This window comes from Chrysemys picta, chromosome 10 (assembly GCF_011386835.1).
Source record: "Chrysemys picta bellii isolate R12L10 chromosome 10, ASM1138683v2, whole genome shotgun sequence".
In the NCBI taxonomy this organism is placed as follows: Eukaryota; Metazoa; Chordata; order Testudines; family Emydidae; genus Chrysemys; species Chrysemys picta.
In genome coordinates this window covers 6,333,713-6,545,403 of record NC_088800.1, presented here as the reverse complement: position 1 = coordinate 6,545,403, position 211,691 = coordinate 6,333,713, and the positions used below count along the sequence as shown (strand labels likewise).

At 46.8% G+C, this 211,691-nt stretch overlaps 1 protein-coding gene across 3 annotated transcripts; it reads right to left on the bottom strand.

Moving 5' to 3' along the window:
- Positions 1-1,760: 1,760 nt before the first annotated feature.
- IGDCC4 (immunoglobulin superfamily DCC subclass member 4) lies at positions 1,761-169,511 on the bottom strand. 3 transcript variants are annotated; one of them, XM_065559187.1, is made up of 20 exons: positions 169,250-169,511; positions 117,764-118,093; positions 99,246-99,387; positions 91,147-91,280; positions 55,273-55,410; positions 50,598-50,753; positions 49,690-50,100; positions 47,424-47,588; positions 45,279-45,416; positions 43,159-43,329; positions 42,040-42,273; positions 34,364-34,471; positions 32,645-32,828; positions 31,739-31,866; positions 30,377-30,547; positions 26,697-26,834; positions 25,968-26,073; positions 24,566-24,800; positions 8,194-8,358; positions 1,761-3,285 (listed from the first exon to the last, which is right to left on the bottom strand). In XM_065559187.1, exons 1-20 carry the CDS (start codon positions 169,314-169,316, stop codon positions 2,761-2,763), a joined length of 3,846 nt encoding a protein of 1,281 aa, XP_065415259.1. In that variant the 5' UTR covers positions 169,317-169,511; the 3' UTR covers positions 1,761-2,760. The 3 variants fall into 3 exon arrangements, with proteins under 3 accessions (XP_065415259.1, XP_065415258.1, XP_065415260.1); XM_065559186.1 differs by having other exon boundaries at positions 43,159-43,332; positions 169,250-169,468; XM_065559188.1 differs by lacking the exon at positions 117,764-118,093 and having other exon boundaries at positions 43,159-43,332; positions 169,250-169,468.
- Between the last annotated feature and the right edge of the window lie 42,180 nt (positions 169,512-211,691).

Below are 211,691 nucleotides of genomic sequence, written 5' to 3'. Positions count from 1 at the left end.
GCCCACGAAAGTCACTGCCAATGGGACCTTTTGCAAGTAAATAATGACAAATTAAAGGGACGCAGTCAGGTCAATTCAGCTCCAGTTATAGGGCCAGACTGCAACACTTTTGCATGAAGTGGTATCTTCAGGGGCGGCTCTTGCTTTTTTGCCGCCCCAAGCACGGCAGGCAGGCTGCCTTAGGCGGCATGCCTGCAGGAGGTCCGCCGGTCCCGCGGATTCAGCGTACCCGCCACCGAATTGCCGCCGAATCCACGGGACCGGTGGACCTCCCGCAGGCACGCCTGACTGCCGCCCTCGCAAGGACCAGCAGGGCGCCCCCCGCAGCTTGCCGCCCCAGGCACGCGCTTGGAGCGCTGGTGCCTGGAGCCACCCCTGGGTATCTTGAGTCGCTAACGGGGCTGCCTGTGGAGTACAAGGTTACCCTTTGCTCGCAAAGGTGATCCTGTATCACAATCTGGACTGAGATGTAAACACTTTTTACAAAGCCTCAGATCTACACAAAGGTCTCCAGGATATTCTTCTGGCTAATTCCAACGGAAGCAGGTTTGGGGGCTTTTTTTGGCTAAATCCGAAGAAATGCTGAGCATCTCCTCAGCACCCGCAATCTCCAATGAATTCAATGGGAAGTGCAGATCCTCCGCACCTCTCAGGATGTGGCCCAGTCCGCAGTGCTCGCTATTCAAAGCTGCATTTTGAGAATCTGAAAGCGACCCGAGACAGGGTGGGAATTAAGGGAAATTCTCTTCAATGGGTCAAGCGGAGAGAAATGCCCTCAGTCAACAGCCTAGATAATGAAGAGTAAATGAGATTATTTAAAGTCTGTCTGTGATCATTCAAGGGGCTATTTGAACAAGAAAGAACGGTTTTTGTTAACGTGGCACTGTCCTTTTAAGGGGATGTCCTCGCGCCGAGTGCGAATCCCAGCGTGAGGAGACGGCCCATCAACCTAGCATGCTAAAAATGGAGCGGAGTGCGGTGCAACAGGCTAGCTACGTGAGTACGCGCCATTGGTCGGTACTCGGGAAGGCTGGCCCCTCCCACAGCTCGCCCGCCCGTGGCTACACTCCATTTTTAGGGCGCTAGCTTCATGGCAGCTAGTGTAAGCAGAGGTGATGCGTGGCAGAAGGCTCATATGCCCCCTTTCCCCTGCCCAGATTTGCGGCGTGGCTTGTATTCAGCATGCTCACACGAACGGAGCATGCTCAGTAACATTGTTGAAGCCGGCTGTCCTCACTCTGCCCCCCACTATCGCAGGCACGGGTTGTCTCTGAGTAAGTCAGTCTCCTCGAGCAGGGAAGCGGACGCCCCCGCTCGAAGGCTAGACTCAGCCTCAAAATCCATTTTGGCCAAGATTGTCAGAAGCGACTTGTGATTTTGGCTGCCGAATTTGAGCCACTTTAAAGGGACCCCATTTTCAGAAACTGTTGAGTACCCACCCTCAGGCAGCCTGGCCTCTTTAAAGCGTCTCTTTAGTTGGTGTTGGTCCTGCTTTGAGCAGAGGACTGGACTCACTGAGGTCTCTTCCAACCCTGATATTCTATGATTCTATGTCTAAAGTTGGGTCCTAACAAACTGACGCTCCCCAAATCCTGTTTGAAAACGTCCCTTAAAAACAAAACGCTGCTAACCAACGCCCCATCTGAGATGGCCTTTTTGTGAAGCACATGGTTATACGGCCAAACACACCCGACGTGCCAGTCTTAGGGCAGGGGGTCCTGCCGTAACGGATTCCAAAGAAACAAAAGAAAGAGCAAGACTTCAGACCTGCAGCACTATTCATTAAAAAATAGTCAACAACCAGTGCAAACATATTCTTTAGAAAAAGGCAGTATAAGAATAAGTTAAAAACTAAAATGGACTATAACAAAAGAGTCAATCTACTGCTTTTTTTTTTCTCCAACAGACATGAGGTAGTTGTGTTGTTAAGGAGGAAAAAAATAAAGAGAGAAGTAGTAAAAATGCTACTCTATACCACACTCTACTCCACTTTATAAAATTAAATAATATAAAGATGCTCCGAGGAAATAAAAATACACTGTCGTACATTAAAAGGATAGAGACGTACCTAAAACGATAGGTACAAGAACCTACATAACACAAAGTCCAGCTTGGTGAAGTGACCGAGATGCTGGAGAAGGTTCTATATAGTACAAGTTGTTAGAGGCACTCGCAGAGTGTGTAATAAAAGGCCACTACATCAGCCTGCTAGTAATATTTACTGGGGTAGTGTACAAAGGGATTATTAAAATAATTTTAACCATGGGCGAGCGGAGAAGGCCACTGGTTACTGCTAATTACCTTTCAGCTGGCGTTTGTTTCAACCCCTTTGGGTGCTTGCTTCACAAAATGCATCGCAAAGCTGAAGAGGGCTAGGCAAGGCTGGGGCCCTCCCTGGTGAAGAGCAATATTGGGGAAGATGCGCTTAATGTATTCTCCCTCTTTCCACCGTGAAAAATGTCCCGGCACGCCCCATCATGGAATAAAAGGAAACAATGGCACAGGCTGAAGGTTCTGTTTTAGGCGCTTCAGTGGGAGTTGGATTGGGCCCACGGCCATCTACATATTGATTTATTTCATGTATATTTAGGGCTGTTCACCTGTCCAAGAACCTGAGCCTCTGAGGTACTGAGCACCCTCTTTCCCCCATCAAATTCACTGCAAGATGAGGGCACACAGTATCTCTCCGGATCTGGCCCCCACTAACTCACACCTACTTCTTCTAGCTCTCCCATGGTCAAAATCAGATTAATTTCCTCTTTAATGGTTATGGACACGCGTTACGTTCTCAGATGCTGAGGATGAATTGATTAGCGCAGAGATACTACACAGAGGGGGGTCCTGCTGGCCTGTGGGAAAAGCTTGGCACTTGACTGGCTGTACGTTCCCTCTGCCTTCTTGAAGACAGTCCGAATCCCCGCTTTCCATAGAGTCCAGACTTTCTCCGTGCCTGTGGAAGCCATTGGTGAGCCCATGAGGGCCGACAGCTTCCGTTTTGTTAGTCTTTCTGTCAGTACTTAACAGGGCATCCTGGGTCTGAAGCTCAGGTTTGCCTTGGCAGTCCGCTAATGCTTTGCTGACATTCTGCTTGGCGTTTGCGGAGGTGTGAAGGGGCTGCTCATCAGAGGGGACGTTTTCTGGGCTGTGATCCTCAGGACCCATTTCTTCAGTGTCCAGCGTGTGAAGCTGAGAGTCTCTGTCAGAGGCTGAGAAATCGGAATGGACGATGATCTCGGCTTCCACTTGATGGAGGCTGATGGGTGGTTGATTTTTCATCACTTCATTCTGTTAGCAAGCAGAAAGCAAAGGGAGAAAGTGACTAAATTCAGATCATTCGGCCCCTGGATCCTGACAAACGGAGAAGCCCGTATTTAACCGGGAGCACGTGAGTAATCCCATTGAGTTCAATGGGCCTACGCACATGCTTAAAATTCAGCGTGTCTTTATATGCCTCACTGGATTGGAGTCTAAACACGGCTCATGCTGTACCATGAGCAATAGCCAAAGTCAGAATGGCTTTATGGCAGAACAGCTCAGAAACAAGAGCATATGCTCTTTTTCAATGCAGGCAACTTTTCCAAGCTTCTCTTTTCAGGTCTAAAGTCAAGCGATGCTATTTTAACCCAACCAGATTTTCCAAAATGCCAGCGGAGTTTAATTGCATTTTCCATCAGCTTTTGGTAATTAATGTTGGAAATAAAGCATGCAGCTCAGAGACAGAGCTCACTGTATACCCAAAACCAAAGACGTCATTTAAAAAAATAAACATCAGGCCGTGTCATTTTAAAAGACAAACAATCTAACAAAAGCCTATTCAGATCAATAGCCCAAAGCGTTTCCGGGCGTTTGTCCACATGGTTTTAGACGGTTGTGATTCCATCAATGATTTCAGGAAAAAAAATTATATTCTGGGTTTTGAGCTTGGCAAGTGAGCAAGGTTGGAATGGCTTTCCCAAGACTGTGTTATAAAATGTATTTGCAAATCTGAAGTCAACACACGCAGGGCATGGCATTCACCTCCCCGGTGTGGATTGCCGATCGCCAGTCCAGACGCTAGGCGCAGAGCGCTCATTTATAACAGCGAAAGCGTTCTCTCGGGAATGAGCACAGTGGGCATAACAGAATTCACACTGTAAACTGGGCAGGAGGACTACATCCAGATACATGTACTCTGCACTTATACATCATTGGAGGGAGGGATAGCTCAGTGGTTTGAGCATTGGCCTGCTAAACCCAGGGTTGTGAGTTCAATCCTTGAGGGGGCCACTCAGGGATCTGGGGCAAAAATCTGTCTGGGGATTGGTCCTGCTTTGAGCAGGGGGTTGGACTAGATGACCTCCTGAGGTCCCTTCCAACCCTGATATTCTATGATCGCCTTCCATCACAGGACCTCAAGCTGCTTTGGAAGCCTCACAACACATATAGCTACAGATGGGGAAACTGAGGCAAAGACTTCCACAGGTTACCCAGTGAGTCAACAGCAGAAAGGGGACTAGACTCCAGGATCCTAGCAAACTATACCAGGGGTTGGCTTAGAGGTATGGCTAATAGTGTACAGTGACATTAAGTGGCTGGATAGCAGTACGGCCAACCCCAAGCATTCAAAAATAATGAATCAGGTTCCAAAAACTAATGAAAGTTTAAAAAAATGAAAAGTGTGGGTTTCTTTTTATTTGCCTTTGGGTTCTGGGCCTTGGGAATTCATTTTTTTAGCACGAGGGGCTCGAAATGTACCTTTTATTTTTTAAATGTAAGCTGAGATTCTCATATAATCACATGACTCCAGGAACTGGGACATTAAGAAAAAAAACCCCAGCAAATATAGCAACCGTGAAATTGTGAGAGTTGGCAATGTTATAATAACAACAGTAGTAATAACTTGCTCCGACATAGCACTTTTCATCAGTAGATCTCAAAAGGAGATTTTTACAAAGGAGGTGAGCATCATTACCTCCATTGTAGAGCTGGGGAAACTGAGGCACAAAGCATTGTAGTAACTGGCTCACAGTCACCTGGCTTGCCAGTAGCCAAGCCAGGAATAGAACCCAGATGTCTTGAGTTCTAGTCCAGTACTCTGTCCACAGGGCGACACCGCCTAGAATAACATGGATGCCTTCAGATTCTTAAGGATATTTCCCAAGTCCTTAGCTATCAAATACTGGAATTGGAACACGTACATTACAACGATTCCACAAGGCCCTCTCCTTCTAGAGACAAAGGCTGAGATTTTCAAAAGTCCTCGTGATTTTAGGTGCTTAAAGGGACAGATTTTCAGAAGGTGCATGCTCGGCACTTTCTAAGTATCAGGCCCCTTTGTGGCATTTGAAGATGGGCACCCAAAACATGAGGCACCCAAGCTGACTATTGGCTTTTGAAAACGTTGGCTGCAGTGTACAAGCAGAGCAATATTTGCTAGTTACCTTAATCCTATTTTGTAATCTGCAAAAGCTGTTATAAAACAAAGCCCTTAGAATCGGAAAGAACAGAACGATTTCACTCATGCAACATTTAAACAGTGTCCTGTGTTCTTGGGGCCTTTGCATTTATTTTTAAGCGGGGAGTTACTATATTAGACTCAAATTTGTTAACTAAGCAGATTTCTCTATTTTGGAAGCCCATAGAGAGCTCTTAGACAATTAGCTTTAAAATCTTTTCAAAGTTTATTGCCTTTGCTGGTTAACAACTTCACTTACTGAAAGGAAACAATCCAAAACAAGGAAGTGAACTATCCTATGTGTAACTCTCCGGCTTCCTAGTTAAGCCAATTTTGTGTAACATTTACATATTTTAACACTTCTCTCCTTTTGTTGACAAACTCTGATGGGTAGCTAAACTGTGATGTAAATGACACTCTGTAATTGGGTTGTAAAACATTGTCTCAACTCTCTACACAGCATTAATTACATCCTGTGTATAACTGATTTTCACACTGCTATCTAGGAAGGAAGCATAGGATGGGTGGAGGTACTTATTAGAGGAGAGAAGACAAAATCTTAAAGCAACACTAGGCAAATCTCTTGCTTTACAGAGTCAGCTGAGTTTATATCAAATTGCTTCAATGGAGCCTTGACACAGATTATGATATTAGCAACTGCTTAATTGAAATACATCTGTATTCCTAAATTTGAGAACACAACATCAGAAATGTTAATGCTGATTTTCAATAAGTCTTGGAACACTGGGGAAGTTCTAGACGACTGGAACAAAGCAAATGTGCCAATATTTTAGAAAAGATAAAAGGGATGACGCAGGTAATTATAAGGCTTGTCAGCCTAACATCGATCCTGGGCAAGAGAACGGAGCAGCTGATATGGGACTCGATTAATAAAGAATTAAAGGAGGGTAATGTAATTAACACAAATCAACAGCATTTGTGGAAAATAGATCCTGTCAAACAAATTTGATATCATTTTTTTTGATGAGATTACAAGTTTGGTTCTTAGGGTAAAAGCACTGATGTAATACATTTAGATTTCAGCAAGGCGTTTGACAGTACCGCACACCATTTTGATTTAAAAACTAGAACTATATAAAATGAATATGGCACATATTAAATGGATCCAAAACTGGCTAACCGATAGGTCTCAAAATGTAATTGAAAATGGGGAATCATCGAGCTGGTGTGCTTACAGTGGGGTCCCTCAGGAATTGGTTCTTGGTCCTACGTTATTTAACATTTTTATCAATGGCCTGGAAGAAAATGTAAAATCCTCACTGATAAAATATGCAGATGACACAAAGACCAGGAGAGGGGTCAGTAATGAAGAGGACAGGTCTCTGATTTAGAGCGATCTGCATCACTTGGTAAATTGGGTGCATGCAAACAGAATGTGTTTTAACACAGCTAAATGTATATGTACACATCTGGGAATAAAGACCGTAAGCCCTACTTACAGGACGGGGGACTCTATCCTAGGAAGTAGTGACTCTCAAAAAGATTTGGGTGCGGTGGATAATCAACTGAACATGAGCCCCCCAAAATGAATCTGTGGCCAAAAGAGCTAATGTGATCCTTGGATGCATAAAGAGGGGAATCTTGAGTTGGAGCAGAGAGGTTATTTTCCCCCTATATTTGGCACTGGTGCAACTCCTGCTAGAATACTGTGACCAGTTCTGGTGCCCACAAAGGATGCTGATAAACTGGAGAGGGTTCAGAGAAGAGCCACAAGAGTGACTGAAGGATTAGAAAATTTGCCTTACAGCAACAGACTCACATGCACCATCTATTTATCTTAAAAAAAGACGGTTAAGGGGTGAGTTGATTACAGTCCATAAGTATCTACATGAGAAACAAATATTTAATAATGGGCTCTTCGATATTGCAGAGAAAGATATAACACAATCCAATGTCTGGACATTGAAGCTAGACAAATTCAGGCATCAATTTATAATGTTGCAAGTAATTAACCATTGGAATAATTTTCCAAGGATTTTTAAAACAAGATTGGATGTTTTTCTAAAAGATCTGCTCTTGGAATTTGTTTTGGGAAGCCCTATGGCCTATGTTATGCAGAAGATCAGACTAGATTATCACAGTGGTCCTTTCTGGGCTTGGAATCTATGAAACCTGAATTTTTTCCTGATCTGTAGACGAAGGATAATGGAAATGGCTTTACGCTACCTTTCAAAGGAATTTAAAACAACCCTTGATTTTTGACTCTTTCTATAAGCAAAAATGCAATTCCTTCTCCAGGTTAGAATAAAATAGATCTTAATAACTCTCTATGCTGGTTACTGTCAATCCTAACTCATTTTACGTGTAACTTTACTCCACTGCTACATAAAAAAACCAAATCTGTTCTCTGGAGCCTGATTTCTGCTCCCCAGATGAGAGCACGGCAGCCTCTCCACCTCATTAACAAGGAATCTGCTCCACTCCACCCTTGGCCATCGATTCAAGACCACAAGGACTGAGGAAAGTAAGGCAGTGAGAACAGGGGCATTGCTGGACCTCTGAGAGAGACACAGAGGACTCCCTGAAAATAAAACAACTTTTCCCCACGTATGCAAATCACACATGACATGCAGTGATATACTTGGGCAACGGAACAAAAACCATAATCAGCAAACTGAGATGAACTCTACGGGGTAAATATTTTCTCTCCCTCTACAATCAGGGAAAAGACGAAGGGACACATAACAAATGTACCATACTGCACAAGCCGCTGACACTAAAACACTGAAAACACCCACCGTAACAGCATTGTACACCAGCGCTTGTAGCAAAAGCTTTTGTCCTGCATTAGAAGGCGGCTTCAGTGTCCCATTCACAGCAGCAGTCGGTTCTTTTGTAATGGCATCTCCACATCTGGCTATGCTACTTGTCCAGTTCTGATTAACTGATTTATTCCATGTAGACTGCAGAATAAAAAGGAAAGCAATGATCAGATTATTTCCAAGACACAGATTTGTATCCTTCCAAACCTGAAAGAACAGGCAGTTCAACACAAAGAAGAAGATGGAGAAATGCCATATGGTTTAAAGATGTCGGTTAAATGCAGCCAACACACTTCCAATGATGTCACAATAACACTAGCCCTGACAAGCTGACATTACCACCACAGAACATGGGGTTTACTGCACTGATTTGTTATGGTCCGATGTGGAGCAAGTGGATAATTGGGATTTTCTTAGCTCTGACCCAATATTTCTAATACTGTTCTTCCTGTGACACATTACGAGAAGAGTTCATACTCCAAATCTAATATGGGAGTCTCTGCTGATTTCATAGATTTCAAGACCAATAGGATGCAATGTATCAGGTAGCACCACACTGCATGCATCTTCCTTTTGAAGACCTAATTCAAAGCCCATGGAAGTCAGGGGGAAAATGCTCTTTTTATCTCAATTGGTTTGGCATCAGACCCTACTGCATGTACATGCCAAGACACTAGTGGGTTGGAGGCAATGGGAATAATACTCTACACTTCAGTAGCTACCTTCCTATAACGCTCTCAAAGCACTTTATACAGGTGGATAAAGATCTCCATGTTACATGTGGAGAAACTCAGGCACAGAGAGACTAATTGACTTGCCTAACATCTAATAGTGGCTCAGTAGAAAAGTTAGGAATAGAACGTAGGTCTCCAATACACCACTCTGCCTCTCTTTCTTAAAGTTTCTCCATGAGTTAGAATCTTTTAGCTTTTCCATTTTGCATGTTTTATATAAGGAAGGATCCCATTTTGGGCCAGATCTTCAGCTGATCTTCTGTCTGGCTCCCTCTTGCGTGTGCATATGCAAAAACTGCACACTCACATCTATTCACCCACACTTTGCAGGTACAAAAACCTGCACAGACGTCTTGAAATGTTTAACACCTATAGAATGTGCACCTGCAAACTCCATTAAGGTGAATGGGTTTTTCAGGGGTACATTTTAACCCTTGTGCATGCAGAGGTGTTCAAAGATGTAGGTAAGCGTTTGCATCTGAAACATGCCACTCCCGTGTGTTTGTGTGCGCGCGCAATTTTGTTTGTATGCACATAGAGACTGAGGGCTGAAAAATCAGGTGCTTTATATCAATGAATTCTGCTACAAATCTCATCCTAGGAAACATGGCAGTAGCAAAAGCAGACAAAGCAGTTGGGTTACTTTTGAAATGCACTTTAATAGAAATTGTTACACATTGGCCAATTTATATTCAGACACTTGGTTAGCAAAATGGTTAACCACATTCAGCAGCAGCTACAGTTGATACATACACACAGTGGGCCCAATCAGAGGGCAGGGACGCTGCATTGCTACTGACTCACTGATGGATATCATAGTTTTTGGTACTCGCATACTATGCAAATCCTTACACTCTCATTGGCTATTGCCCTTAGAACTCACCATCCACATGCCCACAACAAACATGGCTGCCCCAACTTCTCATTTCACCCAGCTAACAGAAGAAGAAAAACCCAATTACGTCGCAAAAACATCTCATTGTTAGACATTTCAGTATAATAACTGCAACGCAAGGTGCTTCCTCTTGACCCAATAACAACTGTCTTCTGGGCTAATGCTTTGATTCTAAGTTTAAAAAAAAAAAATCTCGGTGGGCAACTTATTTAATAATTAAAAAAAAAAAAAAGTGTGTGTGTGGGGGGGAAGAGGGATAGCTTAGTGGTTTGAGCATTGGCCTGCTAAACCCAGGGTTGTGAGTTTAATCCTTGAGTGGGCAAAAATCTGTCTGGGGATTAGTCCTGCTTTGAGCAGGGGGTTGGACTAGATGACCTCCTGAGGTCCCTTCCAACCCTGATATTCTATGATTCTAACAAGCCATCTTTGACCTTGGAGTTCCTCAGCTCACAATACAGTTATCACCTCATAAATAGGAAGTATCTTCATATTATTGTCTATTCACATTATTTCACAGTAACAACACAGTAACTCTTCTGGAAGAAACAGTAACAATGATTGGCTATCTATGAGACTAAGCAATGTAACATTTTCATTTAGGACTATGAATGTTATTTTGAGAAGTAACTTTACCATAGCGATTATGGACATTTACCCGTAACACATCAGCTAATTCTCTCCAGCCCTGCCTGGTATTATACTAGCTACCACGAGTCCCTCTCGACGTTTTAACTACAGTACTTTTTGTGATGGAAGGATCTAAGCCAAACCTCGAGTTCTAACGGGGCATCATTAGGATTATTTATCTACCGCTGTAAATGCACAGGGCTGCGCAGTAAGAGAAAGGTGACAAATAATGAATTGGTGCCCTACTTTGAAAGGCTGCCTGGAACATCTGGTTAGGAATTTATTTTCCTCTTTCATTAAAAATTTCAATGAAAATTATTATTTTTTATTTTCATTGACATTTTTCTTTGAAAGCTTCCATGGGATTTTGTAAGATGCTTTTTTCAGCAACCAAAAATGGAAATTTTTTTTTTTACAATTTTGTTTCATTTTGTCAAAAAGCCAAGTTTTTACCCTAAATACAAGTTAAAATGAATTTCTTTGCAGTAACTATTTTGTCTAAGAACAACATAGGACAGCAGGTGGGTCGCTGTGACAGCGATGGCAATTTCCTGCAGTATCTTTGAGAGCTCTCACTCTATTCAGTTTATTTATCCCAGTGGTCCGGGGATTGTCTGTAACTCCATAGGGGATGGGAACCACAGACCCCCGGGGAACTAAGAACACTGTGGGGTGATTAGGCATATTCACTCAGGGTGTAACACCTCCACAGAGGTACCACCGCCTGGAGAGGCTCATATATATTGGTTCAACAAAGAAAGGACTTTGGATAAACAGCCTGAGTTTAAACAGGCTTTCTGATCCACCAAACAGACAAGACCTTCTGTCTAAGGAGGGCCCCGGTCTTTCCTGGGAGAGGCTGGAAGATTTTGGCCTACTGAGGCCCCATAAGACTGATGGGTGACCTCTGGTAAGCTTTTAGCAGGCGTATAGGAACGCTTATTATTGCTGTTATGTTTTCTCTGTAACGCTTTCATCTTGAAAAGAAATGTGCTTGCTTAGACCAGGTCTAGGCTGCAAACTTATATCAGTATAACTACGTTGCTCAGGGGAGTGAAAAATCCACATGCCTGAGTGACACAGTTATACCGATCTAATCCCCGGTGTAGACAGAGCTACGTCGACAGGAGAGCTAGCTACCGCCTATCAGGGAGGTGGATTAACTATGCCGATGGGAGAAGTTCTCCCGCCGGCGTAGTAATGTCTTCACTAAGGTGCTATAGCAGCGCAGGAATGAGTGATGGGAACAAGCTAGCAGTGACATTTGGGTTGAGCAAAGAGGGTGGGAGGCCATGCAAGAGAAAATTAGAGCCTAGATACAGAGAGAAGCTGATTTATGGGGAACCTTCATGGTGGGAGAAGGGAAAAACGTGGCTTTTATTGTGGGAGAATGCATCAACTCCCCACCAGGAGAAATATCGAGCCAGAAAGAAACCAGGAACAGTTCTAGCCTATTGAAAATTAATTCAGTGATAGAAACAAATGGTCTTTTTTGGAAATAAATGGATCTTTCAGCGCTGTCTGATGGCATCATTCACTTTGGTGATTGGAACAATCAGTATTCTGCTCTACGGAGAAAGACTCACCACACAAATACACTATCCAGGCACATTCAAGCTGAGGTATGTATGAATGGATTGCCTGCTTAAAGTTAGAGCTCAGGGGGAAAATGTGGTAACTTCACCAATACAGGGGCACAAAACTTAGGGGGAGGGTGTCTTTTTTTTTTTTTTTTTTTAAGCAGACCACCAAGCTATTCTTAGTCGAGCTTCAAATCCCCCAGGCAACCAGTGTTACCTTTTTGTAGATCTAATTAAATTATATGGGCTGAATGCAATTTGTTCTGGGTTCTCTTGGCTTCCCCTTGCAATAAACTGCTGAATGCACACCTCTGTGCATGGGAAATGTGTGCCTTTAAGAGCTCAAATTATTTCACAGCTCAGACTCTTAGTTCATGGACAGAGGTAATTTCTTTGCGGGGCTTGATTTTACTGGGCAACCTTGTGTTTACGCAACTCACCTTGTTACCAAAAGCTTAGTGTGGGTAGAGCAACTCCACTTTCTGGCTTGGCGGTTAAGCAGAAATGTAGCCCCATTTTTCTTTGGTGGTCTATTTGTCCCACAAAGAATAAATTCTCTGAGAACTGGAGAAGAGCATGGGGGGAGGGAGGGGAAGCTGTACGGTTTAAATGGAGGAAAATCGCTCTTCTTTCCCCTCTCTCTCTCTCGATCTAATGCCCAGTGAGTATATCACAGAGCCTGTGTCTAGCTGCAGGAGCAAAGAGGCTTCTGACACCAGTGTGGCCTTGTATGAGTCATTTGACCTCCTTGTGCCTCAGTCCATCTGGCTGGAAATGAGGCAGCAATGCAGGACCAGATGTTGCACGTAAGCCGAGCATTCCAAAGTCAGTCACTTACAAAAAGTCACACATTAGACCAGGTTGTCGGGGCTGGCATCGGGCAAATAAAAACAAAATACTCATGTACATGCTTAGGAGGTGCTGAGTGCCCTCGGCCCACTTTGACTTCAAACAGCAGCTAAAGGCACTTAGCACCTCGCAGGATAAGACCTCTCTAGATAATAATTGCTTTGCACAAAAATCTCTAGGGCCAAACCTTGCTCCCACCGAAGTCCCATCACTACAGGATCAGGCCTGTAGAGACCAGATATCAAAGATGTTGTTTATGCAGCAGTGAGCTTCAGAAAGAAAGATCATCAAAGCAAAGCTGTAGATTTCAGGTGCTCGTTTTCAAAACTGGAAATATGCTGATCACGGTGACAGCATCTCTGCTAACGGTCACTTCCCGTCCATTAACAATACAGTCTATTCTGGACCAATGCCCCCTGCCCCTCTCCCTTTCGTTTGGGTCAGCGATAATTAAACTAACGGTAAGTAATGAGAAAACAGACAAGTGATCACATATAGCTGGCTGGGATGAAACACAATAAGGAATATTAATAAATGAAACAGCATTTAATTACACTAATTTGCTCCTGCTGCCATCTGAATGGCTTTCTGCAGATAGGTCAATGACTGGTGGATTATGAGCTTTTTCCAGAGAACATATCATTACTGAGCAAATAAAGTCTGGATGTTTCAGACTAGAAGGTATACGCACACACGCACATGGCCATATGTGCTATTATACATATCTGCATGCACGCACACGCTATCAGAGATACCTGCACACACATAACACCCTTTGCATACTCGCACGCTCTTTTTGTAGGCTTCCTGTGCAAACCAAAAATGTGGAAAGAAACAGCAACCCCGGTGCAATCCCCAAAGGAGCAACTGCTAGCGGAAATGTCAATCTGCCATGTTTACATAGGTTTTGATGACTGTGGGAACAGATTGTTCAGCTCCGGCTGAAATTAGCTGTGATGAAGAGCAAAGTTTTTTTTGTACCAGTTTGCTATTTGCAACAGCCAAACAAAAAACCCCATCCGCTTCACCAGGCAACTGTCTACCACGTTACTCAGACAGGTTCCATTTACAAAAAACATTCCCTCCTAGGGAGCGAATATCTCCTAGGCCAAGCACTTGCAATTAGCTGCAGGTCTGTTTGTTAAAGCTTAGTTTGAGAAGTCTGGGGGAGAAGTTGTAGGAAGGCAGGAAAATGGTCTCTGGACTTTTACAGTGTATTAGCTAAGGAAGGGAGTGTCAGTTTCAGATTTAATTTAGAGGGGCAAAAAAATCACTCTCTGAATAATAAACTGTTCACTTCAAACGAGAGAATGAATTCGTAACCATCTTCCAATAAAGGGCCGATAGCAAAGACATTTCCGTTTCAGCTAAACTCATCAAAGCAAATAGACTTTTTCACTGTAACCTCTTTGTAGTATCAGCAACTGCTGGTAAAAATGATATGGGTTCATGTTTCCTTCACCAGCAACAGCTTGTGATTTCCTGCAACTCTGTTAGCTGGGGATCCACACTTAGAATATGTACATAGCCATTTATACCCCGACCGATTGTCAAAGGAGTCTAAAGAACACTGCCTCTCACAACATCAGCACACTCTGAAACCGCATTTGCTTTGGGATCACATCTGTTTAGACTCAATTTAAATCCCGTCATGCAAACATACAGACATCATGGTAAGCAGCGGGGATAGAACCCAGGAACATTGAATCCCAATACAAAAAAAAACCCTCAGGCCTCTACCACTTGAGATAAAGGAGACTTTTTGTTAGCTGTCAGCAGGAGTAGGGGTCTTATTTAGAACTGGTCGGAAAATGTCCCCCTCAGCAAATTTCAACTAAAGTGAAAAAAAGTGACCAAACTACATCTCCCATGATGCACCAATCTCTACCCTCTTCCTGAGCCTCCCTAGTGCATCATGGAAACTGAAGTCCACTGCGGAGCATGTCCTATTAAGAAAAATGGAGGCATGAGGCAGCCAAACTACAACTCCCATGAGAGACTCCAGTATTGTCTCCAAATCAAAAAAAAATTGGTGTTGGTGTTGAAAATTTTTGATTTTTGAGTATTAAGTGTTTGGACGAAGCGTTTCCATGGAAAGCATACACATTTTACGAAAAATTTCATTTAGTCAAAAACAATATAGACAGAAAATGTTCAATCCGCCCCACCCACTAGAGGGACACAGAGCTGTACCACCCTTAGCCACTACATTACAAGCATCATTTATCACCTGTCCTGCTGGATATCAAAGGTAGTGGTGTTTAGGAGGTGCATTTGAGAGGGAAAGGGAGCTGTGTCATTCCCCCGATGACAATTGGAAACCAGCATTTGAAGAAGACACACTGCAGGACAGACAAAAAACGATCACAAAACGGGCATGACCCTCCTCTGGCTGAAGCAGCTGCCAGCACGACGCAGGAGCGCCACCAACTGGCCTCTGCTGACAGCTCACCTGCAGTGGCAACCAGCTCTCATTACAGCTGCGCGGTTCAAATGTTTATTTATAAGCAAGGAGAAAGGATGGCCTGGTGGTTAAGGTACTGGGCTGGAGAGGCATGTTCAATTCTTGGCTCTGCTCGAGGCTTCCTGTACATAGTGTTTCTGTGCCTCCGCTTCCTCATCTGCAGCATGGGTATGATACAAGTATTATATTAATACTTTCTGTCTCCCTATATAGATAGATAGATAGATATAGATAATCTATATACACATATATATATATATACATACACACATACCCCTATATAATAATACTTTCTTTCTCCCTATCTTAAACCGTAAGCTCTTTGGAGCAGGGACTCTCTCTAACTGGGTGTTGATATGGAACCTAGAGCAGCAGAAGCTCCAGTCTCAGTTGGGGCATCTCAGGGCTATGGTAATATCATCATAAAGAAAAATCAAAAGGGAAAGCCCTACATATGACTGAATGCTAAACCAACGTGAATTAATGGAGAAAGAACCTACAAGCACTGAGAGCAGCTTGCTGAACACAGCTGTAACTTCAAGCGCAAGGCGTTCACAACACAACCGATTTCTGGTTGAACGATTAAAGTCCAAGAGCCGATTTGCTAGTTTTAAAAGGTCACGTAGCCTTGTTACTGCCAATTTCTTGGCATCCGGACTACATCAGACTGTGTAAAAGTCATTGCAGTGGCAACATTTGTTAAGCCTTGAGCTGTCAAAAGATCCTGATCAAGAATAATCCCAGATTGCACATGTAGAGCATGTTTCAGCTGGGGATCTCACAGCATTCTAAATCAAGAAAGCTCCGTGATCACCTGTGAGGCTGGTAAATGTTATTAATTGTATTCATTTTACAGATGGGGGATTGAGGTACAGAGAAGTGAAGTCACGTGTTTGCATCAGTGGCACGGCTGGAATCAGTACTCCAGAGTCTGTGTGGCCAAGTGGGTAGAGCACTGGATTGACACTAAGACGACCTGGGTTTTATTCCTGGTTCTGCCACTGCTCTGTTGGGTGATCTTGGCCAAGTCACCTCACAGCTCTGGGCCTCAGTTTCCCCATCTGTAAAATGGCACTAATGATGTTGAGCTCCTTGAAATCTAATGAGGAAAAGCCCCATAGAAGAACTAGATCTTATTACTGGCACGCCTCTGCCCCAACCATTAGGCCGCACTCCCTTCCTGTTAATGTCAAAACCAGGACGGGCTGGATAGCTCAGGGGGTGAATGATGTAGCCTTTCTTCTCTAGTTCAATGCTCTGAATGCAAACCCAGGACAGCTCAGTGAAATGAGCTATCTCATTTCAGCTCCTAGGACAGGAATTCACATCCCTGCTAGTTATCTGGTGGCATTCACAGCGTCGAGGGTAAGGAGTGACTGGATCGTGGAGACTGCCCTAGTCTCCTGTCCCTACATCCAGCTTCCTGCAACCGGGTCTTGCTTGAAAGCACATAGGCATGGCAGGAAAGTCTGGCCTGCTGATGCCATGTTGCTCCCATTCCCTGGAGAGCCAGGAGATTTCTGTCCCCAAGTGATGCCCATCTGGCAATTGCTGTAATTTAATATCTTGCAGCCCATCTGTTGCACAATGATCCAGAGCTGCCAGGATGGATGGATGACGCAGTAGGCGAGAATGTGCCCTGCCATGCACAGACCCGGGTTGTCACTCCTTGGTCAGACCTGCGCTGGAGGCAGGAGAAAGAGAGGGGAAGGGCAGAGTGCAGCATGCGTTGGGCTCTTACATCCCCTAGTGGCTGGTTACAGGCTTGGAGAAGGAGGAGGAGGAGGAAGAGGCTTGCCCTTCCAGCTAAAGTTTAATTGCACTGCTCTGAGATATTGCTAAGAGGGAGGAAGTATCCCTGCACAGAGCCCCAAGTGAATACAAAAGCCTTCTGCTCCGCAGGCAGGAAGGCTTCAATTTCAAGTTACTGCCTGAGAAACAGACAGCACCCTCGGGGTGGGCGTTACCAGCATCCAGCTGGACCCAGAACAGGGCCTTTGTGGTGCAGGAAGACACTGGTAAGTCGGGCTGAATAGCACGTTGGAGGGATAATGGGGCACAGAGCCTTTTGCCTCTGGGTCAGTAGCCTGAATCCAGAGCAGCTACGAGTCACGTTGCTACCACCTGAGGGCTGTTTGGTGCAATGGGCTCGGTGGGTCTCAGCCCAGTTCCCGGGGGACGGGCACCCACATCACAAAAGCCACCAGCCCATCTGGCAGCCTTGTTGGCACTCTTAGCAGAGAGGCCAGAGCAGGGGGTGGAGATGGAACGACCTCCTCCCTGTCAATGGTCAGGCTGGAGGTGCAGTGGTGGGGAAAGGCAGGGAAGCCGAGGGTGGGGAGGTGTCATGAGCGTTAGTCCTGGTCTGTGGGATACCACGTCCGTCTCTGGGGCGGCACTCGGCACCTCCCACCAGTGCCGTGGCCTCGCAATGTCTACTAGAAAAAGCAATATTTAAAGAGAGCGAGAATTGCCTACAGTGTCCCTGTCATCTGGAAAGAGATCAGGTCACCCCACAGAGCCAGCGGTACCTCCTGGACTTCAGACGCAGGCTTGGAGAAGATGAGCAAACTCTAAACTGCGGGCGATGGTGCAATTTCCTATACAAACCAGACTGGATCTCTCCTCTGCTGAGTGGGGCTTCCCTGGGGTCATTCGTCTAAGTCCTCCACTTTCCTATTGTTCGGCTGCTTTCCACGCCAGGGGTTTTCATAGCCTCACTCACAGCTCGGAGCAAAAATCCCCTCAGCACAGCAGAGCTCGGTCTGTGGCACAGCAGAGCAAAACTCACCGCGAGACTCTTCCCTCCACTCCGATCTCCGGGGCTCCTAGCCAACGTATTCACGCTACCTGCGACGGGAGAATCTCATGCAAAGAGCTGCACAGAGGATGCCATCTGCAGCACACAACAGCCAATATATTCTGGGATGTGTTCTTGAGCCTCATCTCCTGGCCCCTTATTGATCCATTACCTATTTACATTATGTACAGACACAGAGCACTCTTGCAACAATTAGGATGCTATCTCCATCTCTGCAGTTACAAGGCTCCTGCCAGCCATGCCCATTCATTCAGCTGTTCACCTGAGTACCAATGGATTTACAGCTTAGCGTCCGTGCCACGCTAATGCCTGAAGAATTTTTATGTCATGGTCTGTTTCACTCTACAAACTTCAGAGAAAGAGAGAAATGAGGAAAAGCCAGAAAGAAGAATGCTTCTCAGTTTGACAGCACCGTCTAACGGAGGCTTGCAAATCACTGTGCAAGCCTTAATGAATTAAGCTACACAGTCCCTTTTGGTATTTACAGGACTCGGTTTCCTTAGGGTGGAAAATGCCATGGTAAATTTAACAGTTGCAAAGGAGAGATGTCCCGGTTTTAATGACCATTACTGTAAGAAAGTAGCATTGTCACCATTTTATGGATGAGGAAACCAAGGTAGGATAAGTTAAGTGACTTGACCAAGGTCATTTAAAGAATCTGTCAGAACTTGCAAGAGTCCTCATCTCCCGACGCACCGCCCTGAGCTGTAACTATAAGGCCATGACTCTTTCCAGTGACCAAAGAATAGAAAACGACATCTGCTGGAATTCTGGTCCCCATTGTCTAAGTTACAGTGTCCCGATGTGCCTGCTCCTGACTGCACGCACACAGCACCTGGGGCGTGCTCACAAATTGAGTGTAAGCGCACAGGTTAGGTTTGGAAGCGTTTGTACAAGACACTAGCTCACTCCATGTCGTGATGTCTCCCTCTACTGCCCATGTCCGGCAACTACCACAGCCTGCTACTTGCTGCCTGCTAAAGGAATGGGTAGGGTTTTGTGCATTCAGCACTGAAGATCCTAGTGCAATTGACGCTGATGACCATACTCTAGATGTAGGCAGCCAGGCTAAATCACATGTGCCCTTTGGAAGACAGGGATCCTTACATTTGTATCCATTTCTTTGTAACAAAATAATGCCCTGATTCTTCCAGTGAAAACCTTCCAACACACAAGCAGGGATTCAAAAAATTCCATTTCTTTAGGATTTGATGGTGCCCCTTACCAGATCTTCAAGTCATTCCAATGGGGACCGGGGGGTGGTAGCTACTTAGCGGTGTTGCCGCCACATGATACTAAGGGGCAGAGTTAGAATTCAGCTAGGGAAGAGGCTAGCGTCGTTTATGAAAAAAAAACCCTAAACCTGGAACAGGTTAATGATCATTGTAATGGTGACGCCTCTTCTCTGTCCCCACCACCACAGCATCTGGGCCCCTCACAGTCTTTACTCACCCCTGTGCGGCAAGGCAATGCTCATATTCCCATTCTGCAGATGAGGAAACTGAGGCACAGTGAGACTCAAGTGACTTGCCCACGGTCACTCTGTAGCAGACCACGGAACTCCCATGTCCCAGGCTAGTGCCCTAACCAGTGGGCAATCCTTCCTCTGTTAGAGCTTGTTTGTGTCTCCTCCGCCCCAGCTGGGCATTGGAGATGTGGGGACACGCCTCACGCCAGCAGGGGCTCTGTGCTTGGCCAGGCTTAATGCCTGCTGCGACACCTGGGAGCATGGCTACTGGATCAGCCTTTTCCCTGCCCTGTGTGAGGTCGGTGCTGTGGGCGTGTACAGCTGGGGAGCAGCACTACCACCTCACCGCCTGGCGGAGGGAAAGTAGAGCCCCGATTCAGCAAAGCACGTAAAGCACCTGCTTGACTTTCCGCACACGCCTCGTTGCTGAATCAGGGGCCAGCCCTGCAGAGTTGACAGGACGCTGATTGCATCCAGCCCCTGGCCTGGGGTGGGGTGCGCGGGAGAATCCTTGCACTCTCCCCTCTTGCACACCCATGCTGGATCAAGCTGAGATAAGCCCCGAGAGGAGCTCTGCAGAGAATGCAGATGCTTAATCGATCCGATCGGCTGGCAGATTTCGTTCCAAGCACGGGCACTTTTCCTTGGCATCCTTCAGGATAATGCACCTGGTTTGCTGTCCAGTGGTGACACAGATGCCCCAGAAATCTATTACTGACTTTCTCAGAGTACAAGAACCAGGAAGTTACTGGCGGTCTGAGCTTTGTGGTCACTCTTCTGGCCTATCGAGACTTAACACTGCTGCATTTCTCCTGCTCTCCCAGCCCAGGTGGAGCGCCAATATAATTTCATGGAGGAGTCGGGATTTCTGAAGATTAGGAGCAAATCCAAGGTACTGCAGAAGACAGCACAGCACTTGAATAGACACATGTACATCTCCCTGGCATAGACAGTCCAACAATGCAGGCAGCAAAGTCCTGCGGAGCTGCCAGAAGCTATGGCAGACTGGGACTGAAAGTGAAACCCTGGCTGTAGGAGCATTAACCAGCCTCCCACTCAGCAGATTAAATTACGGCCAGACTGTACACCATGCAAACCTTTGATCTTTGATAATCCATCTGCCGAACGCCAAGACAGGACTCAGATACTGAGATTCTGAGGCCTTCAAGTCTCTGAAGACAAACCCTGAACAGACCGTGATTGGCATTCGGGCTCCTTTGGGGAGCAGATCTTGCGTTTCTAGGGATTAAATTCCCACTTGGGCAGTATCCACAGAGAGATCTGAATTTATTATCCCCAAAAGGCAGGAGAAAAATGAGTCGATTGGGCAGAGAGTTTTACCTCCAGGACCCCAAATCAGAGATCAGGAGCTAAGTAACTCTTTAAAGAAAAACATGTGTTCCTCATTTAATGGAAAGGGCTGTTAAAAAAAAAAGGGGGGGGGGAAGCAACCCAACCCTTAGATACTAACACTGCAAGGAGCTGTGATTGCTACACAGGAAACCTCACGTGCTCTCCTATCTTTTCCTGTTAGGCTTGATCGGATGGAACATCTGGGAAACCACGGTGAACCACTCTGACCCTTGTGACAGTTAAGGCAGACAAAGAGTATCAAAAAGAATAAGTCTCCGCGTTCTCTAACGAAGAGGCAAACTCTCCAAGGCGGGCTGCAGTGCCAGCCTCTCGCACGTCTCCCTTATTTTGCACTTGGATTTGATTAAAGTTTGCTATCATGAATACACCTTAACACCAGTGACATACAAGCATATGATTGATGCAAACATGAAATCCCGTGTGCTCACAATGCGCCTGTTTCACTCAACCTCCTAATTACCTTACACACTCTCCCCGGGTTACAAAGAAAGACATAAACAGATTAACTAAATTAGGCCAATTAAAGGTTCCCTAATGGAATGAAATGCTTCAGACAAGCTTGAGAGAGAAAAGCGGGCAGGGAGAAGAGAAAGACGAGGCAATGTCAGGCAAATTACACAGAGCTCAGAGAACACCTCCGAACATATAGATCCACAAATAAAAACACAAGCTCCCTTCAACTGCGTTCGCCTTCCTGATGTTTGCTCTTTGCGAACATGCTAGTGAACTTGATGTTTATAAAAATGGCACATTTTAAAGTTAATACTGCGGAGCGTATTTGTAGAAAGCAGACGTCGAATTTCTGAACGCAAATATTTGCATTAGAAACCCGATCGTTAATCTGTGGGATTCGTGGCCACAAGATCTCACAGAGTTTAGCAAGAGTCACAAAGGGATTGGAACCTGAGAGCATCCACAATATCGGACAGGACCAACCATTTTTCTCTATAAAAAGCCTCAGATATTTCTCAGTATAAGTCCTCCAATCCAGCATTCTGGTTTTGCTTTCAATGCTCTCTTTTGTGACAGGCTGTTTTCAAATAAATGGAGAATCTCATTGCTTCAGTCCAAAGATAAACTGTCGTCCTCTTTCGCACTTCACCGACAACCACTTCAACCTTCTCTCATAGATCAATGGATTCAAAGCCCAGAATGGATCATTATAATCATCCAGTCCCAACTCCTGCATAATATAGTCCCTAGAATTCCACCTCATCATTTATGCGTCATGTCCATCACACTGGCTTGAGCTAAAGCGTCTCTCTTTTGACTTACTGATTGCCACAAGATCCTTGTACAGTTACTTGTCTTAATTGGAAAGTCCAGTTTCTTGGTCATGGTCATTAAATTGCACCAGGCTTGCAACTGAACCAGAGTTATGACCGGACAGACAACAAGGTAGAGTCCACCATCATCTTTCTTACCGAAAGGCTGGAGGAAGTTCTCCTTCGGAGAATCGCAACATGCTATTGTGAGGCCTTTTGACGGACACACATGCTCTATCGCAGGGCTCAAGGAGCTAACACAGGACCTGATTCAAATTCTGATGAAGCCAATGGGAGTCTTTCTACTGACTATCAATACAAGGACTGGTCCAAACCCAAGCCCTGGTCCAAAATACCATCACACTTTGAGGAAGCCTGGAGCCAAAGCATAGGGGATTTAGCAAACATCAGCATCTGTAATGATATTGCCACAGGCCCATAGACATGCCAGGCAGCTAAAACCCCCAGCACAAGTCTGCATGTCTACCCGCCTTTGAAGAAGGGGAATCACTCTGCAGAATTTGCATGGCTGACCGTCAACAACAGTAAGGTCTGGCTTTCAGCAGAATCCTTATGGGAAAGTCCAAAATTAGATAAGGAAGACCTTTCTATAAGGCATTTTTTTAACCATCGTATAGAATGTAATGGAGAATTATATCCCTCCTATAGAATTCCACAGGACGAGGAAAGCTAAAGAAAGGAAATTAAGTCTCTTTTAAATGCTATAGGTTTAATTTCTAAAAATCCCTATTCGTTTTCTACAGAACTCCGTTTCGTCTCACCCCTATTAAATTCTATAGGATGATCGTGGTTTGGTCCTAATGGATTCATATTGGTGCTAAGTAGAGGGTGAGACCTTTTCCCTTGTCTCTCCAGCAGTGAAGGCCACTAGGACATTTGTATTGAATACAGAGGCCATAGTAACAAACCCTGCCCTGCCTCTCTTTTGGGCACGAAGGACCTGGATGGAGCAGAACCAATGCAGTTCTGCTGGGAGCAGAACCTCTCTACTCTACAGCACAGAGCTGTGCTCCCTGGAGATGAGGTGGAGCTGGACTGAGGCAGAAGTAACAGGTCACGAATCCGTAACTATGGAGAACCATCCACTATTCCATCCTTCCCCAAAATGGGATCATTGCAGTCCAGGAATCTACTCCTGCCTTGAAGCTACGGCAGCATCCCTGGGTCAACGTCACGGGAGTTCAGCAGACTCAGCTCTGAGACTCTCAGCCTTTAGAAGGTGTAATATATCAATGGAAAACTAACACCACGTTGGCCGCTCCAATCATTATGAAATGTACGTAACAACGCTGTATGTCACATTATGAATACTCTCTCTTTTGGAATCTGTAAACAAACCAAGGAAGCAAAAAAGGTGGTTTTTTCCCCAGACAAAGGAGAATGGCCAGCACCTCTTGGACTCAACAATCAAGCCAGGTGTGCCAAGAACAATGGGCCATTCATTTGCATTGCAAAATCCCAGGAGACTGCAAAAATTAGCATGGTGTCAGCTCCCTGGAGGACACAGAGAGCTGAGCCCCCTGGCTTTGAAACCAAAGATTAACTTTGAGGATATCAGGACCTGCTCAAAGACTTGGGGGTAACCATCACAGAGGGACGATGGGGTACAGCATCCTTCAAGCCTTTGAGAGCTGGGTCCTATTAGCCTGGAAGGCAAGAGTTGCTGCAGGGGAGACGGTTTGGGGGGACTCAGGACTGAAAGGGCTGTTGGTGTCACCCTGGAAGGAGGAACCAGGCTGGTGGAGGCCAGGGTGAGGCCATGGTGCCGTGAGCAGGATGCTGGTGGCAGGGCTCGGAGCCAAAGCTGAACAGCACAAAAGCACCCAGGGCTACAGGGCAGGTGGTGACACCCCCCCTTACTGGTCTGGGTGAACCCCCAAAGCATCATCAGGGTATATCCTCCTCTGGCACTGGTGATGACATGGACTCGCTGCAGGAACTGGGGAATTCTTACCATGGCTGGACATGAAAACCAGCGTGTTGGGGGGAAATAGCTCAGGATAACCATATCAGAGGAAAATACACTTGATAATACTCTGTAGTGAGGGATACTCAGCATCAGCTGATACAGGAACCCCCCTTGCTAGCATGGTGCCGACCATGGAATGATCCATTCAGGCCAGCACTTTCCAGAGCCAGAGGGGAAAATCAGACCCAGGCTCTGCACACAATAGCTTGGTTCCTTGGTGCCGCTCCAGGTTAAGAGGGTTATCTGAGCAAGGGGGTGGTGAGCATTCACACCGGCAATACCTTTCTTATCCCGTGGATGCCGTCATCCGGAAGGCTGGTGTGGATGAGGCTGTGCACTTCCGTCAGCTCCGTGATGTCCATCAGGGGCAAGGGAACCTCTTCAGAGAGCGGGGACATGAGGGACTCCAGCTCATGAGAATCAGACTTGGCGCTGGGCCCGGGCGGTCCCTGCCTGCCCCGGTGACAGGAGCTGTGATTCCCGGCTGCTTGAGAATCCAGGCCTGGCAGAGCCTCCCTGCAGGGGATGGGAAAACAAACAAAAGTTTCCACCTCGGAGGGCAAACAGCCCTGCGCTCCCCTGTCCAGCCAATCAGAGCTCAAGGGGTGTCAGCTCCCAACTCATGAACAGCGGCAGATGCTGGACCAAACTGCCCCTCTCTGCTTGGGCTGTTATCAACAGGACTGGAACTGCTCTGCTGGGCGTAGGGATCGGTGTTAAGGCCCCTGTGCTCACCACATATGGCCAATACACCCCGAGCCCGTGCTCTGTAACAAGCACAGTGTGCAGATTCTACAACCCGCCCCCTGCCCAGCAGATCACAGCGGCTGGTGCTTAGTGCCCCATAACGGGAGCGAGAGACAAGGGCACGGATTTACTCTCACTCATGCTTATCACACCCCACGTGACGCGGATGCGTTTAATCATCCCCGTTTTACAGGTGACAGAGGGAGGTTACGTGATGGGGGTGGGTTAGTGGCAGAGACTTCGGGAGCTCCTAGGTCCCAGCCCTGTGCTCAATCCACCCGCTCACAACGCCTCTCTCTAAAACTACGGCTTACGTCAAAAGTCGAGCTTCAAATGATTTCCTTTATAAGCACTTACAGGGCAGGTTCTGACACCCAGGTCAGATCAACAGGACTCGGCCAATATGCCCCGAATGAGGAGCTGGCCCCGATCACGCCAACCCACTCCATTACATCAGGAAGAAAGGGAATCCTCTAACAGTCTCCCCTGCTGGAAGCTCACAAAGCTGTTCAGAGCATGCTCAGAACGATCAGCCCGGCACCCAAACGCAACGGAGCCGTGTTGTGCATACACCGAGATGAAGAAAAGATAATGTTCTTTGACAGGGCAATTAGCGTTCTATTTTGGTGCAAAAACAATTACTCTAACAATGCAGATTAAAGAAAAGCTACCCCAGCAGCATACAAACCAGCCAACCAGCCTGCATTCATCAAAGAGCGCTCCTGGGCGGGCACACCCCTCAAAACAAGGTGACAGAGAAGGAATTCTATATGGCAAGCCATGGGTTATTCTTAGGGCCTGCACCTTTAACTGCCTTAAATTCCATTGTTCTGCAACACAGCCCAGCTCAGTGTGGGAAAGACTCTGACAGGGTTTTCTGTGCTGCTCCCCATCAGAGCTTTGTTCTCCTGGCTGTCCGGATAATGCAAGGCATACCTCTGCTTGCTGCTGCGGAAACTGGCACACATACAGAAGAGTATGCAGAGGAGACCTAAGCAGACTCCCACGATGATCCCGGTGACCGAGTGGACATCCAGAACATCTAGTAGGCGAAGGACAGAGTCGAGTCAGCGTCTCAAGCCCTACCGGGAAGAGGACGCAGAGCGTCCGGGGCATTCAGAAAAGCACCAACTTCGGGTGCGTAGATATAAAATGGCCCCGATTACTGGTCCAGAGCTAGTGTTCCCTAAAGCCCAGGGGAAGTGGGAGAAGTGGCCCCACGTTGGGCCCGTATCTAACACACGCACCCGCAGAGATACGCAGACAACACACTATTATAAAAAGTACTTGGCAGTGACCGTTGAAGCAGATAAAAGCAACCTGGCGCCTGTCTACAATTCAGCTGCCTTAATACTACATGAACTAATACGACCGCTGCAAGGTGGGGAATGAGAGCCAAATTCTTGCCCCGAGATACAGATCGGCAACTGCCACAGACGTCAGCAAGAGCTGCGCACACACTGAATTTGGCTCGATCCCCTGCATTGGTTTAAACACATTCACGTTCTGTGCATCCCGTGGCGGGATCAGGCAGTTTCACGCATTCGCTTAAACACAAAACTAAACGACACTACTAACTAAGGGCAGTTATGGAGCGTGACTCAATGCTCGGAGTGACTCCTCGAGACCAGGGCATGCTTCCTGGGGGAGTAAAAACCGGGCTACCTGACAGCTTCTCGCGAAGCGTGTGCACGTCCTTTACGTTCGAGTACGGCCCGGATCCTACAATGGTCTTTGCTCCCATCTTGAAGTAGTACCTGGTGTTGCTCTCCAAGCCACGCACCTCGGTGCTGAAAATATTTCCTGTTCAAAAGCAGGTGAGAAGGTGTAATGTTTAGTTTAGATGCTATCTGGAGGGTTGCAGAACTTTGTTTCATTCTCTTAGCTAGCAGAGTCTGAGAGCCATGTAACATAAAGAGATCTCAGGACAGTTATGGATTAGCTAACATAATATGCTCGCTAGCAGCCTGACCCTGGCATGTGTGAAACTTTACTCATGTGAGTAATCTCACTGAAGCCTCTCCTGCAGCTGCACTGCCTCGTGCTCCTAAGTTCTGGGCTGGACGCAGTATGGAATTCTCTGGCCTGTAATATGCAGGAGGTCGATCCGCTGGTCCCTTCAGGCCTGAAAATCTTGACATTTATGTCATTCCTTGGCCATACCCCTAGACCTCCCCCTCTGTGCTACCATGGATGGAGCCCAAGGAGCAATCCCATTGGAGCCAGTGGGAGGACCCTCATGAGTCGAGTTCTCTACATGCTGAACTGTTAGCAGGATCCGGTCCCAATCCGCTACGTGCTAACGTTAATTCCTAATTAACATCCATTTCGAAATCGTCAACCACCAGCCTCCACAATTCAGCTCCATCCATCCCAGAGATTTCTGACCCTTTCCGTTTTCATAGATTCCAAGGCCAAAAGACCATTGTGTTCATCTAGTCCAGAGGAAGGCAAATTACGGCCCGCGGGCCAGATCCGGCCCATCACGGCTTTCAATCCAGCCTGCAGGATTGCCAGCCCTGTGGCACAGTGGGGCTAAGGCAGGCTCCCTGCCTGCCCTGGCCCCGCGCCACTCCCAGAAGCGGCCGGCACCATGTCCCTGCGGCCTCTGGGGGAGGAAGGGACAGAGGGCTCCATGCGCTGCCCTCACCTGCAGGCGCCGCTCCCCGCAGCTCCCATTGGCCGAGAATAGGGAACCGCGGCCAATGGAAGCTTTGGGGGTGGTACCCACAGGTGAGGGCAGCACACGGCAGAGCCGCCTGCCCCACCCCACCCCCAGGAGCCACTGCCGGACATGCCGGCCACTTTCAGGAGTGGTGCAGGGCCAGGACAAGCAGGGCCATCCTGGAGCAGCCGGGCCAGAGCCCGCACCCTGAACTCCTCCTGCAAGCAGCACCCCAACCTCCTGCCCTGAGCCCCCTAACCTCCTGCACCCCTCCTGCACTCCAACCCCCTGCCGAGCCCCTTCCCGCACTCCGCACCCCCCTTGCACCCCAACCCCCTGCCTTGAGCCCCCCTTGCACCCCAACCCCCTGCCTTGAGCCCCCTGCTGCACCCCTCCTGCACTCCAACCCCCTGCCTAGCCCCCTCCTGCACTCCGCACCCCCTCGTGCACCACAACCCCCTGCCCCAGTCCTACATTCCCGATCTAGTTTTACAAGTGGCCAGCGATTGAGAATGCACCACATCCCTCGGTAAGTTAATTACCATCACGATGAAAAATGTGCACCTTCTTTCCCGTCTGAATTTGTTTTGCTTCAACTTCCAGCCATTGGATATTGTTCTTTCATCACATTTCTGTTCCCCAGGTAGGTACTCACCAGCCGGGGTCAAGTCACCCCTCAACCTTCTCTTTGTCAAGCTAAATAGATTGAGCTCCACATGTCAATCGCTTATAAGGCAGGTTTTCTAATCCTTTAATCAGTCTCGTGGCTCTTCCCTGACCCTCTCCCATTTGTCAGAATGCAGAACTGGCCGCAGTATTTCCAAAATGGTTGCGCCAGTGCCACTACTGAGGTCATATCACCTCCCTATTCCTGCTGAGATTTCCCTCTTTGTGCATCAAGGATCGCATTAGCCCTTTTGGCCACTGTGTTCCGCTGATTACCCAAGTCCTTTCCAGAGTCACTGCTTCCCAGGCTTGAGTCCCCCCATCCTGGAAGCAGGCTACATTCTATGGGCCTAGGTATCTAATTCTGTGTTTGGCCGTACTGAAAGGCATATCGTTTGCTTGCGCCCAGCTCACCGAGCAATCCAGATCACTCTTCCTTATTTACCCCTCCCCCAAGCTGTTTGTCATCTCTACACCTTGTCAGTAGTGAGTTTATCTTTTCTTCCAGGTCATTGATAAAAATGTTAAGTAGCATAGGGCCAAGAACTGATCGCTGTGGAAGTCCACTAGAAATACACCCGCTGGAAGCTGATTCCCCATTTGCAGTTACATTTTGAGACCTAGCGGTCAGGCAGGTTTTAACCCATTTAATGTGTGCCCTGTTGACAGGGCCGGCTCTAGCTTTTTTGCCGCCCCAGGCAAAAAAGCCTCCAGTCGCCCCACCCCACCCACCCGGAGCGCGGCAGGGGAGGGCGCCGAGCCCAGCCGCGGGCCACTCTCCTTGACCGGCCGGAGCGCCGGGGGGAGGGTGGCGAGCCCGCTGCAGCTCCGCTGGTGGCCGGAGCCCAGGGAGGAGGGCGGAGAGCCCGGCCAGGGCTCCACTCTCCCCAGCGGCCAGAGCGCCGGGAGGAGGGCGGAGAGCCCAGCCGGGGCTCCACTCTCCCGGCGGCGAGCCCGCTGCAGCTCCGCTCTCCCCGGCGGCCGGAGCGCCGTGGGGAGGGTGGCGAGCCCAGTCGTGGCCCCGCTCTCCCTGGCGGCCAGAGCGCCGGGGGAGGGCGGCGAGCCCGCTGCGGCTCCGCTCTCCCCAGCGGCCGGAGCTGGAGCACCGCGCCGCGCTGCCCTCCTCCAGGTGCCACCCAAGCACAAGCTTGGTGGGCTGGTGCCTGGAGCCGGCCCTGCCTGTTGATTTTGTATCTTTCCGTCTTCTCATTCAAAAGCTCAGTTCTCCTTCAGGACAATGGGTGAATAAACTGCAAGAAACGACCAGCTGAGCTCTTAACGTCTCGCTGCACCTTACACGCAGCATTTCCGCTCGCTGGCATGGGCTTCACCTCCCCAGCCAGCAGCTTCACCCGGACACCGTTCTCTATCAGATGAAAACCGCCACACACAGGAGCGACCTGGTTTTGCAGAGGGCCTCCGGGATGATCTCAGGTGGCCGATGTGCTCACAGCCTCTAGCTCACAGGGCTAGATTCTGAGCAGCTACAAACATGGAGCATTTTCTTTCAACCCCCGACCCACCCGCTTTCCTCCTTTCTTATCTCTGAGCCACAGCCTTGATGCTCCGTCAACACAAAGTTCTTTCACTGCCTAGCGAGAGCGTCTTGTCTCTCTGCAGCCAGGACACGAAGGGCACCCAAGAGCCTTGCTAAAGAGGCAAGAGAACCCACCTGCTTCCAAACACACCACCTCTCCCACATGTCTCTTCTCAGTGCGCATGCTCTGCTCTCAGCTGTGGGTCTCCTCTGCTGCCGCTATTTCTAATTGTATTGCAGGCTAGCGCAGCCTTTCCTCAACGTTCTCTGTCCCCCAGCTCATTAGACTTCTCTGTTATCCGTGTTTAGAGGCTGGACAGCAGAGACGCAGGACTCCCGTCAGAAAGCAGAGAGGGCAAGGCAAATGGGGGGATTCTGAACTGACATTTATTAGTGCCCAACTAGGATTGAAGTCAACGCACCTCCACTCTGGACCTGGCCCAATGGACACACTCCTGAGCTACTCCTGGTGCTCACCTTCTTTCCTCAGCAGAGTCCACATGTCGTCTGGCTGCGTGTTGTTTGCATTATACAGGATGACATACTCCACGATGATGCCGTTGGGTTCGACTGGAGGACACCAATGCACCTGCACGGCGTATGGGTTGATTGGATGCAGCCTGAGGTCGGATGGTGGCGTCGACGGCCCTGAAGAGACAAAGGATATGACGACTGCCCCAAACGCGCAACAGGAACCAAAGGGGAAATGGCGAAAGCTCAGCTCTTTGGGCCACGCCTCCAATTTGGTGCCCCCCAAAGCGGGCACGTGCCAAAGCTGCATTTGCAGATGGGAGTTGGGTGGCTGGATGCGCACCGGAGTGATCTGCACGCACCAGGCAGACACGAGCCTACTTTGGTGGATGCAAATGGTGCACAAACAGGGCTGCTCATTGTTGACTTTGGAGCTGAATGGAAGGGTGTGCTCTCTGCAGCACAAACAATGGGGAGTTTGTCTGTCTTGGCCAGCGAGCTAAGGAGTAGCAGGAAAACACGGGTGTAGCTGCCCAGCTCAGTCAGAAATACAGCATTAAAATACACCAAAGCTTTTCTTATCCTTGGGCAAGGGATCCTCTGAGCTCCCTGCCCCCTTCTGGTTTTTAATTCCCCCGCCCGCAAAGCTCTCTTATCACCACAGCTAGATGGGACCCACCCTCCAAAGTCGGTTAACTCCACTCCCAAAACAGCCACTGGAGGTTACTATTGGACAAGAGAGGTTATCCCCTGACTTACCGGAGCTAGCAGTGCTCTCAGCCTCTGCCAACTCTTGCCACTGTCTCTACACCACCATGCTGGGCTCAGCGACCCATTTTGACCACATCTGTCAGCATTAGCCAGGACCCATCGCTCAAAGCAACCCCCAGGGCAGCTCAATTCCTCACTAGACAGCAGGATTTCTCAGAGAAAATCCACCTCCCTCCCCCAAACAAAAGAAAACTCAAATCTGCAATAAACATATTTGCCCTGATTCGTATCAATTGCTCTTCTCGAGTTCTGCTTCCATTCCTCTGTGCTTACAAAGCCAACTCCAGTGGCAGCATCTCGTCAGCGGGCTTTGGGATGGCTCTGCGGCTTTCAAATGGCTCTCAGCCTCCACTGATGCAGAAGAGAACTGAGGGCCGACAAGTGACAGCGAGCCGGATGCCCAAGCATTTCATCGTACAAATACGTTACATCTGCTGAGTGAGTGCGCAGAGGGAACGACAGAACTGGCAGCCGAAAATGGTCTTCAGAGATTTACATCCACTAGTGGGCAAGGCACAGGAGGTGAGACTGGCCTTCCTCCAATCAGGGAGAGCACCGTGAGTTTGGGATTTATTTTCACCGCGTTGCGGTACTTACGGTCAGGAAGGGTGAACCTCTCCACCACGCTGCCGAACGGTCCGTCAATCCCAACTCCATTAGACTGGACTGCAAACTCATATTTGGTGTAAGGTTTCAATCCGCTGATGAGAATACCTTCATCAGAACTGCCAAGGAACGCAGACACACAGGGCAGATTAACGCAGGCCGGGGTCCCATCGCCTTACCAGGAGTCCGTGGGCCAGAAAAGATGTGGGTGCAATGGAGTGGATCAAAGCGGCAGTGCTCCCACCTCTCACGAGTCTATCACAAGTCTCACTATCTTTCATGTTTCTTAAAGTCCAAGTTCCAGGAGTCATGGGATTACGTGAGAATCACGTATGTCTCTAGCCTTCATGGCTGTTCATTTATTTATGATTTTCTTGCAGAGAAAAGCTTGAAAACGTGATGCTGCTAAAGCCGCATAACCCAGAAAACAAATATATGAGCCACCCCAAAGTTATTATATATATATTTTTAAATGTCATGATTTTTAAACCAAAACCCAATTTTGGGGAGCCTGATGAGTCATGATCTTTGAATATTTGGGGCTGACAATACTGCAACTGGCTTTATCCTTAATATAAAGACATGGGAACTACAGATCCCAGCATGCAGTGCAGCCTGACCCCTACAAATCAAGATGGAAAAATGCCTGCTTTCTCCTAAGCCCCATCTCTGTGTTTCAGATACGGCCCGTTCTCCAGGAGCCACTTTTTGCCCGGCCCTGATTTAGAATTGAGCAAATGGATACAAGTCAGAGTCACATGTGCCCTGGCCATAGAAAGGCGCAGGGTCTACTAAACCACCCAGCCGCAAGGTTTCCCACGTATTTCTCCTGCATGCTTGTTTTCTTTCCACCAAGGAAGCCGTTGGGTCGCTCGGCCTGTTGCGCGACACTCTTACCTGGTGTAGTAAGTGACAAGAGAGGCGTTTTTCAGTCCCCAAGGGCTGAACCGCACGGTGTAATTGACGATCTTGACCGTCGTGAAGTCTGGTTTCTTCCACCTCAGCCAAATCGAGGTCGAACTGTTGGACTCTGCATAGACCTGGGCTGGGGGCAGTGGGGGGCCCTTCTGAACTGGAGGGTCTATGGTACATGAAGGAAGAAGAAAGAAATACACACATGTAAGTGGCATGGGAGAGAGAAGAGCAGTCACTGCTGGTGAATCGAGAGGAGGATGGGCCCAGTGGTTAGAGCACTAGCCTGGGCTCAATTCTCTATTCTGACACAGGCTTCCTATTTGACCTTGGGCAAGTCACTTGGTTACTCTCTGCCTCAGTTCCCCATCTGTGCAATGGGGATAACTGCCCTGCCTCCCAGGGTGTGCGAGGATAAATCAATTAAAGATTGCCAGGTGCTCAGATACAATGGTACTGGGCAACATAAGTACCACGATTTAGTCATGGAGGTCACAGAAGTCACAGAATCCGTGACTTCCAGCGACCTCCGTGATTTCAGCCTGCGGCAGTGGGGAGCTGCAGTGTACCCCTGCCGCCTCTGGCGGCCCCCGGAGCTCCCGGCCCTCGGGGGCAGCAGGGGAACCCCTGAACTCCCAGCCATTGTGGGTGTGGGCGGTAGGGGAACCCCCAAGCTCTCGGCCACTGCAGCTGGTGTGGGACCCCTGGAGCTGCGGACGGCAGGGGTATCCCGCAGCCCCCAGCTGCTGCAGGTGATGGGGGCCCTGGCATCTCCCAGCCATGACTTTGAGCTCTGACACCCAACCTGCAGTGGGGGCCCCTGGAACTCCTAGCCCCTGGACAGCTGCCCCGCTGTGGGCACCCACAGATCCCCATTTTGTCACAGGGATTTTTAGTAAAAGTCAAGGTTAGGTCATGGCTTCCATGAATTTTTCTTTATTACCCATGACCTGCCCGTGACTTTTACTAAAAATATCTGTGACAAAATCTTCGCCTTAATCACGAACAGATAGAATACGCTTTGAGAATCACAATCATAGCCTAATTTCACCACGAAGGGAAACGAATAATGAAACTGATACATATGTCTGTATTATTTATCTGTATTACCCTAGTGCCCCGGGTCGCGTTATATCAGAGTAGAGGTGTATCTTGCATCTCCAATACAGCTCCCCCAATGTTTCTCAGAAATAGGGTGACCAGATGTCCCGATTTTTGGGTCTTTTTCTTATATAGGGTCCTATTGCCCTCCACCCCGTTCTGATTTTTCACACTTGCTGTCTTGGTCACCCTACTCAGAAAGGGGGTGGAGGGTGGTGGGGAGGGTGGGGTAAAGGCCATCTGAGTTCAGTGGCACCCAATCGTAGTAATAGAGAGTGAGGACATTTCCACCCCCTTCAAGATGCTTTACTATGAACAATTAAGGTTGATCCCGTAATGCGTTGAGCACTCCAGCCAGCTCCCAAGGAACACTTTTTGGTGGCTCTAAAAATTCGGATGGCCCTGCTCATTCTCAACTGGGAATGATTATGTTGGACACCAGTGCTAGATCACAACTCCTGTCTTTGGTTCCTAAACGTCTACCTCCATATCTTTATCCCGTTCACTCTCTTAGAACCATGGGCAGAGCAGAAGAGAGAAGAACATGCAGGCAGAAGGTCGCGGGTGAAATAGCTAGGAACTGCCCTATGAAGTATTTCTTACCTACTGCGGTCACGGGTGCCTTTTCCGTTTTGCCCTTCCATACAGCCGCGTAGCCATCCTCGTGCTTATTGAATGCCACCAGCTTCACCTCATAGAGTCTCCCCGGGGCTGGAAAAATGAATGTTTTTGGTTGCAAAAATCATTCAGCAGAAGTTCATCTTCGCCCAATCTCAACAGAGCAGCACTGGCTTACAACCATTCGGATTCCATGTTCAGATATTAGCTAATTCATCAAGCCACCACCACCCTACAAAGTGTTATCATCCCCATTTTATCACTGGGGAAACCAAGGCCAAGGGAAGCAAGGTGACTTGCTCAGGGTCACAGATTGAGTCAGTGACAGAGCCGATATAATAAGAACTCACGATTTCCTGATCCCCAATCCTGTGTGCTCGCCTCTACCATGGAAGATAGCATCATGCTGCATTAAAGCTTCATCACGACATGGTCCCACAGCGCAAGATGACTGTGTTTAAAAGGTCCCGGAAGTTGTTTGAGGAGCTATGAATGTCCTGCAAGCATTGGAGTAGGATTATCTGGGAAAACTCTGATGGGGTGGTAACCCAATGGCCTCTCCAAAGCGAGGTGACACATTACTACTCTTTGCTCCAGTTGCTTTACCCAGTAATTTAGGGCCTGATCCTATTAATTGCTTAGATACTGCACTAACAAGTGCTCTACGAAATATCTCAGAGCTTACACCCTTTTGCTCCCATTAAAGACCAACCTACCACAGAAGACAAGTGTGTTTATTTCTCTCTCTCTCACACACACACACACACACACACACACACACACGTATGTGTACTAAAGTTGACCCTCCAAAGTAAACAAAAGCTTCACATTGAATTTATCCTTGTAACTCAGCAACACCCTTGCAAATCTACAAAACGCTGCGAGCTTCATTTTCCAATCACCCTCTAATTATGCAGGGGGCCCTTCAGCGGCCCCTGAGCCTGGTGGGAGAACGTCTCTCAAAGCGATTCCTGGTGGGACTGTGCCAGTAACCTCTGCTCAGGGAAAGCCCGGTTCATGTATTCAGAAGGATACGTTGTACAGCCACCGGGGGGGATTTTTAAAGACACGGCGCTGGATCCTGCAATTCCTTGCACCCTGAAAATGTCTATTAAAGTCGACAAGAGTTTTTGGTGCACACAGAAGCATAGGATCCGCCCCAATCTGTCTCATCTACCAAGAGAGATTCTTACAGTCAGAAAAACTCTGGTGCGCCCCACAACAAACGGAGCCTACCGCCTTTCTCAGACACAGCTGCTTTAATAATAAAGTCAGGCGCCTTCAGAAAGGAAACAGAGATCCCCGTTTCAAGGGCAATTCTTCCACTGACCCCAAACGGGGTTGCGGGAAAAGGCCCAGAATATCTCCCAGCAGCATTAGCTGCGCTTTCGTTGGTTCCTACAACGGACACCAAACTTAGCTCACACCGTCCAAAAGGTCGTTGCAAAGCTTGCCTGCCTCTTTCTTCTCGTCTTTCACAAACTAGAAGCCTCTCCTGCCATGTTGGGGGACATTTTAGCAGGGATGTTTATTCAAGGAAACTACGTAAAAGATTCAAAGTTTTTAAATAGAGGGAAACTGGCAATTCTCTCTGGACATCTAGTCCCTTGTTCAGAAAGGCGCTGAAAGCAGCCCACAGTCTCTTTGGTTCCCTTGGCTGCATTTAGCTGATGAAGTTTGTTAATTAGGGACGTGCCTATTCATCCCCTGCCCCGATGGCTCACCGGCTCCCTTGCCGTGCCAATGTAAGCAGCACAAAGCCCGTCTCACTGATGCCAATTTTATTATTACTGCTCCAATTATGCTCCCAGGGCCTATTGGTGCCAATTACCCAAAGGGTGCGCGGAAGGCTGCCCCTGCTTCACAATAGGTGTTCACGTTCGGAATCTAAAAACAGTTCGGCCACATTTTCCTCGCTGAAAAGCTCCCCAAAGCAAACACGGTTTTGTCTCCCTCAAAAGCCGCCTGGGTGTTGCGCGATGATGAAAACAGACCGGCTGACCTGCATTCATGCCTCCTCTGAAATTCACTGAGGCGGGGGCTATCATTGTTGGACTACAGAGTCGCTGAGTTCTCAGGCTCAGGGGCACGGAACTGATCAGTGGCCCTGCTCCCCGTACGCCTGCTCAGAGTTTCGCTCTGTGTGTTACTTTCTCAGCTTCACAAAAGCTTCCGAGAGGAACCTTGGGAAATGAGTCTGGTTTGGGGAGAGGAGAGTCAGGGCAATAAGGAAGATGTTGCAAAATGCGTGGTAGTGGACAACCTGCCTTGGAAGAAACAGCACGAAGACAGGAAGGAAAGGCCAAGTCTCACTGTGCCCGCAAACACTGTTAACACAGTAACAACTTTTTCCTTTTAAACATCGTGGCCAAAATTTTCCAACAATGGGAGCCTAAAGTCAGGCTCCTAAATCCCCATTTAGGCACTTAACTGAGTGGCCAGATTTCCAGGAGTGCCAGTATCCAGCAGATCCCATTGACACCAGAAGTTGCAGCCGGGTGCTCAGTACTTATATAGGAATTGCCAGACTGGATCAGACCTGAGGTCCATCTAGCCCAGTCTGTGACCGTGGCCAGCGCCAGATGCTTCAGAGGAAGGTACAGGAAACCATACAGCAAGCGGACGTGATACTCTGCTTCTCATTCTGATCTCTAATAGAGATTGTGAAACACGAGGTTTGATACTGCAAACTTTCCGCAAGGGGCAACAGTTATAACTCTGGAGATTCTTAGCATCCATTTTTGCCACTTATGCAAACTAGAAGCTGGGATGTGTATCTGCAACCCCCGGCACACGAATCCGGATCATTTCCACGGCACCACCTGAAAATCAGGCCACGTTGGATTTCGAAGGCTCCTGTTTCTTATAATTGAGCCCCAGAAGTTCAGTATCTGAAAGCTTACAGGATACTTATCAAGCTTTGCTATTGAAGCTAGCAGGCAGGGTGAAATCAGATAGATTTCGTCGCATCCCCTCATCTATGTGAATGCCTATATTAAATTGATCCAGAAGAATCTACTCTGCATCGCTTCAAATATGGCATCTGGATGCTGTCATATTTCCAATAGACTAATATATATTTTTGCATTCATTTTTTTAAAGGCTCGTTAAGCGTTGACTCTCCCACCTTTCTCAGGCTAAGAAGTACCTGGTACCGCTCCCAAAGTAAGGTACTACTTACTAGCCATTAACATGGATGGCGGAATTAGAACCTCAGTGTTTCTTTTTCTTCTAGATCCCCGCCCGGGTTGTTGCATTCTGTTACTAGTGATTAATTGCTAGAGTCAGACCTAGAATGTCCACTGAAATCAATGAGAGTTCTTGGAGCTCGGCACGTATCAGGGTTAAGCCCGGAATGACAGACTTGTGTTGATTACAATGTCCCATTTCTCCTATTTCCTGCACCATGATTTTCCTGACTCTGTTCCCTTTTTAATACTTTGCAGTTCCTTATCCAACCCCTCGTCTCAACTGAATTGCAATAGTCTCGCCAAGTGCCAGATTGTGCAATCCTGACTCGCACACGTAACCTCAACGAAATCAACACCTGCTCGTGTGCGCGGGCACTCACCAGTGCAAGGGTTGCACAGTCTAGCCTTAAATTAGCACGCTCATACTTCGACTCTTGATGGGGGTTCACATTCCCCTGCCTTCCCCGCCACCTTTGCATTCTCAGCGAATCCTAGGCGCTTCTACCCCTTCCCTTTTCCAAGCCCCCAGGAGCACGTCATTCCACAGAAAAGCCAAAGAGGACGCCCCCAACTGGAAGACATTTCAGCCTCTTCATGAAGTTACGATAGTTAATCCACACCAGCCCCAGCATAAGGAAACCATCAAGAGATGAGTGATGCCCAGATTTAAGGAAGTAATTACGGATGAACAAGTGATGTTCTGAGCACTGATGTGCCAGAGCATTTGGAACCAATTCAGATCATTCCTGAGCCACTCTCCTCGCTGGTTTGTCAGTGGTAAGGACAGGACATGATGTACAGATGTGGTTTCCTCAGTGCAGTAATTACAGATCTAAATTCTTCAGGTGACTTGTAACTGTTAACACCCTCTCCAGGCTATGAGTAGACATAGCTGTAACGCAATTCTAGAGGGGGAAGTTTATTTAGTGGTGACACAAGTTAGCCTCCCAGGTCCTATATACTGACTGTTAAACCATCCATAATATATGTTAGGTGTGTAAATCAAGCTGGCACGCACACTCAGACTGCTGTTTCAACAGCTGGCCTTTGTCAACAAAGCAAAATGCTGCATTATATGGGGCCCGATCCTCAGCTGGGGAAAATCAGCACAACTGCATTGACTTCCAGGGAGTTATGCTGATTTTACACTAGCTGAAGATCAGTCCCATAGAGCCCCACATATTGTAGCTCTGAGTCTAGTAATTAACCAACTAGTTACAGGATGCGACAATTACAAGGGTGAGCCATGGGGCAGAGGAGGGAAACAGTCTAAGTAGGAGAGTCCTATTTCAAGAGTACATGTGGCATGTCTGATTTCTTATCAGTTGGTTAATTAACTAATTACTCTATACTATACAGACAGTCTATTGTTGTAAATGGTTACAAGCATCTTGCTGGCTAAGGTTATCTTTCAGATCTGATTGCTGGGATTCAGACTTATTCTCTGACCACCAGCTCTGAACCTTTTGGCCTCAATTTTCCTCCTCTGTAAAATGGGGGAAATAATACCGACCTCAGAGAGGTGTGGTGAGGATTAACTCATGGTTGTATTTTAATCTGGAGCAGACATCTCAGGTGCTTTTTAACCTTAAGTAACAAACACGCTTGGCTGCATTAGAGATGCATCTTACATACACTGTAGAGAGCAGTATGATTGCTCAGAGCTCCAGTATGAAACTGGAGAAAAGCCTGTTGAGAGTCTTTGGGTTAAGTTTAGAGGCAAGAGCAACAAGGGTGCTGTTGTAGTGGGCATCTGCTATAGACCACCAGACCAGGAGGAGGAGGTAGACGAGGCTTTCTTCGGACAACTAACAGAAGCTTCCAGATCACAGGCCCTGGTTCTCATGGGGGAATTCAATCCCCTGACATTTGCTGGGAGAGCAATACAGCAGTGCACAGACAATCTAGGAAGTTTTTGGAGAGTGTTGGGGACAATTTCGTGGTGCAAGTGCTGGAGGAACCAACTAGGGGCCGTGCTCCTCTTGACCTGCTGCTCACAAACAGGGAAGAATTGGTAGGGGAAGTAGAAGTAGGTGGCAACCTGGGCAGCAGTGACCATGAGATGGTTGAGTTCAGGATCCTGACAAAAGGAAGAAAGGAGAGCAGCAGAATATGGTCCCTGGACTTCAGAAAAGCAGACTTTGACTCCCTCAGGGAACTGATGGGCAGGATCCCCTGGGAGGCTAATTGACGGGGAAAGGAGTCCAGGACAGCTGGCTGTATTTTAAAGAAGGCTTATTGAGGGCGCAGGAACAAACCATCCCAATGTGCAGAAAGAATAGCAAATATGGCAGGCGACCAGCTTGGCTTAACAGAGAAATCTTCGGTGAGATTAAACACAAAAAGGAAGCTTACAAGAAGTGGAAACTTGGACAGATGACTAGGGAGGAATATAAAAATATTGCTCGAGCATGCAGGGGTGTAATTGGGAAGGCCAAAGCACAATTGGAGGGAGCTGGCTGATGTGATTGCAGAGCCATTGGCCATTATCTTTGAAAACTCGTGGCGATCAGGGAGGTCCCAGACGATTGGAAAAAAGGCAAATATAGTGCCCATCTTTAAAAAAGGGAAGAAGGAGAATCCGGGGAACTACACACTGGTCAGCCTGACTTGAGTCCCTGGAAAAATCATGGAGCAGGTCCTCAATGAATCCATTTTGAAACACTTGGAGGAGAGGAAGGTGATCAGGAACAGTCCACATGGATTCACCAAGGGCAAGTCATGCCTGACCAACCTGATGGCCTTCTATGATGAGATAACTGGCTCTGTGGATACGGGGAAAGCAGTGGACGTGATATACCTTGACTTTAGCAAAGCTTTTGATACAGTCTCCTGAAGTATTCTTGCCAGCAAGTTAAAAAAGTATGGATTGGATGAATGGACTATAAGGTGGATAGAAAGCTGGCTAGATCATCGGGCTCAGCAGGTAGTGATCAACGGCTCGATGTCTAGGTGGCAGCCGGTATCAAGCAGAGTGCCCCAGGGTCGGTCCTGGGGCTGGTTCTGTTCAACATCTTCATTAATGATCTGGATGATGGGATGGATTGCACCCTCAGCAAGTTTGCAGATGACACTAAGCTAAGGGGAGAGGTAGATATGTTGGAGGGTAGGGATAGGGTCCAGAGTGACCTAGACAAACTGGAGGATTGGGCCAAAAGAAATCGAATGAGGTTCAACAAGGATAAATGCAGAGTCCTGCACTTAGGACAGAAGAATCCCATGCACTGCTACAGGCTGGGGACCGACTGGCTAAGCGGCAGTTCTGCAGAAAAGGACCTGGGGATTACAGTGGACGAGAAGCTGGATATGAGTTAACAGTGTGCCCTTGTTGCCAAGAAGGCTAGTGGCATATTGGGCTGCATTAGTAGGAGCATTGCCAGCAGATCGAGGGACGTGATTATTCCCCTCTATTCAGCACTGGTGAGGCACTGCATCTCTGGAGTACTGCATTCAGTTTTGGGCCCCCCACTACAGAAAGGATGTGGACAAATTGGAGAGAGTCCAGAGGAGGGCAACGAAAATGGTTAGGGGGCTGGGGCACATGACTTATAAGGAGAGGCTGAAGGAATTGGGGTTATTTAGTCTGCAGAAGAGAAGAGTGACAGGGGATTTGATAGCAGCAGTGGGTTCCAAAGAGGATGGAGCTCGGCTGTTCTCAGTGGTGGCAGATGACAGAGCAAAAAGCAATGATCTCAAGTTGCAGTGGAGGAGGTCTAGGTTGGGTATTAGGAAAAACTATTTCACTAGGAGGGTGGTGAAGCACTGGAATGGGTTACCTATGGAGGTAGTAGAATCTCCTTCATTAGAGGTTTTTAAGGTCAGGCTTGACAAAGCCCTGGCTGGGATGATTTAGTTGGGGTTGGTCCTGCTTTGAGCAGGGGATTGGACTAGATGACCTCCTGCGGTCTCTTCCAATCCTAATCTTCTATGATTCTATGAGAGGTTCTTAGAAATATGTAGGTGGGAACAGATGATTGTTCTGAGCTGAGTTTTGAGATACGAACGTAGGATACACCAACCATTTCAATTTGTGCTTCACCAGATATAATTTAATCACTGATTAGAGAATCATCTGCCACTACATTAGCTTTCAGGAGTTTCTGCATTTTAATATTTAATATTATGAAAATGATTTAGCACTTGGATCCTGCACTGACAGGTGGTCTTACAAGTACCTGAAAGAGACAGAGATTAATTTCTGCCCCCTAAGCTCTTAATACACTCATCCCTGCAACAGTTGGCTAAAGATTTAACCGTGGGAGGAGCTTTAGAACTCAGGTACATTCAGACTCTGTAGTAGTAGAAAAAGCAGTAGTAAAAGACTTTGTAAGATGCAATGGTACATCTGAAGGGCTTGCAGCCAAAGAACTTTGCCCCTTCTTAGAAGTTCTTCATCACGACCGCCTTGCACCGCAAGGTGGAACCGCAGTGCCAGTGCATGTTGGTAAGAAGTAGACTTTACCAGCTAACCTAGTCGAGTTAATTCATACTGCTTCACTTTCTTCTTTAGCTTTATGGGCCCCACATCCCAGCTCTCCTCTTCCGTGCCATCCGAGGGGTTTTCGTCACTTGACTCTTCCGTGCCCACTTCCCGGTAGTATAGCTTGTAGCCTGAAATCTGGGCATGGTTGGCTGGGGGCTGCCACGTGACCAGGAGGGATTCCATTTTCGCTCGGACTTTTAATTCTGTCGGGGCAAACGGAACTAGAAAAACAAGAGGAAAGAAACCCACATTTCAGCAACTCCTCGGTGTTTCCTTGCTTTGCTAAGGGGCTTCCTTCTCTCCACCTCTGTAGGACATGCAGGGTCTGTCCCAGTGAGGGGACATGCCCCTGAAGTTCCAGAGAGGAGCGGTGATGATTCTGTCACTGAATGGGCCAACCAGATGACCACAGAATAACAGAACTGATGTTCATCTACATAGCAAGGGGGTGCAGTCTAGCAGATAGAGCTTGTGACTGAGATCTACTGCGGTGGGGTGGGGTTTACCTGCCCTATTTTGAGTTAACTACAGCACCACTTTTACCGGCTGCTGCCTGTTGGCTCTGCGTTCATCTCTGTATGTCGATTTTGCCTACCCACTTCCAGACACGCCCACGCTCATTTTTCATGAGCCCTTGCTTATAGCCTGCAGCCTGAGGAAGATCTGGGAGGTGATGGGGAGAAGGACCCATCAAAAACACACCAAGCAGCATGGGACGGGGAAAAGCATTCTGGTTCCCTACACTAAATGGAAAGCTAGTGGAGGGGTTCTGGTGTGACGGGGACCTCATGCTACAATTCCCTAGTGTAGACACAACCTTGTGTGGGGTTGGGTAAGCCATGTAGTCTAACTGCCTCAGCTTCCCGCATCTGTGAAATGGGGATCATGGTATTGACCTCCCATCCTCAGAGGGGTGCTCTTCCAAGACCCAGCGAAGAGAAAGGAGCTATGTAGCGCACGCCACGCCCCCCTACCGTAGGGTGACCAGATGTCCTGATTTTATAGGGACAGTCCCGATATTTGAGGCTTTTTCTTATATAGAAGCCTACTATCCCCCACCCCCTGCCCCAATTTTTCACACTTGCTGTCTGGTCACCCTACCTTACCGTGCGTTTGGTTGTCCTTGTCAGGAGTACGATGCTGTGTCCACTCCGAAGGGGCGCCATACCCTGCACTGGTGCTGGCTGCAATGCGCACTTTGTAGACTTTATTGGGATGGAGCGACTCAAGGGTGATTTGTGTCTCATTCGCACCCACCTCGGTGGAGGAGATCTGATCTGCTAGAGCCAAGGAAACCCCAATTAGACGTCTTTATTCCAATCCAGGTGAATTCGCCCCTGTGCCGAGGGCCAGCAGCGGGAGATCCGGGCTGCGAATAAGCTGAGATGAGACTTGCATGGTGCATGTGCTGGCTTTCGGCCCAGTGGCGAACTTCCCTGCAGGTCACATTGTCACGTAACAGCACGCTGATGGTTTATAACTAGAGATGAGCCACAACTGGAATCCTGACTCAGCGATCCCTTTCCGGTTTCGATTCTGGGTCACAATCAGAACAGGAAGGGGTCTGTTCTCTCCAGTGAACACACACAATTCCAGTCTGGATACAGCAGGAATCGTGAGACAGCGGGAAGCTGGCAGAAATCTCACGAGAACAGCTGACGGGGTGAAATTTCCACCGTTCTAGATGGCAGACATCTCAATACCCTGGGCCAAAATCTCAGAAGAGCCCCTACTGAGATTTTGGTGCCATCAAATCTGCAGCCAAATGCTAGCCTTAAATTAACTGATATGAACCAAGAACCTTACCCCCGACTCACGGCACTTCAAATCCAGCCTAAATCTAATCCAGACCCAGATTTGAACATGGCCTCCTCAGATCATCTCTGTTATAAGGCGCATTCAGTTAAAGATTTAAACAGAGCCTGGTGGGAGATTTCCATCGGAGCTGCAAAGATCAGCCTTGCTAGAGATTCAAACAGTGGCCCTATGGTTAATGCAAAGGTCATATTTAAACAATTCATCCAGTTTGAGCTCCTGTGGGAATTTTGCCCCGGTTCTTTAACATGAAGGCTGTGTCTACACTGCAGTTGGGAGGTGTGTTACCAGGCACGGGTAGACAGACGTGTGCTTGAGCTAGTGCATTAAAAACAGCAGCGTGGAAGCTGCAGGTCTGGCGGCAGCTCAGGCTGGCCGCCCGGGTCCAAGCCCACCCGACCCCCTGGGTCTGAGCTCGGGTGGGTAGCCCGAGCTGACAGCCGTGCTGCAAGATCCACACTGCTATTTTTAGCACACGAGCTCGAGCTGAGTTACCACAGGACTGTCTCTCCGTGCTGGGAATCCCACCTCCCAGCTGCAGTGCGGACAGACCTTAAACAACCACACATCAGCCCCGTGGTGCAAACATTTCAACCGCTTCCCATTGACTCGTTGGGTTGGCTGCCACCGCTTTTAGGCACCGAGACTAAAACCAAGAACCAGGCGTCATGGTGCAGAACAGAAACACAGCTCAAACCCATGGGAATATGACCCTTTGTCACATTTTCAATCCCCTCCTTACATCCTGGCGGTGAGCAGCTGCAGAGCGAGGAATGCTTTAGGGCTGGGAAGCCGGCACTGATGAGAAAGTGCCCGTGTCCCCATTGAAGGGTTAGTATACTGGCTAACAACAGAAATAAAACCAGATCAAGCTGAAAACTGGCAAATGGGGTTATATGGGCTTGCCAGGATACCGGTTTTATTTCGACACAATGATCTGATTTTTTCCAATTCATCGAAAGCACTTCCCCACCTACCCCTATGATCATTAAACACAAAGCACCAACGACAGCCAGAAGTTGTTACCCTCTGGTGGTTGTTTGCTGGCCCGTATGAAATGCAATCCTTGGTCCAGTTCCCATGTGGCCATAGGCCGACAGGGCGAAATCCACAGCTGGCAAGTACAATGGCAGAGCTCAGCCCAGGGTGGCCAGGTACAGAGTGGGCTCTGGGGAGTGAATTCTTGTCTAACCCTTTCAGGAGAGGTTTGAGGCACATCAGTGGGGCAGTTTGCAGTGCTGGTCTCTATGCTGCACGTCTCCTATGGATAAACAGAGGCCTCTGGTCCCAAAGGTTTCCAGCCCGGCACCTTCTGTCAGCATTAACCACACACACAATACGTTTATGAGAACTGCAATAATGCACTGAATGCACCAACCTCTACTTCTCACTGAGCCCATTTCCTCCTCACCTTCCTTGAGGGTGCAGTAGTCAATTTTATATTTCGTTATCTTCCCATTGCTCAGTTCCGGAGGGAGAGGCAGCCACGTCACTCTGATGTCGGCCGGGGTCATACTCGACAGAGACAGCTGAGGAGCAGCGCTGGGAACTGGGACAGAAGCAACGAACAGATGAGACGTCTCCTCAGCCCAAAACCAAGAGCAACAAGCTGCTTCAACACGAGGCGCAACTGGGGATTAGCTCCACTTGGGAGCACGTATGTCTGAACCACGGGGCTTCAGAGGTTCAGGGATTGCCCGAGCTGACCCACTCCTCTGGGCAGGCGAACCTTGGGTGCCCTCAGTCCTGAAAGTATTGTCCCTGCAGAGCATACAATCACAACTGCTGGTGGCTGCTGACACTCCATGCCCTTTGTTGGGTCTCACATACTTAATGCCTGTGGTTGGACCACAACGGCTTCCACTTCTGTCTTTGCCCCACTAGCATTTCAATGTTTCATTACCTGTTTGCTTCCAGAATTTAAACACAGATATCCTCAGGACACTCAGAAATGCTCCCTGTTCCACTAAGGATTTGGTAGTTTGCTTTAGACAGGCCTATCTGCTTTCAGATTTTTGCCATGGAAACAGAGAGATTTAATGCCACGGGGGATGGCTCAAGGATCTAAGCATCAGGTTTGAAAAACAAGTTTCCCTAGAACCAGAAATTTGTATTCCGGGCAGCTGTTCATACCTCCGAGGCAGAGTGTGACAGGGAATACACCCCACGCCAGCCCTGACTGGGTTATGGTGGCTCAGAAGGGGCCAAATAACCTTCTACTGCACCGGGGGGAGAGTCAGGATTGATTGAAAAAGTCTAACTGAAGATGAAGATCAGCTGGGCAGGACCAGGCTGGACTTGTATAAACCAGGAAGTGGAGAGCAGCAGGGAGCTGCAGGGAGAGAGTCTGCAGTCACTCTCTGGAAACCCAGGGGGAGCAAATGCCCTGGGATCCTGTCCCAGACGGAAGGGGTTCGCCCAGGGGAGGTGTGGGGAAGAAAGCCTGTGGAAGGCAAAGCAGGAAGAAGCCCAGGGACAGAGCAGTGAGAGTTGAGACTGTGTAGACCTTGGATGCTGATGATAGGATCGCTGGGCGGTAACCCGGAGTAGTGGGCGGGCTCAGGTTTCCTTAGCAGCCACTGGGGAAGTGGCACAGACTGGTAATTGGCACGGAAGACTGGGACAGCGTATGGACAGTTGGTCCACAGGGACTTTGGGACCCCGGAGGGGGAAGACTATAAAGTGACCCATCTGGAGGGCTGAGTCATGAAGAGCGAGCGCTGTGAAGTACGGGAGGAGAGAGACAGCAGCATCTGAGTGACTGATGGAAAGGGGCACTAGACTAGACTATACGAGACATGATCCCCAGACCAGCCACACGGGGGCACCGCCAGCAGTGACTGGACCCCATTACACAGGTACACAGAGATCATGCAGTTTACTAAGTGGGTGAATTTCAGATTAAACTTTACAAGTCATGTATGGACATTACAGATCCCATAACAGAAGGGGTTTGCCTGGTACGTGGCCAAAATTTCCCTTTAATGTCCTACAGCATGTTATGGGCTAGTTGGCCAGCGCCCCTGTGCGGCTGCATTTTGGCAGTGATCTGTATATACGGTTTAAGAAACGCTTTGGAACACTTGGAATGAAAGGTGATATAAATGCAAAATATAATCTTTTAATAGACTTGACTGCAGGCCTGACCCCAAGCCGCTGGCTGTGAATGGGAGTCTTTCCATTTGCTTCAGTGGGCTTTGGATCAAGTCCACATGGAGCAAAATCACTGTTACCTAAATAAAAATCCAGACCAGCTGAATGCAGTTCAAGTAATGGTGCTTGTGTGTCAACTGCACCAGGATCAGAAGACAGCAGGATAATATCTAATGCCTGTTGCTGCCCATGCAGATCACTGTTCCCCACTCTCTGAAAAAAAAAAAAACGCGTAAATAAATATCCAGACGCAACAGGCCACATTCACAACGCGTCTGGATTTCTGCAAACTGACACCATTCTCTGTAGGGTGTTTTGTGATGTTTCCATTTGCGAAGCGTAACAATTACTTGATCGTTTGAGAATACTTTCAGACACACCCGTGCACGTCTACTCAACGCACCGTCCTCCAGTGTCCGCACGATAATGGAAGAGGATGTCCGACTGGCTCCTAGCTGGGAGTACGCAACCATGTAGAAAACATAATTGGTATTGGGTTCCAGGTCTTTCACTTGAAGCTCAGTGGTATCATTATTGACAGCAAATTGGTATTCCACATTATCAGTTCCTAGAGACAAGGCAAAAACCCATCATCGGTACAACGAGCAAGACACCCGTCAAGTCCAAAATCAGCTCTTCCACAAAGCCTACAAACTGTAGCCTTCCCTCTTTGAAACCACTATGGCTTACCCCTTGTCCTCCCTCTGTCACCGTCTGCCACCTTCCTCCATCATGTTCCGGCAAATCTTAACTTAGGCATTGAACTCTTCGGGCAGGACGTTAGATGCCTACGTGTGAACATTTTAGCCCAAGTTAAGCACCTAAATCCATCCTAAGGCACCTAAATAAGCAGCCTGATTTTCAACTGAGTTCTTGCTTCCCACCGACATCCGCAGACGTGGGAGATTCTCAGCTAAATTCTCTGAAAATCAGACCCCGGATTCAGATTGTAGATGTCGACGCCTAGCTTTAGGGACCCAAGTTTGACTGTTTTAGTCACGGTCATTGCCCCTTGGCACCAAGCGTTTTTCTGGTGTTTTGTACATTCACTGATCATAATTAAGGCTACGATTTAGTCACGGACGTCGCGGAAGTCACAGAATCTGTGACTTCCGCGACGTCCGTGACTTCAGGCTGCTGTGGTCGGAAGCTGCAGGGTTCCCCACTGCCTGTGGGGGCAGGGAACTGTGGGGTACTGCCGCAGAAGGCGGTGGATTACCTTGCAGCTCCCGTACGCCACAGGCGGCGGGGGAACCTCTCAGCTCCCGGTCGCCCCGAGTGGCAGGGAACCCCTGGAGCTGCTGGTGGTGGGGGAACCCCCAAGCTCCTGGCCACTCAGAGGAACCCCTGAGCTCCTGGCTGCCCCAGGGGGCAGGGAACCCCTGGAGCTGCCGGTGGGGGTGGCGGGGAACCCTGAGCTCCAGGCTGTGGCAGGCCCCTGGAGCTGCGGGATGCGGGGACACCCAACAGCTCCTGACCCTCATGGGCAGAGGGGGGCCCCAGAGCTGCAGGTGGCTCCTAGCCCTTGCACAGCTGCCCTGCTTCAGGCGGTGTGGGGACCTGCAGATCCCCATTTTGTCAGGGATATTTTTAGTAAAAGTCTCGGACAGGTCACGGCTTCCGTTAATTTTTCTTTTTTGCCCGTGACCTGTCCGTGACTTTGACTATAAATATCCGTGACAAAATCTTAGCCTTAATCATAATAAATGTACATAAAATTGAAAGGACAGCAGTGTCAGAATGGAATAAAGACTAACAGAAAAGTTTTCAGCAGTGCCTACATCAATGGGATTTAAGCTCCTGAATCTCCGAGGGTAAAATTTTCAGAAGTGTCCGAGTGAGCTCAGTATAGATGTTCACCTACTCTTCTTTCAGTTTTTCACAGCCAGCCAGAGGACGGAACAGTGATTTGGAAGGTAGGAAACTACTCAGTCTGGCTGGGATCCCAGATTAGAATCCCAGCATGGTTATTTCTTCATTGCATCTGTGGGATTCACCGGGGCCTGTTTCAAACATGCATTCCCCAGAGATGCTCAAGGTCAAATTTTCATCCCAGGCTTCCACTTTTGCACGGCCATTTCCAGTCATGCAACTGATTGCATCACAAAAGTGGCCTCTTGCATGCACAGAATGGGGAGATGGGCACCCAACTGCCCAATATGCATGTGCCAAACTGGCAGGTGCAATGAACTGCACGTGCAAAAGTGGGTAAGCAGAGCCAGAGGTGGTCTTAAGGCTCCAAATCCTTAGCGCCATCCCATTAATAGAACAACAGCCTTAACAAGCGGGGGGGGGGGGGGGGGGGGCAGCTCTGCCATATAAACTGAGCTTCCAAAAAATCCTAGGGTAAGGTGCTCTGAAACCCCGTTGCCTCACTAGATTTCTCTGACTCTAGTGGGGAGAAGTTAATAGTATGAGTGGCAGGTTCTCTGAAGAGGCACTGCAAACACCACAGTACAGCCGCCTGAACAGTCAGGCTAAGCCCACCCAGTTTGATTACACCCCATCTGACAGGATAAGAACACGCGAACGGCCGCTCCTGTCTGGGCAAGATGTAGTTAAAAAATGAACAAGCCCACAGAGGGGGACATGCAGCGCGTGGATTCGTGTTCTCACCGCTATTTTACGGTGGTGACAACAACCCAACTACGCAAACCACAAGCACCTACCCAGGGCCTTCTGATAATGCAGGGAAAAGCCAATGATCTGCTCGCTGTTGTACTCTGGACGCTCCCAGGACACTAAGACGGTGGTGCTAGACAGGGAGACGGCTGACACCTTCTTGGGAGCACTCGGCAAGCCCTCCCGCACAATGACCGAGAGCTTGGCTGTGGCACATGCCATCCCCAGCCTGTTCTCCGCCACACACTGGTAATAGCCGGCATCCTCCAGCCCGATCTGGTTGATCACCAGGCTGCCGCTGCTCTGAATTTTCACCCGGCCATTGGACAGGATGGGCTCTCCGTTCTTCAGCCAGTGGATGATGGGGGCGGGCTCCCCTTCTGCTTTGCAGACAAACCTGGCCGTGCTGGCGCGGGTGCGGGAAATAGTTTCGGGAGACTGGGAGATGCTGGGAGGTGCTGAAAGAAAAGCAGAGAAATGAAGGTAAAAAAAGAAAAAGCCAAGGCAAGCCCTTTCCTCCCAAGCCACATGATGTCTGAAACAGCTCCAGGTACACGGGCGGGTTTGCCAGGCAAACTCTTGAAGCTTAATTTAGACTAGCCCCAAAAAATCTGTATCAACTCGCTCCCTGTCCCTAGGCTGTTCTCCACAACGGCTTCCATAATACTGGAAGTTAGTTGCTGATACTGATTTTCACAAGGGAACTCTGCAAAAAGAAAAAAAAAATGCTTCAGTAAGTAAAAAAAATGAAATGGTAATAATGCCATCGAGAACGATTCCACGCTCGGATTGAATCCTTGGGTCCTGATGGCTTTCTTCTAATTACGTTCCCCTCTTAGACACAGCGAGGGAGCTGTGAGCATCACTTCTGGGGGAGCCTCTGGATGTGGTTTTAGGGGAAAAGCAATTATCCGGAGCGGTGTTTACATCTGAAATGTTTATTCTGTCAACTCACCAAGGACGCTGAGCTCAGCCGCAGCTGTAACAAACTGCCTGGTCTGGGGTTTGTTCGCCCGGCAGACGTACACGCCAGAGTGATGGGGCTGAGCCCGAGGAATTAGGAGGTTGGTCCGGCCTAACACAATCACGTCCGTGGAAATAGGCTTCCCATCTGCGGAGCACAAAAACACACACCATGGGTGTAAAGCCTACATTAGGGATCCCGGCGAGACAAACAGGGGTTCCAGATTTTAACTAATAACCATCATGAAAAGTTCAATTCCTAGCTCTGCCTCTGTACATGATCTTGAGCAAGTCAGCTGGTCTCTTTGGGCCTCAGTTTCCCATCTGTAAAATGGGGATAAATGGCACTTTTTTTCTCACCCATTCTTTATCCGTCTTGACTATTTAGGCGGGAAGCAATTTGAGATAAGGACAATCTCTTACTACATGTCTGTACAGCACCAAGCACAAAATAGTACTGATCTGACTATACTTGAGGTACTACTGTAATATGACTAATAATAAAATGGCTTCTATTCCCATCTCTGCCACTGACTTCCCATGTGTATAGCCTCGGTCAAATCACTTAATCACTCTGTGCCTCAGTTTTCTCCTTTGGATAATGTAGATAGTATTACTTCCCTGCTTCTCCCAATGGTTGTCAAGAGTCTTCATTGTTTGTGTGGTGCTCGGACGCCTGGACAACGAGCGCCCTGGAAATACCTTTAAGTAAATACATGAAATAGCTGACCTCCGGAAACTAGGGACAGTTTTTAATTGGGCAATTCAGCTGGATAACTGAAGGAGAACAGAGGAAAATGGGGAAGCCACTTCTAGCTCTATAACTTTTAATTAACTTAATTTACTTCCTAATGCAGAACCAACAGGAAGAATAATGCTGCATCCAAGCAATTTTTTAATGGTCTCTATGATAAAAAATTAAATGCCCCAAACTTCATTAACCTAGAGCTAAGGTTGGCCAGCTAAGCCTTGTCTCTTTCCAGAATATCGAGAGTAGCTAACGTAAACCTCTGAAAACCAGGAAATATACCAATATCACCCCCGCAAAACAACCTTAACAGTGCCCTCTTTGTGCTAAGCCCCAGCACGTCAGTAATGCTCATGCTAGCACTCTACACTCATAGATGCTACAGAACAATTTCAGATCAACCTTAACTGTAGCAGAGCACGTGTTCTGCTACAGTGAAAGTCCAAGTTGTTCTGCTGCTGAGCAATGGGTGGCATCTTTCAGGTGCAGAGCTGTGGTGCAGATTTAATCCCATAGTTAATGCGTACACCAGCTCTCCCCAAGAAGAACCTATACTGCGCTGGCAAGGAGTAGCGGCTGAGAAGAAGAGATAGCCCATGCTTATCATTTTCACCATTGGGTTTCTCCTAGGGATGGACTCAGACTAGTTCTCATCCTGATCCAAACTGATCCCAAGTTTGGATCTGGGTTTAGTCCATTATAGCCAAGAAGTTGTGACTTGGAGCCAAACATCCCCTATGCTCCGGGGCGTCTGGATTCAGATCATATCTAAGGCTGACATATGTGAAGAAGATAATTGCTTTATTACATGCCTACTGGACCAGGTTGAGGGATGGAATCCAGCGTGTATTTGTCTGCTAAAAACCCCACAAGCACATTTTGTTTTACAAAGAGCCAGAGCACTGAATCACCATTAACTGAAGAGATTTTTTCCTGTCCGGCTCCTGGAAGCTGTACTGAACTGGCTCACAACACGGAGGATGCAATGAATTTGCCAAACCCGCTAATAAATTTTTATGTACCTGCTCTGGTTACTGACCTGTAACATATTAGCCAGTTTGATTACATGGGAATTTACTGGCCTGGGTTTTGAAACCTAACCCTGTCATGAACAGCAAAGGCTGAATTTTCCACATGAGCCTTTAACTTGGAACCGACAAAGATTTGTCAGATCAGCGACATTTGAAGACTTCTGGTCTGTTTCTTGCTGTGGCTAGGACACAGCCATGCACAGCACTGTCACTTTGAAAGCAGGGTAGATCCAGCGACTCTACAGTTCTCCTGGCATGAGAAATTTCAGCAAAGAAAGAGAGTTCTTGGAGAAAGTGATAAATGGCTTTGGGGCCCGATCCTGGGGGGTGATGAGGAACCTCCGCTTCCCCCTGAAAGCCCGGGGAGTTGCGTTTGCCCCTTGCCTGGTTTTGCTGGAGGACTTCTCGGGGCCTCAGAAGGGGCGTATGAGAAAAGGGCATGAGCCCAGTTTCCGTTCCTTCTCCAAACACCTTTAATTGTAACGTCACTGCTGCAAATCTCCAGGAGCAATGTTGGGTCAGAGACCCAGCAGTTCCGCAGAACAGAGAGCGGAGAGCAAAGGGGTGTGGGGGACGCTGATCCAGGGCTGGCCAGGAGTCAAAATGGCCTGGGTGTAATTTAAAGCAACCCTTGGCTTCTCTGCCACGCAGGCCATCCTCACCGCTCCTGCCCCTGCTGCCACCTTGCTTCCTCCTTGCTCCCAACAGACCTCAGAGGGAGCCGGTGGCCTGGAGCCAGCGACGTTGACTCCACGTGACCCAAGCGTCCCCTCCTTTGGGGAATCCCCAGCCTGCTCTGTGTCAGGGTTTCAGCAAAGCAAGGGGACTTTGGGCCAGATTGAGTTTGTGGGTGAATTTGCTTGCGGGAGGAGAGGCTTCTCTGGACACTTGTAAATCCAACCTGCCAGCTACCAGGCTGAGCTAGACGGGGCAGAGGGGGCTCATGCTTTCATGCCTGATTTATTATTTTAGAGCCTTGTTTTAGGTTTCAAAACTAACCCACCAGCTTCCAATGCACGGTGCGGAACTATGCCGTTCGACTCCTCTCCCCCGCACAAGAGCCGTGGTGGCTTTCGACCCTGGCACTGCTGCTAACATCTTCGCTACTTCTGCAACTTCTCATCCTTGCTGCGATACATGACAAGCAAGAACACACCAGCTGGAAACTCTGCCATTCCCCCCACCCTCCAAAGACACTGCCCTTCCTGGCTCCACAGCCCACTGCTGGCTGCATTCAGTCAAGGCTGGAGACAAGTTTCCTGCCTTCATGGTACACAGATGCATCCTCCTCCGAGTGGTGACTTGCTCCAAGGAGCAAGAGCTACTCACCTAGCACCGTCGATGTGGAACGCAGCTGTGAGCAAAGTCTACACACCCTCACATTTACTGCCCGGTCTGCGGATGGGCCCACAATTCAGTACCCAGGCATTCAATTCAGGAACGCAACGGCAGGCACATTTTGCACACGTGCCTGAACACAAGTGACTTGAAAACCTGACCCCAGATGGAACTGACAATACCAACCGTGGCAGAGTTTGCACTGGTAACCTACACTTGAAACCCTCAACGTTACAGGACTTTACTCATCCAGAGTCTCTCAGCCCTGCTTTTTACTGCCATTTTGGAACCAAATCTGTTTTAATAACCACTTGAAGACTGATGAGGCCCCATCAGCTCATCCATGCTAAGCCAAGGACATTCAGACCGAAAAACCGAGGACACGGAACAAACATTTAAAAACCAAAGCTTGAAAGAAAATGCGCCACCCATTTAATTAAAAAAAAAAAAAATACCCAAACTCTCACTGTGCTAATTGACTCTGATTACAAATACTCTGGGCACTCACCGCTCTCGATGTAGCAATGAATAAATTATATAGCATGGGAAAGATGGGTATTGCTAATTATGTCCTAAGAACATGGGATGAAATGCAAGCTTCCAGCTTTGCCTCAGTGATTAATCCTTCCTGGTTTTATTCCCCACACTGAGACCTGCAAGCTTCTTTTTTTTGTGGGGGGGGAGGGGGGAAGGGGGGAGGGGTATGAAATAGTAGCACATCCAAAAACATTGCCATTAACGAAGAGCCACTGGAGCGGGCAAGTTACAGCTAAAGACTGATTTGATTAAATGGTTATGAGGGCGAGGAAAGAGGCTTATGTCATAACATAGATTTTTGAAAACTCTTTCAACATGTTTTTGATAAGCGGTTCCTGGGCTGAGAACCCACATGGCAAGTTTCAACGTTTAATCGCTCATGTGAAACATCTGACACAATCTCAGTGATGGTTACGCCAGCCCTACTTCTGATTTAGGCTGATCAGGAAAGTCAGTCTGGCTCGTTTATAGGCACTTAATGATATCTTTACTCTTTCTCAGACCTTCGTTATCTTGACCATAAGAGGATTTACTTTTGAAAACAAGGCCCCTTAAATGACTAAAGAATCTTTATCACATTTTATAATCCTGCAAGATAACAAAAGTTATTTTTACAAAGCAACAGCAGATGTGTTAGAATTCCCACTAACCTTTCTGAACCCCTACAAAAGAAGTGTCATCAACCTGACCCTTATACGGTGACCTTCAATGCTCTGGCTCATACAATACTGCCATGACTAATTTAGATCAAAAGGCATCAAGTAACCAGAATTTCATATATTTTACAGATCAAACAACTATAAAATAAGTTGCATGCTTTGTAACATTTTAGATTCAATTCGTAATCCCAGCTCAGAAAGGACACTCCAGATCACTGCGTACGCAGCCCCATATGGTTGTTAGCAATTTAAAAAGCGCCCTCTCTTCCACAGCACTTTCCCTTTTAATAGATTTTAAAAATAAAGTGTCCATAGACTCCTCTCAACATCAAAAGAATAATTATCTTCATTTACCCTGTCGTATCCAAGAGACAAATGGGGTGGGATCTGCAGAGGCCATGCACTCCATGACTGCACTCTCTCCAACTACCACCGTGGTGTTCTCTGGAGCAGCAACAATCGTGACATCTCGAGTCACTGCTGGTTGGGAACCTAATACACCCAGAAAAAAATAAAAGAGGGATAAAAGAAACTCTTTAAAGAAGTGTTGTCCACATTCCATTTATATTAAAACCCAGCAAATTCCTTACCTCCATTTCAAGAACAAACCAACACAGAAAACAGACTTTTCTTCCTCACTGTTTACACAGTTTGTTACAGTTTTTTGCAGTTCACTCAACTGGTCTGGTCAATTTCACCTTTGTTTCTGGTTACGTTCACTTCCTGGTTCTCCAATAGGAGTGCCATGTGGTTGGGTTTGGAATGGACACGCAAGACTTCAGGGGAATGAGTTTCTATTTCAGATCCACATTTCTGTTCAAGTCAAGCCCTGAACCACAAGCCCACAGCCAAACATTGTGGGACTTTGAGAAAGCGTAGAACCTGATCTAGAGTCCTGCTCCGATCCTGCAATCAGATCCATGTGAGTGAAAGTGGATGCACGCCTGGAGCCCCACTGAAATTCTGCACCAACCCCAGGTCCCATCCACATAGCTCCAATAAAAGGAGCAGGCACTTTGTGGTTCAGAACCTCTACAATGGACCAAACCAGAACCCCAGATCTGAACGTGCCCATACTTAGAGGAATTCCAGTGCAAAGTTTGATCTGAAATCTACATCTTAGGTCCATCTAATTTCTCATCACATTAAATCTGGTAAGCAGCCCTCATCGCTATTATTTTTGTCTTCAGAACAAAAGTTCAATTTAATTACTTAAAATTGTAAAATCTGAGACTCGCTCTAGTTGACAGCGTCCCTTTAACCAGCACAAAGGGCCAGATTTTCAAGGGGCTTTGAGCCCAGCTGCAAATGCTGTGTGCACAAAATGAGTGGCCAAATTCCACAATGTTGAAGCTGGCAAAGTTTTGCGCTGAACTGTGGTCGGGAAAGGGTTTTCTAAGGATTCCTAGGAAGCTACCGAATAAAATACTAGAAATCCTTGGTTTGTGTTCACATTTATTACTTCACCCATTAATAGCTGAATCCTGTCTGTAAGCAGAAAGGTGGATTTCTTTGTTTTTAATATGGAAAGGTTGTCACAGACATTCTGATAACCAGCTGATAGGTTTTAAAGTCAACCACTGAGAGATCAGTTCTCTGCACACCACACCTTCTTCATCTTTGTACACAAAGAACAAGTCAAAATATATATATTACATACAACACAGAGAGATTATAGATGTATGTATAGATAATCCAAAGTGTTTATGCATTCACATAGGGCAGTGGTTCCCAAACTGGGGTTCGTGAACCCCTGGGTGTTTGCGAAATGTTACAGGGGGTTTTCGGGGGAAAATTCCCTAATGGCGACAGAGCTGTCCCTAGGGACCCTGGGCAGCACGGGGCCAGCAGTCCGGAGCCCCTGGACTTCCAAGAGCTAAGCAGATCAAAGCAAGCATCTCTATCACACTGAGGAGATTTAAACTTCAAGACTCCTTATAAGAAATGGAAAGAGAGGTGGATATTGTTTGCTTTTTTCAAAATTAAATAGGCAGCTCGTATTGTTTTTAAAATTACTATGAAGAACAAGTTTAAGCTTTGTTGTAACGTGCGTTGTTTGCCTGGACTGCTCAAGACCTGAATGCTTGTGTAAGAGGAACTCTTTGAGTTGGCTTCGTAAATACCTTCATGCTGTTTCACATCTGATACTTCTTGATTAAACATAGGAGCCTTGTCTTATAACAGGCTTATTCAAAGCGATACAAGCTACAAAAGTGAGATCTTGGAAGAGTGTTGCCGTTTTCATAATGTAATAAAAATGCTGTAATGATCAATAATATTTAATAATAAATAGTGTGTAATAAGCATATCATAAAAACAAATTTTATATTTCCAAGATCGCTGCTTTTATAATTTATACTCAGGTAAAGGAGAAAATCCCGGGAAATATTCATTTTTAGGAGGGGGTTCGCGAGACTTGACATTTTAGTGAGAGGGGTTCACAGGTTGTTAAAGTTTGGGAACCACTGCCATCGGGAGATATATCTATATCCAGTGTGTATACGTATCGCACAACTTCTGGACACTCAAGAGTGGTCTTTTTTTGTTTGACGTGAACCTTCTGACTCTCTCAGCCAAGTTTATAAGAAGAGGTTACGGAGACAGGAAATGTCTTTGCCAAAACTAGAATTTTTTATCAGTTGACAGCAGCTTTGACACTAGGAATCCTATTCTCTCTGCAGCTAATGAAAGAGATTCACTGCCTTCTGAAGGATGCTGTTGTTTTCTTCGCCAGGTGGAGATCTGCAGTGCTGCACAATACAAGTAATTACAACCTCCCTTAAGGTTGCTCTAGGTGCTCTCGTTCCTGACAAAGAATATTGTGTGCCTTCAAGGACGCTGTCAGTCTTTTAGACCCTGCTTGCTGACGTTACCAAAAGGTGCGCGTCATTTTCACTGGGAGGTACAGGCAGCCCTTTGGTGTCCATACAAGAGGGAATGCTTCATTGTCAGCCTGGTGTATTGCAAAATGCATACAGTAATATCAGTATTTAGCTCTTAGATGCAGCATTTTTAATCCTCAGATCTCAAAGCACTTCATAAAGATGGGTAAGTATTCTCTCTACTTCACCTCCACCCTGCCCTCCTCAATTTCTTCTTCAGCAGAGGACAAAGTGGAAGGAGAAGAAAAGTAAGAAAGCTAATAGACCATGGAGTAAGATTAATGGAAAAATTCCTGGTTCCTAATCCAGCTGCAGCAACTTCCCTCTGGCAATAAAACTGCAGCCTTCCAGAAGCCAGACCCACCCATGACTGTCAGTGAAAAGGGGCCATGCAACCACTTTCAGGGTAAAGGGATGGGGTGATTTATCTGATGAACCATGGGTGAAATTGTGCCCTCAATGAAGTCAAAGGAAGTTTCGCTCTGGACTCCAACGGGGTCAGGATCTACCCCGAAGCGTCTTGACTCTGTAAGTTACTGGTTTTGATCCCAATGCGTCACCACTTTAGGAACAAAGCAGCAAACAAAGCCACATACAGCATGAGGTTAGAGTCTGCACCTGCCTAACATGAGCTAAAATAAGGGGAATTGAATCTTATGCTTTAAGGGGTAAACTGATCAGGTGGGGGGACAGGAAGGAACTGCAGAAAGACACGTGCACCCAGCATGCTCTCCAGCTCTCCTACATGTTCAGCACTGCAGAGTTGCCCAGCTGTATTAGTAGGGTGAGAGGGTTGTTTAACTCCGAAATATCAAACATTGGTCACGACCAGAGGTAGAACAATGGATTTGCTGGACAAGTGAATTTATCTGGTATGGCAATGCATGTGTTTCTAAGGATTAACTGTAGCATTGTCTACATGGTAAATAAGGGGTAGATATGCGCGCCAATCCCAGGATATTAGAGAGACAAGGTAGGTGAGGTAATATCTTTTATTGGACCAACATCTGTTGGTGAAAGAGACCACTCCCCAACAGAAATTGGTCCAATAAAAGATCTTACCTCACCCACTTTGTCTCTCTAATAAGGGGCAGAAGCAGTTCCATGGCTCCTCTGAAGGCATAACATTCCCCCAACAATTTCACTCCGAGTCAGTAAAATACCTTAATGTTCCCAGTTCCTTGGCACGGGTGCAGAAAGTCACAACTTTGCCGACAGCCTTGCGCCGGAAGCTGTTTTCAGCACAGAAATTCTAATTCTCAGACCAAGACATGACACAGGACATTAGAAACAGAGCATCAACTACGGTGCAGGTAGTAGAGCAAAACACATAAGCTAGGGATGCAGCGTTAGGATATTCCCACTTGGATTTCTTGGTCTTCCTGGGCGGCAGCTAGCATTGGGGCTAGATTGTCTCACACATCTGAGTTTACCCTCTTTGCTGGGATCCAACGGTATCAAGTGATTCTAACCCCTCCCCCTTTGGTCTAATTAGAATCTCTTCATTCACATGAAGTCATCAATATTAGCAGAAAAAAAGTGTGTATTTACAGCTTACAAACTAACATGGCCCTCTATCTTGTACTGGTGCCCATCACCATGGTATCTAAGTGTCTAGTTAACCTCCCCCTAGTGTTGGTTGACACCAACTCCAAGGTTAGCACGGAAACAGATTCTTATGCGCAAGTAAACACATAATCTAGAAATGAAACGAATTATGTTAGTGCAAAGTAGCAGGATTATCAACAAGGAAGTTTGGGATTAGGAAATGTAACCCACTGACATGTCTGTTTCAAACTAACCTAGAAGATTTTCCTGCAGTGTTAAAGAGTGGAAACCCAGAAACACAGGAAGCTTCTGCAGTCTTCTGCCAACAAGGCACCTATGAAACCCACTCCATGCACCATGCTGTGAACTGAATGTGGGTTTTTTAGTGGAGTTGGGTCCAACCCCCCAAAGTTTAGATCTGGATCCAAATTTTGCTGAAGTCCCAAGTGTGTCTGAATGAAGACCTCTTCTTTAGAATAATGCAAACATGCTCTAAAAGAGGACTGGGGAAAATCCCTGAGTCAGGACCCTGTGCAGAAAAAGACCAGTAGCCAGCATTTGTCCACCAGATGGAAGCAGAGATACAAAGACGCACGCTGTGGACTTTTACCCTGGGCAACATTTATATTGGACATTCTTAAGATTTAACCTTCAAACTCTTTCCAAACACCTACTTTTTCTCTGAACTTTGTTGCGACTCTGCTTGGGTATTTCAGCCAGGTCTGAGCACGTATCATCACTTTACACAATGGAACTATTACATTAGAAGGAGTGACTGATGGAAAAAGGCGCATCTGTGATCTGGTTTCATGCTTATAAATACACTGGGAGCTGAACAGGATTTTGCTACATTCAATTACATTCATTCAGGCCAGGCCAGGCCTATGACATAAAAGGTTACAAACACCATTGGCTTACAGCCAAAGGTACGATCACACTATAGCAAAATTCAAGGGATACTCGAATTAGCATGCTGACGGGGCTACCATGGATGGCGCCGGATGGCAAAAAATGTTCTATTCCCTGCGGTACATATTGGGCCAAATATTGATTTCAGTGGAGTTACGCCAGCCAAAAGTCTGGCCCACTCTTTAAATATCAAGGGGGTGATTCTCTACCCTGAAGTCACTGGAGTTACCCAAGCAGAGAAGTAGTGAGAGGGGAATCAGGCGCTGAGGACCCACACTCGCTCCATTACGGAGGCACGTGTTAGAAAACATCAGCAATAAGTGAGAGGAAGGCGCTGCCTATCACTCAGAAAAAAGCCCTCGGGTTTGCTGATTGTAACCCACGTGTGACACCACTTAATTGCAGTTGTGTTAGGCCATGGATTTCCTTGACATACTCAGGAGATGTTTACTATAAAAATGCACATGGAGAATTAAAAAGACCCATGTCAGCTGAAGTATCAGATAAATGCAACTGTATTCTGAATAGCGTCTTTCATCAACACTACAGCTCCAGGTCAGCAAAGCAGGGAAGTCCATGAGTCACGCTCTCTCGGTTCAGCAAAGCAGCTGATCGCACTGCCTTGAATGGGGCTTTGCTGAACAGGGAGAGCGTGTTACTCACGGACAAGAGTGCGGTGCTGAATTGGGGCCTATATCCCTAAAATGCTTTAAAGAGTGAAATAACACAGCTCCCAAGGAGAAGAGGTGGAGAGTGGCGCTTTTGTGGGAGAGCAGGGGAGGGAGGAGAGGGAAATTTTCAATCCAGATTTGAAATGAAATGCTCAAGTGATAAGACACAGGGGGTTTCTCCCGCTGCAGATTAGAAAGCTTCTGCACCAGGTATGGGCATTTTACACAGAGGGCGAGAAGGCTGGCTCTAAATGAGCCAAGGGAGTGGAAGGAGGGAAGTCTCAACAAGTCCACCAGGGGGTTGGAAAACACGAGGGCAATTTTGAGATGGAACCAGAAAGAAACCGGGGGCAGGGGAGACAGTGGAGGACATGGGTGTTGGGTCACTACACTTTAAACATGTAAGTAGATCTACACCCGCTGGGGTAGCTGGTGCACACATAGTTAGGCGTCTGTGCATGCACACAGGGTGACGTTTGCTCTGGCTTTGTGCAGGGATCGGGGAATTGTTATTATTTATTTGTATTACCGTCGCAGCCTCTAGTCATGGAGTTCCCCAGTCCACCCGCTGCATCCAACATACCTGTGAGCTGCAAGAGCATCCGCTTTCGCTCTGCACCCCTCACTGGGACTGCCGGACCTTTGGTGCAAGGCAATAGCACAGCCCATGGGCCTGCTCTAGGCCTGCCCTCAAATCCCCTTGTGCAGTGTCCTGTTTAAGGCTGGCAGCACAGATGGGGTATGGACCTATGTACCTATTCAGCCCCTTCTTCATGGGGCATATGCAGCACAAAAGGCACCCCCCAGCCTGCTATACAGGGTTAACTAGGCATGAAGTTGGCCATTCAGGAGCTAGGCTGGGTATTTCCAAGTAGAATCCAGTGATAAAGCAGAACCCCCCTCCTCTCTGCTCGGGCCAATGAGCACCTGCCCAGATGGGAGCGCTTTGCTCACTACCCACAGCCTGGGACAAAGCTGCTGCCATCACAGACTTTAATGGGCACTTCTCTTTTTCTGCCTGATTTAAGACTTTCCTCGAAGCCACTGCAGCGCGGTGCCAGAATCACCAACCAACTCCAGAGTGGGCCTGAAACGCTGGGATTTTAACACTCCGATCAGCCACGCCTCACGGCAGCTACTCCGTCTCTTCCTTCTGCAGACCCCATGCATCGCTTCAGGACAGAGCATGGGGAGGCACTTTGAAAGCGATTTGCTTAATCGGACGAGCACCTATTTCTAGCAAGAAGCTTTGCCAGACTTTTCTGGGTGCTCCTGGTGTCCCCTGGGGTTACAATTTGGGGGTGAGGCGTTCATGCTTTTTGGGGGGTTTTCCTGTAAAATGGATCCTCGTGCCTCACAACCTCCTAAACGGTTTTACAACTTGACTCAATTTTGGGGGTCTTTTACCATAGGATCAGAGAGCCCAGCCACCGCGGCTAGCGGTTGTGATAGAAACAGCTCAGTCCTCATCTCTAGAGTTCTGCATCCACAGCAGCTTAGCTTGTGTGTCCCAGCCGCCAAATTATGCCAGAGTTTGAAGTCCTATTGGAAAAGGGAGGCCAGGGGTGAGCACAGAGCCCCCAGCAGTTCTACGCCAGGCGGCCAAACAAAGCACCATTCCTATCAAAGCCACAGTGCCAATGGCACCAAGAGGCGTGATGTTCTGACTCATACACTTTATAAAACCTAATACGCTAACAGCAGTGAACACCGACCTCCAAGAATGATCTGAGGTCTGGAAAACATGCCTTGTAATAGGAGACTAAAGAAGCTCAATCAATTTAGTCTAGTCAAACAGACTCTAGGAGTGATCTGGGGAAATTATAGACCCGTAAGCCTTACATCTTTACCTGCCAAACTGGTTGAAACAATAAATTAAAAACAGAATAACTAAATAACTGGAAGATCATCATCTGATAGAGTCTGATCACCACGGATTCTGCAAAGGAAAATCATGTCTCTCTAAATCGCTTAAAATTCTTTGAATGTGTCAATAAAGTTGTGGATGAAGGAGAACCAGCTGACCTAATTTATTTAGATTCCCAAAAGGATTCTGACCAGGTTGCGCACAAGAAACTACTAACGACGCTGAGCAGTCACGGGGTCAGAGGCAAAGCTCTGTCGTGGCTGAGAGACAGAAAGCAAAGAGCGGGATTAAATGGTAAAAGGTTAACAGCAAGCATTCTCAAGGACTTGTGTTGTTTAATACATTTATTAATGACCCGCAAAGGGGGGTGAGCAGGGAAGGGCAAAATTTGCAGATGACACCAGGTTATTTAGGCTAGTCAGGACTAAAGAGAGGCATGAGGAACTTCAGAGGGACCTAACCAAATTAGGCGAATGGGCAACACGATGGTAAATGAAAGGTAATGTTGACAAATGCCAAGTAATACACATTGGAGGGGAAGTTAAAACTCCTCATACAGCTCTCAATTAACTGTATCAACTCAAGAAAGGACCTGGGCATCAGAGCTTCATGAAAACCTCGATCAAAAAGCTAACAAGATGTTTGGATGCAAAAGGAATAGGATGGTGAATAATATAAAGAATGGGCGGCCCCGCTGATCAGCGCCTCCCCTTCCCTCCCGCCCGCTGCGATCAGCTGTTTCGCAGCATGCAGGAGGCGGGGGAGGAGCGAGGACATGGCATGCTTGGGGGAGGGAGAGGGAAGAGGCGGGGCAGGGGTGTAGCATTTAGGGAAGGGAGTGGGGGCAGGGCCTGGGACAAAGCTGAGAGTCGAGCACCCCCCGGCACAATGAAAAGTCAGCACCGGTGAAGGTGGGAAATTCAAAACAAGTAAAAGGAAATACTTTTCCACACAACATCTAATGTGATTGCAGAACAAGTCACTGCAGCCAAGAATTTAGCGAGATTCAGAGAAGGGTTGGATATGAAGAATAGCCACAATTATCATAATTAAGGATACAATTCTGGAAGGTTCTACATGGCTTAAAGTGATCTCTAACTATTAAAGACCAGGATGAGACTAAAGGGGAGAAGGGTGTTTCAGATTATTCCACATTTGCTGCTGTAGGGTTCTTACACCCTCCTCTGAATCATTTGGTACAGTCCCGGTCTTATTAATCTCTCCTCGTATGGAAGCCCTTCTCTGTACCTTCTCCAATTCTAATAAATCTTTTTTGAGATAGGATGACCAGAATTTCAGATAGTATTCAAGATATGGGGGTGCCATGGATTTATATAGAGGCATTATGATATTTTCTTATTATCTATCCCTTTCCTAATGGCTTCTAACATTCTGTTAGGTTGTTGTTTTTTTACTGGCGTTGTACATTGAGTAGATGTTATCAGAGAACTATCTAAAATGACACTAAGATCTCTTTCTTGAGTGGTAACAGCCAATTTAGACCCCATCATTTTGTATGTATAGTTAGGATTATGTTTTCCAATGTGCATTACTTTGCACTAATCAACTTTGAATTGCAACTGCCATTTTGTTGCCCAATCACCTGGTTTAGTGAGATCCCTTTGTAGCTCTTCACGGTCTGCTTTGGATTTAACTGTTTTGAGTAATTTTTTATCTGCAAATATTGCCACACCGCTGTTCATCCCCTTTTTCCAGATCATTTATGAATATGTTGAACAGCACAAGTCCCCGATCCCTGGGGAACCCCACTATTTAACTCTCTCTATTGTGAAAACTGACCGTGTATTCCTATCCTTTGTTTCCTATCTTTTAACCAGTTATTGATCCATGAGAAGACCTTCCTTCTTATCCCATGACAGCTTACTGTGCCTAACAGCCTTTGGTGTGGGATCTTGTCAAAGGCTTTCTGAAGTCTAAGTGCACTATATCCACTGGATCACCTTGTCCACATGCTTGTTGACTCCCTCAAAGAAACCTAATAGATTTTCCTTTACAAAAGTGTGTTAATTCTTCCCAACATACTGTGCTCACCTAGGTGTCTGATAATTCAGTTCTTTAATATAGTTTCAACCAATTTGCCTGGTACTGAAGTTAGGCTTATTGGCCTGTAATTGCCAGGATCACCTCTGGAGCCTTCAGTCATGTGGTACAGAGGCTGGTTTAAACAATAGGTACATACCACGGTTAGTATTTCTGTAATTTCATATTTGAGTTCCTTCAGAACTCTTGGGTGAATACCATGTGGTCCTGATGACTTATCACGGTTTAATTTTTCAGTTTGTTCCAAAACTTCCTCTATTGACACTTCAATGTGGGACAGTACCTTAGATTGCCACCGACAAAGAATGACTCAGATATAGGAATCTTCCTCACATCCTCTTCAGTGAAGACCAATGCAAAGAATTTATTTAGCTTCTCCACAACAATTTTGTCTTCTTTGAGTGCTCCTGTAGCACCTTGATCATCCAATGGCCCCTCTGATTGTCATTCTTCTTACTTCTGATGTACTTAAAAAAAATTTTACTGTTAGTTTTTGTATGTTTTACTAGTTGCTCCTCCATTATTATTGTAGTATAGAGTAAGCGGTGAAAAGTGAATGAGATTTTTTTAAAATCATCCAAGTCTTTGGTGAAAGTGCTCCCAGGCATCAGAAAAATGGTCCCCATTTCCAATCAGAAGAGTAATCAAGTAAATATTGGAGAAAATATCAAACCAAACCTGAGATCCAAACATTATTATTATTATTTGTATTACTATAGCACTTAGGAGCTCCAGTCATGAACCAGGACCCCATTGTGCTAGGTGCAGTACGAACACAAAACAAAGACTCCCTGTCCCGAAGATCTTACAATCTAATTATAAGATAAGAGACAACAGACGGTTACAGACAGACAGGGGAGTACAAGGAAACCTTAAGACATCTTCTCACTGTGCAGTGGCAGTCAAAAAAGCGAACAGAATGTTGGGAATCATTAAGAAAGGGATAGATAAGAAGACAGAAAATATCATATTGCCTCTATATAAACCCATGGTACGCCCACATCTTGAATACTGCATATCTCAAAAAAGATATATAGGAATAAGAAAAGGGCAACAAAAACGATCTGGGGTATGGAACGGCTTCCGTATGAGGAGAGAGTCATAAGATTGGGACTTTTCAGCTTGGAAAAGAGACGACTAAGGGGGGATATGATTGGTGTAGAAAAAGTAAATAAGGAAGTGTTATTTACTCCTTCTCATAACACAAGGACTTGGGGTCACCAAATGAAATTAATAGACAGCAGGTTTAAAACAAACAAAGGGAAGTATTTTTTCACACAATGCAGAGTCAGTCTGTGGAACTCTTTGCCAGAGGATGTTGTGAAGGTCAAGACTATAATAGGGTTCGAAAAAGAACTAGATAAGTTCATGGAGGATAGCTCCATCCATGGCTATTAGTCAGGATAGACAGGGATGATGTCCCTAGCGTCTGTTTGCCAGAAGCTGGGAATGGGTGACCGGGGATGGATCACTTGTTGATTCCCTGTTCTGTTCATTCTCTCTGAGGCACCTGACATTGGCCATTGTTGGAAGACAGGATACTGGGCTAGATGGATCTTTGGTCTGACCCAGTATGGCCGCTCTTATGTCATCATGACTGACAGTGGTCTCCGCGCACCAGCTACCTAACCATTGTCAGGTTTTTTGAAGGCATCACAGCAAAGGCGAGTTTTAAACAGGGATTTGAAGGAGGACAATGAGGTGGCTTTGAGGATGTTGAAACGGAGTGCCTCCCAGCATGCGGGGCAGCATGGGAGAAAGCATGCAGTTGCTTGTTTGAAAATTTAACAAAGGGGCAATCTCAAAACTTTGAGACAGATTTATTAAAACAGGCCCAACGGCAAGCAAAAAGTTATCCTTTTCTGTTGTTGCTAGTGCACATCATCAGCTAAAAATACTCCAAATGCAACGGGGGGGAATGTTATTTGCTCAGCTCATTTCCGATGGTCACTTTCAGTGACTAGGAGACTTCTTCCAGAGATGGAATTGACACATCTCCCCGAGATTCCATAAATGCTCTGCATCAGCTAAGACACCATAGGTTAAACATGACGCGACACCGTCAGCTCTCACATGTCAACAGTTTGTTGCCTGATTGCCGGATATCTCGGTATCTCAATCTTCTTTTCCATGAACTTTCTCACCCTCTGCGGAGTAGGAGTCTGAAATCTAATTCATCCTTATAGATCTCCTCTGGGAACAGATTCTAGCACCTAGCAGCTGTTCAATTGAGAAAGTCGGTGCTACTGCTCCTGTTACTCTGCAGCTAATAAAGAGGCAAATTATCCATTGCAAAGCATGCCCCTTCAGAAACACAGGCATTGTGCTTGCAAAACTTTCCCCTACCCCCACGCCCCTCAACTCAGGGGCCATATGGATTGTGCAGCGGGAAAGATGATGACGACAAAGGAAGAGAAGTAACGTCCCACAAAGCTGCCTTTCCCGTCTGGCTAGATCCTCTTGTGGCGCTATCTATGAGTTGTTCCTATGGATGCTGCCCATCTGGGAAGGACTGGAGAGCAAAGAGGTTTGGGATGCTTAGATTCTCAGATCTCTGGAGCAGGATGTTTGCACACCACCTATGTACTCAAAGTGTGTCATGAACAGTTCTGGGACAATCTACATAATAAGAGACTCCAAAACGGTGTCACAAGCATTTCTGGATTTATAGCAGTGCTCATCAGAACACAGAGAGAGCGTGCACGCAGTGCATACAAGGAAACACAAACACCAAGTGGCCCAGAGATGAGCTGGTCTCAGAACGAAGCCAGGTCAACACTTTCAAGTGACTAGTGATTCGGGGCGTCCCACTTGAGACACCTGAAATTCAGGCCCTTTCCGATGGTCTCAAACTGGGCGTTTTGAAGTTAGGCTCCTAAAACCACTCGTCCCTCTTCAAAGTTCAATCCTGGTATTCTGCCCACAACCATGGCAGTCAGGCAAAAGCATTAGAGCCTCTGAAACATGAGCTTCGGTATCTGCATATAGCAATAAATCTCTGCAGAGCGCAGCGCTGAATGAGACGTATCCTGAGCTGGCGTAGATCAGCACAGTCCCACTGACATCAATGGGGCAACACTGATTTACACCAGCTCAGGAACACTGGCCCAGTGTTAGGTTTTGCAAAACAATGTCAGCAAGTTTGTAGTTTCTGCTACAACCGTCCCAGGTCCAGAGCGGAATCTTCCTGTACCTCTAGAGTGGGGTGATTCTGGATAAAAAGTGATTCGTCTTGTACCTCTAGAGTGGGGTGATTCTGGATAAAAAGTGATTCGTCTTGTACCTCTAGAGTGGGGTGATTCTGGATAAAAAGTGATTCGTCTTGTACCTCTAGAGTGGGGTGATTCTGGATAAAAAGTGATTCGTCTTGTACCTCTAGAGTGGGGTGATTCTGGATAAAAAAGTGATTCGTCTTGTACCTCTAGAGTGGGGTGATTCTGGATAAAAAAGTTCCGGTTTGGTCCTCTTTTTCCCTCTCCATTCACCAAAGTGCTTGAGCATGTGCCTTCTTTTAGGCATTGAGAACCACTTACATGCACAGAGTTAGGCACACGCTTAAACGACTTGGTGAATTAGAACCTCTAACGCTACATAGCATCAAAAGCTCAAAACAAAAACAAAATCTGGCCCTGACCACTGTTGGGGACAGGACCCTTGGCTACACAGACCATTGCTCTGATGAGGTCTGGCAATGCCCATGTTCCTCGCTTCCTTCGTAGAGATGTTCGTGTCTTTTTCTTTTCTAGGCCGCAGTGGAGCAGTTAGGTCAGTGCACAAGGTAGGCATAAAGGATATTGTTGAACGTGGAGATGCTTTTCTCTCTGCTTTGATTACACAGAGGATGCTGCATTAGCCAGCCTTGGTCTCTTCTGCCCACCTACATACATGAGCTCTAATATTGTGTCTTTTATACTGTATACACTTTGCACTGCTTTGCAGACAGTTAGTGCAGTGATTCTCTGGGCAAGACAACAGGTAAGAAAATATCTTTTAGCTTATAACTCTTTGGAACGCTGTGTCTTTCCATATATCAAGTCTGTGCTAGGGTAATGTGAATATTATTATTAATAAAATAAGTATTTAAAGCGATGATAAATATAGAATGGGAAACAAAAGCACGAGAAGTTAAATGATTTTCCTATTGCCAGTGAAGGTATCCAGATTAGACCCCAAGAGTTTTCACCTCCTGCGCTCAAATCATTGCCCTCAAATAAAATAGCTGGAAGTCTAGACCACCGGAAAAAATATCCCCAAGTCACTAACAAATAAAAATCCACTCTAGTTTTTAAAAAGCAGCCGCTCTCCTGCATGCATAACAGCTGGTACAAATGTTACCACTTCATGTAGACGTATATAAGTGCCTGATTTATGAGCAAAGTCAAGTACTTAGATACCAAAGTGGCAGGATAAAATGGCACCTTCAAAAGAAACCCACAAAAAAAGGCTCATTCAAGGCCCTTTCAAAGTGAGGATCAAAGAGTGTATGTAGAGTGCGCGTGTGCACACACACACACACACACACGGTAAATGTCACAAAAGACTTTCCAAGTATTTCTATCGAGAGTGTTACACTGGTTAAGCATGATTGCTGGGAGCAGTTCTGGGCAACGTCTGTCCAACTGGCTTGAGATGAACAGTCTGTAAAATAGTTTTCCCTTGTCTGTGCTCTGGAGTTCAGACTCTGGGAAGCCAGTGGAGCCTAATCCCAGTGAAAGAAGAGGCCACCAGACAGTTCTGTTTCACTCCTCTCAACTTCCTTACACAGCCAACATGGATTTCTGCTCAGAAATGAAACCCTTTAATGTACCGATTCACCTAGGAAGTCAACATTCTAAACGATGTGTTCCCAAAAGCCCAGCGAGAGACCAAGCCATGGCATTCTTCCAGGAACTGATTTGTGGATTTATTTATTTTTTTTAGAAGCCTTGAGGCCTGCAGGGCACAGAGCTGTATTTACAGGCAGTCTTAAGGTCTGCTGCTAATCAGTCAGGGTGCACTTTGCCCACCATTCAGCCTCCTGTAAAGCTGTCAACAATGACTCGCTGTTTCCCTACACACGTTTAGAACTGTTCTTCATTAAGCCAAAAGGGAGCAGAGCCAGCCAGACTGCACTATGGATGCCCCTTTATTCACTGATAAACATTAAGAATTGCTCAAACTTTAGCCAGCCAAGCTTAGCAGGGCATATTCATGATCTTCCAGCAGACTCCACTCTGCAGAACGACTATGTAAAGATGGCACCTTCTTATAAAGAGACTTGTGGCTCTTTTCTTGTTCTACTGGAGGCCCTACTTATCAGCCAATGGTTTAAGGATTCCAGGTTTAGGAATGTCAAATCCTATTGGATATCCTTCTAAACAGGAAGGGACTTGCAGGCATAAGGGGTGGAGGCAAGGGTTGAAAGGGGAAGAGTTGGGGGTATGCAGTAGGGCTGAAAGGGGCAGGGCAAGGGGTTGCAAGGGGTAGTGGGTTTATGTTGGGGAGAGGCCAAGGTCCAGAGTGGAAAGGGTCTGGGGATATGAAGGGAAGGACTCAGATGGGCTGAGACATCATCATCAGAGAGTATAAGGCCAGATCATCAAGTCTGACCTCTTGTAGCTCTCAGATCACCAACCCCACTCAACACCCGCAAACTAACCCACCAACCGAAATTAGACCAAAGTACTACAGCCTACAGGAGACTAGACTATTGCGTTCCACAGACACAAAGCAGGCAGGACCAAGGTGCACCAATGCCCGAGGCCCCTGCAGTGGCACGGAGCAACATTGATCAGTTTTGATACGGACAAGCCCCTTCCCTTCTGCCAGCTTCTTATCTATCCATTTCTCTTGATTTCACAGGTCATGTGGCGAACAGACTACGCTGATGGCAAGTTGTTCAGGGTAGGGTAAGCTTTCCAGTCGGACCGGCACAATGGCAAGAAAACACTGGAGAAAACCTCGGGGTCTCCGAGATGGGGATTCCCACTGCAGTTCGCTGTGCAATGCCCTTCTCTCATCCTAAAACAGCAGTCCAGCCAGCGTATGCTAGTGATGCCTAAGCGATGGACCAACAAGCCCTCAAAGGCTCCTTCAAATGAGAATTGTTGGAAAACCTAATTCTACAGAAGTTACTGAGAAAGCGGGGGGAGGCCTAAAAAAGGAGAAGATCCGCAAAAGGATCTTTCTGTATGTGGTCCACAGAATGGGACCGCTATATTATGCGGTCCAGAGCAATATCTTTAACCTGGTTTATGCAAAAGGAATTCCAGTCTTATTACCACGCAATCTATACGATACAGCTGTTCTCCTGAACGCCTCCACTCGGCATTGACCCATACGAACCTTCATTGTACTCATCCCATTACACTCACTTCCTGCAGTCAGAACTTGGCAGATGGCGTTACCATGAGATGAATGGTATGTACAAGAGTCACTAGACTTTAAATCAGTCACGGGCCAGTGTCGGAGCATCACTCCATGAGCAAGGCTTCCTAACTGGCAATACAAATAACCTTTACAAAACGTGTACACAGCAGAGGCTACAGACACCATAGCTGGCAAATATATTGCCAACATGCCGCTGTGCTCGCCTGGAAGGAGGATTGTATTTTGTGCTCCTGTTTGAAGGACTATAGAGTCTGGAATGTGCGGCAGCAAGATTGATAGCATTGGCTACAGAGAGACAAGACATGAAGAAGAGCTCTGTGTAAGCTTGAAAGCTTGTCTCTCTCACCAACAGAAGTTGGTCCAATAAAAGATATTACCTCAGCCACCTTGTCTCTAATATCCTGGGACTGACACGGCTACAACAGCATTGCACACAGCACTAGCGATAGCCATGCTCAGGGCCTGATTCTGATCTCACCAACACCAGCATTATAGTTTCTCCTGTGAGATCAGAATCAGGCCCACTGTATAGACGGATGCAGGGCTGGGTATCGAGTTCCACAGCATTACCTCAATCCACAGTGCAATCCCGTACTATCCTAGTCCCATTCCTTACGCAACCCTGTTAACGTGCCTCACTACTGACCCGTGACACCTGTCCTGAGACCAACCCTCTGCTCTGCACTTCAGTCCTGCTCATCTGCTTCCAGCTTGGCTGTCGCCCCTTGACAATGCAGCTGCTTCAGCCACCCCTGTTTCCGGCTTCCCGACAGAGCCAGGATCTAACCCTTTAAGGAGGAAATGTGATTCAAGAACAGGAGTGGGAGTCATGAGTTCTAGCTTCTCTGGCCATCTCTGCCACTGACTACTCTGGGGGGGAATTCTTCACTACTGTCCCCCAGAGATTTATTTGCTTTCCCGCAGAAAAATGACTTTCTGATGGGGAAGCAAAGGGAAGTCCCAAGAGCGGCTATGCAACCCTCCCCAACAGTATGTTTCGGGTGCCCAGGACAGCCGGCAGAGGAGTAAATCACTCTGGAGCAGGGGGCGGGACTGGGGAAGATCCGGCTGGTGGCTCCTAACCTGTGGCGGGCTTAGCTGCTAGTCCCAGCTGGGCTGGGGAGGACGGGACTTCCTCTTCCCCTACACCACATCTGGGGCCAGGTTAGACCCTGTGTTCCCTGTAAGCTGTGTGCTTGGGCGGCCGCGCAGGAGAGATTCAAGTGCCTCCCAGCTGATTAGCAGAGCATGCACAGCCGGCAGCATGTGGTCAGGTGCCCCTCCCCCCACGTTGCTCCATCCTGCAGCTGCTCCCGGGACCCTCCTGCTGGCTGTGCAGAGCGGGGGTGAGGTGGAGAGGAGGGTGCTGATGTCAGAGTGTTCCCCTTCCCCCCGCCCCTGTACCCCATCTCCACAGAGCAGGGCAGAGGGGACAGCCTGGCTCAGGAGGACACAGAGCTGCTGCACCATGGTCTGAGGTCTAAGTGGTGAGTGGCTGAGGGCCTTTCTTAAAGAGACAGTGCACTGTTTCTAAGATTTCCCCAGCAGCCAGCTCACACAGTCTCTCTCTCTCCCCCTCCCCCTGTGCAGAGCGGGGGAGGGGGACAACAGGGCTCAGGACAGAGCAGGAGAGCTTTCATTGAGTGTCTTAAAGAGATAGCACACCACTTTCCCCAGCAGCCGGCGCACACACTATCCCTGTGTCACACACACACACACAGGCAGTCTCTTTCACACTCACCTCTCAACACATACTTGTATTATCGTTGTTGTTACTTCTTGGTACTTCCTGCAATGCACATATATTCTCTGTCATTTTATTCTTTCAACGGGTTTTGACTGCTCTGTGCATTTCATAATTTTTATTTCTCTTACACTTAAATTTAATTCTTTGAGTAGTGAGTTCTAAAATGCCTAACCTGTCCTGGCTGGAGCAATTACCCCTATGGTAACTTATTTAAAAATATACATTATATCTAGGCTTTTTGTCTCTATTGGTGGTGCGCATCCGTACATATCTCGGTGCACATAACAATATTTATTCCGCACATGGGTGCAAAAAAATTAGAGGGAACATTCGTTAGACCCAGATTTCTCCCTCAGTTGCAGGAAACTCTGCCAACTCCCTTGCCATTTCCTGCACCCATCACTCCTCAGCTTCAGGGGGAGGGATCCCTGTATAGGGACCTGCTCCCCCATCCACCCAACCCCCATACATCCAGACCCCCTCATACCCAGACGCTCCCATCAAGCCTCACTCCCCCCGTACTAATAACCCCCCCGATGAGCCCCACTCGGACCACCCCGACGAGCCACCTGTACCCGGATCCTCACCCCACCAAGCTCCAAACAGCTGCACCTGGATCCCCACCCTGCTGAGCCCTCCACACCAGACTCCCCCACACCAAAAACATCCCCCACTGAACCCCAACCACCTTCACCTGGACCCCCCTGCAGAGTCCGATTACCTTTGCAACCAGAACCCCCCAACAAGCCCCTGTGCATCCAGATCCCCCCCACACCTGGATCCCCCACTGAGCCACCTGCACCCAGATTGCCCCACACAGAACCCTCTCAATCCACACCTGGATCCCCCCACACTTCAATCCTGCCTTGCTGAGCCTGCCTGCCCACACCTGGTGCACCTGGCATGGAGGGGCAGGGCTCTGGGGCAGGCCCAGTCCTTGCGCTGTGTCAGGGTTGGGTACAGCTTCACCGCTGAGTCCGTGTCCCATGGGGAGAAGGGGGGAGCTGCACAGTGATCTCTCACCTCTGTGCAGCCAGTGGCCTGTGCTCCCCTATGCCATGCTGGAGCCTCCACATTTATTTGACCAATAAAATTTTCAGAATTTTGCAGAATTTTAAAATATTGTGCGCAGAATTTGTAATTTTTTGGCGCAGAATGCCCTCAGGAGTACACCGACTCACTGTGTAACCTAGGATATGTCACTTGACCTCTGTATGATTTGTAATATTTGTCTGTCTCACAGAGGCAATGTACACATGCAAAGCATACAAACGTAGCAAGGGTCAGATTAACAAATATTGAAATATATAAAGCAGCTTGAATCAAGAAGGAACAAATGCTCGACAGGATACGAGTTTGGTGTCCTCTGTCCAGGACCTAATGAACAAGTGTCCGCTACTCCTTAACCACCCCCACATTGGGCAGTGTCATTCTTAGCTGAAAGACCTGCTCCCAGTACTGGGGGAATCCTGCACTCACCTGTTTGGTGGCTGGATTCCAGTTCCCAGAGCTGTCAAGCTGGCACCTTTTACCAGCACTAAGACCCAAAGGAGGCATGCCCAGTAACACCCTGTCTGCAGCAGGGCTGCAGGGCTGAAATCCCGAAGTGATTGGGAGTCAGGGAACAAAGCCAGCTATGCCAACACACGGGAACGGACTCGCGTACCCACCACGACTCATCAGTTCCCGGAAGCATGTTCGCCCTGTCAGCCCTTCGCTTCCAAAAATGGGATTTTCCAGTGCCAGCAATTCAACTTCCATGGTGCCATAGAAGGAGACACTTCCAGGAACAACATTACAGAGCAGCCACGGATATTGTGCTACCTCTTGTGGAGAAGTCAAAATACCCCTCATCCCTACAGGTCAGCAGCCCTACTCAACTACACTGAGATCGCCCCAAGGATCTGTGTAACATTCAGGGATGAGTTTCCCATTTGGGCTCCAGATGGGCTGAAATCTATTTGCATGAGCTCTATTTGCAGTTCACACTATCGTACATCTAGCAGGAGTACTAGGGAAATATATTTATGGCACTAGGTTCCGTAGCAAAACACTGCACATGCTGCTTTCTGATAAGGGTCATTAACTGATCCAGCTCTGCCTGGTGACAGATACAGCTTTACACTTCTGGTGTCAGGTAAACAATGCTAATTTGCAGGGGGCTGAGGCAACACACAGGGGACAGATGATAAGAAAAACCTTTCAGGTCCCCCCAAATATCACACACGAACTTGGTCTTGCAGTCAGAGTCAATGTCGTCAGGTCATGCAGAATGTTTTCTCAGAAAAAAGCAGAGAGTTGCATTTGAGGAGTCACAAATGCAACAGATGGGAAGACCAAAGTCAATCGGAGTGAAACAACGCATGACAACTTGGAAGGAAAAATAAAACCAGGGAGATGCAACTCATTAAAAAAGATCTTGTCGCCCTTCCACGGAAAGCCCAGAAGGAAGTCTGGCCCTCAGAAGAAAAGGAACTTTAGTAACATCCACTCAGGAATGAGGAATGTGCATCCTGAATGTGATGAGTTGAGACATAATGAGTAAGAAGAGGGTGTTAGTGAAAGCTGTTATCAAAAGGAGACCTCTGAGAAAGAAGATCATTTCCTGCTGGGATCCAACTGTCATATTAAAAGTTGAAGACAAAGTGTCTCTTTTTGAGCCTATAAAGATAAAAATATCTCTGAAGCTTCTGTCCATCCAGACGAACTTTTAACAGGGTTTAGTTTTTGGGGAGGTAACCATACTAGTTAGGAGGACCCTGCTACTGAAACGCTCCAAAAAAAGAAGACATCCTTAGGGTAGATCACTGCAATAAGCAGACAATCCCATCCCCTCCAAGGTCCTATCTTCATTAGGAAAAAAGAAAAAAGGTGGGTTCTTAAATCAAGATCAAGTTAATGCCTATGGGGCACCCAATTTTTAACTCGACCTGTTAACATGGGTGAAAGCGGCAAAGTGCTTTGTCCTCACTAGGATTTTACCCAAGTGTCTTTCGCCTAGTGAAGACCCAGCCCAAGAGTTTTCCAGGCAATCTTGGAAATTCACCCATGACTTTTCTGAACAGCTCGTCCTAGGGAGGGTGACAGACTGTTAGTTTCCTTCTGAAAGAGGAAGAGTTGATTTCCCAACCTCTGCTCAAATCCTCTGGGACTGTGCAATGCTTCAAATAAGGTTTGGTTTGGTTTTTAAAGCCCAGGGAAATTCTTCTGTTTTTCACAGTCATCGCTACTGTCCAGGAGGTGTGATAGTCACATGGAGTCAACAGGGCCGCCCAGAGGATTCAGGGGGCCGGGGTCTTCGGCAGCGGGGGTCCTTCTGCTCCGGGTCTTCAGGGCACTTCGGTGGCGGGTCCCGGAGTGAGTGAAGGATCCGCTGCCGAATTGCCGCCGAAGACCTGGAGCGGAAGAAGCTCTGGGTCTTCGGCAGCGGGTCCTTCACTCGCTCTGGGTGTGTTCGGCGGCACTGAAGGACCTGCCGCCGAAGACCCACCGAAAACTCTCGTGGGGGCACCTCAAAACTCTCGTGGGGGGCCCGTGCGGGGCCCGGGGCAAATTGCCCCACTTGTCGTCGTCCCCCGGGCAGCCCTGGGGGTCAACTTGGAAGGCTTCCTATAGCTGATCATTGTGAAGTGATCTCTTGGGCTCAGTGCCAGGCCTTTCGTAACCATGGTAAGGTTACTTCTGTGGACCTGCTTCCTCAGCAGGCCTGACAACCACTCCTTCCGTTCTCTAGGTTATAATTTTGGTGGCTACCACACCCCCTCCTTTGCCACACTGAACAGTGTTGTGTAAAACCCGCCCAGGAAAGGAATTCACCGTATGAGCCACTCTCTTCAGACCCATGGGAAGGGGACAATGACGCTGGAAAGGTTGGAGCTAAATGAATCGTTTGCAACGACCCATTGGTTCAGTGAACGCTGCCTCTCTTTTTCCGTTCCTGATCTGTCCATAAGCAGATCACCAGGTTCTTGAACGTATTAGTTATTCACAATGATTTGCCGGTTGCTTCTGCAAACGATTCTTGGTTTGCATATGTATGAACTGCAAATGTTACAACTGAATATACAATTTGTGATGTATGCTGGCATGTCTGTAATTTACCCTGTGCAAATTGCAAACTCTACACCAGACAAGCCAGAATGGTCTGGTGGTGACGACGACAGCCTGGGAGTCAGGATCCCTGGGTTCAATGCCGGACTCAACTTCCTTGGTGAAACTGGCTGACTCAGCCAATCTGTACTCTGGGGGTCATAATGCTTCATTTCTACCACCCGCTGTCTTGTCTACTAATCCTGTAAGCTCTTTGGGGCAGGAACTCTCTTACCACGAGTGCGTACAGCTTCCAACACAGTGAAGCTGTGACCCTGGAGGTGCAAGTAGGCACAACTGCAACACCCATAACAATGGTGGTGATATCCTCCTGAAATAAATACTGCAGCTCCTTTAGGCTGGAAGGGCCATCTCAGGTCAGCATCGTTCCATTTCTTGTCGTCCCCCCCCCCCCCCTTTTTTTTTTTTTTTTTTTTTTTTTTTTTAAATGGGACTAAAATCAAACCCCAGGCTCCAGCCGGGACCAGAAACCTCTGCTCATTGGTTAGTTGTGCAGGTCCCAGAGGCTCTGTGGTGGTGGTTGTGGCATTTCCCAGTTAGGAAGGGAAAGATGGAGGAGAGAAAGTATAAGAAAGAAGAAGAAATGCAGGCTGGGTTTTACCAAGAGGCCCAAGGGTGTCAGGTACTTGGAAAATTCCAGCTTCCAAACCCATTAGGTGTAAAGGTCATTTCATGGCACCATTACTAGAAATAGTACAGAAGTCCATGAGCTTATGCTATGGACAAACTGCTGGCCAATTCCCACCGATGTTGTTAGCACATTTTGATCAACAGCCCATAAACCAAACCTACTATTCTCCAGCCTATTGGTAGCACTGGAGAGCACCTAGCTCCTCCATAAGGCTGAAATCCACCCTGTACAGAGGACTAGCCCAAGTCCTAGGCCCCACTTCAGTCCTGCTATTGTCCACCCCAAGCAGCCAAAGATCCCCAGTCACGGCCGTAAAAATTACATGATTGGCTTAAAAATGAGATTAAAAAAAGAAAATCAAATGCCAGGTTCTATTATTCACTTTCTGGTTTCGTCACAGGGCGCTCAGAACTCTGCAACCAGGAGGGTTAGCAACTTACTTTTCAAAACGAAAGCCGAGATGCCCACGCAATCTCTTAACTGTAGCTCGGGCTTTCAGAGTAACACCAAGGATCACGAGACTTCCCAATAAAATGGTGGGAGTTAGCAACACTGATCAAGTCCCAGAGTGATTTCAGTGGCACTGCTCCCTTGCATCTAGTTAAGCATGTAAATCTTGGGGCCTTAGATATCAAGAGTCCTTTGGAACAGGGACCGTCTCTTACTAAGTGCCTAGCACAATAGGGCAATAATCTCAAGTAGGGCCTTTTGGCACTACCACAATGTTAATTATAATAATTAACAACTCCCATCTGCAACCAAGACATCTCAAACCATTGCCGTTCGGCTCGTGGCTAGCTGCTGACCCCAATCATTATCTCTGTTCTTAGCCCCTTTCCCAAAGACGTTTTCACAGGTGTAGCCTGTTTGTTTAATAACATCGCTGCAAAGGCCGGGGTTGGTTCTCCTCTTGGACTGGTATAAACCAGAAGGAATTCCATTGATGTTAATGGAGTTACCCCGTCTTAAAGAAACTCGCATAGGAGAACTGAATGAAGCCTGCTATTTATACCAGGATTCAATTTAAAGCATTAGCGGGTACTCATCTATTGCTCCAGAAAACCTCCAGTGCTAAAGTATTAACGAGTGGCTCTTAATGAAGTGGAATGCTCTATCCAGCTGCCTTAATAACAAAATGCATATCAGGATTTTAGAGGCACCTCGAACAAACAACAATTCCAGCTCTCATGGAGTTTGGGAGGTTCAAACACAGGGCTGTTTGTAATACAGGAGACGTAACGCACTCGACAGCTTCAGACACCATGATCAGGTATCAGTACTTCTGGGCAAATCCTCAGAAGCAGGGGAAACAGCTCACCTTGTCCTATATTTACATCCTTCATTTTGTTCTATTACTCTTGACATCTTTGCTGCAATCTCTAGTGCCAATGTCAGGCCTTGTCAGTTCTGCTTAATGGAATATGAGGGATGGGAATTTCGTATCAAACCCACTGTCACCTAGGATTGCCACAGTTGTCAGTAGTGCTGCACTTTCAGAACTTCAGAGACAGCCAAGAGAGAACTCAGATCCTCCTGCTCCAAAAAGATTGGCTTCTAACACTTAAACAAAAGGAGCATTTCTGTCAGCAGTATGGGGTTTATGACACACGTGAGCAGTTCTTATTCCATGCAGTAGTGCGCACGCACGCGCACACATACACACCCCAGAGATCACTAATAGTCTCCTTAGCTATATTACTCTTCATCATTACTTTGTTGACAATTTGTAAAGTACCTACCAGAGTGTTAAATACCATTTCATGTTCATTTGAGAAGATCTGATACGCTTTAATCAAACACAAATTATTGGGTTCAGTACAGAAGGAACTGGATGAAATGTAATAGGCTGTGTTATAAAGGAGGTCAAACTACATGATCTAATGGTATCTTCTGGCCTTAAAAGACCAGGTCCGCATTTCATCCCTCCTCTTTCACACCTTCCCTGCCTCTCAGAGTCACATAATCACTTAGCACCTCCTGCCAGAGAAAAAAAGATTAAGAGCGTTTTTCATGACCCAACAGGTTCATTATGCAAACAGCTTCAAATATCAGCCACCTGCGAAACCTGATCCTAGAAACTCGTGTAAACCGAGCCTGCCCAACTCTGAGCTTTCATTATTTCCAAACGGGTTGCAATTCCGTATTTAACTGCAAGTAAAAAAGAAATGGAACAATGGAGAGATCGAGACACTAGAGAGGAAGGTTATCAGCCCCACTGGGGAAACGCACTGAGAAAGGAATACATTGTGTAGCTTACAAAATAAGTTATAATAAATGCAGGAATGATTGGACCTGAACCTCTTTTTGCAGAGGCAACTTTAAATGGAGATTGAAATTAAAGCCTCAACATAAAAGCACAGCTGCCTCATTCCACACCAGAAGTGGGTGCATTTATAAGGGCAAGTTGAAATGATCCCAGACAGGGCCAAATGCAGCTTTCCTTTTACACTAGTGTAAAAACTGGAACAACTCCACTGAATTAAGGAGCCCTATTTAAAAACAATGGAGTCAATCTGGATTTACACCAGTGTAAATGAAAGCAAATTTTGATCTGCAGTTTCAAGGGCAGTGGAATCCTTCAGTATGAAAACCACGAATCAAGTGAAAGATGGGGATAGCGTCATTTCCCTGTCATACAAAACAGGGCAGGAGTGTGTCCTTTAGAACAACAGCTCTCAGCTAGCCATGTGGGATGGGACTGGAGCACAGAACTAAAGCTGCCAGCTGTTTCTTTAAGATACAAACAGGAAAACCCTGCAGGTCTTGTTCAAATGAGGAGAACTAATTTTACTGCAGCGTGGAAATGTGGGAATCTTTTTCCAGTGCCACAGGAAAGACTCCGCAGAGTTGTTGCACTTCGAAAGCAAGCAAATGCCACGTTCTTCCCTGCACGGCTCTCTGTACCCCTCTCATCTCCTCACCTTCAAAGGCCCAGCCTCCCTGTCTGAGCTTTCACAAAGGAAGGCTGCACCTCCAGCATCCATCAATGCTGCTCTTGAGTTGCCTTGAGAAGGACGGGGTTGCTAGGCACTACAGCAACACCACCACCAACAACAAACAGGGGCTGCAAATGAGAAACTGGATGGGGAAGTATTCTTATCTGCTAGGCAGAGACTTCTCTAGTCTAAATGCAGGTGAAGCCACATGAACTAAAGGCTGCAAGATCACTAGCCTTGTGGGGAAAACATCACAGCTTAGCAGCCATAATCCACTGTGTTTCTTTGATTCCACAGCCTCACTCTCACTGCAAAGGGTGTCTTAGCTGCCCCTCAGCTCTGCCCCACTTATCAGATTTCATACAAATATTTGACTGAAAAACACATTTCATGGGACGTTGCCGCAGCAAGCTGTTACAACTGTCAATTTAAATGATGTTCTGCCGACGGCAATCTCCCAGCGTCATCTCTAATAACACAGTATTAAATCCCAGTTCACCAGGAATGTGTTCATCTGCTGAAAGACTTCACAGCAGCATTCTCAGCCCAGACCCAACGAACACCCTCTCTTGGTCCATCCCAGTGAAGCGTCCATCCATTCCTGTGTCTGCTCGGTACAGACAGAAAGAACAGGAGTCACTTTTGGAAGACACGTCTACATGAGCTGCATACCCTTTAAAAGCCAATGTCCTGCTATTTTGTAGCTATTACAAGGAAGACCATTGTGCCTTCCCCAGGTGGCTTAATTTAAAAGCTACATACAAACACTCAGGGGATGGATGTTCAAACAAAATTCTTGCACCAAATGTCTGCAGCTATGCACGCCAAATTAGGACACTGCACATGCAAACGGCCAGTTAGAAGCAACGCAACATTAGATGGTTGTGCTTACCAATGACGGCAATTACACTCACAAATTTGCCACATAACTGCACATTCAGACTGCACCGTGCGCCTAATACATTTGCACAGGTAGCCCCGCATCCTTATCATTCAGATTTCAACTATTGTAATAGTTGTAATCTTTCATAATGATACAGCACTTTCCTACTTTGTTTAGTCTGCAGAAGAGAAGAATGAGGGGGGATTTGATAGCTGCTTTCAACTACCTGAAAGGGGGTTCCAAAGAGGATGGATCTAGACTGTTCTCAGTGGTGGCAGATGACATAACAAGGAGCAATGGTCTCAAGTTGCAGTGGGGAAGGTTTAGGTTGGATATTAGGAAAAACTTTTTCACTAGGAGGGCGGTGAAGCACTGGAATGGGTTACCTAGGGAGGTGGTGAAATCTCCTTCTTTATTGGTTTTTAAGGTCAGGCTTGACAAAGCCCTGGCCGGGATGATTTAGTTGGGAATTGGTCCTGCTCTGAGCAGGGGGTTGGACTAGATACCTCCTGAGGTCCCTTCCAACCCTGATATTCTATGATTCTATGCTGTAGATCTCTAAGTACTTGTAAAAGGTGACTAGGTATCATTAGCTTCATTTTACTGATGCAGAATTTGTCGCACAGGAACAGCAAGTGACTCTCCCAATGTGACAAAGAGTCATTTGCAGAAGTGGGATGAGGACCCAGGTTTCCTGATGCCCAGACTTGTGCTCTACCCACTAGACTATCCTGACCACAAACACTAGGATAACTAGAAATATATGGTGCACTACGAAAGGGATAAAAAATGGGGGTGAGGGTGGAAAAATCTCCAAATGGATTGTCTTTCTTTCCTTAATTTTTTGTACTTTCCCCAGCCCAGTCCAAACTCTATTAGAAATGTCAATTGCTGTTATCTCGAACTTTCCCCAAAATAGGTTCTTTCGAGGTTATAGGAACAAAATTATCCACAAATACCTGCAGGGGATAAATACCGAGGTGGGAGAGGAATTGCTTGTGGTGGCCAAACAATGTATAACTAGAAAGAACGGGACGAACTTAAGGAAAGGAGCATTTGAACTGAATATCAAGAAAAGAGGACAACATCTATTAGGTTGCAGAAGAGTCTTTCAAACGGAGTGGTGGAAATGCCACTGCTTGGGACATTTAAAATCTAGACTGGACAAAGTACTTGAAGATCGGCTGTACCTATCCTGGTAGATGTTTGACCTGTTATGATTATTGGTAATGCAGCACAGCCTAGAGTCCTCCCCGCCCCCCCGTCAAACTCCGGCCCTGCTGTGCTGGGTGCGGTAGCAACACATAAGTGAGTGGCAGGACCTGAACACAAGAACTTACATTTTAAATAGATAATGGGAGGGGAAACAGACACATGGAGGTGAAGTGACTTGCCTGTGGTCACCCAGTAGGTCAGTGTCAGAACCAGGAACCGAACCCATGTCGCCTGGTTCCTAGCCCAATGCACTAGCGCACTAGACATGCGCCTCTAAAATGTGGGTCCTTGTAGATCTTAGATTGTGCTCAGTTCTATGGTGCTTTGGGATTCTAGTCTATCAGTGTGTAAAGAGCACAAGACACAACAAATGTAATAAGAAGAGCGGCATAGTGGGGTCCGAATAGCCATGATTGCTGCATATACACAGCATGTAAGGCCTGGCTACATATATACACTGCTGCTTTGGTGGAGTTCTGGCAGCTAAAACACAGCATCTGGTGAGTGCCTCTAGCGGGCTCACCAACTACTTAAAGGGCTGCTACTCTATTCCTGTGCCCTGAAGTTAGTAGGCATTCTGAGGCTTCTAGTTAGTGTGCCCTGCTAAGTTTCATCTCCCCTCCTTCTGTTGGTCGTTCCTTTTCAACGTGGTTATGAAGCAAGCCAACGGGGCCCTCATCCTCTAATCAGGAGCACCTTAGAGCAGTTCACATGGCTTTGGAGCAGATCTCTGTGCCCGTAGGTGCTGGAACTAGGGGTGCAAGGGGTACTGCAGAATAATAGAAGATTAGGGTTAGAAGAAACCTCAGGAGGTCATCCAGTCCAATCCCCTGCTCAAAGCAGGACCAACACCAACTAAATCATCCCACTTGAAGTGGTTTCCATTATATCCAGAGTCTACAGTTTGGTTCAATGGCTCTCAGCACCCCCACTGTAAAAACTGTTCCAGCACCCATCCGTGCCCTGCCGCAGGGCGAAAAAACAATTACAAAAACCAAACCGCAACCCCATAAAGCTCTCCTGTAGGAAGCTGAAGAAGGGGGAATTTACACAGAGTATGGCAAAGCGTTCCATGACGAGTTCTCAAGGCCACTTCTGGCAGAAAGCAGAAGTGGGGATCCGGGGCTCGCTTCCCATCTGTATATACGAGGGGGTCAGGGACAGCGCTGGCAGGAGTGTTTTGCACTCACGCCACTGAGTCAAGTATGCTGGGGAAGCAACAGAGAGAAGAGGAAAATCAAACGTAGCCTTCTGTTTCTATTTCTGCAGCATAAGGACACAGCTCGGTTTCAGGGCTGCGTGACTGGGTCCTGCCCTAAGTCCTAGTATCCTCATTCTTGCTCCAACCCCTGTTCCCGAAGGAATGTCTGGAAATTTACACCGTGACACCTGTGCAGCCTGAACATCTGCAGCACACACTGCACCGCCTGCCACAGTTGCTGTCTATTCCACTATTCATCTGATCCCGGCACACATCCAGTCGCAGAGACACAACGGGTCCTTCCCAGGGTTGCGATACTTTCAGTCGAGGGAAAAGACAGCGGCTTGGTTTTTTTAGCTCATGCGACTAATTTGGATGCAGGACAGTGCTAAAAGAATCACCCTCTCAGCTGAGCAAAGACATTGACTTAACAAGGAAAATGTTACGATATCCCGGATACCGTATCGGGAGCAGAAAAACAGGATTGGCCAGAGAGGATGGATGGCTGAGAGGAAACAGGCCCTTTCCTTCACTGCTAGCTGCTTATTCAAATCCAGCTCCATTTGGCAGCGACTGGCAGTCACAAGTGAGAGACGTCCCCTGGCCTGCGTGCAGCAGACTGGTGGCTTGCCTGGTGGAAACATTTCCACCACAATCAGCACCATCATCAGGTCACAAATCACCATTGACACAACTGGTGCCTTATTAGCAGTCAGCGGGAGACCAGATGGAGTGATGGTGTAGGAGCAGGATTTTATAACTGTACTATGAGAATTAATGTATGATTTGATTTCATCCTGCCAGCCACCCTTTTTGAATAGCAAAAAAGAATGACACACCAGAACAATCCTTATGACTGATTATGGTCACCCTTTTCTTTTAGGATAAGTTATAATGTCTACTATGGTTTCCTAGATGTATTACAAATTAGGCACTCTAGTTAAATATACATTTCTTTGTTTTAAGGTTTTAGTAAGTAAGAGACAAGATCTTGTATTGTGTCTATGTTAAGGAGATTAGAGGAACGTTGAGGGCCTGAAGCCCCAATGTGAATTGTTTTAGTTATAAGATTTAGCAAGGCTTGATTTACAATGTATTCTGCTGAATTTAAAATACTGCTGTCTGTATACCTTTGAAGGTTTCTGTAAGAGATTGTTTGTGTGGATGAGGAATGCACGCATCAGGAAAAGATAAGGTGTGAAAACCATCACAAATGTCCAGATGGTCAAGAAAAAGTGAGAGACTTGGAAAGACCAGGAGACAATCAGAAAACATCCATTGTATCCGATGCTAAACATGTTAGCAGCATTGACAACCTCAGAAATGAGGCAGGCACCCCCGAAGGTGAGATAACAAATAGGAGATAACGATGGGAAGCCAGACATTAACCATCAAATGATAACAGCAGAAAACCCCAAGATTAACACCACTTAAGGACAGAATGACATTGCAAAATGCATGGACTCAAATGGGAATTTACAACTATAAAGCTGGGGTGTTTTGCCATGGTGTCACGGAGTGGGGGGGGACACAAGGCCCTGCACCCCCAGCTTCCAGCGATTCACCATGACTCTCAGCCAGCCAGTAAAGCAGAAGGTTTATTTAGATGACAGGAACACAGTCCAAGACAGGTCTTGCAGGCACAGACAACAGGATCCCACCCCACCCGCCCAGTTAGGTCCATCTTGGGGTCCCACGGCACCACAGCCCCCTTGGGAGGTCAGAGCCCTGTCTGCCTCCCAGCCATTCCACCAGCCAGCTCCTGAAACTCTCCCTTCAGCGACCCCTCCCACCGCCTTTGTTCAGTTTCCCGGGCAAAGGTGTCACCTGGCCTCGAACCCCTTCCTGGGTTCTCACGTTACATGCTCAGGTATCTTCCCTCAAGGCCAGTCTCCCATCCCCCAATGCAGACCGTCCTAGCCAACCTCCCCTGCCTTCCCAGCCAACACTCCCCACTCAGCATTCAAAGACCACATTCAGAACAGTCCCAGTTTGTCACCCATGGAACTCTGGGTTCAGTCCTGAAAAGCCTCAGAGCATCGGATCGTGACCGACAGAACCCAGCTCCACAGTCGTGCTCAATGTAAGTGGCCATTAGATTGACTCGCGCTACAACAGACTGGGAACTATAAACATCGACTGGCACGGGGTGTGTGTGTGTGTGTGATATGCTCACTGTTGTGTTTTCAATAAATGCGGCGTATTTGCCTTCTTTCCCCCCCCCCCCCCCCCCCCGAAAGCTCCCGTGTGCTTTGTATAGCATAACAATGGAATGTTTAGCGGCTGCTGCTCCCCACTGTGTGGATAAACAGAGGAGCTGGTCATAGATTTTAAGGCCAGAAGGGACCACAAGGTCATCTAATCTGACCTCCTGCACATCACAGGCCACTAACCACCACCACCACCCCCAGCCACTCCCATACCATGCTCCACAACCAGAATTAGAGCAAACTATTACACCCCTCTGGAGGGTAGACTGTTGTGTCCACAGGCTGAGAACAGGATGGACCAAGGTAAACTGATGCGAGAGGCCCCCACAAAGCTTGGTCTCCAGGATTTCAATCAGGAACCTTTTACCAGCACTAAATAGGTTTTTTTTGTTTGTTTTTTTGGGGTGAGATGGGGAGGAGGGTGTTGTTTTTAAACAAAGGTGTTTTTTTTTAAATATCTGTTTGCATGTACCATCATTTATAGATGAGAACAAGATCGCCAGGGACAGAATAAGCCACCTGCTGGAATTATCAAGATGTCTAAAATAACATGCATCTTATGGAGATCGCTTGAAAAAAAAAAAACTATCAACAAAGCGTGAGTCACCCACAGAGGTGTTTGTCGCTCGCAACAGGTTCTGCTGCCTTCCACCTGACTCTCATATCCTTTTCCCAATTATAAAAATCTCCAGAGATTTGCCAGAGACATGATTTCCATCACTATTAGCTAAATCCAATGAAAATGTCAACCCAGAGTATCCCTTTGTCTAATCAGCGGGCAGCTTAATGCTTCAGAAGTGGAGTGGGGGGGAGGGGGGGGGGAGAAAAATCAAACCAGAAATCTGCTCAGACCCGTTGGCGTGGCAGAAGGAATGCTCCTTTTTTAACCTCTTTGATTGCTTTCAATTTGAAAAGCAGAGTCAACGTCTTAAAGTTACCAGCTATAATTATGCAGAGAACAGAACGAATTGAGCTGCTGGGGAGAGGTTATCCAAAGCGTGGCTTGATCGATATTACTTATCGATGACACATCAGGCCAAAGAGGGGAGCTGTCTCTGGCATGCAGAAGCGCCTGATGCCAGCTCTCCCCTGTTACCTTGTGTTTCATTAGGAACGCACAGGATCTGGCAGGGGCTGGTAATTAGATACAGAGTGTAGGACTGCTCAAGAATTCTCTGTAGATTCAACACAGATTATCTCCGTAACGCCATTCATTGATCAAAGGTGTATTCTTGGACTCCACAGTTAATTACACTCCCTGCTGATGGATGAACGGCAAAGGCATCTATGTGAAAACGCACGAGCGGCCGAGGAACAAGCGAGACACTTGTAAACGAAGACAAAGAGGGCCATGGAAGGATGTCGGAGCTTGCAAGGGAGTTTTGCCCTGCAGATGGAGGACTGAGCACCCTCCGTTGAGCAGCTCCTGTAACAATTCTGTGCCTCAGACTCTCCAAGGGGAAGAACAAGCAGGAGGAAGCAAGGTCTGGCAAACAGGCTGTGGATCTGGGAGTCAGGAGACCTGGCTTCTAATCCTGGCTCTGCCATTGTCCAGGCTGTGGGGCCTCGGGTACGTCACTGCCCTTCTCTGCGCTTCCCACCCTTTGTTTGTTGCCTATTTAGACTGTAGTAGGGGCTATGGCATTACAAATCATAATACTTCCTTACCTCCCTGGAGTGTGGGGAGGGCTAACTACCTAACGTCTGGGAAGCGATTTCAGGTTCCTCACGGAAGACTGCCAAGTGTTCTGCTCATTATCATTATTATCCACCCACAAACATTCATGGAACTAGTCATGTCACCTCTGCCCCTTTCCCGGGGGAACCCTGCGAATTAAGCCTTCTCCTATCCCTCTCTCAACTTTTCTGAACAACAGAGACATGGGCCAGAGCAGAGATCTAGTACTTTAATCTAGGGTCGAGAGTTCTACTCTACCAGCCCCTAACCCGTCCCCCTGCCCTCCAGCCTTCCAGAGATCCTCTCACCCAACACTGATGGAAGAGTAGCCTCCTGCGGCACCTTCTGCAGGCCACTGCCACTGGTAGAGCCACTGGACTGATTTCACCCCCAGCGTCAGCAGGTGCCACTGGTCTGAGGTCAAATGGAGAGGCCCCCTCTTACAGCAAGCACATTGCCTCTGCCTGCCAGCCCAGCCCATGCTGCCCTGGAGATCCCAGCCGTCAAATGGCTTAGCGCGCTTTGTGGCGTCTCTGAGCAAGTCAGTCCCTGCTCTGCAGAAATTGGGATCTCCATGGCCAAGCTGCAGGCAGTGTCCGTAGATCAGAGGAGACCCGGACAGCTTCCAAGGCAGCTCCATCCATGAACAGCGGGGAGGGGGAAATAGCTCAGTGGTTTGAGCATTGGCCTGCTAAACCCAGGGTTGTGAGTTCAATCCTTGAGGGGGCCACTTAGGCATCTGGAGCAAAATCAGTACTTGGTCCTGCTAGTGAAGGCAGGGGGCTGGACTCAATGACCTTTCAGGGTCCCTTCCAGTTCTATGAGATAGGTATAGCTCCATATATTTTATTTTATTTTATTTAACTTGGATGATTATGCATGAAAGACATGGGGCCACTTTTGAAAACCTAGGAAAGGCTTCTTTGAAAGGATGCGGTTTGTTCTGCACAGTGCCCACCACCAGCAGCTGAGCATGGACATGACCAAAGCCTTTAAATGCCTCAGAGTGTCACGTTTACCCTCCTTCTCCTGCAAGTGACGTCCCCAAAGAGCAAAACGGGTTCCATGGAAAGCTTTGGAAAACGTCGTTTAGGCAGAATTCTCATCGGGTGCAATCTTTTCTCTCTCTCTAGTCATCTTGTTGCTTATCCACCGATGGACGAGACCCAGAAGCACCAATGCAATGTTCTTGTAGCTCAGACCTATTGCACGTTGCGTGAGAACTAGACCGTGGTCTTTAAAAGGCTCATCTGCTGTTTATTCCTGACCTGAAGTCATCTAGGCTGAATTCCAGGGACCTAAAGTTATTACCACTCAATTCCTAATGGGGGAGGTATCTCCTCTTTAGGAGTGATCAGAAGGAACGCATACATCTAAAACGACTCCTTATTACACATCGTTTGAAGATGGGATCACTGAATGGGGTTTGATTAAAGTTGAATCCATCTCTGAGCCCCATGAGACACTCTGTATGTTGCTAAGTTTTGATAAGGATCTCCATGCTGTAGCTCCCAAGGTTCCACTGGCTCAAGAGGTCTCCAATTAAAACAGTTCCTTCCCACCAAGAAAAACAACCAGAGGGGAAAAAGAAATGGAACACAGACCCCAAACTTACAAAAGAGAAACCAGCCTGCTGTTTTCCCAGACAACTCAATTCCATTTTCTAAACAAGGTGATTAACCAACAAAATCTTTAAAATCTTCATCTCACACGAGTTTTGAACCCTTGGCCACAACAGCCTGTCTGACAATGTCTGGTTGGAGGAAGAAAACTGGCCTCCATCTGCCCCCAAAGTGGGTTTGATGTTGGTCAGGAATGGTGGGATATTACATGTACATGTCTCAGATACCACAGTGACCCATGACTCTCAGCCAGCCAGTAAAACAGAAGGTTTATTCGACGACAGGAACACAGTCCAAAACAGAGCTTGCAGGTACAGGAAACAGGACCCCTCAGTCAGGTCCATCCTGGGGGGTTGGGAGCCCAGGCCCCGGTCCTGGGCCTCCCTCCATTTCCCCAGCCAGCTCCAAACTGAAACCACCTCCAGCAGTCTCACCCAGCCACACACCTCGCCTCCTCCTCCAGCCTTTGTCCAGTTTCCCGGGCAGAAGGTGTCACCTGGCCCCATCCCCCTCCTGGGCTCAGGTTCCGTGCTCAAGTATCATCCCTCAAGTGAAGTCACACCCTGATATCCCACCACCATCCAGCACCAATGCAGACAGTACTGAGTGGAGTATGAAGGCCTGAATTATATGAGAGACCGAGAGATCCTGGTCGAATGGAACAACTTGGATCCCTGATAAGGTGTCACAAAGTTATCACGGAAATGGCATACAAAACAGAGAAATCAACCCAGCAGACTCTATTACACAGAAGAGGCTGTATTTGCTTCCCCTGATCCTGCCGCCATCCTCTTTTCAGTTCTGAGAGAGGGAGGCTTCCATTCCTTCCAGTCAAGAAACATGCACCAAACTAGAACGCGACCCTTCCAGCAAACATGTCTACAAAACACTGCACTAGAGGTAACCCTGCAGGCCTGGGAAAAAGTCATGGTTCTATCTGCCCTTATCTCCGACAGAGCCAGCCACAGTCACAGAACGAACAAGGTGTGAAGCAGTGCAGGGATCAGACCTATCTGGACCCTTTCACTCTCACCTCCGGGAAGTGGCACGAAACACCCCTGCATTGGTTTGCACCGGTGTCCTGGTCACACAGTGACCCCTGTGCAGCCCCTGTTCAGATGCCCATGCAGATTACTCATTCATGCAGCACAGACAACCCTAATGAGGGAGGGTGCATAGAGACTTGGGCTGGGCCAGTCAAAGGAACCTAAGCGTGGGATTTGGGTGTGACCCCTTGGCACCTTTGAAAATCCCAAACTAAGGATGCATCGATGCCGGATACCCCCACCGCACCACTGAACCTTCTATGGTTCAATGCACAGAAAACACACAGGGCAGCTCCAGGGGTTTTAGGGTGCCGAGGACCAGGAACGGCAGCCGTGACTAGCTTCTTAGGTAAAAACACCACCCCGCATCAGAATTTTGCCCATAGAGTACAACACATAAATAAGCTGTACAAGTCAGTGCAGCACTTGTAAGTAACGGATGCAAAAATACCCTATTATTATAAATATAGTCATTTTTAAATTGTCCATGGCCCCCCTAGAAAGAGTCCAACTATCCCACAAATGATGTCATACCCACAGGGAGACTACCCTCAGCAGCATTTCATGGCAGCTTCACTATTTATAAGAAAGACTCCTCAGCTCAGTTTTACACAGCCGTACAAATGTCCTTTTGTGCCTTACCTTTTAAGACGCTAAGAACAGCATCGTCACTGTAGCGTTTCCGTGCTGCGTTGGTCGCTACGCAGCGATAGCCCCCAGCGTCGCTTTCCCGCACATCTACGATTTGGAGGATGCCATTGGGAAGAGTTATAAACCTGAATGAGTAAAATAAAGAGCATGAGATTTGCTTTTCACAGCTAACACGATTCATACCCTAGCCGCTGGAATGCAGCTATTTTCATTCCTTCTTTATACTTGAGAGTGTATTATGTGCACATCACCAAGGCCTTGGTAGAGAAGAGTGGGCAAGAAGCTCTTTAACCTCCCAATAGGAGAGTTTTAAATAAAGCAAAATGTACAACCCATTAATAGCAATGGAGTCAACGCAGCAATAAAACTTCTGCCTTCTTCAGACTAAGCCTACAGGTCTCTGCTGCAGAAAACATTCTATATTAAAAACTATATGCACACACACACACACACATATGATGAGTAAAAAGCAACAGAGGGTCCTGTGGCACCTTTGAGACTAACAGAAGTACTGGGAGCATAAGCTTTCGTGGGTAAGAAACTCACTTCTTCAGATGACATATGATGAGTGTGTGTCTGCATACGTAGGTAGATAGATAGTAGGAAGAATGCCATCTATTAACCTGTAACGATATGTATATAACTCACAACCCTGGGTTTAGCAGGCCAATGCTCAAACCACTGAGCTATCCCCTCCCCCCAAACAACCAGGGACGTAATAGCTATTGAGAAGGGAGCTGAAGAATCTGTTTCCCCTGCCATCTGACACACACGCGTAGGAGTAACAGACAAATATATTTGGCTGTGCATGCAGGCAGGTGACAGAATTAATTTGCCTATCGCCTACCAGCCACTCTGCTCTTCCCAGTTGAGAAACCCCCTATATTTGCCTTTGTTTGAACAAAGTGTCAGACCCTCTAAGCACCTTCCCCCTCCAAACAGGATTTCAGGGAGTTGCCCTAGAATGAGGATCCAGGAACGGTTGTTTTAAATGAACTCTTCATTAAATGATTTTCTGATGTCTCAAAGCAGGAAGCTGCATTTTCTGCATGGAAGCTAAATACATGGGACCATGCATCAAACATGTGCAAATAATTAGATATCGATAATGAACTACTGCCTCGCGACAGCTCCAAAAATAAAAAGAAGTTTGCCCTGGAAGCCATGCTCTTTTGATCAGCAGATGTTTGTAATCGAACGCTGGGTGAGGAGAAAGGGAGTTACAGACTAAGCAATGCCTATCGCATACTGGCTTTAACAACTCCACAGGGGAGTAAAGTGCTGGTGCTTAGAGAGAGGGACTGGGCATCAGGGATTTACTTCCCAGTTATGCCACTGATTCATTAGCTGGCCTCAGGCATGTAATTTTATCTTTCCGTGCCTCAGTTTCTCCCTTCAGTAAAATGCAGTGGTTCTCAACCTTTCCAGACTATTGTAACCCTTCCAGAAGTCTGATTTGTCTTGCGTACCCCGAAGTTACACCTCACTTAAAAACTACTTGCTTACAAAACCAGACATAAAAATACAAAAGTGTCACGGCTCACTGTTACTGAAACATCGCTGACGTTCTCATTTTTACCACAGAATTATAAAACAAATCAATTGGAATATAAATAATGTATTTACCTTTCAGTATAAGTAGATAGAGCAGTCATTGTCTGTATGGAATTTTAATTTGTACTGACTTCGTTAGTGCTTTTTATGTAGCCTATTGTAAAACTAGGTAAATCTCTAGATGAGTTGATGTACCCCCTGGAAGACCTCTGCGTGCCCCTGATTGAGAACCACTGCTATAAAAGACTTCCCTACCTCACACGAGGGTTGTCAGGAGTCTGGTTTTCGACTCTGCTAAAGCCACTCTGAATTTACAACGGGGCAGTGAAAAAGTGCTGACCATTGCAAAAGAAATCACCAATATGGGACGTTTTCCCCAGAGGCGCCATTAGAAAACTGCTAGGATCATTCATAGCTTTCAGCATAGTACAAACTTTTCAGCTGTGCCCAGTAAAACTAAAATCAGGACCTGGCCCTATAGGAGTAACAGCTTAAAATAGTTTGTTCAAGTGCAATAACAGAAGGGCCAGATCCTGAGCTGCTGTCAATCCATTGATTCACTGAAGTCAAGGAAGCTAAGCCAATTAACAGTAGCTCAGCATCCAGCCAACAATATTAAATACTAATCAGCGCTTGAACAACGCTGTTTACCCAGGGCTCTCAAAGCAATTTATATAGGAAGGCATTGCCCTGATCATCACAGAAGTGTTGAGAAGTGTCACAAAGTGCCAGAGCTGGGGGTCAAACGCTGGTCTTCTGACTCCCAGTCACTAGACCAGGGGTCGGCAACCTTTGGCACGCAGCTCGCCAGGGGAAGCACCCTGGTGGGCCAGGCCGGGCTGGTTTGTTTACCTGCAGCGTCCGCAGGTTCGGCCAATCGCGGCTCCCACTGGCCGCGGTTCGCTGCTCCAGGCCAATGGGGGCTGCAGGAAGTGGCGCGGGCCAAGGGATGGGGACGGCGAACCGCGGCCAATGGGAGCCGCAATCGGCCGAACTTGCAGACGCTGCAGGTAAACAAACCGGCCCGGCCCACCAGGGTGCTTCCCCTGGTGAGCCGCGTGCCAAAGGCTGCCGACCCCTGCACTAGACCACGCCTGGCAACTACGCAAAGCACGGTTACGGCCACCTACCAACCAGGCTACCGTGGCTGACTATTGACGGTTCCATTGCCTTGGAATTAAAAACCCAGCTTATACGGTGTTATACTGAATCATACACCTGATTAGCAATTAGCACAAAGAACAAGCTGGCTGTCAGGTTCTTCATTTTCTGCCTGGATTCCTACACGGCAGCGTCTTTATTTTTTAATATAAGGCCCAAGCCTACATGAGCCTTTTTAATTATAGATGAGACCCAGTTTTAATTGAAGAAGGCTATAAACAGAGCTGCAGAGCTTTGACAGGCAGCTCTGGGTTACCAGCCTTCCTCGCGAAGAGGACACACTGAAAGCTGATTGGTAAGGAAGGGGCAGCAGATATTCTGTGTGTACGGAAGGGAGAGGAGCGACAAGCACGAATGCAGGTTTCACGATCCTGTTGCTCCACTCCAGAAAGTCCTGATGGGAAACTCGGCTGTCTGTAGCACCACACATGGCCCAGGTTCTCTGTTCACTGAGCCAGCTGGGTCTTCAGGCATCAGCTCCCCCCTCTTGTGTACGCTGGTGAATTCGAAGAGAGCATTTTAAGGCAACTCAGCCAGGGAAGTGATGCTGTCACCACGGGGCCCATCCTGCAGACCTTATTGACAGAAGTAATCTTGCTGGAGCCAGTGTGTCCCCTCACGTGAGTCAGGTCTGCAGGACCAGGCCACGTGTGCCCTTGACGGGACAGCAGTTATCCAGAGAGCCACCGTGGGGGCTCCTTGGCCGAATGCAGCAGCACTAAGCCAAACATGTCTCTCTCTATCTCTGCCGAGAAAGCTCCCAGTGCGATGAGATTTATTTTTATCGCGCATCTGCTCTGAGTGTGCGTAATTACTATCAACATATTTCAAACACCAGGAAAGGCATTTACCGGTTCCAAATATAGAAGTCAAACACACTTCCAAAAGCATATGGCTGAGATCCATTACGTAATCGCTTTCGGCGCTGCGATGCTGGAGCCGCCTGTTGAGATGGAAAATCCAGTTTACAAAAACACCCAACCAACGTCCTCAGAGGGAGTTTAACACCATTAGCTCTCACGGCCGGTTTTTGGTCGCATGCCCAGTGTGCTCGGTGCTGTACTACAAATTGAACACGGGCTCCAAAAAGCTCAATCTAAGGGCCTGTCTACAATGACAGGCTATGTCAGAGGCTAGCTGCTCACATACATATCCAGGGCCCCCAGGCAGCCCATGCTACAGAACCTTTCACTGCTGTTGTTATCTGCGCTGGTTAGATCAAAGCTAGCTCAGGTATGTCTACACATGCTGCGGTCACACCTCTGATTGCAGTGTAGACATATCTAAGAGGCACACTGACCGGAGGAGGGGTACCACATACAGGTAAACATGATGTTCCGTTGCAATGTCTGAGCCATCTATCTGTGTGTATGTGTTATGTAAACTATCCTCAATTACTCTCAGCCTTTAGGAGTCCTAACCGCACGAAGGGGAAGGGGTAATTGGGGAGAGGTACCATGTCTTAGCATAAAGAAAAACCCCAAGGTCACCAGCTATCCAATATGTTTAACACAATCATTTTTGAGAGCCCTAAAGTACAGAGACGGCTTCGAAGTACAGCCACTACTAGGGACTGTATTTCCAACCCAAACACAAGGTCTGTGACGTATGGCTCTCCCGAGGAAAGCACGGGCACACAAGATAAAGACGTCTTTACACTTCATCTTTCCCAACAGATCTCAAAGCTTCCAGTTATTTGTGCTCACCACAGTCATGCTCGTCAAGTAGAGACATCAAAAGAATTCGGAGTCGGTACCGTATATACTCGTTCATACGCCAAATATTTTTGGTTTAAAATGACACAGCAAAGAGCGGGGGTCGGCTTATAAACGGGTCTCCAACAAAATTTGATGATTTTAAACTCCATGGAATCATTGAATTGAATATCTAATACATTGTCATTTTGTTTACCTGGAGCGTCTGCAGGCATGGAGCCCCTCAGCTCCCTGTGGCCGCAGTTTGTCGTTCCTAGCCAATAGGAGCTACGGAGCCACTTCCTGCAGCTCCCATTGGCTGGGAACGGCAAACCACGGTCACAGGGAGCTGAGGGGCTCTGTGCCTGCAGATGCTCCAGGTAAACAAAACGTCCCGACCCGCCAGTGGCTTACCCTGAGAGGCCGGGAGCCAAAGTTTTCCAACCCCTGAAATATAGGGTTGGCTTATGAAAGGATCATTCAGATTTTGCTATTTTTACCTATCCATTTTGGGGGGTCGGCTTATAAACGAATGGGCTAATGAATAGGTATATACGGTACAGGTCTGTCACATCTTACGCACATTTAACATGCGTGATTTCAGCTTTACGTGGTCGGCAAAAACAAAAAACAAAAAAAAGAGAAAAATGACAATTTTAATACTGTACCTGTACTGCGGGCGATTCCGCCCGCCATTCAACTCAATGTAATTTTAACTATACGCAGTTTTCGCTGTACGCGCTAACCGCAGAACGGAACCCCCACGTAAGATGAGACAGACCTGTATTTATTTCCCACTGCAATGTAGCAAAGTTTGCCTAATGATTCAGAATTTTAGGGAGACTCTGGCATTATCCCTTTTTTAGTACACAAAGAGCAGACGTAACCTTTCTGTCCAAATGACCTTCATTGCAGGTTAGGATAAAAACAAAAAACAAAAGTAAAGTCTCCATAAAAACAGAGAACATACTGCCAGTGAACTCGTGGCCCCATTGAAATCAATCCGAGTTTTGCCACCAACTTCCTCTAGGGTGACCAGGTGTCCTGTTAAAAGTCCGCTCGGCGGTACTGCGGAGCTAAGGCAGGCTAGTCTCTACCTGTCCTGGCTCCACACTGCACCCCGGAAGCAGCCAACAGGTCCGGCTTCTAGGCGGGGGCGCCACGGGGCTCCGCACACTGCTCCCGCCCCAAGCATCGATTCTGCACTCCCACTGGCCGGGAACCTTTTATTAGTTGATAAATTCTAACTCTACAAGTAGCTTTGCGTGTGAGGTGGCTCTCGAAATATTTTGGTCGAAGACAAAAACAAAAAAATGTCTCTCCTTCTTTGAAAAGTTGCCGACCCCTGACCTAGAGTTTTCTTCAGCCCGTCATACATGACTTTGAGGTTTCCTGTGTCTGAGGCTGTCTGTATCTCTTCACAGAGCTTGATCCAGTAATGTGTTCTTAATGTTGATGAGAGGTAATAGTTCTGCTTCATTTTCTTCAAACTGGTCCTTTTTTGATGATCTCTTTCCCCTAAAGCTGTTTCATGGATTATTGTTCTTAAATCTTCTCAAAATTCCTTTGCCTTCTCTGGTAATGGCTTCCCTTGCATGCTAAATTCAAAATCCTGGCATTTCCTCTGGTTTTTGGTGTTAATAGCATTGATCTTGAGCTTGCTCCTAGGTTTTGCTCTATATAATTTCTTGGCTGTAATCTTCACTTTGCCAAAAGAAGGTGTCACTGGCTTCTTGGACAGAACCAGCATCTGCAAGTCTTGTTTCCTGGAGTGCTGCAATGTCAACATTGAATTTGTACAGCTCACGGTCTATCAAAGCTGACTTCCATATGCTGCTTGTGTATTGTAGGTCATCATCATCTGTCAGATGGGGCACAAATGGACGCACTTCCAAAAACCCAGTCGGATGCCTCCACAAAGGTGAGCTGCAAAAATCAGTGGCCAGCTTAAGGCTTGCCTGGAATCTGGTATTGCAGAGAGATTCTGGGTTAATGCTGCCATTGGGTCCTGACACCCATCTGTGTCAGGTAAGCGTGCCCAGCGTTCTGAGACCCCTAGGCACGAGGGGTATGGCTGATGGACGGAGCAAACGTTCCGTGGCCAGCACTTCCTTGGGCACACTTAATTCTTTCAAAAGCCGATTGTATAAAGTCAACAACAGAAAGCAAATCTCCCTGAAATAGTATATTAGCTAAACATGATTTAAAAGCAAGATCTGAAGCCAATGATTATGTCTGGCTGTTACAAAGAAAGCAATTTTCAAGCCGCCTATGTTGAAAGCAATCTCCACGCAAGTAATTTCGCAACATCCATCGAGCTGTCATATTAAAAAGCCATTGCCCTATCTATGGCATGCTTCCCTCCCCACTCCCACCACACCTTTTCTTTTTTTAAAAAAAAAACACTTATTTTTCTTCTCATACAAAGCAAAAACCTCCCACAAGCTTCAGATCGCCGCATGACAGCCTCAAGGATATAAACAGCTATTCTTACAGAAACAGCCTTTGTTCCCAAATCATTTCTGAATCTCGTTGGGTCTCTTTTTTTAATCCCTTTTTCCCCCTGCTCATTGCGTGGGTTAACTTTCCTCTCTGGAGGAATGCCTCTCCTCTTTCCTCTCTGGGGGAATGACTCTTTCCGTAGAAAATGAAACCTACCGAACTTTAAGGGACTAAAGGACAATGTCGTCATTAGATCCAGAGAGAGCTATGAAGTCTGCAGATCAGGCACTAGCCCCCGGGGTCCTCCTCTCCTTCCCACACTTTGATTAAGACAAAGGAGAAGGGCAGAAGGAATTTTTTTTTTAATTTTTGTATGTATTTTGCTAACAGAAAGTCCACGTTCTGCCTGGATAGTCCCAGAGGATCCCTTAACAGAACCTTTAAGCCCTTGTTAAACCTCTGAGAGAAACAGGTTGAGAAGGAGAATTTGGAAATGTCTTCAGAACCAAATTTTGCATTCAGCTACACCTGCGAAACACCACATCCCGCGCTGCACAGCTGTGTGGCAGCCACGCAGTCTCAGTTGGCCATGGATTTATTACAAACCACCACCTTCGGCACCAACCCTGCGAAGACACACACGCTTAACTCTACACATGGCAAGTAGGCAGTCAATGGGGCTACTCACCATGCAGGAAGTTAAGCACGTCCTTAAATCTTTGCAGGACCACAAACTTGACAAAATATCAAATATCTGCATTTCCTTGACACTCTTTATGCTATTTGTCTCCTTTGTTATTTCTCTCCGTTGCCAGAGTGTCCAAGTCCCAGCCAATCATTAACCACACTGAACGGGCAAAAGGATACTTACAAACGGTCAAGAGTTGGTTTGCTATTGCACACAGCCCTTTGATGAATAGACACTCAATAGTCCTGTTTGACATTTTTGGTTATTAGTCAATTTCACTTCCATGAAATTATCCTTTGCAACTTATACCGTAGCGCTAATGCGGCATATACTGCAGGGGAAGGGCATATTCAGGGGGAGGGCAGTTTCTTTTCTTTTTCCCAAGTTTTATGGATACATTTCTGTTGGTCCTGAGAACATTTGTCCTTACAAAGTCTAAATTTTAGCTCCAAAACTGCCCTGACACCACCCCTTAAATTCCAGATTTTTATAAAAGACACTCGTCTCTTAATTTTATTATTATTAACCCAAGAAAAACACTGGCCACGCACCTGGGCTCTTCCGGAACAGCCACTTGATCCTTCTCCCAGGTGATGACAGGGGAGGGCAATCCTTCGATCCGACACTCAAATCGGGCCATACCATTTTCTTCCACTGTCTGAGACTCTGGCTGTTGAAAAAAACGTGATAAACCTGGAAAAAAGAAGAGAGTTAATGCCTTGACGTTTGTGCTCTGAGAAACAAACGCATTTTCAGTCGTTTGAGAAGCTGTATCAGAAGAGAAGAGAATTCATGTTTTCGAACACACACGAATCTATAATAACGCAATGTACACGCTAGGAAGACTCCTATTATGTGGTAAAACTTGGGACTACAAAATGACCAGGCTGGACAAGAGAAATGCAATTCCTCGCTGTCCTCCAGCCCACTAGCTGGCATGCCCTTAACAAGCCTGGGTGCGTTACCAGAGGCATCTGAACATGCAAATTGGCCTCCTGCCTCATTTTTGCTGAAATGTAACCGAATGGCAGAAGCAGCAGGTCATTTGTCTGCCTGCCCAACTGCTTTGCTAAATGTCCCTTCAGCTTCCAGTCATCCCGTTAGAAGTGGGGAGAACGATACTTTCTTGACAGACAACCAAATCGGAGACCCAGCTTGTTATTGGATGAGCCACAAAATTTGTGCAGAGGAGGGTGAATTTCACCCGCTCCGCTCTGCCCAGCACAAGGGTTACATATACGAGTGTAAAGCAGGAGGACCCACTTGTGCATTAATTGATGTTACACTGGCACCTGGAGGCCACACCCAAGCTCAGGCCCCGGTGGGTTAGGCACTGCACCGACACACTCTCTGCCCCGAAGAGTTTATAAGCAAAGGGAGTATTATTACAGCCATTATACAGATGGAAAGCTGAGGCACTGAAAGGTGAAGGGACTGGCCCAAGGTCACACGGGGGTGCGGCAGAGCCAGGAGCTGAAACCTGCCCGCTGAGCGCCAAGCCAGTGCATTACCCACAAGGCCGTTCTGCCTCTCAGCAAGGAGCTGATTTGCTGCGAGGCCTGCTTTAGCAAGAGTGAGGCGACAGAGGAGCCTGTATCTAAATGCCTTGTTACAATGAAGAGTGATGTGCTGCCCTCCTAAAACACACCCAACTCGGGCTCCCTTTGTCACCTTTTGCTCCTTAGAGTAAGGGGCTTGAGACCTGCTTCTGCTCTTGTTTCTACCCTCTTTCACCCATGGTTAGTGTCCATTCAGACCTGCCCTGGTGCCCGATCCTTCTCCCACTAAAGTGCATGGCAAAACTCCCACGGAGTTCAGTGGCGCAAGATCAGTGCCCCGGATCACAGCTATTTTCTGCTCACTGTCCCGCATCGCACAAGGAACTGCAGGATCAAGAACACAGAAATGAGCACCGGTCTATAAATTTGGCCTGGCTATTAAATAATGCACCACTGAAATGTCTTAGTCACACAATGGACTTTTGAACACAACACACCGGCATCCTGAATAGGCTGTGGAAGGCTTTTATTCTCTTCAACCAGAAGAATTAGAATTTGTTTTAAACGCATCTCCCTTAAATTGCCTATGACATTAAACCTATCCTGCCTTACAAATGCTTTGTGCCATCCTAGAACACAAATGACTGTAGCACCATAATGCACAGCTAAGGTCTAAGCTAGAAAACAGGGAACTCTGTTGCTATGCCAAGCATGAAATTGTACTCAGCGGGCTCAACTTTTATCTGCCAAGAGAGATCCTTTAACATTAGTGTGAAATTATTTGTTAGGCTGATTTATTACTCTCCTCAAAAACAAGAATTCTATTGGTTTGTAGTTAACAACTTTTTACAAAAATAAGACCATTTTTGTGTTTCTGATCCTGGAACCAGTTTAAAGTGTGGTATGGTTTTTAGTTTACTACATTTTTTAGACCACATTCATGCTAAAAATGAAAGGTCCAAAGGGCAAAATGTGTGTATTGCATAAATAGGCCTTTTTAAATATTGGGTTTCACCTGTTTTTGTGTGCAAATATCATTAATTTTTTAAACAGACAATCTGACGCACATGCAGGAGAGCTCACTCACCCTTGGAGCGCCCTCTTGTGTCAGTGTGGGATGTTGCCGCTATCTTCCGCTCCAGCTCCTCCTGCAGGCCGCCTGCCTCTGGCCAAGTCACCTAATTTCAGACCCCCCCCTCCTGGGCAGGGCCGTCCCTAGGGCGGGTGTAGGGTCCGCGGCAGAAGTGACGGATTCGTCTCTTCTGGGACCGACCACACCGGCCAATCGCACCGGCCCGCGGGGTCCAGAGCAGTCGCCCCAATTCGCCCTACCCAAGGGACGGCTCTGCTCCTGGGACATCACAGACAAACCTGAACAAAACTGAACAATTCTTCTGCCTTCTTGGGCTACTGAAGTCTTCTCTTCTCTGCTTACAAACCCTGTCTCAAGGTTCCCACCTACAGGTGCCTACTCTGCTCCATGTGAATTTCCCTCCATTGGAGAGTCCTGCCTTCTCCACAGTCTCTCCCTAGATCTTGCCCCTTTTCTACATGGCCCACCACTGGGACCAATTCTGTTCTGGCGGCCTTCTTTAGTCTGCCGATCCCAAGCCTTTCCGGGAGGAGAGGCGGGAACTCCCTAACTCCTCTTTCCTAGGCTTCCCTCCACAACTGAGCTCCCTCAGGGTGTGTCTACACTGCGCTTAAAAACCCACAGCTGGCCCATGCCAGCTGACTCGGACTTAGGCGAAGGGGCTGTTTAATTACGGTGTAAACATTCAGGCAACAGCCTGGGTTCCAGGAATCTGTGAGGTGGCAGGTCCACTTTCAAAGCACCCAGCCCACCCGGACTCTGCTCCTACAAACCCAGGCTGCAGATCGGGCGTCCTGGCCCTGGCACCTGTGCATTTGCCCTCTGACGTACAATCTACTTTTCCCTGGCAACATGGAGGATGATGGCACAGCCCAGCTATGGAAGCACTGAGCCCGAAGCCACAATGTTTCTAACAGGACCCACGCAATGCAATGGGATCCAAGCACACTTTAAGGCCCTCCCCTTTGGGCGTTGATTTCTGCTGTCTGTGTGGTGAAACAAGAAATCACAAGACAAAGCAAATGCAGTGGGACTTCGCTGGAGAAAGAGGCACGTAAGAACTGTTCCTCTGTGGGGTAGTACCGCATTTTGCTAAGAGTCCCACTGAATTCAGTACGTACAGTACTCCTCGGGGGATGTCAGAGTTTCAAAATCTGGCCCTGAGGTAGGATCCAGGCCCGAAGCCTGCACAGCACCAGTCACCATTTTACCACAATGCCATTTTTTCAGGGCCAGGGGTCAGGAACTGGTTAAGTCCTCCAGGAATATACTCCAGTGGAAAAATGAATGGTGGTACACTGCAACACTATGGGCATTGAAGGAGCAAGGTGGCTGGCATAGAGTGGTGAAAGACATGAATGTATTCAGCATTATTTAAACCACTCTGTCAGGTTTAGGTGGAAGTTTTCATTCAGCCTTGCAAATCTGTCATGAAAATTGACCAGCCCAGCCATAAAACCTACTTTCCCTCCCTTCCCAGGATGATGGTTAGAACGAAAAACTTCGTATTTTACTCTCCAGTCGCCAAAGTTACACACTGCAGGTGAGCGAGTGCCGTTCTGCAAGGCTGCCTTAATGTAAAATGGCAACGCACACTGCACTTTTATTAATGGCACATTCAAACCAAGCACACGACCCTCCACTGACATTTTACACTCAGCTGGAGCTAAGCCCCCTCTGATCATACTTTTAACCCTGTCTCGAAAGGTGACTGCGGTACAATGACATGCCTCTATCCCACCCTTCTCCCCAAAGGTCAGTCTCATCAGTACAGAAGGCTCTGAGCTTGGAGAGATTCCCTGCCGGAGACATTATGCCCTGGTCAGAAAATGTAGTCTATGCATGGAATTTCAGCCTTCTCAAAATGCCTCTCTGATCTTTCGTGCTGCATTTTGCCACCAAATTCTGGCTCCGTTTATTTTCTCCCTTTGTTCCTTTTATAATCATTAGTATTTATTTTTGGATGGTGGCATCCAGAGGCCTCAGCTGAGACTGGGGCCCCATTGGGACACTGTGGAAACACAACCCCAACTAGAACAGCTTACACTCAAAATAGACAAGACTAGCAAAGAGTGGGAGGGGAAACTGAGGCCGAGAGAGATGAAGTGACTTGCCAGAGGTCACCCAGTAGGCTAGTAGCAGAGCTCGGAATGGAACCCAGATCTCCTGAGCCCTAGCCCGATGCCCTCTCCATGCTACCTGGTTAAGTTTTGTAGGATCTGCTCCTGCTTCTCTTGCACACACCTGTCTCCCAGCAACTAGAAACGATAGGCAGAGACTTTGACCTTTAGTTTTCTGCTTCCAGGTCAGGTAACATCTGATGACTGTCCTGTGGCCTGTGTAATGAGTCGGTAGTCTAGTAGAGGTCCCCCAAAACCCAACTGCAATAACTGAAGTGGTAATAGGCAATCTGTTCCGACACCAAGGAGTAAATGGAGCAAGGAGTGAAACTACCCTCTCATGCTGGAAGTGCTCATTCCAGGATGGGTTAGAAGTAAACTGGCGGGCAAGGAGAGAAACTTGCACAGCCATTCCACAGCCTGCTCTGCAGTGAGGACTTTGCTCTCTGGAGTGGCCAGTCTGGGATCTTTCCTCAACACTTAAAATGTTTTATGACTCTTTTGGGGGAGAAAAAGGTGACTCCAATTCTGCATTAATATCAGTGGACCTGCAATTTAACTACAACTGCTATTCCTTTAAGCAACTGGAATGTAGGAGAAACAAGCCTACAAGCAAGTTTGTTTCAATTCCTATTGTAAGCTTGTGTGACCCTCCTAACTACACCCGTAACACAGATTACACATCATGCATATAACGTGGCACTTCGACACCCATTTTCAGCTTCTGCCAGCAGAAACGTGATACACTACAGCACCATTCCTTCCAGACACAGCAAATATGTTCACCCAACAGCTACAATTACTGTAATTTTATAGCTCCTCCCTCGCAAAACTGTTTAAAGTAAATTAACAGCTTTCACAAATGTCGTGATTAACAGGTAGAGAGAGATAACTTTCTGCAGCAAAAACAACACACACCATAGTTTCACTTTGAGGGTATTTAGGGCTCTGAGAAACCTGCAAATCTAATTAATTGACTAAACATCTATTTACATAGTAAACAGACTTGAACTAGAAGTCATCACAGATCAGCCAGGACTCATTTGTAACAGTAACCCCTAAAATCAGTGTATTGACTCTGCCATGTGGCCAGGGTATATAACCTTTTGTATCCCTGTTGCACGGCATGTGACTGACACCCGTAAATAAAGATCAGCCTTTTACTGCTGCCCTCTTGCATGTTATATGCAGTGTTGCTGTAGCCACATCAGTCCCAGGATATTAGAGAGACAAGGTGGCTGAGGTAACATCTTTTACTGGACCAACTTCTGTTGGAGAGAGAAACAAGTTTTCGGGCCCAGACCTGAACAAGAACTCTTGTGTGGCACGAAAGCTTCTCTCTCTCACCAACAGACGTTGGTCCAATAAAATACAGTGCCTCACCCACCTTGTCTCTCTTGCATGTCACGCATTGACTATGTTGTGTCCGAACCTTTGTCAAAAATGAGATCACCTGACTCCATTCGTTTGGAAATAAAGCTGCCAGAGAAGTCCAGGAAGTGCTGCCAAATTTCCCAGGGAGCATTGCAGAGAACTCAGAGAGAGTGAAATATCTCACACTGCTGCATGAGGCAGGGTTCAGTATCCGCTGTCTCCAGTGGCCACTGCTACATCATCTACGCTACAAAGACTGAATTCAAAGCCCAGTCCTACAGCGAACATAGTTCCCTAGAGGCCATCAGCCGGCTAGGGCGACTTCTGAACCTAGCCGGCAAAAGAAGAAATCCAAGCAACTATCCACCACCTTTCCCATTTAGAAAAGGACAGATTACATGCCACATACACACTTGGATTCCTGGATCTAGGTGGTCCCATCTGAGAACAAGCCTGAATTCAACGGCACAATTCTATCGGGCCACCGGTCTGGAATGCAAACTGGCCGAACGTTGGACAGAAGCGTGAGCTCTCCTTCCTTCCAGACTGGGGGTGCAAAAAGAACCAGGCAGCTGAGAATTCTGCATCGAGGAAGAACATCCTTCCCCTGCCGTTGTCTTTCATCCTCTGAAAGGCAGCAAGATTTCGGAAGAACGTAAAGGTTCTGTAGCAGGACGTTTGCATTCTGCTGACTCCAGTAGCTGAACTTGGGGATAAAATGGCTTTCTATGATGTGAGTCTGTCCAAAGGCAGCAGAGACTTAAATGCCGCCAGCCTTTGTAGGGTTAATGAAATCCACGTGCCGCATAAAATGGAGCATTGGTTCAGGTGCAATTTTTGGTCCTACGTCAGCCCCACAAGGCTGTAACCATAGGAGAGGGTCACAGCTGCATCAAAACAAAGGTGTCATAATTACACTGTCAGCTTCAGAAACCTTTCTAGCCCTGAAGCCTGTCTGTGGAACAGCCGGGTTCTTTTGCATCCAGGCCATCGCAATGGCTGGTCTTCTGGGAAAGCTGCTCAGAACCTCCTAGTCACTCCTTCCCAAAACAGAAGTGTGGGAAGGTGCCCGATGAAATTAAAAGGCATTTGAACCAAATAACGAGACGAGTTTATTTTTGAAGGCAATGTATAAAGAAACCACACAACTCTCTGTCCCAGGATACTGTCCAGTTTCAAAAACGTTCCGACGTTTCTAACAATAATATCAGCCGTTGCAATTACACTAGTGAAGATACAAATCCTACAGGCTTTCAATACCGGGGCTTCAGGGTATATAATGAGCTCACCAGCTTGGGAGCCAGGAGGGAATTTCCCCTGTGCTATAGCACATTGTGCGGGTTCCCACCTTTCTTTAAAGCATCCAGTCTCAGCCAGACAGACAGGATGCTGGGCTACGTGGACCCAGGCTCTCTTCTGATGGAGAAATTCTTATGGCTTTACATAGGACAGGTAGCCCATACATCTTGGCAAACCAGATCCCACAAAGGAGATCAGCTTTTGTCAGACTTGTCCTCTTCTCTTCTAACAATAGCTGACGCAACCCCATAAATGAAGGGGGAAAATGCTAGGTCCTTCCTGCTGACACTGGATTCCTTGTCACCTGGCCAGGCCTGAACATAGCTTCCAAACTTAATCTCTTTCACACGTTCCTGGTGAGACAGACTGTCTCCTCTGATCAGTCCCTTTGAGACTCTCGACTCATTTCCGTCTGATACTTCCCCTTCTCCAGTGTGGGAGCCAAAGCCCTTAAATGTCACAGTGGTCCCAAATTTCTGGGACTATTTGGAGAAAGAAACGGACTCCTGAGAGCCTGCACCACAGCCACTGTCTCAGGTTTCCAGCAGAATCCCTGTGAGTGGCTTACTGACTCCGCAGGAGACATGTGACCTGACCGGCCCACTTAGCTAGTCCGCACTGTGGGGAGTGAAATATACCACGCAATAGATTTCTAGGCAGCAAAGATGATCTGCTTAGAGCACAGGACTGGGAGGCAGGAGGAGATGTGGTCTATCCCAGGCTCTGCTACAGGCTTGATGTGTTACTTTCAGCAAGTCATTTAAGACTCATCCAACTCCCAGTGAAGCCATAGTCTTTACACTGATTTCAGTGGGCGTTTGACCAACCCTCCTAGCTTTAGTGCTTTGCTTTGCTGCTGAAGATATTTACCTACCTCACACGGCATCATGAAACTAAGTTCATGATAAGCACCTGGAGATCTCTAGATGCTTTATGAGGGCCAAGTACTGTCATTATTATTATTATTTGCACCATCCTATTGATCAAAAAAGAGTCCCCAAGCCACGTTCAGGATCTGCAACACAGACTCATCTAATGACAGAAACCCACCACCTTCCAGGAGAAAAAGGTTGCTGGCTGACGTCTTCTCTCCCTCGTCTTCCAGACAAGTCTTGTTCTATCGCCTAACATTAATCAGCCATGGCCGACGCAATCAGTATGAAGAATAACTCCATCTGCATGTAAACAAGTTCTGATAGACCACGGTGCTCTATTCCGCTTGCACAGAAACAGATCCCTTGGAATACTCCACTCACACGAAACGAATGCTAATGTCGCAAACGCTTCTCTCCGGCCTGCAAAACAAAATGAGCTGGGGGATGCATTTCATTAATCAACTTCCTCATCACCCTCGATTCAGAAATAAATAGGTTATGTCAGGTGCAAATGCTCGCAGAAGAAGCAGCACTTTCCCCGGGCAGATGGTAATAAAATGAGACATATGAATGCACACATGAAGAGTGACAAGTCTTAGACAGTTCATCTGAATTTGGATGCCATGTGACAGAGCACGGCGAAGGACGGGGGGGGGGGGGGGGGGGGCGTGTCTTTCCCCATATTCTTATAAATATCCATTTTTAAAGATCTAGAAACAAAAATTTGGGGATTTTTTTTAGGATATTCCGGTTTCTGAGCCGGTATTTTTTCCATTGGTCTCCCCTACAGGGCACCAGTCAAAAAAACCAGATCAGTTAAACTGTAAGGCACATTGCTGTACCATACCGTGCAAATTTTTAGCAGTGAGGGTAATTAATCTTGGAGATAATTTACTAAGGGATGTAGTTGACTCTCTATTGTTTGGAGTCCTTAGCTCAAGAAAGGCCATCTCGTCTACGAGATGCGCTCTAGTTCAACCACAAGTTCCTGGGGTCGCTGCGGGAGGTGCAAGGCTGATGTTATACAGGGGCTGGGGGGGGGGGGGGGTGTCAGACTAGATTATCACAATGATCCCTTCTGGCCTTACATGCTGTGACCTATGTTCTGCACAGCTGATTTGCTTTTAGAAGCCTTGAGTAAAATGAAGTGCTGTGTAAGGTGAGGAATTTACTGTCCGATCGGAGAGAGGCGTAAGGCAGACAGGCAATCCTCCACTGCCAGGGAGAAGGGCTGAATTGACCCAAGGTGGTTTTCCCATCTCTAACCGTCATTTACCCTGTGTCTGTCTGCACTATACCGGTCTGTCTCCTGTCCAATCCCCGGCATTTCACAACCCCAAAAAGTCACCCAGTTTATTAAATACTGCTAGTAGCTACTCATCTGGCTCTGTAAATGTATGCGGAAGGAAGAGAAAAGGGGAGAGAAACCGGCCTTTGGGACCCTGTATGCTTAATATTTCCTAAGCAAACCAACTGGTTCACATAGACCCTACCTAAACTGATAACCAAACAACTACGGCTCCAATCCTGCAAAGATTTTATGCACTGGGAGTAGCATTTGACTTGGGTGGGACTACTCACACAGCACACGTTAAACATGTGTTGGACAGGCTCAGGGTCTATTTACCCTTCTACTAGAGTAAGTGTGTTCCAATGGGTCAAGCACAGGTCTGGAGGCCGGGACCCCGGGCTTCCATTCCTGGTCCTACTGAAGATGCTGGGTAAATGCAAACCAATCTGTGCCTCAGTTTCCCCAGTGGCAAACAGCTAATATTACTTACCTGCCTCACATTCATTAACCGTGATTAGGATCACAGGACGAGAGGTATTATAGCACAGAAAAATATTACTGCATTCACATTATTTTCTAACCTAGCTTAGTTTTTAAGTCAAGGACTGGTTATTTATTGGCTCTCACATTCTTAAAACAGCTCTGAAAGCAATTTCCAAATGCGAGGGACTTTAATCTAGGATATTACATTGTTTTATTATATTAATGCCTCAGATCTCGAGAGATCTTTTTCTGTGCCTGAAACCAATACCAGTCTGAACTGGAAAGCCCTTCCTTTCATCTCTGCTTCCTTTTATAAATGGATAGTCACCTTGCGAGACAGCACAGACAGCGTAGAATCTTTGCAACTTAAACAGACAGCTGCTACCGCACTTTACTGCTCTTCACTGTCTAGAACTTTTCCCCTCGAGTTCAGAAGGGGGCCGTACAATATACAGTGACTGCTCCTCCTCCTTACCGTCTCGTCAAAAGACACTGGGACAAATTCTGCCCCCAGTAATACCCATGGAAGCTCCTTGACATCCAGGGATCTAATCTCACTAGGTGCTCAGAAAGTCGCCGGCGTGGACCCCTACGGCAGAATGCAACCTGTTATTTCCTGCTCTTTTTTTCCAACCTCTCTAGGTCCTGCCCATGCTCCTCCTCTGGGTATGTCTTCGCTGCACAGTTCACCTGTGTCGGAGCGCCTCTCATTGGACAGCAGCTGAGTTCTTAGACATCAACGCCTCTCCTCGAGGGGACTGGAGAATGACGCCTCCAAACTAACAACACAGTGTCAGAGTGGGGTTGCAACCCCCGCTGCTCAAAGACACCCTTTAAAAACAAGACCAATACATCTGTTACAGTTCAATCCAGTCCGAGGGATTACGCAGACTGTAAAAATAAAGGAAGCTCTGGAAATGAACATTATTAAAATATTCTGGATGTGTGCCCACCCTCTGCAATTCTAGTCTGTCCTGCATTGGAAGCCGACTGACCTTAGGGGGCCACATATCTCGGGGGTTGGCAACAGCTGGAGGCTTGAGCGTTTATTGTATTCACTCAACACGGGACAGCTTTTTTTTCTTTAACTTTTTACAGAAAGGTCAGTAAAAAGAACCAGGCAGAATGGGACGAATCTAGAGCCGGGTTCTCCACACGCACCCACATGCAGAAATAAGCAAAAACTGTCATTTTTGGACAAAACCTCGAACTCTTCTGCAGAAAGCAGACACTTCTCATGGCGAGTTGAAAACCAGTTTCAAAGGGAAATGTTCAGTCAACAGCCCTACAGAAAGCTGCTTTGCTGAATCCTGGCTCTGGGACCAAGGCGGCTTAGAAGGGGATTGGGTCGGAAGGCCTGAGGGGCCAATTGCTGCCAGGCCCGGGTTGTGCATCTCCTTGGGAAAGGTCACACTGAGCACTGGAAACCTGACACTCGAACATTGGGGCTTGCTGTTGTTTTTCTCTTGGGCCTGGTCTACGCTGGGGGGGGCGATGTAATATACGCAACTTCAGCTACGGGAATAGCGTAGCTGAAGTCGACATATCTTATTTCGACTTACCTCCCATCCTCACAGCGCGGGATCGACGGCCGCGGCTCCCCCGTCAACTCCGCTACCACCACTTGCCCTGGTGGAGTTCCGGAGTCGACGGGAGCACGTTCCGGGATCGATATATCGCGTCTAGACGAGACACAATATATCGATCCCCAATAGACAGATCGCTACCCGCCGATCCGGCGGGTAGTCTGGATGTACCCATAGTCTGAGCACGCTGATTCTCTGTGCTTCGGCTCCAGCCTTTGAGGACAGCTCTTTCCCCATCCCCCACCCTTTTCTTTAGGTCGAGAAACCTGCCTGCCCATTTCTGTGTATTTTCGCCTCCACCTGGCAGGCACTGGCAATGAGTCAGAAGCAAACCTAGGCTCTCCTCACTCTTCAAGAGGGGCAGAGCAGGGGTCGGGTTTGCATGCTGGGTCACAGATCTCCCTTGTGTAGTGAATGGTTTTCCCCTCAACCCCTTTATACTTTCCATGCTTTGCACCAAATTACCTGGAATCGAGGTGAGGGGCAAATATCACCAGTGTATCCTGGGAGAGATGTAGCGAGGTTGATTAGTTTATAACCCTATGAGACCTGAAGCCCAAGGACCTATCTTAAGGTCTAAATAGCCTCTAACGTGACAAGACAAGGGTGCGTTCTGTGGGTTCTATAGTCTAACATAGGCACCTCAGTTGGATGTCCAGCTTCCACATCTGGGCAATCACATGGGCACGTGGGCACCCAAAGGTGCGGACTCGAGCGTGAGGCCTCTACTGCCAATTCAATCTACGAGAAGGCGAGTAGACAGCAGGGCGCAGAATCTGGCGCGGTGACCCGCGTTTTTGAGGATAATGGCAAACAAAAGATTTGATCCAGCCAAGTCTTACTCTGCAAAGCGGAGGGTCTGTTTACATCTCTTCCTAGCATGGTGCGCACACCACAGGGAGCTTGAGAAGTCAGATTGCTCCCTCGGTGTTGGGCTGGATTCGTGGACCTTGCCCGGTCGAGCAGTCTTGAGGATAAAAGCACCGCCTGGTTTTCTTTGGCACCTGCAGTCAGAGTCACTGAACTGGAGGAACGAAGAGCTTGGGACCAAAATCCATTATGCCTTTCTCAGCTACTTCCCAGGGCGTCTTAAAACACTACACCCGGCGCCTGAGGACATCAGCGTGTTGGCAATAAAGCTCCCACTTTACTGCCAGCTTGGACTCTCCTCAGATCTCTTTCCCTGCCAAAGATTAAGCCCCTGCCCTGCTGCTACCTAATGTAGCCAAGGCGGAGCTGAGCTTTCACAAGCGGAAGGCATCACTGAAGAGGAGACACCTGACACCCAGCCCAAGAAGAGCTCGCAGCCTACCTGGAGAGAGATCACTGGCTCCCAAACGGGGCCTCAGCCTCCAAACGAAACAACCATGTGCTTTTACCAGTCCCATCAGGTCCTGGTCCATTCAGTGCTGTTTTCCAACCTCGAAATGACCAGCAAAATTCCCCGGACTATTTCCGCATGAGAATTGCTTCATCAGCATCTTTAACTAATTCATCTGGGGGCAGATCTTCCACTGGTATAAGCTGCCGTTGCTCCGTTGCCTTCAGTGGGACTATGATAATTTACACCAGCTCCCACAGAATCATAGAATATCAGGGTTGGAAGGGACCTCAGGAGGTCATCTAGTCCAACCCCCTGCTCAAAGCAGGACCAATTCCCAGACAGATTTTTGTGCTAGATCCCTAAATAGCCCCCTCAAGGATTGAACTCACAACCCTGGGCTTAGCAGGCCAATGCTCAAACCACTGAGCTATAGCTCCAGTAGCAGGAGCTCTCAGCTCCCACTGCACTCCATACTGGCCTGACCCTACCCTCCTTAGTAATGCAAGTGGCCCCACTGAAGCTACATGCATTAGTAATAGAATAGGATGGGACCCATCATGCTTCTATGATTCTATGCTGCCGTAGCTACCACTGGATCAAGATGGAATGACCGGCTGCAGCCTAATCCCAGTTTCAAATTTGGCAGAAGTGTACACGCAGTGGACTCCAAGCATTTCAATGGCTAGTCTGAAAGGCCCTTTCCAAAGAGAGACACCTCTCCCCCCCCCCCCCCCGCATCTGGAGTTTAAAACAAGCCATGGCCCGGAGACTGCCTTTTAAAAAAAATCCATGCTCCCTCACGGCTCGCTCACCAGTGCTGGAATTGTCAGCACCAGTTCATCTGGCCCTCCCAGAATCTCAGTGTACAAACCAAAACGCACGCTCGAGAAATGATTGTGTGTTTGGGGTCAGAAACCTGTGCACAGCAGCCAGTTATGTGCCAGGCAGTGCTGTGTAGAAATGCACAACGTGGGTCAAATTTAAGTTGCTTTTTAAAGGTAGTTTATTCTATTTCCACAGCGCATCTGGGAGTCTGCAGCGGGCTATCATTATAAATTCCTCAGAAAACACGAAGAGTCAGTCTTCCCAGCAGGCCTTATAGTTATTTATGCCGGCACATACCATACAAGTCACTTGGCCAGCCTGACCAGTTCTGCCCAGACTGGCACCACTAACTGCAACATCCAAGATGAGGTTAAGAAACAAATACACAGGGCAGGCAGAAACAAGAAAAAAAGAGTGTGTAGCTACTTTGGAACTTTACAAGTAATATCTTCCTGTAAATCCTTACTGCTTTATTGAGGGTTATCCATTACCAAGAACACTAATACATTTACAGTAACTTATTACCAGTTATCGAGCAATGCCAACTTCAGAGCAACCCAGATGTAACTAGTGTAAAAATAACTGTTTGTAATTACAGTTACTGGATCTCCCAACACAGCTATAATTAAAAGGACACCACAGATTTAGTTTAGGCCCAATATTTAGATTTTGTTAAATTATTTTAAGAAATCTAATATTAATAGAAATGTTTTCATAGCTTTAAAAAACAAGGAAAACAGTTTTTGGTTGGCTTTTTGTCTGGGGGAAGGGAGAGATATTTAAACACGGCTGTAAAATGTTGAGTCCTAGCGCACTACATCAGTACTGTGTGAGTCCACCCGTCTGTCCGATTAGCCATTCTGCACTCAACTCCATGATATCTGAGCACTTTGGGACGCCATTGTATTTTCCTTTGTTACATTTTCTGTTTAGTTCAATGAAACATTACTAATGATCATCGGTGTTCCTAAAAACTCGTTTTACAAAACGTAGGGGGTAACTTCACCTGCCAGGGTCCCCGGTACTGTCAGGTCTCACTAATTCATCTAACATACCAGTTAAAACAACCCCGCCTTTTCTCTTTTTTGCCTGCTTTCTGCACAGATTGACTCAAGGAGGAGATATGCCAATGAAGGCCTCCCTTTTTAAAGGGAAACACACACCTCCCATAGTAACCTATTCATGACAAGTTCGAGTACAACCCTCAATGTTCAACACTTCTAATATTTGGTTTCCTTTTTGCAGTTTATGAGTAATGCTGTTAGTGTACTGGGCCCTGTCCTGCCAGGTGCCAATCACTGTGAACTACCTCCCTGTAAGAACCCATTGCTTTCAGTAAATCCATCCATTCCATCATATATAGGGTCCTTTAAGTTTTATACATGTAACCAATGCTTACTCTCTGTGGCACTCTGTCTCCCTCTACTGGTGGCTGGGGCACAGATAGAGGTTGACCTGCTACAGCTGTGATTAAAAGAGCAGAGGCCTTTTAGCGCTGACAGTAGAAAACGCAATATTTAAGACTCAGAAGTCCTTGGTTTGGATCCCCACTTAGGTTGGCAACCCACACAGATGTGTCATGTTACATATAAATCAATTAAACTGTTAACATTTTCTTATAACATGTTTTCTGTCGTTCGTGGTGTAGATTTTTTTTTAAAGTTACCTATGTGTTTGTATAACACGTAGCGCAATGGGACCTCTGTTGTAACTGTGGTCTTTAGGAACAACCATAATACAAATAATAATAATTAGCAGGCAAATGCTCACATTAAAGGGATACCATTAATCTGAAATCAAGTAACTTCAAGAGCAGATTGTGTTTCCAACCCTGGCTCCCCTTGCCAAGTTTTGTGGTTGCACAATTTCTATTTCTTGTGTTTTCCATCCCTTACCGCCATGTGTGGGGGACATGAATCAGCATTCATGTCGCACTTCATCTCAGTATCCGGCCTGGGCCAGGGAAGCTAATGATCCAACCAGCAGACCAAATTTGGTGATGAATCCCGGTCATGTGCCACCTGAGGCATGTTGCGCAATCACTAAGAAGGGGGGAGGGATAGCTCAGTGGTTTGAGCATTGGCCTGCTAAACCCAGGGTTGTGAGTTTAATCCTTGAGGGGGCCACTTAGGGAATCTGGAGCAAAAATCAGTACTTGGTCCTGCTAGTGAAGGCAGGGGGCTGGACTCAATGACCTTTCAGGGTCCCTTCCAGTTCTATGAGATAGGTATATCTCCATATATTATTATAAAATGACTGTCATGTGTGAAAACCCAAAACAAATTACAGGGGAGAGCATCTATTCAGGAGAAAGAGCGACACTGAGAAAACAGACCCAAATATTGTTCTCTAAGTTCACAGTACTAGTAAACGACAGCAGGTAAACCATTTTGAGAAAAGTGTGATTTTCAAATTGACAATGTCTTTAAAATTATTTGCTCTTTAAACTAGCTCTGTAATTTACAACAAACTGCCCGGGTAGGACAGATGCATTGATTTTTATTGTACATTTTGCAAAAGTGCCACTTAGCTTCTCTCCATTATTTACCAAAGCATGTCTCATTCACGGTGTTAAAGAGGTAACTGTTAGATAAGGAACCACAGAATAAACAAACAAAAAAACGAAAGCCAACCAACCACGCACCACGGTCATGCCTTTCTATGGATTAACGCTTGCATACAATCAAACTACTCTTGGTGCAAGAGTCTTCTGCTCTGCAGCACTTGTCATCTGAAGCCACTTTTGATTGAAACTGGACTGCAAGCAGTTCCCCATTCCCTGCCTTTAAAGGCATTTCCGAATATGCTCTGGCTCTCTGCAGGCTGAAAGGGGTTATGTTCGTGCACTGGCCCAAGCCCGAGCACACTTGCAGATCCCTGAACCCAGAGAGGGTCATCCTACAGGTTTGAGCAGAACAGAAGCAGCCGAGACCCTTTCTGGGCACGAAAGGGGAGGTTGGCACGGCAAGTTCCTCAGGTGGCGCCCCAGTGCACAATCTGGCTCCTTGCAGTTACAACGGTGCTTCCGAATCTTTCGCTCGCTGAAATTTTTTCGTTGCCACCTGTGCCAGGATCTCACAGAATTGTTCTTCCCGCCCTGTCTTGAGACTCTCAATCCCATTGTGGTTTCTCTTTCCATTTTTGAGACCCCCATACCCATTAATTATCATTTGCTGTTCTGGATGCCGAACTCACCCATGCCTTCCTCTCAGCCCATACAGAGACAGTGTGCAATGTGCCCCCTCTGGGGCCTATCCAGAGGATACGGCTGTTACATCTATCAACTAGCTCAAGCTGTAGAAACACAGACTTTTAGTTCTGGTGATCCCCAGTTCGATCCCTAGCAATTACCAAGAAGCCAGCCACCACAGATGCAACACTGCTTATATCAAGCGCCCTGCAGTTCTCGATCCCTGCATTATAACTTACACGCAGCTCATCTGATGGAGGCCCTAGTTTAAAGATAGCCCATATTCAACCTACTGTGGCTCTGATGAAGTTTATAATGCACCTCTTCACCTGCTGCTCTTCACGTAGCTGTATCTCAGAATCTTTGGGGAGCTGATCATGCCCTTTTTCATGCCCTTAGTGCTACTGCAACAGAGGGAGAGAGGACTGAATAGTCATGCGGTCTAAATGATCCTCCAACCACGGGGGGTGGGGTGGTCCCACTAGACAGGCACAGAGAGCAGAAGCTTGGACTACAGTTCCTATGCTAGACTGGTTAGATGAGCAAAGAGGGCTTCAGTCTCCACAAACATCAATGCAACACACTCCAAGGGAACTATACTGACACACACAGAGGTAACTTAAAAAAAAAATCACCACCATCAATGACAGAAAACATGTTATAATAAAATGCTAACAGTTTAACTGGTTACAGGTAACATGACACACCTGTGTGGGTTGCCAACCCAAGTGGGGAACAAACCAAGAACTTCAGAGAGTCTTAAATATTGCGTTTTCTACGGCCAGCGCTAAAAGGCCTCTGCTCTTTTAACCACAGCTGTAGCAGACTCATCAACCTCTATATGGGGCCCAGGGAGATGGGACCTACCATGGCACAACAAGTAGTTTGCATCTAGAGCATGGAATTCTTAGGTAAGGAAGAGAAGTCAGAATGTCTGATGCCTTTGCATTATTCAAAGACACGCACAAACCTTATTCCCTTTCCCTTGCTTCCCAGCACAGTCTATTTCAGCATCCATTGTTCTAGAGTATTGTTTTCCCACTTCCCTCCACTCCTCCTTTGTGAGAATGTGTGAGCTGAATACACTCAAGAAAAGGAGAACGATCTTTAGGGGCAAGGATAGATCTTTCAAAGACTACACCGCCTCTCACTTCCCCATATTTAATGAGCATAAAGCAGTGCTAATTATCTAGCAGATCCCAAAGGAATTAGGTGAATGGTGACATGCTAAGAAAATATTTTGACCTCTGATCTCATTATTCAGGTCCCATGTAAGTCATTCTCCTAGGTACTCTTCTTGCCATGTGTTGGGTAACACTAATTAATATCAACAGCTAATCAAAGTGCAGCTCGGGATGTGCCAGTATAATTATTATATATATATACACATATATATAATATATATATATATATACACATATATATAATATATATATATATATACACATATATATAATATATATATATATATACACATATATATAATATATATATATATATACACATATATATAATATATATATATATATATATATATATATATATATATACACACACACACACACACACCAGTATAATTCAACTTAACAAGACCCAGCACCACAGTTTCTGTAATAACACGGGGAAAAACAACCAATCAAGAGATTGAATAAAGGAGGAAGGACACAAGGTTAGCACAGGACGGAACTGCTTTTTGTCACTGAAGAACTGCTAGAAGGTAGCAGATCCTCAACGGTGTAAGCAGGTATAACTCCATTGACTCCCACTGATTTAGGCCAGCTGAGAATCTGGCCTTCGGAAATACAGTGCATTCTGTATACAGACCGTGTGTCCTGACACAAAAGGACTTGACAAGATAATGTCCCATAGGAAAAGCCTGGCTTTCTGAGAACAGGAGGGCCTTGTCAGGAAGGAATCTGGAAGGGTTCCATGGGAAATTAAAATGTAACTGGGGGGGGGGGGGAGGGAGAAAGACAACGACGTCGTAACTTATTTTACAGACAATTCTGAGGCCTGCCAGCATTTAAAGGAACCACGTTTTCCTAGACAATTCTTTCTCCACTCTTAAGCCAGGCCGAAGAGGCTGTATCAATACCAGAAAAATACTTACTTGAAAATCTAACTGCAGCCGTTTGACTGGCAACCGCACCTAAGGCGCTCTGGGAGACACAGGAGTAATTACCCTCTGCGCCAGTCCCTTCAGGATATTTACTCTCCTTAGCAGCAGCCGGGGACGATATGAAGAGTGATCCATTTGGAAGCACACGAAGGTGCTCCTGCTCCACTAATGGGAACCCATTCTTCTTCCACGTGATATTGATCAACTGCTCGACAGAAGCCAGGTTACAGTCCAACACCACGGCTTGGCTCGGCTCTAATGTCACCTTTGCAGAGGCAGCCCTGCAGCTCAGCTCCAGAGAATCCCCCTGCAACAGCTTCCCTGCAAGGAAAAGACATTTGGGTTGTCTCCTGATTTATACAAACAGATGTCACGGCACTTCGCGGTTAACGTGATCGGACATAAACACGCAAACTTCAGCCCTGCCAGGGGTCTGGCATCTGAAGTGCCACTCACAAGTGGCAGCCCCCTTCGCACATCTCTCCCACACATCTGAGAGGTCACCCATTACACTGGGCTACAGGAATGACCTGCAGTGTCTCCTCTGGGCTACAGTGCCAGCTCGTAAGGCTGGTCTACACTGGGGGGGGGGCGGAGGGGAGGGGAGAGGGGTCGATGTAAGATATGCAACTTCAGCATAGGATGTGTAAACACACAGGAAAAGTCCTACAAAATTAAACAAAGTAAGAGCTTTCCCATGGGCTTTAACTACCTTCTAAGATGTAATAGAGAATTATCTCCCCGCAATAGCATTCTATACGATGGCTAAAAGCCTATCGAAATTCGTTTGTGTTCTTAGATCCTGTAATTTTATAGTGTCATCCTACTGATTTCACCCTTACTAAATTCTGTAGAACTTTTCCATAAAGAAGGGAGGCTTTTGCTGAGAATACCCAACCACCCTGTTTAACCCGGATGCACATGGGGAGAGAGGCCATTTTCCGGTAGTCTACTCCTGTGGGAATTCTGCATCATTGCGCAATGCAGAATTTTGCAGAAATTAATGTTTTTGCACATAATTTCCTTTGCCCCTCCCCCAGAAATGGGCTGCAGTGCTGATGGCTGCCACTAGGGGTTGCTAGACCCAGCAGAGCCCAGCTCGCGCACAGAAGACACTGCCGGGGGGGGGGGAGGGGAGGAGGAGGAGAGAGAGAGAGAGAGAGAGAGAGTAGAAATTTCCTAGCAGCTACAGCTCCCCACAGGCCCTGAGGGAAGGAGAGAGCAGTGTGCAGGAAACTCCACACAAGCCTGGGACCCAGCAACTGGCTGTTTCTCCTTCTGGATCCCTGGGTGGTAGGGGGACGGGTGTCTGGGCTGGTGGGGGGGGCACAGCTGGACTCTGGAGGGGAAGCGGTGTGGGTATCTGGGCTAGCGGGACCCCCACGACTGGGCTCGGGGGGGGGGGGGGTTCAGATGTATTGGCTGGGGGGCCCACGGCTGGACTCATGGGGAGGGGTTGTGAGTGTCTGGCCTCCCCGGCTGGGCTTTTGGAGGGGAACAGGGGGCAAAGAAACTGGAACTGGGTTGTCACAGGGGTTTCTTTAACTCTCTACTCCTGGGGACATTTTTGCGTGAGTCTGTATTGTAACAGACATATTTACAGAGAGGTATTTTGAAATAAATTACCAAACTAACTGAAACTGGCGTGATTATGTAGTGTTATTTTGACAAATAAAATTTCCAGAATTTTGCAAAATTTTAAAATATTATGTGCAGAATTTTTACTGTGTTGGCGCAGAACTTTTAATTTTTTGGCACAGAATTCTCCCAGGAATAGGTAGTCATAAGCCAAGACCTAACTTCAAGGGTGTTCAGAGCCCCCTGTAGAAGTAAGCACAAGACAGGAAGTTCAGATCCAGATTTGGATCCAAATGTAAATTGCCACAACATTCAGAAACAGGAGTCGGACCTGGGGATCTGATTCAGGCTTGTCACAATTTCTAACAGAATGGGTATTTTACATGTTGGCATTCAGAACTCCACCTCTGTGGGATGACTGGTAAAAAACAAAGAGCAAAGCACTACAAAAGACCCAAACCCCAACCAACATGGACGGGAGCAGAATCAGACCTAGATTGCTAGACATGAGTAGTGCAGCCTTCGGCTGACAACCAAATCTGTGTTACAAAAAATTCACCCAGAGAGATCTAACAGTAACAAGATCATGAACAAGGGCTGATTAGCGACGAATCACAAGACAAAATACAGCAAAGGCCAAGAGGGGAGGAAAAAGATGAAGCACAGGGAATACCCATTAAAGCAGGTGTTGGATAGCTGATAATACAACGCTTACGGTTTATCATAAGGTAAATAAACAGTCAAAAAAGAACAAGCAACAGAAAAATGGCCAAAATGTCCATCCCACTGGCTTAGCACTCTAACCCCATGACGATCCAGGCAAGTGGTTCCTAACGTGCTGTATCTCCACTCAGTCAAAAGGAAGGATGTTACAGCTACAAACTACCGGACACTGAGAAGACAGCATCATGTCTTAGGGCAGCCTGCTTGCCACAATGAGATCTTCGATCCGTTACCAGCGATGAGAAAGTTCAATTGAACAGGTCTTGGTCTGGAAGGTTTCCAAACCAACACACACAATCCCACTTGCAAGAGAGTTCCACCTCTAGCAACAATGCCTCAGCATTTCCTAAAGAATATTGTCATTAATAAAATGCATTTGCTATTACAGGTCTCCAGAGACACTAAGTCAATGTTAGCTGCCAGTGCTGCTTCCACACACCAGCAATTTCAATCTCCACTGTGCTAGAAGCATCACATCCCCTCTTTTTATGGCTCCCCTCCAAATTATTTTGTCACTGCTCCAATCGAAAATGTTTCCTGCCTCTATAACGAGTTTATCAACACTGGATATGAACCACATGGCTCCCTGCCCATCCCCTATCACAGAAAGCTACAGATTAATTTTATAGGAATTCAAACACCCTATTAAACCTTCTACTACCTACTGCTGATAAAAGGGCTGCATTTTAAAAGCGCGCAATTTAAGCATGCAATTAGGGGCAATGACACGCAAAATTACACATGCAGGGGAATGGAATTGTTTCTAGGCATCGGAAGCTCCAGGTGCCACTGAAAAGAAGGAATTTGCACGGCCCAAGTGCACAGTTAATTTAGTGACCCCCTGCTGTGCAGAAAACCTGTCAGCTTGCAGCGAGCTCAGGGATAAGCATTTGTGCTCACAGAGGCCCGCTGATCCGCGGTCTCAGCTCAGAGTCACAGACATACGTGTTCTCCTCCATGCACTCTCCTACAGATTATAATGGTGCCTTCCCCTCCCCTTCATCCAAACAATGGCCTTTTGTAGCCAAGAAGAAAATTAACAGCAGGTTAAAAGGTTCTGATGATCAAGAAACTAATTTTCATCCAACCTGAAATATAAATTCCCCCCACCCCATGACCTCTTTAGTTCTTCACACCTGGGGTAGAGCCCTGCCCATGCCTCAGTGTACCTTGTGCCTTGCATCAAACAAACCACCACACCTGGTGTTTTCACAGTGCTGCTCTCCTTCGGGGCAGAGCTGTCTTATTACCCTTCCCTGCCTGCCATCACTGGGGTGTGTGGAGGACTGAAGACTTTGAACACAGTCACCACCGTCTGTGCTCAGGATAGTATCAGAGTTATCAGCAGGGTAAAACAGAATGAAAACACGCGATGCAATGATTTGCACCGCAACACAAATCCAAGGGCGGGGCTCTTGATGAGGGTAAATCATTTGTTATCCGAATAAATACGCGTCAGTGGATCAGAATGGGATGAACTGTTTCTCTTGTAGCTTCTTTTGGGCCAAAGTTCAACCAAGCGCTGCCCACCCTACCGGAAGCGCACAAGTATCTCACAGGACTGGGCCCTTTGGTGGCTATGACTGATGCTACTTTTCCATTTTTCATTACTAATTTTGTCCCTCACAAGCAGTGACACTAATAGAGGTCATAGCTGACTGAGTAGAGGAAGGATGGTCTAGTGGTTACAGTGCTAACCTAGGACTTGGAAGAGACGGTGTTAACGGCCTGTTCTACCACAAACAGTCTGTATGACTGTGTATGCACTGTAGTTGTAACCATGTCGGTCCCAGGATATTACAGAGACAAGGTGGCTGAGGTAATATCGGTTACTGGACCGACTGTAACCCACCAACCCGCTCTTCATGTCCTATGACTACACGAGTGTTAACAGGCCACTCTCCCTTGAATGGTCCTTTCCAATATGTGCTAACTACTTATGCTAAACATGCTGTTCCATCTTGCACTTTGCTGTGATGCTGGGAGCTCTTTTCCCAGAGCTGAAGGACAGCTCTGTGTGGCTCAAAAGCTTGTCTCTCTCACCAACAGAAGTTGGCCCAATAAAAGATATTACCTCACCCACCTTGTATTACCTTGGGTAAGTCACTTAAGGCAAGTCTACACTTAAAACCCTGCATCGGCTGTAGCACTTTAACAAAGATGCTCCAAGCCAATGGGAGAGAGCTCTCTCATCAGCATAGTTAACTACCTGAGAAGGAATAGCTGTGTTGACAGGAGAAGCTCTCCTGCAGACATAGCACTGTCTACACAGGGGGGGTTAAATTGGTGTAACTATGTCGCCCAAGGGTTTGGCTTTTATGGTTTTAAGGGCATGTTATGGGTCTCACCAAATGAAAAGAATCGGCAGCAGGTTTAAAACAAATAAAAGGAAGTATTTCTTCACACAATGCACAGTCAACCTGTGGAACTCCTTGCCAGAGGATGTTGTGAAGGTCAAGGCCATAACAGGGTTCAAAAAAGAACTAGATAAGTTCATGGAGGATAGGTCCATCAATCGCTATTAGCCAGGATGGGCAGGAATGATGTCCCTAGCCTCTGTTTGCCAGAAGCTGGGAATGAGCAACTGGGGATGGATCACTTGATAATTACCTGTTCTGTTCATTCCCTCTGGGGCACCTGGCATTGGCCACTATCGGAAGACAGGATACTGGGCTAAATGGACCTTTGGTCTGACCCAGTATGGCTGTTCTTATGTTCTTTTTCACCCACCCCCCTGAACGTGTAGTGTAGTGTAGACGAGGCCTAAGTCTCTCTATGCCTCAGTTCCCCATATGTACAGTGGGGATAACAATACCTATCTAGATGACAATTACCAACTTCCCACAGGTATCCTTAGGCCAAACACATGAACAATTGCCAGGTGCTCAGATATTGGGGGGGGGGGGGGGCTATAAAAGCACCTTATGTAAACAGGTATTTTTGTTGCTGACTTTTTAAACGTTGGAGGAGGGAGGGCCACATAAACCTATGCACAACCTTGTGTGCCAGAGTCTACATATATTTGAATAAAATTTCAAGTCACCTGTATTGATTTATATTTTAAGTTCAGCTTGTTTCATGTGTATTTAGATAGGTTGTTCCTATGTACAATATTTTCTGATACTTCCTTGTGTAAACTAAAATGGTGTAAACACGACGACAAAATGCTAATGACTCGGCCGTTAGTATATTGTGCTGAAGCAGGCCACGGGCCTTATGAAATGCTCTGGTGGGCCACGGATAGCCCGCGGGCCGTAGGTTGGGCACCCCTCCATTAGACAAAGGTGTCCCAACCTGCAGCATCAGCATGGATATGCTATGCACACCGCAGCAACCCACAGAGGGAGAAAGCAATGCGACAGCCCATGCACTGTTCACTGCTCCCCTCCAGTGTTCAAACCCCGACAGAACACACAGCTGCTGGCCGACTACACATTTCACATGGACTTGCAGAGACCATGTGAAATTACCCAGCATGGCAGCCTACATGCAGGCATTGTATTCTGCTACACGCAGCGCACAAACGCATCGCCCCCTCTGGGTGCTCACAGGGTTTCCAGTTCTTCCCATGCTGAAATTTCTGTTGTGATGCCAACACATACCCTGGACAAGGTGTGACAAAGCTGGAATTAGCAGAGGTGGGCGCTGATCTGACCTGGCCCAAGGTTTGAAGGGTTGAATCCAGGTAAAGCTTCAATTCAGACCAAACTCTAAAAACTGTCCCCCTGCCCCTCCTATCACTCACAAGTTTGCTCTGTAGAAGACAGGATCTTAACTCATGACAGAATGGTCCAAATCACAGCACTTGTGATTCTCTCCCTCCCTTTAGGCCCCTCTGTGCTGCTCCGGTGGGGCAGAGTGGTTGCAGACTGGCAATAAGTGCCCAGCTGGGAATTCATCCTGCACAGGGAGTTCTCAGCTGGTGTTTACTGGTATAACCGGCACCTGTGCCACTTGTTCCCCCACATCCTTGAGTACGGGGGCAAAGCAGAGGCTGGGAGCAGGGCTCCTGAACTTCACCAATTCTCAACTGGTATCCAGTCCTTTAGGGACTAGAGCTAGCTGGTATAAATTAGAGCACTCCCTAGGCTGCTCTAAATTATGCTTCGGTCTGGGCTGCAGGAAACTCAGGGAGGTATAACTAGTGTCCTAAGAGGCGCTTGGCATAGGAGAGAGGCAGAGCCTCACACATTGGTATAAATAACACTGCAAAAGGAAAGGTATTTTAGGCAAAGAGAAAAATACATCCTGAGCAGGTTACCAAAAAGAGCACAATAGGAAAGTGACATAATCAATGCAGAAAGCTGGTTACCAAAGCATGCAAGGCAGAGGAGAACTCATCAGTCAGACGAAGGACAGAAGACACATCCGGAGTGATGAATTACTTGCAAGAACACAAATCTGAGGAGATCGATTCTTCTCCGGCCGGGACAACATTGGGCTTTCTGAGACCCTTCAAAGGGCTCTCAGCCAATGACAGTTGTTCTTGTAGAATGTCACATGAACCTTAGTCAGCTTGTATTTATATAACGTGCGAGAGGGGAGCCCTCAAAACGAAATAACTGAGGCATGCAAGTCCAGAGCTGCTACTACTATCAGTTATTCCAAAATACACTGCTACTTCTTATGGTACGGATCTGATATCTTTGCACTTCCTTAGAAATCCTAAGCATCTTAACAGCCTATTTACTCCTACATAAAGCTACATAAAGACTGATCTATGATGAACCTCGCAGGATGAGGAGGAGTGTGGTAGTGGTCTGAGCACTACATTGCGAGGCAGCAGATTCATACCCTGCCTCTCCTAGCCCTAAGTCACTTGACCTCTCTGCCTCAGTTTCCCTATTTGTAAAATGGAGAGAACACTTCTCTCTCTCACAGGTGTGACGTTGTGCAGTCTATATGGTTTTATAAAAACATGATAATAAGTGAATATAATGTAACTGGGATAGTTTTAGAAAAATATGGTAATAAGTGAATATAACGTAACTGGGATATGCTTCATGCAAAAGGTCTCTTGTAAGGTATCATTACAAAGCTTATAATCTACTGAGTGTGATCATCCGATTTGTATAAATGTACCACTCTTGTATCTAAAACTAGAAATATAAAATATAACTCTGAGAGCCTATTGTAATTATGTAAAGTGTGGGCCATTAATGATGGTTTGGAATCTTGATGACTCCCATTGTCTGCAGATGGCCGAGTTTACCTGTGAGTCTTCCTGTTATGTGTGTGTGCTGGCAAGTGGGCAATGAAGTCTTGCAGTGACATGTGATCATGTCACCTGAACTGGAATCCATCTTTAACCTGGTGCTTTTCCAGTGAGGGGGGGTGGAAACCCAGAGGGACAAAGGGTTCCCGCCTTATGCAAAAAATATATAAAGGGGTGGATGAGAACAAAGGGGAGAGAGTCATCATGAAGAATCCCCTAGCTATCACCTGAGCTGCAACAAGAGCTGTACCAGGGGAAAGAATTGTGCCCAGGCCTGGAAGGTGTCCAGTCTGAGAAAAAACTTACTGAAGCATCTCTGAGGGTGAGATTATCTGTATTCAGTTTGATTAGGCATAGATTTGCGCATTTTATTTTATTTTACTTGGTGACTTACTTTGTTCTGTCTGTTACTACTTTGAACCACTTAAATCCTATTTTCTGTATTTAATAAAATCACTTTTCATTTAGTAATTTACTCAGAGTATGTATTAATACCTGGGGGAGCAAACAACTGTGCATATCTCTCTATCAGTGTTATAGAGGGTGAACAATTTATGAGTTTGCCCTGCATAAGCTTTATGCAGAGTAAAACGGATTTATCCGGATTTAGACCCCATTGGGAGTTGGGCATCTGAGTGCTAAAGACAAGCACACTTCTGGGAGCTGTTTTTAGGTAAACTTGTAGCTTTGGGGCAAGTTATTCAGACCCTGGGTCTGTGTTGCAGCCAGACGGGAGTGTCTGGCTCAGCAAGACAGGGTGCTGGAGTCCTGAGCTGGCAGGGAAAAAAGGAGCAGAGGAAGTCTTTGCACATCAGGTGGCAGTTCCCAAGGGGGTTTCTGTGATCCCACCCGTCACAACAGGAATGTAGTGAGAATTAATTAGTTAACAGCAGCAAAAGACTTTGGGGGTGGGGGGAGGAAGCATCAGATAAAGAGCAGCCTAGTTCAGTGCCCAACTCCCATTGAATTTCAGTGGGATCTGGGTGCCTGGCTCCCTTCGCTAAGCTTTGAAAACGCCACCAAACGTCCGGCATACATTGACATTACTACGGACGTTGTAATATGGTCTCTCTACTCACAGCATGGTACAGCGACTAGTACAGAAATTCTCTTCCGTCTGTTTTTGGTACTTGGCTGACCCCCAATAGCGTAGTCCCAGAGCACCTCAGAATCTTTAATGTATTTATCCAACACCCGTGGGAGGCAGGGCAGCGCTATCATCCCCAAGGATAATAGATGTATAGATGGAGACCTGGGGCACAGAGAGACTAAGTGACTTGCCCAAGGTCACCCACGGAGCCTGTGGCAAACAGGGAATTGAATTTGGTTCACAGGCTAGTGCCACTGGATCATGCTTTCTCCACACCTCTTTACAAGGCACCTTTTCATCTTTGAGCCTAATCACTTTCCAAAGAACCACAACGGCACAGGAAAATTGGGCACAGAAAAGGCCCATTCAGTGCTCGCTAAAAACGTGTACACACCAAGCTGGTACCTTTGTGTGCAGCCATTATAACAGCCCGGGTCATTAATAGCCCATTTAGTGTATGACCATGATGAGTCTTAATTAGGAAAGGGAAGAAACGTCTGCTCAGACACAGGTGACAACGTCCCACCACTTAGCACTAAACATAGCACTGGACAAACCAAATTCAGACCTGGCGTGAGTACATGCAGCTCCACTGATTTCCGCATGACGCCTGTGATAAGGTAAGGCCTAGTCTTCACTTACCGGCTGGTCCGGCGGCACGCCATCGATGTTCTGGGATCGGTTTATCGCGTCTGGTTAAGACGCGATAAATCGATCCCGGATCGATCCCGGAAGTGCTCACAGTCGGCGCCGGTACTCCAGCTCGCCGAGAGGAGTACGCGGCGTCGATGGGGAGAGACTTCCGGCCGCGTCTGGACTGCGGTAAGTCCGGACTAAGGTACTTCGAATTCAGCTACGTTATTAACGTAGCTGAATTTGCGTACCTTAGTCCGAAGTCCGGACTAAGTGGGGACCAGCCCTAAGTGTGCAACTACAGCTCTCTACTGTCACCTCATCCTCCCGCCTGCTGTTGCATATTATCAAAATCCTGGGTTGAGAGTTCTGTGGGGCAGGGACTTTGTGTTCGTTTGCACAGTGCTAGGCACAATGGGACCCCGTCGGGGTCCCTGACTGGGTGCTAGGCACTACCACAATAAAAATAATCATAATTTGGTTCTAGATATTCAAAGAACTGTACAAACATTAATGGACAGAGAGAAATATCTTACAGCCTCTGGAAATGTAGCAGAAGGGCTGGTTCAAAACACCATACTACGTAAAGTACTTTCAGGGTAAAGGATCAGAATAGAGGAAAAACAAATATAATCAGGATTCTTAAATGCTGCAGACTATTTTCAATTTCCATTCATTGTTATGCACCAACAGAAAGAGATATGGCTCTGTTTAAGACACACACACACACCCCTACCTACCTGTTGGAGTTAATTTGCTAATGAATCCAAACTGAAAAGAATTTACCAGCTAATAGAATGTACTTGGCCAATATAATATAGAAACTATGGTTATTCCAGGACCGTTTCTAATTAAGTGGACTCCTGATCCAATAGTCAGGAGGTCCCTTCGGATGTCAGCTGTCAAACGTTTTAACCACAGAGACTGCACTTATGAATTACATTTACTTCTGAATTTAGGACCTGCTAGTATTGCTTCCTTTTAGCTGTCACGGTAATTTCGAATGCAAACATGCGGCATGACATAAAATATTCTACTTGCCTGGATTTCTAAATCCAGCACTGGGAATTTCTGAGAGAGCAACATGAAGTGGTACATACAAAACAGCTTTTTAGACCAGAGGGTACTCCCACCTGTCTACCCACTATCCACAAACTGCCTCAGGGTAATGAAGAACATCTTGATAACTTCTCGAGAACAAAACAAGAAGGTTTGGGTAAAAACATTTATTAGCTCAGATTTAGACATACGTAACTGCTGAGGTGAGTTGATATTTAAATTCCATACACGTAAATAGGTCACTGGTCTATTCAGAACCAGACTGTGATTGCTTCAGAACTTTCTAGACTGGACACTGTTCCTACAGCAGGTGTGTGGAGGGATTTGCTTGAGACATGCGGAAATACACAGTGTGCATTTGAGACTGGAAGCAGGCCCTGGTGTCTTGTGTTAAAGTGTTAGATTTCGATCAAAACTAGCTTATTTGAAACAGGCTCTGCAGGGCATTATTATATTAATCTATCTATTGCACTGATAACGGCTCGGCAGGCGGTGATCTGCTTCATGCACAACATTAATCTAAGCAGAAACACACTCATTTTCTTGTACCCCCTCCTCCTCATTCCAACTGCTTGTTCATTTCAATCACCTCTTGAATTTTGGGCCTGATCCAAAGCCCACTGAAGTCAGTGGAAAGATGCCCAGTGACTTAAATGGAATTAAATCAGCCCCTTTCGGATTAATGGGGCAGAGTCTTTACTTTTCCCTACATGTTAGTACACAGCCCGGCATAACAGGCCCTGATCCCGACACTACAGGAATACACATCAATAATAAGAAAGTAGAAAGAGTATGAATCATATACTCGCAGCAACTGGATGCTTTACACCTTTCATGTGTGTATGTGATGACATACAACCGAGAATACCATTAGACCCACACACGCTCAACTGGAGCTGAGCGGCTCGAGGCTTAAACTTGAGTAGAGGGTAAAACTGATTCCCTTGCTTTCGCGGATTACAAAACTATAAATAATTCCATCTGGTGCGAGCTAGCAATCCAGCCAAATTTGACAGCTTCCTGACAGGCAACTGATGGGTCAGAAGCGAGGCTCAGAGAGTGCGGTTTTCACATGCAGGATACACCGTAACAGTCGGCCACGCGTCTGCTGGGAGCTTGCACTTTGTGTCTGGTACTAGAACTTGTTTCCTCACGTGTTGCATGTAACTCCTAGCTCCTCACATTTTGCATGTAACGCCTCACGTCTTCCCCCGCCCCCCTGGAAATTTGCCTTTTAAAATAGAGAGGAGGAAAGACCTACCCAGGGACATACCAACGTGGTAACATTTCAGATATCAGAAGCAAATATGTCCTTGATCTCTGTTACACGGCTTGGGTAAACAAAAGGTTACTGTTCAACGGGAGACAAATGGCTTTATTCAATGGAGAGAAGGGCTGTGCTTTTAATAAACATTTCCAATAACAGCTAGATTATGTATTTGTATTATTGTAATGCCTAGGAGCTCCATTGCGTTAGGCACTGCACAAGCCTAGAACAGACAGATGGTCCCTGTCCCAAAGAACTTTTCATTCTAAGCATTGGACAAAAAACAAGCAGACTGATTGGGGAGCTCCAGGGAACAATGAGACAATATTAGTCAGCATGGGTCTCGGCACACCAGCGTCCTGACTGTTGCCAAGTGTTTTGTAGGCATCACAGAAGAGGGGCGTTGTAATGAGGGATTTGAAGGAGGACAAAGAGTTAAGTCTGCAGATGTGCACTGGGAACTTCTCCCAAGTGCGAGGAGCAGCAGGGGAGAAAGCACAAAGGGGCTTGTTTGAAAAGGTATCAAGCGAGCGAGGGAGGCTGGTGGCATAGAGGAGTTGACATTTTGCTAGTGAAGGAGAGATGGTAGGTAAGGTGGAGATAGGTCATGAAAGGCCTTGAAAGTGAAAACAAGCAACTTATGTTTGATGCAAAAGATAAGGGGGAGCCAATGGAGAGACTCGAAGAGAGGGGTAAGATGATCAGAACTGCATTCTGAATGGGTCTCAGTGGGGCAAGATTGCTTTGGTCAAGGCCCAGAGAGAAGGATGTGGCAGGGATCAAGAAGTGATTGGAGGAAAGCCTAGAGGAGAGTTTTAGTTGGGTGGATGGACAGGAAAAGCCATATCTTACAGGTGCTATACAGAACGAATAGGCAAGATTGACACATAGGCAGGATGTGCGGACCAAGAGAAGTCCAAGCTGAAGATGACGCCCAGGTTATGGACCTGAGAGACAGGGAGGATTATGAAGCGAGGTGTACACGGAGAAGAGAAGGGATGGTATCAGGGCAGTCTGCCACCCAAGGGCCTGCAGAGCCAGAGAGCAGCAAGCCCTCAGGAGGCGGCCAGCAAACAGGTGTTGGAAATCAGCTGAACGGCAGTTAATGTTTCGCTCTGATTCCCAGCTGGACCCAGCTCTGTATGAGGAGGAGGGCCAGGAGAGGCAAACCCCTCCCTGAGCAGCAGCAGAGGGCTGCAACAGGTTAAGGGCAGGCAGGCAGGCAGGCCCTGTGGTTCCCTGAGGCAGAGAGAAAGGGCTGTGACCCTTGAGCCACCAGGGGGTAGAGGACCCTGCAGTATCAGTCCTAATCAGGGCTATTACTTGTGTTTCCTTACCATATTTTTTTTGCATTTGTGTGGCAGTGGAATAAAACTTTGAGAAATGAGTCAAAGGTGGTGAAAAGACAGCTAGGAGTTACATGCATTCAAACACCCTTGCACAGTGTGTGTCTGGTCTCCCATCTAGTGGCTGATCCACAGAGAAGGTAGCAGCCTACTACTGCCAGCTACTAATGGAGTTACTCCTTAAGCTCAAGCAGCAGAAGTCTGTGATGATCGTTCTGGGTCCAAGCCCCAATGACAAACGTGAGTGGTGCTGTTGGACAAAGAATTTAAATGCTCATTTCAGGTTAATAAACAGTCAATTACTATTCACAATGGGCCAAAGTCCTCACTCGCATTGACCTGAGTAGGAGTTCTGCCTGCTCTGACAATAAACCATACAGCAATCTAAAGTCATGCCCCCAAGACTGCACTACCAGTATTTTATGCTGTCATGTTCTGGGCCTGGTACCCGAGCACCTCTTTTAACAAGACTGAATAAAGACTGAGGATCAATCAGCTTTAGGATAGGATTTGTCCCAATCAAATTAAATTATCACCAGCTGAAAGCTTCCAAAGTATTTATGTGAAAATCTTTGAATAGTTCGTTTAAAAAAAAAATTTAAGGATGTAGCAAGAGAGGACTCATTATAGCGCAGGCCTTGGCAGATTAATGCTTCACAAAAAGCGAAGTACAAAAGTTTGCTAATCTGACACACTTCCAAGGCTGACATCACTTTTAGTTCTTGGCAGGGAGAGATTTTCCTGGAGAGCTGCTACTGTACGGCAGGTCCCGCTTTGCCTGGAGACCGGCCAGTGCATTTCCTATTCCATGCACATCTGGCACATTGGAACTGGCTTATGCACCTTGCAGAATCCAAGCCAAAGAAAACCTTCCAAAGCGCAAGAAAAGCCTTTTAAACAGCGCAAGGAAAATGCTCCCTGATCATGTGTGTGCTGCTAGATATCACACTAAGAGAAAAGGGCTTTTTTTTCCCTTTTTCTCTGTCTTCCAGCATATGGCACAAATTCAAATTGCAGTTAAGCCTCTAAATTGTCATCTGTCTTAATTTATGTATTTATTTTGGATGTCGAACCAGGAGATTCAACAGCACAATTAATCTCATTTAATCAGGAGTGAATAGCACTGAAGACAAACCGAAAGTTATTCCTTCTAAAGGGGTTTCCTACCAGATCAGTGAGCCAACTACTGCAGCATTTTCCCACTGAAGTGTAACATTCTGCTGCCGCTCGTCCACGCGCTCCGAGCTTAAATCTTTAAATGCCATTGTCGAGTTCAAAGAGCAATTACATTTGAGTGTGTCCCCATCAGAGGGGCACAAAGCACTTTTTCTTCTTGGGAACCTTAAGCGCTGATAATTAAAACACAATACCTTGGCCTCAGCCCTTGTTCAGGACAATCACACATTGCAAATGGCGGTCTCAGAAAGACGCATGGACTGAGATTTTAGAATCTTGCAGCATTCTAAGGAGGAATTAGAATAGCGTAGCAGTTAGAGCAGGGCATAACATACCCTAAGGGAGGGGAAGGATGGCTTAGTGGTTAGGGTGCTAGGCTGGAACTTGGAAAACCCAGGGTCAAGTCCCTGCTCTTCTACAGACTTCCTGTGTGGCCTTGGGCAAGTATCTCTGTGCCCCAGTTAGAATATCAGGGTTGGAAGGGACCTTAGGAGGTCATCTAGTCCAACCCCCTGCTCAAAGCAGGGCCAATCCTCAGACAGATTTTTGCCCCAAATTGCCCCCTCAAGGATTGAACTCACAACCCTGGGTTTAGCAGGCCAAAGCTCAAACCACTGAGCTATCCCTCCTGTTGCACTCCTCTAGAGTGGTAGCAGATCCCACTTTCATGCATGCTCCCAACTGCGTCACTGTAGGCATTGTGCCTGCAAGTAGATGGTGCAAGGGTCCAAGCTGCCCCAGCACTCCACTGGCTCTCAAAATCCATAGCTTGGGCTACTGCAAAATAGGAGCAGGTGGGTGACAATAAAGACCTTTGCAACTGTCATTCATGTGGGTGGGAAGTTGCATTAAGGAGGCTTCGGGACATTGATCCAGTGTGTCCATTCTGTGGCTGCTGTTAATATTTGCACAGGCCCATCTAAGACTGTGTGTGCATTCTAAATAAATCAAAATTGATTAATGGCATCCCCACTACACTAATGGCATCACCCACTAAATAATCATGCTGGACTAAATCTCTTTTACCCTTATCTTGCTTATCTTTCTGATACGTTTTCTATTACTTCTTCCACACAGAGTTAAAACCCAGAAAGCACTTGCATTACAGAGACATCCACAAAAACAACTGTTGCGCGATGTTACTGTGTACCGGCCATAACTAAAAAGCTGGGAGCTATTTGAAACTAGAATTAGGGTACCGTACGTTATTCATTGCTTTTATCTAAATGTTTCCAAAGGCTGCCAAAGTCACTTTGGTAAATGAATATCATTGTGTGTGGGGATGTCATCCACACACACAGCATCAATGAAATGATATCGTTTAGACTGTTTCTCCGGAACCACAGATTAACCTGTGGTTTTCCTGTATTTTAACAACCCTCCTGCTATTTCGAGCAGTCTCAAATCAAGCGCTCCTGCCAAGATTAGCCACCTCTCAGACTAGGGTGTAGCAAGGGTGTGGCTGGTGTCATGGTGAGGTATCACTTTCCTTTAGATTCATAGACTCCAAGGCCAGAAGGGATTGTTGTCTGACCTCCTGTATAACACGGGACATAGAACTTCCCCAAAATAATTCCTAGAGCACATCTCTTAGGGCTGGGCTACACTTACATTTTATAGCGCTCTAACTTGCTGGCTCAGGGGGGCAAAAAATCACCCCCCTGAGCACAGCAAGTTTGAGCGCTTTAAAGCGCTCGTGTGGACAGGCTCCGAGTGCTGGGAGCCGTGCTCCCAGCGCTCGTAGCTATTCCCCTCGTGGAGGTGGATTACCAGGAGCGCTGGGCGAGCTCTCTCCCAGCGCTCAAGCGTGACCACACTCACACTTCAAAGCGCTGCTGCTGGAGCGCTCCCGCGGCAGCGTTTTGAAGTTTCTAGTGTAGACGTAGCCTTAGAAAAACATCCAATCTTGATTTAAAAATCGTCTGTGATGGAGAATCCAGCACAACTCTTGGTGAACTGTTCCAATGGTTAATTACCCTCACCATCAAACAATTACACCTTATTTCCAATCTGAATTGGTCTAGTTTCAACTTCCAGCCATTGGATTGTGTAATACCTTTCTCCGATGGAGTGAAGAGCCCTTATTAAATATTTATTCCCCATGTAGATACTTATAGACTGTGATCAAGTCAGCCCTTAACCTTCTCTTTGTTGAGCTAAATAGATTGAGTTCTTTGAGTCTATCACTACAAAGCAGGTTTTCTCATCTTTTAATCATTCTCGTGGCTCTTCTCTGAGCACTCTCCAAATTACCAGCATCCTTGAATTGTGACTGTCAGAACTGGACACAGTATTTCAGCAGTGGTCGCACCAGTGTCAAATACACAGGCAAAATAAACTCTCCATTCCTACTTGAGATTCTCCTGTTTATGCATCTAAGGATTGTATTAGCTCTTTTGGCCACAGCATCACACTGGGAGCTCACGTTCAGCCAATTATCCACTACAACCCGCAAATCTTGTTCAGAGTCACTGATTCCCAGGATAGATTCTCCCATCCTGTAAGTACGACCTACATTCTTTGTTCCTAGATGTAAGCATCTACATTTAGCCATATTAAAACACATACTGTTGGCTGGCACCCAGCTTACCAAGCGATCCTGATTGCTGACCTGTCCTCTTCATTATTTACCACTCTCTGAATTTGTCTCATATATGATGATTTTATGTTTACTTCCATAAAAAATGTTAATAGCATTAGGCCAAGAACAGATCCCTGTGGAACCTCATTCGAAAAAATATCCATTTGATGATGATTCCCCATTTACAATTATCGTTTGAGACCTATCAGTTAGCCAGCTTTTAATCCATTTAATGTGTATCATGTTAATCTTATATCTTTCTCTTGTTTGTTAATCAAAATGTCATAAGGCATGAAGTCAAATGCCTTACAGAAGTTTAAATATATTACATCAACACTAATACCTTTATCAACCAAATTTATAATCTTACCAAAGATAAATCTCAAGTTAGTTTGATAGGCTCTATTTTCCATAAATCCATGTCAACTGGCTTTAATTATATTACCCTCCTTTAATTTTTTATTAATCAAGCCCCATATCAGCTGTTCTATTATTTTGCTTGGCATCAGTGTCAGATTGACAGGCCTATAATTACCTGAGTCATCCTGTTTACCCTTTTTAAGTACTGGCACAACATTAGCTTTCATCCGGTCTTCTGGAACTTCCCTGGTATTCCAAGACTTATTGAAAATCAACACTAATGGTCTAGCGAGCTTCTCAGCCAGCTCTTTTAAAATTCTTAAATGCAAATGATCCAGACCTGCGGATTGAAAAATGTCTCACTTTAGTAGCTGCTATTTAACATCCTTCTGAGATACTGGTGGAATGGAAAGAATGGCATCATCATGTGATACGACTACATCATCTGCTTTTTTCCCGCAAATACAGAATAGAAATATTTATTGAACACGTCTTCCTTTTCTGCATTATTATTGATAATTCTACCATTTCCATCTAGCAATGGACCAAAACCATTGTTCGGATTCTTCTTGGTCCTAATATATTTATAATGTCTCTTTGCTTCCCTTACAAATTTTCTACAATACCTAGTTTCTGATTCATATTCATTACTATCAACTTCCCCTTTCCTCCATTTGTTATATGTAATTTTTTTTTTAATTTTGTACAACTGTCTTCACAACCCCTCTAAACCAGATTGTTTTTTTAACCAATATGGCCTTCTTCCTCAATTGTCGCTTTATGGGCATCTAGTAAAGAGTTCTTAATGTGAAATTATCATTCACGTTTTTCTGATTAAATTCTTCCTCCCAGATTATTTGGCTTATAATTGTTTTCAGCTTTGTGAAACTGGTCCTTTTAAAGCACCAAGTATATACATCACTGGCTTTATAAAGGTCTGGACTTTATTCTGTTTGCACACTAGAAATGTGATCGAGTCATGATCACTTGTACCCACATTATCACTCATTTTAGTTCCGCGATCAGTTTGTCTTTATCTGTCAAGACGAGGTCCGCACACGTTGGCTGCAACACTTTTTAAAGTTAGGAAATTGTCGTCTACAATATGCATGTTTTTGTAATGGCTGCACGAGCCCTGCTCCATATATAACTCAAATTGAAGTCCCCCGTGATCTCGCAGCTTTTTTTCTACACATTAGAGATAGGTGCATAAGGAGCTGGTCATCCTGCTCCTTAGTGTAATTTGATGATCTACAACAGACACTGGTTAGGATAAGGATCCATACGCATTCAAGATCACTTTCTTCTGAGGTATCAGTGACTTGAAAACAGATTTGTGACACAGAAGGTCATTCCCCTTCCCCTTTTTCCCCACTCGATCCTTCTTTATACCCACTGATTTTAACATTTCAGTGATGAGAAACATCCAGTCAGGTTTCAGTATTACCAGCTAGAAACAATTTATGCTCCTAAATGAGCATTTCCAATTGCTACTCTGAAACCAATTCCTCTTGTTATCTAAGATCCTGGCATTGGTGTATAGGTAATTAAAGAATTTCTCCTCTTCACATCCTTTGGTTCCTTGATTAATTTTGTTCTCAACATCTTGATTTTGTGCTGATTCAGATCTTCCCTCTTTCTACCTTACCTTTTTGTTATTAGTTTTACACCTACCTGACTGTTCTAGCCAGCGTAGGTCCAATCTGGTGAGGTGCTAAGCGACTCCTGTGATATGCGAAGTGATCTCAAAGCCTTCTGATGTTACTGGGAATTGAGGATGCTCCACACATTACAGAATGGGGAGCCGATCCCTGGAAGGACACACCCTCCCAGCGGTCAGAAGGTCGTATAAACCCAATATAAATTAAATAAACTGATGCAAATTAGATCATTATGATCTCGGATTGACATGACAACCACCCACATGGATCATCAGCAGGGTTGGAGCACTTCTAGCGCCACAGAGGAGACTTCTACATCTTGAGCAAAAGGAATAACCCCATTAGCGGGTAGCAGCAGTAGACTTATTCTGTAGTGGATTAAAAAGGATGACAGGAAGACACTTCCATGCAAGCTTCATGCTTGCCCCTCATTGCATACCTGCTGTATCTACGTACTGTGGCACTCCAGAGGGTAGTTATACAAAAACAGATTTTACATGGAATGGAGTGTTAAATTTCATTGAAACTGTGTGTTACTCTAACACATCCTTTGAAAACAAATCACCCAGAAAGATAAAACAAATCAATAGCAATAATAATTGATTCATTGTGTTGAATCATCAATGTCTGTCACAATGCGAAAGCGAGCTACTGCTTCATAAACGTCAGTCGCTCACGTTCCTTCTCTCTGCCCTCAGCAAGGCATTTAAACCAGCAGGTAAAACTTGTGGATCAAAATCTACAGGTCTTAACTCAGCTCTTAATCAGGACCCTCCTCGGCGGAAGTTTTACCCAAATTAGGACTGAACACAAAGCGCACGGTTTGTCTTTGGCTGTGTGTGCCCCTCACGTTTCTGGTGCGTCACACTACGGTTCCCATTGCGATTTGCATAAAGCTACATTTTCCAACTTGTTTAAGGGACTGAGGGGCCTAAGCCCACTTTCAAAGCCACCTAAATCACAAAAATCTGCTGAAAAATTACCACACGATCCCATGCCCTGCCTGCAGTGGGAGAAGCTGAGATTGTCCCTCCCAATACAGAGAATAAATCAGGTGGAATGTCGTTTCATTTTGCAAAGGTCTTGCTCATTGCATTTTGTTTGCTTTCATATTTTTCTTGAAGAGAGACTCAAAAGACTGCATAACCTCTTTCAGAAGTCTGGGGTGCATGGGGTGAACTGTCTTTGGTTTGTGTTCATGTATTTACCACGTATACCCACATTAACATTCCAAGCTTGACAAGCAGCACTGCAACAATAACATCTCAGGCTACTGTAACTGGCCCCCATAACTCAATTAATGAAAAAATACAAAGCAGCTGTAATGTTAGAAATGCTGATGCTAATGCAATCTAAGGTAATTATTGGCAACAGACCATCAAACAAGGGCACTGTGTGCGCTGATCAGAGACAAGAATCAGATGGCCAGAGTCTAACATAATGGGGCTTCTCTGTTAGCAAATGCAGACGCTGCAGACTGTTGTGGACCTCCACATTCAATAATCCCAGGCTCGATTCCCATCACAGTTGGCAGAGATCTGCAGCATAGCACCTCCCTACACCTGGGCATTCCACATGGCCTCAGGGCCTACATACCTACCCCTACCACTCCACACCAGGGGAAAGCAGAGACAGCAACAGCTTCACATACACTGACCTGTGAGATCTACGGTTCATGTATGTGTAGCTACAAATAGCCATCAATGTTCCATCCTCTTGTTTACGTATTAAGGTTCCTATTTTTTGTAAGCTACAATGTATTTACTTTTAAGTCTTCACATTTATTATTTTTTGGAACTGTTTTCGTAAGAGAATAAAACTCTTTTGTTGGGAAGTGATTCATCTTTATTAGTTTACAATACATCATGTCCAATGCCTGCTGGCAGTGAACGCGGTGGTCTTGTACACTCAGCCGCTCCACCTCTGCCCGCGGCAAGTCTCCTCCCTTTATTGAAATGGATAGAAATGTAGAACTGGAAGGGACCTTGAAAGGTCATCAAGTCCAGTCCCCTGCCTTCACAGCAGGACCAAATACTGTCCCTGACTGATTATTTTGCCCCAGATCCCTAAATGAGCCCCTCAAGGATTGAACTCACAACCCTGAGTTTAGCAGGCCAATACTCAAACCACTGAGCTATCCCTCCCCGCAATCCCTTTGCGTCACAATTATGCAGCACTCAGCAGGCAGCTAGAACCATTGGGATATTTTTCACACTGAGATCCAATCTCACGAGTAGACAACGCCAGCGCCATTTCAATCTACGCAAAGCACATTCAGCTGTCATTCTGCACCTGCCGAGCCCATAGTTGAATCTTTCCTTAGTGCTGTCGAGGTGGTCAGTTATACAGCTTCGTGAGCAGGGTAGTAAGGGGCAGGCTGGGTCTCCCAGAATCACTTTTAACATTGCCAACTGTAATCCGCATGTCAGGAGAGACGGTCCCTGCCTGTAGCTTTCTGAACAGGCCTGTGTCTTAAAAATGCGAGAGTCCTGCACCTTCCCTAACCAGCCAACACAGATGTCAACGAAGCGTCCCCGGAGATCCACAAGCATTGGCTTAACCATGGAACTGTAGCCCTTTCTGCCGACGTACTCTGTGGAAAGGCAGTCTGGGGCCAGAATAGGGATACGCATGCCGTCTATTGCTCCACTGCAGTTCGGGAACCCCATAGCTGCAAAGCCATCCACTAAGTCCTGCACAATGCCTGGAGTCACCGTCCTGCACTGCAGGAGATATTTAACGGTCCTGCACACTTGCATGACACTGGCTCCAAAATGACTTCCCACTGACCAGTAGCAATCCAGCACAGCAGGTTTCCACAGTGTGATCACCACTCGCTTCTCCACTGTCACTGCAGCTCTCATTGTGGTGTCCCAGCGTTGGAGGGCTGGGCCGAGCCCAGCACACAGATCTAGAAATGTAGCCTTGTGCATCCGACAGTACCATAGCCCCTGCTCGTCATCCCAAATCTGCATTACAATGTGAGCCCACCGGTCAATAATCATTTCTCAGACGCAGGATCAGCACTCCACCATCTGCAGCTGCTCCATGAATGCCAACCACCACCGTGAATTGGTTCTCGCTATGTCCCACAGAAAACTGACCACCAGGAAATGGTCATGTTCCCCGCAGTTCTTTTTGCAGCTCTGCAAATACTGGAGGACCATGAGCTTCTGTCAGAGATGGTGAGAATTACAAGTTCCACACTGGTTTGTGGGAAATTGAAAACAGACACGAAAATTATGGGACAGAGATGATACTATGGGAAGGAGAACTCTGCTTTGTGGAAAGTTGACCCCTTCCTCTCAGTCACCCCTCCGCCAGTCATTTCTGCCCCATCATGCATTGCCAAAACTATCCAAAAAACAGTGCGCTGAATAGCGGTGGGTTGCACAGTTAATGCACCATGGGTACATCACACCGTGCAGCGACACAAGCGCTCCCGGTGAGTGTGCCCGGCGCCGACACGAAGAACCAGGTATGCAATATACTAACTGCGGCAGCTGTAGGCCGACGTAACAGGCGTTGACAAAACTTTGTAGTGTAGACATGGCCCCCTTATTATCATCTCCCTGTGTTGCTAGTACCTCCTCTGTTTGTGGAGTTGTTCAAAACTTTGCTGCTAAACTGTGGCCCAAACTGAAACTTGAGATTCAAGAACCTAGAGGGGCACTGTCAGGTTAAAATTAACGGCCCAGATTGTCATGATTTCATGCACAACATTTACAAACACAATTAGTTTTTGCATTTCTTTCAGCTTACAGCAGTGGTTCTCAGCCAGGGGTACATGTACCCCTGGGGGGACGCAGAGGTCTTCCAAGGGGTACATTAACTCATCTAGATATTTGCCTAGTTTTACAACAGGCTACGTAAAAAGCACTAGCGAAGTCAGAACAAACTCAAATTTCAGACAGACAATGACTTGTTTATACCGCTCTATATACTATACACTGAAATGTAAGTACAATATTTATATTCCAATTGATTTCATAATTATATGGTAAAAATGAGAAAGTAAGCAATTTTTTAGTAATAATGTGCTGTGGCAATTGTATTTTTATGTCTGATTTTGTAAGCAAATCGTTTTTAAGTGAGGTGAAATTTGGGGTACACAAGACAAATCAGACTCCTGAAAGGGGTACAGCAGTCTGGAAAGGTTGAAAACCACTGGCTTAGAAAGTGAAACTAGCCCTGTCATGCATTTGCAGTGTTGCAAGGGATTGGGATGCAAAACAGGGGAGCTTGAATGAAAGGTGTTGTTACAAAGTTGCCAAACATTTAAATATTGAGCCTAAACTATTTAAATTCTAATTTTTAGCACCTTTGTCTCTCAATGCTTTACAGCAATTAAAAAACAAACACGGGTTGATCCAAAAGTTTATGCCATTTGATAGCTCTCCTTTAACTTGGAACGAATATTACGAAATAAAAATAAAAGAAGAAAAAGGGCAAAGCAGCATTCTGGCTATTTCTTATTATTCCCAGTTCTATAATTAAAATAGAGAGTACATTTTGCAATTCCTTTTCTAGAGGTTTGTGTGTACTCCACAAAAATTAAAACAGAAAACTTAATAACAACAACATTCAGTTCTCCATCTGTACATTTCAAAGCACTTTACAAAGGAAGATAAGTATCACTATCCCTTTTTTGGAGATGGGGAAACTGAGGCAGAGAGTAGCGAAGTGACTTGCTCAGTGGCAGAACTGGGAAGAGAACCCAGGTCTCCTGACTCCTTGTCCACTGCTCTAGGCACCATGCCATGCTGCCGTCCTTTACAAATGTAACTACTGCATGCACAGCAAAATACTTTCCCAATGCAAATTTCATAAAAGATTTTTATTCACACTTCTGCACAGCAAACTGGCAGAGTCTGTCTGGCCCTAATCTATTCATTTTTTAAAAGCCTCTATGTACCCAGCCGGGATGTACAGTTGGCGATGTCCGTGCAAGGCTGGTACATAAATTGTTGGTAAATAATTTGTATTTTACATGTTACTGACAGAGTAGAGCAGAGTGACCCTGAACTGAATGGATAAACATTAACCACTCTATAAATGGTCCACAATCACAATACAGGGAGTAGGAGGTGCACTGCCTGAGCTGTGCTTTAGATAGATAGATAGATAGATGCACTCCAACATTTAATGGGGGGCTAGGGATCTGGGCTGGAATAAAGATCCTTTCCCCTCAAAGTCACAGGCTTGAAGTTGATAGAAATCAGAAGATCAAAGCTATTGCCAACCAATGATCCAAGCCGGTGCTTTCAGTTCACTTCCCATTTGGGCAGGTTACATGTTACCAAAAACAACATCTACAGCTCGGCAGAGAGGGAAGAGGCAGGGGGCACTGGTGGGCCAGGGTGGAAGTTTGCACTTCCGGTATTGCCCCTGCCCTGGAAGGTTCGTGCATCCCCAAAGCTGCCTGGGCGGTACCTTTCAACAGTACTAAATTCACTCCAAAAAGGACAATATAAAAACTAACCTGAATACAAATTATCGGGGAAGTTCTTTATGCGCCCACCAAACAATGTGTGAAGCAGATCAGAATGGCAGTTCAGTAGTAGCAAAACATGCTGTCGTGTGGGGGATCCATCCTCAGATTTTCACCATCTGAGAAGCTGGGGCCTCAGTGGAAATTCTCCCCCTCGTTCCCAAAGGCCCTCCCCTCAGAGCAGCAGCGATGGGCACCAGAGTGGGACGTGTCCGCCATTTTGGGCAGAAGAAAGGAGGGTGATTGATAGAGGAGGAAGGAATGAAAGATACTGGGTAGGGGAGGGGGGAGACAATACACACACTCCTTTTAAAAAGGATGTTTTGCCTGTTTATCATCACCTTGTTTTATTGGCCTCACAGCTGTCGAGACCCCCCACTGGTGGTCTCAAAATAATGACCAACCTTACACACTAGGGGCCAACTCCTGCAGCTCTCAGTCATGGGATCAGACCCATAAACATCAATGGAAGTTGCAGGTGCACAGCACCTCTTGGGACCAGGCCCTCAGTCCTTCCTCAGGCAAAACTTCCATCAATTCCACCTGGTTTGCCTGAGAGGCGGCGGCAGAACTGGACACTTTATCAGCTACCTTGTCTAGGCGCACAGATGGTATGGGATGCTAAACAACATCAGGCCCCATGTGGGAAATTAAATTATGGGGTTTCACCCTTACTTTTGATAGCCCTGGGTTTTGGCATTGGAGCCAGTGCCCCCCCATTATCTGTGAAGTCAGTGAGGAAAGCACAGATGACAGGATGAGGAGAAAGCTCTGATTTATCAAGGCCTTCATTTAAAAAAGCAAAATTCAGCAACGCGCGAGGCTTCCCCCTTCCACACCGGGCATAACGCTGAATCATTCCATCTTTAACTAGATGAAAACATTCAGAGTGGATTTTTTTTTTAATTACTTCTCCATCAAACGTTCATTTCCCTTCACAGACGACACTGCTAGTTGCATAGCCTGAGTTGCCATAAAAAAAAAAAATTACAACACGACACTGTATGATGTACTGTAAATCAATACAAATAGCCACAGGGAGAATCTGAAAGGCACATGGAAGGAACACTCGTCAAATGATATTTATGAGCACAGGATGCTACAGAATAAAACAGCTTTAGCTCTCTGGTGTATTTCCACTATTTACAATGAGATCTGAAAATCAAACTGATATTTTATGCTGAACGGCACAAAGGAGACATACGAAGTCCTTCTCTCGTTCCCATTTACAATATAAACGCTGGTGACGGAGCTGGAAGAGCAGATGGTCAGAAACACTCTCCTAGAATATTCAGGCAATTCAACTTGAATCTGTGCCCAAATCATTTAACTTTAATGGATTCTTTCATTAACAACCAAAGAAAGGGAATACGGTTGCCAGGACATTAAAATCACTTTTTCAATTATACTGTTATAAAATCGAACAAATTAGCTGTAATTCTTAGCTGAAGCCTAAATGGAAGCACGACTTTATGAAAGAAATCAAAATTGATTTGGATTAGTGGGCATCAAGGGCTTTTTAAAAATTAACAAGATTCTTATGACTTCATAGCACGGATGGGTTAGCCGGAGTTTTCACTGCTCCATGTTTGTTACCTGCCAAGGCGTTGGTGCAAGCTTCACGGGTGCGTGGTACAATGGGTTTAATTAGACAGGAACTGGAGACTGCAAAGTTTGTAGCGGGAACAAAGTTCCTGAAAAAGTTTGGGGATGTTTGAACACACAGTTTGGGCTCAGTCCAACAGGGCCCAGTTCACAACATGGGCCTCCAAACTTGACAAGGTTTTAGATCAGAAGTTTTCCTGCAGTATTTGCATTATAGTGGCCCCAATCAGGGATCAAGGCCCCGTTGGACATGGAAGTAAAAAGTCAAAACAACAGTCTCTGTCCCAAAGACTTCACAGTTTTAGATTAGAATGTAAAATACGACAGGTGGACAAAACAAAGTGGAGGTGATGGGGAGAATTTAAGTAACAGAGCACTGCTGTAAGTAACTGAGGAATTGATGAACACCTGTGCGTGGGATAAATAATTATTTTGGGGTGCCAGGAATAAGGAAGCTATGACCACAGGGATGGGATCAAGTGAAGAAAGAAAAGAATCACGCTGGAAATTCGATGTTAAGAGCTCTATGAAAGAGGACACCATCTGGAGTGCACAACAAGTTGTATTGATCCTACAAAACCCAGGTACCAAGTGACATATTCTTGAGTGCCATCTACTGGCAATTTATCTATTAACTATTTGCATCTATGAAGACAGCTCACTTATACAGCGCTTCTGTGACATCAGTAAAAACCTTCCTGACAGTGAGATCCAATAGTCTGTGGAACTGTCACCCAAAGTGAAGTGATGGAAGCCCCAACACCGGGGCTTTTAAAACCACAATGGATAAAACAGAGTTTAGGGAACAATCCTGCATTGGCCCTTTCAAGATAGAATCATAGAATATCAGGGTTGGAAGGGACCTCAGGAGGTCATCTAGTCCAACCCCCTGCTCAAAGCAGGACCAATCCCCAGACAGATTTTTGTCCCAGATCCCTAAATGGCCCCCTCAAGGATTGAACTCAGAACCCTGGGTTTAGCAGGCCAATGCTCAAACCACTGAGCTATCCCTCCCACCCTGGACTAGATTCTCTGATACATCTGTTCCAGCCCTAATATCTATGAAATGATCTGGTGTTGACAATACCTAGTCAGTTGGCAAAACTCAATCTTTAAAAAGTAAATGCAGCAGACCGTTTCAAAATCATTTTCATGAAATCTTGCAACACAAAGCACTTTCCGTGACCCCTTTAAGGGTCAGTGTATCATATTTAGTTTTTTCTACTCTTTATTGCAACACAGTGGTTGACAGTTTGCATCAGTCAAAGCTGACTTGAAAAGTTAATCTTTCTTTGGACAATCCTGAACACTGCTTGCTTGCCCTAATCGTTCTATCAGCATATATCTGGCTTTCAGCCATGCCACTGAGTAATATTTTTCAATAAGCGAAGGGAAACTGTTCCCTTTGAATCGGATCTTGTATTGTAATCACTGTGGCTCTCCATGGTCTTGCCAGGACTGTTTTAGTACTTAACAGAAGAGAGGGTAGTTTTATACAGCACCTTTCATGCGCCTAGCTTCCCAAAGCACTTTACAAAGACATGAGCTAGAAACCGGGAGCCACATTCTCTGTTACAATGTAACCGAGGGCAGAATTTGGCTCGGTGGAGCAGTGACTGTACAAACCAGCGCAGCATCCACTATAAAGCAAGTGTACTGGAGGCATATCAAGCCTAAAATGTATACCAACATCTGGAGCAACCAGTCCAGGGCCCTTGAAGAAATACTGCAAAATAACAAAATACAGATAATGCTTAGATACCACAGTGATGTGCACCCTCCAGGGGGAGTAAACAGATCAGCAAATAGACAATGCACTCACACTCAGTCTGGAATACTAAAACTTGTTGATAATGAAAGAAAAGAAATTATCTACCATCCACTCCTGTGGTGCTGTGTATTGAAACTCTCCCACAATCATCAGCAAAATCCTCCCCAAAACAGGCTGGCAAACAAGCGTGCCCATTAATACTATCTATACTCTGTTTATTTTTTCTTTATAATTCTCCTCTGTGCTCCATTTCACATCCCATTTTCCCCCAGTCTCTCCCTGATGACACACTTCTCTGATAATGTTGAGTCAAATTTTCAAACCCACAATGTTTAAATGGTTTTCCAACTAGACAAAACAAGCATCTGTCTCTAATAACCAGCCTATATGCATGTGAGAAAACACACCCACAATGTACAACCTCACAATTGCACTCCAGTGACTGGGAGAAGACCCAACATAAACAATGGACGTTGTTCAATTGACAAGTATCTGAACAGACAAGACATAATGGGCCACAAATGTAGCTTATTTTCCACTTATGATAATAAATTAGGAAGTGATCTGTATAGTAATTCCACAGAATTAATGAGGTTTAGAAATATGAGACAACACTACTGTTAAATCTTTGAGGAGTGGGGAGGAACCATATTTTTTCTGCAAATTACAAAGTCCACTGTGGATACGCAGTGCAGCTGAGAGACGCTCCACTGTTATATGTCAACATATAATATTGGGCAGTAATATATAAAGAGTTCTTACAACTTCACACAGCTCTTGAAAGTAAAAATTCCACCAGGCTGTTAACACATAGCAGGTCAATAGCTGTACTTTATAAGGACAAGAATGTTAAGATAGTTTCAACCCAAATCTATATAGACATCATGGAGAAAAGACAGACATTTTTAAAAAACTCCACTATACAACTAAGGGCTTGTCTTCACTGCAAAATTAACTTGAGTGTTGTCCCTAACTCAAGTCTCTCCACATACAAACCCCGCAACTTGAGCGTCGTGGTGCTTTTAACTTGAGCTACTTGGCCCAAGAGGGGTACAGGCTACCACTCAAGTGAGCACAGCTTGTCAGCTGCTAAAATGACCACTCTGTAGCATGGAGACAGGCTAGCTCCACGAGAGTATTACTGTACAAAGCCCTGATTGAGATGGTGGCCCCATTGTGCTAAGGGCTGCAGATACAAATAGCAAGAGACAGTTCCTGCACGGGAGAATACAATCTAAATAGACAAGACAAACTAAGGGCAGGAGGCCCAGAGAGGTGAAGTGACTTGCCCTGGGAACAGAACCTTGACATCCAATCCTACAGGACCATGCCTTCAGCACTATATGAAACATATGGAAAATTCAAAAATGGGTTAATTTTATTTTTCTTCTTCCCTTGCAGTCTACCCCCTCAACGTCCCTGCACCCAATCAGAGACCCTTCCCCCTCCATAAAGAGGCCCAGGCTCTGGCAACTCCAGAACCTATCAACGCCACCCCTTCAATTGGCCAGAAAGGGGGTTGGTTCAAAGAAACAACAGGGAAGTGGATATGCAGGTCTGGAAGGCCTAGATCCAAATTCTGACCCCCTGCCCTGGAGCACAGATTTGGATGAAGGTGTTTTGATGGGGATTTTTTACTTCAGTCACATTCCCTCATCATGCATGCAAACCAAAGCAATGTGTGTAAGGACATGGGAGAAATACACACAAGAGAAAAGGACCCAACCCAAAACCCTCACAAATGTAGGGGACATTTCAGTACTGGCCTGGCCTGCCCACCTCTCTGTAATGAACCAAACCAAACCTCTGGCTCCAAAAACACTCTCACCCCACCGAACTCTGGGGCAGTTGAGATTCAGCTCTGAACGGTGCGACTTCAGAGTTTAGGAGGCCGCTAGTTAACTGCTGGCGTATTCCAGATCATACACAGACACTCTAGCTTGATCTTCCGACAGTGCCCCTCCCCATGTTGTTCTGACAGGAAGACATGATAACACAGCACACGGCTCATTCCTTATCTCTCTCCTGAGGAAAGGAAGACATTACCTGAGAAACTAAAATTAGCCTCTAATCTAAGCCAGTTCTAAAGCCTTCTCAGGAACAGTATGTTATCTCTCGCTAGCCTGAATCATTCCAGCTAGGTGTGGAATAATAAGGCAGTTGGCATTTGATAATGACGGGCTTACAGTGGTGTGTTTGCACGGCTATAATTTAACGGTGCCTCATTGTTTACATTAGGAAACTCAGTGTTAAAAGGTTTATAACCATTATAAACTCTAGCTCCAGGTCAAAAACATACGTGTGCTGTCCTCTGGATAAACCGGGATTACATGCATAAACCCCTGTTCTCTAGAAGAGAATATTCTCAATAGTATATACACAAGCTTGTGGGAAACACGTTTTTATGGACTGATTATAAATCAATTTGGCCATGTTAAAGTAAAAGGAGATGGCAGGGGAAAGGGGGAATATGTTTGCGGCTGCTTCTTTTGACCGGTGTCTAAACTGATCATTCCTTAACAGTTTTGTTTTCTAAAATTACATTCTCCCAGCCGCTAATTCAGAGCCCACTGAAAGGGAATGAGATTTGGAGCTACTGCGAATGTGCAAGAATTATTTTTCTTCACACATATATTTGACTACACCATCAGTATTCTGGATATACAACCCACAGAGGTGTGTTATTATGAACAGATGATCATTTTTTAGAGCACATCAATAATGCGAGGATTCGTTCAAACCCCGGGGTCCCCTTTGTTTGCTCAGTGTTTGTGCCAACTCAACCTGCCACAGTCACAAGATCGACATACCTCTATGGAATGGAGGCTGTGAACCGAACTGGTAATTGGGTGCCCTGGGACGGTGACTTTGAGACTGTATTAGCGAACATATACTAGGATAGCATGCCGGGATTGCTGACTGTTACTGACCTTAGGCAACAGGCTACCTGGCCTATGAAGGTCCATCTATATAGCAAAAAAACCTGCAAGGAAGCAAGTCTCAGAGTCTGGGTCACTGCCTCGGCATCTCACTGCAGGGGTAAAAAGAGTAGTGTAGCCAGTCAGCTCTGAAATCCAGGGCCGGGGTAGGGGCTTGGAACCTGGGCTCCAGCTGAGCCCGAAATGTCTACACGGCTACTTTTAGCCCTGCAGCGCAAGCCCCTCGAGCCCGACCCGGGCTCTGAGTTTCGCTGCCGGGGGCGCTGTTTCTAGGGTGACCAGATGACAAAGATGAAATATCGGGATGCGGGGGGAGGGGAGGGGCTGGCGGAGGGGGAAGAAAAAAAGAAAGCCGGCAGCGGAGCAAAAAAAAAAGTACCTCCCCCTCCCCCCCCCGCCCACTGTCTCCACCCGACTCTATGATGGCCGCAACAGCTGAGCGCGCCCCAGCCTGGAGCTGCCAAGCCCACGTGCTGCGCTAGATCCCCGAGCCATGGGCACGGCGCAGGAGGCACAGGCCTCCCTCGCCTTCTACCGGGGGCGGAAGGAGCTGCTGCAGGATCTCTGCCGGGCCGTGCTCGCCTTCCTGGAGAAGCTGGACTGGAGCAGTTCGCAGGGTGAGTGCTGGGGGCCACCCCCTCCCCCCAGGCTTGCACCGCCGTACAGCTGATCAGTGCAAGCCTGGGAGGGAGGAGGAATGTGGCGTGCTTAGGGAAGAGGCGGGGCCAGGGCGGGGATTTGGGGAGGGATCCAATGGGACAGTGAGGGGGCGGGGCTTGGGGCGGGGCCAGGGCAAGGATTTGGGGAGGGATCCAATGGGGCAGTGAGGGGGCGGGGCTGGGGGCGGGGCCAGGGCAAGGCTTTGGGAGGGATCCAATGGGGGAAGGAAGGGGTGGGGCTGGGGCAGGGGCGAGAGCCCCTCCGGCCTCTGCCTGTGCACCGGAGTGGAGGGTAAAATTGCTTGTTTGTCCAGTGTCCCAACCGAACATCGGTCAGGATGCAGGACAAACAAGCAAAAATCGGGACGTCTGGTCACCCTAGCTGTTTCCTATGTAAAGGTACCCTAACAGACAACGTCTTCCCTATAGCCTCTTCTGGCTTTGACCTTATTAATTCAGATAAACAAGGTCAGGCCTGAGCAGTACTTGGCTGCTGACCCGCAGAAAACCCAGGTGTCGGAAATGGCGCTGGTGATTTAAAGGAAGGCACATTTCCCTCGGCGTCAATACTGAAGCGACGCCTGATAGTAGTGCTGTTTTTTAATAAGACTATTTGTACAATGCATGAAACCAGTTTAATCAGCATGGATCTGCCCCATCCATCTGCCCTTTATTGATTATCCAGTTTGCAATATTCCTTCGCCCCCACCCCTTGTCATTTTTCTTCAGATCATTTAAATATTCCATTTTTTTAAACTGGATTGACTCAATTAGAGACATTGCTGCAGAAAGATGCGAAGCCTCTTGGCTCAGGTGAACGGGCTGGAATACCTGCTGTTAATAATAGACTGACCACGTCTTTTATATTGAAATACTGAGAGATTTCCTCTGTCTGAGCACAAAATGCTTTGTTCCAGGGGACAGGTGGGCAAATCCCTCTCATCGCATTCCAAGGAAAGGCAGGATGGCCTTGTAGCTAAAACGCACGTCCAGGGCTCAGGGGGCTTGGGTTGTATTTCTGGCTCAGCTCTGCCCCGTGGGACCTTGGGCAAATCAGTCACTTACTTCCGTTTCCCCAAACCAGAGATTTAGGAGTGCAGCCTCTCTGCACCTCACTGTGATTTCCCCAGCACATCTGACCGTAGGCCAGCACCTGCCGTTCCCGCTCTCTCTCGAGGACAACGCCAGGGTTACCCGGGACCAGCCAGCTTTCACAAAGCACAGTACATTTAAGTAGGACAAAAGCACCACAGAGAAAACAGATCACCAAAAAATAAGCAATCTAGCCACACTCTAGCTTACCAGTGTCACTCATCTTCCACATGGAGACCAGCAGGTCCCAGTCGTTCCAACCCTTCCCGCAGGGTTTGGCCCTCTTGGTTCCAGCTTCATGGCAGTACAAGTATCAAATGAAGGCTGGTGAGTCAGTTCAGGCTCCCGTTTATACCAAGCGCCTGTTCTTTGTCTCTTGGGTCTCTTGAACCGGGCCTGAACAAGTCTATGCAATTCTCCCCAGCGGGTGGTACTTCTCTGGAGCTGTTTACCTGCTGTAATTACCCCCACTGATTTTAGTTCCTGGAGAAAGCTCTGTGACCCTCCTCCATGGAGCCCGAATACAATCCCTCGCTCACAAAGATACACATAACATTTATAGATACCAAAGTCTATCGGTATTGCAGGTTCCTATAGTGCCTGGCACATCTCCATACAACAGTCTTTTGAAGTTTCCATATTTCCAAGATCTCACATTTGTTTCTCCTGAATCACTTCCAGTCTAGCCCTGCTCAGTACCTCCTACTTCTTCAGAGATAAGACCCAAAGCAATTAGCATGTTCATTGCATCAGATGCCATAATAATCATGTATAATGCAGGCATATACTCCAGGTCTGCACACTATCAAATTTCCCACCTAACTGTATTAAAATATTACAGCTAATAACACAGGGCAGGGAGGAAAAGTGATTGCAACCATTACCGTCCCACTAGTTATGGCCTGAGGTATAAATCATGTCAGAACAGAAAACTGGATCCAGATCCTAATTTACGGCAGGCTAAACCCATCGAACCATGAAGCGTATCCCTCATTCATTAATTCAAATGGAACTCAAACAGGATTTGAGGCTTCACAGAGAAATACTAGCAGAAAAGGAAAGAGGTGACAAAGACTGATGGGAAGTGGCATGCGGACATATGCCGTTCCTTTAAAAGCCATTCATAAAATCCCATATTCCGGTCCATTTCTCTTCAATGGAGCCTTTCAACAAGAAGGACCCCAAAATGGCATATAAGATCATTTGTATCTATATTAATGCCTTTTTGCAGCAGATCTCTAATATAGCCCTGGGTCTTACTCACTTATCATTTTGCTCAAACTTTCTATGTCTAGCCTCAGGTCAATGAAAGTTGAAGGGAATCTCTTTGGTGGGTTTTTTGGAGTTATGGAAGAATAAATATTTTAACTGAATACCCTTGCTCCCCAATGTGTAAGGGCAGAAGGAAAACGCACAAATATTGCATGTAGCTATTGCAACCTTAGTCCCCCAGCTACCTTTTTGTGGGGGACAGGCGAAGACAAAAATGGCTGAAGCCAGCTCAATGAGTGGAGCCATTGAAACCCCACCTCCCTACACGACATCACTAGCAGGTAGGGAGAATCACCCTTTTTCCCCCCAGCTTGGAAAGTCAGAGGAAAGTCAGAGGCTGCTCGGACAATTTAACCAAAGGAGACTGTAAAGATCTGACTCAAAGACACCATTACGCCTTCCAAAACAAACTGCCTGAACTTCAGAAACTGTAGAAAATGGAAGGTGTGAGAACAAGACAGTAGTTTTCATTTTCCTTAAAAGTTCTTACCAAGCCAGAGCACACCTGGCTGAGATCCATTACATTCACAGCCTCAGGTGGCTTCAATACCGGTAGCAGATTTTCATAAGTGCTTTGTTACAAACATTTTGTGGACTAAATTAATCTGTTCACATGACTGTAACAACAAGGATATCAAAATGTGAAGGATTGGTCTACCAAAGGCTGGGGGGGAGGGATAGCTCAGTGGTTTGAGCATTGGCCTGCTAAACCCAAGGTTGCGAGTTCAATCCTGGAGGAAGCCATTTAAGGACCTAGGGCAAAAATCTGTCTGGGAATTGGTCCTGCTCTGAGCAGGGGGTTGGACTAGATGACCTCCTAAGGTCCCTTCCAACCCTGATATTCTAGGATTCTATGAAAAGGTTACAGTCGCTGAGCAGCATTCATGACTTTGTAACAACAGTTTATGCTGCGTCTGCATCTAGCTGAAGAATAGCTGACAAAGAACACAGATCGAGCTTGCAGGATTTTCCACAGAGTGCACAAATAGTTGCTTTATGTTTAATCTAGAATCACTGAAGCCGCGTGAGGTTGTATAAGAACTGCCAGCAATGAACAAGAAGATGAATGTCTCTCAGATTTGAACGCCTGCATTTTGCACTGACATCAAACCATTAAAGCAATTCATTCCTCCCCCCCCACCCACCCCCCAGCCGAATGAGGCCCTATTTGGCTGAGCAAGCCAAAGGGAACAAGATGGTAGACACAACTTCAAAAGAGGTTACGCTCTCTTGTCTGCCTGGAACAGAAGGGATGGGAGGGCTGGACAGGGATCCCCAGGCCAGTCACATCTAAATGACCATGGCAGACCTCTCTCTGAAACCGCTGCTTAGTATTGCAACCAGTTACAACATTTAAGGCTTGTCTACATTACAAATTCGCAGCCAGTACAGCTATACTGATACAGCTCTGATGGCAGAGCCCCCTAGTGGAGGTGCAGCGTAAGCAGACAGAAGGAGGAGTTCTGCCAGCGCATTAAACCACCGCCCCAGACTACATTAGCTTAGCTATGCCAACAGAAGCACTCTGTCTACACGGTGGGTGGAGGGGTGTCAGCATAGGTATGTTGGCTACGGGGTGTCTCTCTTCTTTCTTTGCCAAGAAGCAGTGTGGACAAGACACCAGGAAGGAGACTAGGTTTCCATGCCCAGCTTTGTCACCACGCTCACTGTCTGGCCTTAGATAAATCACTCGATCTCTCTGTGTCTAAGACGTTTCATCTCCGAAACAGGGATAGGGATACTTACCCACCTGTGCATCATGCGTCAAGATCTATGGATGAAATACATGACCTACAAGTGTTGCTAATTATTGTTGTTATTTCAAAATTCTGCATTCTTCTTAGAGCTGAATTATTTAACTATCTGATTAGAAACTTGGTGTTCTCTGAGAAAACAATCACACAATCAAATGAACAGGTACTAGGAAGGCCAACACAACAGAAGCTTCTGAACCAGACATTAAGTGTCAATAGCTTTTTGGCTACATGGGAGCCCGCATGCACAGCCCTAGCTGAACAAATACACAGGTGCCAGCAATATTTCAACCAATGGAAATTCAGCTACCTCTCCCAGGAACTGGGCTGGCAGAGGGGTGTGCTTCTACAAAAGCCTCCATTAGAAACGAAAATCAAACAAATGATAATAATCCAGGTGGGTTTAGAACTCGTGACAGGTGCCATATTTCCTAGAAGAAGGCAAGGACCATGGGCCATGGCAAAGCAAGTCTCTGCAGGCTGCCTACCACTGGGCTTCACCCTGACCCACAAGGGTTCAGCTTAAAAGCTGCGGGGATCTCACATAATTCGATCTCCGTGGTTCAGACATTCCTTTGCCCCTCTGCTGAGACTGCCAGGAAGAGGGTTAAAATCTCATTCTTTTTTGCAGAGAACACCATCCTTTATACTCGCAATTCCATTCTATTCCAAATTCCGGTCGATTAGAAAAACGTGCTTCACCAGCAACAGTAGCACCCACCCTCTCTTTCCTTCCTTCCCGCCTTCTCCATTCGTGCATCGGCATCCCTTCCACTTCGGCGTTCGTCAAGCCCAAAGCCTCACCCCTCCCAGTCGTCTTTCTCCAACGACTGTCTCCGGCTAAACAGAACAGGGCCTGTATACCCCTAATGCTGCCCTGCACTGCCCGTAGCCCTCTCAAACTATAAACTTCTTTCTCTGTTTCTTCTGCCTTCTGGGAGTTTGCAGAATTGTTTAGAACAGGCCAGTTTGTAATGGTTTAGCACAAGCCATCCCGGGAGTGCAAAAACCAGGTATTCATAATCACATGCTCCCCAGAAGACGCAGGGAGGGGGAAAAAAATCCACTGAACAGAACAAAAACCACAATGGATTTCCACTTCCAAACACAGCACAAATCGCATGATCAGAGTGAAAATCTTCAAAGTGCTGCCACTGCTGTTGCTAATGAGGATTTTGCAGTTCACATGGGGAAAAAGAAAAAGAAAAAGAAAAAAAAAGCAGCTAAGAGTTACGCAGGGGAAGCCCATTCTGCTGTGACAGGCCAAAATCTCTGTCCAACAGCAATCTCACTTCTTCGGCCTTTGCAGGGGTTGTGGACACAGCGGACAAGTGCAGTGACCCGTGAGGGAGGAGCTATGGTATGAGAAACTATGATGATCTGACATATTAGTCAGTGACGGGGCAGGTCACTTCACCTAGCCAGGCCTCAGCTTCCTCCTCTCTAAAACGGGGATAATGACTCCTACTTCCGCAGATGCAAAGCTCTGCAGAAGTGAAAAGTACAAAGAACTCGGAGAGATTTGATTACACTTGAATCCCTGGGCACAAGTTACAATCATTTCTCAGACAGAGCTGGAAGCTTCTGCAGTGACTAAAATCAGCTCAGTTATATTTAAACTACATAAAGTTCATTTTAAAAAAAATGTTTCCCTTCATTTGCTCTCACTTACCTCATGTGCCGACATGCGGCTCTGAAGTAACTACAGATTCTCTCCAGGGTACGGTGTAGAATACCATCGGACAAGTCAGACACAGGGACTGCTACCCAGAATAGCTCCTGTTTCGGTCCCATTAGGAACTTGAGAAAACTGGACAGGTAGCATCTGCATCTACTACTCGTTCTATCCAGGAGCTGCTCAGAAAACAACACCGCTAGCAATCAGAACATCTATGAGTAGGCGGGAGCAGGTAGCCAAGGCCAAGGACAGCAGCTCCTTGTGCATCCATAAATACTCCAGGAGTGTGAGCGTCAAACGTCACAGACTGCACATACAGAAAGACAAGCCAGGCGCCCGAGAAGTCAGGTGCATCAAGTTTCCATTAACTACCCTGCATTTCCCAGGTAATTGTGCACCCTAGGACTTAATGAGAAATAATGAGCTAGCATGCAGCTCAATGTGGCAGCCAAGAAAACTAATAGGAAAATGTATTTAAATATTTCATTGCGGAGGATGGTAGCAAGACGTGTCTCCCCACATCTCACAGCGCACAGCCCAGGAGAAGAGACAAGGACCTTACAGATTATCTGCAACACCACTGCAACATGGGTGCCCAGGATAGACCTGAGTGAGGACCATCGCGGCAGCCTACAGGGCCTAATTAGCATAGCGTTAGAGACCCAGTGTGGCCTCTAGACCCAGCTCAACCACTCATACAGTGTGGGCATGGACAAGTCACAAAACCTAGCTACACCGCCGCTGCCCTGGCTGCAGAATGGAGCTAACACTACTTACCTGCCTTGCATGATTGTGAGGGCAAAGCCTGGCTTTATCTACCCACTCCCTCCTCCGTTCATGTCATTAAGGGCAACTATCATTAAGGTTCAGCCGAACAGCCTCACCGCTCCACTGTAAAACATGAGGGGGAAATGAAGGCACAAAAGAGAGGAGACAAGAAGAAGAACAAGCCATTAAACTGCAAGGTCATCAAGATGTGCCCATAACTAGGTATCAGTGTCATGTTTTTATCGGGGATCTGAGTGTTTCAGAACTGTGATTACATGGCTGTGTAAACCGCCATGTCATTGTCTGGTTTATTTTTAAAATTTGGCACATAACTGTGCTTTGGAATCTCAGCTTTCATTAACACCCACCCAAAAAAAAAAAAAATGTACATCTCCAGCCTTTCCGGTTGTGAAGAAAACCTTCAAAACACAAAACAAATGGGAACTGGCCCATTTCTTGCCATAGGTTGTTCACGCTGAAGCCCAATCAAGATGCTTTAAACGGCGCATCGTTAACCGTTCTGGGGTTCTCGCCGCATAATTTGAGTCTAATGCGGCACATACAATACCCTTATTTTGTAATCCCTGGTTCTCTTTCTGCTCTGACCCTCCTTGCTCTTTGCTGCTCTCACTACATCATGTCTAGAACCAGGTCCTGATCTTGCAATTACATCGGGGCAGGGAGACCCTATTGCATCCATGCATAAACCAAATGAAGTCAATGGGGCACCATGCAAGTGTAAACGGTCCACCCATGTGGATCAGATGGCAAGATCAGTACCTTACTCTGCACGCTCCTCTGGACAGGGACCAAGTCTCATTTGAACCTAAAACCCAAACAGTTACTATTTCCATAAATCAGAACTAACGGCTGCTGCTGGCTCCAGCATGCATCTTGATGGCAGGAGAAATTTAATTTAGTTTTGACGACTTCTGGCCACTTTGAATAGCTGCTTTTCTATTAAAAAGAAAAGGAAATGGACTATTTCCCACCCACGCCATCTCTCTCACGTAAAGGCCAGCAAAGCCTTGCAAAGTCTCACTGACTTTATCCCACTTTTACTACTGTTGAGCGGGATTAGCGTTAATTGAGCTCACCTCACATTAGCCGAGGATTATTTATTAGTCACCAGCCTATAATCACTTGCGTTTTCCAATTTACGCAGCCCGTACATGTATCACTCAGATAATCCAAGTCACATTTTTTTTAATGAAATCTACAAGAAACACTTACACAACCACTTCCCCCCACTCCTCCAAAATACCCAATTAGTTCAGCTTAGGAAACGCCATAAAAAATTAATACTGTGAAATTTCCAGTCTAACAAGTTTCTGGTGAGAATATTCCCTACTAGGGCAATGTACTTTTTTTAAACCACAACCAAACACTACCCTGGGAGTGGCAGGGTTCACGGGAGCCAGAGAGCCCCATTAGCCCATTCGGTGGGACCTGGATTAAGAATTAGGCCCAGCTGGGCAGAACCAGGCTGGGTGGTTCCTATAAAGGAAGGACTGCAGGGTTAATGGGGAGGAACTGAGAGAGGTAAGCTGCAACAGGGAGCTTATCCCCTGGGACTTGCCCTGAAGGGAGAGGGCAGCAGGGGTGGAGAGGTTCCAGGCAGTTGCCAGAGAGTCTAGAAATCGCACTGAGAAAGCTGCAGAAAGCTGTATGTAGAAGTTATGTGGGTACCTGGACTCTGGCTCCCAAACATCTGCAATAGTCTGGATTTCCCCAGTGCTAAGTGTCACCCAACAATCCCTATGGTGTTTTTCTGCATTGGTGCATCTAGATGCTGTGGCACAGACAAGGGTAAAAAGGCTTCTCTAGCGTCAGGACACTGGTAAGGATACCTACATTTTGTCTGGATTTTAGCTCCCACTGTTGGTAGCACTTGTGCAGAAAACTGCTCACGATGTTATGGAGCATAAACCCACTCGGGTTGCTAGCCCGTGCTGAAGCCTGCCATGCCTACACTACTATTGTTCCCCATGCTAGTTAGATTGCAGCTGGTGTGGGGATGTCTCTCTTTGCTACAATCCTATCTTCATGTGCACTGTAGACATACTGTTAGCAGCTAGCCGTGCCGTGCTGTTACAGCTTAGAAGGCGGCCTCTTGGCTTTCCTAAGTATGGGGAAGGTGCAGAATTTGGGAACTAGAAGGAAGAGCTGAATGAATACACACACAGCCAAGAGTCTCTCTCAGTCACTGCATATGGGAAATCAGAACTATGCCATGGCAATGTCTCCACCTGCTGGCTGAAAGGAGCTTTACCAAAGTGCCTTGCCTGGTACAGAAGAACAGAGAGTAAAACAAATAATTTGACAGCTCACACTGCTGCTGAAGTGTTATTGAAAGCCTTTCACACTACACTGAACTCTCTCTCTCTGCTAATGCAAAAAATTCTGGCAGCAGCAACAAACACTAACTAAATTGGAAGCTATTCTGTGCTGGCAGCTGGAAGCAACCTCCACCTACCTTTGTTTTGCGCATGTACAGAAAACCCAATGACAACACCGGAGACAACATTCCTAACCTGGTTTCCAACTAGTAACATTTGAAAGGGCACGAGATACAAAGTGTGCTCCTGTGGGCCACTGATTAATGGATCAACATTTGACATTCTGGACCAAAAGTCTCTCTCCTCAGCAAAAATGTCCATTGTGCATTATTTAGAGATGAGAGAGTACAGCACAGAGAGGAAGAAATAAGTTGGATTTACTCTGATCTAGGAAAAAAGGGGTTAAATAATTTAGATCAATATTTTGTGTTCTCTGACAAAAACTGCAATCAATAAACAACTAGTTAGCAACCCCAAGAAAAAAATCAAATCAGAGTTTCAAGACGCTTATTTTTCAATCACAATCATTGTCAATGGCAGTAATTTACATGACTAATACCTGAACCTGAATCCTTCCCGTGCTGTTAGATATCTCTTAGGGCATGAAGAAGGCTCCACCATCGCTGTCTATCCTGGGCTGCTCTTGGTATGTCCCCTCTGTTGTTAAATCCCATAAGTTTTCCCACTCTGAGTAGTGTTCAGAGGAATTCATTCAGTCAGCCCCTTTTACATGTTCCTCCAATTGCCCAATGGCTCACCTGCAAAGGCAGATGGTCTGGCTTCAGTCTTAACACAGGTCCCCAATATTTCCATCTTCTTTTCTGGATAACTTGAGAGATAAGGGGTTGTTGAACTCTCTGACAAATCTCAGCATTTGTTATAAGCTCATTCCATTTAAGAGCTAGTATTTTTCTACGGCATTTAGACATCTATCTTTCCCTTTGGCTGAGAGAGCTGGAAATCCACCAAACATTAAAATGCAAATAACATTGGCGTTGAAGATTTGGAATTTAGTCTTTAAGCTTCAGATTTTTCAATGACCAAATCTTGTTGAAGCTGATGAATGCAGCTCCTTGCAATCTGTGCCATTATTTCCTTCTGAACATCCTCATTGGTTTGCACGTTACTGCCGAGGTACGTACATTAGCTCATTTCTTGTACTCCTTTGCCTTCTAATGTAATGCTGAGTTGGGGTGTAAATTAGATTTGCTTTTTCAAAACTGCTTATTAATCCCATGTTTTTTGCAATGTGGACAGTCTTTCAGTCCTTACTTGTATGCTGGTTGAGCGGTCACTTATGAGAGCAACGTCAACAGCAAAACCTAGACCTTCTAGCATACTGTTGTCGTGCCGTGCAATGCCTGTTTTGTACCTGTCTACCCTTTTTCTCATAGTGACGTCCACAGTGATGCCAAACAGGAGAGGTGAAAGAATGCATCCTTGTTTGACACAGTGTCTATGTTTGAACCATTCACTCAAGCCTGCGTTTACTTTAACTGGGCAAACTTCACCTTGATAGAAGGCCTTTTGTTGGCATGCCATAGCACTTCAAGATGGTCCGGAATGAATTGTAAAGGGGGCTGTGAAAAGCTATCTTGAAATCTATGAAGTTTAAGTGCTTTTTGCCATTCGATGATTATTCTTAGTGTGAAAATGTGGCTAACGCATCATCTTGTGATTGAAATCCAGCCTGCTCTTCCTTTAGATTCACCACAGCCGCTTCCTTTATTCGACTTAAGATGCTACTGCAGCAGACTACCTATCACTGATAGGGATGTACCACCTCACCAGGTATTGCAGTCACTTATGTCATCTTTCTCTGGTATTTTGACTATAATCCCAGTTTTCCATTGTTCTGGAGGCTTTTCCTCATCCTAGGTCTCATCAACTTGAGCTTTCAGCATTTCCCCACTCACTTGGTCTTCACCAGCAGCTCTCTCAAGTTTTAATAGTTTTATTGATCTCTTTCTCAAAGTCAATAGTTTCTTTTGGCATCCGTCTCTTTAGCACTTCTTGAAAGGACTCTGCCCATCGCGCTCTTTTATCTTTTTCTGTTGTTAAAGTATTTCCTTGTTTACATCATCCTGAGGGCCTGAGGGATAAACTTGTCAAGCAGGACGTTGTTGAGCTGATAAAGTGTTTTCCTATAACCGCACAACAGCCTACATTATGTTTACAAAATCATTCTTGAGAAGGGAGATTGTAACTATTGTTTTGGTCAACATGGACGAGAGATTTGCAGTCAGTATTTGGTCAGATGCTGGATTTCTTTTGTCCGATTGATCTTCAATGCACGTATCGCAGAAAGGTGCTGATTAAGCAATAATGCATGCTGCCCATGCAAGTATGTAAATAAGCCTATGCGATGTATTTGCTGATTACTAGTAAATGCTTGCTCTCTAGTGACACCATGCCTTGCACTGGTAGCAACGCCAATGGGCATCTGAAACAACGCAACTTCCTGTGTCTCAACAGGAGTGAACAATCGACCTCAGTTGCAGAATGCTCTACAAAACACTGTAAGAGAATAATACTGGACAATCAAACAAAATGGGGCCTCAGCACAAACCCAGGCTCCATGACAGAGGTGTGACAATGCATGAACCAGCCCCTGACAACCCATACGCAAGCCTCATCTCCTGCAGTGACCCCCAACCTTCCAGCTAAACCTCCGTCTCTCCAAGCCTCTGCAGAACTGCTCACACCTCCAACGCCTGTTTCACTCTGCCTGCTCCCCCACATGTCCATTCCCTCCTAAGACTCCATCTCTCCTCCGACGCCCAGCATGCTTTCCCAAAGCTTTGCCAGGAGCAGAGCTAGCACACGTGGCTGGAAACCAAAGTAGCTAATGGAACTATCACAGATCAACTGGGTGACTTGGATTAGGAGAACAATTCTGCGTTGCGTTTTTTTGAAGTGGCTGTGATGTTAGCAGAATATGGAGTGTATCAGGTTGGAAACTCTGGGTTGGTTTGACAAACCCAAAGAAATGTGAAAAAAAATAAAAGGGCAGAGAGTTCCAAAAAGCGCACTTTTAACTGCTTCCTCTGCTAAAGCCAGTACATATTTTAGTTTTTAAAAATGTCATGGAAAATTCAATTATCCTCTGGCGACTCACTGTGCCCAGTCTGGAGATGTGATCCAGCCAGCCAGCAAGGTGTCATGCATAGGGATTTTAGTCCCGATTTTAAGTGCAAATCTCAAGGCAGCTTTAAACTATGGAGTCACAACTGATACGCCCATAACAGATGGATAACCGAAGCCCTTGTAGGCAATCAAAGAATTTGGCCCAAAATACTTTAATAGATTCAGAGGAGACAGCATGAGAAATCCACTGCGTCAAGTAATGACCTATCTGGTCACACCAATTAACTGAATTGTCTATTGATTGTTTATTTAAAGATTCGCAAGGAGGCAAATCCCCAAGTACAGAAGGTAAAACACAAGACAGTTTGTCGCCTTCACATCCTCCCAGTAGTGGCAGTGAATGTCAGGAGACCCCTGGTGGCAGAAGTATCCTGTTCTCAGGCCCTGTTCCTTCCTCATCTATTCGACAACGAATTTTTGAAACGCGATTGCTGCTTTTAACCCATGAAGAGTTTCCGAGATCTTTCCCCAGGTGGTGATCCATTTTAACCTGCTCAAGTCTTGGATTGTAAAATTAAAATGGGGCCAAATCACTGCAACTCCATAGGAACAAAAGCACAGCAGATCTCAGTAGGGAAGAGGGGGTCGGAGCGGGGGAGCACTGCCAATCCTCACATCCAATGCTCTTTTCAGATGGACCAGAAAATAAAGAGGGTGAAGCTAGGGTAAAGGTGTACTTCACTGTACTCCAATTCTCCCACCCTCTTGGGTGAGGGAGCTCACGAGGGAACCCTCAGGAGCACAGCTCTATCAGAGCCATGGTCATAGTGTTTAAGGCCAGAAGGGACTGGGGGAGTGGCAGGAGGCAGTGTGGGGCAGAAGTCCCCCGGGGTAGCCTCCTGCAGACTTTGCTGCATCCACAGATTCCACGAGTCAAACCCCTGCCAGGTTCTACGCTGGAACAAACTTTGCTCCCCCTCACGCCCAAGCCTAATCGTTTAGCAAACGTGCAGCACCGACGCAGGGGGGACACGTCTCTTAAATATTAACAACCCTCAGCCGATGAATCTGTGTCACTGAATTTAAAAAAAAAAAAAAAGTACAAGACAGACCAGGAGCTTCAATACCTAGGTTACATTTAAAGAGGCAGAGCCAGGTAACGTGGGCCCAAAATGCAGATCTTGATTTCATTATTTTTTTTTTTTTAATGCACCTAATGTTAAAATCACGCCATACGCTGGGCAATGGAGTAAATCACTCCCTCCCCAGGATGGGCACTGGGTCATGTTAATCACCCACTACGATGGGCAATGAGGTACTCGGCCTGCAATCCTTCGCACTCTTCGAGCAGTGTTGGACTTTTGACAGAAAGCAGATCCATAATGGATCAAGGGGGTTGCCCGGATGTGACAGCAGGGCAGGCTCTGGCCCAGAAACAGAGAGAAGCCCACACACAGAAATAAAAAGTTCATAGGAGCATCTGTCAATTAGGAACATCACCCATCCACCATCTGCAGGCAAAGGGCCTTGACTCTGAGATGTGCAAAGGACAGAGCAGGAGGTACAGGGAAAAAACGAGCATCCAGGAGGCGGTGGTGTGTGGAAGATTCCCCCCTCTGCTAGGGACCAGGCCTCCCACACACAATCAGCAAGTCAAGCCCTGCAGGGAAGGTCACTTCTCAGTAGCTGCCATTCTAGCAGATTTTTACCTTGCTGAATGTAAACACCGATTAGCTCTTCCCCGGAATGTTAAGCTTTTGTTTCTCTCTAGAAGCCAACAGAACTTGACAGGGTTTGGTTTCAGCAACCCAGCACGGTAAATGCTGCTGAGGTCTCCTCCCCGGCACCAGGAAGCCGTGCACAGAGTGATGTTTAGCGTCCCTAGGATCTGTAGAGAGCTTCCGGATGCGCCCGACTCATAAAGCTGATCAGAGATACCATCGCTCTGGATATTATAGAGGGATGAGGGCAAAGTCAGTATTACCACACTGTGGAGCTGAGTACCAAGAATCAATTACCCCACCAAGAGGACCAGACAAACGGTCAATCCTGCAAATTATCTCCACCGTCCACCACCAGAATGAGGCCCAAATTCTCATTGTCCGTCTGAAACTAACATTACAATTCCTTGCCACTTTTCTGGCTCTCCTCCCATAATGGCCCACATGGGACAAGCATGCTACACAAACCACTATTTGCTGCTTTTCTGTATCATGGTAGAGGGTGGGAGAAGGAAAGCAAATCAGAGGAAAATGGGACTTCTTTTTTGAAAGAGTAAAGTAGAGGTTGAAAGGCTGTACTGCCTAAATGACAATGGGCATCACCATTGTTTAAAAACATAAACCAGCTGTAGGTCAATAAATCAGAAATCAACGTATTTGGGGTTACTGAAGCATGGGAATCGAATAAATGCTATAAAGCTACTTTGTGTGGAGAACTCTGTCACCCTTTCCCAGCACCTTACAACATTCCCTGCCAGATAGATAAATACCAGTAGTATCCTCCCTTTACAAAATGGGGAAACTGAGGTAGGGCGGTTGAGTGGCCTGCCCGGACCCAAGAACATCAACATCAGAGCTCAGGGATTCCTGGCTTCCAGTCCTGTGTTCAGACCACGTTCTCCCTACAAAAAATGGAAAGCACACTAGCGAGAAGGCCATTTGATGCAAATGCTGGTATCACAATAAAACAATGCTTTGGGGTTGTTGTTTTTTAAGCATAAAACAAGATTAAAATAAAACAAATTATAGACACTGGGCCAAGTTCCTCTCCTGAAGGTGACAGAGTTGCGTCAGAGTTGAATTTGGTCTAATACGTGCTAGGCAAGCACTTGTAACAAAGATTTACCATTTTCCCTTTAGTATTACAGCTGCCTGTAAAGCAAACATTTGCTTTCTACAGATAACAAAATGACTAAGATGATCATACTGGATTTGTAAATGTTTGGATTACCCTTCCCCACTAGGACTAAGAATCTCTTTCAATTACCCATGCAAAAATCCCCTAACTATAATACTTCCATAACACACACACAACCCCATGCAAAAGTTTGGGATGGATTCCAACAACAAATTACAATGAGATTAAATATTAATTCCCATCTTAATTATATAACCATGGCTAGGCTCAATGGTATCACAGCCATCAAATGCTAGAAGAGTGTGTTGAGTACAGGCGGGGTCCTCTCAGAATGCTAAGTACTTGCACTGGTGCAAATACAGCTGCATTTTGCCTGTGGCTGTGAGCAGCTGTCTTCCTATGGCTGACCGTCACCTACGGGCACACCACTCAAAGATTCCGCTATTGTACATGAATGCTATAGTGACAACGGTACCAGGGGGTCACAGTCAAACTTTTACACACACTCAGGGCAAGCCAGCAGTCTATCTCCATGGTTTTCTAGTGTGCCCATCTCCATGGCATCTGGGTACCAACGTGTTCTTCATCACTGTAGCATTTAAGTGCCACACAATCATTAATGGATTCTATCCAACGACCCCCTGGGGAAAAAAAGGAGGTACTATCCCCATTTCTTTTTAAGATGGGCAACTGGGATACAAGGGTAAACTAAGTGACTGGCCCATGGTCTCAGCAGAAGCTGAGTTGGGAACTGAATACAGGATTCCCGAATCCCAGTTCAGTGCCCTACCCACTAGACCAAACTTCCAATAACTGGTATCAAAATTCACTGCAAAAAATAGGAGAAATGGGGAAAGGATTTTTTGTTCGTTTAAGAGTTTAACTTTTTTTCTTATTGCTTCAGAGTATCTTAATTGTGGTGGAATAAGAAGGTATAAAAAAATTAAAAACATGGTGAGGCAAGGCTCTCTGTATGGCGCTGCAGGGAGAGACCCCGAAACATTCGATTTCCACACTCCCTGGTGCAACAGAAAAGAAAGAGAAATTATGCCAGAAAGATTTTTATTTTAGAGACCTGAGATTGGAGGTTACCTACTGATCTGTCAGAAAGACGGTCTGTCACGACAGCCACAGTACGACTGCAGCAAACTCAAGACCTGCACCTGGAAATGAGCCATGTTTAAAATCAGATTATTGTGTGCATCAGTACATGGCCTGTCACAAGGGCACTGCAGATGCTACAAGGATGTATCAAACACAATGGAAAACTGAGTCTCTAGGAAGTACAGCTCCCCTCACCTCACCGTGCAAACCAACATTCGCCCACCCCACAAAAAAGACGGCAATCAGGTGACTAGTATAGTCATCAGGGCAGATGAATCTGCATGCAGCTGATGGCCTGCAATGAACAGGCTACCATGGCAAAAGACAAGACATGTGACCTCTGGAACAATAGCATGACTGACTGTTCTAGGCAAAGGCACTATGCGTATTCAGCACGCCGCAGGGCTGTGGAGCCAGAAAGAATGCGACAAGAACAAAACAGAGCGAAAGTTAGGTAATAGAGGAAGAAAAACAGTTCAGAAACCCCAAAGGAGATTTTACAACAGACACCAATTACATAAATCTAGATGGATTTCATCTGATCATTCAATTGGAAAGCTAGCCCTCTCCCTCCCGCTGCCCAAATGCAAGCTGTATCCCTTTAGAGAGCCCCATACGAAGAAAGCAATACAAACCCCTTTGGCAGGGCCAAGCAAGAGTCTTTCAAAAAAAATCCTTCCTGGCTCTTCAGGGAAAACTGTATCAAATTAGACAGCAGAAGGTTTTGCAAAATGCCGGGCCCAATCCTCAGCGTAGCTTCATTAAAGTCCATGGGGGAGGATTTTCCCATTCCAGTTTCTTCGTCAGTGTCTCATACCTCCAATGCTTGAATTTTGGATTGAAACAAGTGGCCACGGGGTCAAATTCACAACTTTTAAAAAGCATTTCAACCTTTCAAATAATAAATTTGAGATTAAAGCAATTCAAGACTTTTGTTTTCACAGTAAAGCCCATTTGTTGACCACACACACCTCCCCCACCACCACCAAAACCACCAACTTCACTTCTGAACCTTCCTCCACATTGTGCTGTATATTCCTGCACTGGCCTAAACCAGCAAGTAGCAATGGTACAGCAGAGGTAATTTTGTTTCCAGGCACAACAACAAACAGCCAATACTTAAAAAACAAATTTTGACTATTCTCTTTACACAGATTTCAAAAACTGGGCAAGCCACCATTACAAATCCTAGAGAAGGAATTCCAGATTTCTTCTTGAATCTTGTTTGAAAACTAAAGTTTCAACCCTTTAAAATCATTATTATTGATTATAGTAAGTAGTGCAGTGGTACCCAAAGGCTCCACCCACTCTGCTGTTTGTTCAACATAAGAACGGCCAAACTGGTCAGACCAAAGGTCCATCTAGCCCAGTATCCTGTCTTCCGACAGTGGCCAATCCCAGTGCTTCAGAGGGAATGAACAAAACAGGTAATCATCAAGTGATCCATCCCCTGTCACCCATTCCCCGCTTCTGGCAGCCTGAACACTGCTCTCCATTACCTCCCTCATCCTCTGCCTCACCTTTATACTTCTCCTGCTGCCTGCACCTTTCCTGCCAAACACACAAGGAACCATGGTTCCTGCCCCCAAAATCTGACAAGTTAATTTTGAAACAAAACTACACTCTTGTAGCAAGAGCACTATTTGGGGCTAAAAGTTAAGGCCACATGCTCCTGACCATCTAAAGAGATGCTCCCCTCAGATGACAATGGGCCACTTCCCTGTACCATTGTTAATTTACACACGCAGCAACAGTAATTCTGTGAGCATGCAATTCTGCACCTATATTATGCGATAATCTGGCCCTTAAAATAGCATCAGTAGGATTCAGAGTCAACTCCCAGTTTAGTCAACAGGAGCAGTTCACATCTCTCAGGGTTAATACATCCCTGCATCCATCCACTCAAAGTTGCAAAGATAACCCTTTTTAATATAAGGGATAGATACTTTAATAAATGAAAACTTATACTCTGCTGAACTCGAATCCATCAGAGGACTGAATAAATATATGCAGTGAAACAGGCATAACACTTCTGGTTTAAATCTTTGTTTTGTGTGTTTATCTTAAATCAAAAAAACCTAACTCTACTGGACATTTAATGCACATGATGTTGCAATAGTGCAGTTGTATCAAACCACGACTTTCTAATCTTTTTCAGAGTTACAGTTAAATGCTTAAATGGGCAAGTGTACATACTGGAAGAAGCAATGGATCCCAAGGTCCACAACGTGAACAAACCTTGGTGAAAGCTTCTACGGTTAAACACAGAGAGTCAAGGATTTAGATCCACACAAACAGGGGAGTGACTGGTATGTTTATTATTGGATTACTTGATTGATCAACTAAATATCTGCTAATATGGTAGAACTAAGAAAACTGCATTGGTATGGGTGAAGTGAAAAGTAGAGTCATAGTGCTTTTTTTTCTTTTATAAAGGTATAAAGAGGCACCAGGGCCTGACTGGAAGATATTCGGAGCAAGATTTCATGCTCACCAAGAGGTTCCCATTTGAAGAAGGGAGGCTGTTTTCATTAGCTACACAAAGCTTTATGCAGAGTTTCCCCTGCTTGAAAATTACACCTGGATGTTTTGCATGCACAACACAAAGGCTTTGCAGAGCCCAACGGGAGCATCCACTGTGACCCTGCTAGCCAGGAGCTGGCATTTCAGGCCCAGACCTTTGGAGTCTGCTGGTGGCTACATCAGAAATGCGGATTTGAGTTCTCAACAGGCTAAGATCCAACCAGCAAGTTCTCCTCCGCCCATAGAAAGTGATCTCGTGCTATGGAGCCAAGGAACAACCTAATCTCAGAGCAGCCTGACCACTGCTCTCCATCGCCTCCCTCATCCTCTGTCTCACCCCTACACCTCTCCTGCCGCCTTCACCTTCCCTGCCACCCATGCCCTCCCTTCCCCACTCCCCTCAGCGCTGAGCCTGCCGGAGGGGAATGGCCCCTGTGAATTACCCCCCCAAATCTGGAGAGGAGAGGCCAGGGCCCGCCTTGTGCATAGGAGCCCAGTGATAGCCCTGGACCCCTAAAAGCCACTCAGGATGGGAGCCCCGCTCAAGCCCGAAGGGTGGGCAAGGACGGGGGTGGGCACAGACTTTGGGGGGGGGGGTTGACTGCTCTCCCTGGCTTTGGGGCACGTGGCTTCCCCCCACCGCCCAGGCCCATAGACAGAGAGGTTCCCACCCACCCACATCCTTCCCCAGGCCCAAGCGCTGGCCAACGGGGCAGCTCCCACCCCAGGGTGCAGCTGCTGCTCTTCCCCTTGCAATGGCTGGGACAGGCAGCAAAGGCACGTGGCGGAGGCAACACCCCCCAAGCTCCAGGAGAGAAACCGGGGGGCCAGCAGCGCCCCGGGGCAAAGGCCTCTTCTCTCCCCCCCCAGTGTCTGGTCTCCCGGGGGGGGGAGAGCAGGGGCTGCTGCCAGGAGCCCATCCCCTAAAGAAACCCCCCTCCCCCGGACATCCCGCCTGGGCTCCCCCTCTGCCCTCGCCCCGACACGCAGGGAGGCAGCGCCCCCGCTCCGGAGGGAGCCGCCCCGCCCGGGTAGCACATGGCCCCGAGCGGCCGCTCCCGGAGCCCGGACTGCGGGCACCGCTCCGAGCTCGCCCGCCCCGCGCAGCTGTAAACCGGGGGGGGGGGTGTAAATTAACCACCCCCCCGTGCACTGAAATTAACTCAGGATCTGCCGGGCCGGGCGCCCCCTTCAAATCCCAGCCCGGCCCCGCCAACTTTTTGCAACAGATTGTGTGTTTGTGTGTGTGTGTGTGTGTCTGTGTGTGTGTCCCGGCCCCGCGTCTGCACCACGCTCCAGCCCCGCCGCGAGCCCCGCTTGGCACTGGGCAGCGAGCCTGGCGAGCCTGGCGGGTTGTTTTCCCCACGCCCCGCCGCGCTCTCTGGCCCCGCTGGCGGGCGCAGGGGCCGGGCCGCCCGGGCACCAGGCTCGGGGGCGGCTGCCTGGCCGTCCCCGCAGTGGCCGGCGGGTGCCGGGCTCGCTCAGCCGCGAACAAATAAATCCTCGCTGCGGATCACAACCCGGCTAATGACCCTGGCAGGGCTCCGGCAGCCGCGCCGCGCCGGTTCGTGCACCAGCAGCAGCCCACCGGGAGTTGCAAGTCTCCCCCCCGGGCAGCGAGGTGATTTTATTGTCAGGGGTGAGGTGCACGCTGCTAGTGCCAAGCGGGGAAGGAAGGGAGTGGAGTGGGAGACGGAGCCTTGCCCAGCTCTGCACTAGCCCCCTGGGTTGCTGGCTCAGAAGAGGAGGGCAAGGGGCTAGCCCCCAAATACAGTCCCCCCCCCATCACACACACCCCGATCCCCCCCTTCACCCAACACAAAAGAGAACCCAGCAGCATTGATTACCTTCCACAGCCAGGACACAGAAGGTCAAAGAGAAAAAACAGAGACAAAGCAAGTCCTCCAGCGCCATGTAAACCCTTAAAGGCTCCAGGGGGGGGAAAGCAGGGCTCTTTCAATGTCCAGCAGAAGAACATTTAAGAGGGGAGCTGAGTCTCCCTCCACTCCATCGCCATCTTGTGTGAATGTTAGAGACTATGTGAGTTGCTTGCTTGCACACATACACACACACACACACACACACACTCAAGTCCCACTTTAGGTGTCCACTAGAGACGCCTGAACCTCTGCCAACAACCCAGCACACACACACCCCTTTCTGTTTCTCCATGCAGCAGCATGCTGGAAGCTTTGAGAGAAACAGATTGGTCACTCCTTGCTGAAGCGCCCAGCTCTGGGTGCAGGGTTAACAAACGAGCACCAGAGCATGACAAAAATAAAAAGGCTGGTGGTGGGCTCTGTATTTCTGTGTGAATGTGGAGAAGAGGAGGGGGCACTGTAGCTTGCACGCCCTGCCAGTAGCTTTGCAAGGCTGGGTGACCCAGAAGAGTGCTATTTAACAAAAATAAAAATAAAGGACTATTTATTCATTCAACAGGTTGCTAAAAGCTTCAGGGAGGCTAAGAATCTATCCTCCCTTCCCCCAAGAATATGTAGGATTTAAAGGCTATAAACATTTCACTCTTAGCGCTTTTCCTCTTCAAAGTGTTTTGCAAACACTATTGGGGCGGGGCGGGTCAATTTCAGTCCCAATTAGAATATTTTTGGAGAGGGAAATGGGAACACAGTCAATCTTTTACAAAAAGATTGTCCAAGAAATGCTACCGGGAGGGAGATAGATAAATAAATATTTAAGGGGAAACAAACATTTCCCTGCAACAACCCAAGCGTTGCAGTATTAGGCTAGCACACAAGAACCTCAAGATTAGAAACAAACTGAGGATTGTAAAAAGCAACAGATGGTCCTGTGGCACCTTTAAGACTAACAGAAGTATTGGGAGCATAAGCTTTCGTGGGTAAGAACCTCACTTCTTCAGATGCAAGAGGATTGAACCTCAGCCAAACTGACCCAGATGGATCTGATTGTAGGATAAGGGCCTTCATTTTATTCATTAGGCAACTGCCCACTGACTTGAATGGGAACTTAGGGCAGTAAGGACAGAGGTGTAATTGAGCAAGGACCTCGGCCAGTGGGTGTATTCACCCTATTCTCTTTTTAAGGGTCAAACCCTAGTCACCCACTCGCTATGGGAGCGGAAGGCTTGCTAGGCAGCGGAAGAAGCGCACAGAGTGGCTGGAGTTGTGGGAACAGGAAGATCTGCACCCTGTGGCGCTATAAGGCTCCATGGGGACAGCTTTTTCTTTAATATGCAAAAGGGTTTTGAGGGTGGGCCGGGAGAGGTGCAGAGCTGGTGGCTCCATGACAGCACAGATCCACTTACATTCCCCATTCACACACACACTCACAGCAGTGTGGGGCAGGGGCCAGCAGCCGTCAGAGTAGCTCTGCTGCTCCACAGGCCAGGATTCCCCCAGCAGAACCCTGGCTAGATTTGGACCCAAAGATCACGCAAATGGGAGACGCACTGAATATACCCGGTGTAACCAAAAAAAAAATCTAGGGATTATAGTTTGTTCAAAATTGGAGCTGCTGGCCTGAACTGGAGCCTCGACTCACCCCCCACCTGGAGCAAATCCACATCCAAACTGGGCCAGTCGTTAACTATGAGCTCCACTTGCCTGGGTGCAGGTTTGGGTTCTTAGTCATTTGTCGCCAGCTCTTTAAGTGTTGGTGATGTGCAGCCCACGAGTTACAGCTTCCCTTGCTTTTTAAATAAAACGTATCGTGTGACCATCCTCAGCCACTGGCGATGAAAACAGGGGCAGAGCGCATTTGGCTGTTTCTCCAAGTCTGCTCAGCAGTGGAAATTATAAAGTGCTCTGGGAGCGCTGAGAGAGGCTGCAAAAAGACCGCTGCCTCAGTAGCTTGGCAAATAACAAAAAGTTATTTCAGCACACGCTAGTACAAAGCCGTACAGGTGCATTTCTGGCCCAAGAGAGGGATAACATCCCAGTGACTCCTTTGCCCTCCAGCGGGCTGAACGAGGTCACTCTATAAACCAGAAGGCATTCATCTCCAAAACGGGTAGGAGACTGAGTGGTGTGGGCTAGGAAATAGGGAATAGGTTGGCTAGTGCAGAGAGATGTTTTATCACTGCAGTGTGGAAAGCACAGAGCACGGTGGAAATAAAACCCCTTCATTTACCAAAGAAACCTCTTTGATTCCAGATCTTTCTGTTTATTAGCTTGTTCAATGAACTATGAAAACAGAAAGGTTGCATGTGGGAAGCAAGTTTCCCATGTTTACTAGTTATGCAATTTTAACTTTGCACTTGACACTTAGTTACTGACAGACTGCCTGAGCCAACCGTTCAGAGCTCTGGCTGGAGAAGTGAGGGTGGTTCTCAGGCATGCATTAGAGGTGGGCTGTAAAGTTCTGATCCAATTCTCTGTTGTGTATCTAGAGCTACAGTATATCTTGCTGGACAACAGATTATAATGAGCCCACATTCCTTTGGCTGTTTGACAGCACAGTTTTGGTTAGGCTCAGATTTTCTAAATAGCCTTGAGAGCTGGATCCCTAAATCCCACTGGGAATTGAGGGCCTAACTCCATTAGGCTCTTTTTGAAACCCCCCGTCCTCAAAACAGCAACAAGAACTAAAATGGTACAGATGGGATAGGCTCTGCGTGGGGAGATTAATGGCACTTTGCTTGTGTAAGCGAGTGCCATGATTCAGGACTATTAAGAGGAATTATGGGCCAAATTCTGTGGCTAATGCAGGCAGGTGCATCAATCTGTGCGCCTATCAGATGATCCACACCCAGGAGCAAGGAGTGAGCTGGTGTATTCAGGTTCTACTCCAAACCCACAGAACTACAGCTAATGACAGAAAAGTGATACTAGAGAAGAGTCCATATTGTTACGCAAGACCTGGCTCATGACAGCTCATCCACATTGGTCATCAAGATCATGGAGGAAAATCCACCCACTGAGGTCACCAGCACCAGGACGAAGCTGGAAGGATGGCTTTGGTTGAAGACTCTGAAGATGGGTTTGGTTCCTGACTCTGCTTCCTGTGTGACCCTAGGTGAATCATTTCATCTCTCTGTGCCTCGGTTTCCCATTTTGTAAAATGGAAATCAGAATTAGGGCTACGTTGTCGATTCAACTAAGTTTTCCACAGAAAGGGTCTGTGCAGAACATTTTGACTTTTCATAATATTTTGGTGTTTGTTATTTCAACTAAAAGTAAATTTTCCATGAAGAAAAAAAAAACTCCATTTTTCAACCAGCTTTAATAAAATAATAATATTTCTTTTTCCCTCCCTTTGCCTCCCGTCTATTCAATTGTAAACAATTTGAGGCAGGGTCTGTCTCCTATTCTGTGTCTGCACAGTGCCTCACGTTCTGGGGACCCTACACACTAGTGGTATACAAATAAATGCCACCTGGGTGTAGGGAAGCAGAATTCCAGTGGTGTTTCTGACCTGGAGCATCTTCACCCACAACCGGCCATTTGCTAAGTATAACGCCAAGGCCCCTCTGGTGTGAGCATGGACGAGGTGATCTCAGAAGGAGTCACATTGACTTGGGCTCAGCTCCTGCAGGATTTATTCAGGCAAAACACCCACTGGAGTGTGGGACCAACAGGAGCTGGCCCTTACTGACTCCAGGTGAGAAGTTAACCTCTCCCAGGTGGGATGTAGCTAGCTCAACAGTCCCAGGGATGTCCTACTCCTTTTTAAACAAATTATTATGGTATTTCTAGACAGAGGAAGCCGGAAGGAAGAACCATTCCTGCTACGCTTCTCAAGCATCAGATGTTCTCCTCCCCACAAGCAGCAGCTAACAGCAAACTTCAGGAACACAACTGTGCCAATAAAAGGAGCTCCACCTTCCCAGGTGCTGATATTTCTGCTCCAACACTTCTTAGAAGCAGGAAGCCTTACAGCAGAGCATCTCAGATGTTTCCAGCAGGAACTTTCTGTTCTCTTCAGCAGGCAGCTTCGTTCAACCTTTCAGTATCTGCAGAGCCTCAGGTGTTTTGAGCAGAGAGAGACTCTGGATGATAACAGAGCAACAGCAGCAGTGGCAGGTGTTTGTAGTTCAGCCTTTTGTTCCCCATGCGGGAGACATTATTGCAGCGCTCCAAAAAATCTGCAATAATTCAAGTATAAGAGCAATAAATCTCATACAAGCCTCCTGGTTTGCATAAGAGCCTGGCTATGAAAAGAGCAGAAGGGAAATCCCGCCACAAGCCTGGTGGAATCATAAAAGCTTCTGTAAACTTCCCAAGCTCAGCACGGCTCTCCCCGAGGCAGCTAGAAAGCAGCATTTGGGGTTCTGTCCCTTTTAAAGCATCGTCTCCAATTTTGTGCTGCTAAAGACATAAGAAATGGACGAAGAGCGACGGCCTGCATTCAAGAGGGGTCGGAACCCAAGCCCTGGAGCCAAACACCCCAGAAATGGGTCAGAACCAAAATATTTCTAAGCCTTTAATACTGATCTGCGCTTAGTAGCTCTAGTCTGTTTCCAGCCTATGAACAATTATTAGCAGTGGCAAGAGAGGCCCTAACTAAAATCAGGAACCCGTTGTGCTATTCACTGAACAAATGCACAGCAGGAAACAGTCCCAAAGCGCTAATAATCTGAAGAGAAAAGACAGACAAGGCAAAACGACTATACCCCCATTTCACAGATGAGGAACCGAGGCACAGAGCGACTTATAGCTTGTCTAGATGGACACTACACTGGGAAATGATCTACACTGGGAAATGAGGTCAATATTACTACATCGCTCAGGGGTGTGAAAAATCCACACATCCCCAAGCAACACAGGTAAACTGACCTCACCCCGATGTGGATGGTGTTAAGTCGACGGGAGCATAGGCACCGTCTTTTTTAGTTGCCGGAGGGTGCTCGACCTCCACTCTGCCCTAGGCTCCATCCCCACTCCACCCATCCCCCAAACCCACTTCCTGCCCCATTCCACACACCCCCAGTGCACCCCGCCCTCACTCCACCTCCTCCCCCCCAGCACCTCCTGCAGACGGTGGAACAGCTGATCACGGTGGGCGGGAAGCGCTGGGAGGGAGGGGGAGGATCTGATTGATGGGGCCGCCGGTGGGCAGGAGGTGCTGGGGGTTAAGGGGCTGGAGGAGGCACTGACAGAGGCACCCACTGTATTTTTTACGTGGGTGCTCCAGCCCCAGAGCACTAACTGAGTCAGAGCCTATGGACAGGAGAATTCTCCTGTCAACATATCGCCTCCTGGGGAGGTGGAGTACCTAACGCCGATGGCAGAATCTCTCCTGTTGGCGTAGATAGCATCTTCCCTGAAACACTAAAATGGCGCCGCTGCAGTGTTTGAAGTGTAGACACCCCCAGTGAATTAACTAAAGAAGTATAGTCATCAAACCCCTGTGTGAACGCTCTCATCCAGAAACAAAGTGGCTTTCATTTGCTTTATCTTACGCCCTTTTGAAGGAGGATTAAGACACTTTACTTCTGAATGAGGGCATCCGCATAGGAGTTTAATGTGGTTTAATGTCACACCTTTTGTTACTTTGTCTTAGGGCTCGTCTACACTACCGCGTTACACCAATACGGCTGCGCCGCGGTGGTGTGTCTGGCAAAGACGCGCCATGCTGACGGGAGAGCGCTCTCCCACCAGCGTAATTACTCCACCTCCATGAGAGGCGGAAGCTGTGTGGGCAGGAGCGCGACTCCCGCTGGCATATCACGGTGCAGACACCCGCTTTAAGTCGATGTAACTTACGTTGCTCAGGGGGGTGGTTGTTTCACACCCCTGAGTGACGTAACTTACATCAGCTTAAGCGGTCGTGTGGACCAGCCCTTAGCTTTCCCAAGTATCCCTGTGTATGCAAGTCCTTAGTGACTCCCCAAGGTCACCAAGAAGACAGGTGGCCGAGACAAGAAGTGAACGCAGGGCTCTGGAGGCCTAGGCCTGGTCTGCACTACAGAATTCGGTCTCTAAGTCGCTGCGCATGGACCTACTTGTGCATGTGTCTACGCTCACATTTGTCTCCGGCTGCCGTCAGTGCCCCGTTAAGACAACACAGTAAAACTACCTCCCCAAATGGCACTGAGCCTTGGTCAACCTACTGAGTTTGACGCAGTGCGTGTGTAGGCATGGCATGAGTCTAGCACCTTACCCACAAAGCCGTTCTTTCCCCAGCATGACAACTCCTCACCCGCTTTGCTACATTTCTTCGACCCAAGACAGATCCCCGATGCTCAGTCTTCTGGGAGAATGAGTCCATCTGGGAACGTTACCCCATGGAGAGTGGGGGACAAGGGAGATCATCCTTGCCAAAGTTATTCCAAGCTGGTGGTGACTCGTGGGCTACAGGAAACACTCACAGAATGAAAAGTGTCCGTGCCCTCCTGTTCTGTATGTGTGAACAATGCCAAACGGGGAGCAGCTGCTTACATTTAATAACATGCATTGTGTAAGTGAGCAACACAGTAAGCAATTTGCTCAACAACCCAGGGACATCAGGACAATTCTGTATAACAGAAAAAGAAAAAGAGAGGGGGAAAAAGCCATTTGATAGCCAGGCCCTAAGGGACTCTCTGTATAATACACATTCATTTCATTATGCTTGCCCTCATAAATATTTATTACGCATAAATCCTCATCATTCTTCCTAGAATGGGTGTTGCATTATTATTATTATATACAGAGAAGGCTTTCCCTGCTCTCCTGGTCCTCAGCCTCCTGCTATGGGCTGTCCCCTTCTGCAGCTGTACGTCAGGAAGAGGGGATAAATGGGAGTGACATAACAGAATGAAATGCCCCCTAACAGTGGACTTTATGGCCGGACAATTGCAGCCGCATTTTTAGGGGGACCGGGAGGGCGGAGGGGGGAAATACTGCAAATATAGAAATCCTGTCTTTAAAATATGCTCGTTGCATGGTACCTTTCTGCAAACTAGAGCCCCGCTCCCGCAATCTGATCCTCAGGGGCAGACTCTTATACCCCTGCAGCAGATCCAACCGTAGCACTGAGCTGAGGCCATGGCTTTTAGCATGAGCAAGTGTCAGACCTTGACACAGGGCAAAGTGTGGCCAAAGAGGATTTTAAATACCAACGTCGCACTGAGCTATTTTTATATAAAAAAGATGAAACCATTCGTATTCCATTCTAAAGAGAAGGGGCTTTATTTCTAAAGTTACACCAAAACAAATAGGATTTTAAACTCCATGCAAGTAAAATACACGCCCTTTGCTTTGGCTTATAACCGCAGCATTTGTTCTGCTACCTGGTATTTTCTAAATGCAATGAATCCTGACTCTCATGAGTTACTCAGTGGGGCTAACTACATTTGGTTCTGCAACTCCGAGTCCTAACTTGCCTTATTTTCTATACAAAGAGACACCCCACCTGATTCATTATTTAAGATCTGACAAGACTACTGGAGTGGGCTGGATGGATTAGGGAAAATTAAATTCACAAAAATTATGCAGGATTTATAGGAACAGCACGTACTGGGTAGCTTTTAGATTAATCTCATCTGTTTCATTTCAATCAGTCTCCTGTACTGTCATATTAGTTCGCTGCCTTTTTCTAAACAACAGGTTCACCGCCACTATAAGAAAATACATTATTACTGGACACGTCTGAGTATATTATGTGGCAGTTGGATAGAATCTTGTAAACAGGCATGATTATGAAAAATAATATTTGCTCAATGTTAAAAAAAAAATCTGTGTGCTTCCCCTTGCAGCCCTTTTGGCTGTGAATGGGTCCCACTGATGTCTCGATCTGTTAATTTGTTCAAATGTCATACCTTGCTAAGAAACTTACTGACCAGGACTGGTTTTCAGTGTAAACAACACGACATCAAGGAGTTCTGCACAGTGGGGGCTGCCTTCAGAAATAACAATCATGCTCCTTTGTGCTAGGAAATGTGTTCATGTGCCAAAAATTAAGAACTCTTCCAGTGGTTCATTAGGTGTACAAAGCTTATGGTAAAATGACATGCTTGGGAAAATATAGTCAAGCCATTAAAGAGGTTTAAAGTATGTGATCATGTCGCCCTCTAGTGGCTGGCATCAGAAAATATAACAACCAGCTATCACTGGAGTAAGTAACTGCTGTAGCTCAAAGGGCAGAACTTTGTGCTTTCAGTGCTTATGGTCTTGGGTTTGATCCTGCTAATAGATGGGGTGCCTATATATATATGCAGCTACAATCACACCTTAGTTTGGCATCAGCTGATGATACCTCAGAAGCAAAGTTTGGGCCTGAATGAAAATATTCCTGAACTTTCTATCTGATCTCTATATATATTGGACCTGGCTACAATCCCAGCTCCCACTGGGAAACTCTGCAAGAATTTAGATGTGGAGAGCGATCTGAATTTTGTGCCTCTGGTCTCTACTCGGAAACCAGGCCCACTCTTGTGCCTGAGATGCATTAAGTTTAGATACAAACCAAAATTTCCTCACTTGCTGCATATTTCACAAAGAATTCTAGCCAGTTTGGGTCTATTCCTGCAGTGAAAACAGCGGAGACTTGATCCCAGTCTTTCTTATAGCCCTGTCTCTTTAATACAGTTCCATAGGTTGGCACTAGGAAGGACACTAGGGTTGTATAGGTTTTAGTCCCCTTCTAAATACACAGCTTTTCACAGTGTAATTTGGAAATGACAATTTTGCATTGAAAGCCTTTCACCACATCTTCTGTGCCCTCCTTGTATGACGAAGGCTATTCCCACCTATCTGATTGCTCTACAAACCTAAATAGATGATGTATTTATTTATGGATTACTGACCACAAGCAAGAAAAGCTTTGCCCTATTGTCAGCCCTACAACATTAGGTCTGCTATAAATAATGCATCATTGTTCAGTGTTGGTTTATGGTTTAAGTTCCAATGAGCATCATGGGCCAGCAGACTTAGCAAAGATGAAGGCAACATTGAGTATTAATAAGAGAAATGATATCATTTGATGAAGACCGCTAGCGGAACATAGCAAAAAATTAAAACATCTCCAGAATTATTTTCATGTAAATCTCTTCATCCAGAAACCTGTTTATCCCTTTACTTTAGAAACACACAAATCTATGATTACCCTACCATTTTCATTTTTCATCTCTCTTTTGCGAGCCAATTAGATTTCATATAAACACTAGTTCACGCTAGAGGTCATAACCATGACCAGCAGGCAGGACTCCAACGCAGCATTAAGAAACGCTTTTGAAACAGATCTAAAAGTTCCGCTAGGTCTGAGAAATCAGAGACGTCTCAACAGCTTCCCTTGGAACGATCCAATTAAAATGTCCACAAATAAAGCTATTGTTTTACATCTGCTTCCTCTGCTGGCCAGAGATCATTAAGAGACCATTGCCTCTGATTGGTCCATTATTCCTCCCATGTTAGATTTGCTTAGGGTTTTCAACATTGTTCTTCTTCTTCATCTCCAGACTCGGGTGGGAATAAGAATATCCAAAATGTTTGTAAGGCAAATATCTACAGCTGTAATAGTGGGAGACTGTTTCATGCTAAAAGCGAAGTCTATGGGGAATTTAATTTCTATCTATTGAGCTAAAAGGGTCACTACTATCAATGCCTCATAAGGTTTTCTTGGAGACAATTATTGATAGCCCAAAAGACTGAACCACAAAGCCTGTTTCTCTTTGGATTAATAAGATTCCCCTGCCCTCTTCTATTGGGTACTGCGTAGAGAGCCAATCACTACAGTAACCTCTCACCTGTAAAGAAAGTCTGTTTCATAGCACATGTACCACAGAGGAATTAGTTGGCTCAGGGAACCTAGTTTTATATGCAGAAGTGCTTGGATTGTGGACTAAGTCATTAGTGACCAAAAGTCACGATTATTTGGCAGCCTCTTTGTAGGGGATGTTACCTAGTTACTAGTGAACAGGAGCCCACATCAAACCTAGAACTCAGAACTCTTGCTTGCAGACTCAGAGGAAGCACCAAGGATGGAATGGTCAATAGAAAATGAATTCCAGTCCTAGCCATAGAGCTCAGGATTTGGACAACAGATTAGTGGGAGTGTGTGAAGAAGCTGGAACGACAGCGGTCTATGTTCTGCGGACAGAGAGACAGCATCCATCTCCACTGCTGTCCGCCCGGAGCTTCTAATCGAAAGTAAATTGTTCTATAGACACTAGTCCAGCTTCAAGTTTGCATGGTTCATATAGGAAATATCAACAAGAAAGCATGGAAATCCTCATGCACAATACACACATACACAAATGAAATGAAACAAATGGGGAGAAAGAACAATATCAGCAAACATCTTGGGCAAACACATATTCTGCCTGGGACGCGTTTTAATCAGTGGTGTTGTTCAACCCAAAACTCAAGACCTCTCTAGCCTATAGCCTAGTGCATCAAATTACCCCAGCAGAACTGGCTTAAAGCCCTGTTCTGGTCACTTCCTAGGTCTAAAAGAACCAGTAAGATCATACTTTGTGGTGGTGCCAGCGTGAGCTGAGGAGTGAGAGAGTATTCAGGATTCATAACACGACAAGAAGCGCAAGCATTAGCTACTGGAAAGGAATGTCACTCCACCTCACCTACACAGCAGCAAGTTATCCTACCAAGGGGAGAAAAATCTAAACACCAGGGGACATCAGGCAGTGAGTGATTCTGACAAAAGCCATTAATTCATTGGGGAAATGGTGTAAGAACCTCAAATCCTCATGGAAATATTGCTATAACATTGCCAAGTTCAGGATCTGCCTAGCTCACTGCCTCATAACGCAGCTACACAAGGCCTTGGCCAGATTTTAGCCACCAGTGCCCGGCCACCAGGGTAGCAGTCCCAGAGCAAGTCCATAGTGTAGACAGAGTAAATTGCTATGAGCCACCATTTGCACTGGCATTGCTTACTTTGTTTCCTGGCCCAGTACAAATAGCAGCGTTGCCTGTCTGAGCTGGTGGCCGTAACCAGGGCAAGGGCCATTATACACAAGGCTTTAGTTACAGTTTTGTACCATTTCATTTTTATTGGGGCACCTCCTTTGCAGGCCATTTTCGGCTCCCGCCTGCCCTCCCCCACCATCCACCACCTGAGCAGATCCAACACCCAATGAGAAATCTGCATTCCATTAATGTACTCTTTCCCTCTGTCACTTACCTCCTGCATGGTGCAAGCTGTATATGACTGGGCCCGGGATTTAATCAGATTAATTAAGCTGCAGTTGTATTAATTTAAATTACAAGTATCTGAGGGCTTATCCAAACCAAGTGATTTATAGCCCACATCAATCTAATTAATACCACCATCTCTTAAAATAAAAACCTAATAAATTAGTTTATTATATGAATGTAAGATCAATTTATTAGCTTTGCGTCTCTTGTGACCTGGCCAATTTGAGGGAGGTTTTACAGTCCTGCTGGCAAAGGGTCTTTTTTCTCTCCATTTTCACCTTTTAAAACATATATTTTAATTGCGGGGCGGGGGAATATCTAGCTAGCAAATCACTACACAAGCCAAGGGGTCGCATAAGGGTTGCTTCACACACATTCTGTGGTTTCTAGAATTGCAAGTACCCACAGGAGTAGAGTCTGTCCAGGTTTCTCCAGTCAGAACGTACACTGGTCCGTGTATTTAATATCAGGCAGCCTTTACCAGTTATTAGCCAGCAAATGGGTTTGTGAGATTATGGAAAAGAATAGGAGGAAAATTAAAGGCTTTGTGGATACGGAAGACAGGATACTGGGCTAGATGGATCACTGGTCTGACCCAGTATGGCCGTTCTTATGTTCCTAACTATCTCAGTCAAAATTACAGACTTTCCTACTTTATTTTCTGTATTTTCTACTTTCTTTCCAACCCCAGAAACTTTTTCTGAAGGGGGAAGTTTTCAAAAGTGTCTGAGGGATTTAGGAGCACAAATCCCCCTGGAAGTCAATGAGATGTGTGCTTCTAAATCTCTTCATGCTGGTGGCCACGTCTACACTACCGCATATGTCAGCAAAACTTACTTCGCTCAGGGGTGTGAATATTCCACCCCCCTGAGCGACATAAGTTACACCGGCATAAGTGGTAGTGTGTACAGTGCTGTGTCGGCAAAAGAGAGTGTCTCCCACAGACAGAGCTACCGCCGCTTGTAGGAGGTGGTTTTATTATGCTGACGGTCGCTGGCAGGCGGGATTGAACCTGGGGCCTCGGGAGTTTAGTGCATGAGCCTCAACCCACACGGCCCTTAGCTAAAGCTGTAGCAGACTCATTAATCTCTAAGTGGTGTTGGTGCCACTAGAGGGGACGGAACACCACACCCAGGAGGTGTGTGGGTTACATAAACTCTCTAGTGTAGACATAGCCTTAGAAAAATCTCTCTCTTAACCAGTAAAGCTGGGGTGAGATTTTCATACTTGCTCAGTGTTGACCCAACTGCTCCCACTGAAGCTGCTGGTAAAAGTCCCACTGATTTCTGCTAGAAATGATGGTGGTGCAGTAAGGATGCTTTCTCTGTAACAGGGTATGAAGCAGTTAAGTTTAGGTTGGATATTAGGGGAAACTATTTCACGAGGAGGGTGGTGAAGCACTGGAATGGGTGACCTAGGGAGGTGGTGGAATCTCCTTCCTTAGAGGTTTTTAAGGTCAGGCTTGACAAAGCCCTGGCTGGGATTAGGGTGACCAGACAGCAAGTGTGAAAAATCGGGACAGAGGGTGGAGGGTAATAGGAGCCTATATAAGAAAAAGCCCCCAAAATCGGGACTGTCCCTATAAAATCGGGACATCTGGTCACCCTAGCTGGGGTGATTTAGTTGGGAATTGGTCCTGCTTTGAGCAGGGGGTTGGACTAGATGACCTACTGATAGTCTATGATTCTATGAGAAAGAGCTGATGACTACATTCCTGTCTCTTTAAACAAAAGCTAACCATTGCAATGATTGTTTTGTTTCAGACAGTCACTTGGCAAGGATTTGTAAACTTGTTAACACTTCCTAAATAAATAAATAGTTTCAAAACCAAACCCCCAACACTCCTCTGGATTTCAACGGGAGCAGAGCTGGACCAGCACGGGGCCTGTTTCCAAATTGCACCGACAGCATATGTTTGGAGACATTACAGGAATGTAGAAGGGCTGCCCCTTAAATAGACTTTGGCTTTGCGGTATCATCATTACTTTTCTAAAGAAAAGGCTTTATTTCATAAGTGCTTCCGATGATTCTGGATAAAAGGATGTACACATAGCCACCAGGGAGTCTGCTTGCAAGGGGGTTAACCCCTTCCTTTCCCCCTGGGGTGCACAGCCTGATCCCACCCCCACTGGAATCAGTGGAAATGCTCCCATTGACTTCAGCGGAGACAAAAGCCTTCAGGTGGAGCTGACGCTGGTCTCTCAGCAAAGCGCAAGAAGGGCCCAACTACAAAGACAAGCGATGAGCCTGGCAAGGACCTTGCCCGTTTCTCCAAGTCAAGGGGGAATTGTTGATTTCTCAAAGGTCACTTATGGCATTTGGGCGACTGGTGCCATCTGTCGCAGCTGGGAAGCTGAAGAGCTGGTGTCCCACTCACAAAGGGAGGGGTCTGTGATGCCAAAGCTCACCTTTGTCGCCAACGAAGTCTGGCTTTGGAAATTTGGATGAGACAAAACCTGTCAGTGTAAATGTTCTCTCCAGCAGAGGCCAAACGCTACAACGAAGCCGGTTACAACCCGTAAAAACAGCCCCGCTAATTCCACCGCCATCCTAAGCGAAATGCAGAACTGAAGAAGAAAATAGATTTTATGTGGACACATGACTATTAATCATCTCACTCTGACCACAGCCTGGGCTTCACTTGGCAATTTCTTCTGTATGTTTACTTGCTTCCAAGTTAGATATTTTGCCTAAATTCACAGTTCATGCTAAATTTCCTGAGCTGTAAGATTGTTTCCCCAGCTTTTTAAAACCTTCTGGAGAGTGAACAACTTATTTAACATTTTTTTTAAACAGACACATCTCAACCTCTTTACGCTTTGCTTATAAAATGTATTCTTAAATCTTGTAATCTTCCTAGCAGTCCTATTTTGTTCTTCCAGTAAAGAAAGAGAAAGAAATCTGCACAACATTCTAGGGGAGAGAACGCTGGGATCTGCAGAATAATGGTATAACAACAATGCTATCCCAGAATCAGAGTCACCATTATATAGAGCCAGTCCAGAAAATTAACCGATCAGACCAGCAAAGCCAGTTCAATGCCACACACACACATAAATGTGTTAATTCGGTAATGTTTGTAACATGCACTGAACAATGATCTGACTTAGACATTTCTAATGCACCAGCTTAGGTGCCAGACTGAAAGTGCTGCAGAAGAGAGAAATATTAGGAGATAAGTTTCTACATTGAGAGCTCAAGGTGTCCCCCGCTCCAAAGACATAAACTGATAGGATACACAAGAAAACACCCCTTGGAATCTGTGTGCTGTCCCTGCTGATACGCCAATGTCTGGGTTCTGTGTTACTGCATTCCTACAGGACAGTAGGCGGAGAGCTTCCAGACTTTCTCTGCAATAAACCTTGTGACCCAGCGAGCCCCTCAATGGCAGAGGGCACCCCATACCAGAATGCTCATCAGACCTGACACACTCATTGCCCCAACTTGCTGTTGTCATAACCCAGAGGTGGCCAAACTGTGGCTCTTTTACATTAAAGTGCAGCTCACGGAGCCCCCCATGACCCTCTCCCCATTCTCCGCCTACCAGACTGGAGGAGCGACAGGAGTTTGGGGCTTCAGCCCCATGGGGCGCCTCGTGCAGGGCTGAAGCCCCGAGACGCCCCTCCCTGTGGGGCTGAAGCCCGAGCCTCTGCAGGCACGCCCGGCTCTCGAACTTCTGAAGATTATCATATGCAGCTCGGAGGGTCGGTAAGTTTGGCCATCCCTGGCATAATCTATAACTAAAAAAGTGTTATGTAAGGTGCCATATCAAACTAGTAACACGCTGGCCACGAATATTATTGTGTAACACAGGGAATGGCAACCTTTGGCACGCAGCCCGTCAGGGAAAGCCGCTGGCGGGCCGGGATGGTTTGTCTACCTGCAGCATCTGCAGATTCAGCCGATCGCAGCTCCCACAAGCCGCGGTTCGCCATCCCAGGCCAAAGGGGGCTGTTGGAAGCGGCGGCAGGTACATCCCTCAGCCCACGCCACTTCCTGCAGCCCCAATTGGCCTGGAACAGCGAACCGTGGCCAGTGGGAGCCACGGATCAGCCGAACTTGCAGACGCGGCAGGTAAACAAACCATCCCGGCCCGTCAGGGGCTTTCCCTGACAGGCCGTGTGCCAAAGGTTGCCGATCCCTGGTGTAACGTAGGTACGGGTGATATATAAAGAATTATAGATGTGTGCTAGAAATATGTTTGTTTGGCAGACAGTGCCTAAGGCCAGCTGGTCCTAGACAAAGGAAAGTTGTTTTGCACTCTTGACTGTCTCTCCAGTGTAAATTAAGCGAGGTGTGACCAAAGATCATGAAAAGCACATGCACATGCAAGGGAAACAAAGCCATCAGGCAAGTAAGTGGGGCAAGATGGCCACTGAACAATCTCGATGGGGAAGGAGACTGCACCCCGGAAGCCTTTCTCCCTCTTAAAACAGGGTCAGTGAACTTTGGGATGATATAAGTGGAGTTAAAACGCCATTTTGTCATCTGTCACTGGGGGGACAATAGGGTACAGCAGCCTTCGAGCCTATGAAAGTTGGGTCCCCTAGTCTGGAGGGCTAGGGCTGCTGATAACTGGATGTAAGTAAGGAAACTGCTCCGGCAAAGATTGTAACTTGCTAGAATTAAGTTTTAGTCACTAAAAAGTGTGTTCTGTTTGTTTTATCTGTAACCTTTCCTGTCTCCTTCACTCTTGCTTGTAATCACTTAAACCTGTATTTCTCGTTAATAAACTTACTTTTGTTTGATCACAAAGTCATGAAGTGGGTTCTAGCCCACGAAAGCTTATGCCCAAATAAATTCGTTAGTCTCTAAGGTGCCACAAGGAGTCCTTGGTTTTTTTTAAACTGACGTGTGTGTCTTTAGCTTATCTAGCAGGCTGGCATGTGCTCTGGTCTTTGGAGGCAGCGAACATGGTAATTGCTGTGAGGGGCCAGCGAGAGGGGGCTGGACGCTGCAGGGGAGATGGTTTGCGGGGGACTCAGGACTGAAAGGGCTGTTGGTGTCGCCCTGCAAGGAGGAACCAGGCTGGTGGGGGGCCAGGGTGAGGCCATGGTGCCGTGAGCAGGGTGCTGGTGGCAGGGCTCGGAGCCAAAGCTGCGGAGCACAAAAGCACCCAGGGCTACAGGGCAGGTGGTGACACCCCCCTTACTGGTCTGGGTCTACCCCCAAAGCATCACAACCCCCAGCGCCCTTTGTGATTATTACATTGCATAAGTGCACCACTGAAGATATAATCTGGTTTGGTTCAGGGCCCCCAGGTTTTATTTTGCATTTGTCTGCTGCATTTTCAGTTTACTGGCCCACTCACCTAAAACATCCAAGTCCCCTTTGAAGCTGATCAGGTGGCTTCTAATGTTTTCTACTCGCCATTTACATTCAGGATCAATCCAGGTTGCTCTCGGAAACCACCAGTGCCACTATCTAAAGCAAAGAGAGCTTTGGAAAGGGTGGCTAGAGGGAGGACCAGGCAGAAGAATGAATGAGAATACAGACAACTTGAGAGGGACTCCACTGCTTGTAGGTACCTTCCCTCCTCCCTGAAATGTATGGCTACGTATTCCCTAGACCTAGTGATTCATTCATCCCAGGAGCATCCAGTTATTGCACAGTCAGCCCCATGGTTATCTGCGCAACAACTGTTTAACAACTCTGCCATTTCTTTACCCCACCTCCAATGACTCACGGTCATTCGTCTCTCTGTCTACCCTTCATTCACTGTCAATAACAATTCTTCACTGAAACAGCCTCTGCAGTTTGACAGCTAATCTCCGCTCTGAGTCACAATGCCACAGCTTTGGTCTCTCCAGTACAAACCTCAAGATTTGATTTGAGTAAGGTCGAGCCACTTCAGATTCCCAGGCATCATCATCCAGCGTGTACCGCAATCCATAGAACATCTAGGAGCCGATACTACAGCTCAAAGAGCAGCACAGAGAGAAGATAGTGGTTAAGGCACTAGTGTGGGACTCAGAAAACATGAGTACAGTTCCTGGCTCTGCCACAGACATTCCTAGGTAACCATGGGTGAGTCACTTAATCTCGCTGTGCCTCAGTGCCCCACCAACCACGTGGGAATAACACTTCCTTACCTCAGAAAGGTGTTGCGTGGATAAATTAATTAATGTTGGTGCTGGGGTCATAGAAGCACCTACACAGACAGACTACAAATGACCATCAGCAAAGCAGGGGCAGGGCTAAGCAACAGGGAAGAAGAAACAAACAGAGGAATAATTTAAAAGCAAATGAACATTGTAAAAAATAAGTATGGGGACAGCTGCTCAGAGCAAATGGAAACCAATTGGATGAGGAGCAGGCCAGAGCCAGAATACAATTCTGCAAGATTGTCTCATCTAAATTAGCCGGAATACTTTATACTTACAAAACTTAGGGCAATCCTGTAACCAGGGCCAGCTTTAGGCCGATTCCCCCGAATTGGGCCCCGCGCCTAAGAGAGCCTCGTGCTCCGGGTCTTCAGCGGCACTTCGATGGCGGGTCCTTCACTCGCTCCAGGTCTTCGGCGGCATTTCGGAGGTGGGCCCCGTCGAAACTATTCGAATCGGGCCCCGCACTTCCTAAAGTCGGCCCTGCCTGTAACCCTTACTCACAGGAGTACTTCCACTGACTTCTATTGGTTACTAGCATAAGTAAGGGTGGCATAGTCATTTTCAGAGCACCGATGGCTGTATTACTCTCGCTAACCCCCCCTTCCCCCCCCCCAGTCAGCAAGCCTGCTTTAATCAGCCCTTTAAGCACACAAAATACTGGCTAATGTGTCTCTCTCGACTAGTCCCACTGCCCTCTGCTGAATGGTCTCAGAACCACCCCATTATGTGTCATAGAGCCTATGCTGATAACAAGCAGAGGCTATTCGGCATTAGCTGAAGCGTGCTGTTGTAGAAGGGGGATCCACGGTCTATCCCTGATGCCATCATCAAGTTTCTAATGGTCCTCGTGTGCAGAATGGTGGGCAGTCCAGACGGTCACAATTTGTAACAATATAGTAGAGGTAGGTGTTTTATTTAAAAATGCATTAGCTTATTGAGGTTTGAAGCATGACTAGAATTTAATTGAGAATAATTGTGGCCAGGAAACGTCAGTGTAAGTTTTACCACAATCTGTGGTTTTGGGCAACATGTCTGGATGTGGTTAATGTCATTAAAGCCGCTCTCTTGTAAAAAGTTGTCTGCTAAGTCTGTGACTAGTTACCACAGTGAAATTCTTTTCAAATGAAAGCCAGATCACATCAAGGGACATTTTATTAAGAGAAGCAAAATGGCTGAATTCCCAGTACTACGGAAATATTTAAATCTGTCCTTCACTAAAAGGTTAATGGTGATACACGGTGTACTTACAAACAACACCTATCAAATGAATCAGGTCTGGCCAATAAAAGGATTCAAAGCCTAAACATTCATTGTTTCTTATAAAAATAAATGTAGTTTTTGTTTTGTTTCAAACCACCCTGGAAATAGCTGAGTTACCTACTACATCCAGTACAGGAATATAGAGTAAAACAGAACTTTTTTTTTTTTTTTTTAGTGTGAGGTATCAGGGAAGACGCAGAGAAAAATAAACCAGAGATTTTCAAAACATGAGTCTATATGCAATTAGCAAACTGCACTGGGGGAGCATTGAAAAAAGGTCACTCAATGTAAGATCTGACCTTTGCATAATTTAGGTGTAAGAATGGCACCTTCTGACTCTAATCTGATTTCACTTTCCTTTGTTGTTCTACCAGCTAGATTTTGGGCTGACCATGGAACAAACACAAGGATTGCTGCACTCCAAAAGTGGGTTAATAAAGATGCATTCCTGGGTGTATCTGCCAAATTAAAGACAGGTTTGGAACGGGTCCCATGTGAGGAGAGATTAAAGAGGCTAGGACTTTTCAGCTTGGAAAAGAGGAGACTAAGGGGGGATATGATAGAGGTCTATAAAATCATGAGTGGTGTGGAGAAAGTGAATAAGATAAAGTTATTTACTTGTTCCCATAATACAAGAACTAGGGGCCACCAAATGAAATTAATGGGCAGCAGGTTTAAAACAAATCATAGAAATGGAAGGGACCTTGAAAGGTCATCAAGTCCAGTCCAGTCTCCTGCCTTCAGGACCAAATGCTGTCCCTGACAGATTATTTTGCCCCAAATCAGCCCCTCAAAGATTGAGCTCACAACCGTGGGTTTAGCAGGCCAAAACTCAAACCACTGAGCTATTCCTCCCCCCTGATAAAATGAAGTTCTTCTTCACGCAGCACAGAGTCAACCTTTGGAACTCCTTGCCTGAGGAGGTTGTAAAGGCTAGGACTATAACAGGGTTTAAAAGAGAACTAGATAAATTCATGGAGGTTAAGTCCATTAATGGCTATTAGCCAGGGTGGGTAAAGAACGGTGTCCCTAGCCTCTGTTTGTCAGAGGGTGGAGATGGATGGCAGGAGAGAGATCACTTGATCATTACCTGCTAGGTTCACTCCCTCTGGAGCACCTGGCATTGGTCACTGTCAGTAGACAGGATACTGGGCTGGATGGACCTTTGGTCTGACCCCGTATGGCCGTTCTTATGTTCTTATGACCCAACCTGCAAAGTTCAGATCTGAACTACCCCAAAGTTTAGGCATGATCAGATCCAAAGTTTGGTTGAGGCCCGTCTCTACCAAAAGGTGAGCTGGAGATCCATACTGAAATCAGGGGAAGGAATGGCTGAACCCACAGCTCTTTCCATCCTAAGGCTCTGATCTTTGCCCACGCGAGTACTCCTAATGAAATTAATGGGACCATGAGGTGTGTGCAAAGGTGTTTGCAGAACCTGGGCCTGCATTCCAACATCCTCTGGAAGAGGCGGGAGCACCCCAGAAAGCACAAGGCCTTCATAAATACAGAGCTTAGTATTTTTGGCAATTAAGCCCACAAGGATGTCCCCCACCTTCCCCCCACCTTTTTTTTTTTTAAATGTGATTGAATTCAGTGCTCAGAAAAGTGCAAGTCTAACAAAACTGTGCAAGCGCTTCCCACACACAACTCTGCCAGGGCAGCTTTGACTCTCACTCCCCAGCTATTGGGCTCCCATTCCCAGGGGTAGTCAATTATTTTTTGTCAAGATCCAAATTTCTTGGTCAAGGTGCAGCCAAGGTCCAGACTCCAAAGAAAATAATAAAACAATCATAACAATAATGATGATGATAATAATAAATACAATAATAATAATAAAGTAATTAAAAGATTTCAGGGTCCATTCAAAAGCAGCTGGTGGTCCGGATTTTGCCTGCAGTCCACCTATTGATTACCCCAGCTGGCTCTGGAGTAACAAGGACGGGTTCTAGAACAGTGTTTCTCAAACTGGGGTCACCGCTTGTGTAGGGAAAGCCCCTGGCGGGCCAGGCTGGTTTGTTTACCTGCCGTGTCCGCAGGTCCAGCCGATCACGGCTCCCACTGGCTGCGGTTCACCGCTCCAAGCCAATGGGAGCTGCTGGAAGCAGAGGCCAGTACATCCCTCGGCCCGCACCACTTCCAGCAGCTCCCATTGGCTTGGAGCGGCGAACCGCGGCCAGTGGGAGCCGCGATCGGCCAGACCTGCGGACGCGGCAGGTAAACAAACCGGCCTGGCCCGCCAGGGGCTTTCCCTACACAAGCGGCGACCCCAGTTTGAGAAACACTGTTCTAGAGGGACTGGCCTCTGAGACTCTCTGTGGCTGGAATCAGAGTTTGGGCTGATATGGGACCTTTAAAGGGGAAATAAACTAGGGATTCCTCATCCTGACAGATGCAGGCATATAGTGTGTCCTTTACCCATGGCCATGACACTACTAGCAGAGAGAGCCGGAGGGTGGGGGGAGTTTAAGCATCGAAAGTTCAGACATCAGGCAATAACAAGTCTACTCTCCTATTCTGCACTATGAGGCCAGCTAGTTGCTAGGGACTTTGTACTGGTATAGGCTGCATGGCTGTCGCCAAAAGCAAAAAGTCAATGCTTGCACCTCCGCTGCCAATTCCTGCTGAGGTTCAGGGAAGAGGGAGTCACAGTCCCCACCCACGTCCAATTCCAAATACCAGCATGCTCTCAAATCTAGACTGGGGCTGAATCAGAATCCTAGGGTGCAAGACACCCCCAAACGCAGAGGAAGTGAGTGTCTAAACTCTGCAGCTTGAGTCCTCCTTTTCTTAATTTTGTGTTTGTCCAAACCCCGTCCAGGACCAGGAGGTGTCTGAGGTTCTAGAGATAGCAGCATTCAATTACCATGGAGCAGATCCAGGAGCAATGAAGTCAGAGGAGTGAGACCAGAGTGTCCAAGGGCGGTGTGGAGATGCACAGCTAAAACCTATTACCATTTATTTGTATTACAGTAGTGCCTGCAGGTTCCAGCGACATTGTGCTAGGCCCTGTACAAACACATTGTGAGACAGTCCCTGCTCTGACAATTTGCAATCAAAATAGACATGACAGATCAAGGATAGGAGGGAAAACAGAGACCATGTGGAGTGACTTACCCACAATCACACAGCAGGTCAGTGGTAGAGATAGGAAGAGGATGCAGCTCTCCAGATGCCCCACACAACGCCTTATTCCGTAGGCCACCCTGATTCTTGCAATTCTGGGTCCCTACGCATACCCTAGGCAGGATGCTGCTACACAGCAGACACTCGGACCCTACAGCTCAGTTTGGAACATTAGCCAAATAAAAGTACTTTGGGTGGGTGCTTCAGATTTCTTAAACTCCTGCAACCATCATGCAAACAAGGAGAACCTCCCAGCTCTGCGAATGGGCCGTGGCTAACGTCCCTTCAGAACGTAAGAGCTGCAGAAATGGATTTATTATCCAGGAGCACCTGCAGAGGCCAGCGCGGCCTCTCTCGGTTCCTAACCGACGGGATACCCAGCAGTAGTTTAAGGACAGCTGCATTTATGGACTGGAAATTCCTTGCAAATTAGAATCCTCACAGCAAGGGAAAAGCATAATCTCCATGATTTGCAGGTTGTCTCTCTAGTTTAAAATACATTAGACTCAAACTACTCAATCACATGGAGAGACGAGTCAGTTACATCCACTAATGCCAACATTTATCATCCCATTTATCTGCTCCAGCTTCTGAGCCCCGTATCAAATCACTTTCCTATATTAGTTAATAACTTACAAGTTTATTCCTTGTATGCCTGGGAGGCCCTGAATGGCTATTCATGCAGGCAGCATGGGTCCACCTAGGGATAGGTAATTTGGTTTAGATAATACAAAAATAACCCAAAAACACAAATCAAGCCCCTTTTCCTTCCCTCTCCAGTGTTCTGTATTCCCTCCAGGAACCACTGTAAATAGTTCTGAGGTTCCCAACCCGCTTTGCGGGCTTTACGCCTCCAAACAGCTCTGAGAAGTCATTAAATATCCCCATTTTACAGGTGGGAAAACAGAGACACAACGGAGTTAAGTGACTTGCCCAGAGTCACACAGTGAGGCAGTAGCAGAGATAGGCCTAGAACTCAGGTGTCCAAATTCTCAGTCCTGTGGGTCAACCACTAGGTCACCCTCTGTCCATCACGCCGAGAAGTCTCTCTCAAATACCTTGAGAAAAAGCTGCCTCCTGATATTTTCAACCAAATGGGGTGGGGGAAGGAGAGCAGGAGGTGTGGAGGGGAGAAGGACTAGCAGATGTCTTAGAAGAAAAGCTTGTTCTCACAGGACGCTCTCTACCATTATTGCTAGATAATGGTTCAGCCACACAAAAAAGGCTGGAAGAGAAGGGAAGACCAGCTGTGACAACATATTAGTCCTAAAACTGGTAGAGGGGGACATCAAGGGGATAGTAAAACGTCTGGGGCAGTGGGCAAAGCATGCAGAAGCAATCCAGCAGCGGTTGTGCCTAGGTTGCTAGAGCAAAGGAGCTTTGTTACTGGAGCTGGTCGGGAGTTTTTCAATGTTTTTTCCCCATCAGAAAATACCCATTAGTTGAAACTGAAACTTTCTGATGAAACTTCCTGAGGTCCAAAATAGAATTCGAATGAGCAGCCCACCCCAAAATGGCCAACAGCCTGGTGGTTATCTGGGATGTGACTAATGCCAGCAGGTAGGGAATGAACCTGGCTCTTCCTCATCCCAGGGGAAAGCCCGGGCTACTCCAGGGTGGAGGTGTCTCTTGATCTCAAAAATTTCAAAAGGTCTCAGTTTCAGCTAAACAACTCAAACATTTTCACAGGCTGGGAAAGCCCTTTCCTGCTCAGGTTGATTTGCAACACAATCTAAAAGTAAAAGAAACAGACCCATTTAACCTGATGCATCTCATTTGCCTGATTTGTAGGAGTCATTTCTAGGAAAACAGGACGCTTGCATTTTCGTTTGCTAACATCATGAGCCAAGATTGTCAAAAATCATGAGTTGGTTTGGGCTGTGTCTCTTGGGACACTTTTAAGGAGCCTAATTTTCAGAAGGTGGGAGCTCACCACTCCGTCAAAATCAGGTTGTCTGAAGCTGGGCACCAAGAAAAAAATATTTGGCTCCCCAAAATCACTGGACACTTTTGAAAATGTTGGGGCAGGAGCATTTGAATGTTATGGGTATTTCCTCTGCCGTTGAGACAGTGTTTCAAGTCTGGTAAGAGGAAAATGTTTTGCTGGTAATAGAATAATTATAACAAAAAGACAAAGTGTAGTAAACAAGCCATGTAACGGACTCCAGTCAGTCTTGGTTAGGGTGAACTTACCTACAGAACTTCATAAGATCCTCTGGAAGAGTTCAGATACTGAGCTGTCTTCATGGCCCATGTGGTCACTTAGTGAAGCCTGAATGTAATTCAGCAGTATCCATAGAAACTAAGGTGCCTTGACAAGATGACAAACAACCCTGCAATAATAATAGCAGGACAGGGATAATGGGGTGTAGCCTAAAATTAAGCAGGAGTCTTGTGGTCCTGAATGGATGAGCGTGAAGCTTTCCTAGATAACAGGAGAAAATATTGGTAGAAATTGAAGTAAGATAGGACAACAACTAAGGGGCGGCGTGTGTCAGAATGATTTATAATGTTTTGGTAAGTAAAGTCATCATTGCAGGGATTCCTGCATCATACTATGTTAGAAATAGACGGGCCCCATTTCCACTCACTTACACCGCTGTAAATCCGGAGTTACATCATGGACATCAGTGGTGTCAAACTGGTATCTGTGAGGGGAAAATCCAGCTCCGAGAATCTGTCTTTGGCTGGAAGGATGTTAGATCGGTGGCTCTTCTGTGTTTTAGAAGAGGAGGTTACTTACGTGTAACTGGAGGTTCTTCAAGGTGTGTGATCCCTATCTGTATTCCACTGTTGGTTACACAGGTGCACCATGTGCTCGGAGCCAGAGAATTTGACAGCGGTGTCTGTTGGTCCACGCATGCACCCTGCCTCACCTCATGCCTCCAACTGAGGGGATAAAGGGCAGGTGGGCCAACTGCCTCTCCAGTTCCTTCTCCACAGTGAATCAGATAAGTTCCAAAGCAGACGGGAAGGAGGGCAGATAGTGGAATACAGATAAGGACCACACAACTCAAAAAATGTCCAGTTACAGATAAGTAACCTCCTCTTCTTCTTCTTCAAGTGATGATCCATATCGTATTGCACTGTGGGTGACTGACAAGCAGTGCCTAATTAGGAAAGAGTGCAAGGATGTAGACCATAGGGCTGAGCATAGAATCGTTGTCCCATAGGAGGCATTAGCAGAAGAGTCCTGCACCAGGGCATGATGCCTTGCAAATGTGTGAACGGAGCGCCACCTGGCCGCTTTACACCTGAAGTGACACTATCACTGTTGCTCGTGCTCTGGTGGAATGAGCTCTTACCCCATGCAGGGTCGGGAGGAGAGGTTCAAGAGCTGATAGCAGAGTAGAATGCAGCCAGAGATGCATTTGGAGATTCTCTGGGTGGAGATGGCATGCCCTCCGACTCTTTCTGCTATAGCAATGAACAGTCTCGGGGATTTCCTGATTGGGTCTGTTCTCTGTAGAATAGCCAAGGCCTATCAAACGTCAAGGGAGTGGCGTCTTCATTCCTCTGCGGAAGCGTGCGGTTTTGGGAAGAACAGAGGTATGTGAATGGATTCGTTAAGGTGAAATTCTGAAACGACCTTGGGGTGACTTTGGGGTGTAGACGTAAACAAACCTTATCCTTATGGAATATAGCATATGGAGGATCAGCCATCATTGCTTTGAGTTCGCCAACCTTCTCACTGAGGTGATGGCTACAAGGAAAGCGACCTTCATAGAAAGGTGGGACACGAAGCAAGTAGCTAACGGCTCAAAGGGGGGCCTTGTGAGTCCTAGAGAACAAGGTTTAGGTCCCACTGGGGAGCAGGCTTGTGATTAGGCCTTTCCAAAATCTATTGGTCACTGGATGTGCAAAGACTGAGTAGCCCTGAGAAGGTGGATGGTATGTGTTGGTCCCCACCAAGTGGACTTGCAAGGAACTGATGGACAAACCTGATGGACTATATCCTACCTATGAAGACAAGATGAGAGGAATATCTATAGTCACTCAGAGAATGTCCCGTTGGTGTGCCCAAGAAGATAAGCGCTTCCATTTAGCTAGGTAACATTTTCTAGTAGAGTCCTTCATACTATTGGAGAGGATGTCTGGTGGAACATGAACATTCTAAGGACGATGCCCATCCAAATAGCAAGCCCTGAGGTAAAGCGGACACAGATTGGGGTGCTCGATCTTACCCTTCCACTAGATCAGGAGCTCGGGGAATGTTGGGAAACTGATCGGTGGTTGGAATGACATGTGTAGCAGGTTGGGAAACCAGAACTGATCTGCGCCAGAAGAGGGCAATCAGGATGACCCATGTACTGTCCTGCCAGATTTTGCATAGAACTTGTGGCAGGAGCAGTAGTGGAGGGAAGGCCTAATGGATTCAGTCCAACCAAGGAAGAAGCAGAGCATTGCTCTGAGAGTGGCAACCTCTGGCGCAATAAGTGGTGCATTTCCTGTCTGCTTGAGAGGCGAACAGATCCATGGTTGGGGTTCCCCATAGAGTGAAAATATTGCACGCTACTGAGTTGTGGAGCTCCCACTCATGGTCAGCTGTGATATGTCTGCTGAGGAAATCTCCAAGCACATTTTGCTTCTCCAGAAGGTAGGCTACCTATTGGTGATTTGATTGCCTACACACCAGGTCCAGAGTCTCCTCCATACTTGTTGATGTAGAAGACCATCATAACATTGTGTGATATTGTGGACATGGCACGCGCAGATGAATGGAAGAAAGGACTCGTGTGCGTTCTGGACTGCTCACAGCTCCAGGATATTGATGCACATCCTGGATTCTCGAAATGTCAAGGCACCTTGTGCCGTATGGCCGTTCATGAGGTCCCAGGCAGCACTGAGGCCAGGACCATGCTGCTATACATTTAGAAAGACCTCCAAGGCTGCCTATGTTACGCTGCCAAATAGCAAAGGATCAGAAGGGTGCAAAGGTGGCTGAAAGCCACCCCAATGCCCCTTCCCTGGGAATTCGGTGCTGAGACTTTTAGGGTACGTCTACACTGCAAAAAAAAAAAAAAAAAAAAAAAGATAGCAGCACATCTCAGAGCCCAGGTCAACTGATTCGGGCTCGCAGGACCGACATAATGGGGGGTCAAAATAGCCATGCAGACATTTCCACTCATCTCTGAAACCCAGCAAGTGGGGAAGGTCTCACAGCCCAGGCTCCAGCCCAAGTGGGAATATCTACACTACTATTCTTAGCCCCGTAGCATGAGCCCACAAGCCTGAGGCTGTAGACTGAGGCTCTGAGACGTGCTGCCGCAGGGTGAGGTTGTTTTTTTTCTTTGCAATGTGGACATACCCTTAGAAGCCCAGCACAATAATCTCACCCTAGGTGTCAGACCGGACACAATGGGCAGGCCTGGGGGTTGCTAGTTCACATCCAGCACAGCTCCGCAGTAACCAAGCACAGCACAGATCCATAGCAACTGGAACTTAGTACAATTAGCTGGCTGTTTGGTGGGCCCTGGGAAAAGAGGCTGGTGGCTTCAGTCTCACCAACATTCATAGCAGGCCCTTCCATTGCCCGCATGCTCCATTCACCTCTTGTCCTAACTACTGCTCTTTTTCCTTCCCACTGAGCTCCCTCGCTCTTCCCGCACCAAGCCTATAGCAAGCAGCCTTCGACACAGCTTCCACAAGTGTTCCAGGGCACTATTGTACAGTATGTATCCCATCAAATTGGGTCAGTGTTCTCCTATGTATTTCAGGACTGCACACTGCTTTCAAGGCTCATTGTAGCTACATAACTCATTGTTAGTGGAGACCTGACCTTCTCCTTTATTAGCTTAAAACTGTGCTATAAAAAAAAATCCTCAGTAAAAGCCAGTCACCAATCAAAAGAGGCACCACTCGGAGCAAGCAATGTGTCACCACAAGTGTCCAAGTCAATGGAAACCTTGTTAGGTGGAGAACAAGGATCCCTACTAACAGGCTCTTATCTGTGTTTTTGTTTCCTATTGAAGGTGCATGTCATTAGCAGGAGTGTTAACAAGAGCTCTCAATAGCCTCATATGGCCAGTCTGCCGCTGAATATTCATGAAGGTGTGAACAGAATGTGGGAAAGCAGAAGAGAAAAGAAAGGAAGCAGGACAGTTTATTGTTCAAAACAAAAGAAAGAGAGAAAGATAAAGAACCTATTGCTCTGTGGGAAAAAGAAATCCTGAATCACTGAAACAACAACAGTATAGTCCTTGGGTGAAGCTTGTCTATCATCCTGGGCTAATGTTATTTATTAAACTAAAGATGGAGAATTTTTCTGAGTAACACAGACAGCCTAGAGAATCATTGGCAGTGAAACAGATTAGGCATTTGCCCGTTTGACGTTTATGATTCTAAATTTAAAAAAGCAAACTATGAGTGTGAATATGGTAAAATCTATTTTATCTAAACTTTAGTTCTTATAAAACAGTGATTCCCTAAACTTTTTACCTTGTGTCCCACCTTATGCCTGTCCGCCCCTCCCCGGAGCCAAGGCCAGGAGCGGGGCCGGGCTGCAAGGGGGGGATGGCGCAGACAGGGGTAAGGGGGCCAAGGCAGGCAGGACGAGAGCCAGGAGCAGAGCTGGGTGGTGCTGCCTCTCTGCCCCCCCGGGGGGCTGGCCCAGGCTCCAGACATGCCTCCCCGAATGTTCTTTGGTGCCCCCATAGGGGGGCACACCCCATTGTTTGGGGACCTCTGCTATAAAAGGAGAGAAAGGAAGATCTTGTGACTAATGCACTCAACTGGGATCCAGGAGATCTGGAGTCAATTCCTGGTTTTGCCTGACTCCCTGCAAACCTTGGGCAAGTCACTTGATCTCCGTGTCTCAGTTCCCCATCTGTAAAAATGGGGATAATACTTCCCTTCCCTTTGTCCGTCTTTGTTATTCAAATGGTAAGTTCTTTGCGGCAGGGTCTGTGTCTCACCATGTGCATGTACAGACCCTCACACAATGGGGGCCCTAATCCCCACGAGCTAGTGCAACATAAACAACACAAAATACGGTTTTATTTTGCAAGATTGATACACAACGATCCACAAGTTGTGTCCTGCCCACACTGGAATTTTCAGCTGTCGTAACTGAAGAGTTCTTTAAGATGTGTTGAAACCCAGCTGAAAGTTCAAATGTATACGTCCTACCAGGAATATCTAGAACGATCGTAATTAATAGCGACAAACATTTTGGAAGGGAGATTAACCTCATGTTTCCGGGTTTAAGCCAGTCTCTAACTACAAGAGACCAGGATGAGACCTAATGTGGGATAATCTGCCCTCCCCCGCCCATCTGTCCTATTGTGGAGTCATTATACCTTCCACAGGATCATCTGGTGCTGACCACTAGAAGAGACAGGATACTGGACTAGACGTCTGACCCAGCCTGGCAGGTCCTAAACCCTTAAGGGTGCAGTCAACTATTGGACACACAGATTTTAAGTGGGAAATTGTCTTTATGGAATGGGACAAGCAAAGGCTGTTATAGGAAACTGTCCCGGTGTTCCCTATGGTTCTCCATGCAAATGAGAACAGCAAAGGTATACTAAATCCTTGCACATCAGCTGGCTCTGGACTAATAGCTTACAACAACCAGACCACTGGATAAAGGCCTAATTTACCTTAGGCAAGAAACCAGACATCAGGGTTGTTCATGTTTTATAGGGCCAGAAACAGAGGACTACTTTGAATAGGGGCAGGGCAGCTTACCCTTTGCAAGACATTGCTGTAGCTATCGTAACCAATGCTCTTCAGAGAGCACAGCACAAGGAATCTGAATGTAAATATCCAACTCCTTCGATTTCAGAGTAAAAATCATCCCTCCTTTGCCTCCTCTCAAAAGGTTTCAACCTCCCATGTCACTTGCAGATAAATAGTTTTCACTCAACAAATCAATGAATAGAAAAGTGAGGCAAATAATGTCAAGTCATTTCATTGCTAATGGCAGCTGCTGGGCTGTAAAGGAGAAACAGATTATGAAAATTAAAAAGCAATGAATCACAGCTGGGGTGGGGAGGGGGAGAGACGACCAAAAACACGCAGCTCCCAAAGGGCAGTGCTTGGTATTTACTCATCTATTTCTAATGAAATTTAAAGCAGAAAGGGAAAAAAGAGGACTGTGAAAGCTAATCATCAAAAACAACCTCGTTAGAAAAGCAAAGGGCCTTTTCTAGTGAGAAAACTAAACACAGAATGCAAAACAGCGCAGAACAAAGTCCCAGCTGACAGCAGTATTATTGGGAAGCTCAACTCACTTCACTACTCCCATACAATGAGACAATGCACTCCGAGGCAGCCTGCCTTGCTGCTGAATGGGGCTTTTTTCCTCCGTTGAGACCGGAGTACATTACTAATTCACTGCCCCCTTTTTCTTTTTGGTTTGTTGTTGTTTTTCTTTCTTAAACAACCTCTGCGACGCTAATAGCTTTATCGATGTGAAAAGTGCTGATCAAACAACATGTTGAAAGGGTTTTTTAAAAGGCTCATGGACTTTGCTGGGGGAAATTCACAGGAACCCTTGCAAAAATGTTCTCATCTAGAGCATTCGATACGATATCGCTGGGGAATCTTTTAAGGACGTTTCCTGGGACGAGTGGAGAGAATTTTACATTTTGCTCACTCTAGGGACCGAAGAACGGTGTTGACAATAATGGAGCACACGTAGGTAAACGCATTGCCTGCTGAGCTAGAAATCAGAAGTGTTCTAAAGACAACTACGGTATTTTTGAATAAAGTGTCAATGGAAGAACAAGGGAGAAAGTTGGTATGCGATGAGGCCTTAATCCAGATTTTATATCTGAACACCACCCTGTCACCTGTCCAGATCTATACCCTTTCTAACTGACATCTCTTTCCACAACAGCTTGAAATGAACCCCTGGGTCCAGTCAAACCCCCCCAGGCTTTGGGGCATCTGGATTTGCCGCGCAGGCTCATCTCTACCACCACAAGGAAGGCAGATCCCCATTCCCAGGAGAGGCTTGTGACCAGAGCTTTGCTAAGCTTCCACAGCTAAAGTCAAACCATATAAAGCTTAGGTTGGGAGTTGGGGAACAAACCTGCATTTCGGGCAAGCGTCACAGAGTCTGAGCTGATGGTGAGTGGATCTCCTTCCTGGTTCACATAGATTAAGCCCTATAAAACTGCTCTCCTAGTCTCCTCATGGCAGCTCCAGTCCAATTCCCTCCCTCTCTTCACAGCTGCTTGCCTTCATGCTAACACACAGAGGGTACTAGAGCAGGGATAGGCAACCTATGGCATGTGAGTGCCAAAGGCAGCATGCGAGCTGATTCTCAGTGGCGCTCACACTGCCCGGCTCCTGGCCACCGGTCCGGGGGGCTCTGCATTTTAATTTAATTTTAAAGGAAGCGTCTTAAACATTTTAAAAAACCTTGTTTACTTTATATAAAAACAATAGTTTAGTTATATATTATAGACTTATAGAAAGAGACCTTCTAAAAACGTTAACATGTATGACTGGCACGCGAAACCTTAAATTAGAGTGAATAAATGAAGACTCAGCACACCACTTCCGAAAGGTTGCCGACCCCTGTACTAGAGGAAGCTCAACCAAAGGATGGTAGCGAGAACAGGGCTTGATGAAGAAATTGGGAAGGTGATTTTAGGGAATTCCGTTTCCTCTGAAGCTCTTCATTCGTTATTTTAAAATAAAAACAAAACTGGCTTCAGCAATAGGCCCACATTGAAATGAGCCGGCAACGGTGCCTGTGCACCACTGCCCTCTACAGGCTGGAATCAAAGCTGCTTAAGTGGAGGTCATCAGCCCTATACTGCTCACTGGAGACTCACCTCTAGCTGAAGTGGTAGGTGTGTTTTTGGAGCAGGGAGATCCAAGTTCTTTTGTCATTGGTGTCTAAGCTCTGAAGAGCCAAAATGTGCAGCACAGAAACTGCCAGGAAGCTTCTGGATGGGCATGGATTTGTTACTAAACTATTAGCTGTGTCAGTCTTCCAAACCAAATCAGGGACATTTGCTAGCTCAGGATAAAAGCTGATGTCCTGGGGCCAGATCCCACACTGGGCTTGAGATCTGGGGATTTGCCGGTAGGGCATCAGCTTTAGCTGCTGCTCATGCTGCCTGTTGGTAACAGACCAGTTATCACACCAGTCATACAGTGGGTCTGGAGAGAGGTAGGGGGGTAGAATTACTTTGCAGGGGGATTGATTTGTCAGATGTGGGGACTACGGGAGAGGGTGGGCCTAAGGAATGGAGAACCCCAAGCCACCTCAACTCACAAGCAAGAGAGAGAAACCTGGAGGCCCCAGGAGCAGGAGGAGATGCACTTTTCCCTCCCCGCACAGTCTCAATTCCCCAGTGGTCAGGTAGCAGAAGAGAGCTTTCCCTGAAATGCTGGGGGTACGGGATGGACCAGATGCTCCTGCCTGTAAGTGCCAGGACTGGTGGTGGTGGGAGGAGGAAACTGAAGGACAAATGGGCATCCTCACAGCATTAAAAAAATGAGTGGATGGATGGGTGCTGGAATGGATGCTAGCCGCTTAGCTGAACCCCATCCTTTAGAGACCTTGAGAACTGAGATATTCACGTCAATATCATCTACAATTCCCCAGGGCATGCGCACAGCGGCAGCAGTTCTACCCCGCCACCAGCAGGGCAGGCTAGAATGACGACCCAGAGTTGACCATACAGCTGATATAAAAAAATGTGCCTCTGATTTATTCAGACAAAACTGGACGCCAGTATCTGAAAATCTGTCCCTTTTTTCTCATTCTTGTTTGTTACGTTTCCTATCGCTCCTGTGAGGCAAACAAGTAGCATTATCCCCATTTCACAGATGGGAAACAGAATTAATTACTTGCAATTCACTGGCAGAATCAGAACTGGGTCCCAAGAATTCCAGCTCCCGGCCCCCTATTCTAACCAGTAGGACTCCTCAACTCCCCATCTGCTTTCCTACTTCAGTGACACAGCTTCCAAAGGGCTCTGTCCGCTTGCTGGGGTGCAGAGAGGGTGCTGTTTTACTTGTGAGTGCTGCTAATACTTGAAAGGACGTAGCGGAGGGTCATAAATCTTCAGTTAGACTTAATGCTTCTGCATCACAGTAAGAAATTAAAGAGAGACAAAAACTCTAAGTGCTTGGAGTTGGCACCTGCACATTGGTAAGTGGCCTTTATGCAAAGTGCTTGAAACTCTCAGGAAAATGGAAACAATGCAGGGCATTAAGAATCGCTGGAAGCACAACTTGCTTAGGGGGAGGAAATGTCCTGAAAGGAACTAAGTTGGAGAGAGTCACTTTTACAGAAAGCTCTGTGTGTGCATGTCTCTCCCTGTCTCCCGCTCCCAGCTAGCACTTTGTAAGGATGGATCATAGGGAGATAGGAATTAGCCCTGCCAGATCAGACCAGAGGTCCAGTGTCCTCTCTCTTTGGCCTTGTCTACACTAATGTAATCCACACCAGTATGGCTCTCTGTCCCTCTCTAGCAGCTGGGACATACCAGGGATTATGAGTCCACTACTGGCTTCCAGCCAAGAGAGAGGGGAAGAATGGGGCAATGGTTAGGGTGCTAGCTGGAGACTCCAGAGACCCAGATTCAGCTCCCTGTCCTGCCACAGACTGCCTGAGTGACCTTGGGCAAGTCACTTAATGCCCCTGGGAACCAATTCCCCATAACATAAAATCATAGGGTTGGAATGGACCTCAGGAGGTTATCTAGTCCAACCTGCTGCTCAAAGCAGGACCAATCCCCAACTACTTTTTTTTTTTTTGCCCCAGATCCCTAAATGGCCCCCTTAAGGATTGAACTAACAACCCTGGGTTTAGCGGGGCCAATGCTCAAACCACTGAGCTATCCCTACAGCCCTGCCCTGCCTCCTATGGGTGTGTGAGGAGAAATACATTGAAGATTGTGAGGTGCCCGGATACTGCAGTGATGGGGGCCACCTATGTACTTAGACCGAGGCCATTTTAAAGGAGCTCGTAATTTTAGATCCACAGGTCCTGGTTTCAGTCCCTCATCATGACAGCCCATCCAGGGATATTGCTGCATCCTGGCAAGAATGGCCCTTGCAACACTCACAACCCCACCCCCTCCAAATACCCCCCCACCCCAATAAAATAAAAGCCTGTAAAACCAATCAGCAAAATCAACACACTTACCGCAAGCAGAGGCAAACTCATAAAATTCACCAGGGACTTGGCTATTGCTATCGACTTGAATGGCTGGCGCTCAGATAGATAGATCTGGAAATGGGCAGCAGTATAAAACCCTAAAATAGATGATCTGATTAAACCCTCTTCCAGCTATTTTTACATTCTCCTAAACTCATTCCTGCTCTTCGTTTTCTAAATTGGTTTCTAACCCAGACTAGACCTTCACCTCTCACTGGGCGGTTTCCTTAATAGCCACACGTGGAGGGACTTCATCAAAGGCCTTTTAGAATTTCACATTTGTTTCATGTGAAAACAGTAGTCACATTTAGGCAAAAATAGCATGTGGTTAAAAAATGGGTTCTTGTAGCTACTGTAAGTGCCCCAGATGGAAAACAACCACGGATCACAACATCGCTCCTGCAGAGCTGGGTGGTTAGACAGAGTTCTCATATACAGGTCTGTCGCATCTTACGCGCATTTAACGTGCGCGATTTCAGCTTTACGCGGTCAGCAAAAACAAAACAAAAAAACAAAAAAAAAAAAGAGAAAAATAACCATTTTAATACTGTACCTGTAGTGCAGGCGATTCCGCCCGCCATTGAACTCAATGTAATTTTGACTATATGCGGTTTTCGCTTTACACGCTAACCGTGGAACGGAACCCCCGCGCAAGATGAGACGCGCCTGTACGTGGTCTCATTCTAGCATGTTAAGCAGCATTTTCATGCTCACGACACTTTAAGTGAGTCACTCGAAGCAGAGGGACGACTCGCAGGACACTGCATTCGTTCTGCCGGCTGCACACGCCCACCAACCAAAAAGTAGTCCGGGCTTTACACATCCCCACTGAGGCCTCTCTCTCTGAAGAGCAGCGGTTTAGAGGAAGACTAATAGTTTAATAGCCGCCCTCCTCGGGGTATAAGGTTAGAAATCATATGATGGTTAAACATACAATTGCTGCATTATCTTAACATGTTCGAGCTACAACTTTCTCACGGCTCTATCCATGGCAGGTTGCGGTGGCCCCTCACCACCATGACGCCTACCATAGCAGGCTGGGTCCTGATGGTTCACTAGCTTGCTAGAGCCACACTCCCTGTACAATCCAGCCAGGGCCGGCTCCAGGCACCAGCCGAGCAAGCTCGGGCTTGGGGCGGCAGATTCCAAGGGGCGGCATTCCGTCTAATCCTTTTTTTGTTTGTTTTGTTTTGCGCTTCACCACTTTGGCCGCCCCTGCAGGTTTTTTCTTTTTGGTTTGCTGCTCCCGCCAGCCTGTAGGGGGCGGAGGAGGGGAGCGCCCTGCAGCAAGCCCGGCAGGGCAGCCCGCGTCCTTCCCTGCCTGCCGACCGGAGCAGCGCGGAGCCCTCCCGGCAGGCGGCGCAGCGGGAGGGGTGGGGTGGCAAGCACCCCGCTTAAGGAAGCCCTGGCCGCCCCCCCTTCTCTCTCTTCTCCCCCTCCCCCCCCGCTAGCCAGGGTGCACACTCCGCTGCCTGGGATCTGCAGAGCCGGGAGTCCCCCTGCACCCACACTCCCGCCGCCCCACAGGTATTTTTTTGTTTGTTTTTGTTTTTTCTTTCCTTCGCTGCTCCGGGCGGCCAGTTTGTTCCCCCGCCCCTCGCCGCTCTGGCCAGGGGCCGGTTTGTTCCCCACGCCCCCTTCGCTGCTCTGGCCAGCGGGTTTGTTCTCTCCCACCACCCTTTGCCGCGCCGTCCGGCGGGTTTGTTCCCCACCCCCCCTTCACCGCTCCGGCCAGCGGGTTTGTTCCCCACCCCCCCTTCACCGCTCCGGCCAGCGGGTTTGTTCTCTCCCTGCACCTTTTGCCGCGCCGTCCGGCGGGGCGTTTTTTGCTTGGGGCAGCAAAAAAGCCAGAGCCGGCCCTGGATCCAGTGAACGACCTACTTGGATGGGGACAAAGTGGCTGGTGTTTAAGGACGCGTACATAGGCGCCGACATTTACGTTTCTCCGGGGGTGCTTCACCCCCGCGCTGCTCCTTCCCCCAAGGTCCCGCCCTTGCTCCGTCTCTTCCCGCCCGCATTCCGCCCCCTCGCCGAGACCCCCGCCCGCCCCTCGCTGGCCTCCGCTCTTCCCCCAAACCCCTCCCCGAACTGTTTGGCAGCACTGCCTAGCAGCTGTTTCATGGTACCCCTGATTAGCTGATCGGGGGCGCCACCGAGCAGCTGTGGCTGATGGGTGCTGAGCACCCATTAGTTTTTTCCGTGGGGTTGGAGCACCCCCGGAGTCAGCGCCTCTGGATGTGTAGAATGAAGCACAGTGGGTCACCGTTGGAGGTAGGGTTAGCGCCCAGCTCCATGCACAGCCTCAGATGCGCCCGTTCTCTCTCTCTCTCTCTCTCTCTCAACACATAAAACCCATTTTGCCCCAGTCCGGGGAACATCCCCGCACAACACACCTTTGCGGTGTACAGCGGCATTGCCTGAACCATAGAAACCCTTCTCACAAACTCTCAAGCCCTTAAGCCTACCTCCCCCTCCTCTGATCCACTCCAATTGCTGCCCCGTGTCCCCTCTTCCTTCCCGCTCTTTTTTCAGCCTTTTCCAAAAGGAGTTTCTCCACACGAATGCCGTCTGAGGGCAAACAATCCTCTTGCTCATGCAGAAACGCGTCACTCGAAATGGCAACTGCACAGGAAAGCGATAGATGGAGAGAGAAGACAGAGGTCTCATGTCGTCACACAAATGGTTTGAGGTTCTGCTAGAGCAGGGGAAGCGCTGAGGAAAATTAATCACTAGGCCTTAAGGTGGATGTTAAACCGGATTTAGATTTCTTGTGTTTGCACCCCTTCTGAATTTGATTTCTGCCGTCTCAGACAAATGAAGACCTATTTCTACCAACATTTAGGGGAAGTCAATGTTGGGCCTGGAGGCAGAATTTGTTTCTTAAGAAAACAAACCTCTAGAGGTGGAACCAGGGCAGCAGCCACTTGGCAGTTACATTTGTTGGGCAGCGAAGGGGAAGGATAGGCAGCAGCTCTCTGTATAATAATCACCACCAGCAGGAGTTGGACGCTCAGGCCAAGATTTTTATAACTGATGGGAGATTCTGGGCACCTGACTTGAGACAAGTTAAAGGGGCCTGATTTCCAGATTTCCTCAGTATCTATGAAAATAATTCAGTCACAATCCTTGTGGTTCTCATTATTGCCCCATAGTTAACTCCACCGAACAGCTGCATCCTTCACATCAGGGCTACCTCACACCTGGTCTTGTTTCCTCTCCTCCCAGGCTTGCTGAACATGCATTATTAGTGTATATTAACACAGCATATAAATATGAATGAGTGGGGAAGGGAAACAGAGCAGGCTAATGACTACAGCAAGAGATGGGGTTCTGACATTGACCTAGGTTCTATGACTGATGGTTACAGAACTGCTGTTGGACTACAGGCTGTCACGGTGTGTGGGGGAGACAAGGCCCTGCACCCCTGGCTTCCTGCGATGCACCATGATTCTCAGCCAGCCAGTAAAACAGAAGGTTTATTTAGACGACAGGAACACAGTCCAAGACCGGTCTTGCAGGTACAGACAACAGGACCCCCTCAGTCAGGTCCAAAGGCTGTAGCGGCAAGTTGGGCCCTAACAGAAATTGTATCGGAATGTAAAAAGAGCTCCCTCCTGCCTCGGGCTGCCATACGCTGGTCTTCTCAGCCCGCCTTAAAGTGGTGCTTCCACACCAGGCCTTTATCCGCGTGCCAGACGTCGTCTTCCACCCTCTCCCTCGTGGGAAAACAAGAGGCAAGAGTGAAAAAACAACGGCTGCATCGGTATTAATCGCCATCACTAGCATGCGCCAACGTCAGCCTATTTCCCGCTTTGTAGCTTTGCGTCAAAACGATCCCGACCTACATCACCAGGTCTTTGCAAGCAGGGTGGGGAACAGTAGCGTAGCTAGCGGGGTGCAGAGGAAGCAGCCGCTTCCCCTCAGCACACTTTGCAAAAGCGGACGGAGGAGCGAGGGGGGGGCACAGGCCTGCGGTGGGCTGGCAGCCGCGGCCGGAGGAGCGAGGAGGGGGGCACAGGCTGGCGGCTGGCCGGCAGCCGCGGCCAGAGGAGCGGGAGGGCGGCGCAGGCTGGCGGCAGGCCGGCAGCCGCGGCCGGAGGAGCAAGGAGGAGGGCACAGGCTGGCAGCGGGCCGGCAGCCAGGCCGGAGAAGCAAGTGGGGGCACAGCATGGCGGCCGGGCAGCCGCAGCCGGAGGAGCCATGGAGGGGGAGGGGCGGTGCGGCCAGAGGAGCCAGCCAAGGGGGGGGGGCATGGAGCGGCCGGAGGAGGAGCCGGGGGGCGTGGCCAGAGGAGGAGCCAAGGGGGGGCGCCTTTTTTAGGTTTGCTCCCCCTCCTCTTAAAAGCTGGCTACGTCACTGGTGGGGAAATGAGGATGAGCTCCATTTTCAAGGTAGCACAGCCTAGCACATTACAGCTTGCAGCCAAGAGCTAGGAACACCTAAATCCTAATCTCTGTTCCCGTTAGATATTCAATATTCAGTCGGCGTAGGGGCTGGAGCCAGGTGTTCTCCTTCCCAAGTAAGTGCCCAAACCATTGGACTACTGGCTGTTCTGGGATGGGGCTCTCTCAATCTCTCATTGAAGCTGTTCCACTTTGAATAGTCACCGGGCCAGAGAGAAATAATCCCGTCGTTAGAGCACTTCCCTGGGGCGGGTGCCCCGTCCCTGCTATTACAAATATGTAATTATTCACACCAAGTGGAAAATCTCCAACAGCAGAGATGGAGAAACCCATCCCAGAATTCCTTGCAGCCTGGTGGCAGGGCACTCTCCAGCCCCTGCTCCCAAGTCAGGACTGGAACCTGGATCTCCCACCTCCCAGGTGTGTTCTCTATCCACCCGGGGAGTGAGTGTGAAAGGGCAGCACCCCCAGCATGAAACATTATGTATAGAACAAAACAATTCGTTCACCCCCCGGAACAAAAGTTTCAATTCTCCAAAAATTCTGAATAATGTTGGTTTCGGTTTGACTGGATTTTTTTTTTTTCAGGACAGCCAGCAAACCAAAATCCACACAGCTGCACTCCTGAGTCCCTGGCTAGTACCCTAACCACTCAACTAGTTGTACCCGCCGTCCTCTCAAGGCCGCTCCCTTTGCTGGAGGGATGCAGCCCAGTTTAGCACGGGGAATAAAAGACACAACAAAAACATTGGAAAGCCCCCTTGCTGCTGCTGTTGAAATGAATGATAACACACAGCATGTTAATAGTGATGCTATCACCAAGAGCCTGCATAGCCCAGCGTGTCATGAGAAAGGCCCACAGAACGGAGAGGATACAGACTCTATACTGGGATGGTGAACATGCCGGCTGCCTGCCACTGGTAGCAGAGAGCCGGCTTATTCTGCACTTGCTCAGGTTAGCGGCAGCAGCAGGGTCAGTCGAGGCTGGACCTCATTGATAATTGAGCATTTCACTTGTGTCTCCACACAGGAATTAAACTGTAACCTAGATTAGCAGAAAGCCCACCTGGCAAACCCAAAATAGCTTGCCAAGACGCTGCTGTACTAACGTCACGTGGCAGGCAGGTCCATCAGACACAGCCTGTTCTGGTGAGTGCTGCATGCACTTCGATTGGGCAAAGGCATTTTCCAGCTGTTTGCTTTAAAAAATGCCTTAGTTCATACATATCATTTGGAAGACAGACAGCTAGGTTCCTAAGCCTCCAGGGGCTTCCATCATTGGAAAAAAAAACCCTGCAAGCAATGTCCTTCCACCTGCAGACAGGAAATAGTCCTGATATAAACATTGCTTTTAAAAACCAGTTGTATGTTTGTGTGTGGTGGTGATGGCACCAAGCCACAGACTCCTTTCTTTAGGTTTGGAATCACGAGGAACAGTGGCTAATACAAGAGCAGGGACAGAGAGTCAGGACTCCAGGGTTCTGATCCCCAATGACGCCACCTGTGACCTTTGGCTAGTCAATATTATTTCACATTTGTATTTTATTTTCATTCAGTCACAATCGCTGATGATGCCAGAGCTACACCTGTGGAAAGACAATATTTTACTACAAACAGCTCTCAAGTCCTGCTCAGTAGTTAGAAAAGCATGTGACCAATCTAATCTTTAATTGTAACTCATTGATCGACAGTGACACTTGGCTTTTTTATAGTAAATCTCAAAGTGCTTTACAAAGGAAGTCAGGATCATTAACCCCATTTTACTGGTGGGGAAACTGAGGCACAGAGGCAAAGTGACTTGCCCAAGGTCACCAACAGAGTTGGGACTAGACTCCAGGTCTCCTTCCTTCCATTCTAGCATCTCTTTTATAAGCAAACATCTGGAGTAGATGCAATATGGCCTGATGTCGGAATGAAAGAAGACTGATTTCCCTTAACAAAGCTTCAATGCAAACCATCTTATAGGTGACCTTTCAATTTATCATATGCACTGTGTGGAATTTAGTGTGTTTATTCCTTGCATTCCGAGGGGATTTAATTCCAGGCATGGAAAGCACTTTGGAAGCTTGAAGGGTTATTGAGATGGGGTGTGTTCTTTAAATTAGAGATGCCTTTCTTATTACAGTTACATCAGTCAATCAGATGCCAGTGGTCATGAGTTTTAGAAACTCATCTTAGGTATTGGAGAATGCACTATAACAACAGGCCCAAAAGCAAGGTAAGTGGTGGTAATAAATACCTGGTCTTGTGTGCCAGGGTTGTCAATTTTTAAAAATATTTCTGGTATGCAAGACTGAAAGCTGAAAGGATATGGAAATAACAATCCTGACCTCATCTCTGAGGTCACCTGCCAAAACTGGCTGAGTCTGATGGACCGTGTGATTTAAGGATAGCAGCTCCTTGAATAGCTATTCTTGCTTTGCCCAGGTGGGTTCCTTGCTCATCTAGGTTACAGTTTTGCGGAAACATGGCAATTTTGACAAAACTTTGTTGCAAAAGAATATCTGAAAATAAAAATGTTTCAGTAAGGTTAAAATATTCCATTCGACCTTTTGATGTTCCGTTTCACAATTTCTTTTCATTTCAATTTTGTACTTTTATGTCATATACGCTTTATATAAAGTCTAAATCGAAACAAAACATTTCAATTTTATAGAAATGGAATATTTCGATCTATCCAGTTAAAAAAAATTCCAGAATTTCATTTCATGGGAAATTTCAATATTTTTTTTTTTTTTTTTGGTTATTGTTCCATTTCAGAACAGAAAAAAAGAAACATGAAATCACAGAATTCCCCACAACATGGAAAATGCAGTTCCCGTGCAGGTCTAGTTATATTGCATTGGAAGGAAGTGGGGAAAGATCAGGAGAAAGCCAACAGAATTTTTTTCCCCATAAGGTCCATGGAGCCATAAAAGAAACAATTCCTGTTATTAATACATCTGTTGGCTTTAGAGGCCCTGTCAGCTGCTGGCAAAGGCAGACTTAAAAGTATGGCTCATCTTGAAAAGGACTCAAGCCAGGAGAAGAAAGTAACTATGGCCATTCAGTCTCGACTATCACCTGAGTTTCTCTTTTGGTAACACAAAGTCAGTTGTCAGGTTTCTTTTGCCCAGACTGTAAACTCTTTGGGGCAGAGTCTTTTCTTTATGTGTCAACAGCATCTGGACCCTGATCCCAACCAGGGTTTTTAGGCACCAATATTGCCACCCACAAGTACTCTAAAACAATGAATTAGTCCTACCACACCCTAAAAAACATGAGATTTTTTTTTAAAACAAGTTTGGGGTTATGTTTGTCTTCTGGTTTCAGAGCCTCAAGGGTGTAGCTAAGTCACATTTTCAAGCAACCATGGGCTAGAAATTTCATAGAATATCAGGGTTGGAAGGGATCTCAGGAGGTCATCTAGTCCAACCCCCTGCTCAAAGCAGGCCCAATCCCCAGACAGATTTTTGCCCCAGATCCCCTCAGGGATTGAACTCACAACTGTAGGTTTAGTAGGCCAATGCTCAAACCCCTGAGCTATCCCTTCCCCTTAAAAAAAATTACTTTTTTTTAAATGAAAAAGGTTCTCCTCATGTATTAACTGGACTCTTACAGCAAAATAACATGAGATTCATGCTAAAATCTTGAGTGCTGGCAGCAAAAAAGTCACTACCATCATACAAATAATAAAGGAGAGGCCAAGGGGGAGAAATAAAAAGGGAAGAAAGTTGGGTTCTTCTGGACCAAACATCCAACTCAATATAACCCAACTCAGCCTCGGTGGTTCATTTTCCATGCTGAGCTGTGTATGTTTGTCTGTAAGGAGCAATCGTAATCATTCCTGGCGCTGCATAATTAAATCACAATATAATAGACTTTTCATTAGGTACGAACAGCATAGAGCATAAACATTCTTCATGCCATAGAGGATGTAACCATTTCCCAGAGCAGCACGGAGGACAGAATCAGGCCCCTTAGAGCAGTTTTATGAATACACACCTATGCTACAGTTTCCGAGCATACATTTAGGATTAGACGCGGGGCTGGCTCTCTGTTGTACAGGAAAGTCAGCAGCAAGGACAACCTGGAAGATTAACAGTTCTTTGCCCTTCCATGGGACCTTCCTCCAGAGGATCCCAAAGCGCTTTGCAAATATTGATGGCTTTAGCTTCACAAGGCCCCAGGAGACAAGGAAGTGTCGTTATCCCCATTTTACAGATGGGGAA

Excerpts from the sequence above, each read along its gene's own strand:
- IGDCC4 (XM_065559186.1), bottom strand. The coding sequence starts at position 169,316 with ATGGCGCTGGAGGACTTGCTTTGTCTCTGTTTTTTCTCTTTGACCTTC. Across the intron at positions 55,411-91,146 it reads TGTTCTTAGCGTCTTAAAAG|GTTCCCAACCAGCAGTGACT; the intron begins GTAAGGCACAAA and ends TGGGTGTATTAG. Across the intron at positions 43,333-45,278 it reads CTACTGCACCCTCAAGGAAG|CAGATCAGATCTCCTCCACC; the intron begins GTGAGGAGGAAA and ends CCTTGGCTCTAG.